The sequence below is a fragment of the Haliotis rufescens genome, unplaced genomic scaffold (genome assembly GCF_023055435.1).
Source record: "Haliotis rufescens isolate VD_foot unplaced genomic scaffold, xgHalRufe1.0.p SCAF_17, whole genome shotgun sequence".
NCBI classification, from domain to species: domain Eukaryota; kingdom Metazoa; phylum Mollusca; class Gastropoda; order Lepetellida; family Haliotidae; genus Haliotis; species Haliotis rufescens.
Window position 1 is genome coordinate 25134122 of NW_025963857.1, and position 288358 is coordinate 25422479.

Sequence of the window (288358 nt, forward strand, 5' to 3'; positions counted from 1 at the left end):
ATCAACTACATGAAAAAATCGAGTTTGGACCAGACAACCCAGTCATAGATATGCTGGTTGGTTGGTTGGTTTGTTGTTTAACGCCGCACTCAGCAATATTTCAGCTATATGACGGCGGGTTGTAATTAAACGAGTCTGGACCAGACCATCCAGTGATTGATATTATGAGCATCGATCCACGCAATTGGGATCGATGACATGTATCAACCAAGTCGGCGTGCCTGACCAACCGATCACGTTAGTCGCCTCTTACGACAAGCATAGTCGCCTTTTACGGCAAGCATGGGTTGCTGAAGACCTATTCTACCCCGGATGGTATTTGCTGAGTATTCATTAATATTGGCTAGCTTTGTGCACAACCACCAGTAGCTAAAGTGATGACGTAAATCATGCTGGGGTAACATGCAGGATGCAGAGGTACTCAAAGTCAGTCCCCATGATCCCCAGCGAGGTGGCCTGTAGCCCGTGTTTTAAACGGTATTAATGATATTGTTATACGTGTTTTATAAAATGTGTTTTTCAATATATATTTGCAATCATAACTCAATTGTGAATATATACTCTTCAAAAAGAGAAACGCAAAAGTGGAGTGGAGTTGCTCGTACTGCACGTGCAGCAGCACTATGAACGGTATTCAAGTGCAGGGTTTTTGATTGCCTGGCATCTGCGTCAATCGAACGCTGACAGTTGAACAACATGCCAAGATTAATAGGAGTGCAAAGAAACAACGTCATAGGGCAGGGGAATCCCGATCAGCTGTAGCCAGGGTTTTCAATGTAGCGCCAAGCGCCAAGCACCATCACAAGGCTATGGGATCGGTTTCATCGGCATGGGTCAACACGTGATCGGCCAAGGTCGGGAAGACCAAGAGTAACCATGACTGCCCATTATCGCTACATCTGACCGCGCCACCTACGTTTTTCAGGAACATCACAGCCACCTAAACCGCATCCCAAATACCCGGACTGCGCAGAATCTCCGACCAGACCGTACGAAACCGTTTAAGAGCAGCATGTCTTCGAGAAAGACGTACTGTTCGAGATATGGAAATTCTCCTACCACACTTTCTCCCTATTGCAGCCAACGGCAACGGTGTATTCCATTTATTCCAGAAGGACAACGTTCGGCCGCATACAGCACGGATTACAAGAGCCTGTCTACACAACAACAACGTTGATGTTCTCCCCCGGCCCTCCAGATCCCCGGATTTGAACCCGACAGAGTACCTGTGGGATGAATTGAATAGACGGCCACGCCGACGTCAAACACAACCCCAGACGTTGCAGCAGTTGGATTTTGCGTTGCAGGCCGAGTGGGCTACCATTCCCCAGGATGTGATTCGCATACTCGTCTCTTCCGATGGGCAGGATGTGTCAGGCCGCTATCGATTCCAACAGGCAACAAACGCGTCATTGACGGTAGCTGACCTTGGCCTTGGACTTTGCCTATGTACCGATAACTGAGATGACTACAATCACCAACTGTTCTCTCCACAACATTTTGGCTCAAAACCTTGTACGGTTCCTCGTATAAATGTTTTTTTAACCTCACAATATCTGGCCTTGCTTTTCTTTTTTTGCAGAGTATATTATCTGGGTCTCGTCGCTATATGGCTGAAATAATGCCGATGCAACGTTAAATTTTAACTCACTCACGCGTTAGTTTACGGAGGTCTGGTCACCTTCGGTTTACCTGTATGTTACTATACATGATGTAATATTTCATCAGAACAAACTCACATACACACAACAATATAATTTCGCACGAGCTCTCAAGCCCGCGCAAAACTGTTCATGTTGAAGGTGTCCCGAGGCTAAGGAAGATTATTTACAGGTGAGACGGCGACATATATATTGTACAAACCTTAAAGTAACTTGTCATTGTCTACCCTTTTCTGCAACTTTTTGCCTGGTTTCAAACTAGAAGCTATCGCCAAGTCAGGCTCATGCAAAGGTAACATGTTCTCATTCAATAATTGGTCGTTGTTTCGCTAAACTATAATGTATTTTCTAGATTCGTTTGCACATACTCATTGCCGATGGTGTAATCGGGAAGCCAGATCGTTGTCTGTGGCACGAGAATCATGTCGATACCTCCATACTGGCTGGCATTCCATGTAAGCAGCTTATCATGCCATTTCTGAATGTAAAAAAGGTGTTTCAATAACGTAATATTTGTTTGTTTGTTTGTTGTTTAACGCCGCACTCGGCAATATTCCAGCGATATGACGGCGGTCTGTAAATAATCGAGTCTTGACCAGACATCCGGTGACTGATATCATGAACATCGATCTACGCAATCCGTTAGTCGCCTCTACCCTGGATCTTCACGGGTCCCACGCATCAACCAAGTCAGCGAGCCTGAACACCCTATCTCGTTAGTCGCCTCTTACGACAGGCATAATCGCCAGACGGCGGTCTGTAAATAATCGAGTCTGGATCAGTGATTGACATCATGAGCATCGATCCACGCTATTGGGATCGATGATATGCATCAACCAAGTCAGCGAATCTGACCATCCGATCCTGTTAGTCGCCTCTTACGACAAGCATAGTCGATTTTTTTGGCGAGCATGGGTTGCTGAAGACCTATTCTACCCCGGATCTTCACGGGTCTCATATAATGTAATTGGACAAGAACCAGTAATAATACAATCAACGTCCCAAGCCATCCGTCAGGGGATTATACCATGCAATCATTCACTGTGTCTGACCACCCGTTAGTTAGGATCCATTACCACCTTGTAACATAACAGATATTTCATTGAATAATTTGTTTGTTGTTTAACGCCACACTCAGCAATATTTCAGGTATATGACGATTTAGTCTGTACCAGAGAATACAGTGATTGACTCCAAGAGCATCAGTCCATACAATAGCATAGGCTACAGTACAAACAATCAACCATGTCACCGTCACTGACCGCCCGATACATGAACTGACGTCTAACGGTTTGGTTTGGTTTGGTTTGTTGTTGTTTAACTCCGCACTCAGCAATATTCCAGCTATATGACGGCGGTCTGTAAATAATCGAGACTGGACCAGACAATCCAGTGATTGACATCATGAGCATCGATCCACGCATTTGGGATCGATGACCTGTATCAACCAAGTCAGGGAGCCTGACCACCCGATCCCGTTAGTCGCCTTTTACGACAAGCATAGTCGTCTTTTACGACAAGCATAGTCGCCTTTTACGACAAGCATAGACGCCTTTTACGACAAGCATAGTCGCCTTTTACGACAAGCATAGTCACCTTTTACGGCAAGCATGGGACGTCTCACGACAAGCATCGGTTGATTGCATACCGTAGTATCTCAATATTGCGTGGTTCGATGTTCAAGACACACACACACACACACACACAGAGGACACACCATTATGAGCCAACCGTGCCATTGGATTTTCTGACTCTTCAGATCCTGAAAGTGAAAAAAATATTAGACATTGGTTTTATTAATATGGAACAGCTAATTCAAAGTGAATTCGTTTCATTATTAATTTGATTACAGAATTATTAAATATTCTGTCAATAATTTTGTTTACCGCCAATGGCATTTTTGGAACGGTTACAACGATTAATGTAGTCTCATTTTACAAATATTTTGGTACTTGATGTTTAACGCCACAATCAGCAATATTCCAGCTATATGTGTCACGGCGGCCTGAAATAATTCAGTCTGGTCCAGGCTGTCCAATGATTGTCGACATGAGCATCAATCTTCGCATTTCGAATGCAGTAATTAAGTTAGTTTGTTAATTGTTGTTAAACGCCGCACTCAGTTATATGCCCCTATATGACGGCGGTCTGTAATTAATCTAGTCTGAACGAGACTATCCAGTGATTGACATCATGAGCATTGATCCACGCAATTGGGATACGATGACATGCATCAACCAAGTCATCGAGCCTGACCACCCGATCCCGTCAGTCGCCTCGTACGGCAAGCATAATCGCCCAGTACGGCAAGCATGGGTTGCTAAAGACCTAATTAACAAAGTCACCGAGTCCGTCTACCCGATCCATTTAGTCGTCTCTTAAGACAAACATTGGTTGCTGGGGGGCCAGGAATAACCACGCAGCTTGTCAAGAAAATACATCATGACACCTGATATTTAAAAATTGTCCATAAATATTGAAGAGACCGACCATTTGATATTCTCGTGGAGCCTGGAAATCTGTTAGAGTTACCGATATAGGATATTTTCGGTCACTGATTGAGGTCATACCACATAAATCTCTGAAAATGAAAACAAGTGGATCGATGCTCATGTTGACTATCACTGGATTGTCTGGTCCACACTCGCTTATTTACAGAGACTGCCGTCATATAGCTGGAATATTGCAGTGCGGCGGCAAACATCAAACAAACATAATGCCAATATTTTTATAGCTTTAGAGTATCACATTATGACACAGTAATATTACCAGGTTTTCGATGCTGACAAGGGTAAAAGTCAAATTGATATGTATTGCCTCGTCTTGGTCGTGTGTAGGACGAGTGTGTCGATCATAAGCACCAAAGAGGTCCTCCTTCAACTGTTTGAGGTGATGCAGAGTAGCCCCTACATAAAATAAACACAAGCGTATAGTCGACGAAGTCATCTATATCCCCCGCCATTTTAACACTTTATGGTCCAAAACGAGGTAACTGATCCAACATTTCTCTTAGGCCATGTCAAAATAGCTGCAATGGAAATTCTAAAATAAACAAAAAACTCCTTAATATCAAATGGCACCAGTTCAGTATGTGCTTTATATAAAGTCATGCAATTGCAATGTTTGACAAAGAAATATTTAACAGTTATAACAGTTGTTATACTCCATAAGTGAACCCACCCTATATTAAAACTTAAATCCAACTTGTTGCCATGGAAACGTAAAACATAAAAAATGATAAAACTCCTAAATAGCAAAAGGCACCAGTTCAGTATGTGTCTGGTAAACATGCAAAGTTTTGTAAGACATTATTTAACAGTTTTTGAGTTACGCTCCGGAAACGAACAGCACCCTTATAGAACCTAAGTCCAACTTGTTGCCATGGAAACGTACATTTTTTTAATATAAAATTCCTAAATAGCAAAAGGCACCAGTTCAGCAAGAGTGTGATAGATATGCAAAGTTTCGTAGAGAAATATTTAACGGTTTCAGAGTTATGCTCCGAAAACGATTACGGGACGCACACACGCACGGACGAAACCCATTTCTATATCCCCCGCAAACTTCGTTGGGGCGGGGGATAACAAACATTCAGCAATTTGTGTTCAATTATGCATGAACTACATACGAAAATGAAGCTATATGTGAACATGTTCAAATAGGAAGACAGTTTTGATCTGTGAAAGGCGTTGAACAACAAACAAACAAAACAAAATCTTATAGTTTTATAGTCTAACAGTTTATAATGAACACCCAACTCAGACACAGCACACTAACTAGCCGACTAGTCCTTTTTTTTTAGCCCCTTAATAACAAGTACCATCTTTTGACGTTTTTTGGTATGATTGGTTTGTTGTTTAACGCCGCACTCAGCAATATTCCAGCTATATGACGAGCCTGACCACCCGATCCCATGAGTCGCCTTTTACGACAAGGATAGTCACCTTTTACGGCAAGCATGGGTTGCTGGAGGCCTATTCTACCCCGCATCTTCACGGGTTTTTTGGTATGACGTGGTCGGGGAGCGAACCCCAGACCAGACTCTCTACCACTAGACCAGGGAGGCGTCTTCTAATGTAGAGGAAGGTCACTTATGTTTAAATACTTTTCAATATTTAGAAGGGATTCAAATTGAGTACAGCAAAACACATTCATGATTTGAATGTGAGAATGCTTGCTGTGGCGGAAAGTCATTGACATTGCCAGTCTCTGTGATTTCTGCAATTCAAAACCCCTCACAGCGAAACGGCACTGCGTTATGCATAAAAAAATTGACGTACGTCATCAGTGCTGTCGCCCCCCTCTACGGAAGCCTTTTAGGGCAATTTGTTTTGTTTTTTATTTCTTTCGATACTATCTTGAAATTTCAAGATAACGAAGTTGAAATTTCAAGATACTAAGTTAAAATTTCAAGATAATAAGTTAAGATCCTAAGATGTAAAACATTACGTGAATAAGTGAATAATCAAGATCCTAGTACGGAAGCCTTTTAGGGCCATTCGTTTTTTTTTTATGGTGAATGAGTTTCTTGTGGTGAATGTTAAACATGACGACAAAATAAATCGTTGAAGACTTACCCCTCGCGGAATAGTTTGGCGTCTCTCGACTCGGGTACATGGCCACACAGAGGATACATGGCCTCTCAATAAGATAATTTAAAACTATTAAATTTTATCTTTTTTTTTAAACATGAACATTTACATTTATTGAATATATTACTCAAGTTTCAAGGCTCTTACCGTTACATGTATATAGCCCTAGGAAGATGCAGACAAGAATATCTCGAACCATGGTGGTTAGTGTCAGAGGACGGTTCTTCTGGTTTTACAGGACTGAATTTAACAGGTTCTTCATCATTAATATACGTGTTGTGCTTAGAAATTATCATGCGTCTCATTAACCAGACCATCAATCATGTCTCTTTGTTTGAATACCACTCGTGTATGCTGTGAAATAGATGATGAATACCAAAATAAATAACAATGGCCAGAGTGTGTATTTACAAAACACTCTAATTCCGCCACCTTCAATTAAAACCCTAAGTAAATTTCCTTAGCGACATAATGTGATACGTCACCATGTATGGCTATGTCTAACACTATACAATAGATAACTTCTATCCACAGAAATGAGTCATGTAAGTGATCAGAATTAAACTTAACAATCTCCGTACTGTAATTCGATTTTATGTTTCTATAGACATGGAACCTGCGTAGGAAAGGCAGATATATAAACCGTCACCGATGTGCGTGATTTGCGTCAGTCACCGCGTCTCGCGAAAGTGAAACAATTTCTGCTGAATTTCCTAAACAATTGTCATGCATATTCGAGGCATTAAAACTGCCCCCATGGTGTTGCAAAACGAATATATTTCTTATTATAATATTCTTCACTCTAGAGACGAGTGACGACATGGCTGAAATACTGCCGATGTGACGTAAATCATTAACTCACTCACTCACACAGGAGACGAGTGACGACATGGCCGATATACTGCCGATGTGACGTAAAACATTAACTCACTCACTCACACAGGAGACGAGTGACGACATGGCCGAAATACTGCCGATATGACGTAAAGCATTAACTCACTCACTCACACAGGAGACGCGTGACGACATGGCTGAAATACTGCCGATGTGACGTAAAGCATGACCTCACTCACTCACACAGGAGACGCGTGACGACATGGCTGAAATACTGCCGATATGACGTAAAAGATTAATTCACTCACTCATACAGGAGACGAGTGACGACATGGCCGAAATACTGCCGATATAACGTTAAGTATTAACCCACTCACTCACACAGGAGACGAGTGACGACATAGCTGAAATACTGCCGATATGACGTAAAGCATTACCTCACTCACTCACGCAGGAGATGAGTGACGACATGGCTGAAATACTGCCGATATGACGTAAAGCATTAACCCACTCACTCACACAGGAGACGAGTGACGACATGGCTGAAATATTGCCGATATGACGTAAATCATTAACTCACTCACTGACACAGGAGACGAGTGACGACATGGCTGAAATACTGCCGATATGACGTAAAAGATTAATTCACTCACTCACACAGGAGACGTGTGACGACATGGCTGAAATACTGCCGATGTGACTTTATATAATAAGTCACTCACAGCGGACATAATTTAAAATCAACATATTGTTTTCCTTAGTTTCAAGAAAATCAGTTAAATGCTCTATCGTGTCACTGAACCTTCAGGTCCATCGATCACAAGATTGTCTGGTTTGTTTCCAGGCCGCCGTCGCTTGGCAGGAGTAATACTGTGAGGCGTCAGTCAATAACTACTTGGACATGCTTGCCTTTTTCGCGAACACCTGGTGTCATCAATGATTTTCAGTAGTCCATTTATATAATTTTCACAGAATTTGTTGTCCCTTTGCGCCCAAATGGAATCTGTTTCGGCCGATACTCTGGAATCGTTATTCTCTTGCATTGACGATTTTATATTTAATAACCTGAGCCAGCGTATGCGCCTACTAGACACACACAGTCTCGCAAAAGTGTATTAAATGCTCAACAGGCCCTCGAAGATGCGGGGTAGAATAGGTCTTCAACAACCCATGTTTGCGTAAAGAAGACTTTGCTTGTCGTAAGAGGCAACTAATGGGATCGGGGGGTCAGGCTCGCTGACTTGGTTGATGCATGTCATCGATCCCAATTGCGTGGATCGATGCTCATGATATCAATCACTGGATTGTCTGGTCCAGACTCGATCATTTACAGACCGCCGTCTTATAGCTGGAATATTGCTGAGTATGGCGTAAAACAACAAGCCAACCAACCAACATACTACCTGTGCGTTTCTTTTTTTGACGAGTGCACACACACACACACACACACACACACACACACACACACACACACACACACACATATATATATATATATATACACACACACACATATATACATATATATATTGTAGATACTGTTGCGGTAATGACGTGTCAGAAATTCTTTGTTTTCATATGTTCGAGCACTCATTATTATCTACTGTACAATGCATTTGTGTGATTGACAATTGGATGCGTACCAATCAGTTAACCTCCTAAAATAGATTCAATACATACATATAACAGCATATTAAATATGGAGTTCTGAAAGGTGACTAATGTCAACCGTACAATACATCATATAACCATTAGTTCCTTTCACGGCTGGAATTCTTGACAAAACAACCGTAATGCGTTCTCTGCTTCCTTGTATGCAATCCACTCACTGAAATGTCTATTATGATTTCTTCATTAGTGAATCCATTGACAGAAGCCGGCCTGAACGCTATTAAGACAGATGCGGGCGTTGACATTACTTTCCTGGCAGTTAATGGGCGATGTTTAACTTGTTTGCTCAAATTTAGCCACTGATGCAACTTGATAACTATACACTTCCTGACATAGGGTTGTAGGACTCTGAATGCCAAAGTCACTTTGTAGGAACTGAAAATAGTAGGGAAATCGTTTGTTCACAAAAAAACCTGAGTATTTAAGGAATTTGACAAAATGTTATTTTTTGGATCATTCTGGCAGTGTGGGTTCGAATCCCGGATGGGACGCAATCCAAAAAAGTACTAGAATTTATAATTTACTAAGAAAGTGGTATCCCAAGAATATCATTTATTACATTTGAGTACTTTCTAAATGGAATTGTGTGTCAATAGCTTTAGTCCATGGGTGCCGTGCCAATTTACACTTGTCAGAGGTGATGCAAAGTTCGCGATCTAGACGCCCAGTTGTCGGACTTTCATTTTTGTGGATGACTCGGTGGCTGTGTTGGTTAGATCGCTGACTTTGTGTGCTGGCGGTAATTGAATCTGTACTTTACTAAGACAGTGTTTTCCAAAAAATATCATTTGTATAATAATATCATTGTCTGTACTGTAGGTTGTATATCACAGTAGCAACATGTTTACTGTTATATCAGTCCTACCATGATTTAAATCTTACTAAAAAGACATTGTAATATTATATACACTTCATTAATACACAGTTATTAAAACGTCGACCTAGAACGATACCATCAATAAACCCCTACTGAAAAAAATATCAGACATGAACATAACAAGGCATTTATTAAGAATACAGAACAACGAAACCCGACCCACAATCATAACCACGCCGAGTCTATTGTACGATTCCGACCCTGTCATGAGCATGTGTCAAACGATTCTTGGTTATCTCCCATTAGTTACACGTCCCATCTGTCATCCGTCACACACTTCTATATGGTGAGGTAATGCTCAACAAGATCAGGCAACGATTGCTCTACTGCCCTTATTCACCAGCATGAGCAGTTCACAATACAGGGGCGCGTTGCAAGCCACGAATCGCTCAGAGAAAGCAAATTAATCGCTCATCCTGATGTCTGCAACAGTTCGAAGCGCTTGCCCACTCTTCCAAAATGGCGGCGCAACTAGCGCTTGGTTGCCTTGACGAAATGAAGAACGTAATAGAAGAGGCTCGATGACGAGCTGATGGAATTTATGACTACTTTGAAGATGTAGAGCAGGCTGAGGATGATGGGGTCTTCGCTGCCTTTGCTGATTTCCTCGTTGATCCACTCAAGAATTTCTTGTTCCGCTGTCAAAGTAAGCCGCCATTTTGGTTTGAGAACGAAGCGACCCCAGCCAGCGATTGTTTCGCTTGCAAGCGGCTGAAAGTTAGCGCACTGTTGTAAGGCGAATCGCTGTACATCGCTTGCAAGCGATTGGCGCTTTGCAACGCACCCCAGGCTTCGTCAGAACACCATTCCAGTGCTGCCACAGACCAGAGCTGAGGTGGCTCTGACTGCGGATTGGACAAAGACCATGAACGGCCAGGCCTACCTTCTGTTCAGCGACGGGGAAGACAATTAAATCTTGGCGCTCTCAACACAATGTCAACTGGAGGCACTTCAGTCAGCGAGACCATCTACATGGATGGAACATTCACTTCCTGTCCTGCACTCTGGGATAAATCTATATGCATGCCAGACGTGGTACTGTCAACTATCCTTTTGCATTTACCCTGTTACCAGATCTCCAGATGATGACATACCAGTGACTCTTCAGTCAGCTAAAGACACTCCTCCAGGAGAGACTCCAGCCAGATTCCAGACCGACTTTGAACTTTCTATTCGCGCTGTTCAGTTCCCATCTGCTGAAGTAAAGGACTGCTACTTCCACTTCAGCCAAGCAGTGTGGAGGAAGACACAGGATCTTGGCTTAGCTGTCACCTACAAAGAAGATTCCCATGTGAAGCAATGGACACGGAGAGCTGCGGCACTGCCACACCTCCCTCTTGGACAAGTACAAGACACCTGGTTGGACGCCATAGATGAGACTCCTGAAGTTCCCCGTGCTGAGGGCTCCAATGACTATATAGTAAAGAACTGGGTTGACTTTGAAGCCAGATTCCCCCTTCATCTTTGGAGCCATCTACAGGCAACAGGACCGCGCACCAACATCGATCTTGAGGGATTTCACAACCGACTCAATCGAGAACCACCCCATGACCATCCGAACATCTACCGCTTCTAAGATGTCCCAGATTGATTTTCTTATCTTATATAAGTACTTAAAGTTTATAAAGTACAAGTTTACTTTTCTACATTACCTTATATAAGTACTTAAAGTTTATAAAGTACAAGATTACTTTTCCATTTATTTTGGATCAGTCCATTCTAATACTTAGGTAACATAGGGTAGACCAGTCAGTGCCTTCAGCCAGACCTATGTTGTTTTACGGTGTATGACAAATGGGACGTGTAACTAATTGGAGCATACCGAAAAGATGTTTGATCAGGGTCATAGTGCTGGAATATTGCTGAGTGTGGCGTTAAACAACAAACCTACCAACCAACCATGTTAAAAAGAAATATCTGTCTATTGAAAGAATCCGACTATATCATGAGTATGTGTTGATGAATCACTATCAAGTAGTGATATCAGGTGTTCGCGAAAATATGACCTACCCCACCGGTGGCACCTGTCCCAAATACATGCAAAGGCAAGTCAACTCTTCATCTGCAATAACACGGGAACAAACAAGTCAAAAGAGGAGATTGCATCAGACATCATTCTTGCCATTGATGTTTCCAATTTGGAAATGTCTTCTAACGAAACGTATTTGCACTCCAAATCAGGGTTACAGTTTCCATTTAATTTACGTGTTGTAAGAAGTGGGTCAATAAATCGGATGATCAGAATTGGTTGATTGTTTATGTTTTCAGATTGTAACAAAGTCATTATTCAAAATGTTTTGTCAATTTCTCCATAGTTGTGATCGTATGTTTGGTTTTCTGTGAAGTATTGCTGACTTTTGAAACGTTGGAGACAGGAAGTCGGGCAGAGATAAGATAGAGAACTGGTCGATAATGGCTTCAGTAACTGATGGGGATTCAGTTATCCGATCACGCAAAATCATCATGCGACCATTCTCTGATATGAAAATTATAATGGAAGATTGGATCACGCGTTGCTCATGGCACCAATGGAACACATAATCGTTTGTTTGTTTGTTGTTTAATGCCGCACTCCGCAATATTCCAGCCATATGACGGCGGTCATTCTTGCTGACAGACACGCGAAGAGTGTTTTTTGCCTGTTTTGGTTTAGTTTGATTTGTTGTTTTACGCCGCACTCAGCAATATTCCAGCTACATGACGGCGGAGTCTGGACCAGACAATCCAGTGACTGACATCATGAGCATCGATCCACGCAAATGGGATCGATGACATGCATTAACCAAGTCAGCGAGCCTGACCACCCGATTCCGTTAGTCGCCTTTTACGACAAGCATAGTCGCCTTTTACGGCAAACATGGGTTGCTGAAGACCAATTCTACCCCGGAATCTTCACGGGTCGACGGCAGTCTGTAAATAATCGAGTCTGGACCAGAACACTTAATCGAGTGACTAAGTGAGTGAGTATGGTTTTACGCCGCTTTTTGCATGCCTTTAATATATGACTTATATCGAACACGTTTGTCGATGAATAAGAGTAAATGGCAGTAATGTATATCTGGGTTCATCGTATTTTGCACGAATCAACAGAAAATGATAATCAGCTTTAAATCCTCAAACCTGGTTGGTGAGATGGTTCGAGTTTGTTCGAAGCATCGTGGTCGGAAATAAAAAATGCCAGTAAAAATATAAATAATTATAAGTCAAACATCGTCCGCCATAAACGTCCTAGCAGAAACCACAGGAGTAATGAAGTTGAAATTTCACACGCTTTTTTCTACCAATAATGTCATCACAATGTGTTGCAGAGGTCCGAATAAGATTTTTCATTGATCAGCCATTTTATTCAAAATGTTATGAAAGTTGGTGTATGTGAAGTTAGTAGTTTAAAGATTGATTGCGACGTTTGTTATGACTACATATTCAGGTGAGCTACAGTACCGTGGTACTATTATTTATCATATTGTATTTTTAAGCAACAGGTAACTCAAATTCTCACTCTCATTTGCTATACATTTTATATTCTATTGGTCTTCAATATGGTGAATTTGAACCCCCAAAAAGTTAAAAGACGATTTCATTATTCATGAATTTAATTAAAACAAACAGTCAACATAATCGTATTATTTTCATAAGGATCCTATCATAATCGATGTAACTATCATCAACCAGTGTTTTTAAGCCAACTCATTGCTGAGTATTTTTAATATTGGCTAGTATTAGACCCGTGAAGATCCGGGGTAGAATAGGACTTCAGCAACCAATGCTTGCCGTAAAAGGCGACTATGCTTGTCTTAAAAGGCGACTAACGGGATCGGTTAGTGCCTATGGCCTTCATTAATCGGATCATCCATTCCATGTATCGACGTTGCACGGCAGTCATCAATGCACATGACGGACACATGAGATACTGACTTGTGATGCCATTTTCTCAGAGCCTAGTGTTGTGTTTCACGTGAAGACCATTTGACACTTTAATTTAAACCTTGATGATTCATTTAACCAAGTTTCATGTTTTTCATATATCTCAAAGTATGTTTACAGTGTTTGGACAAATGAGGTTTCTGATATATCTATCCATGGTGACGTTTCTTTTGCGGTTCAGTATATATATATATATATATATATATATATATATATATATATATATATATATATATATATATATATATTATAACACATGTAATTTATATACACAGTTCAATGCCAACAGTTATATTTGTGTACAATGTGTGAAGCCCATTTCTGGTGTCCCATCCGGGATATTGCTGGGATATTGCTAAAAGCGGCGTAAAACCATACTTCCTCACTGACTATATTTGTATGTAAATATTAATGAAGTGTAACTAACCTAAACTTTGATGCAAATCCATCTAAACATGTCTAAATGTAAATCCTGGTATAAGCATAATTCTTGTGGGAATGAATCCTGAAAGGAAAGATGTTAAAAAGAGTAAGGTCTGACCTTTGTTTTGATTTACTGTTTTGGGAACCAAATTCAGATCAATAAGCCGAATGAACATAAATATAAACATTATCAAATACATGGTATTATCTTCTCTCGCGATTCGTCATCATTTGTTGTGTTTTGAAATTTTAAACATAGATCTTAAACAGGTATTGACTATACTTTCTTAGTTAATAATTAATTATATTTTATTGGTTGCGTCAGTAAATGAGTTATTTCAACAGTTTATTTATATCCGGTCAGTGGAATAAAAAGCCCTACTGCTTTGGATTTATTTGGACATTTTAATTTTTGGAATTCGGCGGAATCGTGAAAAAAGGTCTGACCTAACTCCTCCGCGTCTTGTTGACACACCATGCACAATATGTATGCTCAAACATGCTGAAATGCCCTAAACGTATATGTCCTTACAAAACTCAATACCCCATAAGTGAAGTCTCAGGAGAACGGTTGACAAAACACATTTGTCTGCTCGGTATCGATATTAATGCACCAGTCCCGTTTGCAGATGGCTGTGATATAGAATGTAGACAAATGATAAAAACAGCTTATCATCACTTGGCAAACTTATAATCAATTTAATCATTTCTGCTTGCCTCTGACATTTATTGTGTAAATATTCAAGCACGTGTTTACGTTGCACAACATGGATTTTCATTTTGTTTCTATAGAATCACCATAGACCGAAGACACATCCGCTCTGTTAGGATGCTTAAATCATTAAATACAGCGAGTGACAAATTAGGAGTTATCAAAGCATCAGCTCTCTCGCAGGGATTCGGAATAATTCAAGAGTTGGTTGGTTGCTTTGTTGTATCCCAGCAATATCCCAGCTACATGACGGCGGTCTGTAAATAATCGAGTCTGTACCAGACAATCCAGTGAGTGATATGAGCATCGATCCACGCAATTGGGATCGATGACATGCTTCAACCAAGTCAGCTAGCCTGACCACCCGATGCCGTTAGTCGCCTCTTACGACAAGCATGGGTTGCTGAAGACCTATTCTACTCTGGATCTTCACGGGTCCAATAATTCAAGAGATTCTATCTATTTACACGAAGAATGATTCATAAACACATGCTCATGATATAGTCGGAATCGTACAATCGACTCTGCTTTATGCAGAGAATTCTATTGGATATGGAAAAGGGTTTTGTCGCTTTATTTATTTAAGTGGAAAACTGTTCAAGGGAGAATACTCTGTAAGCTCTAGCTTTGTGGATTTGGCAACTGTAGTGAAGGAATATTTCGTTGGGGTTAGTCTCTGTTCGTACTGACCACACATGGCAACACAAATATATTACAAATATTAGTGCTTAAGTAGTCATTTTATTATCACATTTCATGGCGAGGGACATGGGTTTGACCTTGGTCCTTCCACCCGTTGGATTTCAATGGACTTTTTTAAGAAACTGCTATGGATACACGGATGATTTTGTTTGTGTTGTTTAACACCTCACTCAGCAATATTCCAGCTATATGACGCCGGTCTGTAAATAATCGAGTCTGGGCCAGACAATCCAGTGATTGATATCATGAGCATCGATCCACGCAATTGGGATCGATGACATGCACCAACCAAGTCAGCAAGCCTGACCACCCGATCCCGTTAGTCGCCTTTCACGACAAGCATAGTCACCTTTTACGGCAGAGCTGTTTCTATTGAGTGGTCAAGATAATCCCAATATGATGTAGGGGTGTTGGGCGGGCGATAAGTAACACACAATAACAAACTCGTTTGAGGAAGACATATTTGAAACCACGTTATTTCATAATTGTGTAATTCTAAATCTATTCTATGTTTAGCACTGAGTGAATCACGAAAATAGACAACAAGGCCACCCCCAAAACAATCTCTAACTGGGGAACAGTAACTATCTAACAGTAGATCCGATGATTTTACAGATGCATCTGTGTTTCAGTGAAACATAGCACAATAAATTCAGAAATATCTTTAGTGATTTTGGTGAATTTATGTCTCAGACATCTAATGTTTAATTGAAATATTGTAAGTTCATTATTACCTGTACTAGAATAAACTGGACCGGGATTTAGTTCGATGTCTCAAGACACTATGAGTAGCAATACTAAGATACTAAGATGTTGGTTTACACGCTGCTATATACATAAATTCAGATACAATACTGAACAATTAATGGATATTAGCATCTTTTCATGGAGACTTTGGAGAATATTAATAAGGAAAACACATAGAAGATATGTATACGTTTTCCTGCTTTTAGTTGGTTGGTTGGTTGTTTAACGCCCCACCCAGCAATATTCCAGCTATATGACGGCGGTCTGTAAATAATCGAGTCTGGACCAGACAATCCAGTGATTAATATCAAGAACATCGATCCACACAATTGGGATACGATGACATGCATCAACCAAGTCAGCGAGCCTGACCACCCGATCCCGTTAGTCGCCTCTTACGACAAGCATAGTCGCCTTTTACAGCAAGCATTGGTTGCTGAAGACCTATTCTACCCCGTGTTCTCCCCGGGTCTCCTCCTTTTGGTGTAAGAAATCGAAGGACTGCATTTGCTACAAACAAACCTACCGAAGCTCTGTATAACGTTATATCGGTCATGATTTGACAAGACCAGTACTAAGAGCGACGATGGGTTTACTGAGTCGGTGGTGTCGCTACATTGCAGAAAACAGTGACATTTGGCGTAAGAAGCAGGTGCAGCAAGTGTTCCTTAATGACATCCGTGAGGTAAAGGGGCAATTGGTTGAATATAAAACCACGATGCATGAGTTAAAAAGGTGTGTCCAAGTAGTGAACAAGTAAGCAAACATATGTTTACACATTTTGAGACAAAATGCTGAGTGCAGTGGATACTTTGTAAAATGAGACACATGTTTAGGTTCTACTAAAACCAAATCAGTACGAGTTTGGACAGTGCGGTTTTCGTTCAGTGCAGATCGTGAGATATTTGCAGGCTGTGATTGGAGGATATATTCTGTAAGATTTTTATGTCTTTCAAATGTACATCCATCCAGTTAGTAAATCTGACCATGTTCTTCTATATTTAGTACTGTCTTTTTCAACATGATGACTTATGCTGAATGTGACCACAGCTATTTTCAAGTAGGTGACATTTGGTGCGAAACTGGGGGTGGTGTGTTTAGCTTCCGGTACTCGGAAAAGGAGCTGGCTAAGCTAGTCATTTTTATTTTTTTTATTGCTGCTCTAAGGCCAAACTGTGCACACACGTACAGGTAATAGCTGTTGAATGCTTAGTTATTTAAAAAAAAAATATGACGTTACTATAGAAGTCTATGGCAAAACATTTGGTTGTGTGTAACCTTTACAATGTGAGGATATGCACTCGAAGGAGTCTGTTGGATATGTGGAGGATACCCGTACATTGAGAGATCTCTGCATGGGCAACTAGTTGCCATAAGACAACGCTGACGAGATACATAAGCATACCAATAAACAGCGTATGTTTGTGGATAGATTGGTTTAGATTGGTTTGTTGTTTAACGCCGCACTCAGCAATATTCCAGCTGTATGACGGCGGTCTGTAAATAATCGAGGCTGGACCAGACAATCCAGCGATTGATATCATGAGCATCGATTCACCCAATTGGGATCGATGACATGCATCAACCAAGTCAGCGAGCCTGACCACCCGATCCCGTTAGTCGCCTTTTACGACAAGCATAGTCACCTTTTACGGCAAGCATGGGTTGCTGAAGACCTATTCTACCCCGGAATCTTCACGGGAAGTATGGAAGTAATAAAACCTGACATTTCTGCTACAAATATTGATCTCACAATCATATCTCCTCTCAGATAATCTCGTCTCCTCCGTGGCAACTAGTAAAGCCACAGGAAGATCTTTCATTAAAGGCACGAAAGAAATCAGACACCAAGCAAGAATATAATCAATTATGAAGCACATACAATACTTACAAGTCTAGATTTACCGATGGCTCTGAGGATGGTGACGCAGTTGCTTGCGCCACTGTCATTGGATCCAGAACCATATCATCCAGATTACCAAATGAAAGTTCCATTTTTACAGCAGAATCACTGGAAATATTAACAGCTCTCAAGTATGTAAATACTCAGTCCAAACCTAATAAATTCATCATATTTTCTGATTCCTTTTCTTGTGTTCAAGCCATTAAGAATATTTCATATGAACATCCACTTTTAAACGAAATTATAAAATTATTTAATCATCTTGCTACGGGCCAATGTGACATCGTCTTTGTGTGGTTACCAAGCCATGTTGGTATCATTGGTAACGCAATGGCCGATGCTGCTGCAAAAGCAGCATTTAACAAATCTGTGACACCACTTTTTATCCAATACACTGATTATAAACCTCTAATCAGATCTTACATCCGTGATATTATGCAAAAGAAGTGGGACACCCAGGTAGGTATAAATAAATTACATGAAATTAAACAACATATCGGTTACACCTACTTGGGCTGTCAGTCCAGATTTGAAGAGGTCATTATGCGACGATGTCGTATTGGCCATTCCAGATATATGCATGAGTATTTGTTAAAGGTGAGCATCCTCCGTTTTGTATCCCTTGTGATGAAAGAATCACGGTCAGGCATGTCCTGCCTGACTGTATTGATTTTTCCATTACAAGGGATAAATATGTCAGTGTTAAAACGGTCTAGGACCTTTTTAATTACGTTAATTATCATTTACTATTATGCTTTTTAAACGAAATAGAACTTTTTCATCAATTTTGATGTATTTCGGGTATTATATTATAAATTTGTAGCGATAATTTATAACTTAGATTGTTAGTGGCTGTACCCTCGAGGGGGGTTTAAGTAGCGTAAACTTATTGTCCCCCAAAGAGGGTATGTAAGTTCCATATCATTCGAATTATTTTTTATGCATGCCAGACTTTTAAACGTAGTATTTTCGTCATTTTAACTCTAGGCTTACCTGGTAAACTATCGCCAGTGACTGTAGGGTGATATAAATCCTACAGGGGTCCATGCAGGAAGCAAAGGTACTATAAGTCCCCATGGTCCCTAGTATGGTGATCTCCCTTCAGTGACTGACGATCTCTAGCCCATTTTTATATTGTGTTGTCAACTAATACTTTCTGCATTTATATATTCTCAACTCGTTTTAAATCTGCGTCTGTGATATTCTAGTAATTGTACTGTTCTTTGGAGACAGATGTTTTACAAGTAGGAATTTCTTTGTAATCAAATGTATGCCTTAATCTCGTCACGGTATGGCTGTAATATTGCCGATGTGACGTTAAATTTTAACTCACTCACTCACTGTATCTGGAAGTCATGGGAATGGCATCCCCGATCCTCTGTTTTATCTGTTGGACACTGTATGAGCAAGGAAGCTATTTACTTGCTGATCAGGTTTTCAATGTCATTTTCGTTTTCGATCTCAAACCGTCTACCATTGTGCACTTTTGTAGCAGACACTCCACCATCTAGAGTCCAGAATGAATGTTTGTTCTTTGCCTTGTCGGCTTCTAGTAGTTTACTCACGAGTCCGTGGCGATATTTTGTCAGGTCCTTAGTTATGAAAATTCTGTCCGGCTTCGATTTCGCAATGAACACTTTGGTCTTGGTATCGTGAGAGACAAACTTAACGAGTATTTGTGCTCTGCCATCTCTTATGTCGCCATACTTGCTGACAGACAGACATGCGAAGAGTGTTTTTGCCAATGTCGATGACTTTGTCATCAGTGGGCGCCTCCTTGTCGGGCAATTTAACGTTCATGATTGGTTGGTTTGTTGTTTAACGCCGCACTCAGCAATATTCCAGCTATATGACGGCGGTCTGTAAATAATCGAGTCTGGACCAGACCATCAAGTGATTAATGTCATGAGCATCAATCCACGCAATTGGGATCGTTAACATGCATCAACCAAGTCAGCCAGCCTGACCACCCGATCCTGTTAGTCGCCTCTTACGACAAGCATAGTAGCCTTTTACGGCAAGCAAGGGTTGCTGAAGATCTCTTCTACCCCGGATCTTCACGGGTCCCACGCAATTGGGATACGATGACATGCATCAACCTAGTCAGCGAGCCTGCGGCGTTAAACAACCAACCAACCCGATTGCGTGGGTCGATGCTCATGATGTCAATCCCTGGATTGTCCGGTCCAAACTCGATTATTTTACATGCCGCAGCACCTGGACTATTGCTGGATGTGGCGTTAAACAACAAACAAAAAACAAGCAAATAATAAAATCATCAAAATGCATGCATCTCTACATATATTCAATTTGTTTGATCAAAGAGCCTGGTTTAAGTGACATGTCAAAAAGTATGTTAACTGAAGCAGAAATCTGCCGAAGCCATGCATCTGTACTGTCAATGTACATGTCCATTCATCTTTTGTGCTGGATTACAGAGTTGAATAAAAGTCCTACAAAGACATATATATATATATATATTAACAATAACCTCAAGCAAATCAAGAAAAGACAAGTCAAATTCAGAGAATTTGTTTGAGACAAATGGAATAAATACCATGTGGATTCTAAAAACATCAAAGGATTTGCTTGAAATCTTACTATCTCTGAAAATATCCAAGTTCAAATCTGTCAAAACCATTCATTTTTCAATAGTGTATACCACTATCGCTCACGCCAACCTTGAGGCAAAACTTTATTCCTGGGTCCACGGGGGATGTGTCAGTGAACGTGGTGACGATGACACATCTGCCTTCAAAGGTTCAGGACAATTTGTCAAAAATGTCATCTGAAGTTTACTGAGAAAACAATATGTGAAATGATGGACTTCCAGAAATATGAACTTTATAGTTAATACTTTGGGATGAGATATTAAGGCAAGATGTAGGCATCCCCATAAAGGCACCAATTGTGCTTCCCTTCTTGCGGATCTGTTGTTGGATCAAGGTTACAACATTCAAGGCATCAGTAAAGCTTTCAACAATGACGCACCAGTGACAAAAATGATGCCCGACCTAATTCCCTATTTTGACGCGAACCATATGTTCCCGTTTTTCCAGAACATTTGACTTGTCTTTGCATGTGTTTGGGTCGGGTATAACGGGTGGGGCAGGATACGCTTACGTGCTCATGCTATACTCGGAATCGTACAATCGACGCTTTTATGTAATAGAGGCCGCTTTAGGTATTTACAATTGTAAGCCTGCAAGGATGGCGGGGGATGTGGATGTCTCTGTCTTCTTGTTAATACATCCGACCCGTGAAGATCCAGGGTAGAATAGGTCTTCAGCAACCCATGCTTGCCGTAAAAGGTGACTATGCTTGTGGTAAAAGGCGACTAACGGGATCGGGTGGTCAGGCTCGCTGACTTGGTTGAAGCATGCCATCGATCCCAATTGCGTGGACCGATGCTCATGATATCAATCACTGGATTGTCTGGTCCAGACTCGATTATTTACAGACCGCCGTCATATAGCTGGAATATTGCTGAGTGCGGCGTTAAACAACAAACAAACAAACTAATACATGCTGTCAACATGAGTCTTCATTCAATCACGACATGACTGGGTTTCACCCAGCGTACTCACTATGATCTAGGCGGACTGCTAGTAGAGTCCTACTGCCACTCCCTGTTGGGGTATGTTTGTTTGTTTATTTATTGTTTAACGCCGCACTCAGCAATAAATCAGCTATATGACGGCGGTCTGTAAACAAATCGGGTCTGGACCAGACAATCCAGTGATTGACTTCATGAGCATCGATACACGCAATTGGGATACGATAACATGCATGAACCAAGTCAGCGAGCCTAACCACCCGATCCCGTCAGTCGCCTCCTACGACAAGCGTAGTCGCCTTTAACGGCAAGCATGGGTTGCTGAAGATTTTTTTCTATCCTAGATCTTCACAGGTCCCCTGTGGGTGCAAATATGCGTCCCAAGACCCAAGTCTCTTGCCGTGTAATTCGATGCATTCATTTTCATGATGTGGAAATTCTTGTCTCGTTACCCCGGGGTACGATGTGTCCCCAGCATCCCACTGCCTGTCGTAAATGGGATCTAAATTTTGGCCAGTGAGGACTCCGGGGTAGAAAATAACCTAGAAAGCAATGAACGTCACAAGAGGCGACCTAACGGATGATCAGGCCCTTAAACGTGGGTGATGACGTTTGAACGTATCCCGAGGGCGTTGCTCGTTGCTCATGACATCGTGGATCAATGATGTCATGAATGGATTGTCTGGTCCAGACTCGATTATTTACAGGCCGTTACACAGCTGGAATATTGCAGATCGCGCGTTAAACAACACACACACGCATGTTTCACACACTCTTGTCACATAATGAGGGATTCTTATCTAGCATACCCCAACCGTAGTATAATTCGGGACTTATTTTCCATTGGATTAACACAAATGGCAACATTGATCTGATGATTTAAATTCTCACACTTGATGATCATTAGAGGTATTGCATGGCGCTTCAAGCACTATTTTGATTTCATTATTCTGCAACGTGGTGTTTTTGGTTGTTCTGTTTGTTGTTTAATGCCGCACTCAGCAATATTTCAGCTATATGACGCCGGTCTGTAAATAATTAATTCTGGGCCATACAATCCAGTGATCGATATTATGAGCATCGGTACTCGCAGTTCGGATATGATGACATGCATCCACCAAGTCAGCGAGCCTGACCACCCGATCCCGTTAGTCGCCTCTTACGACAAACATAGTCGCCTTTTACGGCAAGCGTGGGTTGCTGAAGACCTAATCTACCCAGGATCTTCACGGGTAGAATGTGTCATTGAGTTTACATAGATAGATGGACCCAATATGTGATGCCTCCTGCCATGGTAATGCTACATTGGTAATAAAAACACGTGTAGCAAGGCGTAGTGTCATCCCGCAGATGACACCCTTACGTTGTCAGCTTGCTGACGGGGCAAGGCTCTCCGTCATATGGACAAGGCTCTCGGCTCAGTAGTTCGGATCCCTTTACGGGAATATGAAACTTCACGGCCGTGACACACGTCAGTCAGGTGTGTGCACGTGACAAAGTGTATGAAGCGGCAACAAAATGTGCGACCTTCGGATTCTTTTTTCATCTTTGAAACTTTTATTCTCAAGATAGTAACCTCGGTTTTACATTTAACCCTACACATAATGCGACAAAGCAAACGTAAGGATAATTTAGATTTAAAACAAAAATAGACTTATTCTTAGAACAAGTTCATTGATATATTATCTGTTATTTTGGTACTTATAATTCTAAGTAATGTTATTATCAAACCAAGCCCTATACCTCTCGCTATGTGAGTCCATCGGATTCTTTAGAATCTTCCCTGGCCATGTGGTGCGCATGACATGCGGCTGTACTGTTCTTGAATTGTTTCTTTTCTGTTTGTTTGTTGTTTAACGCCGCACTCAGCAATATTCCAGCTATATGATGGTGGTCTGTAAATAATCGAGTCTGGACCAGACAATCCAAGGATTAATATCATGAGCATCGATCAGCGCAATTGGGATCGATGACATGCATCAACCAAGTCAACGAGCCTGACCACCCAATCCCGTTAGTTGCCTCTTACGACAAACATAGTCGCCTTTTTACGGCAATCATGGGTTGCTTCAGACCTATTCTACCCCGGATCTTCACGGGCCTTCCTTAATTGAACATTATCAAGAAGTGCACATGACCACTTCAGCATTAGGTTTTAGTAAATTCATTCAGTCAACAGTCCTTATCCCAATTTGTCTATATGTAAATTCATGTATTCTCTCTGTCTCGGGTGATACATGTCAAACCTGATCTGCTATTCATAAATCCTTATTATGAAATTCATAGAGCTTTTTTATATAACGAGAGGGCAGACGTTTCATGGCTTCTAAGGTGCTGTTTTCTCTGTACGGAGTTGCTTAACTTGGGTGTGCCAGGATGTGGGTTTGAATCCCACGTTCGAGTAGGTGTGCAGGTTATCAGCACCATGTTCGTGTTCGTGGGTTTCATCAGTGTGGTAAACGTCCAAGACCCGCATCACATTGAACATTCCTCCAACATCAAACTGACACTCCTGATATAACTCTTATACTTTCCAAAGTGGCGGTACGCCAAACTCAGTATATAACGATCTGTAGCTATTCCCAAACTTTGAAACCAGATTTGTCAATTCATAGCCGTTTCGCGATATCCTGCCGTTCGGTTTTTTCCATCAGTCAATTTATATCGGCTCTTTCTAACTTCAAGATCAGCCTTAACGGCAATAGAATTCAACTGGATTTGACATTTTTCTCAAAGTAAATTTTGTTTTTATCTCTCCTGGTGGTTGTCGGGGAAAATGGTATATTTTTTTCCGTTTTACAGACAATTATAGACAGGAAATTAACCCATCACGAAGGTAGTTCCAAGCTAAGCTTGATGATATATGCTCACAGAATACACTGCACAGACACCTACTATTTAAGTAAAAAATACCGATCCTTTTTTCTTCTTCACACTTTTACAAAGTCTGGGTCACCTCAATCCAATAGGTCATATCGACCAACATTGGGAGAAATCCATATTGGAATTAGAAACTTTAGTTTCACTCGTTCCCGTGAGTTAACACATTGCAGTGTGCAATATGTATCTGTTCCAAGTTATCAAATTGTATAGCTCAAATTCGACCAGTTCAAATTCACAATAGCACGCCTTAACCACGTCCCAGAATCTGAGGGGGCACGGGTGAGCCAGTCAACTAAGGCGCCGCGATTCGCTGTGCAGAGTTGCGTCCCTTGGGCATGCCAGAAACCTATGATTGTGGGTTCGAATCCCGGTTCGCCCCGATTATGTTTCCAGGTTTGTCAGCACTATACCCGTGCTCGTGGGTTTCACCGAAGTGGTAAACGTCTGAGACCTGCACCACTTCGGGCTTTCCTCCCAAATTAAGCTGACACGCCGCGATATAATTGGAATACTTTTAAAAGCGGCGTTAAACCAAACTCGCTCACACACCCAGAATCTGACTAACGGATCGACTCTGACAGTTAGCATAGGTTTCTTGATATTAATCATATTCCATGATAATCCCAACTGGCTTGTTCTATGTAAAAACAGAACATCAACGCATCGATTATCTCCCGAAACAGATTTCAGTGGTCGTAAAAGGCAAAATGCAAGTGAAACCCCGCGATGTCACCAGGTATAAGCTTTATTGAAGTGTAAACGTCTGAGACCTGCATCACTTCGGGCTTTCCTCCCACATTATGCTGACACGCCGTGATATAACTGGAATACTGGTAAAAGCGGTGTTAAACCCAACTCACTCACTCACTTTAATAAAGCTTGAAAGATAACTTGAAACAAGACTCTTTACACATGTAATACATTCATATATCAGTCATTTTATTAAGTCGATGATAAATTGAATGAAATCACAAACGATAATTCAATCGAATGATGCTGAGACACAGTTAGCCGTTAAACTGAGCTTTGCAAAATACGCAGTTTCACTAAAAATCATCGTAACCTGTAACTGGTTTTGTGTCAAATTGATACAAGTAGGAAACCCTACAAGTAGAAAACCGTTAAAATTGTGTTTAGCTAACAAATATAAAAATGCCATAGTGGTTTTCACCGTAGATTCGAATTCAATATTCTCCTTGAGTACAACACCCGTACTATCTAAGGGTTTCGCTCCCGGCTTTCGCATAATTTACCCAGCGAAACACTGTTTAGTGTTAAACGAAACACACACACACACACACACACACACACACACACGCACACACACACACACTTAATACATAATAACAGTGTTAAAAATCTTATCTCATTTCCCCCCAGTTTTCAAGATTTCGTGGAGATCCGGGGTAGAATAGGTCTTTAGAAACCCATAAAGAGGACTATGCTTGTTGGAAGAGGCGACTAACGTGATCGGGTGGTCAGGCCCGCTGACGTGGTTGATGCATGTTATCGTATCCCATTTGCGTGGATCGATGCTCATGATATTAATCACTGGATTGTCTGGTCCAGATCGCCGTCATATAGCTGTAATATTGCTGAGTGCGGCGTCAAAGAACCAACCAACCAAACCAATCAAGATTTCGCCATTAGCTTTTCACCCGACAGATTGATGTTTCAGTCTGGGACACCAGAAAATGGGTTTCACACATTGTACCCATGTGGGGAATCGAACCCGGGTCTTCGGCGTGACGAGCAAACGCTTAAGCCACCACCCCTGTTTGTCTGATCGAGGTCTGATCACAGTAGGCGTTAGTATAATGGTGAGATATGTGACTTCATAAATCAAGGATTCGAGATTACACATCACTCCATGTTTTCCTTTTAGTGTCATGAATTAAATGAGATCTCCTGTTCTTGCAGCAGAAGGGCTATGCATCATTGTCACCATGGCAAGTGTCTTCTTGTGTTTGATCTCGTTTAATGTCATCAAGGCTTTCGCACAAAATAAACTACATATAACTCAACTAATCTCCGGAACAATGACAATCATTATTTTTTCAAGAAATAATAATCGCTATTTATTCAAAGTGCTTTCCAACAAGAGCAGTTTTATTTGAGACGAGGTCATCTCATACCTGAATCGTTAAGAAGGATCTGGAATAAGATGGAATAAAAAGAGAAGAAACCAACACACATCAAAGAGAGAATTTCCAATTAAAACCGGATAAAAACAATGAATCGATGGAAAACACTGCATTGCAGTAATAGCGAAAACAGTTTTGTGTGGCTTAAATTAGTCACCGCCTATAATTTCACATTATGACTACGAAAGTGATGCTACAAAAACATAAGTTTGTTTGTTGTTAACCGCCGCACTCAGCAATATTCCAGCTATATGACGGCAGTCTGTAAATAGTCGAGTGATTGACATCATGAGTATCGATCCACGCAATTGATTTGTTTGTTTGTTTGTTTGTTTGTTTGTTGTTTAAAGCCGCACTCAGGAATATTCCATCTATATGACGGTGGTCTGTAAATGATAGACAATCAAGTGATTGACACCATGAGCATCGATCCACGTTGGGATACGATGCCATGCATCAACCAAGTCAGCGAGCCTGACCACATGATAAAGTTTGTCGCCTCTCAATACATGTACATGCTGAAGATTAATTCTAACCCGGATCTTCACGGGTCCATCTTTACCCGTGAAGATCCGGGAAAAAATTAGGTCTTCAGCAACCCATGCTTGTACAAGATGTACACAGTGGATGTTTCCTTTGAAGATCGTGATGAACATGTAGATTTTCCCAGTACATATATTTTTCTACCACACCAATGAGTTGTTTGTGTCGGTTCATAGTGTCTCGGCAGGGCTTCCTGTGTTGGAGTGAGTGAGTGAGTGAGTGAGTGAGAGTGAGAGTGAGTGAGTGAGTGAGTGAGTGAGTGAGTGAGTGAGTGTGTGAGTGAGTGAGTATGGTTTTACGCCGCTTTTAGCAATATTCCAGCAATATCACGGCAGGGGACACCAGAAATGGGCTTCACATATTGTACCCATGTCGGGAATCGAACCCGGGTCTTCGGCGTGACGAGCGAACGCTTTAACCACTAGGCTACCCGACCGCCCTCCTGTGTTGGAATGTCAATATTAATTATTAATGCTCGTGATGAAGGACTGCTTTATACTTGTGTTTCCAAGTACCTGTGGCAGTAGAATCTCGATTCGCGGTTGCAATGATCGGAGAGTGGGTAAGCTTTTCTGTATTGATTTAGTTATACACTCGGTAGATCTTGTAATATAGTGAAGGAATATCATTCTTCATAACTATGAAAGTCGTAAATGGACTACTGACCTGGGCCCCGTTCCACAAAGCGATCTTAGCGCTAAGTCGGTCGTAATCCCATTCTTTAACACTGACTTACGACAGTCGTAGCGCTAAGTTCGCTTTGTGGAACGGGTCCCAGAATGTATGAGTGGGTGAATGAGGGAGTATGGTTTTATCCCACTTTTAGCAATATGCCAGCAAATCAGGGCGATAAGACAAGAAAAGGATTCACACATTGTGAGAATGAAACAGAGGAGCGGGTAAGCTTGAAAACTTGCTGGTATTGATTTAGTTATAAACTTTTTGTACTCGATAGGCATGAGCGCTAAGAGCCTTATAAGGTTATATATCTGGAATATTGATGAGTGCGACGTTAAACAACAAACAAAACAAATATAAGGTTATATGTACAAAGTATGTCTCTCAAAAATGATCTTTAACAAAAATGTCTATATAGAATACAGTAGAATCCCATCATTTCTGAAGACCCGTGAAGATCCGGGGTAGAATAGGTTTTCAGCAACCCATGCTTGCCGTAAAAGATGACTATGCTTGTCGTAAAAGGTGACTAACGGGATCGGCTGGTCTGGCTCGCTGACTTGGTTGATGCATGTCATCGTATCCCAATTGCGTGGATCGATGCTCATGATGTCAATCACTGGATTGTCTGGTCGAGACTCGATTATTTACAGACAGCCGTCATATAGCTGGAATACTGCTGAGTGCGGCGTTAAACAACAAACAAAAGGTTGCGGGATGAGTGGTCAAAAAGGTGTTATACATTCAGCGAGTGAGAGGATTGTGAGTTTTACAGATAAGTGAGAAAGAAGAGGGAGACATGTTGGGGATTAAATAGACACTAAGAGGACAAAACAGCAGGATTGTCTGAGGATTGTAAACACTAGAAGTTCTCACTGTGGATCTCGTCGATGGTGAAGGCCAGCATTTCATATCTGAGTCTTATTTTTAATGGAATAGCGTCTTTCTTATGTGATGGATCCTTTGAAGGTCGTGATGTCCATGTACATGGTTCAAGCACAAATATTATCTTTCCACGCCACCATTCTTCTTCTATTTCGTGGTGATTTCCTGTGTGGTAATGTCAACGTGTGTATGTTATGTGGGACTGCTTTTACTAATTTAATTGCAAGTACCTGCGGCTGTAAATTCTCGATTGCAAAGACATGAGAGTGGGTTCAGTTTTCGGTATTGATTTAGTCATACATTCGATAGACCCTGCAGGCAATAAAGGCGAATCATTCTAAATTGTCGAAATGTTGAAGAGAAGACAGAGTGCATATGTGGATTCAAGGATTCACGCATTGTGAGAATGAGATAGGAGAGGGGTTAGCACGAAATGGTGTTTTCATTGGTTTTGTCAATATACTCTGCAAAAAAAGAAACGCAAAAGTGATCTTAGATTATGTTTCGTATATGACATAAATAATCAACAGATGGTAAACGATTGTTCAAATTTGGCACGCACCACTGTAATTGACACAGATCATCTCTTCTCGTGAAGATTCCGGGGTAGAAAAGGTCTTCAGCAACCCATGCTAGCCGTAAAAGGCGACTATGCTTGTCGTAAAAGGCGACTAACGAGATCGGGTGGTCAGGCTGGCTGACTTGGTTGATGCATGTCATCGATCCCAATTGCGTGGATCGATGCTCATGATATCAATCACTGGATTGTCTGGTCCAGACTTAATTATTTACAGACCGCCGTCATATAGCTGGAATATTGCTGAGTGCGGCGTTAAACAACCAACCAACCAACCAACCAACATTTCTTCTCAATATCTGGTATGGCCACCATTAGAGTCTGACTGGCACCGTTGTCCAATTAAAGCAATCAGATCCCGAATTGTGTCCTGGCGAATGTTCACCCACTCTGCAGTGCTTGCGCCAACTGTCAGAGGTTTTGTGGCTGTTGTTGACTTGCTCGCAGTCGTTGATCCAGTGCATTCCATAAATGTTCGATTGGGTTTAAATCTGGAGGCCTGGAGGACCATGGCAGGACCTAGATGTTGTGATTCCTGATGAAGGCTGTTGTCAATATTGCCGTTTGGAAGTCGGGTGTTGTCTTGTTGTTAATGACGTTCGCGTGTTGCATAATGGGAACGACGTGTGGCAAAAGGATCTCATCCGTGTAACGTTGTGCCATTAAATTCTCCAGAACTTGCACCAAGTCTTTTTCAGGAGATAGCTGCCCGAATCATCACACTACCACCACCAAATCTGTTCACTTCCTGTATGGAGTTTCTTGCAAAACGTTCTCCGCGACGCCTGTAAACACGACGTCTACCATCCGCACGTCGAAGCATAAAACGTGACTTGTCACTAAACCAAATTTGTTTCCATCGCAGTTGTGGCCATACTCTGTGACCTTGACGTCGCACCATTTAACGTCTGTTACAATTACACCTCGAACTGGTCGTCTGGTGCGAATACCTTCAGCGCGTAACCGGTTCCTCACTGTCTGGGATTATATCCATCACAATCCTGGTATTGCCGTAGTTGTAGAGGTGGTCGTGGTGGTTCTTTCACGTAAGTGACGTAGCCCTTTGAATCTGTCCGGTGCTCTGGTAGTGATACGTGGTCGACCGGATCTTGGAAGGTCACGTGTTGTCCCGTTTGTCTGATAACGGTTCCACAGTCTTGTAATGGTGCTTGGTGCTACATGGACAAACCTGGCTACAGCTGAAGATGATTCCCTAGTTTGCAGTCGACCGATAGCGTTGTTGCGTTGGGCTTCCTTCCGTCGTGCCATGTTTTCGCTGTTCAGTTCTGTAAGATTGTGATGACATGCAAATGGAAACCCAACTTTTTTTATAGCCCACCATGTGATGTTGCACGTGCATGCCATGTTGGTGTTTCGGCGTCAGGCTTTTGCATGTGCTTGTGACGGGTGTCACCTTTTCGCGAACACCTGGTGTCATCACTATTCAGTAGTGATTCATGAACATAGTATTACTCATGGTTGGTTGAATGGTTTGTTGTATAACGCCGCACTCAGCAATATTCCAGCTATATGACGGCGGTCTATAGATAATCGAGTCTGGACCAGACAATCCAGTGGTTGACATCATAAGCATCGATCCACGCAATTTGGTTGGTTGGTTGGTTTGTTGTTTAACGCCGCACTCAGCAATATTCCAGCTATATGACGGCGATCTGTAAAAAAAAATCGAGTCTGGACCAGACAATCCAGTGATTGACATCATGCGCGTCGATCCACGCAAATGGGACCAATGACATGCATCAACCAAGTCACCACGCAATTTGGATCGATGACAAAACACACTCATGATGTAGTCGGAATCGTACAATGGACTACTTTACGTAGTCTTTTACAACATGCTGAGTTTTGTTAGAAAAGAGATACCGAAAGGCGAGAAGGCTGAGGAAGTCATACTGACATAACAAGCAAAAAGGGTGGGCAAGTCCAACTACACTTATTGGTGATCAAATCCTACTGATATTCAGCAGGCGAGAACGTGAGCAAATCCTAAACTTACACGGTGATTGTTATTGGCGTTTTCACGACAACATATAAGGACTTGCACTCTTATCACACAAAACGCCCCAGAGAATCAGACGTGTGTCTACAGAAGAGGACGTATAACAAAGAACACTTTTGTGCGCCTAAACACCTTGGTTTACTTCCGATACTCTTCCTTCAAAGGCACCAACGCGTCCGGAATTGGATACTTATTCTGCCCTCGACTCGACATTTGACAGGAAAACATTCCAAGAGAGTCTCCATGCTTCCCCGACATACTTCCGCGCACCCTTAGGTTCAACGTTATTAGATTTTCAGTCAAGGTTTATTCGTAAATCCACTGGCTCCAGGCTGGACCGTGACTCTACCGAAGGCACTAATTGTTCCATGCTTTCCTGTGAAAAGTCGACCCTTCGTAAATTATTTGGTTGAAGAGAGCCAATTTTGAGCTTATGCCTGGCGTCTTACACAAGTCCTGCCCCCTGGCTTGTACGAATGGAGCAAGGTTCGAAAGCAACAGTAATTTGTAAAGGCGAAAGGGAATCTTATTAGCACAATCAAGGGCTTTTTTCTCTGGGTGCATGAGCTAAAGACAATAGAACTGTCTCAAGTAGTGATATTTCTTTTTCGCTGACAGCAGAATTCGCAAAAGGAAAATGTTATTGGTCTCCAGTATCAGGAAGAGACCGTGATCTTAAGGATTTATTTCAAATCTCCCTGTGGAATTCAACAAAGGAAAAATAAAAAACAAAACAATCTAATTTCTTTTGCTATCGGGAGACAATTTTTGAGATTATGTTTGTAAATTTGTTCATTTTGTAATATTATTTTTGGTAATATGAATTTCCTGTTTGTCACAAATGCGTACATAACGATACACGTGGCCTGCTTTTATTAGTAATATTCTTTCCCTAATCAAGGCTAAACAAGCCAACGTCCGACTTTATTAAAGACAAATATTCACCCACGATTTTGTGGCCTTTCCCTAGAATGTTTCCATTTATTTCACGAAACACCAAATGATTTTAATTATGAAAATGAAAATATAAAAGCTAATGTTTCTGTCTTCCAAGCCAAAAAATACCCATTCAGACGTGTCAGTTAGATAAAGCGATAAAACCCTTTCTACATGTATATCCAATAGCAATTCGTCATAAAGCTGAGTCGATTGTACGATTTCGACCACATCATGAGCATGTGTTTCTGAATCACTATCAAATAGTAAAAAATGATACCAGGCGTTCTCGAAAATTGAGCGTATCCTGCCCCACCGATGGCACCCGTCAAAAACACATGCCAAGGCACGTCAATTGTTCACCTGAGAAAACACGGGAACATATGGAACACAAGTCAAAATAGGTCATCATTTGCTGATGCGTCAAATTGGTTAAAGTCCTCCACATGTTTACTGAAAGCTTTACTGAGGCATTGAGTGTTGTGACCTTGATCAAACAACTTCTGAGCAAGAGTATGACGCTCTTTGAAATCTTGGTAGAAAGAGCATGCTCGATTGCATCTCAAATCTTGTCAAATGTAAACACCAAAGGCTAGAGCTGCTGGAATATTGCTCGACATGAAGGGAAAGTTGAATATTGGAAAGTTGAAGTCACCCCTCTTGTCATACAGTCTTGTGGAGAGTGTTTTGTCACTCTTAATCTTTATGCAGAGATCTAAATATGGGACAGATGAGGCGGTCTCACTGGTCTCCTGTATTTCTAGTTCATGTGGGTAAATCAGGGAAAGGGAATTGGCTATTTGATTGTTATTGAACGACATCAGATCATCGATATACTTCACTATCTTCTTCGGAAGATTAATGTGACTTTCGCCAGATTCACTTCATGCATCCTACACCACCTCCCATTAATAACTAACAGCGAATAGAGTGAATGTTTGTCATCACCGTCTACATCAATAGTCCATCTGTATTACATCAGCCTGTACGGACAGACTACTGGAAGGCTGGTTGGTTGTTTGGTTGGTTGGCTTGTTGTTTAACGCCGCACTCAGCAATATTCCAGCTATATGACGGCGGTCTGTCAATAATCGAGTCTGGACCAGACAATCCAGTGATTAATATCATGAGCATCGATCCACGCAATTGGGATCGATGACATGCATCAACCAAGTCAGCCAGCCTAACCACCCGATCCTGTAAGTCGCCTTTTACAACAAGCATAGTCACCTTTTACGGCAAGCATGGGTTGCTGAAGACCTATTCTACCCCGGATCTTCACGGGTCCCACGCAATTGGGATCGATGACATGCATCAACCAAGTCAGCCAGCCTGACCACCCGATCCTGTTAGTCGCCTTTTACGACAAGCATAGTCACCTTTTACGGCAAGCATGGGTTGCTGAAGACCTATTCTACCCCGGATCTTCACGGGTCCCACGCAATTGGGATCGATGACATGCATCAACCAAGTCAGCCAGCCTGACCACCCGATCCCGTTAGTCGCCTTTTACGACAAGCATAGTCACCTTTTACGGCAAGCATGGGTTGCTGAAGACCTATTCTACCCCGGATCTTCACGGGTCCCACGCAATTGGGATCGATGACATGCATCAACCAAGTCAGCCAGCCTGATCACCCGATCCTGTTAGTCGCCTTTTACGACAAGCATAGTCACCTTTTACGGCAAGCATGAGTTGCTGAAGACCTATTCTACCCCGGATCTTCACGGGTCCCACGCAATTGGGATCGATGACATGCATCAACCAAGTCAGCCAGCCTGACCACCCGGTCCTGTTAGTCGCCTTTCATTTAGGTGCACTTCTGGTGGCAATGTCATGTAATGTGTCAGAGCCTGTGAAAATGATACACGTGGTTTAAACATATCCCAACATGCACTGCGCCTGTAAAATTTGCTAATGAATCCGTTTCAGTTTGATGTTGCCCTACCGCGGTACTATTGCTGAAGGCGGCTTAAAACCCTATTCGCTCACTTCTTCAATGCACATTTGCCCACATCATTGTTCCACGATAATTCACGGTTTTTCACTTACTTTTAAAGCTTAAATTATTTCTCATTTCATTTTCGCAGCAAGTCCACACCGTGCAAATAGTTGATTTAATTTTCTTTTTCTCTTACGGATTTCAATTCTCCTTTATTGCCTCCGTTTGCGCTACCGAGATCTTCCTCCCTGAATGTATTTGATGCAACTATTTGAAAGGTTATTGTATTGTAGTTTACTGTCTATTTTCGTCAGCCTGTTATTCTAACGACATTGATGGATGGTGTTTCACGCAACTTTTCTTGTTTTTTTTCGTTTGCACTTTAAATTTCAAACTTTAAATTTCAAAACAAATCCATCATTTGCTGTGAAAAAAACTTCGGGATACGAAAAGTACGTTTTTTATGGATTACTTATGTCTATGAATGCAAGGTTGGTTGGTTGGTTGGTTAGTTGTTTAACGCCGCACTCAGCAATATTCCAGCTTTATGACGGCGGTCTGTAAATAATCAAGTCTGGACAAGACAATCCAGTGATTGATATCATGAGCATCGATCCACGCAATTGGGATTGATGACATGCATCAACCAAGTCAGCGAGCCTGACCACCCGATCCCGTTAGTCGCCTTTTACGACAAGCATAGTCACTTTCTACGGTAAGCATGGGTTGCTGAAGACCTATTCTACCCCGGAATCTTCACGGGTTTGAATGCAAGGAAGGGCATTATATGTACGCGTGCAACGTTGGATGTTCCGTAAAAAGGCGGACTGCACATACAGTGCATAAAAACACGCTTCACTCCCACCGCCATGTGCCTTTTCACAAACCCTTTACCATCTCATTCAATGAATAAGTTTATATTGTGTGGACATCCGTTTGACTAACGACCCGTGAAGATCCGGGGTGGAATAGGTCTTCAGCAACCCATGCTTGCCGTAAAAGGCGACTATGCTTGTCGTAAGAGGCGACTAACGGGATCGGGTGGTCAGGCTCGCTGTATTGTTTGATGCATGTCATCGATCCCAATTGCGCGGATCGATGCTCATGATATTAATCACCAGAAATGGGCTTCACACAGTGTACCCATGACGGGAATCGAACCCGGGTCTTCGGCGTGACGAGCGAACGTTTTAACCACAAGGCCGCCCCTTACAGAATCAAAATATAACTGCACACATATTTCTGAACCAAAGCGCCTGTATAATATATGTTTACAAGCTTTCAATGTAAAAAAATCTATTCTTTTTTTGTGCTTTGTTGAGTACCACTATTATACAGCATCCAGACCTCGAAACTATCAATTATTGAAACTAGTAATCTGATAATCCGGAGGATAGTACGTTTACCTTTTTTGACAACAACCGAAACTATACGCTTCGCCTTTAATCATGTGTAATTGACGTTCTGATCAATTCAACGGGCAAATAATGATAGTTACAACTCTTTGCGGATTCATTTTGTAAATGCTAAGAGCTTTCTACAGATGAGAGGTAATTCTATCTGCTTAGGTACATTGATGATGTTAATAAAAGGGTGGGAATCACTATGGATACCGTCATTACGTACGTTTCCATGACAACTATTCACTTCTAATATCGTGGTAATTGTAACCCAAGAAGACAAAAAACAGCTTAAGCTTAGGATTATATAAAACAATATTTTCCGACATGTCTTGTGGATGAAAACAGACATTCAACTAACTCTGTCTAATGATAAGCAACAAATACGTGGACAAAGTGATGTTTGGGCTTATCAGAATAAGTCTTGGGGAGTATTCATCAAGCATTATGTCGCCAGGCTGCAAAGCACTCATGAACATAACATTATTTCACAACACAAAGATGTAAATAGAGTGAGTGAGCGCTTTTAGTAATATTCCAGCAATATCACGGCGGGGGACACTAGACATGGGCTTCACACATTGTACCCATATGGGGAATCGAACCCAGGTATTCGGGTTGACGAGCGAACGCTTAATCCACAAGGCTACCCCACCGCCCCTGAATTGTGTAAATAGAAATGGACATAGTTATACCCTTTGTAAACAATCCTTTTGTTCGGAATCCTACCTAAAGGTTATAACTGTTTCAAAATTAAGAGTGGCCCTGGCTTGTTTTTGATGTAGTTCTCACCAAAGTAAAAAAAGAAACAGGAAGATACATTCGGCAACTATGGAATCTGCAGAGTAGGGTTTTCACGACTAAATTACTAAACAAGAGCGGATGCAGAATTCTTAAAAGGAATGCGTCTAAAATAATAAAATCCTCTCCCGGATAATTTTAAAGCCTGAATTTGGTTTTCAACAGGAAACAGGAATTGAAATGCAAAGAATCTTACCGACTCAAGGTACACTTCAGAGTTACCAGTATGCGTGCATATTTCATGAGAACATACTGAACTGTTTCAGAGCGAGTCTATTAAATTAATAATAAATGAATCTAATGTGTGCTTCGTCCCACAGGCATGCCACAATCTTGTGATCGTGGGCTCCTGGACCTTTTCCCTCATTTAACTGACACAACGTAACGTTTCTGAAACAATCAACTCATGTAACTGAAGCAAAAAGTACTCCACCATAGATTACTAGTTGGTGAAATAGTGTGGAGAATAACAGTGAGTGAACGATAGGAAATCCACTGACACAGAGCTAAGCCACAGAGCCTGATCAAAAGTTGATAACTGAATATTCTTTGATATATGGACATATCGTTTACAGTGAACAGTGATGAGATCATATCTTTGTCGCTGATAAATGTACGATTTACAGATCCCATTTGCGGTTCTCAAACTTGTGCGTTGTACAGTGATGAGTTGCTATTTGTGTCTCTGATACTTGTAAATTGTTCAGTGTCATGACCTTAAGTGTATAGATATCCCTTTATACGTTCTCAAGATCCCAGTTATGTCTGTAATACGTTGTTCAGTGTCGAGATCCCATCTGTGTTACTCATGCAACAATATGCACACACAATTTATGTGTCTCACACATTGCACATTGTCGAGCTACGATAAATAGAAAAACATAGTGCATCTCTCACATTGATCAGTTTCGAGACCCCATTTATGCATCTCTCACATTGATTTGGTTCGAGACCCCTTATGTGCATCTTCACATTGATGAGTTTCGACACCCCATTTGTGCGTCTCTCACATTGATCATTTTCGAGACCCCATTTGTGCATCTCTCACGTTGATCAGTTTCGAGACCCCATTTGTGCATCTCTCACATTGATTGGGTTCGAGACCTCATTTGTGCATCTCTCATGCATCACATTGATTGGGTTCGAGACCTCATTTGTGCATCTCTCACATTGATTGGTTTCGAGACCCCATTTATGCATCTCTGACATTGATGAGTTTCGAGACCCCATTTGTGCATCTCTCACACTGATCAGTTTCGAGACCCCATTTGTGCATCTCTCACATTGATTGGGTTCGAGACCCCATTTGTGCATCTCTCACATTGATTGGGTTCGAGACCTCATTTGTGCATCTCTCATGCATCACATTGATTGGGTTCGAGACCTCATTTGTGCATCTCTCACATTGATGAGTTTCGAGACCCCATTTGTGCATCTCTCACATTGATTTGGTTCGAGACCCAATTTATGCATCTCTCACATTGATTGGTTTCGAGACCCCATTTATGCATCTCTGACATTGATGAGTTTCGAGACCCCATTTGTGCATCTCTCACATTGATTGGGTTCGAGACCCCATTTGTGCATCTCTCACATTGATTGGGTTCGAGACCTCATTTGTGCATCTCTCATGCATCACATTGATTGGGTTCGAGACCTCATTTGTGCATCTCTCACATTGATGAGTTTCGAGACCCCATTTGTGCATCTCTCACATTGATTTGGTTCGAGACCCAATTTATGCATCTCTCACATTGATTGGTTTCGAGACCCCATTGATGCATCTCTGACATTGATGAGTTTCGAGACCCCATTTGTGCATGTCTCACATTGATTGGGTTCGAGACCTCATTTGTGCATCTCTCACATTGATGAGTTTCGAGACCCCATTTATGCATCTCTCACATTGATTGGGTTCGAGATCCCATTTGTGCATCTCTCACATTGATTGGGTTCGAGACCCCATTTATGCATCTCTCACATTGATTGGGTTCGAGACCCCATTTGTGCATCTCTCACATTGATTGGGTTCGAGACCCCATTTATGCATCTCTCACATTGATTGGGTTCGAGACCCCATTTATGCATCTCTCACATTGATTGGGTTCGATACCTCATTTGTGCATCTCTCACATTGACTGGGTTCGAGACCCCATTTGTGCATCTCTCACATTGATTGGGTTCGAGACCCCATTTATGCATCTCTCACATTGATTTGGTTCGAGACCCCATTTATTCATCTCTCACATTGATGAGTTTTAAGACCCCATTTTGCATGTCATATTTTCATCAGTTTTAAGAGTGCAGCATTTGGAGGATGAAGTTTTCGCTGAAGTATTTCATTTCTTTTCACATTGATATGACATTGAATATGGTGTCAAAATATATTTATCTCTAATCGACATCATGTGCTATTTTACATTTCAGTTGTATTGATTGGAATTGTGAAAACGTCCTCAATCTTTCATCTGTCAAATGCAAATAACCCAATCTGCATAATATATTGACGTACTTCATTCTTCGAACAATATACTCTATTTCCAAATAACCCATAAATGTTTTACAAAGTTGATACATGTGCTTCACACAGATTTCATGATATTTATGACAGTACGATATGGGATATAATGGCTGAATATTGCCTGTAAATAGTTGATAACCCCAATTTTGCAGGTACAATTTAATTGACTGAATTATTAATACCCGTATAAAGTGTGATATCTTTACAAAGTTTCAAAATACTTTTGAAAACATTTATAGTGTGGTGAGGTGAGGTGAAATTGGGTTTAACGTCGCGTCCAAGATTATTGCACTTATATAGCGACGTGCATGCACGTGTATGTGTGTGTGTGGCTGCTTGTACTAGTCCGGACTGATGCCGATTTATAGTGCTAGCTCACTGAGATACCATGCCGCAGTTTAACATGAATACCTCACTCAGACACAGTATACTGACTCCGAGCCGACCAGTCCTTGTTTAAGCCCCTTAATGCCGAGCGCCAGACAGGGTAACAACAAGTACAATCTTTTAACGTCTTTTTGTATGACGCGGCCCGGGATCGAACCCAGGACCTTCCGCTCTCCGGGCGGACGCTCTACCACAAGACCACGGAGGCGGTCTTTATAGTGTGGACATGATCGGAAGGTAGTTCATAATCAAGAAGTGTCTTCATTGGGAAAAAACGTCCCTATTGGAGGTTCCTTTAGGGTGCTGGAGTGATGGTCTGCCACACATGTAGTTGTCATCGAGGGGCGGTCGGATAGCCTAGTAGTGAAAGCGTTCGCTCGTCACGCCGAAGACCCGGGTTCGATTCTCGAAATGGGTTCAATATGTGAAGCCCATTTCTGGTGTCCCCCGCCGTGATATTGCTGGAATATTGCTAAAAGCGGCGTAAAACCATACTCACTTATCACTCAGTAATCATTGGGAGTAAATATTGCGGGCTTTGGTTGGTCACAGACAGGCAGACAGACAGTCAGACAATCAGATAGGCAGACAGAAATACTTTCACAATAAGTGTCACAAGTCAGTTACAGAAACGTGTAGGTCTGGTACTTTGAACATTGAAAAAACAGTAAGCCATACATTCAATTTGGCTCGCGAGCGCAACACTATCAAATTATATCCTTACATTCCATACGTCATATATACGTCTAAAAACCTACCTGACGGTTTAAGTATAAGCTGAAAGTTTAACAAAATTATGAGAAAAACTCACTCAGATTATAAATGTGTATGTTTTGTTATTTTTACAAATTGTTTCAAAGTTGAATATAAGTTGGTGAGTAAAATTTATTAAATTGAGAATTGTTAAAGAAAAATCCCACTCCATCATAAAATGGGCTATTGCAGTCAGTGACAACCTCGATCTTGAAGACAACATGTAATGTTATCCCTTCTCGCGTGAACAGCCTCTTTTTCTTGTCGCGAAGCGTCAGATTTTCTCAACACTACACAAATCACTGTGACACATCTACCACCGCTCAGCATCCATACATTTGAAATTATGTCCGTAGATGGCAGTAGATAGTGAAATTCCACAAGGCCTGGCAGTTCAAATAACCCAAGTGGCATACAAAGCAGTAGTCGACAGCGGCCATCGATCAGCCAGATACAGTCTCAACTTCCGCGGCTGAACTAGCAACAGCAACTACATGTTCCAGGCTATTCCCAAGGTGCCCTACACTTTTTAGGGACAATATGTGCAACGAAATACTGCTTTTTAAGGGAAGTCGTTTTAACTTCCAATTCCATCTCTATAATGTGAGAATATACCTCGCAGTCACTGCGAGAGAGAGAGAGAGAGAGAGAGAGAGAGAGAGAGAGAGAGAGAGAGAGAGAGAGAGAGAGAGAGAGTTTTAACATTGTTCTGATTTCAGGCTGTATCGAGGCTGTTATTTTGAAATTGCATCTGTGGTAAACTCACTTTCAGAGTGAGGTGAAATGGGGTTTAACATCGCGTCCAAGATTATTGCATTTATATAGCGACGTGCATGTGCATGTGCGTGTGTATATTTGTGTGACTGCTTGTACTAGTCCGGACTGATGCCGATTTATAGTGCTAGCTCACTGAGATACCATGCCGCAGTTTATCATGAATACCCCACTCAGACACAGTATACTGACTCCGAGCCGACCAGTCCTTGTTTTAGCCCATTAATGCCGAGCGCCAGACAGGGTAACAACAAGAACCATCTTTTAACGTCTTTTGGTATGACGCGTTCGGGGATCGAACCCAGGACCTTCCGCTTTCCGGACGGACGCTCTACCACTAGACCACGGAGGCGGTCATACTCACTCTCAGAAGTTGTCATTCGCATTGTTGATGATCGAGAGGAACTCTGTCCTATGTCCGCGACAAGGGAAATGGAAAATGTGGGTATGTAATAGGATTCCGTAAATGGGAGCTAGATGTGTTCAGTGTTTTTGATATAGAATTTAAAACAAAAAGTTAAAGATGAGAAAATTTCTTGCAAGTGTACAAAACAATATTGTTAAACACTATTATTTTCTCTGTCTGTGAAATATATATATATATAAATATATATGCGCCTTGAACACATGTGCTGGTGATGGTAACTCACCCGACAACATAATTTTTACAGTGTTCTGATTTCATTAAGTGTATCGAGGGCTAGCTCTAACGAAGCTGCTATTTTGAAATTACATCTGTGGTGAACTCACTTTCAGAAGAGTCATTCTCATTGGTTGTTGATGATCGAGAGGAATTCTGTCCTATGTCAGCGATTTGGGAAATGCATATGGGAATAACAAAAATAGCTTTGGTTCTAAACGGATTGAAGGTATATGTCATAATAGAGTGGAAATATACTGTAGTGGAAATCGAAGATGCGATGTTTATAATAAACTAAACAACACGTTTCTAACAAATTCAGAATTAACTTAAATATGATTTGACACAACACACATTATCATTTCCTGTTTTGTTAGCTGTCAAACCCATTATTCTGTCCAAGATTACATATTCGAGGTAATTATCACGTCATAAAAGGTCTTCTCGCGAGTACTGTGATCAGAAAAAGAGATGATTAATTCCTTTAAGTCACGATTTTGCGCTGATGAAATCACATTATAACATCACAGGATGCCATATATATGTGATGACATTTCGACGGGCCATTTAATTTGATGAATCGGAAATGAAAAAGGAATTAATGAAAATGAAGATCGTCGTTTGGAATAAAGATTTTTAAAACGACAATTATCTTCCATGATACTCAATATGCTTTCGTATAAAATATGTGTTTCAACTGGTAATAGTATCAAACGTCAATGTTAGTTTCTAAAACTACGCAATTACGAATTCTTTTGCTTGGACTGACATTATTAAATGAGATGGAACTAATTATCTTCTCAGGCGAATTAGGCGTTCTTATGGTAAGTCAAATGTGACACACGCCGGTACAAAGGGGGCACAACCACAGCATCATGGGACGGGGAAAAGCGGCTGTTTGTTCAATACCACAACCAGCGCATCGTGGAGCGGCAAAAGGGGCCCGCTTTTTCAATACCACAACCAGCGTATCATGGCACGGCAAAGGGAGGGCTGTTTGTTCAATAGCACAACCAGCGCATCGTGGGGCGGCAAAAGGGGGCCGCTTTTTCAATACCATAACCACAGCATCATGGGACGGCGAAAAGCGGCTGTTTGTTCAATACCACAACCAGCGCATCGTGGAGCGGCAAAAGGGGCCCGCTTTTTCAATACCACAACCAGCGTATCATGGCACGGCAAAGGGAGGGCTGTTTGTTCAATAGCACAACCAGCGCATCGTGGGGCGGCAAAAGGGGGCCGCTTTTTCAATACCATAATCACAGCATCATGGGACGGCGAAAAGCGGCTGTTTGTTCAATACCACAACCAGCGCATCGTGGAGCGGCAAAAGGGGGCCGCTTTTTCAATACCACAACCAGCGTATCATGGCACGGCAAAGGGAGGGCTGTTTGTTCAATAGCACAACCAGCGCATCGTGGGGCGGCAAAAGGGGGCCGCTTTTTAATACCATAATCACAGCATCATGGGACGGCGAAAAGCGGCTGTTTGTTCAATACCACAACCAGCGCATCGTGGAGCGGCAAAAGGGGGCCGCTTTTTCAATACCACAACCAGCGTATCATGGCACGGCAAAGGGAGGGCTGTTTGTTCAATAGCACAACCAGCGCATCGTGGGGCGGCAAAAGGGGGCCGCTTTTTCAATACCATAACCACAGCATCATGGGACGGCGAAAAGCGGCTGTTTGTTCAATACCACAACCAGCGCATCGTGGAGCGGCAAAAGGGGGCCGTATTTTAAAAACCACCACCAGCGTATTATGGCACTGCAAATGGAGGCCGTATTTTCAAAACCACAACCAGCGTATCATGGCACGGCAAATGGAGGCCGTATTTTCAAAACCACCACCAGCGTATCATGGCACTGCAAATGGAGGCCGTATTTTCAAAACCACCACCAGCGTATCATGGCACGGCAAATGGAGGCCGTATTTTCAAAAGCACCACCAGCGTATCATGGCACGGCAAATTGAGGCTGTTTCTGCAATACCACATTTTACTGATTTAAATAATAAAAAGAATAGCAGCAATGGGGGTTTGTTTGATCCTGGCACAGTCAGGGTGGTTAGGCTCATCATTAGCCGAGAACCCATGCCCCGTCTTATCGCTGCCAGTCTGCCAAGTCGAACCAACCCAGAACGTTTTGCGGAGAATGTGAAGAACCCTCAACATTACCCAGATTGTCAGAAGAGCTGTGTTCCCGACATCAAACCTTGGTACTGTCCCTATGTCAGTCAAAAGATTGGGATGTACCAAATCTAAGACAGTGAGAACAATGGGGTGTCGGACAACTTGATACTTGGGATGCAAGCGTAACATTTCGTAAGCGAGGTCCGCAAATTTGCCATATTTTTCCTGAATCTCCTCAATCACATAAGTGTCGAAAGGGATAGAGAATTCGATGCTACAAATGAGTTCATTGGACTTATAAAAAAAGACAAGGTCGCATTTCTTGGCTTGGAAAGCCTGAGGCTTTATATGGGCCTATTCCAAAGCATTTTATAATTATCATTTTTCATTACGCCCACTCTGGGTCGCACCGTGGATAGTTCTCCGTGTCAAAACCACAAGTATGGCGAAGACGGTAATAAAAGGATCGATCCATTCGATCATGTCGCCTGAGATACTGTGTTCTTCATCTTCATCTTCACCTGTGTAGTAGTAGTAGTAGTAGTAGTAGTAGAAGAAGTAGTAGTAGTACCTTTTTATTATTACTATTACAAACAAACGACAATCCACACCACTGTCATATTGTATCACCCCAGCTACCCTTGACGTTGTCTGTGACCTGTCTGCAATATCAGTCTTGTCACACGTGATGGGTTAACGATTGAAGAGTACTTTAAGACAACATTCCCAGCCCACATAACGAGCGCACAGTGCAGTGGACAGGAAGGCAGAATAACGAGTCATTAGCAGCACACACGGTGCTTCGATGTAGAAGCGATGGGGTCACTTTGTAGACCGGGGATAGATCCCAGACAATTGTACAATGTGGAAAACCGTATTCACTCAATAATTCTGAATTCAAAATATCTTGTTCACCACACGATCTTATCATCGTTGGATTGTATGTAAAAGTTCACGGCCGAGAATGAAGACATTATGGGATAGAAGGACCTGAAAGTGGACAGGTCAAAAAGTAAATCCAATGCCCGAGGTGTTACTTTTCGTTTTATATCCCCAAGGTCTAACTACTCCCACCAGGAACCCGTGAAGATCCGGGTTAGAATAGGTCTTCAGCAACCCATGCTTGTAAGAGGCGGCTAACGGGATCGGTAGGCTGGCTGATTTGGTTGATGCATGTTATAATATCCCAGATGCGTAGGTCGATGCTCATGATGTCAATCCCTGGATGGCCTGGTCCAGACTGGAATATTTATTTACAAACCGCCGCCATATAGCTGGAATATTGCTGAGAGTGGCGTTAAACAAACAAACAAACAAACAAACAAACAAACAAACCAACTTCCCACCAAGACTGAATTCAAGGTCGTTATTAATTAAACTACATCTCGATACCCGTACACCTGTTTAAACGCTGTCACAAATCATTTTCTTAGTGAACCATTACTTCATCCCGTGACCCGATGGCTTATGATCTGTGGGAAGACCCTCGGTGACAACACTAAACATGATGTATGTGGCTGCAGGTTCCATTCACGTCTCAAAGCAGGTCTTATTTATGATTAAATGTAAAGAAGTAAAACCTCAAAGCAGGTCTTATTTATGATTAAAAGTTAAGAAGTAAAACCTCAAATCAGGTCTTATTTATGATTAAAAGTAAAGAAGTAAAACCTCAATTCAGGTCTTATTTATGATTAAAAGTAAAGAAGTAAAACCTCAAAGCAGGTCTTATTTATGATTAAAAGTAAAGAAGTAAAACCTCAAAACAGGTCTTATTTATGATTAAAAGTAAAGAAGTAAAACCTCAAAGCAGGTCTTATTTATGATTAAAAGTAAAGAAGTAAAACCTCAAAGCAGGTCTTACTGGTGAACTAATACATCTCTTTCCATATTCAAAGTCGCTACCGGCTGTCAACCTGATTGACACCAAGGTAGATTTATGTTTAACGCCGCACTCAGCAATATTCCAGCTATATGACGGCGGTCTGTAAATAATCGAGTCTGGACCAGACAATCCAGTGATAGATATCATGAACATCGTTCAACGTAATTGGGATCGATGACATATATCAACCAAGTCAGCGAGCCTGATCACCGATCCCGTTAGTCGCCTCTTACGATAAGCATAGTCACCTTTTACGGCAAGCACGGGTTGCTGAAGACCTATTCTATCCCGGATCTTCACCGGTCGATTGACACCTGCTATGAGAAGAACACCATGTATAGAACAATGACATGACATCACTAGAGGGTTAAAAGATTTGTGTGATAGTCCCGTTGATGATAATTGTAATACTATTGTTTTTGTTTTGCTGGAAACAATTCGTGTTTATGTAACATGGGACCAATTCATGTCTTTAGCTCAAACACATATCTGTTGGGCGACAAATCTGACGTAGAAGTGAAATAAGTGAAATGTATTTCTCCAATGAAATATCCCATCAAGAAACATTAACCTCCTGACCATATATACTCCTCGGTTCTGGAACTAATACATCTATATGATATAGAGATTACTAAACGAGTGTCTGGCATGCCATGTAACTTACAACGAGTTGTAAGATAAATGGTATGTGACAGGCACGAGTACAGTAATATGTTTCTTACACAGCCTATAGTCACACAATTGCAGCATGAAATCGATGCATATTGTGTCTATTCGCATGATAGAAGTTGCGTATTAATACATAACATAACGGCCATCAGTGACGGCATCCGGCTTACTTGGTGTGACCCTGGCCATTATGATAAAAAGATGCAAACTAGAAAACATCCACAAACACTTCTTAACACACTAAAAATATAAAGTTTCGACACAGATTTAGGTGAATTCGACTAAAGCACGACTAACTTATCAACGAATTACAATCAGGAAAGTAGTCCGTCATAATCTGACCTCAGGTCATTACCATGGAGTAGCCAATCACGGACCTGGAATTAAATCTCACACATGTTTAATACCAGTTATCTCAAATGGGTTTCTCACAAGTGTGTAAAAAACATCTATATCATATAGATTCAGCTTCATGCCTCTATTTCAATTTGTAAAATAATGAAATGATCAAGTAAAACAATGAATCAACATGTGAACCAGATGACCTTTGACGTGAATCGATATTGCAACCAGAACGATCTATCACATTAATCTACAGATTCATGGCCCGGACGCAATATGAACCAAGTCATCGGATTTAAGCATATGCAAAACAGTCTCTGTACCGAAACGCGTTTCACCTAACCCTTATCATTTTCTACCTCAATATGACATATGAATACAGTTGATTAATCCTTTCCCTTCAAATAAGTTATTAAAAAGTTCAATCCTTCATGTCAAGCGCTTCGCATCTTCTTCCGAGACATAGAACCCAACTCGAAGTTTTCATTTTGCTTCAATCTTGCTGACGAGCCATGTGTGAAAACGGCCGCCTGGCTTTATTCAATAACCTAAAAAAGAAGTCTGCTGTGATTGGAATCTCACGCTCTGAAGGTTAGCTTCTAATTCTGTCCACCATCTCCAACACTGAAAGTACGTTTCTTTAATTACCTCGGTGTGCTGGTGTGCTAAGTGACCATCTTCGCGCAAATAGATGTTAAAGCTCTGAAGACATTTTCAAAAATATCTCCCAGTGGCGTGTCCTTCTACTGGCGTAATTCCATCAATATTAAGCCGAAACTTCACAGTACATTATTACCGCATAGTGGTACCTCTAGGCCATGTCGAGTGAGTAAGTTATTGTTTGCGCCGATCTGGAAAGTATTTCAGTTTCTTCAAGTTGTCGGATTAACGTGAGTGAGTGAGTGAGTGAGTATGGTTTAACGCCGCTTTTAGCAATATTCCAGCAATATCACGGCGGGGGACACCAGAAATGGGCTTCACACATTGTACCCATGTCGGGAATCGAACCCGGGTCTTCGGCGTGAAGAGCGAACGCTTTAACCACTAGGCTACCCGACCGCCCCCAAAATGATTAAGGTCGTAGATGTTTTCACTAATGACGAACGGTATCATCGCTGCAAAAATCAATGACCATAGGTTTGGCGAATCTGGGATTCGAACCTACGATTTGCAGATCTTGGATAGTGTGATTGTCCATACCCATACATCATAACAAAATATGAACAGAGAAATATGGAAACGCAGAAAATATGACGCAATACAAGTTGAAATCTGGGTCAGGCCAAGTGCCAAAGAACTTGCACATGTCTCAAGTTGTTAAGGCTGTGCAATAAATGTGGCTAACGTTTCTGCCACAACGCGAACCAGGACCCGGAGATTTAAGATTTGATTCATTTCTCTCAGTTAGATATGCGCTAAGGAATACTATTACATAGAATCATATGTTTTTTCCAGTTATTTTGATGAGTACATGATATTGATATCGATTTTGTGTACATTTTGTACATTTATTGCAGAAATATATCAGAGCCCTCAGGAAACATTTTGTGATAAAGTTCATTTCTCTCAGTTAGAAATGCGCACAGGAATACTATTACAGAGAATCATTATGTGTCTGAACATATATTAAATCATATGTATTTTCATTAATTGAGTATATTGATATCGCCAAAATATATGTGATCCCAGACGTACTTCATATTAAGTAAATATGTTATATAAACGCATATTTCAATGTGTAGATATGTTTTATCTTGAATGCAAACAACGAAAACAAAGAACGATATTGCTGTTATTGGTTTATGGAAATTCGCAAAACGACCATCATTAGCTGTGGTTCGTGCATTTGGAAATACGGACGGTCTCTACAATCTGACGTAGAGTCAATACTTTCAGAATGTTTTACATTATTACATTAATACTAATAATATGGATCATATGAGACTAGACTTACACACTGTCTCCTCGTGCATGACGTTCTAATATGGACCGAACGATGAGACATGGTGAATCACCCCACGTTCTGTCTGATAGCCAACATCGATCGCTTCTCACAGCCTCGATCTGAACTCACCAATCAATACGACCTTGTTATTAGGCCATGGTCACTGAAAGCAGACGACTTCCTGTCCTTACCAAACGATATCCGGTGAGTAGCCCACCTCAATGCACCCCTTTGTTCGAGGTAGCTTCTGGCTGTCAAAAGCTGAATTGTTTCTGCATCTTCCACACATATTTCAACTGGAAGCAATTGACGCACATGGACTCACGGTTCAAAACCAATCAATATCAGTGTTTTGACATCACACTCGTTTTTGCTACAACCACTACGGCAGAAACGTTATGTTTTATTCATGTTCTTCCACCATATCACCTGGTCATATTGTTCTTGGTTGGCTCAATTCGTCACCTGCATGTGTGAGGTAATATCCATAACACTCCCCTCCCATTACACTACGAAAATAGTACGAGTGTTCAGGACTGTTCCGTTGTCAGTTTCTGACAGTGTTCACGTGAATTAAGACCAGACCCTGTGGACAAAAGCCACAAGAATTAATCCAATTACATAGCCCCAAATAGTACTAAGAACTACGTTAGGAATCTCACGGGCAGTGTTGCCTTTTAGCGTTTGGTTCACCGAGTAGAACCATTCAATTGTCATCTATTCATCGTCTTGGATCAATAGTCGCTTGAGATGAGTGTATGCTGATAATATATTCAGCGTATTTAGAGCATCGTGGCGGGTTTCTCAGATCATAAGGAATGATCACGTGGCATGACGACCGCGTCCTCTGAACAGGGTAATCAATTGACAGGAATGGTGTAACTAAACGCTGCATAATATGAATGCAAATTTGTACATACAGGTATATCTTGCGTTTAGAACATATATTAACAGTACAGGGGACCGTAGGATGATATGGACTGTGAGTGTGTGATTATATTTGTTTCGTTCATGTGCACTTCAACAATGGCTGTTATGTTTCATGTGTCTAGATGTACGAGTATTTGTATTACCTGGTTCTACATAGAAGCAGCTTTATGTATACATTGTATAACAATATTCTCTAAAGAAGATCAACGTTTATTATTAATGTAACAAAACACTTCTGATAACGTTAATTCAAACTGTTCACAGAAGTTCAACTATATTACACTCCGCCCGCAGGCTTCGGCATAATAGGCATATTATGAGTAAACTTGACAATATATACCATAGAAGTTTAATAAATAATGTAAATATATATTCATCACTACAGGTAGTATTACCAAACTGTATAATGTTCGAAGCCTATTTCTGGTGTTCTCTATCGTGATATTGCTGGTATATTGCTAAAAGCATCGTAAAACTGAACTCACTGACCATAAACACATTCTCAGTGAATATTTAATTACGTGTAATATGTTCCCTTTGGCATGCTATCAGTTTCCATGGCAATCCTACATTTGTGCAGTAAAATCGGGATTTCAGGGTGACGTTTGTGTTATATTAAATGTACAAATGTACAAAATGCCGAATTTCTGTTTCACCCAAATATATAATTGTTTATATATATATATATATATGCTGCACAATTCTTCATAAACGTACTCTATTTTATACGTAAAAAAATGAACACACATAGCATAGCATAGCATAGCATAGCATAGCATAGCATAGCATAGCATAGCATAGCATAGCATAAACACACACACATACATACATACTTACCATAATGTGAGGTATCTTATCTCTGTCACTTGTACCTGATCCATGTGATTCTTTGGCAATAACATAAGTGTTGCTAATCCCCACCCGACCTAAATTGCCCTGTTAATCCAATGAGTTTATCTCAATAGTGAGCTAGATCACCCAATAACTGACTAACTAGAAAACCTGTGAAGTCGAGATTTTTCCAGGTCACTTCATATTCTATTTATCAGGGTTTCACTGTGTGCAGGTTTACAGTGTCAGGCCACTGAAGGATTAGTGGATACGATTAGATTGTGTGAGGGGCTGAAATGCCAGCCCATTTAATATATATTTTAACTTAATGCTTAGGTTTGTGTATATGTCGAAATTTACAATATACGAAGTAATGTAGTCTAAAATCTAGTCTCTGAAATGAACATATCGTACAGAAAAGAACAGTTGTTCAGTTATCTTAATAAAAATATAATAAAAAGGAGCCCAGTGACTCTCTTCATATTCAGACCTGATACTGCAGTAATCTAGACTTGCCAAACATTATAGACTTGCATGGGCTGTATTTGATATATATTTGTATCAGGGCCTGTAAGACAGACTAGAAATAATGGTATACTCACAGTTATTCTTGTTATTGTTATCGCCACAGTTATTTTCCTTGATTTTAGGGAGGAACAGGTAGCCCAGACATCTAAGGCGTAGGAGTTGCGCCCCTTAGGCGTGCCAAAATCCTATCACGGTTTCGGAGTTTTTAAATTATATTTCTTTCCGCACCATTCTCTTGAGTTTCATAAACGTGGTACACATCTAAGATCTGCAACAGGAGCTTTTCATCCACATCTAGCTGTGATAAAAGTTAACTGAAATACTGTTCCATGCGGCTTTAAACTATATTCACTCACTCGTTCACTCATATAGATATTTTCACATATGACTGTGTGAAAGGCATGATAAAGTGCAGTGTATATATTAGCTTACAGTAGTAAAAACAATCTGAAAGACGAAATTTATGGCTTCTAGAAAATATCAATTTACATGGACAGACAATTTAAGGTAATATATGCGGTGTAATATACAGGAAGGACTTCTAAACGATCATCATGATCAGGTTCAGTGTGTATACAACCTTCGAGACGTGAACTCGGAAGATATATATATTTCCTGACAAGTCCGCCCTCGCCTAATTGCTATTCAGCCCAAATTCCTATTCATTCAACTTTATTGAAGAAAATAATGGAAATTGCCGAAGACGATCACTTTTCCAGACGATGGCTTCTTAAGTAAAATCCATTTTTTTTCAAATAGGAAGCGGCTATCTACAAAATTGATTTTATAGCTTAAAGTTACAACCACAAGAAAACATCCCAAGGCAGTCCTTTAGAGGTTTCACAACCCTTTCAATCCTATTTGTGTCCAGAATCGATCGTATATTAACAACACCACCAGTCTGGACAACATCGTCCACTTTGATGTGTTACGCGTGTTTTTTCTCACCACCTTAACCCCCAAGTTGTACCGCCACGGGCCTTGCTTCATCCAGGCGATGCCCTGGAATAGCAACAGCGTCAATTTTGGTAAATTACTGCCAGGGGAGACCTGTAGCCTAACAGGGCCCGTTGTTTTTTGCAAGAGGAGGAATATTTCTCTTCCAAGACACTTTGATGTGCAGGCTAAAAGAATTGCGTCCAAAGCCATGTACTAATTATCGCCTCATTTTCAGGAACTATCAGAGCAGATAATAGCTTTTTTATTCTGTTTGACCATTAGGAAACTATTAAACATTTGAAACAGCATTGAGTGCTATCATAAGATGTAGAACTCACTATAAGTGATAATTTAATATCGTTTTTATCTTTGGCACGGAGTATAGATATAAAAAACATCTTTTAATGAGTATACAAAAAAGTCGTTATCTTATTTATTCCAAGATGGTAGCCTAAAGTTGTTACGATTCAATGTGTACTCGAATTTTTCTCAAAATATTAATATATTCAATATTCAATATATGGCAGTCATTATTGTTGTTGTAATATGCATATAAGAAAAAATAAACTTTTTTCATTTGTTTGTTTGTGTTAATATCAGCGACAAAACCATTTCCATAAGTCTCACTAGGGAATCCAGACAGCATTTGGGTAATTTTCCGTTAAAGTCATAATGCGGAAATGTCCTCCACATGCCTACCATAAAACTTGTTGAAAGCTCTACTTAGGTCTGCAATGTTGTAACTCGGATCAAACAACTTTTGCGCAAGTGTCGTATGACGTACTTTGAAATCTTCGTGGACAGAGCATGCTCGGTTGTACCTCAAAAGTTTGGAAATGTTTTCATCAAAGGCGAGAGCTTTTTGAATATTGCTCAATAAAAAGTGAGGGTTGAAGTCATCCCTCAGTCTTGTGGATAGTTTGTTGACGATGAGGCGATTTCACGAATCTCTTTCTAGTTCAGGGGGTTAAATCAGTGGAAAGGAATTGGATATTTGATCATTACTGTACGCGATCCACCCATCGATATACCTCAAACGTAAGTTAATTACACTTGGTGTCCATGGAGGATGCCTACTTTGTGCCCGGATGCGTCCCCTTGACCTTGACTTGTTTTATCAAGTGAACATTTGCCTTGCCTTTGCATGTGTTTGTGACTGGTGCCGCCGAGGGGGAAGGATGTGTTTGTGAATGGTGCAACCGGTAGGGCAGGATACACGAAACTCATCACGAACACCTGGTTCCATAACTATTAGTTAGCGATAAATTGACACATGTTCGTGATAGTAGGAATCATACCATGTTATGAATATACAAAGCAGTAGTCGACAGCGGCCATTGATCAGCCAGCTACAGTCTCAACTTCCGCGGCTGAACTAGCAACAGCAACTACATGTTCCAGGCTATTCCCAAGGTGCCCTACACTTTTTAGGGACAATATGTGCAACGAAATACTGCTTTTTAGGGAAGTCGTTTTAACTTCCAATTCCATCTCTATAATGTGAGAATATACCTCGCAGTCACTGAGAGAGAGAGAGAGAGAGAGAGAGAGAGAGAGAGAGAGAGAGAGAGAGAGAGAGAGAGAGAGAGTTTTAACATTGTTCTGATTTCAGTAGGTGTATCGAGGCTGTTTTTTTGGAATTACATCTGTGGTAAACTCACTTTCAGGAGAGTCATTCTCATTGGTTGTTGATGACCGAGAGGAAGGGAAATGGTAAATGTGGGTATCTAATAGGATTTCGTAAATGGAAGCTAGATATGTACAGTGTTTTTGATAAAGCATTTAACACAAAAAGTTAAAGATGAGAAAAATTCTTGCAAGTGTATAAAACAATATTGTTAAACAGTATTATTTTCACGGTCTGTGAAATAAATAAATAAATAAATAAATAAATAATCGTAAAACATACGATATATATATATAATATATATATATATATATATATATATATATATATATATATACACACGACTGCGTCTTCAACACTCGTACTGGTGATGGTAAATATTTCTTTGCTTAAGATCGTAAGGATTTCTGTCATGAGTTACAATCGATAACCGTCTTGTTACGTAATATACTTCTGATTTAGCAGCGAACTCTTGGCATTCCCCAAAAATGCCTTCATTAGCCAATGCACGAGTAGGATTTGGACGTTGATTGGAGGAGCCGAGATTTGCTGCGCTATCAAACGTGTTCTTAATCATTCAATCAAGACATGCTAGAATCCAAATTGTGTTTTTTTATTGTGCCATCAAACTCGCAACAAGCTGGTTAACAGCCAGGTTTCTAACAACACAGTCTCTGTACCGGGAATATTGAAGTCCAGGCTGGTCCAAGACAGTTAGTAAATTACTCTCGAGTGATAGATGTGTCCATTAAACTTCACATCACGCCTTTACTTGAGCGATCCCTGCTTACGAATGAACCCGTGTAATCAGTCGAACGTTTAGTGGCTCTACCCACTGACAATAAGTATAGTGTTTCCATTTGCGATAGAACGGAATAGCTGAACGTTCATATATGTTTGGCAGTGCGAATAGAAATGTCAAAGAGGCATAAGAAGTACATCGGGTCATATGTATTCACAGGTCTCGGAAAGCTAGCTGTGGGTATCATATTTTTGGTTATGCGTCAAATGTCAAAGATGGAATTCTGTGTGAGATACATGAATGTTTAACATCATATGACTTTTAAGATATTGTGACACGGCCTGCGTGGTTGACATACGTTGTACAAGACACACATGTAAGCTACATCACTCTAGGTTGATGATGCTGCTGTGTGTTACTGATGCCTAGCGGTACTGTCACTTTGTGTAAGGATATGCATGGTAACCTAAAGTCATCTGAAATGGTCCCCTAAGAACATATATTGTACACCTAACTATACTGAACAACAAAGTTAGGGATAATGAATATTTTGGGGGATTATTTTTTAATCTTTTTTAGCTCAGTTCACTACCAAAACATATCTATTCATGACCCCGGACTTTTTTTATTATAGAGTTGCGTGGTGTATGGAATTAAGCCTTAAATACTGCGTCAGGGTTATGTAACAGGTCTAATCTGCCTCAACTTAACGTGCAGGGTTGCGTCCCTTAGCGTTGTCGGGATCTGCTAATTTCAATTCCAATTTCGCTTTGTTTATGTTCCCTGGTCCTTCCCCACCATACTCCCACTCGTTGGTTTCACCTGTTTCGCAAACATCTGTAGCAGCAATATTGGGTTTGATCTAAGTAGCCGAAATACCGTTCGAAGTGGTGATGAATCACACTCACTCACTCACTCAATGCATAAAACGTCGCTTGCTGTATAAACTCCAAAAAGTTTTAATTTGCATTTTGTGCCAAACTAAAATAGATTTCTTTTTCCTACTAAATTCAAGGTAACGAAGAACGACTGTATCGACAATACAGTTGCACCATAACGTGATTCACACACCAAATCGTACTAAAACTGGAAATTGTTTGACATTTTGCCTACCGGGTTATATATAGACATTTTGTATTGTATCTTCAATTCCCGAGAGTCACTTGATGGCAGAGGCATCCGAAACGTTATCAGAGACGAATGATTCATCAACGTGACACCAAAAGAATTGTTTTCCATTCCGAGTTTGCTGGATTCTTGATAAGATCTAGAGTACCCCTAGTACAAGGACTGTCGATGATCAATCTCTCTGCTGGGTTGCTGCCTCTGCGTGTTCCTAATGGCTGGAAGCGTCCTGTATGTTCCCTATAATCATTGGAAGATAATTTCGAATATCATTCCAGCCCTTGGGGAAGACGCACCAGCCAGAACTTTCAGAAATCAGGACTCGTATTGATAAACCACTGTCTCTGCTTGTGGTATGGCTGGGGCTTCGCAATCAAAGTACTTGTTGCTGTGTATGATTAACGTTGATATTCAACGTATCTGGCATACTGATAAGCTTGCTTATTTTGATACTGATGTTGGGCTCATGGTATCAGGATGGAGATAATTATTTGCCTCTTCTGTACAACATAGTGATCATGATTAACTTTATTTATTTTTTATTTACAGCATACGTTGATGCTGTCCTCTATAGGGGGCACGGGTGGCCCAGGTGGCCCAGTCGTCTCAGGCGCCGCAATTCGCTGTGTAGAGTTGCGTCCCTTGGGCACGCCAGAAACCTATGATTGTGGGTTCGAATCTCGGTTCGCCCCGATTATGTTTCTAGGTTTGTCAGCACCATACCCGTGCTCGTGGGTTTCACCGAAGTGGTAAACGTCTGAGACCTGCATCTCTTCGGGCTTTCCTCCCACATTAAGCTGACACGCCGTGATATGACTGGAATACTGTTAAAAGCGGCGTTAAACCCAACTCACTCACTCACTGTCCTGTATAAGCCAGAAACGTAACGTTAGGTTCATTGACATTAAGTATTAACGCCGAATAATAACCACTCTCCATTGTCCGCCGTGGAAGGCAAGCTTGCGGTGAAAGTTGTAGCTGTGTAAATCGATCTCTGGTCATTCTTCAATTATATCGTCTTTTTATAGTTTATATAAAATGTAGATATTGTAGTTTATATACTTCATGATTTGCAGGGGCGATGGGGTAGCCTTATGGTTTAAGCGTTCGCTCGTCACGCCTAAGCCTCGGTTTCGACTCCCCACATGGATAGTATGTGTGACCCATTCCTAGTGTCCCTAGCCTTGATATTGCTGGATTATATTTTTAACGGAGTAAAACAAAAGTCACTCGTCATTTCCAGTATACACTAGACACGTAGTAATACGTCCGTTGATAACCAAATAGCAATACGATTGTTGCTTTACACTATCAATATAGAACTTAAACGCCACGGTTTATTCAGTATTGATTAGCTGCTGAAATAAATCTCATTGGATGTAAAAGACAAAATAGTGGTAGAAATCATATAAATGGATCACTGAAAATCAGCGATGACACCAGGTGTTCGCGAAAAGGGTAATCATGTCCAGTATTACCCACCGTAAGCATGTCCAATATTACCCACCGTAAGCATGTCCAGTATTACCCACCGTAAGCATTCCAGTATTACCCACCGTAAGCATGTCCAGTATTACCCACCGTAAGCATGGCCAGTATTACCCACCGTAAGCATGGCCAGTATTACCCACCGTAAGCATTCCAGTATTACCCACCGTAAGCATGTCTAGTATTACCCACCATAAGCATTCAATATTACATACCGTAAGCATGGTCAGTATTACCCACCGTAAGCATTCCAGTATTACCCACCGTAAGCATGTCCAGTATTACCCATCGTAAGCATGTCCAGTATTTCAAATTGTAAGCATGGCCAGTATTACCCACCGTAAGCATTCCAGTATTACCCACCGTAAGCATGTCCAGTATTACCCACCGTAAGTATGTCAAGTATGACTCACCGTAAGCATGTCCAGTATTACCCACCGTAAGCATTCCAGTATTACCCACCGTAAGCATGTCCCGTATTACCCACCGTAAGCATTCCAGTATTACCCACCGTAAGCATGTCCAGTATTACCCACCGTAAGCATTCCAGTATGACTCACCGTAAGCATGTCTAGTATTACCCACCGTAAGCATTCCAGTATTACCCACCGTAAGCATGTCCCGTATTACCCAGCGTAAGCATTCCAGTATTACCCACCGTAAGCATGTCCAGTATTACCCACCGTAAGTATGTCCAGTATGACTCACCGTAAGCATGTCCAGTATTACCCACCGTAAGCATTCCAGTATTACCCACCGTAAGCATGTCCCGTATTACCCACCGTAAGCATGTCCAGTATTACCCACCGTAAGTATGTCCAGTATGACTCACCGTAAGCATGTCCAGTATTACCCACCGTAAGCATTCCAGTATTACCCACCGTAAGCATGTCCCGTTTCACCCACCGTAAGCATTCCAGTATTACCCACCGTAAGCATGTCCAGTATTACCCACCGTAAGCATTCCAGTATGACTCACCGTAAGCATGTCAAGTATTACCCACCGTAAGCATTCCAGTATTACCCACCGTAAGCATGTCTAGTATTACCCACCGTAAGCATTCCAGTATTACCCACCGTAAGCATGTCCAGTATTACCCACCGTAAGCATGTCCAGTATTACCCACCGTAAGCATGTCCAGTATTACCCACCGTAAGCATGGCCAGTATTACCCACCGTAAGCATGGCCAGTATTAACCATCGTAAGCATGTCCAGTCTTACCCACCGTAAGCATGTCCAGTATTACCCACCGTAAGCATGTCCCGTAGTACCCACCGTAAGAATGTCCAGTATTACCCACCGTAAGCATGGCCAGTATTACCCACCGTAAGCATTCCGGTATTACCCACCGTAAGCATGTCCAGTATTACCCACCGTAAGCATGGCCAGTATTATCCACCGTAAGCATTCCGGTATTACCCACCGTAAGCATGTCCAGTATTACCCACCGTAAGCATGGCCAGTATTACCCACCGTAAGCATTCCGGTATTACCCAGCGTAAGCATGTACAGTATTACCCACCGTAAGTATGTCCAGTATTACCCACCGTAAGCATGTCCAGTATTACCCAGCGTAAGCATGTCTAGTATTACCCACCGTAAGCATGTACAGTATTACCCACCGTAAGCATGTACAGTATTACCCACCGTAAGCATGTCCAGTATTACCCACCGTAAGCATGTCCAGTATTACCCACCGTAAGCATGTCTAGTATTACCCACCGTAAGCATGGCCAGTAGTACCCACCGTATAGTAAGCATGTCCAGTATTATCCACCGTAAGCATGTCCAGTATTACCCACCGTAAGCATTCCGGTATTACCCACCGTAAGCATGTCTAGTATTACCCACCGTAAGCATGTCCCGTAGTACCCACCGTATAGTAAGCATGTCCAGTATTATCCACCGTAAGCATGTCCAGTATTACCCACCGTAAGCATGTCCAGTATTACCCACCGTAAGCATTCCGGTATTACCCACCGTAAGCATGGCCAGTATTATCCACCGTAAGCATTCCGGTATTACCCACCGTAAGCATGTCCAGTATTACCCACCGTAAGCATGGCCAGTATTACCCACCGTAAGCATTCCAGTATTACCACCGTAAGCATGGCCAGTATTACCCACCGTAAGCATTCCAGTATTACCACCGTAAGCATGGCCAATATTACCCACCGTAAGCATGTCCAATATTACCCACCGTAAGCATGACCAGTATTACCCACCGTAAGCATGTCCAGTATTACCCACCGTAAGCATTCCAGTATTACCACCGTAAGCATGTCCAGTATTACCCCCCGTAAGCATGTCCAGTATTACCCACCGTAAGCATGTCCAGTACTACCCACCGTAAGCATGACCAATATTACCCACCGTAAGCATGTCCAGTATTACCCACCGTAAGCATGTCCAGTATTACCCACCGTAAGCATGTCCAGTATTACCCACCGTAAGCATGTCCAGTATTTCCCACCACTCACACTGTTTTCATAATAAGTAAGTGTTTGTTGCCTAACGCTGCACAGCAGTGGCTCTGCCATACAACGGCGGTCTGTAAATAATCAAGTCTTTACCTGACAACCCAGTGACCCGATAGCGCATTTATTGAGTTTAATAACTCCTTAACACGATATGTTAATGTTGATTTACGTCTCCTGTGTACAATTACAGTTTTAATATTTCTCAGTTTCAATGTCTCATAATTTTGATGTTTCAACGTTTTAATGACTCATAGTGTTAATGTCTCATAGTGTCAATGTTATAGAAGTTGCCTGTTATTGATACTGTATATATACACTAGATATGTGGCAATACCTTTATCGTCATATATCATTCCTTATTGTTAATCTCCATATACACCAGACATATGGCATTATGTGATATACACACCATTCTATTTTGATATATTTCAAATATTTATTAAACCAGACAAATATAACAAGTTCCAAAAACACATTATTTATATCTTTCTGTGTGCACCAGAAACTTTGGTGAAAAACGTTATGTTTTTGTGAGATTGGCGGGTGTTATTCAGTATTTGATGCTCGGAAATTTTGTATCGACGACCTGTGCGTAGGTTTTATGTGTTAAACTTTACACGCGTTAAATAGGGGATAAAACCCGCAAATCTGATGGTATAACACAAAAGCTAGCAGAAATAATCTGTAGTGCTCTCTATTTACATGAAGTATCCCAGTTGTCAGACATGACGTCACTCTGAAATGCTATGGCGTTATGACACAGGGAATGACGTCATAGCCTTCCGTAATAGTTGACCTACCTGGTAGGCATGTGCTAGAAGTTTGTTGATACACAATTCACAGACCGCCTCCGTGGTCCAGTGGTAGAGCGTCTACACGGATTGCGGAAGGTCGATGGTTCGAATCCTGGCTCGCCCCGATTATGTTTCTAGGTTTGTCAGCACCATACCTGTGCTCGTGGGTTTCATCGAAGTGGTAAACGTCTGAGACCCGCATCACTTCGGGCTTTTCTGCCACATTAAGCTGACACAACGTGACATAACTGGAATACTGTTAAAAGCGGCGTTAAACCCAACTCACTCACTCACTCAGAAGACGTTGAAAGATGATACTTGTTGTCACCCTGCTATCACTCAGCATTAAGAGGATAAAACAAGGACTGGTCGCCTCGAAGTCATGATACTGTGTCTAAGTGAGGTATTAATGTTACAACCGCGGTATGGTACACACCAACACGCACGCATGCACGTGCATACGCACGCAAACGTACATATACGTCCGTATATAAAAAAATGAAGGAAAGCGGCGAGGTTAGGTAGCCAGGTGGCTCAAAAGTTCATTCATAACATCCACGCCTTGGTTTACGTCACCTGTCGTAAAATTGCATGGATAGAGATGCGGAGTTTAAGATGACATTATGAAAATCCTGTCGAAAATAGAATTAATTGACCAACATATAACAGGCGCTGAATGTAAAGTCATTCAAATGCCAGACATGATCATATGTTCCCGTGCTTTTTCAGGTGAACAATTGACTTGCCTGAGCACGTGTTTGTGACGGGTGCCACCGGTGGGGCAGGACGCGCTAACCTTTTCGCGAACACCTGATATCATTACTTTTTTTAAAGTGATTCACAAACACATGCTCATGATTTGGTCGGAATCAAACAATCGAGATTTCTATTGGATTTGGAAAAGCGTTTGTCGCTTAATTTATTTGAGTGGGTGTCATATATGTCATTAGGAATTCGTTTATCTTATAGCCAAAGGTTATTGCTATGGTTTAGATATTGATGTAATAAATACATCAGACATTTGATACTCCCTGAAAAAAGATGTATTAGATAACGGGTATCAGAATGTTTGTGGGAATAACAGTAACGTATAATTAAAATCTACATAGATATACCCTACCCGTAACAACAAGGGAGACGACTCTGCAGATGACCATGTTACGTAACTCTAACTTTCATAGGTTATAATGGTGTTCTACCAGAATATTAATCTTTTGAAAGTGCAGTAGGGGGTGGGGGGATTGGGGGTAAATCTGGACTATTGAAAAGGGATTCAGATATCCTGAAAGTCTTTTTACCGCTCAATACTAGTATATGAGAAAACGCAAGTGTCCATATAAGCGAGGTTCAATCCGAATAAGCGAGGTTCGATTTTACACCATTTATACCCGGATACTTTTGCACAATGCTAGATTCCCTTTGCTTTGTGAAAAACAGTACACATGTAGACGTATGCCTTACAACTTGCTTATGGCTTACGACAACAACCAATGTGAAAAGTGGTTCCAGATCTCATTAGCTATGACGTCATTGTACTACAATCTTGCTCAATCACAGAACAATGACATACCTTTATTCGAAGGGTCCTATTTTCATCCAAAGGAAATCCTAAAGGTGCAATTACAGCCAGATGTACTGACATATCAATGGGCATGAAATGAGAATTCCAAATGAACTTTGGGCCAAACTTTCATCGATTTTAACTGTATGTATCAACACAATGAATAATCCAGAACGGAGTCCTGGTCTGCAGCCAAGGGTTCTCGTTCCTCATTATAACTTACTGTAATTGGTTTCGGACACAGGGTTTCCCCAATCTCTCAGTCAAGTCTGGTCGGGCACTTAAAGACCGCTGATGTACATTTCATTACGTCTACGAGACTGTGTCGATGGTTAAGAGTTTCCAGCTGTGAATATCCGATTCTTAATGAGCGTCTTCTGGTGAAAAATCGATTTAAAGCCAAAGGGTGCAAATTGTGAAGAGAGTGGCGAAAATAGTCAATTGCATACCGTCCATTGGAATAAGCTGAAAGATACATAACGGTGACATGGAATTAATAACAACATCGCTTCAAGAACATGTTGTGTAAGATATTGTGTACATGTTTGTATTTTCATTTACTTGCCAGAGAACGTTTATACCTCTACAAATCAAGTATTTCAAGATCACTGCATCGTGTACAGTTCCAGGATAACGTATTTCCAAGTTTTCATCAAAGTTAATTAGCCCAATGTTGCATTGCAGTTAATAAGCCGAATGTTACGAATTGAAACAGAAAGAAAGTTATTTGTGATATTTTCTAAATAAGATAAGCATGATCAAGGATTTCCATGGGCGCAATGTACAAAAAACATTTTTCGTTCTCACAATTGCCGCTTTTAAACTGGAGAAATAGAAGACTAAACTGGTATTCTGTTGGTATAAGTATAAAACGCCAGAGCTTAACCAGTCTCCATTCCATTGAGGGTCAAAGACAGTATAGCGGGGGAATTATATGACTGGATCACTAAAAAACAGTGACACAATGTGAAAAGTGTTAGTTGTCATGTCCTACTGGAAGTACCCGCCACTCACACAGTTGGCAATGGAATGCGAAATATGTGTGTCCTCATCAGAAGCAAAACATAACTTACTATATTTCTCCAATGGGTACATGTATCTATTGAGGCATACACAACTTTCCATGTACCAATATATACTGCAGTGTAGTCAATGATATACCGTTGTGTCGAACTTTGATGTGTCGAACCTACGGTTGTCACGACGTAAAGCTTGCCCCTGTGCATGACGTCTTTATTCAGCATTTTCGGTTGTGTCGAAGCTCGGATAACTCGAAGTATTTTACATAGGTCCTTCAACTTCGACACAACGGTCTTTAACTGTATGTTAGTCACTGTTACCTGCTTCTGGGAACTTGCAGTGTGCATGTATTTTGTTGTCTGCAGATTTAAGGACTATATATGACTAAATATGGGCCACATTCCTTATTTCATACGCCCGCCTCTTTGTTCGAGTGGTAGAGCGTCCGCCCGGAGAGCTGAAGGTCCGGGGTTCTATCCCCGGCCGCGCAATACCAAAAGACTTTAAAGGTTGTGCTTTTTGTTAGCCTGCCTGGCGCTCGGCATTAAGGCGCTGAAACAAGAACTGGTCGGCTTCGAGTCAGTATACTGTGTCTGAGTGGGGTATTCTTGTTAAACAGCGGCATGGTATCTCAGTGGGCTGGCACTGAAAAAATAGGCCTAGTCCGAACTAGTACAAGTATGCACACAGATTATTAGTGCAATAATCTTGAACGCGACGTTAAACCCCATTTCACCTCACCTTAAATTATACAACTGTACATGCACATGTGTGTCTCACACAAAAAGTACATCAAACATTGCACATAATTATATTTTCCCATAACTTCAGATTTGTAAGCTCAAGAGGGATGGGGTACATTGGGATTCAACCCTCTCGATGCCGAGTATTTTTATGATGCATATGTTTTGAAGTTCTGAAAACGTCGTGCGAGGCACTGGTTCTCCCTTTAACCATAAAACTGCGCAGAGATGTAGAATACTAAAGCTTCCATGTGAAGGTATAACAGTAATTGCAAACATAAGATTGGATTGAAAAAAACCAGACACTGCAAAGCGATGTCCGAAATATATACATGCGCAAATAACCCATCACATTTCGCCACGATTTAATCGTTCACCGATAATAGTACTGTGCCCCGAATCTTTTTGTTTGACAGCTTTATGTAAACTGTAAGCGAACACAATATTGCCTGATATCTGAACGATATTATGATATGTTGATTTGCATGCTTAATATGTAACGTTCCATATTCGAAACAAAAAATTATTAAGTTCTTATAAATGACACAATATTGCCTAATATCTGAAGGATATCATGATATATTGATTTGCATGATTAATATGTAAAACGTTCCATATTCGATACCAAAAATAATTGAGTTATTATGAATGAGGGAAATCAACACAAACATTAATACAGCAAACTATACACGTTTTGTTATCACGACAAATGATAAGACATGATCAAGTCTCGCTACAAAGAGAAAGAGATGGCGCAATCTAAGACTTATATTAGTCCTCTTAGAACTCCGCATTCACCTGATGGTGTAGGTGTAATTTGACGTATGTTGCCCGGTTTATGATGGAATACGAGTCTCATAATAAAATATAATTAATTACAGAAATATTTATGCCATTATGTTCACGTCTTGATGATGGTAATAATAGTATATATCTATTTTGATATCTCACCTAAGTTTGGTTCACAGTAAAACAGATTGAATTCGACGCTGTTCGGACACAAGATAAAATGACCATTTTTACCATGTAAATAATGTCTTGACTGTAAAAGACATTGATCGATTGATCGTGTATGTTAATTGGACAAGATGCGTACCTGTTGGCATAAAGTTTACATAAATCAAATACTCAAAAGAATATATAAAAACAAACAAATATATATTGCATTATAGACATATATTTGTACACACATGGGGTTGTTTCTCTTCAGAATCATACATTCTGAGTTATATCTTTCTCAGAATTATGCAGTAAAAGAAACGAAAAAGCTCCTTTTTATATTTTTACAATTCTTATAGAAATAAAGTGAACAGTTTATCATCCTGTTATTCCAATATTTTAAAAGAGGGAGAAACAATTCATTATATTTAAAAAACGCGAGTGATTCCTTAATCGTTTGTGACTAAATGCTCATATTTTCAAATTCTCTCAACCAAACGACCAAATTTATTTGTTTTGAAGCTCTGTCCACAAATGCTTGCTTATGTTTTTAATATCACTATGATCCATTGTGTTAAAGTTATATATTCAGTGTTTTTTATAAGACAAAATGTAATATCTATGCCCCGGGCGCACTGGGCAAATCATGAGTGAGTGAGTGAGTGAAAATTTAACGTCGCATTGGCATTATTTCAGCCATATAGCGACGAGACCAAGTTAATATTATCACAATTGAGTTATTTATGCAAAGTTATATTAAAAAACAATTTATGAAACAAATTTGAGCAAACTATATTTAGAAACAATTTATGAGACATATTTGAGCATAACAATATTATACATACAGTTTTAAAACACGGGCTATAGGCCACCAGTGACCAAAGCTAGGCCACCTCGCTGGAGATCATGGGGACTTACGGTACCTCTGCTTCCTGCATGATACCCCAGCAGGATTTACGTCATCACTTCAGCTACTGGTGGTTGTGCACAATACTAGCCAATATTAAAAAATACTCAGCAATGAGTTGGCTTAAAAACACTGGTTGATGACAGTTACATCGATTAAGATAGGATTACGTGTCACACTTGGGGACAATAATTTTACGATACTTTAACCCCCTGGACAAAGCCTTCAATAGTGTCAGTTGCTAATAGGTAGATAAGACGCAAGTAGAGGCCCCGAAACGCCCTCGTCTCCCTCTTATACAGGCACAGCTGGCCTTCCAGTTACCTTACGAAACTTCTCGAACGGTCTAGTCTCTTCCAGTGTCAACACAACTAAGGGGGGTAACTCTAATTTGCAAAGGCGAATAGCTCTCAGGTAGCCAAATACGTCGAGATTTTACAAGCACCTCATTCATTTTGCTGCCACTAACACATCCAAATAGCCTACTATAATCTTCTGTCACAACAGTATGATATAAATGATATTGAACATTCATACCCAAAGTGTAATTCATTGTGTGATAGTTATTTAACAAATACGCCAAATCAACATCATGATTGAAACTGTGAGTAGAAGGAGGAAATGGTCGTGTGTACTTTTATTCACCCCAAAGAAATTACCAAATATGTACAATAATGTTTACCTATGGCATCACTACTGGTGACCTACTTTTCCAAAATGCCGTGCTCACTGACAGCAGGATAGGATTTTCAGATTGGTAGTTCGTTGATTCCGGGATATACAATAATGTGTCACGTAAAGAAAAACAATCTGACAATTGTTTTTGTGTTTTCTATTTTAACTAAGGGAATGAGTCAGAAATGCAGATAAATACCGTCGTCGTTGTACGTGACTTTGCGTCAGTCATGGTGTCACGAGGAATGGAAAGTTTGACAATTTCTGTTGACTTTACCAAAGCAGTGTCATGAATCTGTGTTTAGTTCCCGAATTCTTGTTATGGAACTTTTCCCTTGCCTATTTTAAAGTATGTGAGCTAATGTATGCAACAAATAGACGAATGAATCTGAATAGGAGAAAATGGTTCACGGTGTAGCATCTGAATTTGTTTGTAAACATTTTCAAACAGGTGTTTTCCGAGCATAGCATTCGTTTTCAAAACAGATTTATTTTCGCTTGATTTTATCTAGACCATTCGTATTGGTGATAAAGACAATTTGAGATCTGATGTTAAAATTTAAGGATTTGCCAAACGATTCTAGGGTTATTGGCGACGTTTTAGAATGATCATTGGTGATTTTATAAATCAGAGATACCCGTAATCACTGTGTTATGTTTGTTTTTTTAGATTTCAAAACATACACGGAATAACACGAGGATGATGATTTAGAATATATGAAGGACCTAATTTTAAGGGGTCATTATGAGTAATTTTGCTTTGCTTAAAATATCACAGAACACTGATTTTCTAGCAAAATTAAAAACTGAGAAGTGTATCTGTGTACTATGATATAAATCATTTCTAGGTTTAATAACTTCAAATAGTGGGTTGCAGGGACGCGACATACATGTCCACATCCATGGGTTTAGTCAAGCTTATTTCACATATATATGTATACCAACGTGCATGAACGTGTGAGTAGCTTTTTGAACTGGTCCGGAAGCATGCCAATGTTATAGTGCTTGCCGACTGATATACAATGCGCATTTTGACACGGATACCCCAGCAAGGCCGTAGTTAACATTTTTTTGACAGGGGGGACAAATATTTCTACAAGTATCACTTGTCCCCAACTTGTATTTTCATGATTCAAATAAAACTGTTTTCTATAAAAAATCCAGGGAGACTCTCTGAGTCGACCTGTCCTTGTTTTATCCTCCCAATGCAAAGTGCCAGGCAGGTTAACAACAACTACCATCTTTTAGCGGTTATGACGTGGTGAGGAGAGGGAACCACCTTCTTCCACTCTTCGGGCAAAAGCCCGAGTAATCTCAAGTAGTTCCGCATCAAACGTATGTCAAGTTTGTCATTGACAACAATGACAATCGAGTCTTAGACTGATACTGGATGATTCCCATTAAACACATTGACAGATATGGACCAAATTCAATATGTACCCAAGACATATTTTCATGTTAAGGAAGGAAACATCACATGATGGATTTGAAATGTATCAGTTATGCACATATTTAAACTGTTTTCCGTCTCTCGTTTTCCAAAGCTGACATCACAGGCAGTATAGGCAGGAATAATTCCTGTAATTGAAAACTTGGGAATGTTATGAAAACATTCTTTCAGAAAAAACATAACGAGAAAAGAAAACTTGTCACATTTGAAAAAAAGTATTGATTCAGCGAAATGTTTTTCTCCTCCGCGGGAATCTATCATCCTGTCATTTCAATTTTTTATCTGAAAACAAACTTTGAAAAAGAAAAAAATTCCATGATAGTTGAATCTAGAAATATACAGTACATGCTTAAACATCCCCAATGTATAGCTTCCACGTTAAAAGAAGATATTGGAAGCCAGAATTGATGTCTCCACATCTTCTTTAGCCTTGTTGTAACGGCTTGATTTACAGTCTTGCCTGTAACATTTGGCAATTTGGTAACACAAATCGGTAAAAGCGATTTCCACAATCATAAGAGTCCTTTATATGATTCCGACTATGTCATGAAGCAAAGTCTCTAAATCACTATGAAACAGTGATGATATCAGGTGTTTGCGAAAAGGTGAAAAGGCATCCTTTCCGAAATCGGAAGGAGCATGGAATGAATGTTCAATCCAAATGTTCAATGTTGCTGTGACCTTTAATATTCCCCTCCGTTTAAAAAATGTCGACGACTTTGGAATCGCACACAGGTTCAGTTGTTTTGATGAAACCTTGATAGTCTGCGCGATTTCTGTACTACTTCATCTTAAACTTTTGTAAAATGGTATCAGTATTTATTAATTACATACAGGTTGTGATGTGTCAGAAACTTAAGGAAAAGGTGTTCATAAGAAACTAACGCCAATAGATACTCGGGGCGGTCGGGTAGCCTAGTGGGTAAAGCGTTCGCTCGTCACGCCGAAGACCCGGGTTCGATTCCCGACATTGGTACAATGTGTGAAGCCCATTTCTGGTGTCCCCCGCCGTGATATTGCTGGACTATTGCCAAAAGCGGCGTAAAACCATACTCACTCACTCATTGAAAACGTAATTTTAAACATCCTTTAAATACAAGATACCAGAAATATTCATTCAAGTCACAATGCCAATACATTTAGAAATCAATGTTGACAGCTGGTGTTCCCGACATGGGGGAACACGATAAGCAATCTCCTCCCCTCCAGCGCTGCGGTATGACAAAATCTAACTCATTCAATCACCATTAATTTCGCACCAAAGAATTTCTGCAATATCTTTATTGTGCACCTATCATATTTCAATTCATATTATTTCGGTTTGTTTTGAAGTAGCTCTTGATCACAACGGTGTGTCTGTTTAACTGAATTGTGCTGACATCAACACACATAAAGAATACCCATATCTTTCAAAAACGTTATTGCACAAGTACGAACTATGTCTAAAACTGGATAATACAAGATAACGATAGTTTATATGAATAATAAATATGGTTTGTTACTAATGTGTTACCCAACACAAACACATGCAAAGCCAAGTCAATTGTTAAACTGAAAAAAGGAATATCCTCCCGCCACAATACAATACTACCATTGATGTCGTAAGAGGCGACAAACGAGATCGGTTGGATAGGCATGTCATCGATCCCAATTGCGTGGATCGATGCTCATTATATCAATCACTTGATTTAACAACAAACAAACCAATCAACCACTGACTAATCGTTCCTAATTACTATTCCAAACTGCGTCCCAAATCTTGCAAAATACTTTGGTCCTCGGTGCGCATCCCAAAGTCGCCCCGATAATGGTCAACTCATGAGGTTAACAAAAGTGTTAAATGTCTAAAACCTACGCCATTGTGTTTCTCGGTTTCTCTCCCACATTGAGAGAATATTATATATACTGAACCGCAAAAGAAACGTCACCATGGATGGATATATGAGAAACCTTATTTGTCCAAACACTATAAACATACTTTGAGACATATTAAAAAGTTGAAACTTGGCAAAAATGATCATCAAGGTTGAAATTAAAGTGTCAAATGTTCTTAAAATGAAACAAAACACTAGTCTCTGAGAAAATGACATCGCAGTCGGTATCTCGTTTGTCCGCCATGTGCATTAATGACTGCCATGCAACGTCGATACGTGGAATGCGTGAGGCGGTTGATGAAGGCCATAGGCACTTGAGCCCACAATCTGAGGAATGCCTGACGCAGTTCAGCTGCAGTTGTCGGCTTTGGTCGGACGTCATTCAGCCGTCTTTGAATCTCGCCCCACAGGTTCTCAATGGGATTTAAATCGGGACTGATGGCAGGCCAATGCATGATTCTGATGCCATTCTGCTGTAGGAAGTCTCTTGTTGCTCTCGCAGTGTGGGCACAGGCGTTATCATGCTGAAACTCGTGGTTGCGGCGACGTGTTAAATGAGGTATGGCGTGTGTTCTAAAGACTTGATCAATGTACCGAGCTGCTGTGACACCATTGCCTGTCCCAGGACCGATGTTCTGGAGGACCACCCTGTGCAAGACCATGATGCTCGGACCACCCCACGAATCTCTCTCAACAACACAAGCATCCGAATAACGTTACCCATGGCGTCGCCAGACTCTCTCTCTCTCTCTGTCATCTGCTGTTAAGATAAGTAACGGCTCTCGTCTGAGAAGAGAAGTCTTCTCCACTGCTGGTGGCGCCAATGCTGGTGCTGTGTTGCCTACTGAAGACGGCCCCGGCGATCACGTGGTGTCAGAATGGGTCCTTGGTGTGGCCTGTGACAGTGGAGGTGTCTGCTCGTCAATCGTCGACGCACGGTGTCCGCACTAATGTGTCGCTGGTATATCCCCATGGTCTGTCGAACAGTTTCCGCAGCAGTACCAAAGTGATCTTGAAGATGCTGTCGCACAATTTGACAACCCTGACGTCGGGTGGTGACCCTTGGCACGGAATCCACGTGCATCGGGTTACCATGGCCGTTGCCGTGATGCGTTTGGGCGATCGGTTTCATTGTCATCTGCTTTGTTTTTTAATCATCAAATTTCATTTTTCCGGACAAGGTAATGTTAAATTTTAGAAACTTTGACAAAAATTACCCAGATATTTAAATGACAACTTGTCATGCAATGTTACTATGGGTGACGTTTCTTTAACCGGTTCAGTATATTATTGAAATACTCTAACTCAGACTTCCTGCATGAGTACTTTTTCCTTAGGCGGTAGGGTAACCTAGTGGTAAAAGCGTCCGCTCATCGCACAAAAGGCCCGGTTTGATTTTCCACCTGGGATGCCGTCAATTTGTTGAGGCTGAAGTAACAAGTATGTGAATAGGTGGATTTCCTGATTGACACTGACTTGCTCAAAATAGAAGCTAGATTATTTAGACAGTTAGTAGGATTCCCCAGGGGTCATAACTATGCCCCTCGCCTGGCTCATTGTATCTCATTTGTGTATGAATTGTATTGTGGACTAGTTAAAATAATATTAAGAACGTTGCAAAATTGGCCACCGCCTAAATCAGACATAAAGGCGGCCTCATATTTTCATGAACCATGCCAAGCATATGAGTACAGTAAAAACAATATAAATTCGCCACGTATATCCACCAGAGTTAGAAATCAAAGAAACAACAGAGAAATCATGTTTAGTATTTTATCAAGATCTGACATATGGCAACTTCTGTAACAAGTTGTATCAGAAGGGTTATTTAATTTTTTAAACGAGGGATGAATTCATTTTTTGAAACGAGGAATGATTTCAATTTTCAAAGCGAGGTATGATTTCTGTTTTTAAAGCGTGGGATTATTTCAATGATTTAGAACGAGGGATGATATCAATTTCAAAACGAGAGATGATTTCAGTTTTTTTAAAGTGGAATTATTTCAATTTTTAGACTTAGGGATGATATTATTTTTTAAAGCGAGATATGATTTCAGTATTTAAAGCGTGGGGTGATTATATTTTTTAAAATGAGGGATGATTTCAATTTTTAAAACGTTAATTTCCCTTCAGGTTTTTGAAAGGAATTTAGAAGTGATACACATAAGGAATGAAGAAGTTGACATCCATATTTTCTCTTCGAAAATTCCTCTTCATATCAAGCAAGGTAGCATCAGCTCCAGCTTATTCAAATTTCATGGAAAGATGAATTTTACTTACAACTAAGCTTTTCTATCAAGGTTCCACTATCAAAGGCGTAGAACTCCAGAACTTGTTTGAGGAATTAACTAGATATGACACATCGCTTGTCGACATGCAATCCCCAGCTATGACCTGTACGCGTACTTTCCATACCTCACTACTCACTGACATGTTTTCAATAAAAAGTGGCTGGTGTTACCGTTAGGGCAGGACATGCTTAACCTTTTCGCGAATACCTGGTGTCATCGCTGATTTTCGGTGATCCATTCAAATATTTTTTTGTCACTACTTTTTGCCTTTTAGGGCATATAGAATCTGTTTCGGTATATAATGGAGATTGGTTATTCTCTGGTGTTGGCGTTTTGAATTTACAATGTGTGAAGCGCATTTCTGGTTTGCACGCATATCTGCTAAAATCGAAGAAAAAACAGACCCACTACTCTTTCCTAAAGACTCACATGTCTGTTATGTGGAGGATGCATGTCACTGTGATCGTTTTATTTCACGTTTGTCCAACTGGCACCACCGACTTAAATATTGAGGATATACATAGAATGTGTTTCTTCCTAGTGGAAGAAATCTTAAGAAACACTAAGTGAATTGTGTTCAAAGACAATCTTACATTATGGGCATTATGAATGTTATTAATGTCATTAAGAATAATCAATTGCAGGATTGTCCACATTATAGACACCTTGTATTGTGTTTGTGTACTTACGTTTCTTGAAAATAAAAGCAACAAAACCCTTACCATATTCCTAAAAAATCTCTGCCAAATGAGACAATTACTGCAAGCTGAGAAACAATAATTTCATAAATGATAAATGAACTAAAGAACAGGCGTTGGTCTGAAATACGCCTTTCTTCCTTTTAAATAACAAGGCCGATCTCATATCTCATTGTCCATTTATAATTAGACATTGGTATATTCCCATGTGATGAAAATCTTTTCAATAAATTGCCAGTTCCATATTGCCTGTTGCAAGCGTAAAGCCTTCTATACATTGGAACTGCTGACTAGCAGAAAATGCTGATCATCAATTCAAAAGAGGGGTTAGGGATATGGTTAATTAATCGACATGAAAATGACAACCTATCCAGACGGTTATTATTTCTACATTAACAAGGAGCAGTCGTAGGATGTCTTCATCCGCTGCATCACGAATGCTGATGCAATTCCGTGAGCTAAAATAGATGTATTCTAACAGGAAGCAACATTAAGGATGTCTGCGTATAAGTATTTGGAATATTTTCTCTTCCCAAAATAGCATTTCTACATATTTTATTATTTAATCTACAACTTTCAAAATGAAACCAAATATGGGTTAATGTGCTACGCGTCCTTGTTTATTAAAACCATGGCGCCAATTTATTAGTTTACGATAGATACATTATCATTTACAGTTTCGCATGGAAGTATAATTTTAGTACAATCAAGCACCGTTCTGTCGAAGTTGAAGGGACCTACGTAAATACTTCGAGTTATGTGAGGTTCGACACAACGGAAAAATGAACTTGGAATGTATTTACCGATTGGCATAAAGAACGAGTAACACAAAACATATGCGACAAACAAACAACGAGAAAATGAAATAAATGTCCAATATTACTATTATTATTGATCGTTAATTCATACGTGATGACCGATGAGACGAGGGGAGATCGACTTATCAGAGTGAGTGAGTTGGGTTTAACGCCGCTTTTAACAGTATTCCAGTTATATCACGGCATGTCAGCTTAATGTGGGAGAAAAGCCCCAAGTGATGCAGGTCTCAGACGTTTACCACTTCGGTGAAACCCACGAGCACGGGTATGGTGCTGACAAACCTAGAAACACAACTGGGGCGAACCGGGATTCGAACCCACAATCATAGGTTTCTCGCGTGCCTAAGGGACGCAACTCTCACAGCGAATCGCGGCGCCTAAGACGACTGGGCTACCAGTCCCCCCGACTCATCAGATTATATTTGTGCCGGAAGTACATGGTTGGAACTAGAAAATGACTTCGAGAGAACCGTAACTTCTCCAACTGGACACATTTGATATTAATTAAGGAAGGAGGGGCGGTCGGGTAGCCTAGTGGTTAAAGCGTTCGCTCGTCACGCCGAAGACCCGGGTTCGATTCCCGACTGGGTACAATGTGTGAAGCCCATTTCTGGTGTCCCCCGCCGTGATATTGCTGGAATATTGCTAAAAGCGGCGTTAAACCATACTCACTCACTCACTAATTAAAGAAGGAATACATAGGGCCCAAGCTTCCACACTGTACTTAGAGACAACAGTTGGCCTCAACGGTGTTTGACTGTATATAACATTTAAAATATTTATACCATGTATGTTGAAACGCTTACGTGAATGAAAACATCATTATATCAGGATGTCAGTGAGGTATGTTTAAACATAGCGAGGGGCGGTCGGATAGCCTAGTGGTTAAAGCGTTCGCTCGTCATGCCGAAGACCCGGGTTCGATTCCCGACATGGGTACAATGTTTGAAGCCCATATCTGGTGTCCCCCGCCGTGATGTTGCTGGAATATTGCTAAAAGCGGCGTAAAGCCATACTCACTCACTCACTTAAACATAGCGATAAAAACGAGTGTATTTACGCAATACCATTCATTCAATTTCTAACATTCCACTAATAGCGTCATTCAGTACAATGACGTAGCCATCAAATTACAATGCATTGACGTCATAGGTAAAAGGACGTTGCAACGCTACTCGCATAGCGACATGTCGTAAAAATGTTATTTCCCTTTTTTAACTCTGTGTCTTTGACGATTTGACTTTTGGTCCACATAATTCAAATTCTTCATATCGGCGATAGATTGACTTACATTGTATCGTAACAAAACTCAGGTCGAGTGTCGCAATGTTCACAAATTGATATCAGCAGACATGCTGTACTATAGACATGTTATCCATATACATTGTGGATCCACTTTGCTTACATTATAGCTCATTCAAAATATTACCTTTGCAGATAATGTTACATTAACACAGTCAGGGTGTTATGCAGAGACTGTGCTGTACATCCGTGTGAGGTGAGGTGAAATGGGTTTGACGTCGCGTTCAAAATTCTTGTACTGAGTCTTATAGAGTGAAGTGCACGTGCGTGCGTGTGTATGTGTTAGTGTGTGTGTGTGTGTGTGCTTGTACTAGTCCGGAATATGTGCCTTAAATGTGTATTTTTACCTGGCAAACAAGTGATTTGGTTTTCATCAGGTGTATACGTATTAAATATACAAAAAAGTCCAGATATTCGTGTTTCTCAAAACTCCTTTATCCACACAGGATCTTACGCCGTTCAACGGCAGGTATTATGAAGGTAAACTTCAGGTAAACGTCTGAGGCCTGCATCACTACGGGCTCCCCCCGTTTGGTGAAATTGAGTCAATCCAATAGAAATCCAAACGAGTCGATTGAGTGAGTGAGTGAGTGAGTATGGTTTTACGCCGCTTTTAGCAATATTCCAGCAATATCACGGCGGGGGACACCAGAAATGGGCTTCACACATTGTACCCATGTCGGGAATCGAACCCGGGTCTTCGGCGTGACGAGCGAACGCTTTAACCACTAGGCTACCCGACCGCCCCCGAGTCGATTGAACTATTCCGACTGTCATGAGTATATGAATCAGTATAAAAAATTGATGATACCAGGTGTTCGCGAAAAGTTGAACGTATCCTGCCCCATCGGTGGCATCCGTCACAAACACATGCAAAGGCAAGTCAATTGTTCACCTGAAAATAACCCGGAAACATATGGTACAAGTCAAAATAGGGAATAGCATCGGACATCATTTTTGTCACTGATATGTCAAATTTGGAAATGTCCTCAACATGTCTACCATAAAATATTTTGAAAATTCATCAAAGCGTCAAGACCAAGCACCTGCTTCACTTCGGGCGTTCCAACATCATGGTGCCATTTCGTAATATAACTAGTATCTAAAACAACCGTGTGAAACTCATCCACCAGTTTTTGGTGCAAGACGTTACGTGAGACCTATCCTGATACATGTACGTGGTCACAAAACTATCAAAAGAACTACGAAGTGCGACAAGTAAGGTCATTATATATCTCCCGTTTAGTCTTATGTCTCATTCGGACAGCAGTAACGCTTATTTAAAATGCCGAAAAGACATCTTCCACTTTGTTGACGGAAACTCAAATACCTGAAACATCATGCTGGCCAGAACGTTTACTAAATCCCTGAAATTCAGACTGACACATAGCAGGGCTTTTTAACTCTCAATTCATCACTGTATAGCGAAAAACTAGCCGTCACAAAAACGCCGGCGCCGAAAGAAAATTGTCAGTTTGATGATTGATGCAAGGCTAGAAAAAGAGGCTTTGAGCATTGAACAGACGCACTTCGATCGACAAAAAATTCAGAATGATACAAATTGCTTTTTAATTCGAGTCATGCTACCTTAATGAACCCCCCTGAGTCAAGGATCTACTTGCGGCCCCCTTCTTTCGCTTCGCTAATTTCACTTCACCAATAATGAGATTTTTCCGATGTACGGTTGCTGATTATTGCCAATGGAAAGATAATCTCTTTCTATAATGACGATCTCAACCTTGAAGAGTTCTGTTTCTAGGAATATTTAAATTTCTTTTTCCTTGTCAAAACTGTTTGACGTTCAGGTTGGGCCGAAAAAAAGCTACTGTTCAAATTTCTCTGCACGGCAGCTTGTCGTTTTATTGTAATTGTATCTATAATTAAGCGTCATCAACTCGTATGTTCACCTCTTACGTTTACGCATGAAGAGGCCAAGATATATTTAGGAACAGAATAAATCTAATTCCGATGCAGGTTAAGACTTTTGTAAAGGTCAACGCGCGCAAAATATCGTTAAGAATTCAGCTTTCATTGATCTGAAATTCGTCTTCTATATGTCTGTAATGATCAGGTTTAAATCGAGACGATACCACAGAAATGTACAGTTAATTACTCGTCAATTCAACAATGTCACGTATTTTATTTCGAGTTTGGAATGTACCAAATATCGATAACTTCTCAATACGTTTGGGTTTATGCAAACATATCTACATGCACATGTATAATATATAAGGTTACTATACAAACACTAACTTTACCGCTACACGCGCGATTACGGATCTCATTTGGTACAAACTCAATTATCTTCTGTATTTTACACCGCGTTTAGCAATATTCAAACAATGTCTCGTCGGGGGACACTAAGAAAAGGGCTTCACAAATTGACCCATACATACACACACACACACACACACACACACACACACACACACACACACACACACACACACACACACACACACACACACACACATATACATAATTATATATATATATATGGCCTGTAACCCTTTCAATGATGTTAAGAACTCTCTGCAAAAAGGAGAGCCCATAGTACGATTTTCGAATAAACCATAAGCATGTGCTGTTTTGAAATCACTGCTAAATAGTAGTCCTGTTCTATAGGGGGAACCGGTCACAAACGCATGCAGAGGCAGGTCAACACGGTTACGTATGGTTCAAGTCAAAATAGCTAATTGCATCGGACATCATTTTGGTCACGTCTCTGATACACACATAGGTCGAAGATATGGTTCAGATTTCCAAACGTAAAACTGATCATTTCTGAATACTTTTCAAACTTCGTGATGCCCAACCTCACTCACTCATTGTCTACCAGACCCGTGAAGATCCGGGTTAGAATAGGTCTTCAGCAACCCATGCTTGCCGTTAAAGGCGACTACGCTTGTCGTAAGAGACAACTAACGGGATCGGGTGGTCAGACTCGCTGACTTGGTCGATGCATGTCATCGTTTCCCAATTGCGTGGATCGATGCTCATGATGTCAATCACTGGATTGCCTGGTCCAGACAACAAACAAACAAAACAAAAGCTGCAACTCGATAACAGGAAATACTCCCTGGTAGAACAAAATCCGACTGGCCCAAACTGGCAGGGCCGACAATTTGACTCAAATCATAAAAATGTCATGTCTGCTCTCTCAAATTACAGCACAGTGTCTGTTTCACACTTGGTCCAAATTACAATAAGTCAACCGAGACTAGAAATGTGAATACTAAGAGCCAATAGAAAACATACAGTGCTGACTACGAACGCTGATCACAACATTGCATGTTACAATACTGTAAGTCAGGGAGGAAAAGAAATACGTGAGATAACAAAAACTCTGTTGAAAGTGAAATCGGGGCGGTTGGGTGTCAGTGATTGACACCATGAGCATCGATCTACGCAAATGGCATACCGTGACAAGCATCAACCAAGTCAGCGAGTCTGACCATCAATTCACGTTTGTGGCGTCTTACGACAAGCATGGGTTGCTGATGATCAATTCTGACCCGGATCTTCACGGGTCGTGATATTGTCTAGTTCATCATCAGGATTAATTCTGCTGATATTCTACGGCCTTTCAGTTGTGTTTACGTCCGAACCATTAGCTGAGACATAAGGTCAGACTATGGAGCCTCAGCTGTCTTCCACTACAATGTCAAATTGAAACTGACTAGCCATAAATCGTATCCCAATCGGTGGATCGTTGCTCATGATATTAATCACTGGATTGTCTGGTCAGACTCGATTACTTACAGATCGCCGTCATATAGCTCGAATTGCTACATGACAGCGATCTGTAAATAATCGAGTCTGGACCAGACAATCCAGGGATTGACATCATGAGCATCGATCTACGCAAATGGCATACCGTGACAAGCATCAACCAAGTCAGCGAGTCTGACCATCAATTCACGTTTGTGGCGTCTTACGACAAGCATGGGTTGCTGATGATCAATTCTAACCCGGATCTTCACGGGTCGTGATATTGTCTAGTTCATCATCAGGATTAATTCTGCTGATATTCTACGGCTTTCAGTTGTGTTTACGTCCGAACCATTAGCTGAGACATAAGGTCAGACTATGGAGCCTCAGCTGTCTTCCACTACAATGTCAAATTGAAACTGACTAGCCATAAATCGTATCCCAATCGGTGGATCGATGCTCATGATATTAATCACTGGATTGTCTGGTTCGATTACTTACAGATCGCCGTCATATAGCTCGAATTGCTACATGACAGCGATCTGTAAATAATCGAGTCTGGACCAGACAATCCAGGGATTGACATCATGAGCATCGATCTACGCAATTGGGATACGATGCCATGCATCAACCAAGTTAGCCATTCTGACCACCCAATCCCGTTAGTCGCCTCTTACGGCAAGCACAGCAACATTACAAGGTTAATACATCACGTAGATGTTTTTTTATAATATTTCGGAGATCTATAATGGTATAATAGCATATCATATCACATCATATGACGAATATAAAACGGTAAATATCTATATGATATAATAACACTGCCACGTACATGTAGTACACGACTTCTCAACATGCAGATGGATTATGCACCGAGTCTTAGATATTCGAATTTGTCTGGGCCTCTTGTAATTAAGGGGCATAAACTCTTATTTCCCACGTAAAACCAACGGCAGTGATGACATTTAATCTTGTCACTATCCGTGTAATGGGTTCTGTGTCGTAAAAGATGGCAATTCATCATGTTTTACAGGCAAATGTCTTCTCAGACATTCTTTACAGTACTGCTGTGCTTTGTCAGGCAAAACCAACAACCACTTGTTGCTAGGGAAGCACATCGTTTCCCTTTTCGCGAACACCTGGTGTCATGACTGATTTTCAGTGATCCATGGTTTTTTTTGATGTTATGTTTCATTAAACATATACAATACATAGACTGACATATCTCTTGACATGCATAAACGCATAGTTTGAAAGATGAAGATGAAAGATGAAGTGTTTTGATGTGATAATGTTTTGGATAAGCTCATAGTGACAGTTCTATAGAGGCGTCCAGTATCTGGAAACGGACCTCCCATCTGTCTCAACCGATTTGAGTGCCTACTTATGGGCGGAATATATCAAATGATTAATATATACTCGGACCCCGTGGTACCGCGGCATTCATCGTATCGCGGCATTTGTGATTTCCGGTAGTATACGCGGGACACGCCTCTTAGTCTATTAATGCAAATCAGTAACCAGAAAATGCTCACTTCGTAAACAATTTCAATTTCCTCGGAATGTTCCGTCTGCTGTAAGTAGGGAGTTATTAATGCGTTGATACTTACTTCTGGCATATTTTTTAATATTTCCTTACCCCCATCTATCAATGGCCAACGATATAACCCACAGTTCCCCAAGTAAACTTCCTCTATCGACCTGAACTAGATCATCTGCATATTCATGGTGACTAATAAGGTAACGGAAGTTACGTAGTCCGCACATTTTTTCCCGCTCTGTGCCCAGAATCTATTGGGAGATCATAAGGGCAATAATGCCAAACTTAGAAATACGTTCTTCACTAGTAGCCAAAAGATAAATTCATACTTTGGGCATACTGAGAGTGCTTTTTATATATTTATTGTTGACTTTTAACATTTTTCCATTTTGTGACAAATTATTGCCATCCATTTTTTTTAAAAACAATCTTAGAATATCATTTCTTATATTTTGTTGTTGATTTTAAAATTATTCTTCTCTTACTTTTCGGTAAATATGCATTGAATACCTATAACACATTTAGAATTTTACTTGTGCTGTCTTTGCACTTGTCTGGACAAATCACTGATGTCTGGCATTATCATACCAAGTGGTTGGTAGAATTATGTCCTCTTTTTGTCCAATTCGGACCTCCCTACACAACCTTTCTCTGTACCGCGATACGATGGAGTTCTCAAACTGACCGCGAGGCCCGGATTTTACTCGGAGCTACTAATGTAAATAATGAACTTTTGTCAATAAAATTTAATACACCTGATATAGAAAACACGAAGAATCATAAAGGTTTGTGAGTGCATTTTGTTCCGTTTAGCGTACATGACAAGTACCGCGATACCTCGAGGTTGCAGGCTATATCGTGATTAACTTAATTAGCTCTACTTGTGGCTTCGGAAGTACCATGAACCGAAGTGTGAAAATACCCATGTGAGTAAATGGGTATTATAGTTATAGTATTGCTTGTAAGAAGCGACTAACGGGATCGGGTGGTAGGACTTGCTGACTTAGTTGATGCATGTCATCGTATCCCAATTTGTTGGATCGTTGCTCATGATATCAATCCCTGGATTGTCTGGTCCAGACTTGGTTATTTAAAGACTGACGTCATATAGCTGGAAGTGCAAACAATATGCAGATCGCTGAATACAGATTCAGAGTGACAAAAACTATCCACAAAATGTATGACAAGAGGGATGACTTTCTCTTCATGTCACGTGGTATTCCAGTCGCTCTATGCCTTGGTGTCTACATTTCACAACTTTTGAGGAACACCCGAGCATGCTCCATCTAGAAATATATCAAAGAGCGACATACAGCTCTTGCTCAAAAGTTGTATAAAAACGTTTAATGGGAGACATGTGGAGGACATCTTCAAAAAGGCGCATCAGATACAAAAATAATGTCTGATGCAGTTCCTAATTACACCGTATTATAGTGTTTTTATCTGGTGAACAGTTGACTTTTCTTTGCATGTGTTTGTGATTGGTACTGCCGATGGGGCAGGATACGGTTAACCTTTCCCGAACACCTGGTATCATCACTATTTGATAGTGAATCATAAACAAACAAAAACATGCTTACGATATAGTCGGATAATGGACAATGGAGGTTTTGTAATTTTGTGAACTATGGAAAAAGTTCTGTCTCGTTTGTGGGATGACATTTTAGAAACATAATTAATGTATTGTGTAACCAATCACGTTTAGGTGAGATTGTGAAGTCTTCAATAGACGTATAGTGGACTATTTGTCTGCTTATGTCAGTTATGACACGTCTTTCAGTGTTTTCGGAAAAAACTATTTTAAAGAAACCTTTTTGTGTTACGGTAAAAGAATTCTGGGCGTGTTTTATTCATTGTTTCAATGATTTCTGAAACGTTCTTTTAATAGGTCACATCCGTAGGTCATCAGCATCCCTGCGGTAAAAGGCGAACGGTCCCAATTGCGTGGATCGATGTTTATGTTGTAAATCACTGGATTGTCTGGTCCAGACTCGATTATTTACAGACCGCCGTCATATAGCTGGAATATTGCTGAGTGCGGCGTTAAACAACAATCAAACAAACTTGTAAATTTGTGATTATAAATTCGTTACGTTTGACAATAGCGGGAGGGGCACGGCTGTCCCGGTCAACTAAGGTGTTGAGAATTGTGTCCCTCAGGCGTATCAGAAACCTAGGATCGCGGGTTCGAATCCCAGGTCTCGGTGATTGTGTCATCATGGTTTCGCGAAATCTAAGACCTGGCATGATATAACGTGATATAACTGAAATAATGTTGAACGTGTCGTAAAGTCAACTCTCTCACTATCATAGCGGAGTGTACATGATCTTTCTTTAATCGTGGTTAACAATGCGATATTGACGCTCTACGCTGAGTCTAGGTTGCAAAGTCCTGTGACCAAAACTGTGTATCGCGTGTCAAAACGTGTTAGATGTTTTGCCAGACATTGGATCGCAAAGGACTTATATAAGATAACAGTAATAGGCACATGCTCCTGGTTATGACCGTAGTTATCCCCAGGTCCCGACTCTGTCACGAAATGTAAAGACGCGAAGTACTGTGGCGTATGTACCTCACGTCATATAACATTAACGGAAGTTCCTACGGGCAACACGTTTTGATGACTGAATTCAATATATTTTATGCAACAACACATTGTATTCCTTGTTTTCAAAGTATGTTTCCATGACAATAAGCTTTTAATATATGCTGGTAAATGTATTATACCATCAACTAATTTTAAAAAAACACACACAAAATTAGTGTGCTTTTTTATTTTAGTTCTCTTCCTTCTGCGAATGGCGTTTTTTGGTTCAGTAAGGTTTTGGCTTGTAGTAATATTCTTTCATAAATGTAAAAAATGAGAACAATGTCCATGTATCTAGAGGAAAATATAAGCGACAAAACCCATTTCATAATGTGTAACCCCTGGTATGATTCCGACTATATCATGAGCATGCGGTTGTTAATCATTTATCAAATAGTGACGATACCAGTGTTCGCGAACAGGTGAGCGTGTCCTTCCACATCGGTGGCCCCCGTCCCATACTCAAAACCAACATTTTACAAAATAATTATCAAACTGATTTCTCGTCTCTGCTTCATACTTTAAAAACTACATTGTGTTATTTATGTAATTATCATCAACAATTCTACATTTTTGGACCTATTTTAAATAAGAAAAAGATTGATAATCCGGTGCTGATAAAACAAGACTGCGACAATTCACATAACAGAGGGAACCGGCGTGACCTTTGGGCCGGCGCCATCGTTCATCAGAGACAAAAGCTCTACAACATTAACGGTCCAACGAATGAGTACAGGGGGAAAAAACCCAGACATTAGTTATCAGACGAATATATCACCAGAGGGCGTTCGAAGTCAAGTTGACTGCCACAGAAGCAGTTTACTTCATGTGCAGTATACAAAACCATTCCTTCACACGACATACGGCCATTTATCTGTTACTCGATAGTTCCGATAGTTCCTCAGCATCATCAGATGCTGGTATGCTTTCTTTCAATCAAAAGGTCGATGAAAATACTCTTAGAGAGTAATTCAATCTCTGACGCACACGGTAGTCAGAGACGTTTGTTAATTGTTTTTTTTGTTTTTTTTTATTCGTTCGACGCGTATTTTCGAAAATGTGTGAGTGAGTATGGTATTGCGCCCCATATCCCAGCAATATTACGTCGGGGGACGCCAGAAATTGGCTTCATACCCTTGTATTTGTGAAATAGAACCCGGATCGTCGGTTCGACGAGCGACCACTTCGACCATTTGGCTACCTGAAGGAAAACCTAGGCACTTGCCGCATTTCTTGGTGGGCAGGGTACGCTCTTTTTTTCGCAAATACCTGGTAACATCACTCTTTGATATTTGTTTTAAGATAATCAGGATCAGATAATGGGAAATAGTGTTTTTCGCTTTTTTTCACTAGGTTTATTAACAAATCAGGGCCCTAATCACAAATGTTGTCTCCAATCCCCGTGCGGGTTGTAAAAGAGGTATTATTTACATTTTATTCTGACGTCTTCAACGATCTCTCCACAATGAATGTTTTTATTTCTATATTCTTCAACTTGAATAACATGTTCCTGTGATTTTGTTAGGTGAACAATTGACTTGCCTTTACATGTGTTTGTGACGGTTGTCACCGGTGCGACTGTATACACTCACCTTTTCGAGAACACCTGGTATCATCACTCTTTGATAGTGATTCATAGTGAGTGAGTGAGTATGGTTTTACGCCGCTTTTAGCATTATTCCAGCAATATCACGGCGGGGGACACCAGAAATGGGCTTCACACATTGTACCCATGTCGGGAATCGAACCCGGGTCTTCGGCATGACGAGCGAACGCTTTAATCACAAGGCTACCCGACCGCCCCGATAGTGATTCATAAACACATGTTTATGATACATTGGGAATCGGACAATGGAAACTCCTTGTAATACAGATTTCGTACAATTACGGAAAGGGGGTTTGCCACTTTTATTTACGTGCGGCTGTGACTTATTTATTATATTATTCCAGCCTTGCAGTTTGGCTCATTGTCCATAGCTCCAGTTTGACTTAAACTCGTCAAAAATGTCCAATCACTAATATCTGCCAAGATGGCTCTTTAGATACAGGTCCTCACACCATTATGGTAACGACAAAAAATCCCCATACAAGCCATTAGTCGTGTGGTTTAACCCTGTAGAACCTGCATTTGCATTTTATTCATTATCGTTGTTATTGACCTAGCTATGAGGATTTGGATAGGGCGGTCAGCTGGCGGAGAGGGACATGATACACAAAGACAGGAAGTCTCATTGAATTCGCACATATGATGTTGTATTGAAGCAATTTGATCAAGGGGACACCTTGTCGGATTGAACTAGACAAGGAGTCCGTTGGGAAACACAAAAGGAGTATCTGATTAATTTTCCTTACGTTCAAAACGCTATGATTGTATGAACAGGTCCACAGAGACGATATACATCAATATAATACGGTAAAGAAGATCATTCAATCGAACGTATTCAAGGAACCATAGTCAGCCGTCAGGACAATTTTCGTCTTCCGATATTTCTTTTAAGACCAATAGTTCTAAATCAACAAATATGAACTTTATAGGTTCCATACATAACATGATACGGATCGGGTGGTCAGGGACGCTGACTTGAATGGTGCATGTCATTGTATCCCAAGTATGTGGATCGATGCTCATGATGTCAATCACTGGATTGTCTGGTCCAGACTCGATTACTTACAGACCGCCGTCGTGTATCATAAACATGTGTTTTTGTTACTATCAAAATGTGATGATACCAGGTGTTCTCGAAAAGGTGAGTGTATACAGTCTCACCGGTGACAACCGTCACAAACACATGCAAAGGCAAGTCAATTGTTCACCTGAAAAAAATCACAGGAACATGTGATTCAAGTTGAAAAATATAGTGATAGAAACATCCTTTGTGGAGAGATCGTCAAAGAAGGCAGAATAAAATGTAATTAATACCTCTTGTATGGCTGGAATATTGCTGAGTGCGGCGTTAAATAACAAACAAACAAAACAACAAAATAAAAACATGTTTTGGACCCTGTAGCATGTATTTATGTGAACACTGCCCAAATAAAAACTGCATCTAACGACGCACGCCATCATGTACTGTTATAAAATTATTTTCGTCAATTCTTTTTCGATTGTGTAATAGCAAATTATTGATGGAATGAAAATGTCAGGTCTCGGTAATGCAACCATCCTTGAAATTAAAAAGAAATGTCTTCATCTTCGACCCATCATGAACGTTTTATCAATCTGGTGGTACGAGAGACGCCGCTGTTTGTCGTGTGGAGTTTTGTACCAAGTCGCGCCACAATCAAGAGATCTTTGGGACTCAAAACCATAACTTTGCTCTTGGGAAACATCAACGACCTGGTCGTTCCTTTTGCATTAAAAGGTATTCAGAGAACGATGACTAGAGGTTGGAGGCCGAAAAGAAACACATGACCTAAATACATAACAATGGAATTCCATTTCTGCACGTGATTCGACTGTTGTACCAACAGGACATTTGTGTAGAAAAATCTAATGACGCTAAAACGCAGACGACTATGTAAGCCTCGTGTTCGGGGTAGAACGACCGTTGATGAATATATGTAAAGCAAATCCTTCTATAATAATGAGAAATGTATGACTCATAATCAAATAGTGATGATATCAGGTGTTCGCGAACACTCAGTTGTTTGCGCACCCGTCACAAACACTCGCAAAAGCAAGTGAATCGATCACCTGAAAAAACACGGAAACATATTGTCCCGGTCAAAATAGGTGATATTATTAGATATTACTTAGAAATGTCCTCAACATGTCTACCATAAAACTTTACTACGGCCATGAATGTTATAACTAACTAAAATTAGATATAAGTCACATAGACATTTCCATAGTCCAACCAAATCTCTGCTAACGGCGGAGTCCATTGTACGATTTTGACTACGTGTTTATTCATCACCATGAAATAGTGATGACACGGTGAGCGCATTCTGAGCGCATTCTGCCCAAACAACTTCTGGACAATTAGTCGAATAACACACTTTGATCGATTGTATCTCAAATGTAAATATATATATATATATATATATATATATATATATATATATATATATGTATGTGTGTGTGTGTGTGTGTGTGTGTGTGTGTGTGTGTGTGTGTGTGTGTGTGTGTGTGTGTGTGTGTGTGTGTGTGTGTTACTCGACCGAAGGGCAACGTCAACATGGAACATGAATCATCCCTCTTGTCATACAGTCTTAAGCCTAAACTGACATCCTGTGAATAACGGTTCTTAGCAGCGTTAAACCACAATCGCCCACACATTCTATATTCTATACAAGTCAGGAAAAAACATGTGTTGAGTGTTTCACATATCTTTAAGTGTGTGTGTGTGTGTGTGTTTTAAAATCTTGTCTTCACATATATCAGATGAAGACGTCACCCTTTCCAAGATGCGCAACTTATTTAGATATCGACCATAATATATTTTTTTCTGCAATGGTTAGTGGGCGACTAAAACTATGAATACAAACCCTTCTGACGTCCATATAGAGATAGGGCGAAAAGGTCAGATCACACAGTCTTCAGTTTCTACTTGCATTTACTGACTTGTTTGATTTGCAAAATTGCCAATCCTCAACATATGGCATGTGTGTAAAGTGTGGTATTTTGGTAAGACTTAAGCAGACCTAAGTCTTACGAATGAAGTCTTCCACAATGGCTTTGGCATTGTTTAGTTTTTTGTTGTTGTTGTTGTTGTTTTGTTTTTGTTTTTTTGTTGTTTTTTTTGTTTTTTTTGGGGGGGGTGGGGGGTCCCGATATCTTAAATTATTTGGAATGTCATAAACGACAACTGTGCCAGGTTAATGCTTTCAGCACAAAGCGCAACATTTCACGAAACGGCTGGACTATAATGTAATGAGCTATTTATTAAGTGTCTGCATACATTTTGCAATTTTAGCTCCCTGTCTGCTTCTCTCTGTTGCGACCGCCTCCGTGGTCTTGTGGTAGAGCGTCCGCCCGGAGAGCGGAAGGTCCAGGGTTCGATCCCGGGCCGCGTCATACAAAAAGACGTTAAAAGATTGTACTTGTTGTTACCCTGTCTGGCGCTCGGCATTTAGGGGCTAAAACAAGGACTGGTCGGCTCGGAGTCAGTATACTGTGTCTGAGTGGGGTATTCATGTTAAACTGCGGCATGGTATCTCAGTGAGCTAGCACTATAAATCGGCATCAGTCCGGACTAGTACAAGCAGCCACACACACACATACACGGGCATGCACGTCGCTATATAAGTGCAATAATCTTGGACGCGACGTTAAACCCAATTTCACCTCACCTCACCTCACCTCTCTCTGTTGCAATGGTACCATGGGATGTCGAGTGTGAAATTCGATTATGCTGTAAGAGCTGTATATGTTATATGTTCTTCCGTGAGATTTATAGTTGCTTTAACGATGTTTTAAACAATGTCGGTGTATCCGTTATTTCACAACATGTCAGCATTATGTTGTATGAAAGCTCAAATTACGAATATCGCAGAAGTTTACCATTGTGATGAAATCTAACAGCGCGTGCCGAAATGCCAAATAACAAACTTGAGACAATCTGGTGAAAAATAGTTATACCAGGACCTGTCATGTATATTTGGCAGAAAAACCCAAGCGACGTAGGTCGCAGAAGGTTGGTGAATCCTTGGCGCGCGTGGAAGTGCTGATAAATCAAATATCACACTCCGGCTCAGTGATGAGTCAACATTGCACCGCCGCCACACGCTAATTTGCATATCGCGTTACCGGATGTCGCTTATATTTGTAAATAAAAGCGCTAAAACCCTTTCCATTATTCTAAGAAATCTGTGTTTATAAATCACTATCAAATAGTGATGATACCATCTCCGCCCGTGTTTTCAAGAACTTTAATACTTTTCAGTCAGTCCAAATCTTTTCAAATTTTGGCTATCGTGCTGAATGAGCATAATGTATCATATGAGTGAGTGAGTGAGTATGGTTTTACGCCGCTTTTAGCAATATTCCAGCAATATCACGGCGGGGGACACCAGAAATGGGCTTCACACATTGTACCCATGTCGGGAATCGAACCCGGGTCTTCGGCGTGACGAGCTAACGCTTTAACCACTAGGCTACCCGACCGCCCGTATCATATGAAACGAATGGGAAACAAAAGCGTGCAGACGACCTGTTTCTTAGTTTTCGTACTCTGTGTGACTGGATGCGTGTTTCTTGAAAGTCATTGACCTGTTTGTTAACCTTTTGTTTATCGTGCTCAATCTTATCAACACAACATAGGGAACTGGTCTAATTTCCTATCGGAAATGAGGTGGTTTATTTACTGGATAGAATAATGAGTATACCACTGTTTCTGACATTCAGAGAGAGGGTTGCACTGAGACTACCAAAAACAAGCAAGGAGACGTATCCAAGTCTTGGCTAGCTTCTGGATGAATCACTGCCACGGTAAGTTCCATTCTTCTTTCAGTAGTCAACAAAATCTATATTAAGTGCCCAGTGTGTCAGTAGGCGAGGTGGGGTAGGCTAGTGGTTAGAGTTCGCTTGACACACCAAAGGCCCGGGTTTGATTCCCCACATGGATACAATACCTGAAACTCATTTCTGATGTCGCCCTCCGTGATATTTCTGCAATGTTGCTTATATCTGTGTAAAACCATATTCACTCAATCACTCAATACGTCAATATACTTCTTGCTTTGTTTAACGAAGATTTGTCTTCAACAAGATGGATCTGTACATCGGGGTCTGGACATTGGTTTTACCATGTCGTCATCATCACCTATGTGTGTTCTGCAGCATAGGGTTACGGGCGGCCCAATCGTGTAAGGCGCCATGTTTCGTTGTGCATAGTTGCGTCGCTTTGGCGTGCCAGGAACCAGTTAAGACCCGTATCACTTAAGTGTTTTCCAGTTGCCTAGTTCGCTGTGCAGAGTTGTGGAAAGTGGTAAAGGACCGATAATTTGATATTCGATGGTGTGTGTGTGTGTGTGTTGGTGAGTGTGTGATTTCATCATATATATATGATCCACTTATTGAATTATTACTATATATATATATTGTGTATATAGTAATAATTCAATAAGTGGAGTAAGATTGAACACATTTTTAATAGGCTAGCGCTTTCAACTCGTACCACGTACATGTACGAGTCTCATCAGGCCATAACTGAATAACGGGCATGAAGTAGTAACATATAGTTACGTGACGTCATAACATTTAGGAAAACTATGACGTCACAATACCAAGGTGACAATGGACAAATAACTTACGCCTTTACATTTTACTTATTATTTATGAATGAAATGTTGCTCTTTTTGAAACAATGTAGGTTCATGATCATGTGTGTGTGTGTGTGTGTGTGTGTGTGTGTGTGTGTGTGTGTGTGTGTGTGTGTGTGTATATATATATATATATATATCGTCATCAAATATTTGCAATTTAAAAAACATGACACACGTATTTAGAAAAAGGGGCGGTGGGGTAGCCTAACTGATATAGACGTCACTTCTCACTTGTCCACATGGTACGAATCTAGAAGCTAATTTTCTGGCGCCCCTCAGCGACGTGATACTGTTTGAGCATTAAAGTCAGCTAAAAACTTAACTTACTCACTGTAATGTTACGACGCCATGTCCACCGTTATTCGTTATCCTAATGTTATCAAATATAACTGTATACATGAGTGAGTGAGTGAGTATGGTTTTACGCCGCTTTTAGCAATATTCCAGCAATATCACGGCGGGGGACACCAGAAATGGGCTTCATACATTGTACCCATGTCGGGAATCTAACCCGGGTCGTCGGCGTGACGAGCGAACGCTTTAACCACTAGGCTACCCGACTGCTCCCTGTATACATGAAGCTGACAACTCAAAACCTACCTGCCAACTATCGTTACCAGAAAGTTATTTCTCATCCTTAAGACCTATGTGTTTCAGATTCTCGCCGATGCTTCATCTTTTGTCCTTGAAATAGATCATCTATTTATACAAATAAGAAAACATTTCATCTCATGAAAAGGCTTCATAAAGATGTTTGTAATTTCAGAATGTCAGGGTAATGGTATACAACAAAGTTCTCAAATACATTTAACATTTAAACTTAAAACATTCTGACGCGAGATAGCATGTAAACATCGTGATAAGTATTTTGATTATTCGTATATTGTAACTTTTCATGTAAATGTCGCACTAAAACGTATACAGTTACAACCTATTGGTCTATTGTTCTACAACCTTGTACCGGCTTCTTCAGAATCAATAGTTGATACTGTCTCGCGTACTTATCAAGTAATGTGGCATTCAGTTTACAGAATGCCAAGACGCAAAATACACCTTCTTTTGGTATGGCTTTCCTAGGCACACTGCAATATAAACACAGCTATATTCCTAATCTGTGGGTTTAACGAACCCTAAGTTTTGTCTAAATAACCACTTAAGGCAGGCAATTCTCAGACCTTGAGCAATAACGCATCATGCGTCGTAACATTAGAGTTGTGTGCGTGTTAGCGGGTCATCCGAACGCCACATTAGCACATATACAGTGTTATCCCAATACGGGTTGCAAAAACAAATCCAATGATTGTTGAATTCGCACTAAGAGATTTTGTTTCTGTCCACAGGCATTTTGGAGAAAATCCAATCAAGCTAATTCCTGTTTGATACTACGAGTGAATATTCCCATTACTACTCGCTATCGACTGACGACTTGAGCCTCATTACTAGCGAGCTACTGCATTAGCTCTTCCACGACTCGAAACAGCTTGGAGGGATCCCTGACGGAGCGAAAACCAATCAGAATGACTGTCGTATGATCGGCTTCTCCGTATCTATGGTAACGTAAAGGAACTTCCCAGCAAGCTTCTCTCGTGATATTCTACTGGCTGTGACAAGATATATTTAAGTTCGAGTACACACCAACCGTTCAGATGGCAGTTTGGCCACATCAAGGTAAAGAACCCCCTCTGAAGCTTAACTTTAGCAAAGAGCTTGCTCTCCACAGAAAACTGAAAATGAATGCGTTGGTAGGAGACGGTTCATATAGTGGTATTGTACCATATGAAAATAAACGCAGGGGAACTTGGAAAAACTTTGTCATACTGTGCTTATCAACCTTTTTAAGTTTCGTGGCAGTGTTTCCTTCTCGGAATCTTCAAACAAGTATACACAGTTCGTACCGAATGGGAACAATATCTTTATGTGCTTTGTACGGATTCTATATCATCGGGTGTCTCACATCAAACATCTGCATCCAGCATTTCCGGGCCAAATGCCTTCTGTTGGTAGCGTTAATCTTTCACGTGTTATATTCAGTGTCCAATGTCATCCCTTCCATGTACACTCTTATCCCAGCATCATGTTTACTGGGTCTGTGTCAGCCGCTTTTCTGGAGCATCCAGGAGATCACTCTTCTTGGATACGCTTTAAACTACTCGGCCTTCTCCAACATAAACCTGGATAGCTCCCTCCGTCTTTTCCAGACCCTAATAGTGATAACTGTCCACTCGGCCCAAATCCTCGGGAACCTTCTAAGTTCTGGTCTACTTTCCCTATCCGATGTTGACTGTGCTGATATCTGGTCTAATGGATATACCAATGGAACGGAACTACAAGAAGTTGGAGCATTTGCTAAATCAGAACGATGGACATACACTTTACCCCTCATCCCTGTACTGACACGGAAACTCTCTGACCACCCGGGACCCATCAACTACTACCAGTTTCTGACAGTCCTCTACCTCTGTCTTGGGGTAGTGGCGATGGGAGGGGTCCTGATATTCTTTGAGAGCCCCGATATACTTCTCAAGAGGCGGTCTGGCACATGGAAAGAAAAGATTACAGAAGTAAAGGATACGGTGTGTGATGCCAAAGCATTTCTTGCAGGATTTGCTGCCATATTCACTGGATACATTCAAGGAGTCATCATCGCGGATATATTGAAGGTAGAATCTTGTTTTTATTGATGTTGTATATAATTGGATATGGCTCACATGATATGATGTGTTGGGTTGAATATTATATCGTATTCAACGATATCTTTTTGCAGTTTCTAAATCCAATGTACAAATACATAATTTAAAGAGCATTTAGAAATGCTTACGCAGAATACACGGATCAATACGAAGGTGTAAATGACATATCAGGTTTAATTTGACATTTTACATGTGTTTCCCGTAAATGTGAGTTCCAGGGTCCCGTTCCACAAAGCGATCTTAGCGCTACGACTGCTGTAAGTCTATGTTAAAGTATGGGAGTTACGATTCACTTGGCGCTAAGATCTCTTTGTGGAACGGGGCCCTGGTTACACTTTTTATACCCCCAAAACATTTTAATAAACAACAATCAACATATCACCAAACATATATATAACGTATCTTAGAATATGGCATTGTTCACTAACAGATTCATTTCAAATCACAGGAATAAATCATTGTTACAATTTTCATAGAAAGTTACTGGCTGGAAAAAGTTATTGGTACATGTTTAATTTAAAATGTACATTCTTTAATACGTGTGAAGACGAATACTGCTAAGTACTTCATGATGCTAGTAACAAAATCAATTATTTTAGTTTGGGGTGACACAAGTTGAGTAGGAGGTGTACAGCAATCGTGCTAGTAAACAACGAAACACCTGCTTCAAACATTCAACACCAAGCCTACTTTCATCACAAGGTATTATTTCAAATTGATAACGTTTTTCTCGCACTCCAGCTAGGTATACACGTCAGGTCTTACGGAACTTAGTGAGTATGTAGATTAGAGGAATCCCTGGAGGCTTAGAGAGAAATCACAATTGATCTCCGTTCTTTTCATCCCCATCTTGACTGGGGTGTTCAGTTCTCTGTTTGAAAAAAACCCGTCTGTAGCTCTTTTAAACAAGACTTGAGACTTTCTTGACCTTCAAAATACAAATAACGGATCGATTCAGCAAAACATGTGATTTAAAACAGTTTTTATCATTGGTAGGGCTTTTAGGAGCAATTCAAGGCACAAAATTAACTCCTAAAGAAATGATAGCACAACGTTGTATTGGACTGTCATGATGAAGTGGGGAAATTTTAAGATGGATACTTGTTCTTTTGGCTATGCCGTTTCGTTATTGAACCTTTCATTTATTCGGATACTCGGAGAGTGATGCCAATAGTGAAGAGGAAGACACATTTCTGAGATTGACGTACGCAAAAGAAAAATATTACATTACAAAGATTCCTTAGCCTTATAGTTTTAGTTTATTAATTGATAGTATTTCATAACAAATATTCCAACATACAAACTGTACAGACAGTGTGTTGTTTTCGATATTGGTATCATCATATTATAGTGATCACGTAAAACCTTCAAAAACTGTCATTAATATTTGGTCATCTATTCTGAGCTGGTCACACATAGTCTGCATTGTACCGATCCCTGAAGACATTGGTGTTGTATTACGAGCGATAATATTTCGTAATAACGTGTTTGCAAAAGCCCTAGGATGTTCTATATATTATTAATTGCAAGGCCTGCCCTTGTCTTATCTTTTAAAGTGAGTTTAACCTCGCTTGAGATGTACAAGGTGACTATCTTAGATGCATTTTCAGGACAGTTTAATCGGTTTTCGTTGTTCAGAATTTGGCATCTTACTAAAAGGTCCTAAATTTTGGCAATCTTACTAAAAGGTCTAAAAATATCCATCGTATCTGCATTTGCTACCACATCTATCAGAGCTAAAGTGAACTAAAGCCGTTTCTTCATTACTCAACAGACCAGGTGGAATGAACAAGCAATGTGCACGTGGCTCATCACATCAGAGGTTCCCAATACACTACAGTGTAATTTCCCCAGAACAGACAACATGCTCATCTGAATAAGCATACACTGCTATTTCAACGTTTTTCGCCTTCTTCAGAAATCTATAACTTCCTAACGTCTCTGGTGCTTTAAGCTCTTAATACCATGTGAATAGTCTTCATTTAACAAAATCAGTAAACGAGCTATCGTTTCACTGGATTGCCTGGACGAGACGAGATTGTTTACAGACCGACGTATCGAATGAGTATTGCTGTGCAACAAACAAACACTTACTTCTGAAAGCAAAGTGTGTGAGAGGCGGGTGCTCTCGGTAGAACAAAACATCCAGACTCTTCTCGCGAACACCTGGTGTCTTCGCTTAGTTTCAGTGGTCCATTCATATGATTTTCACCACTATTTTGCCTTTTACGAATTATGGATTTTGAATCGGGAGATGGACGATGCAGATTGTCCTCTGGCTTTGACGTTTTGTATTTAAAGTAGATCTTCTTCACCTGATTCTATAATACCCATACAAACGCTTTCTTCTTATTTACTACTGTATATGCAACTTTAATTCCTCGCATGTGTTCGTCATTCGACTTGTTAATTCACGTAGATGGTCTTCTGCTGAATCAGCTCTGCCTGTTCTACTTCTGACACTTTAATTTCATGTTCTTCATTCGAATCCTTAGTTCCCGTTGATGCTCTTCTACCAACACTATAGGCCACACATATGTGTCCTTCATCTAAATGTATAATTCCCGATATGCTCTTCTACCAACACTATAGGCCACACATATGTGTCCTTCATCGGAATGTATAATTCCCGTAGATGCTCTTCTGCTAACACTATAGGCCACACATATGTGTCCTTCATCTGAAAGTATACCTCCCGTAGATGCTCTTCTACCAACACTATAGGCCATACATATGTGTACTTCATCTGAAAGTAAAATTCCCGTAGATGCTCTCCTACTAACACTATAGGCCATACATATGTGTCCTTCACCTAAAAGAAAAATTCCCGTAGATGCTCTCCTACTAACACTATAGGCCACTCATATGTGTCCTTCATCTGAATGTTTAATTTCCGTAGAGCGTTTTCTTTTGACTAATTAATTCCCATTATAGTTCTTCATCTGACAATTTAATTATCATGTGTGGTCTTCATCTGACGGGCGGTCGGGTAGGCTAGTGGGTAAAGCGTTCGCTCGTCACGCTGATGACCCGGGTTCGATTCCCGACATGGGTACAATGTGTGAATCCCATTTCTGGTGTCCCCCGCCGTGATATTGCTAAAATATAGGTACAAACCATGTTCACTCACTCACTCTTCATCTGACTCATTACGTCCACACGTTCTTCATCTGACTTATAAGTTCTCATTTATGTTCTTCATCTGACTTATTTAATTCCCATATACAGTGTTGTCTTTAACTGACTTTAAAAAATCCCACATATATTCTTCATTTGACTCATGCATTCCAATATAGCCTTTTGTGACTCGATCGTGTAATGTTGGTAAAATAAGTTGTGTTACAGACAATGTCTTTACACTGGAATTTGCTCAAAGGTCGCTCCTTCGGTGGTGATATAGATAAGTAATTATTACTTTGGTTGTGAAATGTCGAACAATTAACGAACATCTTTAAGCATTACAATAATCCCTATCTGCAAATTGGAATGTAATCATCTCCTTTTATGTTCTCCATTATACAGCTTTCAAACATATACATGTAAGTATTTTCAAGAACCACCGAAACAAAGTTTAGTAGACAAACCATACTAACCAATCAAGATATTCATTACACTCCTCATTTCCAAAATCTATAGAAACCACAGATGTCATTTAAAGAATATATGTCAGCCTTGGCTCGTAAGAGACCGGTTCTCCGTTAGTAACACACGAGGCTCCTTGATACATCATTTAATTCCAAGGAGAGGTCAGGGATGGGATTAGTGTGCCACACTGTCGCAAGATGATTGCACCGTTGACTATGGTAAATATAAACAGACAATTGGGATCAGTCCCAAAAGTACTCGCGAGGTCTAATTTTGGCTTGGTTCTCTGTCTATATGTGCGTAGGCAACCTGCACACGAAGACTGTAATAAGACACGTAGACAAATGGTCAATTGCTAGATCCATGAATGCTGACCTCTGAGAAACAAATGACTTGGAGCCAATTGTAATTTTCCAATTACTAACTTCAACAGGAACTGAGAGTGGCACACCCTGCTGCTTCGTGTTGGATTATAAGAGAACTTCATGTTTTATAATTATCTTTTGTTATCAAGTTTATTTTTCGAATATGGTTTTAGGGACAATACTGAAGAATCAGATTATAAGAAATAGCTTTAAGGGTGTCTTAAGTTAACGTGAAGCATGGATTTGAATCCTCGTAACGATCCGATTCTGATCCTTGGTTTGTTTGCACGCTATCCGTGGTTGTGGGTTCCGTGGGTTCCTTTGGCTTGTCCTCCCTAAGGAAACTATGGAAACTACACGGTGATTAAACTGAAATAGTGTTCAAACCCCCTTTAAACCCAACTCACATTACATTGTGTTTTGATCATGACGCACTGAAACAATAAGAACCAGGACAAAGCTTGATACCCAACACTTGATCAGTACAGATAAGTACACGCCCACACACAGAGACACAGGCACACACGCACACACAATCTGATGCGCACACGTGCACGTAGCCACGCCATTTTTAAAGCACGCACAAGTTCTTGTCAATGGTAATGTGCCTCTCCTGGGGACTGGTTTGAATATCATGTTCCTTGTCAATCGCCATGCAGTGCCTTGTATTTCTGCTTGGAAAATCTCCACAAAAACCTTTCGTTGATATCCGATAGCTTTGAGAATAATTCCAGTCAGTCTATAATCCTATTTCCCAATTGACATATTGACATGTCATGTTTGGCTTAAACTCCATCGCGTGTTAAGATGATTTTCGTTTGTATGCCACGTCATTAATCACAATGACCTAAATAATTCTATTTTCGCTTTTAAGGTATGAAATCATTGCGAAAACGTTCTTCCACTTGTAGAACCTTGTTATATTTTTCTTTATACACATATAGCATTTGGTGTCATTATCGTTTTCCTATTATTTTATTTCTTTCATATTGGTCGGACCGCCTCTGTGGAGTGGCGCGGGGAGCGTCAGCCCGGAGACCGGAAGGTCATGGTCGTGGTCTTGGGTTCGATCCCCGGCCACATCATACCGAAAGACGATAAGAAATGGTATTTGTTGTTACCTTGCCTGGCGCTCGGCTTTAAGGGGATAGAACATTGACTAGTTGGCTAGGAGTCTGTGGTGGGGGGTTTGGAGGGGGGACTCAATGTTGAACTGCGGCATGGTATCTCAGTCGGGTAACACCATAAAACCGGCATTTCTAATGCAATTTGATATTGTTATTGATCACGGCGACTTTTTTCATTCTGAGATCATGCCTGGAACGGTATCTGCAAAATATTTCTTTATATAATGTTAAGCGTTTTCACATGTACACAATTTTCTTTCAAACATCTTGTGTGTCCGCTGGCGATTGTTGCAACATTTAAGATCGCTTTTGACATATCGCAATACGCGCTGCAACACATCAGTGTTTTTATCTATTAACTTGAATTGATATTACAATCATGTAATGAAATAAATCCATAACTTTTGCCACATGGATCCCACGTGTATATTTCATATTTGGTGGTAGGTTTCCGGATAAGCTGTGGTCCTGTTCACTCACGCTATATACTTTCAAATTTCTGCAGTTTTGTTGATACGCATTGTATATTAATTATTCTGTTTCAGTTGTTTCCAAATCGCTATTTTCCTTTTATTTATTTTTGGGTTTGTTATTGTTGTATTTTGTATATGTATTATTATTAAATTTTTTTTTTTTGGGGGGGGGGGGGGGGGGGGGGGGGAGAGGGTGGGTATGATGTTTAATAATACACACTACAAAAGGACGAATTTAATTGTATTCATGAACATTCAGGAATGATTCAAACTGTACCGCTGGTGTAAGAAAATGTTTCAGATCCAAGGGCAATCTCAAAGGGTGATAACTGACTTTTGAAATGATAAAAGCGACGGTTCAACAAGCACATGTTTTGAATAAGAATATTTGTTCAGTCTTCAACTGATAAACGAATTGGAATGGACACAAGCAAGATAACGGGGAAAAAGCGACGAAAAGGTGCCTAGCCACGGCATTTTACTACGCCAGAGAACGACGGGGCTTTCTATCAGTAAGGGGTAACATTACATCTATAAAATAATGCAAAGTTACTATTTTTATCAGCCTTTGTGTCATTTTCCACGACAAGTCCTTAAGAATTGAAGTATTCAAATCTAACAATTTGAAATCATTTCCATACTACTTCAATGTAATAAATTCGGAGATATGCCTTCATTTGCAGCACACGAATACCCCAAAAGACCATTACCATGGATCGATAAGTATTATACATACGTGCTTTTACTAACAATTGAAGAAGAAATAACGCGCAGAATGAAACAACTGATTGCCATGTTTCTTTAATGTCAACATGTCCTTATACAACTGATTTCATAGGGTTTTCTTAAAAAGAAATTCTGACAATAATTTCAGTAATATACCAAATCTACCATGCATTAACAAGTCAGTTACTCAAATGCAATATACATACCGATCATGTATTGTTATGAGTCATCACAGGTGTTAATAATCAATTAACATACCCATCATTTATTGTTATGAGTCATCACAGGTGTTAATAAACAATAAACATACCCATCATTTATTGTTATGAGTCATCACAGGTGTTAATAAACAATAAACATACCCATCATTTATTGTTATGAGTCATCACAGGTGTTAATAAACAATAAACATACCCATCATTTATTGTTATGAGTCATCACAGGTGTAAATAAACAATAAACATACCCATCATTTATTGTTATGAGTCATCACAGGTGTTAATAAACAATAAACATACCCATCATTTATTGTTATGAGTCATCAAGGGTGTTAATAAACAATAAACATACCCATCATTTATTGTTATGAGTCATCACAGGTGTTAATAAACAATATACATACCGATCATGTATTGTTATGAGTCATCACAGGTGTTAATAAACAATAAACATACCAATCATTTATTATTATGCGTCATCATGATAACAGGTGTTAATATACTGATCAATGCCTGAAGCCTAGTTAACATGCACTACTTTGCCCCAGGGGTAAATATGCCCCACAGGGGTACCAAATTTGCTCCACCCTTGGAGTTGGGGTAAATGTTAATAACATGTTTACATGACGAAATGTACCCCTTAGGGTACATTTTGTCCCCTGAGGTAAATCTGTGCATGTAAACTAGGCTTTAGAACATTTTGACATTCTTGCTCTTAAAATACAGACGTAAATTATGTATACAAAAAAAAGAAAGAGTAGGTAATGTGTTTAACTTGTTTTGTTTTGGTGACATCCGTTGGCCAGTCAGTTCCCTTACAGTTGTAGTACAGAAAAGTACGGTTATAACGAACTCAAGGGGACTACTAATTTTAGTTCGTTATAAGCGTGTTCGTTATTACCGTAGTTTACTGTATTATGTTTATTTGTGGGCATGATGAGGAAATCTGATGAAAAAATATTTTCATCCTGACATCAATACAGATGCAACCGACAAACGTTCCAATTGGATACGTCTCAATGCTCTATTTGTTATATTTGGTTAGTTTTAATATAACAGATTGTCTTGATAATCACTGCTCAAAAGTTGTCCATGTGTCATCATGGTGTTATCAACAATTATAAACAAGAACTGAAACAGATTTTATTTAATATTGTGACATTGTGCGAGAATTTGAAAAATCATAATTTTAGAATATGGAACCAAAGAAGGATATTGCAAAATGAAATTCAAAATGAGCTTTGTCATTTGTAATCATCTGATCATTGTCAAAACAAAGCGGATATGGTCACTGTGAGTCAGTAAAATGTATATTATTTGATGTTTGGAACACTGTTTATAAAATCAACATGAGAGAGATTGGCAATTAGTATAAATATTATTTTTAATTAATGAGAAAAACGTGTATTTGGTCAGTACCTCTGACTTTGTATTGAAAATAGAAATCTAAAGGCTGTGAATTTAGTATCAGAAAAAAAATGTTTTCCAATATTAATAATACAAATTTTCCACAATCATATCTATCTTTTCCTGATCATGCCCTTGACGTAATCATTGTTATTGGCAACAACCAACCAACTATCATCCATACAATATGTTTGTATCCATCTATCACAAATAACAAAAGCTTTCATTGTTGTTTTTTTTATGGCTATTATTTTTAACATTATATCATGATATTACATAACTTGTTGCTACCTGTTTCTTTTATAATTTCATGAACGTTATAAGTTACCTCTTTCCTACTAAATACTTGTGTTGCCGTCATAATTTAAAAAAAAAATCTTACAAACTTTGCATCATGCATAATACCTTCACATTTCGCGACCCGTGAAGATCCGGGGTAGAATAGGTCTTCAGCAATCCATGCTTGCCGTAAAAGACGACTATGCTTGTCGTAAAAGTCGACTAAAGGGATCGGGTGGTCAGGCTCGCTGACTTGGTTGATGCATGTCATCGATCCCAATTGCGTGGTTCGATGCTCATGATATTGATCACTGGATTGTCTGGTCCAGACTCGATTATTTACAGACCGCCGTCATATAGCTTGAATATTGCTGAGTGCGGTGTAAAACAACAAACCAACCCACCAACCAAATCACATTTCGCGTACCATCACCTATGGCCGTTGTACTGAAATGCACGGATACAGCCTCATGGGTTTCATGCAGATTGAAACGTACATGTGCACTACTAAAATATGTGTTAGGTTTAAAAGTTAGGAAGGGAAACATCAAGACCAACCCTTTACATACCGACTGCAATGCGCCAACAAAAGGACCTGGAAGGAACGATCAGTTGATCCCACTGCCTCGCTTCCGACGGCCATCAAGTGGTTTACTTTTACATTATAAGCAGCCGTGATCATCCCAGATGTATTACGAAACATATATTTCAGGAGATGATAATAAATATATCATTGTTTAGGCGTAAAGATGTAACAGCGTGAACGTCACCGATAAAGGTTAAGGCTGTTCTGTTTAAGCGTCCAAATGACTTACAGCTCATATGGCGCATAACACATTCGCTTTCAGTTTAAGGTGGAGAACAAGCGCCCATTGATTCCTAAGAAAGTTATGCATTTCGTTGTTGTTTTTTCACAACTAAGCATGTCCACGTAATCTAACATAACTTCATGAATTTCTTAAAATAATTCCCGTGCTCTTCAGTAAAATAGATGAACAATAGTTATGCGAAGTGGTCACTATCAAGCAACTCTCAAACCAGTCAGGCCTAAAAAACAAGCCCAATGTTACTACAAAATAGAAGTGATCTAGTCGGCGTTCAATGATACGAGTTTATATTTGCGCGCCATTTGTACTCTTTATGTTTGTCTTCAGCAGTAGATACCTCACTGGAACACGTACATGTAATAAGAGGAGTGAATATATTCTAGCTCTGTCTCGTCTTGGTCATTGCGGATAACAAAACAACACCGAAGTATATGTATACTCGAAGGTAAAAGCAACTCTTATAATGTTATTTTTTAATCATATAATCTCCTAATCCTAATCTTATGTCGAACATGTGACCATTAAGACGGGACCAACATGCAACATGCATTTTCATTTCACAAATTAAAAGTTATACAATTTCCAAATTTCAAATTCAAAATCTGCCGCGATCTTTACATAAATTACGGCAAAAAAAACAAGTATGTAAGATATTTCTTTAAAAAACTTCTGACTGATTTTTCTGCAACAAAAAGACTCAGCCAGATGTTTCTGAGGATATGACTCACCTAACTCTGTATGCGGACAAATGGTCATGAATACAAATTGGGCCATAAATAAGATCAATTCATCTCATCCAGAGCTTTCCAATGATATGAAGTTTGTTCATGTTGCTCGATACCTTCTGGAAGGTCAAGTTCGGACTGCTGGCGGTTACTTAGTTGTCCCGCCCTGCAGCTGTTACAGATATACAATCTGAAACTTTCGAAATGAAACGACACTACATGTAAACTACTCCGTTGTTAGTTGTGTAGTAGTAAGAATTTTAGTCAGCAGGTAACGACATTCATATACATGTAGTCATAGTCATAATATTAATTATATTAAAATAAATATAGAATCACAAGTTTTATTTTGGGTATACACGGTATTATAAATTATCACCTGTCTTCTTTGAACAGCGTTCGTGTGATCTTTTAAGGGACATTTCTTACGCGCCATGCCCACGCTCGATACGCTGAGGCAAAAGAAGTGGTAGTCTGAAGACACAAGACACATGATCGCTCTCCATAAAGTCAGACTCTTAACTTACTAGTGGGTCCAGCTAAAACTGTCTTGAATTATATCTAACCTTTTCGAAATGTGTTTTAGTTTTATTAAATCTTTACTGGAATCTACTTTCTTATTGACGTTGATTTCACCTCTCCAAATAGACTGTTGTTCTATTGTGGTATTTGTGATGTTTTTTAATAATATTTTTTTTTAAATTGTTTAGTCAATAATTCATTTTCCCAAAACAGTGCAATGATAAAAATAAAAATAAAATAAAATGTATTATATGATAGATAATGTGTGTCCAACAACAATGTTTGTTTGTTTGTTGTTTAACGCCGCAATATTCCATATTCGGATATTTAAAGAGTAACAAGTAACCTTCACCTATTAGAGGTGAGGTGAAATGGGATTTAATTAACGTCGCGTCCAAGATTATTGCACTGAGCTACATGTACGTGCGTGCACGTGTCTGTCCTATAAGATATCAGGTGTACGATCATTGGAACAACGACTTAGAAATTCTTAACATTGGTTCCTGATGAGCTGAATTATTCTTATGGACAAAATATATGCCTCGGCAAGGGCTCCGATATAACTGTGTTCATTGTGACAAAGTATTAAGTGTGTAACGTCTCATGATCCGAGATTTTGAATCTGTAAACTATAACATTTATGAACAAAGACAGTCAAAACCACTTGTGTCGTACAAGATACCATCTTAATAATATCTGATATCCCCCTGGCGGTCCGCCCTGTAGTGGATACAAGGGTGATCAATTGTTCCAAATTTCAAAATATTATCCCTTCCTATGGGTATTCTGAGCAAGAGACTTTCATTGTCTGCATCAACCAAGTCAACGAGCCTAACAACCTCATCCCTTCAGTCGCCTCTTACGACAAGCATGGGTTGCTATGGCCCTACAACTTTACCCGGAATGCCCACGAGTACGTGCACCTACGTACATATACACTCGTATATGTGTATGAACTAAGTTAAAAATGAAGTGATTAAACAGTAAGAATCTTAATGACGCAGATCAATCCATTAAATCCACTACGCACGCAGCTAAACTGAATTCAGCTTAGTAAACCTATATGCATTATCAGATAAATTCCATCAGCTACGTCCTCATATATTTATGTTCACGAAAGCGCACCGCGAAACACTGATATCCTAAAGATAAGGGAGAAACTATCCATAAAACCGCTGATACATTTAAATGTCATATTATACGACGAACTTCGAATCAAAAGCCACTAAATCATGTTTCTAACCCTTGTAGCTTAGCCCTTAATTCCTAATGGAACTTAATGAAAACAACAGCCTGTTGGTGATTGTCTTTAAGGTTTAGAGAGTTCAAAGCAACGCACTTCATGTTATAACAAATTGTGTGTCGTTGTAATAGGGTGGTCCATGAGAGCATATAATCGCAGTTCCAATCCTCTTGATCACAGCTTGCATGTATTGGTAATAGTGTTAGTGTGGGCCGCCATAGGAAGAGGAAGAAGCTATTCAGAACCGCTATTAGATTCTATAGGCCGAAGTTAATATAACTTGCAGGGCAACATTTGTGTCAGAGCATCAAACGAGAGGATTATTACATAATCGCGACATACTTTCGTCAGTTAAGAATTAATTTATTGTTCTTGAGACGATTATTTGTCCAAAGCGTTGTAAATTATACATTTCGTATAAAAGGACAGCGTGAATACTGCCCAATTTCCTTCCAGCTTATAATACAATCACATCTCACTAGAAGACATATTGATTTGCAATCTCTCCTGACACAGGTCTTTTTTAAGCATGATGTAACTTATAATTCATGGAATGCATTCACTTAAACGGTAGATTGTATTCATGCACAGAGCTTATTTTTTGTGTGAATGAAAAAGCTTTTAGCTTTCAGCCTTTGTTTCGTTAGATACTTTATTGACAATTAGTATCTGACGTAGGGTTACCGTGATCGTTTTTCTGTAGCCTCGCAAGCAAGTTCAAGTCTGTCAGAAAGTTTGATTTTTCAAACTTTTGCTGCAAACCGCAGTTACCATAGACACCGTTACATATCTATCTATTGAGGTTCAGGAAAATATGTCAAAAATTAAAACAAATGCCATTTGGATTTTTTTGAGAAAGCAATATGTCAAATGCCAGACTTCCTCATGGATACAATCTATGTAAAATTTAGAGGTAAGACATTTAGGCAAGTAGACATCCCAATGGGCACCAATTGATCTCCCCTTCTTGCTGAGATGTTTCTTTATGGATATCAATCGGAATTTCTGCTGGGATTGGCAAAGTCAAAAAAAGTTAATTTGTTCGATTCGGTCTACCGTCGTGAATGTAATGATGCTGCAAGCGAAGTAAATCCTTATTCAATCGTCCACTGTAATCGTAAGGATATAAATATATCATTTAAATACAAATCTCTTATAATATCCTGCAATATAGCTAATTGCATTGATATATAGTTACCTAAAACATCTCTACACTGATATTATATATTGACTTACAAAATATAATCCAACAAAAAAACGCATTATCCAACACAGGAATTTCTTTGCTGAAGACAATATCCTGCTCTAAGAGATACTTTATCATCTGAGACATGGAATAAAGTTGGTGAAGACTCCTTTTGGAAATTCCTGGCAATTTCAGCCTGGTGGTCATGACTGCTGAGTAAGATTAGTTCTTTGATGGATTAGCGCCAGAGAAGACAAGCTCTCAGTCGTGCTTTCAATAATGAATAGTGTTTGTGGTCTTCAGTTCGATAGCTTCACGTTTCTACAGATATTTGTAATAGAGAAAACCTACTTTTCATGCTAAAAATATGTATAAATGGGCCAACATGTAAGCTTACATTAAAACTGATATATCTCCATGTTATGTGAGATTAAATTTTATGCATTTTTCACAATCCGTTGGACGGGATAGTCTAGAGTAAGATCCGGGTTTAATTCCTCACATAGGATGTGTGAGTCCGCTAAAATATTACTGAAACATTGGTGAAAGCGTCGAAAACTCACTCATCCTACTAGTACAGATTGTGGATTTTTGAAATGATGTCTATTCTGAACATAGTACATGTCACTCTAAGTGTTAAACATAGCTCAAAGAGGTAAGTCTGTTACCAACGGGCAACTGATGTTTAAAACACCACAGGTACTTTTGTAGTCTAACAGACACACATACGTGTCTAGAATTTTATTACCATTGTGTTCCTCATAGACTCTGCGGAGTACTTGCTTCCTCGCAAGTGTATATAACGGCGTTAGTGGAAGTGATAGGACGAAGACAAGCGTGAACAAATGTCACCAGCACTGGTACACAATGACCATTATCGATCTTCATTGTGTGGACTGATACATGGATGTCGAACCCCGAGACTTTCAGCCAATCTACCCAGCACAATACTTGTTCCGCGACCATAATTGCTGATGTGACAACAGACAAATTGCATTTGTACATCACTTAATAGGCAATGCAAGATGAAGAAGTAGATTCAGTTTCCATCAGTCGTACGTGTACGTGAAAAGAGCACCAATCTAATCATGTGATCAGAGCATCCTCCCAAATGTTCGTTAGCTGGCTAGCATTGTATGAGTCTGATGCCATTGATTATACTGGGCGCAGACAAGTGTTCAAATGGGACTTATAGTGCTTCGTCCCTGTCGCCATCCATCCAATAAGGTCGCCATGAAAGCATATATTTGACTTGATAATAACTTCAGACTACCAACTGTATGCGTGTTTAACAAGCTCTTATTGGTTCTTGCGTAACAAGCATTGCGCTTGGTCATTTCAAACGAATCAACACGACCTGGCAATACAATGTTTAGTTAGTGTTGAATTTGGTGCAAGCGTGTTTGTATAATTGTGTGTTGCCATAATAGCTAATTAGTGCATAGCATGTGAATTGTTGTTTTAGGGCAGGCTTGTGGACTTGACATGTACTTAAAAGTTAAAAGTCGATGACTAATTACAGTGTTTCCTAGTTATGTGTAGAGAGCTGTTGAGAAAAATGTTTGAGATTTTATATCTTTCGGGTTTGTTGAGCTTTACTTTTGAATATTACAGGACCGAATAACCTCTTTTGTGTGGGTTTTGAGGAGGGTGGTAGGTGAATGAGTGAGTTACACAATGTTGAACAGTATTCCAGTTATATCAGGGTGTGTCAGCTTAATGTGGGAGGAAAATCCGAAGTGGCGCAGGTCTTAGACGTATAACACTTGAACACGTGAAACCCACGAACACGGGTATGGTGCTGACAAACCGGGATTCGAACCCACGGTCATAGGTTTCCTTCGTGTCCAAGGGACACAAGTCTACACAGCGAATCGCGGCACCTTAGACGACTGGGGTTTGGTGGGTTTTGTATGGCGACCTTTTACAGTAAACTACATTTATAACGAACACGCTTATAACGAACTGTCGGATATAACGAACTGCTTCTTGGGGCCGTCCATTTTCTGTATAGATATTGTACATATGTTTATAACGAACTTCGGTTATAACGAATTAAAATTAGTGGTCCCTTCGAGTTCGTTATAACCGTAGTTTACTGTATTTGTAAGCTACAGCTTAATTAAAACTATGAGTCTTAATGTTTTAAAAATAACACATTGCGACAGTACTTTTTGAGGCAGCCAATTTCTCGTTTTCAAAAGTCTGGATCATAATTATTTTTTCAAGGACGATATTTCGACAAAATCCCAGGTCCCAGGTCCCAGGTCCCTCTCAGAATATCAAAAGGTAGGTCCCTAAGAAAATAGCTAAGAAAAAAAATATCGCGGTTGGGGTAAATAAATGGGCATAACCTTGATTTAAACAGACTGAATATACTTCTTAAATGTGTATATGTTTACTGACTCAAATCATCCGATGATGTTTCCATTTTTTTACTCTGGTTCTAAGAGGCTCAAAACAAAATCATCGTATCAACCGTTTTCCAAAGCTGAATGTAACACGACCTTATACCCCAAAGCGTAGCGTTATAAAAATCATACGTCAATGGGCGGCTCGAATTCAATCTCAGGTTTACTGGAAGACTTCCCATTTTCGATAATGCAGTGTCTTGGTTACAAAAAAGTATCCTGAGTTGTCGATGTAATGGTATGTTTGACGAGACGGATTTTCATTTTTAATTTCTGGACTACACTCGTTCAAAATGTCTTCTTTGTGATGTATTCTAAGTCACTTTCTATGGTTTCCTAGGAGACCTTTAAAGCATGACCTCTATTTCCATATACAGGAAATTAGAAGTATGATAAGTTCCATTACGTTGTTATAAAATGTCATAAAGGATCACGGGGTGAGTAGTGACAGGAAAATGGGAAGAAAGACGGTATTAGGTGGGGTTTGCTGTCAAACGTGAGCTTCTTGATCTTGACAAATGATACCTTACACAGACAATGGCTATCTGCGAAACTGCGGTCGTTTTCGGTGGCGATAATCCTGACAATAACATGTCTGAGAGCCTAATTGGAATGTCCCATCATGTCCTGTCTGTTACATTTACAGTTACAGTTCCAAATTTGGCTCATCATCACCAAAAATGATGTTTGATGCAAATCTCTATATTAACTTTTACAGTTATGTTGCCGTGTTGTTTTCAACTGAAACACATGACTTGCATTTGCATGTGTTTGTTCGCATGAGCAGGATACACTCACTTTTTCACGAACATCTGTATCATCGCTATTTGAAAGTGATTCATAAACACATGCTTATGATTTAGTCTGTTTTTACAATTGAGATTGTGGCTGTTTATTTACTTTATTGAGACATTTATTATGATTATGGAAAGGGTTTTGTCGTTAATATGTAATTAGCAGTATAGTATGTTACTAGTGAAATGGAGTACTAGGGTCGACTGGGAAAACCAGAAACAGACTTCACTAAATCATAAAAAGACCTGAATTTGCACATAAGGGAATTGACGCTTAAGTAACACACAAATCAGTTTCCCTAAATGTCCCACAATATTCCAAACTTCAGGAACAACCAACAGTTTAATTTTCGTATACCATTATCATTTCCTCCAAGTTGTTCATTTATGGGGACGCGTTCCAGAACGTAGAATTGGCAGTCGATGATGTAAATTCGGACCCGTCAAGATCCGGGTTACAATGGGTCTTCAGCAACCGGTGTTTGCCATAAAAGGCTTGTCATAAGAGGCGACTAATGGGATCGGGTGGTCATCAGGCTCGCTGACTTGGTTGATGCATGTCATCGTATCACCTTTGCGTGGATCGATGCTCATGATGTCAATCACTGGGTTCTCTGGTCCAGATTTGATTATTTACAGACCGCCGTCTTATAGTGTGGCGTTGAACAAGAAACAATACAATACATGCTGCCAATGCGGATCATACTGCCGCCTGTCCCTATCATATAATCACAGGTGACTTATCAATGTTGACAATAACAACCTTTCTCGGTTAATATATGGACCAACATATCGTGAGCAGCCTTCTACCAGTTGGGATCCCAACTTTACGATCATTACGGATGCTGTCGAAGCATATGCCAAAAAATGGACCAAATCAGAAGATGAACCTGCTGAAAGTATTTCAAAGTTAAGTCAGTGCGTGTTGTCATTGGTAGAATGCACAAACGTTGAAAGAAGAAACAAAATTGGATTAAACCCGTTCTGTCACAGCAAGCTGTCGACCAAACTCTGGCCCCCTTCATAAAACGTTTGTAGTGGTTCCCCCTGACAAGGCCTCAAATAGCGATTCATAAACACATGCTCATGATACAATCGGCTCTGGTTTCAGAAGAAACTTCTTATGAATATGGAAATGAATTTGTATTGCTTTTATCTTCCCGTCTTAACAAAGAATTGTTTGGGTATCTAGTGTGTTTAGTTCTAACTATCAAACGCTTTGTCATGTTTTTGAACACATTCCTAAACATGTTTAGAGCTGATGGACTCTGCTCTCAGCAAAGACGTCTTATGAATATGAAAATGATTGTGCCGCTTTTATCTTCCCATTTCAAAAACATTTTTAAACATGGTTTTAACATTTTAATATGGAAAGGGTTTTGCCTCTATATTTAAATATCTAACCAGATTTGATACAGAGTAATTCAAGTTATTGGTTGTTTAGAAAAAAATCGATATCATGTCCAAAACCTTTTTTAAAAAGTCAACAGTAAATGTGGTCGTTTACGTTCTACCAGAGGCCACATGAAACTCACATTCATGGCACCATGATCCAAATCACTTCGGTAATTGTCAATAAGCATCATTATGGGAAACCTCGAAAACCACCTTTTGCATTATTCTGAAATCATAAACGTTATAGGAATACTATTCCTGACATAGTATCATATCTGATGAAACACTATCACCACAAAGAAAATATCTATTTACCACAGACATTGTTAAACTACATGAAATATTGTCAATTCCTGACTCAGATTCTGCTATCTGATCTCCTCATCCAGTGTTCTTCTGTTCTTGTGCACAACCTCTGTCCTATCCACCGTCTTATTCAGAATATTGTGGTTTGTTGTTTAACGCCGCACTCAGCAATATTCAAGCCATATGACGGCGGTCTGTAAATAATCGAGTCTGGACTAGGCAATCCAGTGCTTGACATCATGAGCATCGATCCACGCAATTTGGATCGATGACATGCATCAACCAAGTCAGCGAGCCTGACCACCCGATCCCGTTAGTCGGCTCTTACGACAAGCATAGTCGCCTTTTATATATATATAGATTGGTGGAGGTTTCATGTTGTGGAGGGAGTTTTTTGTGGCTTTACTGTCATTAGTATTAACAGATACTCTAAACAATGGTACTTAACAAACCTTCTGACGGTTTACATGTACTTTCCACGTAAAATATACCTTAAAACCGAAGTGGAGGATACCCGGAAGAAAACCTTTAAATTTCGAAGATGGTAAGAGATATTAGTTTCTAGTGGTATGATAATAATGAAAGAATTGGGTACACATTACTACCGGTAGTGACGTATGACAGTAGCCGTTAAGACCGCCAACGATTTAGATGGATGATATGGGTAAGATGGACAATTTCAAAGTAGACGTTTTATATCAGTGGTGCGTAGTACCGCCACGATTTGTCAAACATTCATTCACTCAACGAGGTATACTGCCTATGAGTCTCCCAATGGTGATTTTGATGGAGTCTGGCCCAATCTCTTGCACCGCCTGGCCAAGTTCAGCGACGACCCATGACGCCGATGCACACTTTTCCCAATCATGTCCCAGACGTGTTCAATGCGGGGAAGGTCTGGGCTCATTGCTGGCCATGTTATTCTATTGATGTTATGCTGCTGGGGGTGACGATTCGTGCACGGTGAGCACGGGCGTTGTCGTCCTGAAAGATAAAACATCGACCCACACGCCTTATAACGGGGCGACAAGGGGCATGAGTATGTTGCACCGATAGTGCTGTCCAGTGACCATTCCTTGCTCAATATGGTGTGGGATTCGCTCAGCCATAGTGATGCCACCACACACCATAACAGATCCACAGGCCTCAGACTGACATTGGCTTGACGTTCAGTTCGACGTCACCAGACACGACTATGCCTATCAAGGTGATAGTTAATCGGTACCCATCTGAAAAAATGATTCGTGACCAGCGCCGATAACCCCCAGTTTCGACGTTGTGTAGGATGGTATGCTATATTATCGCGGTAGTTAATTTATGATTGATCGTTATTTCGCCGCTTACAGGCCTATTAAATATGTCATACGAAAAATGTTTTTTCTTTGTTCAACTTTATGACATATCAATTAGGATTGATCGGTGCTGATTTTCTTAACCGAGTAAACAAAGTAGCTGTCATTGGCGACTCAAAGGCGGGCAGCTCTATATTATCGCGGTATGGCTATTTTGTCGCGTGATACGTGTGGCTTATGTGGTTTACATCACTTCCTGTTTTGGATTACGCATAATCAGTATGCATACGACCTAGGTCGGGTCAAGGGACTTCGTCTAAATAAATGAGTTCTTTTCTAACAATTTTGAATGGAGGTAGGGGTAATTCCATTTCAAAAACATTCCAGAAACTGTCAGATAACGTGTACACTAACGAGTAGCCGTGACATTCCGCAACGAGTCCTGTAATCGATCAAGCAATGCAATATTGTGCTTCGATTTGCATAAGTAAACAGTCGACAGGGGATTACGAAATCTACCGATACCGCGATGATATAGAGTCCGCGATAATATGGAGTCATACTATATACACCATTGACGTCTGTTAGCAATATGACGTGGCCTTCGCGCTTTGAGATGAACTGCATGTCGACGATTTCTAATTGTCTGACCAGTAACTCGTCCTCATCGTTCGAGCTGGATTTCGCAGAGCCTTGTTTCCGATCAATCGATCCTGGTCTCTTGACGGTGACCTGGGACGCCCTGAACGGGGTCGGACGTCGACATTTTTGTTGGTACATGTTCCATCGTCTGCTAATCACAGACTGTGAAACATTGAACGTAATGGCCTCTACACGCTGACTTCCACCAGTTTCCAGCATTCCAATAGCCCGTAGACGCTCCTCACGTTGCAAAGGCCGAATCGCTAGTTCATACTTATACAATGAATGAAATAAAGTAAATCCCAACTATATGATAAGCAGAATCAATACGATTAACAGCCATAATGGTCCACAAAGATTGTCAAAATCAGGAATGACACCCCACGTACGTGTATGGTGCTACTGCGTGTGCACGTTCAAACTAGTGGATGTGTTTTTGCGTTACGTTTTACAGACATGAGTGAGTGAGTGAGTATGGTTTTACGCCGCTTTTAGCAATATTCCAGCAATATCACGGCGGGGGACACCAGAAATGGGCTTCACACATTGTACCAATGTCGGGAATCGAACCCGGGTCTTCGGCGTGACGAGCGAACGTTTTAACCACTAGGCTACCCGACCGCCCTTTACAGTTAATGAACGTTCTCGCATAGGATGTTTGTTGTCAACTCTTATCTTTGTTCTAATACTTGGCATTAACATATATATTTCGTGATCTCCTACTTTTTAAGAGTATATAAACGTCAACGCCAAAGAAAAACAAGTCTAGAAAACAGATTCCCTTGGCCGCAAACGGCAAAGAAGCGCTGAAAATTACATGACAGGATCACTGAAAATCAGTGATAACACCAAGTTCCCGAAACACCCGCCACTTACACAATATGCGTCAAAAAGTAAATGTTGGTTTGTTGCCTGACCCCCACAGCAATATTCTTGCCATGCGATGGGGTCTGTAATTAAACCAGACAATCAAGAGAATATCAAGAAAATCCAGTTTTAATTTTTAAGTGCAACCGTCTACGTCTTATCGAAAATATCGTAATTATCTTCCTGTAAATCATGTACTATAAACGTTAAACCCATTTCACCTCACCTCACCTCACCTCACCTCACCTCACCTCACCTAAATTTCCCACTGTAACACAGAGACGTTCAGTAGCTGTATATCAACACCTGCTTTGTGTAAGGAGAGTCATACGCGTGCTTTTAATACTAGCTATGTTGGTCAGAAAACAGAGCTATACACTCTACCGCTGTCTAGATGCCGTCTAGTTCAATATGCAATTAGAGTGATTCAACCATTAGCTCTGGTAATGTCGACTTTTACGTACAATGTTGCATATGAAAATAGAACAGTATGTATCAGATATGAATCAAATACCCCCGTATCAACAGACAAGTCCATTAATTGTGTATGATTAGATTGGCAGCATTTCATGTCTCTGGTACGAGAATGGCGCATATGTCCATGAATAATAATGTGTATGTGGTTTGTGTCAAGCAATACTGGACGTTAGATCATCCAAGCTTGTGTAATCTGGCACGCCTTGTCGTGTAGCAATGATGCTTTGTGGGTAAACATATGCGTAAAAAAGTAAATGCTGGTTCGTTGCCTGACGCCCACAGCAATATTCCTGCTATGCGATGGGGTCTGTAATCAAACCCGATAATCAAGAGAATATCAAGAAAATACAGTTTTAATGATAAAATGCAACTGTCTACAATATCGAAATATCATAATTCTCTTCCTGTAAATCATATACTAATTTTCTAAAGAAAACAAGTTACCCCTTCACAAACTTGGGTATTGTTTCCTCCTCTTATAAATAAGGGGATGGGTGTCTCTGTCGTCAAAGCCTGTTATCCTTGTTTTGAATACGAGATCCGCCCTCGATTTTGTTTCTGGGTTTGTTAGCAACACACCTGTGCTCGTGAGCATCACCAAATATGCTAAGGTCTTCGACTGGCATCTGGCTTTCCTCCCATTTCCAGTCGACACGCGTAATGTAACCGAAATACTGTTCAAAGCACTCACTCACATGAAGTTTGTCAAATGTCAGGGAGAAAAATGATTTGTTTCCCAGTTCGTAAACATATCTTGCCTAATATAGAAAGAACATAGTTCCATACGTGAGACACTGTAAGAGAAACTGTCGGCCAATGACCTTCTACAATCTGTCATACAAGTGGAGTACTTAAGTCCTGAAAACTAAAACTGTCTAGCACATTTTGAACAAGTGGGTGGGTGTATTGTGTGCCGACCTCTATTTACAACATATGATCTGAATATGTGTGAGTGAATGAGTATGGTTTTACGCCGCTTTTAGCAATATTCCAGCAATATCACGGCGGGGGACACCAGAAATGGGCTTCACACATTGTGCCCATGTCGGGAATCGAACCCGGGTCTTCGGCGTGACGAGCGAACGCTTTAACCACTAGGCTACCCGACCGCCCCTGAATATGTGTAGCTTTTATACCAAACGGTGAGGATGTACATCAAGCGAGTTGGAACACATTAGCATTTTAATATTAAATATATCGGCCTGTTATATACACCAGTGTCTAGACTATGAATCACTGTATCACTGACAGTTGCCTTATCTGGCTTAGTTAGTTCTCCTGGTCGTGCATTTCTAAATTCTAAATAATTTACTTATTAAAAAAAGAGCATAATTTTTTTATGTTTTGCGGGAAAAAATTGCTTTTCGAATACTTGTAGACGTGTATCATGTTTGCATTGTATGGCGTAGGTTTATTTGTTTTTTCAGCAGTTCAGTACTTAGAAACATGCATTTGTTATTACCTACGTATACCTAACATACTCCGAGTAACCACAATGAAACATGAGTTTAAGTATTAAAACACATACCAGACAGTTTAGCTAGCTCTGCATATGTTTAAAATCGGGTTTTAATCTTAACCGGAATTTGAGTACTTTATCAACAACTGAAAGCGGCAAAACAGTTTCAATAATCATAAGAAATCATTTGTAGAGTCCGGCTATATCATAAGAATACGTTTTTGAATCACAATCAACTAGTGATGAATCCAGGTGTACGCGAAGGTTAGCGTCTCCTTCCCCACCAGTGACATCCGTTACATACACATGCAGAGGCAAGTCAGTTGTGAACCTGAAATAACACAGTAACACGGTACAAGTCAAAATAGGGAATTGCATTGGACATAATTTTGGTTGCTGATGCGTCAAATTTGGCAATGTCCTGCACGTGTCCTCCATACAACTTTTTGGAAGCTTTATTGGTGCCTTGAATGTTGTCACCCTGATCAAAGTTATGCAGCTCTTTGTGAGCATTGTGAAAAGAGCATACTTGACTGTACGTACAAAGTTGTTTAATGGAGACTCAAAAGGCTGAAACTGCTGAATATTACTTGATATAAAGGGAAAGTTGACTGTTGCGATTATTTTACTCTGAATTTTTATGCATTTATCTATGAAACAGACGGGGCGGTTTCACTGATCTCTTTTATTTCTATCTTAGGTGGGTACGTCAGGAGACGTGAATTGGCTATTTGACCATTTTTGAACAATATCAGAACAGCGACATACGTGAAGCACATGTCACACTTCTTGGCCAAAATACCCTTGTGTTGATTCGGCCGATCGAGCAGAAATTCCGATTCATATCTAAAATCTAAATCTAAACACAACTGAAATGTGCAGTGAGCTGACTGCATACCCTCAAAGTCTGAGCGTGTTCAAGATTGAATAGGACTATGAAATCATGCAGAAGAAGAAGGGAAAGAGATGGTGATGATTGATTCAGAACATGAAGCTAATCCTGTCTGTAAGTAATTTGTCACACAGAGAATCTCAACCAAGTGTCTTATGATAAAACTTTTCTTGAGAAATGTTGATATATTTGATATCAAAATACACAAGGGTTGATTCTATTTATCATGTAAAACCTTCCAGCTTTATCTGTAACAGACAAGTCGAAGTGTTCTAGTGGACCCGTGCTTGCAAATGGTAGACATGCGGAGAACATTTCCAAATCTGTCGCATCACTGACAGAAATGATATCCCATGCAGTGCCCTGTTTTGAGTTGTACCATATGTTCCCGTGTATTATTCCAGTGAACAAATGACTTGCAGGATACGCTGACCTTTTCGCGACAACCTGGTATCATCAGTATTTGATAGTGATTCATAAACGCATGCTCATGCTATAGTCGGAATCATACAATCGACTCTGCATTTGGCAGATATTTTTTATGAATACGTTAGGGGTTTTGTCGCTTTATATATTGCAAATATACAGTTACGTTTACCATACTGTTATTTTTATACTTGTAACATACATTTGATACAAAGTGTTAGAAACACCCTTGTCTCGAACTCCGGATAACTCGTATTTTTCCGATGGTACATTCACATAACGCTTTACTAGAAATAGGATCGTAACTAAGTGGGGGAGAGAGTGTATTTTCGAAAATACAATTGCTCGAGAGAATACTGGATATGGATGGATACGCTGCTACTCCTGCATTACATTTTGGTTCCTGCTTTCTGGGACACACATTGAGTCTAAAGGAGCAGTGACCTTGTAAGTAAGAGGGTAAAATCAACAGCACTTCGATCTCTAACAAACATTCACCCCCGCCCCTCCCCACTAATAATGGTCGATCTTACAACATATGTGATGCGGTTTGGATCAGCAGGGTACACAGGCGGTATCGAAAACATGCACATATATTTTCATTAATATCCCCCAAAACACACACACACACACACACACACACACACACACACACACACACACACACACACACACACACACACACACACACACACACACACACACACACACACACACACACACACCGGAATAAGTGAATTGGTCCGTTCCTAGTTTTTACTACCTTGACGTTAAAAGATGGTACTTGTTGTTATCCTGTCTGGCGCTCGGAATTAAGAGGCTAACACAAGGACTGGTCGGCTCGGAGTCGGTATACTGTGTCTGAATGGGGTATTCATGTTAAACTGCGGCATGGTTTCTCAGTCGGCTAGCACTAGAAAATCGTCATTAGTCCGGACAGGCACAAGCTACAATGTATAGACACTCACATGCATGCACTTTCCTATATGAGTGCAATAATCTTGAACCCATTTCACCTAACCTCACCTCAGCTAAGTTTCCCACTGTAATACAGAGACGTTACAGCAATATTTCTGCCATGTCTGTAATTAAACCAGACAATCCAGAGAATATCAAGAAAATCCAGTTTTATTTTTTAAGTGCAACCGTCTACGTCTTATCGAAAATATCATAATTATCTTCCTGTAAATCATGTACTATAAACGTTAAACCCATTTCACCTCACCTCACCTCACCTAAATTTCCCACTGTAACACAGAGACGTTCAGTAGCTGTATATCAACACCTGCTTTGTGTAAGGAGAGTCATACGCGTGCTATTTATACTAGCTATGTTGGTCAGAAAACAGAGCTATACACTCTACCGCCTTCTAGATGCTGTCTAGTTCAATATGCAATTAGAGTGATTCAACCATTAGCTCTGGTAATGTCGACTTTTACGTACAATGTTGCATATGAAAATAGAACAGTATGTATCAGATATGAATCAAATACCCCCGTATCAACAGACAAGTCCATTAATTGTGTATGATTAGATTGGCAGCATTTCATGTCTCTGGTACAAGAATGGCGCATATGTCCATGAATAATAATGTGTATGTGGTTTGTGTCAAGCAATACTGGACGTTAGATCATTCAAGCTTGTGTAATCTGGAACGCCTTGTCGTGTAGCAATTATGCTTTGTGGGTAAACAAACTTATCATCAAAAACTGGCTCCCACAGGAGATATCGCTGGATTCGATCAAGCGATATCTACACTGTAGGTATCGCTGCAATGAAATTACATCACAATTCTTTGCAGACCATTGTGACGTCACTGGTTACCATGACGTCACAATCAAATGACATCACTAATGGCTCTGCCACTGAAGCTGTTAGCAGTACTTTTTACACTGAAGACACTGCTAATAACTGTCTCCAAATTGAAAAACTTGGAAGAATGATGTTGGATGATAAATAAAATCTCACCCTCGTGTCTATTGATATCAAATATATCAACACTCGTTGATAAAAGTGGCAAAAATCCCCGGCAAGCCTCGGAATTTTTCCACTTTTATCAACTCGTGTTGATATATTTGATATTAAAAGACACTCGGGTGAGGTTCTCTATATGTACAAACGTTGTGACGGAGTCACATGGAGTAGTAACGGGTGCCACGGGTAGGGCAGGATACACTCACCTTTTCGCGAACGCCGGGAGTCGTCACTAAAACAAGAGTCCAATGTTCGATTCCGACTCTATCAAAAGCATGTGTTATGTTAATCTCTTTCAAATAATGAAGGCGCCAGGTGTTCGCAAATGGCTTCAAGCGGACAAAAAACGATGAGACGAAAAGTTTGGGTTGAGCTACATCAGCGAATGGGACTTCTCGCACGAAGTACTGTCAATTCGAATCCACCCAGACCTTTTCGGAGAATGTGAAGACCCCCCAACACTGTAGCCTACTGAATTACACTTATTGTCAGAAGGGCTGTATTACTGGCAGCAAACCCGGGTACTCTTCCTGTGTCAGTCATAAGATTAGGAGATACCAAAGCTAAGCACCGAGAACAATGGGGATTCGGACAACTTGGTACTTGGGATGCAAGCGTGACATTTCAAAAGGATTATCATTATTATTTTTGTTGTCATTATTAAATTATCTTCAGATTAAAATAAAAAATGCAGCAAAGAGGGTTTGGGTGATCATGACACAGTCAGGCTGGTTAGGCTCATCATCAGCTCAGGGCCCTTGCCCTCTCCACACGCAGCCCAGACAGCGAATGGGACTTCTCCCAGGAAACGATGCCTAGTCAAACACAGGTCGTTCAGATCCTTGAAAAAATGAGTCTGGGCCGATTTCATGTGGTACTTCGACTGGTTGAAACTCATTTCTGTACCGTCCAGCAGTACAGAACCATCAACAGAATTAACACTGACATTGCGATTATGTCCCACATACTTGGCTCGTTAAAGAAAACTGTGGAATGCCTTGTTTTCATCATGATTCTTGACATATCTTACAAGAGGATCATCAGACAAATAAATGTGTGTAAAAGTGCACACTACAATTCTATCACGAAGAGCCTCCACGTTAATCAAATCACGCCCTCCAATTATGATGATGGTGATGATGATGATGATGATGATTATTATTATTATTGAGATATGTTTATGTTTTTAACAAGGGTCGTGTATTGTTATGTTTATTTATTTTTATATTTTATTGTTTATTTCGTTCTCTGAGACATGGGTGTGACTCTGCTGACCGTATTCCAAGTCGCCGATGCCCAATATATGACGTAAAAGATGACTACAGTGGGGATCTGATGTTCACATGCTCTATAAGACAAATAAGGAAACTGTTCGAAACCTTTGAAGAAGGTATAGTTTCTTGTTTTTGAAAGGAGAGGCATATTAGTCCTGTTCAAATTTACAGAATCGACTCAACATTACGAGCTCATTAAAAGATAACATTTAAATTTGAGCATCTTTTTCATAACCAAACCCGAAACTAAAGAGCAAATATTTTACTTTAGAAATCCAATTTACCCCCAACATAATTTACCTGACTGTAGAAGCATGTTATAGTATTTCTTGGGATATTTAGCATCTGGTATGGATAAAAATTAATAAACAGAATTACAGATCGATTACAGTCAAAGAGACACAAGGGATATATGTTGACATTTTCGCTCAAAGTACACGTTTACATTACGGATACCAACATCTGCATTCAATGTGTATGTCATAGTTGCTACACTATCGAATCCCAAGATATCTAACCTATGAAGAAGAATAGTAAAACATAATTTTCAAATGGATTATTGGGAAGGGTTTAATGTGTGCAAGATACAGTGTTCCTTGACATGCGTGTCTAGCTCCAGATAATGTTCAATGTTACATCCAAATGTTCACGAAGCTGCACACATTCGAGGTCATCAACTATCCAATGCTACCTTCGTTTTCTCAAGATAACCTGAGAAATTAAAGCATACGCCGCGATTCGCTGTGCAGAGTTGCGTCCCTTGGGCACGCCAGAAACCTATGATTGTGGGTTCGAATCCCGGTTCGAGGTTTGTCAGCACCATACCCGTGCTCGTGGGTTTCACCGAAGTGGTAAACGTCTGAGACCTGCATCACTTCGGTCTTTCCTCCCACATTAAGCTGACACGCCGTGATATGACTGGAATAGTGTTAAAAGCGGCGTAAAACCCAACTCACTCACACTCATTAAAGCATAACCACAGCCTTAGACGACTCGGCCACCCGTGCCCCAAAATTGTTGATAAAGGAATTTGATATAAATGACATATAAAATAATGACAGTAAATTCCAGTATGCTGGCTGTTGGCGCTTTCGGTAGATCTCTTTCTTAGTACTCAGTACTTCCTTGTCAGCTGTCACCCAAAGTCTGGCTGCCCTACGTAACACTGTTTGCAGTTGTTCCATCTAACTAGGCCTGAAACACACAACCATCACTATGTAAGCGCCACTACATAAATTGTTTAATCAAAGAATTCGGTATAAGTGACATATCACATGATGCCACATACTAGTTTAAGGCCAGTTTGTTAACTGAGGAAGAATTTTGCCTCAGTACCACGCTTCTGTACTATCAACTTTTGAGTTTACTCTCAAACCTGAAGCCAAACTATCCCTCTTTTGTCCTGGATTCCAAAGTTCCAGAAAATCCTTACAAAGAAAGATATATTGCTGGCTCCAGCATATGTACCTCCAAATCCATGCAGCAAAGATTAACCATAACCCTGCTACAGTCAATGAAGGACTTTCTTTATATTCGAAGAATGAATTTGAAACAAAATGGAATAAATGTATGTGGATTCTCAGAGGTTCAAAGGATTTGCTTCATTTTGCAGTTTCTCAGAGGAGATCAAAGATCAATTATGTTAACACATTTGATTTTTCAACTTTGTTCACTACTATCTCACACGACAAACGTAAGAAAAGGTTCATTCCTTGACCCACGGGGCATTTGTCACTAAACGTTGAGACCATACAAATAGTTACATATATGTCTTCAAAGGTTCAGGACAATTCACCGAGAAAACAGTTCGTGAAATACTGGACATCATCATAAATAACATCAGTGTGATATTTGGGGATGGGAAATTTAAGCAATGTCGATGGTTCGATCCCATGGCCACATCATACCAACAGAAGTTAAAAGATGATATTTGTTATCCAGCCTGGTGCACGTCTTTAATACAACAGTATAACAGGTAAAGTCAATATAATGGGGGTCCATTTTAAACTGCGACGTGGTATCCCTGTGGGACAAGCAGGCACACACTATGTAAGTGAAATAATTTTGAACAAGACGTTAAATCCCATATGACCTCACCTCAACAGAAAAAGCATAATGGACTCCATAAACACATATACACGAAAAGATGTACAACATAAATATGTATATGTTAATCAGATCGAGACATGCATACGCCTAAAAGAATCCCGTACGTCAAACACACACACCTGTTTCCTTTATACAGAGCCACTACAATTGAGTTCGGCACCTGCATATATATCAGGTATATATGCCCACACGCGTATCCCAGTTCTGTCGCCACGGTGTCTACCAGTCAATACCAGGATGGAAGCATGTGTTATAATCAAATCACGGTGGTCTCATAAGTGAAAAAGAGTAACCTTACTTAAATATTGCGAACTTCATTTCCTGTCATAATATTTCATCTACACTCAACTCTGTGATTAACAAGTCCTTCAAGCATGGCCTGACTGTGTTGTTTGACCATTGCTTCGATCAATGTTCCCAGATTGTCCTCCTCCATCACGCCATCAAGAAATATCCTTGGGACTGTTGGGAAGGTTCTGGGGTGATGCGGTGTTGACGTGCTATGTACACATGATTGACTGAAATAACTATGCTATCAATACAATTTGCAAGACCAAATTGAGTTACTATGTCTGCCCCATGTGGGATTGGATTGAAATGTGATAATTGTTACAACATGATGACATTAACAAGACCCTGATGCGTCTATCATGTTGACATTGTCTGATTAGAGACACGACACATAGCTTCTAATTGCTGAAACTAGTTTGGGATTAGTGTGGCTTATTTTGTATGAGTGTAATGTAAACCAATATTCATACAAAATTGTTGTATGGTACATTTGCCATAGACAGATTGAGTGCCCAGATCATACCCTTAACGGTATCATTGCATAGCTGTGATATTCAAATAATTCTATTCACCTACATAAGCGTTTAGTATATGGATATATACATCAATATTATTTGTAAATATAAAGAAAGGGTAAGAGTTTTATTGCCATGGCACCACTGTCGTTCCTTTTGCAGAATGTCATCAATTATATTTTGCAATACCTAACTACTCATGCAACAATACCGTGAATGTACTCTGATAGCTCCTGTTGCGTATCACGATTCTTGTGCAATGCGTCAGTGCAACGAAAGGTTTGCGAAACTACAGCGATACTCTTGCGGAACTGTACCTTTGCGCTGAGGTGAAGATGTGAGAGCAATAGTGAAGCATAGTTTCAAATCCTATGAGTACTAAGTTTGTATTCATGTATTCTCGCTCCCAGTGCAGGACATCCTCACTTGCTTCGATAGCATCCGGTGTTATCATTGTAATATAACAAGTACTCTCGCTTCTGTACATATTTTATTTTATGTCAAGCTTCCAATTTGTTCCGTTTCTTCTTTTCGTGATGTACGTACATGTACTAGTGTGAATGCTCCAACGCAATAAGGTCTCAATACGCTTCTGGTAATAAGCTACGACTTTTCAGTATGAAATCAGATCATTCATGTCATCAATCTTGGGCTTAGAATAGATACATATAACAGTATTGCCAGGACGGCATTTGATCAAAGTCTCAGGCTTGAAAGATGTTACGTCCCACTTTCTTAATGGTATCTGGACTTGTGTGTGAAAGGTGATATGATGCTTTTCTTGTACAATTACAAATTACTGTTACCAGGACTCCGAACATGAGATTAATCGGAGACTTACAGCTGAGAGGATTCAGAACGTTAAGGTGATAACTAATCAGGGTTGTGCAGCCTCCTGGATCAATGTACTTCCAAACGTAGGCTCCTATCTCACATTGGCGGGAATTTTCCAATAACCAATTCATAAGTCTGTCATCCAGAGGATAATTAAATCTGGAAGTGACAGGTAAGTGCTGTGCTTCAAGAGTAGATGCCAAGAGACCAGACCTTAATTATGTCAACGAATGTCCTTTTCATATCTTAGTCAGATATTCGCAAAGGTTGTACCATCTGGTTAACATCATTCCGATTTTGAAGAAAAATCTGCTCTGGACATGTCTTGGTAAGAGTTGTTATGAAAGGTACGGAAAACTCTTAAATTTCACATTGGGTTGTTTTTGTTAATTATTTAACGCCGCCCTCAGCAATACCGTAGCTGTATGAAGGCGGTCTGTATACAATCAAGTCTGGAGCAGAGAATCCAAAGGCTGACATCATGATAACTGATCTAGGCATTTAGGATATGCAACCTAGTCACCGAATCTGACCACCCCAGTCATTTCGTAACCAAACATAGGTTGTTGACCAATTTTAACCTGGTAACCCAATGGGTTTTTACATAGTGAATATACCAGTAAAGGTTACAATACAAGTTATATATGAATAGTGTAGTTTCAAATAAAGGACATATGATAGAGAGATTGTCATACACAGAAAAAGCAATGATAGTGTTTAGAATGTTATATGTGGCATCTAGGGTATATTTTGTATGGTATGTTCTAAAACCGAAAATGGGAAAGGTATCATATATAGGAAGGATAATATGATATAGATTGACATATATTTTGATAGAATGTTACATGAATGATAGAATGAATCATACGTGAGATCTCGTATAAAATGTTACACTTTTGTCTTGAATATAGGAAATATCGTAAATGGAGAGTGGTCCGCTAATAAAGGCTACATATATATAATTTGATATACGGGTTATATGACAACATGTATGTTATATAACGTGCAGAATATACGAAATACCTTGCATAACATTTAAGATGTCTAACAATGGACAATGTTCTACAAAATACATTATCTGTATGTCACATCAAACACAACAAAGGAGGGATGTCGTCTTCACTCACAGCATTTGCTTGTATGATGTGTGAGATGGTTCATGTCTAGGCGGTTTTATTTTTATGTGTATACTTATATTGCTCTGGACGCCATACACAGGATGTACATGCTCAAAGCGCAAACATTTATTACCCAGGTCAATGGGTCAGTGTGCTCTCGTTTATCATTCTCAGCTCCCTAGGGAGTGTACAAGACAAGCTTCCCGTGAGGCGCTAGGAGGTTAACTGGCATATTACATCCTACCGGGTACCCATTTACTGCCGGATGAACAGAGGCACATTTCGAACAAAGTCACTTGCCAAAGGAGACACCACATGTGGTACATGTGCTTCCTTCATACAGCTACAGTGTTGCTGAGTGCAGCGTTAAACAACAAAACAAAAACAACCCCGTGTAAAATTCAAGAGTGTTCAGCACCTTTCATCTCAAATATTACCATGACATATCTCAAACACCCCATTGTTCACACAGAATTGCTGCCACCTCCATGCAGAAACACATAACTACGGAAGCGTAGTGGGGCCACGGTGAAATTATTTTTGTCTAAGTATCTCCAACGTAGGACTTAGTATCTTCTAAGTAGGGCTTAGTATCTTCTACGAAGGACTTAGTATCTCCTACGTAGGATTTAGTATCTTATACGTAGGAGATAGGAAGTCCTACGTAGAAGATAGTAAATCCTACGTAGGAGATAGTAGGACCTACGTAGGAGATACTAAGTCCTACGTAGGAAATAGTAAGTCCTACGTAGGAGATAGTAAGTTCTACGTAGGAGATACGTAGACAAAAACAATTTCTCCGTGGCCCTACTACGCTTCCGAACATAACGTTCCTAGAATGTCCTATAATGTCCCATCGGTTCTGGGGACATTATGTGTTTTTGTATGGAGATGGCAGCCACTTAAATCGTACCAAAACCCTACCCCGCCGTAGCCGTAAGCAAATATTTCTAAACTTTCACAAGATTTAACAAACTGAATAGGCTATGATAATACACTCCAGTGGGTCCTAGGATTCACCACAAAATGAGGGGTAATGCATTTGCACAAAGCCAAGCAGTTGCTTGTTATGCACATTTCCTGATATTTCCCTAAAAAATCAAAAACAACTCTGAGGCTTCATTTACGATTTCTATGATCACGATCTCACCTGAGGCTTGCAGTCAAAACTTCATATAAAACACCACGTGTGGACGTCGTCGATACCTGAAGCCAGGATCAATATTAGATTTGGAGTCCTTTTACTGAGATATTTCAAGCCACCCCAGAGCATGGAGGGTTAATAATAGTAATAATCTCTTGATAGCAATTCGCCACAACGAAAAGAAAGACCCATTTCCTCTGCACATTATATTGACGGTTATGTTTGCGGTTTATAGTGACGATATTGCCTATCAAAACAGTGGTGATCAGAATACATTTAATACATGAATGGGCGCGACAGGACATTTCCTTGTAGCTATTAATAAAGGCGGACTTTGTCAAAGCGATCATGAAGCAACTCGAAAATTTTATTTTAGGATATTGCCTTTAAGAACCAATTATAGGTCATATTTACAAAAGAAGCAATTTTAAGTATCATATCACGAGCGCAATGGACAAGGTTGCATAAGGATCCTTTTGGGGCCATGTGGGCATTATTTACGAAATTAGCAAATCTTTTAGAATAAGAACCGGACTTTGTTCATTTGAAAACATGACGTTTTGGGACTTATTACAAACATACAACGTCAATGCAACCCCCATAAAGATTCCATTTGGCGTAAAGGGGAAAATAGTAGATGTGAAAACTATGAATGGATCACTGAACATCTGTGATGACACCAGGTGTTCGTGGAAAGGGTAAGCATGTCCTGTCCTACCGGTAGTGTGCAATACATGCATATGTAAAGTTAAAATGTGTCGAAAAGGCTAAGTTTGGAGGTTTTCATTTTTGGATTATTTGAATATGTGCAAGTCCTTGACTTCAGCTGACTTTTGTTGGGAGATATAGGTAAAGACAATAAGAATAATCTTATGTCACGGACTTGCTCATACAGTAAGCTGCGGTTATATCGAACCCAAAGGGACCGCTAATTTTAGTTCGTTATAACCGTAGTGCGTTATAAACATACATGCAATGTATATACACGAATGGCCGGGACCATAAAGACCAGTTTGTGGTATCCGTCAGTTCATTATAAGCGTAGTTTACTGTAGTTAGTCTCTTGAAGTTGGAACCAATTGGTCTTTTGTCTCTCGTTTAAGACATACTTGTGTATTTAGACATACCAGGAGTAACAAACCTGTTTAAGAAAGAGAAAAAGGCTGGTTATCACAATCACATGTCTGATAATTTCATGACATTAGTACGATGGTGTCATAAGTTTATAATTTGACATGTCATATGTGGTCCCAAAAGGCCCTTATCCAACCTCGTTCTTCAGTTTAACACATATTATCAATATGTGTTTATTAAAAAAATGCCAATGGATGTAGTACTGTAAGACCCGTTAAGCATGAAATCCTGTCCTAAAAGAGGTGAGGTGAAATGGGGTTTAACGTCGCGTCCAAGATTATTGCGATTATATAGCGACGTGCAAGCACGTGTGTGTGTGTGGCTGCTTGTACTAGTCCGGACTGATGCCGATTTATAGTGCTAACACACAGTCCTTGTTTTAGCCCCTTAATGCCGAGCGCCAGACATGGTAACAACAAGCACCTTCTTTTAACGTATGGTATGACGCGGCCGGGGATCGAACTCCGGACCTTTCGCTCTCCGGGTGGACGCTCTACCACTAGCCCACGCAGACGGTCCTGTCCTTAAGATGGTGGTTGTAAACGTCAATATCTACAAAGGGGCATAACCAGGAGAGCGCGCGGGTGGCACGGTTAAGGCGCCACAATTAGCTGTGCTGAGAAGTGTCCCTCAGGCATGCGAGAACCCTATGATCGATTCCTGAATATATTTCCAGGCGTGTCATATCTATAATCGTGCTCGTAGATTCCGTGCATGTGAATAATCGGAATTTGTGCTCCGATTGGCTACATTTGGCCAAGATGTGTAACACGAGCTTCAGATATATAGATGTTCTGATATCGTTCTATACCCAGCAGATAGCCAAGTTCCTTCCACTTATTTTCCCACCTGAACTAGAAATGATAGAGACCAGTGAAACCGCCTCTTCAGTTTCATGTTTAGATCCTTGTATAAAGATACAGAGAGACAACAAAACACAACCAGACTGTATGAAAAGAGGGATGACTTCAACTTTCCAGTAGTCAGCTTCCCTTGATGTCGATCAATATTCCAGCAGCTTCAGCCTTTGGTGTTTACATTTCACAACTTGTGAGGTACAATCGCGCATGCTCTTTCTACCAAGGTTTCTAAGAGTGTCATGCGATTCTTGCTCATAAGTTGTTTGATCAGGGTTACAACAATCAAGGCCTCGGTAAAGCGATCAAAGTGTTTTATGGTAAACACATGGGGAGCATTTCCAAATTTGACGCGTAAGTGAGAGAAATTATACTAAAATGCAATTCCCTATTTTGACTTGTGCCACATGTTCCCGCGCTTTTTCCAAGGGAACAATTGCCTTGCCTTTGCATGTGTTTGTGACGAACACCTGGTATCATCACTATTTGACAGTGATTCATAAACCCATTTCTAATGATATAGTCGAAATCGTACAATCGACTGTTTTGGGCCCTCAACATATTCTGGGTCGTACCATGGATGGACCTCTGTGTCAAAACCACAGGCATGGCGAAGACGGTAAAAAAATGATCGAGCTACACCATCATGTCGCTAAAGATACTGTGTTTGTGCCAAAGCTGGGCATCTACTGACAATGTGTTGGACAGTCTCATTAAAATCATTGCATAATCTACATTTCATATTTACATTTTGATGCAAAATCACACATTGACGGTTTCGAGTTGAAAGTTACTGGTCCTGAGCAGCAAACATATCTTATTATTATCATCATCATCATCATCATCATTATTAGTAGTATTATTATTACCAAATATATATTTTACCAAAGTAGTAAACAGTTAAGACATCACTGCATCACTGCGGGCGTATCCCACATCAAGATGAGGTGGTGACGCCGTGACCAAACTCACTCACTCACTCGTAACCAGGATTCGCTAAGCCAGAATACGGTACCACCTGAATGAACTGGGAGAGGCTGTGAATCAAATATAACCAGTAAAATCGCAATGAATGTCATCCACTGTCACTTGTTTATCTGTTTAGACATCTGTGCAAGGTGCCCATTGTCATATGTTTGTGGAATGTGACATTAATGTTTACATCCAGAGCGAACATGACATTAATTCGGTTTATGTTTTCCATTTGGCAGCAATATGGTACCGACGTGTTTGGCTGCTTCATCGTGGGCTACATGATGATGTGTTTCGGCACCGGGAACCTGGCGTCCATCTTGGCATTCGACAAGCTCAAGCAGTACGGCTTGTCTGCCATCTCGCTCTCAGCAGGTAGGATTGCAGAATCTCTCTTTAGTAGACTACTAATCTATTGTGCCTCTCTATATATGGTTACGTGTAGAGAGATTCATGTTAGTTTCCAGTGTGGTAAGGAGGCAGTCGCCAAGGAAACAACCTTGGTTCGATGCCGTTATTGTTGCACAAACAGAGGTATCGGATCTTTGCTCCTTAAACTTGTAATGCTTTTTCAATAGGGATTGCAAAATGAACTGGTGTGTGCATATGTGAATTTCGGCAGGATATGGCGTCATTCGTGTATCGGTGACGTCATGTTACAACTGTGAAAGGTCATGTGGAGAGAGTGTTAAGGACAATTCCATGTACAGTATGTGTGTTTTGGAGCATTAACTGTCCATGACTGAGCAGTAGTGTTTGAAACTAAGCAGGGGCGTTTACTATGTCCGAATGTGGTTTAGCTTTAAAAACACTCTCTCAAATTAAACACGAGACACTAGCTTGACGAACACGTTACAAATTGTGTAACAGAGAGTGAATGACTTTTGTTAAAAGCAGCTTTGAACAGTATTCCAGTTATATCACGGCTGGTGTAACAGAACGTAATTGGAGCTTAAATCAGTTAAATCAGCTTTCCATGTGATTCTTCTAAAAAATATATTCCAAAAACATATTGCTATATTTACTACTTACGGACGCGTAAAAAAACACGAGATTGGGTCCTTGTGGTTTAAAAAATATTTAGTTTAAACTGTACAGAAGTATTAAAATTGTTAGGCCCATCTAACTAAAATGGCGAAATAAAAACCGCTTTAGCACTCATGGTGATTCAGGAGAACAGGATGGGGAAAAAAACAACATTTACCCTCGCTAGATTATTAATCACGTTCTGAAACGCAAAGAGGATGAAAATTGGAAACAGGGGCTTTGATGTCAGTAAAGGTCACGTGTTTCATGTTGACTTAAAGGCAGAAAGTTGATGCATTTGAACTAAGGCAAATACAGCAATCCTATCGTGTAATGAACACACAAATAAATGCCCCCGGCATGTTTGGACATTCTCTGACCTTGTGTATTCTACACATATGTTGTTAGTGGTCACTCCGGACGTAATCTAAGTCGAAGCAACGTCAACTTGCGTCCATCAATCAATCTGCTCATCCAATTTTTAGTGCGTCATTGCTAGAGAAAAGGGCTGAATTAAGGTTAATTCATGGCATTGACCAAGACCACGTGTGATTGCGGGGACATCTGTTGAAATAGGATTGTAGAAGAACTACTATCGGGTTGCAATTACGATCCCAACCAATGTTGAATGTCCATCTTACGGTGTTAATTCGTGGGCCGCAATGGTATTTTTGCGTCGACAATCGTTCCATTACTCTGGCAGACTTTGCAAAAGGACCCGCCAGAATCTTTTGAGGGCATATTGTGACAAGGTTTCACCAGTTTGGCAAATCAAGCAACTTTTGGGTTTTATTTAGGCAAACCCACCGTGACGGATGGAAGTGAAATTGTTCACGCTCTGTGGTCATCAGAAGAAAACCTGACTTTGTCGGGGTGTTCATACTGTGTTATCATTTACAGAGAGACATCTACTACGCTCTTAAGAATTACAGCCTATCCAAAAGTAATAGCACTGAAAAGGAGGTACAATTCCCTTGGTTAACCATCGCAATTCACATACATCATAAGCACAAATTTAACAACAGTACATTTTACACACACATCTATGTCGGTAGTATCCTCAGATATGAACATAGTCATAAATAGTAAATGTATTTACAGTAATCATACAATGATGTTTTGTCACTTTCATTGCATTCTCGCCACACTGCTTTCATTGTGTATATAACATGATAAGGTCTTTTCATCGAAAAAATTCTAGTGTAATTGAGCCTCGTGACGTCATTGTGAAAATGGCGTCATCTACGAAATGACATTGGATTTCTTAATCTAGATTGAGACAATCTGCCGGTTATATAACGTCATAGAAGGGCGTCCTACATGTAAACTAGTATAAGGGCATAGCTTGGTTGTATCTCCATAACTGTATTATTAATCAAGAAAGGCAATCTAGTTCCTCCCACATGTACACGTTTGCAACTGCACCAACTACAATATTGCATTACACTAATGCTCATAGCGTGTTCAATGACTGTTTTGTGGGAAATTAAATGACATTCCTTTTAAAAAATGCTTTCCAGAATATCTTTGTTGCTTGGAACTCGGGGGTTCATTGATGCAAATGTTAGTATATAAATAATATGCGAAAAAAGCCAAAACTCTTTTAAACATAATCTCACGTATTGGAAACATAACGACCTTTTCAATTCAACCGAAAGCTATTGGGTGCATGAAATAAGAACTTGATCTCGAGAATGTTCTCAACTAATATCATGTGTCATTTGTCAAGCATACGATGCTTAGCAGAGGCCATTACGAGTTTCCTATCTCGTTGTGAATCCTCCCGGTCCTTTTCTATTTCAGACAATGGTCGATTGTTCCTGACGTCAGTAGAATTCATGTTTATTTCATGGCATTGCCTGCAACACTCTGGATTACCATGAACGTTGTGTGGTCTTATGGCTGTTTCAACAACTGGACGGCTTTGTGCAATCAATATTGGGTTTACTGACATTGACATGCAAAATGAAGTCATGATTTTATACTTTTTCCCTGAATTAAAATTATGAATTATTAATTTCGGGAAAGATCTGAAATATCGTTGATGATGACAATAAATTTAATCATGATATAACCTGAGGCTCTGATCTCTTAACTGCAGTGTACACAAGGTTTATAGAAAGCAAGGTTAGGATAAATGCCAATCCATAAACCTTAATTCTAATGTTACCAAAGAGGATGACGAGATTGAAGCGACAATATTTGAAAGACAGATTAAGCCAAAGACGTTCCTAAGTGGGTGAGGGGGCACGGGTGGCCCAGTCGTCTAAAGCGCCACGATTCGCTGTGCAGAGTTGCGTCCCTTGGGAACGCCAGAAACCTATGATTGTGGGTTCGAAGCCCGGTTCGCCCCGATTATGTTTCTAGGTTTGTCAGCACCATACCCGTGCTCGTGGGTTTCACCGAAGTGGTAAACGTCTAAGACCTGCATCACTTCGGGCTTTCCTCCCACATTAAGCTGACACGCCGCGATATAACTGGAATACTGTTAAAAACGGCGTTAAACCCAACTCACTCACTCACTCACTTAGTGGTGAGACATGGTGAGACTATATATAGAAGCGGGACCGAACAAACAGTCATTCTGACGTTACTGTTTGATTGACATTAAGGAAATCGTAGTTCGTGAAATTACGGGATTAGTTTGGAAAGTAGATCAAAGAGTTAACCCTAGAGCAGCACTGCCATTCAATCAAGCCCAGATGTCGCACTGAATTAAAAACATATCCCTTTTCGCGACGTGTAGGGACACTACTTTTGCCAGAAGTGGTTTCAACATTGTATGAGAAACCTTTTAAATTACAGCTCCGATATCGGCGCGCAATCTACATTTTGATGACATTAAACATTGTATCAGGTTACACCCTCTGTACGCCTACATATTCCGTCACTGAAGTCAAGGAGCTAGCGGTAAATGTGTATGCTAACAATGTTACCATCACTACATTTGTGCCTGTAAAGGCCACAGCCCACACATTTCGACAATGATGGGTGTGTGGTTTATATATCCGAATACACAGCTTCTTAGATATTCACAGTCGACCATTTAGAGACTGATTGTGCAAGCAGATGTGATATAAGTGACCCGAGTCGGGTTTTACGCCGCTGTTGCTAATATTCTAGGTAAACGATGACATCACCCATTTCAACCATTTTAGGAATCGACGTGTTAGACGTGATAATAGAAGCCCCACAATGCACTAAATGCATGGCCCGTCACCATATTTTGGGGGTCCATTAGCGTCATGTTAATTCGTAAACTAATGTGAGATCATTTTCTTATTACACAACGTAGACAGGTTGATGTTACTTAAAGGTTTAACAGAAATGTGTGTATTGACGCGTTAAAACGTTTGCCATCTGACACTAAAATCTTCAGAAAAATATAGGTCTTTGATTCCTTGGCTAGCATTAATTCGTCGTGGTAATGTTTTGCGCTTACGGACGAAGATTGTTAACTCAGTATTAGCAAGGTCGCAACACTTCGTTAGACATAAGTCCTTGAATGCACTCCACAACAAGCTACGTTGCACACGACAGTAATCAGAAAGAACCGCTCCAGTCACCTGTGGGGGTTTGGTAATGCGTCTATTCCATTTCCATTTGCTCCCGCCTTCCCACGGGCAGCTTTCCGCTCTGATACCGATCGAATGTTATTTCAACAGAAGAAATATCTTTTTTGGAGAGATTTTACAAGCCCAAGGCAAGAGATCGGGCTAAAATGTAAATAGGAATACCATTTTTTGTCCTGATTAATTCCACCACCACAGGGGGTGATTAGAGAAATGATATCGTTACGGACAGCATGCATAAGACATGATTTTTCTTTTTAATTAGAAATGTGACAAAACCATAATAATGAGAAATATCTGCTAAAACCAGACTCCATCGTACCATTCAGACTACATCATAAGCATGTGACAGAGATGATACTGGCAGTTCGCGAAGAGGTGAGCGCATCCTGCCCCGGCGTGGCACCCGTCACAAACCCTCGGCACTCTTAAGTCAAGTCAATTGTTGATGTGAAAAGAAAAACAAACTGAGACCTGTGATCATGACAAACTGAGTAGTTATATTTTGTTTGCAAATATAAAAAGGCCAACAACCAACCCTGATCATCCAACGAAACTGATTCCATTGGCCTTAAGGCAAAAGAGCCTTGAACATAATATACATGGATCATTGAAAATCGGTGACGACACCGGGTGTTCGCGAAAAGGATAAAAGACGTTCAATGGTACGATTCTAAAAACGGACCATTGAATACTAGCTATTATGATCTGTAGCCTGGAGGCCAACATGGACACTCAGGCCGTAATGGCTGCTCAGATGGCTCCCATCCCGTGTTTGTATGGCGTGGCAATGGAAAGTAATCCTCCTGGTGCCAAGAGCATTATCGTAATTTTCTTGCTGTATCAACTCTGAAGCGTTCAAGGAAGAGGCGACAAAAAGTCCAATTCCTTCTGACTTTGAAGTGCATTTACTGGAGTGCACAAATAAGCTTCTTGCACATAATTCTTGTCTAAAACCTGGTTTCTGGTTTGTAATGAACCTATTTATAAAGCTAGTTCAAATCTAAAAATGAGTCGCTGACTTTGAAGGCCGGTTGTCGCACTGCAGGACAGGGTGTGCGCATGAGGTACGTTGTCTCTATTAAAACACATATAATAGGAATTGGTTGGGATATTTTTCTCAAGAACATGTGTTAAAGATAAAAACATATTTACTCAAAGAATGAACATACTGAGTTCACAGGTTTTTTAATTTTATTATTGATTTTTCTTTCTGTCGTTGATCTCCGTTCTATTGTCATCAGACTCCCTTCGTGGTCTAGTGGTAGAGCGTCCGGCCGGAGAGCAGAAGGTCGGAGGTTCGATCGGAGGTCGCCTTATACCAAAAGATGTTGAAAGATGGTACTAGTTGTTACATCATATATATCTATATATATGTTTAACAAAGATCGGGTTATATTGATATGTTTTATATACATATATAGGTGTGTATACGTTCTATGGGGTTTACCTGTAGATTAAACCCCGCAAAAATATATTTGAAATTATAACCGAATGCGCAGCTTTTAATGACGTCACAACGCTCATTGTGACGCAACAGAGGTGGCTTCGCAGTCGGATAATGAAAAGCTGTCGTCTCTTAACCTTGAAAGAATCTCTTCGTCGATTTCTATCGTGTGTTTGCCCAAAATGTGGAACCACACATAATTTGAACATTTAAGAAACCACACCTCTGCATTTCACAACGTAAAATGGTACATATCATTCGTTCACCTAATTACCGACCGATAAATGCTTTTGTAAATTACAATAAATAGTTCCTTCCTTGCGTCTCGATGAGAGGTGGTTATTGTGATTTATTTGAAAGATTTGATTGAACATACCCTGATTTTACTGTAAAACTGTAAAAAGTGACGTCAAATAAAGGTGACATAATCCAAATCATAAAAGATAAAAACAGCCCATTGTACGATTCGGACTATATCAAGCATGTGATTATGAATAAGTATTAATTAGTGATAATTACCAGGTGTTCGCGAAAAAGGTCAGCGTATCCTGCTCCGATCAAGTGGTCACCTGAAAAACACACAGAGGAACTAATGGTAATTCCAAAAATATTTTTTGTCACTGATGCGTCAAATTTGGAACCGTGATCAAACAACTTTTGAGCAAGAGTTTATGACGCTTTTTGAAATCTTCAGATGTCCCCTACCATGAAAGCCCTCCCGCGGCTTTGAATGCTGTAAACTTAACTCACTCAATCACACAAGAAATGAAAGCGACAAAACCCTTTTCATATTCTTGAGAAATCTCTGCCCCAAAACAGTCGATTGTACGATTCCGAATATATCATGAGCATGTGATTGTGAATCATTATCAAATAGTGATGATACCAGGTGTCATGAAAAAGGTGAACGTATCCTGCCCCACCGGTGGCTCCCGTTACAAATGCAAGTCAATTGTTCACCTGAAAACAACGCGGGAACATATGGGACACGTCAAAATAGGGAATTGCATCGGACATAATTTTTGTCACGGAAATTTGGAAATGGTCTTCACATGTCGACCATCAAACATTTTAAACCCTTTTCTGAGGCCTTGAATGTTGGAATCGTGATCAAACAACTTTTTAGCAAAAGTTGTATGACGTTCTTTGAAGATTTGGTCGAAAGTAGTCAGAGCATGCTCGACTGTACGTCAAAAGTTGTCCAAATTAGACACCAAGATCTGGAGCTGCAGGGATATTGCTAGACAAACCATTCTACAGGTCATCGCCATTTTACTTTCAGTATTACTTCTAATAGATAGTGGTAAGTCATGGAGACGCAGCGTCATGGTTGGTGTTAGAGGATAAGAGCTACTAATTGAATAGAATACTGAAGCTTCAGTTGAGAGCGAAAAGTGTCACAACTGTGACCATCAATGGTAGCTTGCAACGGGAGGTCTTTCGTGTCTGTTTTAGGGAATAACCACTTCCAAACTCTGATGTGAGAAGGAGACACGTTCTCATGCTTCTCGGAGGTACAAGGTAGGTTAAAGTGGGATCGTTCAAGGACACCACAATGTTTAAATTATAAGGCTTAAGACTGGTTTTAAAGTGTTATTTGCTGTTGTGTCAATATCGTGTTGAAAACTCGGCTGATAAGAATGCGGCTATTCGATTACTTGCATCCTTTATCTCCAATATCCGCTTTTTCTGATAACACACGACCACATTTTTATTTTAATTTGTAAATAATAATAATAATAATAATAATAATAATAATAATAATAATCTCAATGTCGGTGTTGATTTTGTTGATGGTTCTGTACTGCTGGACGGTACAGAAATGAGTGTCAACCAAGCAGCGGAGTGCCATGATATCAAATCGGCTTTCTGATAAAGAGAGGCTTTCTGAACGACCACTGCATCGAGTTTATTTGCAGTGTGTTGAGTAGATCTGCAATCCTGCAGAGTCCTTCGCTTGGATGAAGTCGTCTGGCCTGAAAAGTGAAACAGAAGGCTTTCTGTTTGCTTTTCAGGACCAGTCACTTCCAACTCGAAACCGTCAATGTGTGATTTTGCATCAAAATGTGAATATGAAATGTAGATTATGTAATGAATTTAATGAGACTGTCCAACACATTGTCAGTGGATGCCCAGCTTTGGCCAAAAGACAGTATTTTAAACGACATGATGGTATAGCTCGATCATTTTATTATCGTCTTCGCCATGCTTGTGGTTTTGACACAGATGTCCACCCATCGTACGCCCCGGAATATGTAGAGGGCGTCATGGAAAATGATACATACAAAATTCTTTGGAATAGGCCCATTTACAGCCTCAGACGTATCCAGGCCAACAAACCCGATCTTGTCCTTTTTGATAAATCCAATGAAATCATTTTTATCATTGAATTTTCGGTGTCTTTTGACACTAATGTGATTGACAAGATTGAGGAAAAACATGGCAAATATGCGGACCTCGCTTTCGAAATGTCACGCTTGTATCCCAAGTACCAAGTTGTCCGACTCCCCATTGTTCTCGGTACCTTAGGGTTGGTACCTCCCAATCTGATGACTGACATTGGGAGAGTACCCGGGTTTGCTGCCAGTGATACAGCCCTTCTGACAATAAGTGTAATTCAGAAGGATGCAGTGTTGGGGAAAGTCTTCACATTCTTCGAAACGTCCTGGGTGGGTTTGACGAGGCAGCGCTTCCTGGGCTGCGTGTAGAGGGGGCAAGGGCCCTGAGCTGATGATGAGCCTAACCAGCCTGGCTGTGCCAGGATCACCCAAACCCTTTCTACTGCATTTTTACTTTAATCTGTTAATAATAATAATAATAATAATAATAATAATAATAATAATAATAATAATAAAAACAAACAGCACTACCACTACTACTACTACTACTACTCTGAAAAAGGCTCTCTGAACGACTACTGCATCGAGTTTATGTGCCATGTGAGGCTGACAAGTCCATCGAGGGCTTCCTGTTCGCTTTTCAGGACCAGTCACTTCCCATTCGAAACTGTCAATGTGTGATTTTGCATCACAATGTAAATAGGAAATGTTGATTATGCAGTGAATTTAAAAAGACTGTCTAACACATTGTCAGTGGATGTCCAGCTTTGGTACAAACACTGTATCTACTAAACCTCAATCCCTGAACACACAAGCGTGAGAACTTGTTTTCATGTAATGTCTTTTTCTTTCTATCTTCGCAAAATATTGCAAGATACGCTTGAATGTGCACAAGATCACAAGATCACAAGATCAGTCGTTAGTCAGTCGGTATCTTTCAATTGTATATTATATTGATAACAAGTAGGATGATTGGTCAATTCTGATTCGATAGACAAGGAAAACGCCATATTTGTATGTAACACTGAAGGTAGTACCTGTCTGACCTTTTTCATTTATGCCATCAATGACCCCAATGGAGACAGTTTTCATCCTGCCGAGAAACCAACCTATTATATGATAAAATAGTCAGATCCACAATCCGGTATCACGTTACCATTTACTTTAATCCTGATAGTATATTATTTAAATGCATGCTCTCGAATATAGTTAACGATAATGTTCGTCATAAATTCATGATTATATCATATCGACTGTAGTCAAATTCCAACACGCTTTGGAAATGTGCACGAGTAAAACAGTTGATAATCCTACCGTGTGTTCGGGTAAGCCAACGACAAAATGAACCAGCTCACCGTTATGTACGGGTAATCCAGTTTGTGTATGGGCTTGCCAGTTTGTGAACGGGATAGTCAAATTGCATACGGACTATCCCATGCCTGTACGTGTTAGCCAATTTGTGTACAGGTTAGCCAGTTTTTGTACAGGTTAGCTAATTTGTGTAAGGGTCAGTAAATTTGTTTATGAACGGGTCAGCCACTATATATGTGAATGAGTCACCGTGGAAACGAGTTGGCTGGCACACTTCATTACTTCCCCGGAAAACGGGTCAATGGTCATTTCCTGTAAATGACCATTACAGTTATCAATCTCGACTACTGCCGCTATCACAATAAGCATCATCACAATCAGCATCACCTACTACCGACAGCCAACTAATATTTCTATTAACCTTCAGCTGGACCAAACACCACATCCTCACTGATGCCACCACATAATGCCAAAATTTCAGAATACACGAAGTTACTACACAAATTGACACTATCACATTATCACCCAGCACCTTCGGTTATTTCACTATCATAAAAAGGAGATTATTTCCACTGAAATTACCGTACAGCTATGAATTCTATCCACAACGTCATTAAAACCGGATAATCACTTCTGTCAATATCGTAACCTGATTGGTAATGAGTATTCTGTCATTAAGACGACAACACTACTCTTTCTCAGAAGAAGGTTCAATATTATAAAACTATCGCTAGTTTTTAGCTCGTCAGGATAGTTCTTCTCTTTATGGACACAGCCGCCAAGCTTTAATGTCTTCCATGTGATAATACGCTAATCTTCCACGTTGTACACAAACGAAATTGTTCGCGCAGATTGAAAAAGTAGAGCATTTACCAGGATTATGTCCCCTGGGGCCAATGTGCACCATGTCCTTCTCAATGTGTGGTGATCAGAAACGAAGAGTTCATTAAGGAAATTAGAACGCGACTCCACCACAATGCAATATGGTTTCAGAGAGACCCTTATGGTTTGATTTAAGGAGATGGCTGCCTTTGATTTTAATTGAATCACTGAAGTCGTCGTAAAATTAATCAAATCATGGTGGAATTGCTCAGATAAGAGCCTTATACTCTGTTCTTGTCTATTGAATACAGTGGATCAAGTGGCGATCGTAAAACCGCCACAACTTGAGTACATGGTGTAACATTGCTTGGATAGACGTTGTAAATCGCGTAAATGCTTCAGTAGAGCTATGAGCCGAACATCCATACTGACAGTAAGCGTTACCAGGATAATACGAAAATCTGTACCCATGTTATCAGGTATTGATGGACTCTTTGATGGCCTCATATAGAACGCACTGAATGGAATAAATATGTGTACGGAATATGTTAGCTGACGTAATTGGTTTTGGTGAAGTCGAATCCTTGGATGGCTTCATAAGATTTCCACCACTCAATCGATTTTAAAGGAAAGTGCATATGCGTGGTACATGTGCCACTATTGAAGGAAAAAAATACACAATGACCAATGCTGTTTAAAAAAACGACAAGACAATTAAGTTAAGGGACTTGTTAATCTATATATTTGATGGATTCAATTACAATCCTGCAAGACAGACGCCATGAAACACCAACGCTCCCACGAGTTGCATACTTTAAAAGCTGTATATCGATGTTGCAAATAGGCCATCTTTTTTAAACCACCGTGTGCAGATACCAATATAACCCACTCCTTGTTCTGGTAATGACCAGGCTGTATGTAGTATATTGGAGTTGCCGGTTACCTAAAGTTTAGACATCAGCTAAGACAAGTCACCGGGGGCGTTGCATAAGCGAAAAGTTTCATTACCTATGTCAATCTGTAGATGTCGGCGAGTGCCTCCGGTCAGTAAATTAGCTGCAGCAAACCATAGTTTATTTCTTTCTTTTTCAGCCTCCGGGTGACGTCTAAAGATATAGTGCCAACGTTCCATCCCCATATAACCTTTTCAGGCATTACTTTGTCGCGAAGAAACATGTTTTACGGATAAAATACAGAGTCCAAAGTATCTAATAAAACCGGCCCGGAGTCTATCCATTAAATGCAGTAATGTTTCCTTGTTAGGAAGGCTAATTGAAGTTGTTGCATGAAATAGCCAAAGGGACCGTGGAGCACCTCGTTTTTAGATCTTTATTTCAAAGAAGGAACCGTAAATCTAACTGAATGTCAAGATCTGGCTTAGCTTATACACGAAGACATCGGTGGTTGTCGATAAGACTAAGGATGATGGAAACTTAAGAGGAAGGTACCAAACTTGGCTATTTTGTTGAGAAAGGTATTCACTTAATACCACTATAAGGAGATTGTGTTATATTCCAGAGGCCTGAATTTGGATTTTGGTATATGCCACAGGGCAATTGTGAGACGAAAAGCCAATTCCAATTTGCTCCTTATAGGACAGATGATATGCAATATCACCTTGTTGTGTAACAGTATGTCTGAGTAATGTTGAGTCACATCAGCCATCGTGGCTCACACGGAGCTAGTTATGACGTCGACTCCTAGAACTAGGTCCTTGACCAAAATATGTTTAAAATGTTATGAGCTCAAAATTACATATTGTCACATGGCAAGAATAACTTGCACGTGCTAACATTGCTTGCAAATTTTTGTGTAGGTGTAAAGGAACATTATATTATTTTCAATACTGTCTGCTAAGAGTAGTTGAAGCTCAGAGTTCACGCCTATTACGTATGCAATCTATATATAAATCAACATCCATCGACCTTCCCCCGACCTTGATCTACAATGGAAATGTTTATGTTGGTATCGATGTACCATTAGCAGTTATCAATTACCATTACGCTGAGTGGTGGCACGTGGTCCTGTGCACAGCGCACAGATTACAAATCAGTTAAGTTAAGCAACGTCGGTCTCAGAGAGAACTTGGATGGGTGACCACGTTAAGCTTGACTCCTGAGAGTTTCTAGGGCTTCGGTCCTGCCCCACACTGAAGCACATGTACCACATGTGGTGTCTCCTTAGGCAAGTGACTTCGTTCGAAATGTGCCTCTGTTCACCCAGCAGTGAGTGGGTACCCGGTAGGATGAGATGGTAATGTGGCTGTGAACCTTCTAGCGCCTCACAGGCAGCTTGGGTTGTATACTCCCGAGGGAGATGAGAATGAAAATCGAGTGCTCACTGATCCATTGACCGGGGTAATAATAGTGTAGCGCTATGAGCATCCACTTGGTGAATGGAATCTGGCGCAATATAAATGCACTTATTATTATTATTAGTACGTGTGGTGTCTCCTTAGACAGGTAACTGTTCGAAATATGCCTCTGTTCACCCAGCAGGAAATGGGTACCCGATAGGGTGCGACTGTTAACCTTCTAGTGTCTAAGAGGCAGCTTGTGTTGTGTAGTCCCCAGAAATAATTTATCATGTAGCGCTGCCGAGCAAGTATCCACGTTGGAATGATGGCGATTATAATTGCATTATATTATACATGTTGAAATATAATTTAACTTAAATTAAATTAACAACTGCTCAAATGCGCCCAGACAATGATTGATCAAGTCAAAGGCTTTCTTGAAGAGACAGGTTTTGAGTGTCTTTTTCAAGTTTGTCAGCTTTTCTGTTTCTCGGATTTCTTGTGGCAGTTTGTTCCACAGCAGTGGGTCAACATGTTGAAATGACCTATCGCCATATGTTAATTTTGGCACCATTAGCAGATGCTTATCTTTTGATCACCTGCCATAAGACGAGGAATCAACTGTACATGCGCAATATAATAACTGAGCTAGCTGAGTGTGCCACACATACCACAGGCCTCGCTGTGATCTTCTTCGACAAAATCCTCAAATCAAGGATGTCAACATTTAAGAAAAGTGTTCGTTGCACGTCAGTTCACATTTATACCTGTCAAGTTAAGTGTATAAGCTTATTATAATTGACACTGCTCGCATCTCAGTTTTCAATCTTATCTGGTAAGAGGGCAGAAGAAAATTATATTTTCCAAATATCAGAATTGTCAAGAACCAATGTAATGACTGGAACGTATGACAACATGCTGGCAAAGGATTTCCTGTATTATTGCCACCGACGAAAACAGGTATTATACATAAAGTTCATACCTAATAACTGCACAAAACACTTGGCTATGTTTGGATGCTTCAAAAGACATGGGTTTTCCTATAGAGAAATATGATTAGGTTTCTGGGAGTTGAGTGATCGCGAGGGTTCCTGTAACAATCCAGGAGATTAGAGGGCCGGTCGGATTCGCTCGGTAACAAGATGTTTGTTAGGCTAGAAACTGAACAGAAGCCTAACCTAGTTGTATTTACACGCGTGATGACGGAGACTTACGCTCAGACAAGCTCTGAATCTATGCTTTGACAAGGGATTGGCGTTCGTGTCCTTGACGTTGCCTTTGACATTTTTCAGTCTTTGTCAGTTGCTTGAATAAGAAAAAAATAACAATTCTGATTTCAATTTTTATTTTGAAAATGTGATAAAAACAGGGTTTTTTCGAAGAATTGGAATTTGCATTTAGTGTCACGAAGTATACACGACTATTCAAATTAGCACGTGTCACTCATGTCAACCAACGGTGAAGAATGATGTCTCAGAATTTATCCTGCCATCCATGTGTCTGGCCAGTGAGCAATACACTCTTCAGACCCTGAAAGTAATGACTTATTGGATGTGCCGGGATGGGATGTGAGGTGAGGCGGAATGGGGTTGAAGGTCGCCGTCAGAATGATTGAACTTGAACAGGGACGTGCATGCACGTGTGTTTGTAGCTGCTTGTACTAGTCAGGAATAACGCCGGTCTCATATAGCTCACTGAGCGATTGAGTGAGTATTGTTTTGCGAAATTTCTAGCAATATTCCAGCTATATCCAGCAATATTCACAGAAATCGGCACCACACCTTGAACCCGTGTGAGGAATCGACATTCGGCATGGCGAGCGAAAGCTTTAACCACAAGGCTACCCCATCGCCCCGCTAGCCCACTGAAATAACATGCCGCTGTTTAACATGGAAACCCTACTCAGACACAGTATACTGAGCCGACCAGTCCTTTTATCCCCTTAATGCAGAACGCAAGGCAGGGTAACAACACGTACCCTCCTTTAACATATTTTGGTATGATCGAACCACCGTCTGCCCGCCTTATGCAATGGTAGCGGAAATATCTTCATCCACATAAATCATATTTTGATATGTGTCCATAAATACCCCCGGAAACGTCAACACGAGCAAAGTGAATATTTCAACAATGCAAAAAAGTGAGTGAGTTGGGTTTAACCGCTTTAATCAGTAATATACCGGCGTGTCAGCTTCATGTGTGGGGAAAGCTGTTTACTACTTTGGTGAAACCAACGAGCACGAGTATGGTGCTGACAAACCAAGAAACATTAAAGGGGCGAACGTGGATTCGAACCCACAATCATAGGTTTCTGTCATACCCAAGGGACGCAACTCTTCACAGCGAGTTGCGGCGCCTTAGACGACTGGGCAATCAGTGCCCCAAAGATGCAAAGAAGCAGAGGGGTTGAATATAAAGGTAGCCAAGTAACAACTAGAACGGTTTTATAAATTAGAGCGAAAAATACTATTCCATAATCATAAGACGCTAAAACTTAACCTATGCTTCAAAAATGTCATTAGATAATAATAATAGATATCGATTCAACAGGAGTGTGTCACTCTGTAATCCAAAACAAGTGTATTTAGTTACATATTGATGCAGGTCATTATTTTTTTAAAATGGCTATTTTAATTGAAGCTGTGGATGTTGCTTAATTCCTTTTAAGGAGTGTTCTTAACACAAACATTATCCATACCAAAATGCGTCCTAAAATTGAAATACAAACCCTTTTTCCATGGTCGTGGCCTGCATGTTCAAACTCCTTCAACATGGCGGCTGGTCTGTATGACGTCACAATAGCTCGTCTCATTTGATTGGTGGTATTTCCGCGTGTATAGTGCAACGTGCGAGCATGATGAAATGTACATGCCCCGGCCGGAATTTCCACGCATACCATCTCGTCATTCTATGAGAAGATTTAGTAAGAGTATAGAATACTTTAACTACTGAACTACATTGTCGGATTAACGAGCGTCGGATTAACGAGACTTGACTGTATACTCTGAATCAGGCGTACATGTCCTTCGTGTATCTGAGACAAATAACCTGAAACGTTTTAGCCTGGTGATTTAATTGAGTTCAAGGCCGATTTGAACAGTATTTCAGTTACATCACGGCGTGTCGGTTTATCGTAGATGGAAAGCCAAACCTGATTCAGTGTTTGCCACTTTGGTGAAACCCACCAGAATGGTGCCCGCAAACCAAAAACCATTATTAGGTCAAATTAGAGATGCGAAACCACGATAATAGGATCCTGGTACGTCAAAGGGAGGTAACTCCGCACAGCAAATTAGTAAGGCGCCCTAGATGAAAGGGTCACTGCGACCTGACCCGGTTATGCCCCTTTGTATATTTGTGTTCTTAAGCAACGTGCGAATGAGTGGGTTTCATGCCTGAGGGGTTTACAGCATTTAGTAATCCACTGCCATTTTTTAATAAGCACAGGTTGATGATATGGGGTAAACTGAAGGAGGAGGTAGGAAAGGGCCTTTTTGGTCGACATGAAATACCACATTCTAACGTTACGGACATCTTTGTAATAATGGTAGGAAAATTATCAGACATGGTATCAAATGGATGCCATTCTTCCTTTCTGATATTTGCAAGTTTTTAACTTTTGTTATGTCCAAGCTCACAATAATGACTAAACAGAGTGCAGAAAACCGATTTGTCCGTCTTTTAAAAAATCTTACAACGAGCAAGTCTGTGCAGATTAGATTTTTACCATGTCTTGAGTTTGTGTGTGTAGGGGCGGGATGAGGCGGGTGTGTGTGTGTGTGTGTGTGTGTGTGTGTGTGTGTGTGTGTGTGTAATATATTCCTCTTGTCAAAAGTCTATATAACAAATCAAGGTATAATTTCATATATAACTTGGGAGTCGAATGTGTTGACTGATGCCCTTTTTATATTTTTATTTAACAGGTTTCAACTGAACGGTATTATATCTATACCATCTCCTGCATTTTAAAAATCAACACAAAACACTTAAAGGGGTAGTAGCTTGGACTTTGGGTTCAGTTTAAATAGCGGGGCATGGTAATAATTTGTACAGTCAGCCAGAATCAGTATGTTCATTTATAGCATGGACTAACATTGTGGGAGACTTCTACTCAGGTTGGCGTAAGTTTTTACATTTATTTGTTTCATGTAGAACTGTATTTTAGAGGATAGAAATTTGAGTTATGCATTGTTTTCAAACGTAATTATATACACATATTGATTGTAATAACGTTAAGCCACTAGGGATTGTTTTGTTTTAAACATATTCATTGTCCAAAAAGACAAAGGGATTGGGCACAAGTGCTCTATTATTGCCGCTAGGGACGTATATATGAACTTATTTTCTCAACCATGTCAAAATACATTCAATATTCCATCCAATAAAGTACGTATTTACACTTAAAAGTGTGAAACTCCATCACATAAAATACATGCGCTGATGCAGAATTTAGTACCTCCTGTGTTTCGCAAGTAAGAACATGGCAGCCTTCTTTGATAGGCGTGTGTGCACGCAATATCCCCTTGTGAGATCCTTTCGCAAACCACATGCATCCGTTGTCTTTCACGGCATTGTCCAAAGCTGTCTGTCAAAGAAACAAAACCTCGATGAAGTCTTAAGATGACATCCCTTTTGGGACGTGATGGAGTGACGGCTGCATCAAGGGTCTGTGATTTTTTTATTAAGTCTGACAGAACAATTTTCCTTCCGTGCACTTACATGAGAAGGTTTAGTTCAAGTTGGAAATATAAATTGGATATGTCATACCCATTTTGTTCAGGAAGGCCGGTTCTGGTTTTTGCATTGCAAAGATCGTATTTCGTTTTCAAGCCCAATGAGACCCGTTTTTATTGTTTCAACTTTTGCCAGCATGTTGCATGACGTGACTGATTGGATAGTTCATCTTTTTTCATAACGCTGTCCGAGATGAGGTAATGGAATTCACGACAATCCCCGAAACATTTACATACTTTCTATTGATCAATAGGAGCATTCTTTACACCTGAGTGCGTATTGCTTTTATGCGTAATAGTTTTTATAGGTCTTCCTCTGACAACCCAGTATGTTGCATACCAAAATGTTGTCTGACACGACACATGAAGAATTACAGTAAACCGACGTTTGTGTCCCTTCCAGTACTTGAGACGATGGGTTTGCGAACAAAGAGTAAGGTAAATTAATAAATTTGGAAATGTGAACGAAGGGCTTGCGCGAGACCAGTACATATTAATCAGTTCATCTACCTAAATGACAATAGCTTTACGTGGGAGGGGTTCATGGCGACGCACTATTCTCGCAACGATTCTTACAATTTCATATCAGATAACAATTTCAAACATAATCATTTTGTCCAACAGGCATCGATTGATAGTGAAGATGTGAAATATAAATGTTATCGATCAGAGTATTACATGTTGTCAATTACGTCAAGTAACGTAATTAGCACTACGTTCTACTACCCAACACATAAGGGCTCTTTTGTCCGGTACAATAGGCCAATAGGATTCATCTTGGTGCCAAGGGGTCGTCGTGTCGGTGAAAGGCGCCTACAGCAGGAAAACACATGCATTATTCTAAATATTGAATTATGAACAATCCCCTTAGGTAATGCAGGTTAATTAGGACCTCTCGTCAGCACTGAAGTGTTTGAACGGATGCGGAAAAGTGGGTGCAGCACATAACAAGATGTGTGTGAAGTAGGTCAGGCCTTATGCCACCGCAGCCTGTCTATTTACCGAAGTCGCATAAGGGTTTATTGAAACTTTATAATTGAACTTTACTGCAAATTATATCACTGTCGTGGCGTTTCTTGCGAGCTCAGTCGAGACAAGCCGGGAAGAAATTTGTGTCAAGCATTTTCCATGTTCATTGTAAAATGCCGGGCAAAAGAATGTATACACTTGAAAATTGGATTTGATAAAACAAATTACAAACTTTATCAAAACGTTATTTGGCTGAAAACAGTCGCCGAAACACTGCAAACTTCAGGTCCAAAACACAACCCGTTGGTTTGGTTCGTGAACCAGCCAAAAAATCTCTTAACACCACTTTTCGGTCCTTCAAAATGAACGTGCAGAAGGGGTATAAAATGAAATGGAGAGGGAGAGAGAGAGATAGATAGAGAGAGAGAGAGAGAGAGAGAGAGAGAGAGAGAGAGAGAGAGAGAGATATCAGTCTTTACAATGCCACAGTGTGGCCCGTTCTGCGATGCGGTTATGCAAGCAACACGTTAGTCACAGTGACGGAAACGGCAGCGAAGGACGCCGCATTAGTCCTCGCACTGTGCTCCGACGTCTCTGTGTCGCAGGTATTCGAGCCTAACGCCCCAGCGTGGAATGGCCTTTGCCCGGGAACATCAACGCCAAAGATGGCACTGGGCAAGGACAGTACAACGCTAGCAGATTCGTGACTGGCAGAGAGTGTTTTTACAGACGAATGCAGATTCATGCACGGGTTTATCGTGGCAGGGGGGACGATTGGTGCCAGGCTTCTTTCATAGGTGGCGGTGGGGTGAGGAAATTATGCCAACCAACAGACGGGACTTGTACTTCGTGGCAACCACAACCACCAGTTCCACCGGCATGACGATGGTGTCATTTCTTGGCGAACAACAGAGAACACTCTTACAGCACAAAAACGCTAGGCGCACACTACAAAGGTCGTTCAGGACTTCTTGGCTGTGCACAACGTTGCCGCTCTTCCATGCCCAGCCGCCCCTCAGACTTAACCCCAACTTAAAACGTGTGGGATCACCTAGATCGGCATATCAGAAGGCGGGAGCACCTTTAGAATACAGTACTACAACTTCTCGTGAGGACGATCTCTGCCGTGGGTCACATGTCTCAAAGACAAACAACTAGTTTTTGTGAGAATCCTTCGTTCAAAACTCTCAACACCGCTTGGCGTATTCAAAGACATTGCGTGTAGAGATGATAAATCACTGGGAGGAGCTTATGCGCACTCGATGACCCCTGACGTCACAGGGCATTGTTTCGCCGGTGTGACTTGCAACAAAATACTACAAATTATGTCTTAGGGTATTGTCACGTGTTTGAAAAGTTTGTGGTACTGTATTCTAAAGGTAGGCCCAGAAGGCGCCCACCACAGAACCTTCAACAGCTGGAAGCCGCACTGAGGGACAAGTGACAACGGATTCCCAATGCGGTTCTCAGGCGGCTGATGACATCGATGAGACGGCGAGTCGAGGCGTGCATTGGTGCTCGTCATATTCGCGACAGAATGCATGGCACCTGCTTCGTTCAGCTCATTCATGCGTACTGTGAAACTGCGATCCTGTATTCCTTTTGACCTCCTGTGCACGTCGCCTTTTGTGAGATGCTTATTGATATGATGCATCTAACATCGCAGCATCAATCAAATTTTGTTCGTTTCATTTTAGCCACAATCTAACAGGGATGTATACTTTTTTCCCGATAGTTTATATGAATCGCTATGTTGTTGTCATCCTTGTCACATTATTCGAGGCAGTTGTTCTTTTTACGAAGGATTTTATATTGAATTGAGTGGCAATGCAACATGATGCTTATGGTGTTTACGAACCAATTATAATAGTTCTCGAATCCTTTGATGTATCATCATCGTGGTTTTTCTCTATGTGACAGTATTTCAGTTTAATTCTACTGTTTCAAAACATAATTTGTCCTCATGTTTTAGAAACAGAAATCGCTCACTGGATATGCTAGATTTCCTGAAATATAATATGTATTGGGTCTAAGAAAATTGCTTAGCAACCAACAACCTTTCAGAGAAGAAATGGTATGGTGTTTTTTTACGTTAACAAATGTCAGCCAATCGCAGCACTACAGTCCCCAAACTTCCCGAATTATGAAATGGTCAGTACGCTACCTTCGCTAGAATCATGTCGTGGTCGAACATGATATCGTCACCAAGTAGGCACTGGGCGATAGCCTCTACTCGTCTGTGTACTGGTCCCTGAAACAAATATCCTTAGTCCGGACGAAGCCACGACCGGTGCATTCGTCCACATTACCATGATAGATTTAGATTAACGAATTAATGGTACTGAGTGAGTGATTTCCATATGCAGTCGCAGTGGAATAGACGTTGCTGACATTAATTGTTCAGATGTGTCATGGAAGGTTTCCACCCGTGAAGATCCGGGTTAGATCAGCTCCTCAGCTACCCATGCTTGTCGTAAGAGGCAACTAACGGGATCGGGTGGTCAGGCTCGCTGATTTGGCTGATGTATGTCATCGTATTCCATTTGCGTAGATCGATGCTCATGATGTCAATCACTGGATTGTCTGGTCAAGAATCGATTATTTTTTTTAGACCGCCTTCATATAGCTGGAATACTGCTGAGTGCGGCGTTAAAAAAAACAAAAACAACAACAAACAAACCCAGAAGAGTCAGGTATAACGCTGAAGTGAGTTTGGTAAAACGCCGCTTTGAAGAGTATAGCAGTTATATAACGGCAAGTCAGCTTGGTATGGGGGGAGGGCTCGAAGTTATGCATGTCTTAAACGTTTACCACTGTGAAACCACAAGCAAGATTAAGGTGCCGATTAACTAAGAGACATAATCAGGGCGAATCAGGACTCGAACCCACGATCGTAGGTTTCTGGCACGTCGAAGGGACGCAACACTGGATTGCAATAATGTTTTTAGGTGTTTAAGGTGTTTTAGCCTATTTCGAGACATGTATTACGTAAATGTAAATGAATTCGAAACAAGCGGAGTCTCGATAATAGAATTCTACTCTTCTTGATTTACATCGTCTTAATTGATAATTATAGAGTTAACGAGGTTACGTGCACAATCACCTGTACTCACCTCATCTAAGTGCCTGACATACAGGCTTGGCCAAAGTATCTGACAAATGTTCTCTATATGTGGTTGCTTTTGTCCGGCTGAAAGAAATAAAAAAGACAGTGATCGATGGTTGCGGGGTGCACGGTTTTCTTTGTACAAACAAATTACACGAGGACGATGCAAAGGAATTTCGAAACCAGAGGAAGGAAGGAGAATATAAACTTTTGCAACAAACAACAGATTCAAATAAGGTTTGTTTGTTTGTTGTTTAACGCCGTACTTACTAATATTCCAGATATATGACTATGGTCCGTACGTAATCGAGTCTGGACCAGACAATCCAGTGAATGACATCATGAGCATCGATAATTGGGATATGATAACATGCATCAACCACGTCAGCAAGTCTGACCACCCGATCCCGTTAGTCGCCTCTTACGACAAGCATAGTCGTCTTTTACAGCAAGCATGGGTTGCTGAAGACCATTTCACATAAGGTACAGAGTGCCAGGTATGTGTAATCTGAACAATCTGAAATTGAAATCTGGCTGACATTTCATAAAGGTCAGTGTAAAAGGAATTTCCTCTTAAGTTCTTCATCTAAAAGAACAGAAACATTTGGGCGAAATTGGATATGTCAGTTAGAATGGAGCTGTGTTTTGTGAGGTGAGATGACCTAAGGTATCGTTCAAGATAATTGCATTTAAAGCGACGTACATGCATGTTTGTGATGCTCCTTTAACCAGTCCGGACTAATGCTGGTTTTATAGTGCTAACTCTCGGAGATATAATGCTGCACGTTAACATGGATACCGCGCTTAGACACATTATACTCACTCAGAGCCGATTGTCAGTTCTGATTGACAAACTCCTTTGTCTTCTGTTCACTTGAACAAAAAGAAAGTGCTCAAATACTTCCTTGTAGAACTCGCTGCGTGTACTGAATGGCATATTATAATATGATCCAATCTCCAATGCTGCCATTAAAGTGCTGTTTTCACAACTGTGAGTGGATGATTAAGTCATTACGTCCTTTGTACTGTATTTCAGTTATATCACGGCGTGTCAGCGTTTAGAATGTTTAACACTTGGTAAAACCCATAAGCAGAAGCACGCTCAAAAGGTTCATAATCAGGGCGAATCTAATTGGCGAATCCGCTATCAGCAGATCCTGTCACGACAAACGGACACTACACGTGTAAAACTACCAGACCACCCGATCCCAAATTTGTTATTAATGTATCACTATCGGTATCTATTACCCCGAGTGATCATACGATAATATGGCATATCTATCACAACTATATTCAACAGATGTATGTCTTTCATACGCCAATATGAGTGCGCGATAAATCGCATAGAACACTGAAGAACGAAGCGTTGTTTATTTCACGATAAAGCGTTGTTCTATCATGACGTCATTTCTGGAGATTCGAACATGCGCTCGCAACCTGATGAAATCGTATGTTGAACAGCGTTATATTTGAGAGGGGAGTGTCTAGTGAGTTGTTCCCAATAGATGTAGCTGGGCAACACAGATAAACGCCGAACGATCGCATCCAAAAGCGGGAGAGAAATGACAATCGTCACTGGGAGAAAAGTACAGGTAATCGACGTGAGGATTGTGAGAATATGCGGGAAATACCACCTGTGCATACAATGGACTTGTCCGACATTGCCGAGGTCGAATTCTATTGCGGGAGTCATCATTATTAAAATAGGGGTAAATATGTTTAAAGCTTGCACATTTCATCCTCACCCTCAAAGATGTTGTGCATAATATTGATATTACATATAAGAACTAAACAACTCGTGGTCGTTGTTTATCGTACAATAAAACACTGCAGGAAGAATATATTGCTCGGGGCTGCGCCCCTAATGGTTTATTTGTCCTGCAGTGTGTTTTTAAGTACGATAAACAACTCCCACTCTTCGTTTACTTCTTAAACACACCAACGAAATAAGACATACGAGGAGTAAACACTATAACCTTGTATCTCGGGGACACGGGTGGCCCAGGCGTCTAGGCACCTAAATTCGCGGTGCTGTGTTGCGTCCCTTGGGCACGCCAGAAACCTTAGATTGAGGGTTCGAATCCCGGCTCGACCCGATTATGTTTCTAGATCTGACAGCACCATACCAATGGTTTCGTGGGTTTCACCAATGTGGTGAACGTCTGAGACCTGCATCGCTTCGGACTTCCCATACACATTAAGCTGACAGCCGTAATATATAAGTGGAATACTGTTCAAAGCCATACTCAACCCAACTCACTCACTCACCCACATGAAAATTTAGATCTCACCATTGGGGTCACCGCCAGTGATAGATTATGACCTTGCAACACCAGAAGACACCACTGACCGTTCTAAGTAGTGACCCCGTCCGCGCCATACCAAAAGACGTTAAAAGATGGTACTTGTTGTTACCCTGTCTTGCGCTCGGCATTAAGGGGCTAAAACAAGGACTGGTCGGCTCGGAGTCAGTATACTGTGTCTGAGTGGGGTATTCATGTTAAACTGCGGCATGGTATCTCAGTGAGCTAGCACTATAAATCGGCATCAGTCCGGACTAGTACAAGCAGCCACACAGACACACACACACACGTGCATGCACGTCGCTATATAAGTGCAATAATTTTGGACGCGACGTTAAACCCGGTTTCACCTCACCTCACCTCTAAGTAGTGACCTATCCGGTCAGTGCTACACACTATGTAGTTCCACTGAAAGGATACGTTCAAACCCATAAATACAGCCTGTTTGTGATGTTTGTCGATGGACATGTTTAAGCGTCCTTGGGTCAACCGATTCGTCGGTAAGTGATTGTACCGCTTGAGGGAATGAGCGCAGAATATTTCCAGTTGGCCTTGGTCAGTCCGTTGTGTCGAGGAACAAAGCTTAAGTGGCTCTGTTGTATTCAATGTGTCTGAGCTAAGTGATTACCACGTGAAATGAACCCCTTGGGGATTTAGGTTTTCCATCTCAGGAACCCCATGCTAGTCGTAAGAAATTACGGAAACGATCGGTTGATGTAAATTGTAGGATCTGGTGTTTTGTAATTGTACAGTGCCGATGTGAATAGCTCAGGCTATGGATTACTAGTGAAAGGCCCAGAGTAAACAGCTGGGCAAAAAAAGCATAACCGAAAATTTAATTTGAACAAAAAGTGACGATGTACAAACATTACTGGGCTGAAAACATTCGCCGAAACACTGCAACATTAAGGTCCAAAACACAACTATGATACCCGTATCAAATACATAACCATCGAACAACCATTTCTTGTTTGTTTCATTTTAAGCCACCATCAGACATGGGTGTATACTTTTTTTGGCCGGCAGTGTACATGCGTGTTCATGCCAGTGTGAGTGAGTGAGTATGCTTTTACGCCGCTTTTAGCAATATTCCAGCAATATCACGGCTGGGGACACCAGAAATGGGCTTCACACATTGTACCCATGTCGGGAATCGAACCCGGGTCTTCGGCGTGACGAGCGAACGCTTTTACCACTAGGCTACCCGAACGCCCCTTCATGCCAGTGTCAGAAAGAATATAATTTGTCCCGAAGTTTTCCAAACACAATTTATTGTTCGGTTGACGTGCTGGATGTGATGACAAAAATACGTTGTGAAAAAAAATCAATTGTTTGGTTCCTTCATCCCCCAGTTCCCTATTGGTGAGTATTAACAGGTCAGACACAATAGTCATGTAGTTACGAACTCGTTGATGTATTTCGATAAGGATTCTACGTGGGAATAGAGTAATTATAATATGACTAAGAATGAGGTGTACAAGTTGCTCTTGGAATATGTTGCCTCTTATACCCAGTTGTAATCTGACATCAAGCATGGTATATAGTGGTTAACACGCGAGAGTGTTTGGGGATGATTAATCTCCTGTATTTGGAATAAATATTGTACTTAGCGAACCTTGCTCAGTATTTATTGTTAATACAGGATAATTACCATCGCAAATGACACACAAGCGTTTAAATGCTATCGTTTAAAACTGTAATTGTATTTCTTACATAATTACGATTCCTAAACATTGCAAGTTTGACTGGAATGTGCGCATAAAAATATTACGTCACAAGGTCCGTGATTAGTCAGTCGGATAATTACAATAGGCATTGTAGTTCTTACTGAAACTTTTAACAGTGGCGTAACTTCCATATAGACAAAAAGACAATGTCCTGAACATATTTTTTCAATGTTACTGATCTTGTTGCCGGAATATCCATCGGTTCGCCCCCGAGAGTAACTTCCATTTGACAAAAGAAGGCCACTCTTATCGATGTGCCGTCAAGTTTGTTTAGTCTACCTGGCCTGTCACAGCGTTACAAAATGTAGTCAGATGTGCGTAACAGCGACAAAGCGAAACAAGGTAAAATATGGCGACCAATTCCAACTGTTTTTAATTCGGAAAAAGACCCCAAGTCTAAGAGGTCCACATTTTACAAGCACAGATACGGAAACTGATCTCGCTGGCGTCCTCGCTTACATTGCTTCGCAACTTATGTCTCCAAAAATAGCCTACATTTGTGAAAGGCCTCAGATACGCCCTTGTGCAGTATCCTAGGCTATTTTTGATTATGAAAACAGTTTTCCCAGGAAGTTGTCCAGAACCCTGAATGTCAATTTTACACGATCGGCGATAGACAAGGACGGCGCCATATTTGTTTGTAGACATTGAAAGTAGTCCTTACCTCCCCTTTCATTGTACCGTATTTATCAGTAAATGACCCACAGGATACCGATATTATCCGTTGGTTCGAAACCCTCCCATTTCATGATAAATATGGATATGTGTTATGTTGAAATATTCCAGCAATATCACGACGGTGACAACAGAAATGGGCTTCACACATTGTACCCATGTCGGGAATCGAACCCGGGTCTTCGGCGTGACGAGCGAACGCTTTAACCACCAGGCTACCCGACCGCCCCTCTTTCATCCTAAGTGAAACGAACATAAACAGTTGACTTTATCATATGTTTGATTTTCAACACAAAGTATCTTAAGTTAGCGATTCTATATCGAATAAATGACCTGTAATGGCACTTAGTCAGCACTCGAAGAATACTTTTACATGTTTTTATCTTTTTAAGTATAATTTGATTTAGAACTTTTAAAGTTTAAAACATCGCCTAATACACTGTTGATGGCTTGCTTCTTAGACATTTTATCTTTGAAAATCAATAAATTTGCCTTTGTCGGCACAAATGTATAACATGAAAGGGGTTATGCGGTTGCAAATTCATTTCTTACCGCAGTCTTCATTGAGACAATTTAGTTTTACACACAGTTACCCAACCACAGAATACTTTTTAGAAACTGTTGCAGGAATGAGTGATGGCATAATCAAACTAAACACACAGTTAAATGTTTAATTACATAAAAAAAACTACTTTCTTTTCCCCCTCATTTTATAACTGTAATATAACAAAAATAGTGTTCAAAGAGCCTTTAAGGCTATCTCGAACACATTCATCCGTATAGTTATAAAACTTTCTATAACATTCATGTTCCTTATACATGTACAGTGGAACGCTTACCTAAATGTAAAGTGGCCAAATCTCGCGGTCTCGCATTCTCGCACTTTGGGCATATTTAAATTATTTCCAAAAGTCGAAAACGCAAGACAGTCCCTTTCTATTTTCCAAACTTTACTCTGTAACAATGAGACGGTAATCCGGACATTTAATCATCCGATTTCAGAAGGAACACTGCCGTCTTTATTAACCGGGTTTCACTCTATGTGACATTCATTCTGTAGAGGAAAGTAACTTACCAACGTTTCCAAGATCATGTCTGTGATTAGTTGTGTCGATTTCACCTTCAAGCATCTTAGTGCAGACACCTTGATATAACAGAAATATATAACCTTAACGTAAATAACCAGAGAATAACCAGTTTCGATTATCCGCCGAAACAGGTTCCATTGGGGTAGAAGGCAAATATGTGGTGGCAATTATATGAATCGGTCACCGAAAAGCGTGTTCGCAAAAAGGTTAAGCATGGCCTGCTCTACCAGTAGTACATGACACAATTTCCATAAAAATGAAAGTGTTTGTTGGCAGACGCCGCACAGCAATACTTCTGTCGAGTACTCGAGTGTTTGCTGGACAATCCAGTGATATGATAGCGCGATTTGTTAAACTTAAACCAATATGTAACTTTTGAATTACATTTGCTGCGCCAGTGCGGAGTCTGCTGCTTACAAGTACAGAGAAACACTAAAAAACTTATTTTGAAACCCGTTGGATGATGTTCATAATATCAATCACTGGTTTTGTGGTCTTCATTCGATTATGTTCTGGCCGTCGAGATGTAGCTTGAATATTGCTGAATGTGGCGTTTAACAAAAAACAAGCAAGCAAGCAAACATACAAACAAACAAACAAACATACAAACTTAACCTGGTCCCCGGCCGGCAGAGCGTTTGTGTTAGAACTACGGATAACGTAAATATGACGTTAAAATATTTGACCTGGAACGTTCCCCTAAGCAAATGGAATATATTTTGACGTCACCCACTACAACATATGCCCTAGACAGTTTGCAGACAACGATCTACAAAATGTTAATATGGTTAACACGCCATGGTAATTGGTTTATATTGTAGCCATGTACATGAACAAACAGATGTTCAGACAACTGTTTGTGCTTAGCATAATATCAATACAGTCTCATGATATGTAAATTCCTAGACATACGTCTCATCACACAAACCCTCCATATGCAAAACGCCATACATACACATGTACCCATTTCCTGAACTGATTCCAGCTTGTGACATTTTTGTGACATTTTTGTGACATTTTTGTGACAAGGATCATACGTTGTCTGTATATGTGAGATCTAATGTTTCATCTGTTGGTGTCACGTCTGAGACATGGCGGACTACAAGTGTGTGATCAGCTGAGCCCAGCAAAATAACTTTCTTGATGGTTCATTAAAGTGTCTTTGAAGGACGCTGCAGATTAGCGTCTGACAAAAATATTGCGGGTCTGGTTGTACATAATAGTAGTGAGGGTAATACCCTTGGTAAACTATCTGTAGAAACAGTTTGACTTCCAAACAGGCTCCATAAAGTACCATGAGTCGATGTTTGTGTTGAATCGATTATTTGCGGGTGAAGTCGTATCTTTGCGTATTGACCTGTCTTTTCAGTCTTTTACACCAGACCAATCAGTGTAAATGTCTACGATAGGTTCTCCCCAGAACAACAAAGACAGTGAATGAGTCCACTGAGAATGGTGTCAATATGTCATATAACTACCTCATCGTTAATATTTAACACATGGAAATGGTTTTGATTTGATGTCCGGAACTTAATGAGTTGTTCTGCGCAAACAGATTGCTGTATCTGTATCAGTGTCTATCAAACGGGTGTAGCTCGGGAATAAAGAGATAATGTCACATTAAGTCCTAGTTTCAGTTGACTAGGCTCCTGTCTACTTAAACGAGTAGACAGACTTTGACCGATGTTTCGAAGGCTGCGATTGGATGACACTATACATAGCATTCATTGGTCCTAGATATCAAATGAAAACAAATAGCGAACTACGTGTTTGAGAAGTAAAATTTCTCTCGTCAAAATTGATACCAATAGAGCAGTTTGATTTTCGTTCAAACCAACCTTTCGAGATTTAAACACGTCTCCATGTTTATTAAGATTCATATTAACTACGCTCCGAGTGCACATAAATATGTTAGGGTAATCTTTTTGGGTGCCGACTGTTCGCTAAAAGCGCTAAGTTTGCTGCGAGGACCAACAGTAGAACCGGTTTAAGTTTTCAGTGAAATATCCAATGCAAGGCAAGTTAATGTTTGAAATGCAACAACACCTTTCTTACGTTTTGTATAAATGTAAGAGATACACATAAACTGCATGTGGATGATAGCGGACTATTTCCCACAATCTGATGTGTCGTGAAGAGGTCGCCTGTTTACTGTTGCGTATGGATACATTTGTTTGGGGTTAAAGCCGTTTGAAATTTCGAAGGCGGTTAGGGATGAGATCTAGAGACGTTTGCAGTAAATTTGATTATGGGTAAGAAAGAGAATAAACAACGAGAATTTAACTCGGAATTATCTTTCGTTTATCTTTCCCTTGGGAATTAATGTCATATATCTAGGACAGTATTCCCTCGGGAAAGATAAAATGCATTTTATCGCGTTTGTTATTCTCATAGTATTACCTTGATAAATCTCAAGCTCTTCCTTCGTCAACAGATCTTCCACAACCTGAAAGAAAAGTGAACGATCGAATTTCATATATGATTTATCAATTAATAGAATATATTTCTCATTTGATTCGTTTTAGATGGACGATTGTTTACCTTATAGACATTTTTCAAAATGTTATTTATTATTCAGAGAAATATTTTTGCAGTAATAAGTTATATAATAATAATAATAAATAATCAGTAAGCAATTTATGACTATTGAAAGTTTTTATTCAAGACATTTAAAACTCATATTGTCACTACGTCCTTAAAAACAGCAAGTCAGGATACTTAATACTGCAGACAATGTAATTCTACAATTTGCATACGTTTACTGCAATTGTATGTTTTCAAAAAAGCAACATCAGCTGAAGTTCCCATAAATACGAAACATATCAATTATTCTGTGAGAATTACTACATTTACCAATGACACTTTCCACTAAATTCATTCTTCAAGGCTCCTTTTATGCAGTCGTATTGTACATATAATATACGGAAATCCTTTCCTCATGCGTGTGTATGAAGCTGCTGTCCTGTGCATTACACTGGAAGAAACGAGATTGTTTCCAAACTTGGATGAAAGGAGCGCTCTCCTCGAATTTTCTATGCCCGCGAGTGCTAAGTAAACATTTTACTGACCGCCACTCGAATAATATTTTCCAAATGTGTGCGGATGTGGATAGCGTTTAAGAATATTGGACTAATATAGACAGCGTCTTTTTAATTTACAATGTCTGTATTTTAATAATGCCGATACCCCGACCCCCAACATCCCCACCTCCACCAAAACTCCCAACATTCCCACTCTACCCTTACCCCACCCCAACATCCACCCAATTTCCCACCATTCCCACTCTACCCTCACCCCACCCCCAACATCCCCACTTCCACCCAAACTCCCACCATTCCCACTCCACCCTCACCCCACCCCCAACATCCACCCAAACTCCCACCATTCCCACTCCACCCTCACCCCATCCCTAGTAACATCCCAACTTCCACCATTCCCACTCCACCCTCACCCCACCCCAACATCCCCACTTCCACCCAAACTCCAACCCTTTCCCACTCCACCCTCACCCCACCCCCAACATCCCCACTTCCATCCAAACTCCAACCCTTTCCCACTCCACCCTCACCCCACCCCCAACATCCCCACTTCCACCCAAACTCCCACCATTCCCACTCCACCCTCACCCCACCCCCAACATCCCCACTTCCACCCAAACTCCCACCATACCCACTCCACCCTCACCCCACCCCCAACATCCCCACTTCCACCCAAACTCCCACCATTCCCACTCCACCCTCACCCCACCCCCACTTCCACCCAAACTCCCACCATTCCCACTCCACCCTCACCCCGTCCCCAACATCCCCACTTCCACCCAAACTCCCACCATTCCCACTCTACCCTCACCCCACCCCCAACATCCCCACTTCCACCCAAACTCCCACCATTCCCACTCCACCCTCACCCCACCCCCAACATCCCCACTTCCACCCAACATCCCCACTCCACCCTCACCCCACCCTCAACATTCACACCACCAACAAACCTCCCAACATCCACACCTCCACCCAAACTCCACCCACAACATCCCAACCTCCACCCTCCACCCAAACTCCCAACATCCCCACTCCACCCTCCACCCAAACTCCGAACATCCCCACCTCCACACTCACCCCAACCATCAAATACCTAGTGCCTAATAGTATGAACTCACACTACACACAAAAATCAATGGCTGACATTCTTCGCATTTCCATCCTTTTATAAGCTTATTTCAAGGATCTACATCAACGGTATTGCACCAATCCATCAACACTGCCCCAAACTAAACCCACTGCACTGGCTTCACATCTAATCTAATGACATCCAGTAGATCTTATCAGCTTTCCCATCGTCAAACAGGCAAGGCTGTACTTGACGTCAATGGTTTCACTGTTTTCCATAGCACCATCACGTGGGATTGTTGTTGACCTTAAGCAAAAGTCAAAATTTGTGGTGGTTGAAAGAAGAAGACCTTTAGCTGACCTGCGCCTTAAGGAAAGAAGAGGGAGATGGAAACTCCGGCTTTGCAGTTTACAATGCTTGTCTTTACAAGCCCAAATTGGGGGATCCTGCTCGGGGATATATCGCTTGTCTAATGTCAACAACGACTTCCACAGCTGTTGGAATCCCCAGCTACAAGCTTTCTGGATTCAACATCAACGGTCAAAGGAACATCATGGGGAGGCATCTTATACATTCATTTGAATTTACGTTAATCTTTGTGCCCTGGTCCTCGTTCCGCAAAGCAATTTTAGTGCTACGATCCATATTTCAACATCGGCTTACGACAGTCGAAGTCATAACATTGCTTAGTGGCAATGGGCCTGAGTTGGTTGCGTGTTTCATTGTTTGTTTGTTTGTTGTTTAACGCCGCATTCAGCAATATTCAAGCTTTATGACGGCGGTCTGTAAATTATCAAGTCTGGACCAGACAATCCAGTGGTTGATATCATGAGCATCGATCTACGCAATTGGGATCGATGACATTCAACAACCAAGTCAGCGAGCCTGACCACCCGATCCCGTTAGTCGCCTTTTACGACAAGCATAAGTTGCTGAAGACCTATTCTACCCCGGAATCTGTTTCATTGAACCCTGACTGCGTTAACTGTGCTTTCAAACAATGTCGTGAAGATTCGGGTTAGAATAGGTTTTCAGCAACCCATTCATGCCGTTAAAGGCGACTATGTTTGACGTAAAAGGCGACTAACGGGATCGGGTGGTCAGGCTCGCTGACTTGGTTGATATATTCATCGTATCCCAATTGCGTGGCTCGATGATCATGATGTCAATCACAGGTTTGTATGGTCCAGACTCGATTTCTTACAGACCGCCGTCATACAGCTGGAATATTGGTGAGTGCGGCGTAAAACAACAAACAAACAATGTCTGGGTTTAATAAAAGTCGCTGACTGCGTCGTAACTTCGCTCTTCCGCTATCATAAACTGCCATGCAGAGATTGTGTACACTTGACAATTTGAACAAGAAATACAAACTTTATTAAAACTTTATAAGGCTGAAAACAGTCCTTAAACACTTCAAATTTAAGGAACAAAACACAACATTTTTTCTACATATATTTTAAGGCACAAACTCAATATACTTAGTAAACATACATGACATCATTGTATTCCTCTTAGAGTGTAGGTCTACCACAGGCGGAATATTCCTAAGGTTGGAATGGGCGTCGATATGCACGTCGTTGTTTCTGCAGCTGACCTACCACGCGTTTATGAAAGGACCACGGTTAACCCAGTCGTATAAAGCGCCGCAATTTACTGTGCAGAGTAACGTCCCTTAGACATACCAGGAAGCTATAATCGAGAAATCGAATCCCAGATTCTCCCTGATTATGTTTCCAGGGTTAAACCTATATCCCTTTGGGCTTTCCTCCCACACCAAGCTGATGCGCCGTGATATAACTGAAATACTGTTCAGACCAACCTCTCTCAGTCACTCGTATCATTTCAGGCTGTTTAATTCAAGACGGCGTCAAACAAAAACCAGTCACTCACTCATTCGTGTATAATAATAATAATAATAATAATAATAATAATAATAATAAAAAAAAAATATATGGCGCTGTACTCTAATGCATAAGGTCAATTGATCAATGTGCACTCAACAATTATTCTCAACTCCGGATCCCTGGGAAGTATACAACCCAAGCTGCCTGTTAGGCGTTAGAAGGTTAACAGCTACATTGCCATCTCATCCTACCGGGTACCCACTCACTGCTGAGGGAACAGAGGCACATTCAGAACAAAGTCACTTTCCCAAGGAGACACCACATGTGGTACATGTGCTTCAGTGTGGGGCAGGACCGAAGCCGAAGAAACTTTCAAGAGCCAAGCTGCCGAAATCCATCCAAGAACTCGAGCGAGCGACGTTGCTTTACTTCATCTGATTTGTGACATGTGCGCTTTGCATAGGGCCACGTGACACCACAAGATCCAAGATCAGAATGCTGTAAATACTCTTCGGCTCTTACCAGATATCCGTCTTTCCGGAAGCTCTCTCTCCACACAGCTGACGGCTTTGTTTTGAGCCATTCTCTTGGTGAAGGTGCACTCGGCCAGCTCACAGAATGTGGTTCTAGGCAGCGCAGAAAATGACATTAACTTCGTACACAATAAAAACTCGTTTATCCAGACAGTAATGGTTTGAGAAGCGAAATTTTCTCGGATGATATTTGTTCTGATTAAATTATCATTGATACGGAGTATTTTTACACTAGTATGATGACATCATGCTATTGTTCTTGATTCTGAGCCAGGAATTCACTAGCCATTCTGAACCTGCATTTTAAACAAGTAAAATTGACGCAACTACAGGTCATTGTGCACAATTGTAGAGAAATAATATATCAACTAGAACATGGATTAGGTTAAACAGATTCTCATGATTTCTCCAGAACGTATTCATATATATGGTACACAAAATCATCATCGGAGCTGGGCTTTTGGATTAACCAGGTCCTTATTTACGATGTTCCGCAATACTTCACGGAATATGTTTGTTTGTTTGTTTGTTGTGTGAAGCCTTACTCATCGGTATTCCAGCTATATGACGGTATTCCTGTAAATAATCGAGTCCAGACCAGACAATCTAGTGATTGACATAATGAGCATCGATCCACGCAATTGGGATCGATGACATGCATCAACCAAGTCAGCGAGTCTGACCACCCGATCCCGTTAGTCGCCTTTTACGACAAGCATAGTCGCCTTTTACGGCAAGCATGGGTTGCTGAAGTCCTATTCTACCCCGGATCTTCACGGGTCCCACGCAATTTGGATACGATGACATGCATCACATGATAAACAAATCTTAACTTATGCACCGAAGAGGCCAGATGCATGTAGGACATATGTATTATTAGTTCAAATACATGGGATTTCATTTAAATGTGAATGGTCAAAGGTGTTGCTTTGGTAACTGTACAACGATGCGCATGCCTGATGTACATGTTCATGAGACCCGTGAAGATCCGGGGGTAGAATAAGTCTTCAGTAACCCATGCTTGCCGTAAAAGGCGACTATGCTTGTCGTAAGAGGCGATAAACGGGACCGGGTGGTCAGGCTCGCTGACTTGGTTGATGCATGTCATCGATCCCAATTGCGTGGATCGATGCTCATGATATCAATCACTGGATTGTCTGGTCTAGACTCGATTATTTACTGACCGCCGTCATAAAGCTGGAATATTGCTGAGTATGGCTTGGCTGGTTGGTTTGTTGTTTTACGCCGCACTCAGCAATATTTCGATCCCGTTAGTCGCCTCTTACGACAAGCATAGTCGCTTTTCACGGATTGCTGAGTATGGCATTAAACAACAAACAAACAAACAAATCATATTCATGACATTTTCGGAATCGTACAATCGACTCTGCTTTGCCAGAGAATTCTTTTGGGAACATGGGAAGGCTTTTGTTGCTTTATTTGAACGTTGGCTGACTTTGCAGCATAATCGAGTCTGTTCAATGGCCAATGATGTCCCCCGCTATTGTGACACATGTGTTGAATAGCTGTTTCAGAGATAGCATATGTCAGTGTACATGAACTGTTCAGCGTGTTCTCGAATGTATTATTCACACACACACTGACTTGTCTCTCAAGCTGTTGCAGTGAACTGGTATTTCGAGAACATTTCATTAACACGTGCGAGGGCAATTCATGCATAACGCAACCCTTAAATATTACGAGAACATGCACTATGTACTTACCATTACGGTCAGCAATTGCAAGAGTGAACGTTGAGCAAGGGTTCTGTTACGTGTAATCAGGGGTTCTTATCGGTTCTTTTATTAAGATATCGGTCAGTCATGATAAAAGAGATTGCAGCTATATTCGGTGTTTGATGAGAAAATGCATACGTCCACGTTGCCTGTGGCAGACGCTGGTTTATCTGCTCAGGTCTCATCATGTTTGGCATACGACTGTGAATATAGCTGAATCAAAACTGTCAGACCTTGGAGTGGCTACATCAAAAGACGAGTAGTCGACACAACATACCAGGTCTTAAACCCAACCCGCTGCCATTCGGCAAGTTCACCAATCTCTGACATGACATTGTAGATATCGCAGCAATGAAATTGGTTTCCATGATGTCACATTCAAATGACTTCACTTATGGCTCTGCAACTTAAACTGTCAGCAGTACTTTTTACTCTGAAGACACTGCTTATTACTGTCTACACACTGCAAAAGTTCGAAGACTGATGTTGGATGATAAATAAAATCTCACCCTCGTGTCTTTTGATATCAAATATATCAACACTCGTTGATAAAAGTGCAAAAAAACTTTTTTTCCACTTTTATCAACTCGTGTTGATATTTTTTATATCAAAAGACACTCGGGTGAGATCTTTATAATCAGTTAGGATGGATAATGTTATTTATTAAGTCGGAACGGATTTTTTTAATGTTTGTTTTGAATATGTTATTTAGAGCCTAAAGAATCTGAAATAATGAGAACCTTTTGAAGTAAAAACTGTTGGTTGATGGAGGACAGTAGATATTGGAAGTTCTGCTGTGTAAGTGAGTTGAGGTGAAATTGGGTTTAACGTCGCGTCCAAGATTATTGCACTTATATAGCGACGTGCATGCACGTGTGTGTGTGTGTGGCTGCTTGTACTAGTCCGGACTGATGCCGATTTATAGTGCTAGCTCACTGAGATACCATGCCGCAGTTTAACATGAATACCCCACTCAGACACAGTATACTGACTCCGAGCCGACCAGTCCTTGTTTTAGCCCCTTAATGTCGAGCGCCAGACAGGGTAACAACAAGTACCATCTTTTAACGTCTTTTGGTATGACGCGGCCGGGGAACGAACCTGCCGTGTTAGTGTGATGATAGTATTTGTATTATAGAAATTAGTGGAAATTGAATGTGGTTGAGTGACATGGATACCAGCCCTGTTGTTTTGTTGGTGTTTATAGGTGTATCTGTGTATATGTAAGTATGGTTTGGCTAGTTATCTTATACATGTATGTAGTTGAGTGTGATTGTTGAGTTTTCTGTTGTGGTTAGTTTTGGTAGTGTTGGAAGGTGGTGTAGAGGGTTGTGCCTGTTTCAGCTGCTAGTTTATTTTGATATATGTTTCTGGCAGTGGTGCTGGGTTCTGTTTTCTAATTTATGTTTGCGTATGAGGTTAGTGGGGTGGGTGAAGTATGGGGCTAGTGAAGGGTTATGGCTGAATTTTGTAAGTGTAGATATATTTATGTTTTGATATTTTGTTTGTATTGTTTGGTATATGGTATTGTTTTGGGCCCCAGCCCAGTAGCTTAGGCTGATTTGTTGCTGGTGGCGAGGGGTGGGGATTATACCTGAGAGAATAAATAGGGTGTTTCGGGAGGTACCTGGCCTGGTCCCCAGGATTATTTTTAGGGCTTTATAGTGAATGGCATTATTTGTATTTGATATTGTGTTCAGTACCGGAGCGGCAAAGTCCAGTTTAGATTTTATGAGTGTTTTATAGATATTTAAAAGTGAAAGTGTGTCGGCTTACCTGTCAGAACCGATGGTGGCTTTCATGTTGCTAAGTCCTTTTGACAAGAAGTGACCAAGTTAGAGAAATGGGGTGACCGTGTCAGGTGTTGGTCAAATGTGACTCCCAGAAATTTAGCTTCTTTTTGGAATAAAATTTCTTCATTTTGTAAGTGTAGTTGGGGTGTAATATTTTAGCATATATGTTTTGTTTAATCGTAGGCCAATGGTTTTTTAGTATTAGTTTGGAACGCCCATCTGGAAGCCAAACTTTGAATGTCAGTTACTACAGGTTGTTTTGTTTCTCGAGCCTGGTTGATTGATTTTGAATGTCAGTTACGACAGGTTGTTTTGTTTCTTGAGCCTGGTTGATTAATTTTGAAAGTCAGTTACGACAGGTTGTTTTGTTTCTTGAGCCTGGTTGATTGATTTTGAATGTCAGTTACTACAGGTTGTTTTGTTTCTTGAGCCTGGTTGTTTGATTTTGAATGTCAGTTAATACAGGTTGTATTGTTTCTTGAGCCTGGTTGATTGATCTTGAATGTCATTTAATACAGGTTGTATTGTTTCTTGAGCCTGGTTGATTGATTTTAATGTCAGTTAATAGAGGTGGAATTGTTTCTTGAGCCTGGTTGATTGATTTTGAATGTCATTTAATACAGGTTATATTGTTTCTTGAGCCTAGTTAGTTAATTCTGAAGAAATCCAAAAGGAAATATCATCGGCAAATTTTGCTGTGGAACCATTTCGAACGGCATTTTGGAGAAAAAATGTGGTCAATCATGAAGTTAAAAAATGTTAGAGACATGATTCTCCCCTGTGTGTTGCCGTTTTCCACGGGATATACATCAGAAAATGTGTTGCTGGGTTTTACCGTGATGTTTCTGTCGGTTAAAAATGGAGTGGATGGAATTTAGTAATCTACCATTTATGGCTTTGCTTCTGACCTTTTTATTCGATAATTATGCCAAATTATATCGAAAGCTTAACTGAAATCTCTAAATCTGGACAGTGTGGATTGTTTTCGTGCTTGGGCTACATTGACATCCTGTTCTAAATGTAAAATGTGGTCTAAAGTTTGGACTAAAGCCGCTCTGGTCAGGGCTAATAAGCTGATTTTAGATATTTGGAATAAGATCCCTTCAAGGAGATAAACCTACTGTGTTTAGAAATTTGATGCAGACCCACTGTAGAGTAGATACCTCTCATTTTAATTTTAATGTATTTATAAGAGATATCTTCGCCATGGTGGGACTACATCAAATTTCAAAACACTGCAGGTTTATCTCCTTTCTATCATGACGACAGGAGAGCTTCGAAAACGGCGCATTATGTCGGTAGAATTTGTGTGAAATCTGTTGTTGTCTGTGTTTTGAATATGTGTCATGTGTATGGTGTTGCAGAGTTTGTACACAGCTGCCAGTCAGCTTTTTTAAAGTTGAAATTTGTTTGCTGGGTTATGGAGACTGAAGGAGGGTCTGATGAGAGGAGGGGATTTTATGGAATTAAATGGAATTTTGATTGGCAATGGTCGCTCCCAAGGCGACTCAATGAATATCCCAGCTTAGTTTTCGAGATAGGTTTGCAGTTATTAGAGAAATGTCCACCGTAGTAGGATTTTGATGTTGATTATAGGGGATTCTTGTGGGTTGATTATCATTTAGGCAATCGAGATCCAGTTTCTTGGTATTTGCCAGATCTGTCAGCATAGTTTATGTGCCCCACAGTTGGTAGTGTGCATTTAGGTCTCCTATGAAAGGTGTGTTTTGGATTGTGTACTTGGACAATATTTCCAAGTTATGATGAAGGGTTTTGTTTTGTTTGTGATATTTGTTTCTTATTTTGTTTATGACAAAGAGATCATTGTGACGGAGGCGTACATTTGATTGGCCTTTTGGTTAAGGACGGATTGGAAGTTTTGAAAAGACTGTCTGCGAGGGTGCTGTTTAAAGTGTTTGAAATTGTTTTCTTGTATTTGCGATTTTGTATGCGGCGTAAAGAGGTGTTGGGTGACGATGATGGGTGACAGGTTTTTACAGTTATCATCTATTATACATATTTATGATCAGATAAAGCCCACCCGCCCCGTCAAATAGGTGTCCCTGGAGTGGACGTTAAATCCCTTAAATGATGATGATCTGTGTATAATGTTAGGAACTGGAAGGGAAAACATTAAGTTTTTTACCATAGTACTGACTATAATTTCCTGTTGTGATTGGATGTATCATTTCATATAATTATATTTCGCACATTTATGGTGTTTGCAAATTATAAAAATCATGTAAATATTGTGAACTCTGGGAATGGTAGTCTGAATAAAATTGCATATTTGAATGACAACTCAGACTATGTATAACTTGGTTCGCACATTATTGGTGCTTTGCGAATTATAAAAATCATGTAAATATTGTGAACTATGGGAATGGTAGTCTGAATAAAATTGCATGACTGAATGACAACTCAAACTATGTATAACTTGGGACAATTCCTAGATGTGTCAAGATGTTATATTATTGTGCCGCCTTTAGAACACATTCGATTCATATTATTTCAAACAGTTGGTTGGCGGCTGCATATGGGCATACGCTAACTTGAGTAGTTGGCGTTGAATTTGTATGCATTTTATACAGTATTGTGATTCTAAGCCTCTGATCGACACACCAGAATCGTGTAGTGCCCAAAATTGCTGCTTTTTCTTAGGAAATGCCTCCAAATGTGACAATCGTTTTGTTAAATTCGAAGTGCACACACACCAATGAACCCATCTGTTTAGAACTTCTAAATGACACTCACGTCAGGTTGCCATACACGTGCATACAATATACATGTATCGCTCGGTCATAGAATTAGTTAAGAACACGATTTATCGATTCTGTTAATGGTTCACGACCAGCATGTGCTTTTTCGGTCTTTGTGTGTGTAAGGTTCCACAAATCCTTTTATTCTAATTAGATGTTTTCGTCTTTAAGTTTATCAGTCTGATTACTATATGCCAGTGTGCAGGATGCCACGAAAATAAATTGAGTCCTTAATGGTTCCATATCAAATGAAGGAAACAGGGTAATTTTACAGTCAAATAGATGCCTAAATGACAGTGACAGTTGAACACAGCAAGATTTCAGATCGATTTTTTCCGAAACGGCAGTGGGGATTACATATTTGGAAAGGGAGCATAACTTATACGGACTGAAATGTGAACCTTGACGTACACAACACTTTGTAGCGTGACTGTTTATTTGACGTCAATCAAAACACGTGAGCCTCAAACTCTAAGGTTTGTGCTGGTAGCTATTAGGAGGGGGCACGGGTGGCCCAGAAGTCTGAGGAATGCCCCTTTGTTGTGCCAGGATCCGGTGGTTAAGGGTTCGAATCGCCCTTATAATGGGTATAATCTTTAGCTTCTCAGTACCATACATGAGCCCGTTCGTTGCGTTGACGTTTTGCGACTATTCGGGCATTGAAATCGTGTAAGTGTTCTTAATACACGTCAATTAAAGGGTGGGGTGAAGTAAAGGGGGGTTTGCGGTTGCGTTTATTATTATTGTAGTTATAGCAGACCGGCAGAGTGTGTGTGGCTGTTTGTACTTGTGCGGACTTATGCGGACTTATGCCGGTTCAAGGTGCCCCCCACTGAGGTACCATACCGCAGTTTAACGTGGATACCTCACTTAGGAACATATTAGAGACATATTATTAGGGACCGACCATTTGATACTCGGTGTGTATTCGGAAGAGGGGTGGGGGGTTGGGGGGCTGGAATTTTATATCGAGATTAGATATTTTATCAGCTACAGTTGCAAAACCAGATGTTTATTTTTATTTAGAACTATGATTCTGATTTTTTTCAAGAGAAAACCATCTTGAGACAATGTAATTATGGTGGCAGCTAATATTTTTACAAATGTTAATATTTCAAAATTACATTTCTTTGAAAACCGACTTTCCTTCAGACAAGATTAAATGTTTTAAACCATATCAAGTATACATCATTTGATGTTTGGGCAGGTATGGGATTATTACTTGACATTAGTTCAACGTGCATCTTATTTACCTGATGCAGGGTTTTTACCAACCTCTACACAATAATTTGCGCGATATACGAGAACTCCAATAACCTTTATATTCAGTATTCAGTAGTATCCCTGTTGTCATGACAACGGATAAAAAGTATCACCGTTGCCAGCAGACCGGCTGTATGATTGTAAGGATTGGCAGCGCAAATGGTAATGATACCCAAGTAAAGACTCTCCAAGTTCTCCAAGCAGTTAACCTCAGAAAGACGTCAAATGTAATTACGAACTGATAAACGCATACCACAAGAAACCTTAATTACACAAAACCACCCCACATAATAATAAAGAGTAACTAATGTTGTCTATAAAACAATTCCCTTTTGACAATAAAACATCTCCCATTGTCAGTTAAGAACAGAACCCCAAACCCTGTTGCCGTATTTTCAATTTTAAAATTGACTGATATTGGCTTAAATTTACAGGTTTCAATTGTGTAACAGTATTGACTTGTTCACTGTCAGTTTAAGGATCATTCTGTAACCTGGAACTGTTGGGGCTTGTTTACATGAAGCAGGAACGTGCTTCCTGCCAGGAGCATTACTAAGAGCCTCTGTAACGATAAAAATGTTTAAAATGCAAGTTGGGCAGAAACTCTGCAACAATTATGCTTGATTATCCGTGAATTATTGGTCATCTCAGAGACAGGAACATTTGGTTTTTATTCCATCAGCATTATAAATCACATTCTAACTCCGTGATATACGCTCCTTGCAATACATTGTTTCTTTATATGCCTTTGAACTCACACTTTTAATACTGACGCGTTTGATTGGGTTTTTAGATACTGCTTCAAAGGAAGAATAATGGTTCATAATCCTATCAACCAAATTTATATCACATATTCTTGGTTATTTACAGTATGAGTTTGGGGAATGTTATTAGCTTCGGGTTGGAGCTGATGCGGAGTTAGAATAAAACCCTTCACTGCAGTCTTAGTGATTCTAGAGAAATGGTCTTCAGGCATCTCAGTGTCGATGGAAGTATGAGGAAATATATCAAACGTTGCCATGGTTTCCCTGCTATCTGTCTAATAGGGTCCAAACTGGAGAATTCAAATGTCCGTGGCACCAAATTGTAGAAAATATATCCTCCTTTAAATTAATTCCTTTAATTGGAAGCGGGGGCATCAAAAGCCAGAGAAACAAAACAGCAACATCAGAGAAACTTGTTTCTTGTTCTATAACTATACTAATTATTACAGTTCCGCATGCCATTACAGTAAGACCTAATAGGGTAATATGTATGCGTTCTTGGTCTGCAAATGGTGTTCAAAAACGATTCTCGGCCCCGTTACACAAAGCGATCGTAGCGCAATTACGTTAAAGTATGGGAGTTACGATAACCTTTGCGCTACAAAAGCTTTGGGAAAGGGACCCTTGGTCGTAGGTGTGCGTAATGGTGACCAAAGTCTGTATAAGTGTGTGCATCCATGTTGATATAATGCTGACTATTGTCTGGAGTAAGCTTTAATCTTAGTATAATTCTGTCAAATTCGTGTCAGTGTATATATATATACGTAATCTAGTAATATATGCATGTCCTGGTAATATCTTATCTTTGAATTCGTGTCAGTTATTTGTGTGCGACACTATCTTGATAAATGTAAGGAACCCTGAAGATCCGGGTTAGAATAGGTCTTCATCAACCCAGGCTTGTCGTAAAAGGCGACTGTGCTTGTCGTATGAGGCCACTAACGGGATCGGGTGGTCAGGCTTCCTGACTTGGTTAATGCATGTCATCGTATCTCAATTGCGTGGATTGATGCTCCGGGTGACCATCAATGGACTGTTTGGTCCACACTCAATTATTGCTGCAATATTGCTGAGTGCGGCGTAAAACAAGAAAAACAACAACATGATAAATGTATACATGTGTGTAATGGTGTCCAATGTCTTGGTAAAGGTATGCATTAATATCGGTATAATATGGCCAATATATTGAAACATGTGTTTGTGTCGGAAAAATAGTCTAAATGTCTCGGTAATTTTGTTCATTCGTGTTGAAACGATGATGTCTAATATGTTGATAAACGCATCCATTCGTTAGGGTATAATAGTGTCCAATGTCTTGGTAAATGTCTGTTTTCATGTTGATAGCTTGCTAAATGTATGCATTCGTGTCAGTGTAATAATACATGTACTGACCACTGCCCGTTTATCAGCACATGTGTCCCCAAAAAGGTAAACAAATGCACACTGCAAAGCTGACAGGATGATAATCAATACAGAATGTCCTGCTAGTACAAGTGTCATGCTGAGTTCATCACTCCTGTGCTTCCTCCGCCAAAACACTGATGGGAATCTTTAAGGAATTTGGCCAAACTATTGAACATGACAGCTGAACGGGCTCCGATCAATTTTCGATCACCTTCTGTGTGAAGCCTGAGAATTATCTCCGCCCAATTTCAAATAGATGATATTGCCTTTTTACGAGCTACTTAGGGCTCCTTTGCCTTTAAGGGCCTCGTTTAAGCGATTGACCAAATACACTAAGAGATTTAACGCGAACTGGTTCAGAATGAAATTCGAAACCCAAAATATCCACGGCACGTGATGTATTTGAAACAGATATAGAAAAAAACGGTATTCGAATCATGGTATAAAAATGCACGTTTATTAAATCTCATTCTCGGAGTTATCGTGGAATTAAATGTTCCTACTCCGCGTTTTGTTCCACTGTGATAGAGGGGTAATTTGTTTTGGAGCCTTCCCGGAGGGGTACTGCAGCGCTAATAGTTTCGGGCCAGTACAATTGAAGCGTTTCCAGCATGTCCTTTTTGTCAGATGCCCCTTAGTGTTCCCCTCGTTGAAAGTCCTTTAAGTGGAACCAGTACCGCCCTTCTTCAGGGGACAAGATGACAGCAAACATACAGACTTGACCCATCTAATTATTTGCGTTATTGTTACGAAGTCCTATTGTGAAACAGTTTTACTGTGTAGTCGAACTGTGAAACTGTAGAGGCGAACTGTGAAACTCTGTATTCTAAATGTGAAACTCTGTACTAGAACTGTGAAACTGTACTAGAACTGTGAAACTGTGTTCTCAAACTGCGAAACTGTGTGCTCGAACTGTGAAACTGTGTGCTCGAACCGTGAAACTGTGTGCTCGAACTATGAAACTGTGTGCTCGAACTGTGAAATTGTGTGCTCGAACTGTGAAACTGTGTGCTCGAACTGTGAAACTGTGTGCTCGAACTGTGAAATTGTGTGCTCGAACTGTGAAACTGTATACCAGAACTCCAGTTGTTCGACATATTGTTTCAGACGGTGTAACTTCATGGTTAAGGAAAGAAACGTTATCGGTTCAATGGTCTAATGTTCGCAAAATCCGCTTTTCTCGAACTATATTTCGAGCTCTCCCTTAATTACACTAACAAGTGGTTGATATAATTTGCTACGGTCTGGTATGATAATACACATACGTCATGTTACCTTAAACGTGAGAGTAAGCCGCCCCACCGATGGCTACCGTTACAAACACACGCCAAGGCAAGTCAACTTGAAAACACGGCAACACAAGACAAAATAGGGAATTGACAATACATCATTTTGTCACTGATGCGTCAAATTTGGAAACGTCCTCCTCATGTTTCCCATAAAAGGTTTTGAACGCTTTACTGAGGCCTTGAATGTGGTAACTCGGATCAAACAGCTTTTGAGCAAGAGTCGACAGACAATCTTTGACATCTCTTCATAGAAAGAGCATGCTCGATTGTACCCCAAAAGCTGTGAAATTAAGAAGGTCGGCGCTGCTGAAATGTTGGAAAGTTGAAATTCCTTGTAGAAACTGAGATACAGGAATGGCATGGCATCGTAAATATGTGGTACTCTTAAATACATTTGTTTTTCTATCCATCGCTATTTATATAGACAACAATGTTAACAACCTCAGCTAACAGACTTTATTAATTCGTGTTTCTCTGTATTCGACTTGGTTATATGGGATCTTGACAAGAGGGAGAATGTTTGATGATGCAGGAGTATCCAAATCGTCTTCTCCATCCTCTCTGTCATCTATACAAACTGAGTATTACCCTTGATTCCCTGAAAGAGTTACAATGACGTAAGTGACAAAAACATTTCCAAAAGTGTAAAGAGTAAGTTACACACAAAAATAATTCTAGAAAGTACGGGTTCTATTTTCCAATATAGAGGTAACCTGCGATTGTTATATAAATAAATGTGATAAGGAAACTATTTCCATAATCATAAGAAATCTATTGTACGATTCCGACTATATTATGAACAATATTCTAATAAATCACTATCAAAAAGTGAAGGTGCCAGGTGTTCGCGAAAAGGTGAGCGTATCCTGCACCACCAGTGGCACCCGTCACAAACACATGCAAAAGCAGGTAAATGTTTCACCTGGAAAAACACGGGAACAAATACCATACTGGGAATTGCATCGACATCATTTTTGTCACTGATGCTTCAGATTTGGAAATTTGAGAAAAGTCCATTGTTTAGTTTGGTCATCCTCTTCCATACTTTGAAAATGCAAATGCAACAATCTAAAACAAAGATTAAAGAACTAACAATAATATATGTTTTGTGTTGGATGTATGCACATTCACCATTTATGAATGTTTTAATTGTTTTCTGCGGATGATTCTAGTCTATGTGTTGTTTAAATTAAACAGCCGGGCAGAAGAAAGTATATACCGATGTGTGATGGTGACTTAAAATGAAACAAACAAGAAATGGTCATTCCTTGGTGATGTATTTGATACGGGTATCATAGTTATGTGCTTTGGACCTTAAGTTTGCAGTGTTTCGGCGACTGTTTTCAGCCTAGAAGCGTTTGTAATCTTTTGATCAAATCGAATTTTCAAGTTAATACATTCTTTTGCACGGCAGTTTACCCGAATCTAAATGAGAAATATTACGTTTAAAACTATCTTTGAATATAGTAGAAATGTTTAAACCTATTAGACAAAGATGTGCACAATATGCACCATATTACAAGCCGATATATGTGGCATCGCATCTTTAATTCTGTTGTATGTCACAAGTATTTCGTGAAATCTAAGATAGTCTATTGATAATGCAAAATTAAGACCTTGGTTTGCACCTATTACAAAATGAGTAAACTGTTACTGCTTTTGCTTTTAGTCCACAAAGACTGTGGTGCGGTGGGTGAAGGAAATTGAGGGTGACACATACACTGATCAAAGTACAGCGTCACCAACAATATAAGCCGTGATCCATAACACAGTTTCAAGTTTAAATAAAAAGATCGAATCAGTAGGACCAGGGTCTTGTTTCACAAAGAATTCGAAGCGCTGCTGATGTCTTAACCAGCATCCATTTCAATAGATTTGACGTTACCATCGCTCAGTGAAACTAGCCAAAGTTCTCTCTCGTTCCACGAAGTGGTCTTAACGCTACGATTATCGTCTGTCGAAGAAAGTCCTGGAAGATCTAGTATGACTGTGCATCGTAGTGTACTCAACTTTGGGCATTATTAATGTTGAACCACGGGGTTACAGCGTAATGTGGAAGAAAAAACCCAAAAATTACATTTACCACTTTGGTGAGCATAGGTAGGGGGTTGTTTGTTTGTTGGTTTGTTGTTTAACGCCGCACTCAGCAATATTCAAGCTATATGACGGCGGTCTGTAAATAATCTAGTCTGGACGAGACAATCCAGTGATTGATATCATGAGCATCGATTCACGCAATTTGGATCGATGACATGTATCAACCAAGTCAGCGAGCCTGACCACCCGATCCCGTTAGTCGCCTTTTACGACAAGCATAGTCACCTTTTACGGCAAGCATGGGTTGACAATGCAAGAACCGTATGAACGAATCTTGGATTCGAACCTCGATACGGGTGTCATAGTTGTGTTTTGGACCTTAAGTGTGCAGTGTTTCGGCGACTGTTTTCAGCCTAGTAACGTGTGTAATCTTTTGATCAAGTCCAATTTTCAAGTGTACACATTCTTTTGCACGGCACTTTACCAGAATCGAGAAAAATCATGTATAAATAATCCTTGAATAAAGTGGGACATTATTATTATTTATAGTCTGTTTGAACGAGTCTTGGATTCAAAACTCGACGATCTAGGCTTGAACCCAGACAGTGAATCTTTATGATTGTAAATAGTTTGATAATAACCTTTTCCCCATGATCAAAACCACGTTGTCTGAAAGCATCCACCATCTTCCGTGGCCGGTAAGCTGTAACGTACGCCCGTCTTGGTTTATCGGTGGTGTTACCTCGTGTGTAGTGGAGCGTCCGGCCGTGGTGGATTGTAACTGATCCCGCCCTGATCTCACCAGCAACCTTCACCTCACCCTGAAGCAATTATTATAATTCCAACTCAAAAGTGAGAACCAAAGGTTTATCAACATATGACAAACCTTTGACGAGGGTAGTATTGAAGGTTAAAATCTCACAATTCATTTCATTATTCTAATAGGTAAAATATCACCGAAAAGGGATACGGTGTACAGAGTTGCGTCCCTTCGCCATGCCAGGATCCGCTTATCTTGGTTTTGGATACAACGGCGCTCGTTGATTGATAAGTAGAAAACGTTTCGACCAGTGGCACTTTGGGCTTGCTTCCCACATTGCGACATGCATTACTGTTCAAACAGAACTATACTCTAGATGCCTCACACAGGCTCACACAAATATGACAAATTCAATAACAAAATGTATAATTACATATTAATCAATTGGCACAGGTGTGTCAATGATTCAATAAGATTCGAATCATGTCTATAACAACCATTTAGTTTAGTTTATGAAGTTTCACTAACATCACCAGCAAGGCCATAGTTAACTTTTTGTGACGTGGAGAGAGGGAGAGGGAGCAAATATTTGTACAAGTATCACTTGTACCCAACGTGCTACCCCCCCCCCCCCCCCCCCCCCCCCCCCCACCCCCCTCCCCTACACCACCGGCTAGGGTACTGACTTGGAAGGGCTGGTGCACTACTAACATTATGTCACACAAACGTAAACGGAGAGATAGCCTAACACTCACCCAAAGCCTCGTCTATAAAGTGCCTGATTCTAACAATACCAAGACGCAGCTGCCGTCCTCGGTGTCATCCGTCGGTCCTGGTGTTAATTACGTGGCATCAAACAAACCCTTTGACGGGTCTGACAGTAATGTATCAGTGTCAATGTCACTTACGTCGTTTATGTCACACGTCCTGACGTGACATCCGTCTTTGACAAATCTGTGATCACAAAGTCCTCTCCTGTGGGACCCAGGAACAAACCACATGCAGCCATTGTCTTTAAAGGCGTCATCGACAGCCATCTGGAAAATGTAACGGCTAAAGGTCAATAAAGATTAAACCTGATGCACATGTGTGTCCATCCCTGTATGTTTCTCAGCAATGTTTCTGTACTGACCATCTCAAACGTTTTTTAAAGTTATTCAATGCGGTCATTATTGGTATTAGTAGGATCTTTTCTTTCGCATTTAATGGTTTAGATTGATTGGGTTTTTCTATACAAAAGGCATAATTAGTTCTGTGTCATTGAATTTCAGCTGGTAAATTGAAGAATTGTAATAATAAGTATTGCACTTAACCTAATACTTATTCAAACCCAAACATATTAAGGGGCGGTGGGTAGCCTCGTGGTTTATGCGTTCGTTCGTCACGCCGAAGACCCGGGTTTGATTGCCACAGTAGCACAAAGTGTGAAGCCTATTTCTGGAGTCCCCCACCGTGATATTGCTGGAATATTGCTAAATGCGACGTAAAAAAATACGCATTCAGTCACCCAAAAATATTTATGTCCAAGGATAGAATTTTTTTGTTCCCAGTAACCCGTGGATCAAATGGTTAGACTCGGCGAATTGGTTAACTGTGTTATTTTATTCCGATGGCGTCTTTGTTGTTAACATTGTCAACCACTGTTTTTTTTGGGACCCCGACTCGATTATTTACAGGTCGCTAGGTTGAAGCTAGACTGCGGCGTAAAACAACAAACTATCAACCAATATATTCACAACCCTAACCAACGTGATGTACCATAAAAATGCATAGAAAATTGTGTTTAGATATGTCTTTAATATGTATCAATGCATTGCAGATCTTACTGCACAAGTTATATATGTTTTGAAAACCAGGTTGTGACCTTTGTTCGTTTGTGTCATGTAGGCTTTTCATCGATTTGCTCAGCGAACAATCTTTTTACCATGTAACCATGTTATGACGTGCAGAAATAATATAGTTACACTTTTTACGTATCGAAAAACGAAAAGTGTGTGCAGATGAATAATTCAATGACAAGCTCATGAAACAAATACGTGAATTTTATGTAAATGCAAATAGGGCGTCACAAAAGTAAAACGAAGATTCTAAAAGCCAGGGGTCACTTGCACAGATCAGACAGAGCGCTATATTGTTGTAACCTGTGTTGAAATATGGGAGTTAATAGTCCCCGCGCCAGGATGTCTTTGCGCATTTGGGATGAGTGTGAGCTTCTGTCTTGCCCTTTATTGGGTTCGGTATATATCGAGACCACGTCTTGCTCAGTGCAGGCTTCTTCACATCTTGAAGTCGATATCGCCCATGTTGCTTTCTGTCCCGACAGAAAAGATAATAGCACTATGATTTTATGACAACATTGTGTCGAATGTTCTCGAATACGTCGGGTTTCACGGAACGCGATACATTGGCGTGCGAAATGTTTCTTGGTGTCATTTGGCTAACGTAGCTAAAATGTTGATCTGAGTTTCTGAAAGTGAATCTTGACAATTTTATGAATCGGGTAATGTGTCTATGGCAAAGTCAAAGTCATCAAGCAGGGTTTGAATAAATCTCTTGTATCTGCCTTCTTAATAGTCGAAGGAATAACATTGTAAATTTAAAACTCCAACGCCAACGCAAGAGAAAAAACATCCGCAGCCGCCACCGGGCGAAAAATGCAAAACAGTGTCGAAAATCGAACACAAAGCCACATCTCTTTCGAAAAGACGTAACAAAGGACATTGATTAATTTCCTTTTTTCAGAATGGATATCCCACAAACATTCTTAAATGCGAATACGGACAATCTCGTAGTTCTTTTCCCGTCATAAAACAGATGGCGACACATTAACCCACTGCCAGTTGCCATTAATATATTTTACAATTGCCGATAAAGTTTTACTCCTTTAGAAAATGAACACGCACTGATGATAAAGGACACGGGAATTCCAGGAACGGGGAAAGGAGCAATCAGCCGATGAACCTCTCAGCAAAAAATGATTTAGTTTTATGAATAATGGAGTTTGGTGTAAGCGATAGGAAAATACCTTGGTTCCTCCAAGCTCAAAACACTTAATACAGCATGAACTGAGGATAGGGTGGGAGTGAGTGACGAAGTATGGTTTCATGCCTCCGTCAGCAATATTCTAGCACTATCACGAGAATTGGCTTCACATGTTGTACCCATATAGGGAATCCAAACCGGATCTCCAGCCTGACCAATTACTTCCCTTACGCGACCAGGATCTTATGATCGTTGTTGCTAATCCAAGATTCACCTGAATCTGAACGTTGGTATGCCATCACCATACCGATGCTTTGGGGTTTTACCAAAGTGGTAAATATATAAATAAGCAGCACCAAAACCGTTTCCATAATCTTAAGAAATCTCTGCTTAAAGCAGAGTCAATGTACAATTCCGACTATATCACGAGCATGTGTTTATGAATCACTATCAAATAGTGATGATACCAGGTGTTCTAAAAAAGTTGAGCGCATCCTGCCCCACCGGTGACACCTAAAACCTTTGTCAATTCCACACCAAGGTGACAGGCCCCGAAATCAATAAAATAAACCATCCTGGAGAATGTGTGGTAGTAAACAGTTTGTTTGCAACAGGCGGCTTCTGTTAACTTTATCTGGTCTATCCAAACTGTGACATCCTTTCCTTACCTGTGGGTGACTCACGCAGCTTTAGAAAGAACTGGCAAAATCTACTGATCAGTTAGTTTTAAATGAGTGAATGTTGTTTGACGCTACAGTCAGTAATATTCACAGCAATCTGTTTATAAATATAAATTGTCAATGCAAGAGAATAATCAGCCTAGATTGTCTGCCGAAACAGATTCCATTTGACGTAGAGGGCAAAAAGCTGTGGAAATCTTATGAATGGACCACTGCAAATCAGTGATGACACCAGGTGTTCGCGAGAAGGGTGAACATGTCCTTCCCTCCCGGAAGCACCCGCCATGCATACATTTTCGCAAAAAAGTAAGTATTTTATGGCCTGACGCAGCACAGCAGTACTCCTGCCACGCGACGTCAGCCTGTGAACAAACCAGACAATCAAGTGATCGATGAACCAGAAAATCCAGTGACACGAGAGTACCATTACTGATTTAGTTGAAACTAATAAAAACAGTATGTTAATTTTGAATTACGTCTGCTGTGTACAAGTGCAGAGATTTTGCTGCTTAAAGCAAAGAAAAACGTTAAGAAATATATTCGTTTTACAACACCGTGGGACGCAGTTTCATAGTTTCGGCCAAAACATTTCTTTTGTAGTTTTTGTAGTTTATAACCTGTCTGGCGGCATGGACACACGTGCATCATCACTGACATGTTTGAAGATTTAGAACCATGGGCGCGTTCTCGAGACTCTTGCAGAATTAGTCAGCACAGACAGCTGCATACATAATGTCCACTACGTTCTAGAGATACATATAAACTATAAACTAGCTAGAATTAAAACAAAACCTCTTTCTTTAATGTATTTCAAATTAGATGTATTGATATTAATAGGGATCACTGTGTTAAGGTATCAGCCGCACGGTTAAAATATATATTTAATTATAATATTCTATCTATCTATCTATCTATCTATCTATCTATCTATCTATCTATCTATCTATCTATCTATCTATCTATCTATCTATCTATCTATCTATCTATCTATCTATCTATCTATCTATCTATCTATCTATAGCAAATTTGTGAACATGAAGGGAATTCATTTGCAGATTTTACCCTAGAGAGAAATAATGAAAAGTGTCATGTCAAGTGATTGTAAAGGTTGAGACCTTAACGTTGTGATAGTTGACTCAAATACTCCTTAATTAACCCCATGTGATTGTTCATGGGGTTTCAGCATACTATAAATGTAATATTGCTAGCTGGATTTATGTTGAGATAACTGGATATCCTTTATCACAGCACTAGTCTTCGAATTCTGATGAGCTTTAGCGTAGACATAATGCTAGCTTTTGACAGTGCTCGAGATTTATTGTACATTCTTTCTTCATGTATTTTATGACATCGTAGGCGAATTCCCGAGCCTGAGAATGTATGATTGGCCATACTAACATAGCTTTGACACATTTATTCGTTTGTAATTAACTTCAATAAAATGACTTTTAGAGATTTCTGGTATCGACTTGTCACACCGACCTCTTAATAGACTCATAAGCGACGCGTGTCCTCGGGAGCGTAGTCAGTTACATCGTCATGGCCTGCACGTGCACAACACGCATACACCTTCCCTACCTGTAACAAACCAGATATGTTTGCCCAAATTGTTTGCATCGCTTCTTGTTTCAAATGTAATTGGTTCACCTTATCCGGGATTACCAGGAGGCTTTGCATTGTCAATAGGGTCCAAGAAAAATCCAAATGACATGAATGGTTAAAGTGAATTCAGTCTATCACAGATCTTTGATCCTTTTCCTTTGTTGTTTAAAGCCGCACTCAACAATATTCCCGCTATATGACGGCGGTATGTACATAATCGGGTCTGGACCAGACAATACAGTGATTGACATCATGAGCAACGATCCATTACATTTTCATTTTTCATTTTTTCAGAAGTTAAATTTCATAAAATGTAAAAAGATATTAGATGTAAAAAGATATTGAACCAAATAGATGTAGGTATTACAGTTCGTATCATGTTATTAGGAGCGGGCTCGGTGCAGAATTTTATTGTGCGCATTCATAATGCTTACGAAGAGTTGTATAGAATGTATATCATAGTTCAAAGCATTAACGATACCTCCCAGGATATGTAGACACTTGGTATTTGTATGCAGTTGACACACGATTCTTGATTGGTCTTTGTACTCAAGGATCACCAGATATATCTAGTGACTATGCTGGAATTTGACGGGTAATTAAGTCCCACCCCACCCACATCTCCACCCCCATCCCCACCTCAAGTCGAGCATTTGTAAGTAGATAGTAAGAGAATAATTTTATGGTCATCGTGTGTTTCTCGTAGTGTTTTCGTAATATGAAACTTGACACAACATATAAACATTTTATAAGAAAGGATGACGTTAAGCGATACATAATATTTTCCTAGTAATATACTGTTGATCACCAGCTTGCCAAGTCATATTTCTGTGTAGCGGAAAGCAGAGGTAAGAAATGCCAAAGGCAAAATAATACTTTTCGTTTTTCAAAAATCTTTAATAAATTATAACTTTGAGATGACATAGCTCTTGATTTGATTTAACTAAAACACAAAAACGAATATATGTGTGAATCCTAATATGTTCTTGTGGAATCAAATGATATTCTGAATGCTATTGTCACATTTCCTATTCCTAAAGATACACAGAGTTGAAAGATAATCCCACGATGCTCTTAATTAAACTCTCTAAATAATACAGCGTGGTTGGCTAACGAGTGTGGCATTTGGATCAAAACGTCAAAGTATCATGTTTATTCGTACATGTATGTTTGTTACATGAAGAAAAAAGATGACACCGGATTGGTAAAGGGTAAATAGTTTGTTCCCGGTTTTACATTTAAAGAAGCATCTTGCTAATGAATTCATAAATTCATAATGAAATAATTCCGCGTCTCTAACGTACATGTATACCATTGTATTATCCATATGGTTAATTATACATGCTAGCTGGCCTAATCGAGTTGATGTATTTTTAATGACGTCATGGCATTTCATTGTTGACCTTATCTGTGGCTTTGCAGATGAAATGATTCTTGTAGCAAATAGTGTTCATGGCTTGCAGTATAAGTTAATTATTTTTCAGAATTATACCCACGAATGGAGACGAAAGGTTAATATGAAATAAAAATATTGTTATATTCCGAAGGTGTTGGCAATAGCATGCATGAACAATGAAGGTATTGTTAATGAAGGTTGCTAGAGAATAAAGATAACTTGTTGGATAATGTAGTAATACATTGAACCAGATTAAAACAGTGGTTGATCCATCAGTAAGAGCCAAAATTTCTTCCCCAACATTACCCTCAACGTATCAACAAATCCAACCTTATATTCCATATCGTGAAGATCCGAGGTAGAATACGTCTTCAGCAACCCATGCTTGCCGTACCACAGGCGTCTATGCTTGTCGTAAGAGGCGGCTAAAGGGATCGGTTAGTCAGGATGGCTGACTTGGTTGATGCATGTCATCGATCCAAATTGCGGGGATTCATGCTCTTGATGTCAATCACTTGATTGTCTGCTCCATTCTCGATTATTTACAGACCGCCGTCATAAAGCTGGAATATTGCTGAGTGCGGCGTTAAAAACAAACAAACAAATTTTATTCTATATTAGTGAAAATTAGGAAAAAAGAGGGACATGAGAACGAATACATCTTAGCTTGTAAAACTATCCCTAACTACTGGTTCCCAAACCCAAATAGAGAACCTCAACATTTGTCGTTTAATATTAAATATAGTTTACAACTCCAAGGTTTGATATGTATCCTCGTAAAAAAAACTAACAAATGTTTTATGAGTTCTGAATAAATACAAACATTACATTGTGGCTAAAACACCGTTACAGGATCACATTACACATGTCAGAGACATGATCACCCGTGAACTGACCGAATAAAATACAAGGGCCTGGTAAAGGCAATAGGTTAAACCAAAACGTAATTATCTGTTGTGCCACCACGCGCATGGATGACACCTTGGCGGGGGCGACCCATGGAGGCAATGACATCCTGAATAACGCTTTGAGGAATGTTCTGCGACTCTTGCCAAAGCCACATGCAGTGTTTGGAGCCTCTGCGGTGGTTGATTCCGCCGGCGCACATGGCTATCCAAAGCATCCCACAGATGCTCAATCGGGGACAAAACAGGTGATCGAGCAGGCCATGGTAATATCTTTGCGTTGGTTTGCTGTCGGAAGGCCTGGCAGACATTATGAGGTCGGTCTTTTTCTTCTTCGAAAGGTCAACTTTTGGCGTAATAAACGGGACGACATAACGTCACAAAATCTCGTGGCGATAGCGGACACCATTCAGTGTACCTGCCACATGCACGAGAGCCGTCCAGCCACCATGATGGATACCTGCCCACAACATGACTCTTCCATTACCAAATTGACCCACCTGCTGCTCACAAATTTTGGGCATATCGTTCGTTCAGACGTCTGTAGACACGTTGACGTCCATCAGCACGTCGGAGTAGAAAGAGGGACTCATCTGTGAAAAGAACGGCCCTCCTTCAACGTTGCTATCTCACTCTCTGCCTGCCGACTTTCAGCCAGAAGACGTGTCAAGATGGTCGAGCTCTTCGTTGGTCTGGTCAGAGATTCTGCGTAGCCCGTGGATTTGGGTAGTCGTGGATGCTGCTGTTCCTTCACGTAGACGTCACAACCGGATACAACGACTTTGGGTGGCGGTAGCTACTCTGGGTCGACCTGACCGTCGACCGCCATTAACACTGCCGGTGTCGTTGTACCATGTCCATAACTTGGCGATGGTCTGTCTTGCCACGGCGAAGTGCCTTGCCCATATTGCTGTGTTGCCCAAGCTTCTAATCGACCAACGTCACTATATAAGTGCAATAATCTTGGACGCGACGTTAAACCCCATTTCACTTCACCTCACCTTCAATCGACCAATGGCGTTATTGTGTTGAACGTCAATCTTGGCATTGTTCTGTCTCTGTGTGCTGTCTGTGAACCACCATTGTTGTGGCGTTGTAACCCAAACAACATAAGCATAGATACAGAACTTCATAATACACGTGCATTCCAGATAACTGCGTTGTTGCCCTTCATTATCAGCGCTGGTTTGAGTTGAGTTGCTGTTTATTGGTTCTCGTCTTCACGTTTTGCCGTTAGTAATCACTCAATGTTTAACTGGTATTCATAAACTAGCGTTAGATTCATTTTAACCTTTCTGGCAATTCTTATTGTCACATTTGTTGGGTTTTGTTAAGACTATACATTTGATATCAAAAGTGATAAGGGTGATATTCTATTAATCATCTAAAATAATTCTTCATTCAGTCTGTCAATAGTCATGGCCAATGTCTTAAGTATGATAAGCACAGCTCCAGTGGCAAAACAGATTAGTGATGACATTTGATTATGATGTCATGGTAACTGATGACATTACAATGACCTACAAAGCACTGGGATTCAATTTCATTTTAGAGATTTCTAACAGGAAGAAACGAAGCAAGACCATTGGACCAGATACAAAATTACTCAATTTATATTTGTACACTTATTTCATTTTCAGAGAAAGTAACGCAAAACCCGTTGATAAATAAATCAATAATTTGGTTATGTGTTCTGCTTCAAGAGAAGATCAACGTCAGATTATGTAAGTCGTCATACGAATCAGATGCCATTGGGCGATTACATTGAGAATTTGCTTTAGAGGTTAAATATTTAGGAATTTACTAGTATCCATCCATCCATCCATCCATTCGTGTATATATATATATATTTAGAATGATATGATAACAGCTAAATGTTTAACATGAACACTCTGTAACTATTTGTACGAACTTGGACCCTTGAATACAACATTAACATGACTTGATTTCTTGATATTAAGAGGGCTGAGGTATCTACCGTTATAGCGTATCTCGTCCATGGTAAACTGTAAGCTAAAATGTCTACTCAAAACTACCCACACAAAAACAAAACCAGAAAGTACGCTTTATCCCTATCATCAATTATGAAGGTAATCTGCGATTGTTATTTAAATATAAGCGACAAAAAACTCGGTAATCATAAGAAATCTCCATTGTACGATTCCGACTATATTATAAGCATGTGTTCCAATGAATCACTATCAAATAGTGAAGACACCAGGTGTTCGCGAAAAGGTGAGCATATCCTGCCCCACCGGTAACACCCGTCACAAACACAAATGTTAACGCCGGAGAATATCTCGATTATCCGTCGCAACAGATTCCATTGGGAGTAAAAGGCAAAATAGGGAAACAGTGTATCGATTGATCACTGAATGTAAGTGATGACACCGTGTATTCGCGAAAAGGTTAAGCACGGTGTAGCATCCACCACTCACACAAACTGCATGAAAAAGTAAGTGTTTTCGTGTTACTGGAAGTAAGTAAACATGTAATAACAATATTTCGAATGTTCTTTAAGTGTAATATTATATATAATTCATGTAAAAGGGCACCTGCGACTATTGTATAAAAGAGACGAACATATTCAACAAAATAACATATGACTTTCCATCCAATCTTAACCTGTGATTGATAATTGCTTTAATTGTTTTATCAAGTTTTTATTCAAGTACAATGTAATTGCTTTAGATTACTCATCAAATGTAGGTCAACTTTCTCTTTATTTCGATAGCTACATGTTACAACTTTTTAGACACAATCGAGCATGCACTTTCAACGAAGTTTCAAAGAGCGTCATACTATTTTGTGTATGGCGTGAACGTGTGTCAACGTGGCTGACCTGGCGGGTCCCGGGTGGATTATAGGTTGGTTTGTTGTTTTACGCCGCACTCAGCAATATTACAGCTTTATGACGGCGGTCTGTACAATAATCGAGTCTGGACCAGACAATCCAGTGATTGATATCATGAGCATCGATCCACGCAATTGGGATCGATGACCTGCATCAACCAAGTCAGCGAGCCAGACCACCCGATCCCGTTAGTCGCCTTTTACGACAAGCATAGTCGCCTTTTATGGCAAGCATGGGTTGCTGTGAAGACCTATTCTACCCCGGATCTTCACGGGTCGTGGATTATGAGAAGACCTGGTTCTATCACTGTATGTTACTAGATTCTCCATGTTTTGTTCAGAACGTATCCAAAGAGTGTTCACACATTACCAAATGCTTGGAGTTTGATGATTAAAGCAAACTCTCGGAGACTGCAGGAATGTTGGTGTGTACTTCAAAGGGGCGTTACTTTCGTTCTTAACTGAAGCTTCAATATTCCATTCAATTAGTAGCTCTTATCCCTTTACACTAACCATGACGCTGCGTCTCCATGACTTACCACTATCTATTAGAAGTAATGTTGAAAGTAAAATGGCGATGACCTGTAGAATGGTTTGTCTAGCAATATCCCTGCAGCTCCAGCTGTGCTCTTGCTGTCTACATATCACAATTTGCTCTTTCTATCAAGATTTCAAAGAGCGTCATACGACTCTTGCTCAAAAGTCGTCTGATCAAGGCTACACCATTGAAGGCCTCAGTAAGGCTTTCAAAACGTTTTCCGGTAGACACGTGGATGTCATTTCCAAATTTGACGCATAAATGACAAAATGATACCAGATGCAGATCCCTATTGTGACCTGTAAAATGTATTCATGTGTTTTTTCAGGTGAACAATTGCCTTGCCTTTTGCATGTGTTTGTAGGCAGGTTTTATAATGATTCACGCACATATGTTCATGATACAGTCGGCATCGTACAACTGACTCTGCTTTAAGCAGATAATCTTTGTGGTTATGGAAAGGGTTTTGTCGCTTTTATGTAAGATGGGACGTTTTAATAAGTACGTGCTCATTGTAATTGTTTTTTGTGGGGGTGAGTTAATGACGTGACGATTTTACGAATGAAAGGAAACAAGGTGTGTACATGTCAATTATTGATCGTAAGAGAACTACACGTTAAGCATATCAACTAAATCTCTCCGGTACATTCCGGTACATTCCGGCACATTGTTGAGCTGCACATCAACCTACCCAGAAACTGGCGGACCGAGTATCCTCCACATCTCCCCAGTAAGACTCATCCTGGTGCCATGGTGTCTCCGTGTTGGTGTGTGGAGCCTATTAAGAAGAATTAGTATATTGCTTAAAACTGTGCAGTTTCTGACATGTGCAGTATTATTCCTGAGTACAGCAAAACAAAAATGACAAAACCCTTTCATATTTAAGTCCATATGGAAAGATTGGGATCATGAGCAATTAGGTGGTTAAAAGGGTTATATCTCTTTGGTATTGCAAGAATGCTTACATTTCCACGTTATGTTCTTGTTGCTTTCGCCTATTTGAGATGATTGCAGTAAAATAACTTTCAATAGCAGCTGCATCAATCTACTGATTAAGTGAGAGGATGGTAGTTATACCTTTGACAAAAACATATCAAAGTCAAATACTGCATCTTCTCCGATGATTATGTTGGCGACTGCTTGTGTTCTCATGTGGAGAGGGCCCTGCAAACAACATTGTCAACCTGTATTAACAATTACTGCTTCAGATACCTCTTTAGGCATATGCTGTTTGTATGATCTTGATACCTAGAAAAAACAAATTCAAGCATTTGTTCATCCTGTGTTTATATCCGTCATCCTTCCATATTGTCGGTACAACACCACTCGTAATATGATGAAGGCATATTTTCAGGCACTATTGAAATCCTAGGCCATATAAATGAGTCGTTTCATTTCATGACCACAGTGTTCAAAGGAAGAATGTAGTTGGTAATATTGTGTAAAAGCAACTAGCCCCTATTGAAAAGAAAAACTTCAAACATATTCCCAACTTGGATTCATCGTTCAAAGCTCTTATCTTTTTGTGGAAAATGGGTGGCGCCTTGGTATTGATATGCAATGCTTTGAAGTTAGGATTGAACAAATGGGGCTTATGGCTGAAATATGGCTTGATGCCGAGACGACCATTGCCTGGCACTTTGCATGTATTTTATGAGCAATCGGCAACTAAGACTGTCTAAATTACACTTCATCATGGAACAACCCTTGAAAATGGAGGGAAGTAATTTTCACTGTGTTTGTCCGCTATTTAGAATGTCTAGACATTTGGGATAGAGTTTGAGGTGTCTCTTTGCAAGATTGATCTTTGGATTACTAACGTAATCGCAGAATCATTTGGTACTTTGACCCCTTCACTGCCCTTAAGTAGAACTAAACCGCTGTGCATTAGATAAGGTCTTTAATTCTACATAAGACGTGTCAAAGAAGTAGTGTGTACATATTGCCGATTCCTCTATTTCAAATACATGAAGATTGATAGGTGAGGAAGTGTAGGATCTCACACGTAATGTACATATTCTGGCTTGGCCACACGTTGACGTATTTTATTACCAAATATACATGTATGGTTTAAGCCAAGCCATGTTGGCTTAAAATGAAACAAACAAGAAATGGTTTTTCGATGGTAATTTCTTTGATACGGGCATCGCAGTTATGTTCTGGACCTGACATTTGCAATGTTTCGGTGACTGTTTTCAGCCTACATTTTGTATCAAATACTTTTCCCCACAGTTCATTTCACTGTTTATCAGAACAGAACATATAAACCATATTTAAGCTTAATCTACACTAACAATGATTTAGCACAACGACGTTAGGATGTAATCCTCAAATCGCCTGATCAAAGTTGTAAATGTTTGAGTTTAAGTTTAACTTGATTCCTCTGAAATAAATATCTAAAAGATTTGAAGACTAAGGTTTTCCCAAAATAATATTAAATTCTTAAAATATTATGATTCCCTTTCCCATAAATCTTTTGATTTTGTGAAAGAGATACTCAAAAATATAATAATAGACTTAAAGCGTTAACGTTCTATATTATTATTATTATTATTATTACTTAGTCTACTAATTAATTATTTCTATGTACAACTAATCTGTTTATCCCATCACGCAAAGGATGTTGACCATTGTCTGCAGCAGATGATTACAGCTTGTGATTCAGAAAGAAATACTTAAAAATACTTCTATACTTTTATCATATTTTATCTGATCTTAGTGTCTCACATGAAAACGTTTATCTCAGAATTTGACGTCGTACAGCTGTCATTTGTATGTCATCAACAATATAATTAAATAACATAAACAGTATTATTTTCTCATACAGACGACAGATAATTCCACACTGTAGACCACAGCACTGGCAAGATTCGATTGTTCCGCCTACTGTCGATTATGACCGCCATGATTTTTTACCTTCGGTAACATCTGAAAACGATAATATTCTCAGCCGTTCATTAGGGTCTGCAGGTTTTCCTCAAGATTGTGGATGTTATGACTGCGCCATAATATCGCATTGTTCTCTGAAGTCAAATTGACAATGAGAATAGACATTCTCAAGGATTGTTTCCACATTGTTCATCCGCCTCCTTGATGTGGTAGTAAACCGTCAGCACGGAGAGGGGAATTTTGGTGTTTCGATCCCGGCCGCGTCACACCTAGTCCTGCACCATGACCGTAGAATATATTTATTTTATGAATTGTATTTTCTTGAAACGCATACAAAAGCAAGTCTAGCCAGCTCAAGCCAGTTCTATTCCACATAGGGAATATTTTAATTTTTTTTAGAGTCAAGAAGGATATTGTGTAATATATGATTTCAGAGACTAAATGTTAGTCTACGTCATACCAAAAGATGAGGATTAAAAAAGAAAGTCGGCTCGGTGTTTGTATATAGTGTCTGAGTGGGTATCATATTAAACTGTAACTGTAATGAAATATTCTTGGACGTTAGGCACCAAGCCACCTCACCTCTGTGGGGTCATGTGATGCTGCCACACTGGTCACAAATCAGGCGCTTTATCCACTGGACCACGGAGTCAGTCGACACCACAATGAGATTTCGTTTGAAATACATTACCTAATAATCAGTTATCAGTGGAATCAGTATCAGAAACTGTGTGTACCTGATCGAGGTTGTCAACATACAAGCTTGGCCACATGATCTGACAGATGTTCTCAACATCTTCTTTCTTTCTCTCACCTGAAATGCAGAAAGTGAATATACTACCATAGAACCCTTTAGCGAAGAATGATGAAGTGTCATTACCTTTGATATTTTCACACGTGCATTTAAGCCATTCTCAAGCTGATTGGTCAGTTGCAGCAACATGACGTCTTTTGAGAACTTAACAGCATGATGTCATTGTTTCGACGTGAAAAGCGATACACATTGTATGTGATGTTCCGTGAATATATTGACAGGGTTGAGGCCTCTTCCAGCATTCAACAAGCCAATACGTTTTCACAGTTTCTTAGCAATATAAAACGCCAATGCCGGAGAATAACCAGTCTCGATTATCCGACGAACAGATGCTATTGGGTGTAAAAGGCGAAATAGAGGTGATAATTATATGAATGGATCACTGAAAATCAGTGTTGACACCAGGTGTTCGCGATAAATGTCCTGCCCTACCGGTAGCACCCCCTTCTCACACAATTTGCATAAAATAGTGAGTGTAAGAGAGTTGCCCCACGCCGTACAGCAGTATTCCTGCCAGGCGATAGCGGCCTGTTAACAAACCTAGCATTTAAGTGACAAGACTATGGCTTAATGTAATAAATACAACGTTCAAACCTTATCGAAACATATATGTTTGTTTGTTTGATTGATGGTTGGTTAACGCAGCACTCAGTAGTATTCCAGCTATATGACGACGGTCTGTAAATATTCGAGTCTGGAAATAGATTGATATCATGAGCATCGATCTACGCAGTTGGGATACGATGACATGCATCAACCAAGTCACCGATCCTGATCCCGTTAGTCACCTCTTACGATAAGCATAGTCGCATCTTACGGCAAGCATGGGTTGCTGAAGACATATTCCAACCCTATCAAAACAAACAAGGAATGATTCCCATGTAGGAAATAGAACCCCAGTCTTTGGCGTGCAGAGCCAACGTTTCAAACACAAGACAACTCAATTTTCACCTTACCGCTGAAAAGACTCACAACGTGCTGAAGTGATATATGTCCATAACACCATGCCAATATCAACCATGAAATGTGTATAACTTTGTATAAGGCTATTGTATCATTGGAGACACCTCTACCTACACTGGATCTGAACTTCAGGCCCCCCCTAAAAGTATACACTTGGATTTAATCCACAAATTACAAACACCATCAAAACATTACCAGGCTGAAAACAGCCGCCGAAACACTAAAAACACAACTATGACTTAATTTTTAGCCACCATCAAACATGGGCGAAAACTTTCTTTTGCCCGGCAGTTTATATGGTAATATTTCATTCATTCATTGTCAGGCGTATTTTTAGCTGAGTAAAAATACGAAGACCTATGCCAAAGGTTTTTTGCGTAATTTTAAGTGTCACGTTTTTTATGAAAGTTAATGCTTTCCTAAAATTTACAATCTGAAAAATACGTACCCAGTTTCCACGAGAGGAAATTATTAAACTACTCACTGGCATTTCCAAGATCGTGCCGATGTCGTGAAGTGTCTATTTCCCCGCTCAGCATCTTTGAAGTCAAATCTAAAGAAATTAAACATTGAAATAAATTTATTTGGATTCACCTCTCAATCAATGGTTCAATTTCCATACGAAAATATGGCCTGATGAAGTTGCTCTTTTTTTGAGACAGCAAATTAAATGACACCTATTTCTTTTAAAAGAGTGCAATTTCAGTTCCTTCCTGTTTCATTTCCAGCCTAGAAATTAGTGCTCTTGCGTTTCATTCCCGACCCATTGTTGAATAGATGGGCTCTTTGAAGCGCGTCGATTGAGAAGAAAAATGTCGGTTTATTTTCCAGCGAATGAAGAAGATTCAATCATTCTTGCCTTGATATATTTTTACTTCCTTCTCCGTTAGAAGATCTTCTACTATCTGCAAAGCAACAAGTCTGTGTCAAAAACATGGCAGTTTATGTAAAAATGAACTTACAAGCGTAAACTTTACATTCGTCATGTAATGGTTACATATTATCGGGAAAAACATACGATTGTCTTTAGTCGTTTGTATGTTTATGCTGTTCTTTCCAAGATATGGTTCCACTGTAACATTAATTAGCAAAGGTGTGTGCAATAACAGGGTTCCTGAGGTTTTGACTGGTAATAAAGCTCTTGTCAACTACGCGAGGACAGATAGTACTGCCAGGGTTCCCCACAGACGCCATCTGACGGAACTGATTTGGTAAATGCTCTATTTTGATATAGATTTCGTTGGAAGGTAGCAAAAACGACATCATATGTGTCCATTTCTGTAACTATGGTAGTCTCTGGTCTTATAAAATATGTTGGTGCCAGTTTCAATTAGAAGTAATATTGCACGTAATGTCATGTTCATGGTAAGTAAGTAAGGGCTTCCCACCATTCTATTACATTGATAATATACTAAACTTGAATTAATATACGTTATAAAACAGTTCTATTTAAAAATACGTGAGATATAGATACCTTTACATTTAAACTTGCTACAAAAAGTCTCTGGCATCTTAGTATTAATTTTGAGTATTGATTAAGCACTTACGTAGTTTGTCCGTACGGTTTAAACAAACTGGTAAACGTCTACGTTCAATTTGACCTCAATGAAACATGGAGTATAGAAATATGTGTTTACTGTTAAAATAACAATATTAGTCCACAGAGTGCACGGGCCGGGTGGCCCAGTCGTCTCAGACGCCTCCCATAGGCCCGCTAAAAACCTAGGATAGACCCCCTTTGCGATATCCATGTTCTGAGTCTCTTACATGTATGTTTGCTAGCACCATACCAGTGCCCGTGGGTTACACCAAAGTGTTAATCGTCTAAGACATCCCGCATCAATATGCTAAAAGGCGACTATGCTTGTCGTAAGAGGCGACTAACGGGATCGGGTGGTCAGGCTCGCTGACTTGGTTGATGCATGTCATCGATCCCAATTGCGTGGATCGTTGCTCATGATATTATTCACTCGATTGTCTTGTCCAGACTCGATTATTTAGAGAACGCCGTCATATAGCTGGAATATTGATGTGGCGGCGTTAAACAACAAACCAAACCGCCACATCAATATGACATGCTGTGATATAACTGAAACACTGTTCAAAGTGGCGTTTAACCAAAACTCACTCACTCATACTCATTAACCCTCATCAGTGTGTAGATACTCCAATGTGACTGATGAAAAAAGGATGAATCATATCATGCATATGAGTAGAAACATATCATGCAGGTTTCAGCAATTCGCTTTCCTTTGCCGTGCCATATTCCGCTGATCGATGGTGTGAATCCAGGACTCGCCCTGATAACGATCCTTGGTCTGCAATGTCATTCATTTACTCCTGGGTTTCACCGAACCATAAACATCGACGGCCTGCGTAAATTTGTGCTTTCCTCCCATATTTAGCTGACACGCCATGATATAATTGAAATTATTTCCAAGCAGAGTAAGACCTAATCACGCCAATGAGATGTACCACGTCTTTGAAGTTTTCTAAAAATATTTCCTTTAGAAAAAGAAATATTCATTCCAATTACCAAATATCCATCATTCTCAAAGCCATTCCTCCACGTTTCTATGGGTTTATCCTGAAGCCATTCTGTTATAGTTGGGGCTGCGGGCCATTCCACATTAGGTTTAACTGCAACATAAAGTTTGGATAACGGACATATTGACGAAACGTAAGTTTTTTTAACATACTCAGATGCCCTGTTTGTTTTACCGTATATCATTAATACAACCATCTTAGGGATCTTTATTTCATGGCGGACCAGCAAACTAACAATAAGTCATGTCAAAGATGGTGTCAAAGGTCAAGGCGTTTCACTGAATTCAGCAAGAACGTATTACTACATCCCAGATATATTTGAAAGTCAGCGAGGTGTAGTTTTCACCAATTCATAATATAACCATTCCTTGTATGAGATGATAAATATTATTCACCACAAGACTTTTTTTAATATGAACGTATCAACCTTATATCGTTGTATCTATTTGTCTTTCATAAGAAAATACTCATGTTAAATCATCTATGCATCGTGATTCAGCTTTCGTACATTACTGTTTGTTTGTTTGTTGAACGTCTCACTCAACAATATTCTAACTGTATGAAGGCTGCCTTTAAATAATAGACCCGTGAAGATCGGGTTAGAATAGGTCTTCAGCAACCCTTGCTTGCTGTAGAAGGCGACTACGCTTGTGGTAAAAGGTGACTAACGGGATCGGGTGGTCAGGCTCGCTGACTCGGTTGATGCATGTCATTGTATCCCAAGTGCGTGGATCGATGCTCATGATGTCAATCCCTGGATTGTCTGGTCCAGACTCGATTATTTACAGACATCCGTCATATAGCTGGAATAATGCTGAGTGCGGCGTTAAACAACAAACAAACAACAAAAGATAATTTAAATAATCGCTTCTGGACCTGATATTCTGAGCAAGACGTCGGGTTGTGGTAACACGCCAAATCAACCATTTCAACGAGCTTGAGCACCCGATACATAAAGGTTGCAAGGGATCTAATCCGACCCGAAATCCCTACATTGTTATTTTACAGTAAAGGTTAAAACTCCCCCCCCCCCCCCCCCCCCACACACAAACACACACACACAGTATGAAAGAGGCGAGTACGGACCTTCATGTGATGCCATGCTCTCTCCGTGTGGTGTTGGTCTGTATCTGTTTTATCGTAACACCCGGTACGATCATCTCGCATGTCAGTGTACACGTTGTTCATACTGACCTTGATACGTGTATCTGATATCACTGGAGTGTTTGACACAGTTTCTACTACTCGAAGGTCAACCTACATAAACAATCGCAGCGCTACAACTCAGGGAGCGGTTCAAAAGTTAGATGCCGAATAAAAATCTTACTTGTTAAATCTTGGTTTCGGATTTTTCCATATTCATTAAAATCAGATCCTAGTGCTCGTTACCGCTTCGCAGAGATCTGAGGACATCACCTAATAGGTCACGTCAGAAAGATTTTTCGCGAACTGTGGCCGACCAATGATATGACTAACAAGTAGTCGTCATTAGCCAATCAGAAAGCAGCGAGCTTTACGGCTCTTGTTTCAAAATGGCGACTTTTATTACAAGCTACGCTTTGAAAAATATTTTCACAAAGTTCTTGATTCAAAATTTGAAAACCAAAGCACATTCTGGAACGTCTATTCGATGGCATAGATTGTATGGCAGTACTTCCCTCGGGCTGTGGAAAGTCTCTTCCGTTTCAAATAAATTGGATGTCATGTCTTTCTTTAGCATTCGGACAAAGTCGTACAACACGTAACTGTCGTTCGGAATGTCCCGTGTGGACCTTTTCGAGTTTGTATGATAAAAAAACACTTTCACTTTCGCGATCTCGTAAGCGACGCTCTGATTGGTCGGATGAAAGGTCGTTCAGACGTGTCCTGTTATAGGGCTGTCCTCAGATCTTTGTAGAGTGGTAGCGAGCACTAAGATCTCATATTAATGAGATTGGGAGCATTCCAACCGTCAAAATCAACTTTTTAGCGGAGTTCAAGTCAATAACTAACATCTCTCATCGTCGTGGTTTTGCTCTGAAAGTAACGGAATCGTAATCGTATGAAACGAAAACTGACAAAAGCAGTCAAACCTAGCATACTCGAAAGCTCAACCAGCTTTATGAATCAATGCGATGCAGGATTCGCTTGATGAAAGTTTATCCTGCATTCAACTTTTGATCTGCTCCTAAAGTAAGCTTACTTTGACGCATGAGAGAGAGAGAGAGGGACAATAGTCGTAGCGCCGATATCGCTTTCCCCAGGGGAGGCCATTGGTTTAAGTTGCCATAGTTGAATCTATCTATTTTGGGCATCCGAGAACGTTCAAGACGCTATCGATAATATTACTTCTAAACCTAAACAACAAAACATCAAAGAAGTACAGACAATATGGGGATTGCGTAAAGTAGATGAAAATTGAACCTTCGCCACACGCAGCTGAAACAAAAATTACAAACGATGCATCAAGCATTTTGGAGCACCTGCGTTCATAATATTGACACAAGACGTTCACCAAAACATGTGCATCTAAATTGCCGAGCAAAAGAAATATACACCCATGTTTTATGGTTGCTGAGATGAAACAAACGAGAAATGGTTAATATGTATTTGATACAGGTAGCATCGTTATGTTTTGGAAATTGACTTTGCAGTGTTTCGGGGTCTGTTTTCAGCCTAGAAACGATTTGATAACGTTTGTATTGTTTTGGTCAAGTCCAGTTTTCAAGTGTATACTTTCTTTTGCCCAGCACAGCAAAGAAACGATTTGATAACGTTTGTATTGTTTTGGTCAAGTCCAGTTATCAAGTGTATACTTTCTTTTGCCCAGCATTTTAGGTTGAGAAAGCCTGAACCTGTAACGATTCACCGAAAAGTCGGTGTATCACGATACTTGGTTTAACGATAGGGTTATTGTATCGTGATTTCATGTATGATATAAAACGGTCAATTATTTATGTTAAATAGTGTCGAAAACAAAATTACAAAGCTCTCATTCTGCCGCTCTGTACCATTATTGCTGTATTTTTGTTAGTTTGGCCTTTCTTCATGGCTTAAGTCCGTTAGGTGTCGACGCCGTGAGTTTTCTGGAATACCGTTCAAAGAGGCGTGAAACCCATCTCACTCACTCACTTACTCAAGTGTAGATTTGTCAAGTATCGTATCGTGTGTCGTCTCGCGACAAAGTGTATCGTTACATCAGTTGGAATTACCTTCCTTGTCCGAGCTACAGGGCACACAAGATGCACTGAAAAACATAATGATGCTTAGATGGAGTTCAATTTGTATATTTGATAATTTATGTGATTGCGAATGAATCTTGGATATTTGTCGTAATGGAATGGGGATACATGCATGTAACACGGGTAATCGCGATGGGTATGCTGCTTACAAAACACTTAAAATGATTGGACCGAATCTGTGATTCAAACCCACCACTAGCATGTACTGGTAAAGGTAAGGGACGCAACTCTGCACAACGAGACCAACCGTTCTTCGTTTTTGCTGAAATATGTTTGGTCTATTTGGTGCAAATAGACCTTTATTGGTCCAAGACGTCCTGAAACCACCATTGCTATCACACCATGCTTTATACTATACTGTACCACGCCGTACCTTCTTCAAGTAATGAGAGAAGCCAAACAATATTACGACAGGATGAGTACATATTGAGATGTTGATGAATACTGTTTAAATATTGCAACCTAATACCGTTCATATATGTGTCTTATCTGAAGAGGAGTATTTTATAAAGATGCATCTCAAAACCTCAAAAATCTCAAAAAATTATCAATAGACAGGCAGTCTATCAGTGATTGAGTGAGTTAGTGAGTGAGTGAATATGGTTTTACGTCGCATTTAGCAATATTCCAGCAATATCACTGCGGGGGACACCAGAAATGGGCTTCACACATTGTACCCATGTCGGGAATCGAACCCGAGTCTTCGGCGTGACGAGCGAACGCTTTAACCACTAGGCTACCCGACCGCCCCGGCAGTCTATCAGCAGCTGAATGCAGTGTAATGTGTCAAAGAACACAGGTGCAATGTGTAATTACAGTTCAGTATATTCGATTTTGAACAATAAAAGATAACTTCGAATTTAAAGAAACAAAAACATGTAATTAGAAGAAAGAAATCACCAATACAGAACCAGGAAGCTGAAGACAGGAACATCCTACTTTACCTCTGATATTTCAGCACATCCTCCGGAATTCACAAGACATCGTGGCACTGATACCATGCACAACCTGGGGGGTTTTAACAATCATGTTCCCTGACAAAACAGACAAATTGGGTCCTGTCGTTGCTGACCTTTCAGTCACCACAATGTGGAACTTCAATGTTGCAATCTAATTGTCTGGGTGCGTTTGATGACACTCAAACTTCTCTCATTTAGATTAGATCTTAAAGATGCCAAATACGTCATGAAAAGACGTGGTTGTGAAGTTTCGCAGTAATATCGCGTCAGGATCATGTACAATTTATTTGCGAAACTTCCATCATTTCCTGCGGTTTAAACATTTCCATATATTGCCACACGTTGAATGCCAATCTTTTACACCATCGATGTCACTGAGAAACGTAAACGGCTATTGCATTTTACAAGAAAGGTCACCTTGATCTAAGAGTTTGGGACTTTATCGAAAAAGAAATTGTTCCAGAAAAGGAAATTGTTCTTCAAAAGATGTTCATGGTTCAGACTGTTAAACAAGATATTGCCTGTCAGAAAAAATACATTTTTGCAAAACGTTTTTAAAAAAAGAATATTTAATTTCACATTTATAATAAGACATATATATATATATATATATATATGTTTTGCAGCCCTGGTAGAAACAAATATCTAGTCTCCAAACAAAATCTCAGCATCCCCATGGTATATTGATACTTAGTATGTAACGTCTTAACAAAACGTCTTAGATCATCCCTTAAAGTAAAAAAAATGACAATGTTGTACAATTTTTACACAGATGGCAATCATGAAAGAAACAATGAAAGGTAAAAACAAACAACATTATTATTATATTATATACATTATACACGAATAATACAAGCAATGTTTCATTTATGTTTTGAATTACGTTCCAAGCACCGTGCAATCCCTGGAGTTCAACAAGGCATGTTGCCATGTACTATTACGGCTCTGACGTGCTTCATCATAACTACATGTAAGATACTTCATGATTAATGCTGCCCTTACTCTCCAGTGCCTGCATGTCAGAAAGCATTCTGAAAGACGTCTTTCATAACCTGCGTTCGCTGGGACTGAATCATGAAAAACATTATCGAAAAATGATTTATGGCTATTTTTGATGAAGAAATCGCTAATGCGCAGAAATGATCATAAAATGCTTTAAGTTATTACTTTCGTAATCTTTAGCATGGACCTTCCCACTGATTCAGAGTTTAAAGAGGTTTTTATGTTTCACGAGATTTAAATTGAAGTCCAAGAATATGCAGGTCGGATGGAGTGGAGATTGAGTGGTGGCTTTGGAAGCCATGTGGCATATGTTCCGGAAAGAGCTGTTCAGAGTTGCGTCCCTTAGTCATGCCAGCCTCTGCTTGTCGGTTCGAATCCCAGATTTTACCTTATTTTGATAATTGGTCAGTTAGCATGTTTAAACTCCTGGGTTTTGTCGTAGACGCATGTGTTTTCGAATGAACATTGACATGCCTTTGCGTGGTTTTGTGACGGATGCCACTGATGGAGCAGACTGTGCTCACCTTTTCACGAACACCCGGTGACGTCACTATTTAATAGTGATTGATGGACGCATTTTCATGATATGGTAGGAGTCTTGCAGACGACTATGATTTTGGCAAAGATTGCTTATCGCTGTGGAAAGTGTTTTGTCGTTTTTATTATATAAAAAGGGTCAACCTCTAAGACCTGCTTCTCGCCGTGATAAAAATAGTATACTTTCCACAGTGACCTTTTAACTTATCTTCTCTCAGATCTTCATCTTGACTGTGTTGAAGTTGCATTTTATCCTTTCCGCAATCAGTTAGAAAAGTAATATTTATTTTCACAGACGACAAAGAAAAGTCGAAATGAATCAATCTTCAAGTGGTACGTTTGCAGCACTGCGTGGGTGAAAACATAATGCTCGACCACTAAGAGCAACATAGGTGATTTATACATACATGTACAAGGATATGTGAAGATTACACGACAATATATCAAAATATATGATACGACAACTTATCATAAAGTGTCAATTATTTCTTCAATATTCTATTGTGAATTGTCACAGGCACATAATTCAAACTTCTTCTCCTTTTCTTGACGATTTTAAGTGTTCTGTTGTGTTTTGTTAAAACTGGAATGAAAGTAAGGCTTTCTAAAATAGTTATGGTTGAAAACTAAAATTGAAAGTATTTTAAATCCACATTCGAATTTTGTCAAACTTTTTTTGCGTTCTTGACACGAACTAATATGAAAATGTAACATGTTTGATTATGTTTGTCCCTCATTAGATGTCAACGTGAATGTAAAAAGAGTCTTTCATACGGACCTCAAATTCTGAACCAAACAGCGTGACGCTACCCTTGTCTCACAAGCTGATTTACAGCGTCCACAGTTTGCACTCGATTTTCATTCTCAGCTCCCTGGGGAGTATACAACCGAAGCGCTGGCTATGAGGCGCTAGAAGGTTAACAGCCACGGAGCAATCTCATTCTACCGGGTACCCATTCACTGATGGGTGAACAGAGGCTTATTTCGAACAGTCAGTTGCCCAAGGAGACACCACATGCGCTGCAGGTGCCCAGTAAGAAGGGAGATAAATCAGTAATTGAAGCCATACAGTCAATCCATCATGACAACTATTTTTCCCTTTATTGATAAAATCAAATGATCACACCATCGTGTACATGTCTTTGAGAATGTGTATGTGTTTAGTAACGGTATGCCTGTCTTGAACACATAAACCAAATTACCTCCCCTGGTGAGCATAACGTCACGTGACGCATTCACAGCATGAGGTCATGACACGGCTACCCACATGGAACAAAAAAAGCCTGAAAGACCTTTCAGATTGGTAATTTCGGAAACAAGATTACCAAACCACAATTCCCTGGAGCCACTGCACAACGACATTCAGCCTTTAAATTATTGGTTCATAATGACTGGATATTTTCCCCCTTGGCGTGGAGCCCCGGATGTCAGAATGTCGCTGTATGTCAATGATAGAAGGTGTGTGATCGTGCTCCTTGTCGGGATCTGTGTGTGGTCTGTCTCACTGCATGTTTGCTAGATGAGCCGATCTTCTGTCTCTAAGCAAATACTTCATTTGAAATATTGATCCAACAAGCTTCAAAAATCTAAAATAATCATCACTGAGCATTTTATTTGCTCAGAAAACTATCACGCGAAATTGAAATATTTTCACTCACGAAACGTGAGATTTTGTGCTTTTGGTTAATCATTTATTTAATGTTTTGAATCAAAGCAAACATTTTAACAACATGGAGTTAACAGTTCACAGAAATATTTGGTGGTTGTTTTTTTTGCTTCAAGTCAAATGTGAGTTATTATTCAGATCTCAAACGCTGACCGAGTTTTTTGATGGTACTAATGTTACCCATGCCTTTGTTATTTTAGAAAGTAGCTCCTTGCGTTGATAGATAAGTGACAAGTGTTGTAATAAGATCTTTTTCCTTTAGTTTCCTATAATCATCATTGACAATGTAATGTACAAGTAGCGATTCCTGGTGTGTATGGCTGTCAATCAATGAATGTTCTGCGTGTCTCTGCAATACGTTAACTTTTGAAATTATTCTGAGGGCTGGGCGTTGATATATAGGTCTTGTCTGTGGCTTCCACAGTAGCGAATTACCACCGTGATATTGGAGTATTTGTGTTTCATTTAATAATAAATAATAGTAATAATAATAATAATTAGAAGAGGAAGAAGGTAGAAGAGAGTGGATCGGTCTGGTTACTTGGGGGAGGAGTTTATTTACCATCTCATGAAAGGTCAGGCCTAAACGCACTTAGGGATGCAGCTTAGAGACAAACTCCAAAATGTCCATATCAAAGACAAACTTCGGGCAGAATACAAAGAAAAATCTGAACGCTCGCAATAAAGTTAAAGCCAAAAATACTTATGCTGTACCCATCCCTTCGTATTCTTTTTGCGTTGTTGATTCGACGAAACAAGAATCTCTGGGTATTGACACCCTCAAACGAAGGCATTAGGCATTAGATCCTACCATCCTGTAGGAGGGTTCTGGAGGTTTTGTACTGCTGGATGGTACAGATATGAGTGTCAACCAAGCGAAGTGCCATATCAAATCGGCACGCCTCAGTTTTTCAGGGAGAGGCTTTCTGAACTACCAATGCATCGAGTTGATGTGCAGTGTCGTTTGTTTGGATGAAGTCGACTGGCCTGTAAAGTGAAAGAGAAGGCTTCTGTTTGCTGCTCAGGACCAGTCACTTCCCCCTCGAAACCGTCAGTGTGTGATTTTGCTTCGAAATGTAAATATGTAATGTAGATTATGCAATGAATTTAATTCGACTGTCCAACACACTGTCAGTGTTTGCCCAGCTTTGATACACACACAGTATTTTAAGCGACATGATGGAATGGCTCGGTCCTTTTATTACCGTCATCGCCATGTTTGTGGTTTTTACACTGAGGTCCATCCATGGTACGACCCAGAATATGTTGAGTTCGTCATGGTAATAATAAATACAAAATTCTTTGGAATAGGCCAAACCTGATCTTGTCCTTCTTGATAAATCCAATGAAATCATTTTTACCATTGAATTTTCTGTCCCTGTTGACACTAATGTGATTGACAAGATTCAGGAAAAACATAACAAATATGCAGACCACGCTTTCGAAATGTCACGCTTGCATCCCAAGTACCAAGTTGTCCGACTCCCCATTGTCTTCAGTGCCTTAGGTTTGGTACCTCCAAATCTGCTGACTGGCATTGAGAGATTACCCTAGTTTGCTGCCAGGAATACAGCCCTTCTGACAATCTGGGTAATGCAGAAGGCTGCAGTGTTGGGGAGTCTTTAGATTCTCTGAAACATTCCGGGTGGGTTTGAATTGGCAGCGCTTCCTGGGAGAAATCCAATTGACTGTCTGGGCTGCGTGTAGATGGGGCGAGGGCCCTGAGCTGATGGTGAACCTAACCAGCCGGACTAGTACTGTGCCAGGATCTCCCAAACCCTCTTTGCCGCATCTTTTATTTTAATCTGTACATAATAATAATAGGAGGCTACTTATGTTCGATTCACTGCCCTATTTTGACTTGTAAATTTATTATGTTCCCGTGTTTTATCAGAACAATTGACTTGTCCTTGCATGTGTTTGTGACGGATGCCACCAGTGGGATAGGATACGCTCTCCTTTTCGCGAACTCCTAATATCGTCACAATATTTCACAATTATAAGTGACAAAACTAGTTCCACAGGCACAAGAAATCACTGCTAAAGGCACTGTCGATTGTACGATTCCGACTATATATGTGTATATGTATATGTGTTTCTGAATCGCTATCAAATAGTGATGATACCAGGTTAATGTAAAACAAGTTTTAGTCTTCCAAATCATGCAAAAGCAACGTTCAATTAATAAAAGATATTAACACATCATCACAGACTTCTTCTCGTAGGCAGTTTCATGGCACGTTGTATTCCGCTATAGCTTTAACTGAACTAATACCATCAACACACAAATTCTGCTGAATTTTAAATTCAGCCCCAAAGCCATGTTGTGACAAAGGAAGGTGTTAGCTCACCCCATCTGCCTATCGTCTTGATTCCTCTACGACAAAGTATCGATTCCGAAGATACGTAATAACGTTAAGAGATTTCTGCAGAATATCTAATGGAATTTCACTTTTTCTCCTTACAAAATTTGGCTATCTCCCATCTCAGCATGATAAGATTAGTCTCTTTTTATTGGGATTCCTGGAAGTCTTTTACACCACCGCATCACTGATTAAAATACGAAACGAATTTATCAAAACATTTAGGTAAGGTTTTCTGTTGTTGCTTAAAAGTGATTAGTTATTTTTGGGGAAGTCTAGAAGTCAATTAGAAAATGGACGTGAACCTCGTCATTTTGCAGGGAAAACTCTACAGCTACATTGAAGCGGCACTGCTGTGTGAATATTATTTCTATTTTTTAATTCTTATTTTTTATATGAATCTACCTTGTCGTTACTGTTGAGCTACAGAAATGAAAAAAAAGACAAGGGTTAATATTTGGTTACGATGAGGATGAGCATTTTTGTTTCCAGCTAATCATTCTTTGTAAGTACGCGCGCAAATATTCTAATACAAGAGGATGTTTTTTTAAGAGTATCTAGAATTCTATTTATTTTAAGGATCGCTATAATCCTCTGGATTTAACAGGTTTACGATCGCAACCTTGGCAGTAGTCATCATCCGATGTACATGGAGTGTGCTCAGTATTCATGATACAATCGCCTTAGCAAATAAATAGGGAGGTGAACGTCATTTGCTTGTTTCTTTTAGACGAACTGTAATTTAGCCACGTGTTGTTATGTTAATATTCTAGCCACTTTATACATAGGTGGACGGAACTTTCATCACACTGGCTTTCGCAATAATCAACTGGTAAACATATTCTGTCTTCATTGTCATTCCTGTGGTTAAACATGTCCAAAAAATGGTTGTGAAAGTGCCAGACAGTTATACGTCATTCCAGAAAGTTTATGGTGGACATTCAGAGAAATTTACTTATTACATATATGACACACTGCTTGGCACCATGATGCACACTGCTATCCCACACTATGGCCTTTGCAGGGAGTTTTCACACCTCCTGACTCACAGGCACTTTACTCTAATAGCTCGGGTGGTCAGATTTGTTGACAGCGTGGCGCCTTCCCTCCCCCAACGACGTCGGCTATTCTTGTGATACTGATATCACTGGCCTGTCTGGTCTCGACTGTTTGTAGGATGTCGTCATGTGACGGGAGTATCGATGGGTGCGACGTTAGGCACTTACTTTTAAAAAAAATGAAAATTGTGTGAGTGGTGGTGTTACTAGTAGAGCAGAACATGCTTACCCTTATCGCGAACATCTGTGATCCGTTATGCATTTTTCATCAGTGTTTTGCCTTTTACCCCCAATGGAATTTGTGTTTCGGCAGATAATCGAGACTGATTATGCTCAGGCGTTGACATTTTGAAGCTAGGCTGTCTCATCATGACAAATGACATGTGCAATAAATGGTTGGAAACCAATTAAATACACAGACACTGGCACGCACTCTTTTATAGTTCTTCACAGCATTATTCAGTGTCATTTATAGCTTTATTCAGTGTTAGGAATGCTACACACGTTGTTTTCTTAATATGACGCCGATATTATCTGCGTTAAAATGTAATCATCATAAAAAACCAGTTGTGGTCAAAAGTATCTTTCATTTAATTTTTATTTCTTAAACATTATTCCGTGCTCTCGTAAACAGTTTTAGGGACGTTTTAGAGATCTTGGCCTCAACTACATTGGAAACGCCAAATCTACTGCTGAACATTATATAATGATTAATCTTAGGCTCATTTGCTTTGTGATGCAAATGGATCAACTAATAATAACGGTTACACACTTTTCACTGTTATAATTATCAACACGATATTCCTCTATTTTGGGATCGCATGTTTCAGTAATCAATTCATGTAATATTTCCACCACTATTTTCCATTTTACGCTCATTGAAATCTGTTTCCAGATCGAGACTGAGTAACCGGCGTTGACGTTTTATATTATCTTTGTTGATAAAGTATTAAATGCACAACGCCGTATTCACAGCCATGAATGAACATACTACTCCCTACAAGACCCGTGAAGATCCGGGATAGAAAAGGTCTTCAGCATACCATGCCAGCTGTAAAAGGCGACAATGCTCGTCATAAGACAAGACTAACGGGATCGGGGGTCAGGCTTGCTGACTTGGTTGATGCATGTATTCGTGTTCCAATTACACGGATCGATGCTCATGATGTCAATCACTAGATTATTTACAGACCGCCGCCATATAGCTGGAATATTGGTAAGTGCGGCGTTAAACAACAAACAAACAAACTCCCGACAAAGATGAGACAGATCAATGTTTTCTTCACATCTGAAAACTTTCTTTCAAATAGTAATAACGCCACCTTTGACATTCAACACTACTTGTGATTCAGTGCATTTCATAGGTAAACCCATTATGTAAAAGTGTCGTGTTCATCTTATACCCGATGGCTATCAGACCACCATATCTCTCATAGATTCAATGTGATCAAATGAATTTGGCATCAAGCTTGTTCTCTGTCACGACATTCATCATTCAATACATCTCGATCAATATGTGCGTGTAGCTAGGCAATTATTACCATAAACTCTCTTCTTTCAAATCAGCAAAATTTACGCTATTCAAGTTACGTTAATGCGCACTTAGGATTTCGACGTTGAGCATTTTTCCAAACGACCAGATCATGTTCGGTGATGTCTAAATAGTCCCCTCGACACTTACCCGCAGGCTTGTTATGCTCATCCATGCTCGTTTACCCTATCAACTGCTAGTTTCCAATTATTCACCTGATAAAACACACAAATGAGAATGTATCATGGCTGACAAGATCATTCACATAATGTTGCTGTGTGAACAGGAAAGGAGACCCGTATGTAACGCCATGTTGACGAAGCCATGGTCGCGTACATGTACACTCCAACACTACATACTGATGACATATGTAATCACGTTGTGCAATGGCCGTGGGTCCGTGAGCGATATTACAGTAATCAAAGCCACAGCAAACGGCACAACTCGATCTGGAACGTACATTCTGCAGGGACTAATCACGGCGCACATGCAATCGGATCGCATCGTGAGGTTTAAATAAGCTTATCTCGGAGGCAACAGGTGGTCAAGTTCATGTGATTAAACGTAACATCTGATATTTAAACTCAGGTTTGGCTGAACTACGGTTATAACGAACACGCTTATAACGAACTGACGGATATAACGAACTAACTTTTTAGTCCCGACTATTTGCTGTTATGCTGTATATATGCTTATAACGAACTACGGTTATAACGAACTAAAAATAGTAGTCCCTTTGAGTTCGTTATAACCGTAGTTTACTGTAGTTGTGTTATGCACATTGGTTACGTTTTGAGACATACGGACAATTTCATAAAGTGTAGACTTTCATATATTCACATCTATTTACAAGAAGATTCACAACAATGTCCATAAAAGTTTACGAAACTTGACAAAGTCTCTGAATCGCAGTTGCCAAATGCTTGCCAAAATCAGTTTGAGGGATTTACAAGTTTTGAAAACGTTTGTAAAAGATAGTCAAGAATGATTTGTCAAAAAATTGTTGACACTACGATATTTCTTGTGACGGGTGCTACCGGTAGAGCGGGACAGGCGTACTATTTTTGCCTGGTGACACCTGGTATCATTACTGATTCTCAGTGATACATTAATATAATTTTCACCGCTACTTCTCTTTTTACATATGGACGCCCAATGGAATCTGTTTCGGCTGATAATCGACACTGATTATTCTCTGGCGTTGACGTTATATGTTTATTTGAGTGACGTTTTTTACATGAAAAAGACACCAATGGTTCTCAATTCCTAAGTTCCATGTATGTATCGGTATGAATCATAGGCAGAGAGAACTGGTTGAGACAGCAGTACATGGTAGCCATTTGGGTTAACAGTGGATACTATATGGAAGCCTTCCCCTTTCAAAAGGTTTGCCTGGTCTTATATTTGAGGGCGCACAAAGAAATACGGTATCTTTCTTTCCTTATTTTTTTTTCATTCACTGCCGATGCTGTAAATACTGTACGTGAAAGCCATGATCCCCAGTGAGGTGGCCTAGCTTTGGTTACTGGTGGCCTATAGCCCGTGTTTTAAACTGTATTCATGATATTGTTATATGCTCAAATATGTTCCATCAATTGTTTTTAAATAAAGTATGCTCCCATATGTTTCATTACTTGTTTTTAAAAATAATTTTGCATAAATGACTGAATTGTTAATATATTAACTTTGTCTCGTCGCTATATGGCTGAAATAATGCCAATGCGACGTAGAATTTTACCTCACTCACTCACTCACTGTACGGGAAAGGCACGTTCTTCGTTTCCTTGTCACAGCAACGAATTCCACCACCCACTATCCGATGCAGTATTAAATTGAAATGATTAAATTACCCAGTTTCAGTACTACGTCTGGCATGTAAGTTATTCTTGGTTCGGTTAATTGTTGCGGTAATTTACAGCCAGACATCGAACTCCAGATAGCCGTTCTATTTTTATCCTAATGTATATTATTAGTTTAGTTTATGACGTTCAAAGTTTATGGCGGCTAGACCCGTGAAGATCCGAGGCAGAATAGGTCTTCAGCAACCCATGCTTGCCGTAAAAGGTGACTATGCTTGTGGTAAGAGGCGACTAACGGGATCGGGTGGTCAGGCTCGCTGACGTGGTTGATGCATATCATAGATCCCAAGTGCGTGGATAGATGTTCATGATGTCAATCACTGGATTGTCTGGTCCAGACTCGCTTATTTACAGACCGCCGTCATATACCTCGGATAGTGCTGAGTGCGGCGTTGAACACCCAAACAAACAAATTATGACGGCTATACTAACGTCACAACAGTTAGAATTGTTCCTCAAGGAAATTAATCCCAGCCGTGTGGTTTTGATTATTATGATCTTGGTTTTACCTGGGGCTGCATATAAGAACAGGATTAGGTTTCTTGCACAGTTTACCATCAGAAGAAGAACAACCACCTACACGATGTGGCACAATGGGTGCCTAAGGGGATGTTTACCACTGAATTAAATGTCTTATCCCCAAATGTCACACAGAAGTTATCAATGATGAAGTCCAGCATATCACATCTTGTTTTCTCAGTAAACTTCAGATGTGTTGATTTGCTTCGTTTTGAAACTTTTCACGAACCTGAAGATAGCCGCAATTCGCTGTGAAGAGTTGCGTTTTTCAGGCGTGCTAGGACCTAGTCGAGTAATACTATGCTCGTGGGTGGAATCCGAGACAAGTGAAATCCAATTATACCTTTGGGTAAATGGCTTGATGAAGGAAGGATGGTCAATAAAAAGTTTTGTTCTCAGCTTTTGAAAGTTGTATTAAACTTGCATTATACTGAGTACCCTGTCTGTAACACTGTATGGAGCTTATAATGACTTAAAAGGTATTTGCTTGTCCACACGTTCCTTCTCTCTCGCATGAGTGACATGGATCAGAGCTCGAAGTAATGGCATGATATTCCCAGATGTCACTTTTCAATATCTTGAAATAAATCAGAAGATTCTGACGTTGTTTTTTGAAAAATAATGTGGGTTAAAGTATGATATTCGGCAGTGGAAAATGGATTTGCAGGATGAATTCTAAAACCAAATGGAAATAACTGTTTTTGTAGTCCCACTGCGGGATAGCTATCAGATATATATGGGTCCTATTTCATCAGGATTGCAATTATAGAATGACAGTCTGGTCGACTCATGGCGTTTAGTCACATTACACGCGTGAAATATGATCATTTAGCTTCAAACCCTCGGAAAGAAAACCTCTGAAATACGACATAAAAACCATGCTCGATTACCAAATCCTTTCAACAAACAAAAACTTTAAAAATTCAAGAATTGGTTTCCTGAAATTCGACATATGAAGAGAATAATTCATCGCGATAGGATGAACCCAAACCCTTTTTTTATTCTATTAATATGGTCTAGTTTTCCTAATATCATGAATTCTTCGTGAGTAAGCTCTTGAAACGTCACATGTAACCCTCTTACCGAACAATACCACTCTCCTGTGTAATATGTACCTTCCACATCCGATATCCGCCATCTTGCCAAATTGGATTGGAAAAGCCCTGACAGTTCTCATAATGTCCGACCTTAAAATCTGGACAGACAGGAAGAGCTCCGGACACAACTAATGGCACGTAAAAGTTGATGCTATTAACGGTATCTTCTATGACCTAGTGTCATACAGATACCCAAAGACACATAGCGAATGGACCTTGAATCGGGAACGAACTCTATCAATACAGATAAGGTACGGAAATTGGTTGACCGGTTCGGATTTTAATGTTCCCATCAAATGTCAGGCGACATATCTGTCGATATGATGACAAGGTTTCATGTTGTACACAACGCTAACGATGTCGGTCTGCAATGGTAATGAGGTGTCACTACGGCGTATTGGGGATGTTGCAACATAACGATATGCATGTATGTTCCATTAATGACACGTTACACAAGTACATGTCAATGCATAATCATCTGCTACCAACATATAATGCTAAATACATAAAGGGTCTTGCTCTATACAAAAATAGAAAGTTGCCTTAGGGTTGTTAAGGCGGAATGTGATATTGTATAATATTTGTTCCAAGAAACAACAAACAAACTTTATGTATCTGTTTTATCCTTTTCGCGAACACCTGGTGTCATCGATGATTTTCAGTGATCCATTTATATATTTTTCACCCTGATTTTGTTTTTTACGCCCAGTGAAATCTATTTCGGTAGATAATCGAGACTGTTTTTCTCTGGCGTTGAAGTATTTCCTCTTGGGATTCTGATGCAAAATTGAAATTTCACAATACTGTCCGTATCTGGATATTATTTGGATGATATTTGGAAACTCCCTTCCCCCTACCTCGCTCTTTCTATTATGTTGAGTATGATACTATATGTACGACAATGAACTTGACATGGGGATGTTTGTAAAAGGTATTCTTGTTGTCTAGCGACTGTTAAGCGAAGGTCTGTTTCTCATATCTGACACTCCCATTGTACCCGCTTTACAAACTAAGTTCACCTATTTAGATTGATAGATTATGTGATGAGGAAGAATAATTTTTTGGTGTGCTCAAATTTTTTCACTGCGGTCACCCTGAAATCCAAGATGGTCGCCAATATGGCCGCGACTTTTCTACCTAACCTATTAACTTCAATATATATGAAAAAGCTGACTTGTTATTGTTTTGACAGAGTAATGAGTGCATTGAGAAATTTTCCCACTTGGGCGGCCATCTTGGACGCCATTTTGGATTTCGGGGTGACCGCAGTAAATTTTTACGAGCACACCAAGAAATAATGTTAGGTAATGGTTTAAGCAGGCTAAAAAACATGGTGAACTTAGTTTGTAAGATGGGTACAATGGCACCCAAAAACTAGGCATGCTATGGGAATCAGACCTTCGATTATGTTCTAGAACCGCGTAATGGAACTGACACAATTGCAATGCGATTGTTTGAGCAAGATGGTCTTCATGATCCTCTGGCTGTCTACAGTCTCTCACAGGGACATCTTCACAACACCCAGGTTGTTGTGTCAGCTTCACGGTTCAATTTCTAAATATTTCAATATATACTGAATAGATAACTCCCAGCAACCAGCTTCTAAACATTTGGTAGTGTATATCTACAAGGATGGGACGCATCATTCACCCAGCCTTATTGAAACGGACGCATTATTAAGACTGCTCGCTCGTAATCCCTTTAGGAATTGCATCTGTGTGATGAAGTTCATGTCTATTGGAAGACTCATGAAGCTTTGGATGCCACAATGGTCTTAATACCTCGGAAACTGCTTGGCATTACCTGAGTATCCTTCAGCTTCAATTTGATCACCTAGATAAATAGGATCCATTTAACACGCAATCACATGATTTGAATACAATGCCTCATCATCAGTGTACCATTAGGCAGGCAACTAATCAGGATTACGTTTAGATTGGGAAAGGAACTTTAAAGGGTTGTTCTTGTAAATCGTGTTGGTGTCATGGACAACTTCCTGGCAAAAGAAAGCATACACACATGTTTGATGGTGGCTACAGTGTACGAAAGCCCATTTGGACCATATTAGTATTTTGTTTTTGTCTCTTTTAAAAGTCGTAATTACGACATTTCAAAACTCGTAATTATGAGAAACAAAGTCGTCATTACGAATTTTACAATGATGATGAAAATCACCGTGACATAATGACAAAGCAATAAATAGAATGTTATTATAAACTATTTCTTCTCGTTATTACGAGTTTTGAAAAGTCGTTATTACGACTTTTATCTCGTTACTACTACTTTATTCTGGTTATTACGAGTTTTGAAAAGTCGTAATTACGACTTTTTTCTCGTAATTACGACTTTTAAAAGAGAAAAAACAAAAACAAAAAACAAATATGGTCCTAACGGGCTTTCGTAAAATCGAATACTCGCTGGTGATGCTTTTGATATTTTTATCATAGTTGTGCTTTTGACCTTATCTTTGCAGTGTTTCGGCGACTGTTTTCAGCGTAGTAACGTTTTGTTAACGTTTGTAATTGCTTGGTCAAATCCCATATTTAAGTGAATATTTTCTTTTGCCCGCCACTTTACTTCCAACCACAGTATTTTTGGAAGGACTACAATAATTCTGTGGTATGCCTGGCCCTCGTCGTATGCACTCATCGACTCTTTCACTGAAATGTCCGTCTTTTTCCAGGTTTCATCTTGAACACAAGTATTCTCATCACAGCGTTTGTGTGGAGACCTACTTCATCTCAGTCTACAGCATTATTGATATATCTGGCGCTGTGGGGAGCCGGTGATGGGATTATACAGTCTCAACTGCAACGTGAGTTTGATTAGAACGTCTCGACAACGACCTCTATTGGTTAAACGGACGAACCGACTAATAGCATTAGTGGTGCCAACTGATTACAAGTTTTAACTTAAGTTAACGATTGGCATTGAAAACATATAAGAACAGACCAAACTATTTGTTTCCTTTTTATGATTTCAAATTGTTGTGTTATGGATCTATTCGATGTTCTGTATGTGCCAACCGCCTCTATGGTCCAGTGGATAAAACATCTGCTCGGAGAGCGGAACATCGGTGGTTCGATCCCCGGCCGCGTCATACCATACAATCAAAGATTATACTTGTTGTTACCCTGCCTAGCGTTCAGCGTTAAGGTGATAGAACAAGGACTGGTCGGCTCTTAAACAGTACACTGTGTCTGAGTGGGGTATCCATGTTAAACTGTGGCACGGTATCTCAGTGGCTTAGCGCTAGCGCATTCGTCCGGACTAGTACAAGCAGTCAAACACAAAGACAAAACACACACAACGCAGTACACACAGAGGCACACACACCACACACACACGAGCGCGATTGCGCACGCACGTCTCTATGCAATAGTCTTGAACGCAAAGCTAAACCACATTTCACCTCTGCTTTACAACATGTACAGGTACCTTCACATAGGGAATCCAACTGAGCTGCACATTTCTCGCAAATTCAGCGCCGTATAATGTTCAGGTGTAATAATTGTATACTCAAAGACAAAACTGATTGTGACATACAATATTAACAAAGCGAATAGGTGAAGACCACATGTATGCAATGAATAATGTTGCACACACAGTCCGTAGCAAGTGTGTCCACCTTGTACATCAATAATGCAGGCCTGACACCTTCGACTCACTGGGGACACAAAACGTTGAAGAAAGGGCTGGGGACGTGAACGTTAATGCTATTACGGTATCTTCTTTGACCTATAGTGTCATACAGATACTCCCAAAGACATATGGCGAATGGACCTCGAATCTGGAACGAACTATATCAATATAGATTAAGGTACAGATTTGAATCCTCCCATGAAATATTCCATATCTGAGGAGTTCCTTCAACGTTGTGGGAATATTTGAAGACGTCACAAACGTCGTTCCATTACATCTCAGACATGTTCGATTGGCTACAGATCCAGTCTTGCAGACCAGCGTGCCACATTAACATAATGGTTGTATGTGTATCGTTTTACGCAGCTTTTAGCAATAATCCAGCAATATCATGGCGTGGGACACCACAACGGGGCTGACGTTGAGAAGGGAATGTGACTCGGTGAAGAGGACCCTTCTCGACTGACAAGTGTTGTCCGCACAACTTGAGACGTTGATGCTCTGACGTCTATCGAAGGTGCTTGTTTCGAACCGTATGGGGTTACATGTGGACGTGCACAGCGCACGGGTCACAAATCAGGTGACGTTAAGGACCGTCGGTCGCGGAGAGTAGGTGGATGGGTGACTGTGTTCCGCAGCTTGCCTCCTGAGAGTTTCTAGGGCTTCGGTCCTGCCCAACACTGATGCACGTGTAGCACATGTGGTGTTTCCTTAAGCAAGAGACCTTGTTCGAAAAATGCCTTTATCCATCAAGCAGTAAATGGGTACCCGGTAGGAAGAGATAGTAATGTGACTGTTAACCGTCTACCGGCTGACAAGGCAGCTTGGTTTGTATACTCTTCAGGCAGCCAAGAATGAAAATGGAGCGCATACTCATCCATTGTCAGGGGTAATAATGTTACCGCTTTGGGAAAACACCTTGTGTATGGAAGCTAGCGCAATATAAGTACACACAGTATTATATGTCTTGGCGAAGGGTTGTCCCGGGTGGGCATCTTCTGCTGGAACGGTCTCTGATGTGGTTGTTCTGTCGACAACATCGCCATAAATGACATAAGGTGTCCCCTTGGACGTTGAATTGACCGGATTGAAACATTTGTACGTCTGGGCGTGGTGTGATCACGTCAAAACGATCAAAAGTGGTGTTTTTGCTGAACTCTGCTTATCTGTCTTATTATAGAGACCATTTGAAGCAATTTTGCCCGAATACTCGTTATTGCTTGCAAAAACACACCACCGACATTTCATTCTTTGTGTGTCTTCGAGCTTTTTACTAAACATGTCATGTAACGGTTTTAAGTGAAAAAAGCATTTGCTTTTGACGACTTCATTGAATAAAAATATATTCACGTCCGCATTAAGGTTCTAATTCATTGTTGAATTTCCATACTGTACGTTTGACTTAATACACACGGCATGGCTTTTCCTGATTTGAGGTATGTTTAATCTCCAGTGATCCATACTTTTCCTGATTTAAGGTATGTTTAGTCTCCAGTCATCCATACTTTTCCTGATTTAAGGTATGTTTAGTCTCCAGTCATCCATACTTTTCCTGATTTAAGGTATGTTTAGTCTCCAGTCATCCATACTTTTCCTGATTTAAGGTATGTTTAGTCTCCAGTCATCCATACTTTTCCTGATTTAAGGTATGTTTAGTCTCCAGTCATCCATACTTTTTCCTGAATTAAGGTATGTTTAGTCTCCAGTCATCCATCCTTTTTCCTGAATTAAGGTATGTTTAGTCTCCAGTCATCCATACTTTTTCCTCATTTGAGATATGTCTATTCTCGAGTCATCCATACCTTTCCTGATTTGAGGTATGTTTAGTCTCCAGTCATCCATACATTTCCTGATTTGAGGTATGTTTAGTCTCCCGTCTTCCATACTTTTCCTGATTCGAGGTATATCTAGTCCACAGTGATTCATGCTTTTCCGAATTCGAGGAAGAATCAGTCACACGTACCGAGAAACGTTCGTCATACGAGGTCGATATCATTCCTCATGCCACATGTATGCCTTGATTTGATTTAGTTTCAAAACCAGGACAAAACAAACCCAAAACTCGATTTATTTCCTTTAATGAAATTCGTTTTATTGCCTTGGTTTAAACTTAATCTAAAAGCCATCTGCGCCTCGTTTAGGTTGGAAAGTCGCAAGCCACAAAGATTTATATTGATTCCACTTTACGCTTGACATAAAACAGACACAAAAACATTGTATCAATGCACAGACCACACATCTTTAATTTACATTACAGATTCTCATTTTATCTTAATTCAACAGACGTAGCTCTCAACTCAGGCTCCCGTTACCGAGTCCCCAACAAAACCCAAAGAAACAAAGTAATCTCTTGATTTCATCATCTGTTTCCTTACGTTCCAGTGGCTATTCCGAAGTACATACCCAAGCTGAAAGAAACGGCATTAATTGCTCTACGGGTGTGTAACGGGATTGGTCTGGAACTGAGCTTCATCGTGTCCCTGACGCTAAACAACCTGATGACGTCGCTGTACATTGCAATGGCACTCCATCTCATTGGCTTCTTGGGTCTCGTGTTGGTGGCATGTGACTCTCACGGTCGAGACGAAGAGGCTTCCTCGGAACCAGAACACTTAGAAACAGCGGTGCCTATTACCCAGGACCCACCAGACATCACCCAGTCGACGGAATCGTTGGCCTAGATTGCGTTCACTATTGCTGGCTTGGCATGCTAACGTAATTGAGGGTTTCGCTTTATTACTTAGCGAGAAATGTGAACAATTTTAGTCCACACTTTTTATTTGCTTTCAGGACGCCGATGAGTCGTTTTTAAGAACTGGAACTATTATAACTGTAGACACCAATCATTTCTTCAACCTTTTTTATTGATAAAGAATGTACATCCATTAACATAAATTGACAAATGAACCTCTTTTTACTATTTTAATTCGTATACGCCGACTAGCCACTCTTTTCTTATTGATTCAATTCCATAGATAAGAATATATAAACTTGAAATGTATTTCTTTCACTCTTCGCAACAAAATGATGAATTTGTTTTTAAGTTTATGATTGAAAAGTTTTTGAAACGTTACTAATGGGATTTTCTAAATTAAACATGAATAACTCTCCTCAAAAATGTCATTTTGTGACATTCTAAGCTCATATATACTAGATGTAATTTCTCAAAGAACATAAGAAAATCAAACTTCCATAAAAAAACACACATAAATTACACCACTTTAGATTGTCAGATACAAGTATGACCTAGGAAGTAGATAATATGAGACAATTGGATGTCAGTCACTCTCCACAAACGTGGAAAGTTTGGAATAAGCGTTCATCCAATGTACTTAGCCAACTTTGAAAGAGTGTTCTTTCGTCCAGTGACAACCTCTCTCACGTGACGCGGAGAAGCGTCAAGACATTAAATGTTGTTAATATGAATTTGTGTAGCTCACCGATATCTTCATGGAATCAGTATGATATGATAACCAGAATATGTACGTGTGTTGTATTGCTTGTTACCACTAAAAACTAAATCTGTATGCCATGGTTTTAGATTTGGAAAGCTGATATGTGCAAATTTTAATCGACATTCCATATTCTGTAATATTTGTAAATAATATTTATTTGTTATTGCGTATGAAACCATAACGGGTTGTGACATATTTTTGGCAAGGTGGCACTGAAGGCATTGAATGTATTATCTGTTGCTTACAATTGGTGGATTAGCTTGAAATTAACTGGGAGTCATTAGTACATATTGCATCCAAGGCAAAGTTCGTTTGTGAAATTGTTTTTTTAAGCTTCAAAAGGAAGCATATTCGATGCAGTCATCAACTTAATTGACAATGTACATTTGTATATAGCTCTAGACAATGTTTGCAAAGAAATGACATTTCATGAATATTCACAATACCCTTTTGTGTCTACCATAATTTGATCTTTTGTGAACTCTGAAGTGTTTGGAGGCATGGGTGGCCCAGTCGTCTAGGGCGCCGACATTCGCTTTGCAGAAACATTATAGAAACCTATGATCGTGGGTTCGAATCCCTGTTCGCCCTGATTATGTTTTCTAAGTTTATCAGCACCATACCTGTGCTCGTGGGTTTCACCAAAGTGAAAACGTCTAAAGTGCATCACTTCCGGCTTCCCTCCCACATGAAGCGGACACGCCGTGTTATAACTGTAATACTGTTCAAAGAAGCTCACTCACTCACTCATTTTAATGTAATATGTTCAGTACTAATTTAAAGAGTATTGACAATACACCATACGTATGTAATAGTGGAAACATATGCTTCAGTGAACTTTTCAATTCACTGATATAACATCAGTAGGCTACCTAAGATCATACTGTCTTTCTTCAAACTGAAATAACCCCAGAACATTTACTGGTTATTTATGGTATCATTTGATCACGAAGAACAGTGGTTGATCTTAATTACCATAGATGCTTGTCGAGAAGACTAGGGATGGCCTGTTATTAACGGTTCATGTTCTCATCATCTGGGGATTAGATAGGCTTGAGGTCAGTGATAGTCTTCCCTTGAGGACATCCGCTGGCGTTATTTAGGGATTTTAACTTCTAGACCCTCCTAAATGCTATTTTTGACTGCGATTTTGTTTCTTTGTTCTGTCTGTTAACGACAACATACTTGGGTCATTGTGATGTAAGCAGTTACTTCGTCTACAGACGTCATTTGAAATTTAACACGATAATAAAAGACAGTATATAATGGAGGCGTATTAAGATGTTTTCATCTACAACTTTTTAAAAACATTTACAAAACACACAGGCAAAACAGTTACTTTTATTTGTCTGAGTACAAGTTTTTATATTTGCCGCAACGAGAATTTCACTTAATCATCAATGTACAGCGAGATTTTACGTCAAAAAGGACAGCTTTTGTTGGTTTTTCTTTTGTCATCAGTTTATTATAATTATTTAATAAAATCCTAGAAAATACATTTAACTAGCACGTACTTAGCATATCATGAAGCATTATGAGGCCTATTGCATTTCAAGGAAAACATGCCTGTTGCGGAGTTCTCTTCATACAAATATTGGCTGTAAAAATGAGTTCACGTGAATTGATGTTATCATATATGTTTTAGCACATTGCTTCTTCGTTATCGATGTCAATGATGTAATATATGCAGATTTGCCATGAAAAAATATGTACCTGTATGATTATCATTTATATACAATTTACATCAACACAGCTGATCTGAAATGAATCTATGTGTATCATGGTATTATGAACATAATCGTTTGTTGTGTAGATGGGACGTTAACACTCAAAACCGGTTCTCACCCCACCTTGTCGAATAATGAGAATAATAATAATTATTATTCGCATACAATGAAACCTCGTTAAGTCAAATGTCAACAATATATCGACTTATTCATAGATCCACACATGTAGTACCGATATAGGACCATAGGATGGCTAAAGATTCTGCGAGCTCATTGCGCTACTTCGATTTATGTTATCACTCGATATATCGAGATAATAGAGGTGGACTTAACGAGGTTTCATTGTACATATGTGTATATGTAAAATGATGCAGAGTATTCTGTTTTCTGTCTCTGTATCCCGATGAACTTTTCACATTCTGAATATGGTCTGTTGCAACTGTTGAATGTTATATGTGTTGTTTCATTTTAGAGTCAGCACATATTAGAAATAACTACTATTTGTTCTTGTATATAAACCTTGCTTTTGTTTGTTTGTTGTTTAACGCCGCACTGGGCAATATTTCAGATGCATGACGGCGGTCTGTAAATAATCGAGTCTAGCGATTGATATCATGAGCATCGAACCACGTAATTGGGATACGATGACATGCATCAACCAAGTCAGCGAGCCTGACCACCCGATCCCGTTAGCCGCCTCTTTCGACATGCATAGTTGCTTTTTTACGACAAGCATGGGTTGCTGAAGACTATCATTGCTTGTGCAAGTGGTAGTGTACATTTAAAACACGTGGACATAATTCCTTTCATATATATACGGATATACAAATGAAGATGGAATTTAACATTTATGTATATATACAGGAAGGTGTATTAATGCATTGATGTTTTCATTACTGTGGTGCTATCTGTATACATGTTCTTCATAGAAAGTCAATATGAGCATTATCATCAAAACATGATATACAATATCCCATAAAATATATACTTGTCTTACTTAACTGAAACACTGGGGACACGAAATACAAGGAAACATTCCCGACAAAAAGTCAAATGCTAGCTTCATCGGTGAACTAAGTCATTGTTTGGTGTCATGTTTAATGCCGTCACGTTTCTTTTACTGAAATATTGCGCACTTTGTATGAACCTTCGACCTATTGGCGCTGTTGATGGTCCCTCATGACATTGGTTTATGTCTTAGAAGAAACCTTATTGATTCGTGTAAAACCTCATTTGAGTTTCTTAGGTGTTTCAGAGGTCGTGTAAGCAGACATCGTGCTGCGTACATCGTAAACAGTCTACACATAAGGGACCAGCCATTTGATATTCTTGGAAGAGGGTCTTGTTTTGTTTTTTTAGATAAAATAAATGTTCAGTCACTTCTTGAAAGCGCATTCTCTGGAAGGAGGAACTGAAATAGAAATTCACATTTTCTGTTCAGGACATCAAGCATATACAGCTTTCAATTATTTTGAAAGAGTTGAAGATGTTTATTTGTTTCCAGGATTTTTTGGAATAGTTGTTCTTCAGAAAGACCCCAGACACCTCCACGCCTTAGAATAGCATTTGGTCCATCCCTTATAAAGCAACTTCCACTCCCCAAAATATGACATGGTCCATCCCTTGCAAAGCAGTCTCCACTGCCCAGAATATGACATGACCCATCCCTTACAAACCAGTGATTAGTGATAATATTCCAACGTGGTATGCTTCTGTGTGATGTGCATCCAGCCTCGCTTTCACGTAGCCACTTGCTGAGGATGCTGAGGCACTATGTCGTTGTTGTAATACGTTGGTACATGTTACCGGTACTGACGATGTCTCTCAAATACATTTTATACCGGCTGGCACAATCCATTGTTATTGTTTCTGTCGCCAAATTGTGTTGAACTGCTTAATCCTTTTTAAGTTTCGCATAAATAAAACAATCGTGTTGATATCCTTGTTGTTTTTGTTGTTCACCCATGTGGAAATACGTTCAACGGTTTTAATAAGTCCATGCCCCTAACCAGATACAAAAAAAACCCAAATGTTATCACGATACAAGCTCCAAGCGAACGTCCCACCATCTTCAGTCGACACATATCAGTTATCCATTTTGTTTGTTTGTTGTTTAACGCAGGACTCAGCAATATTCCAGCTATATGACGGCGGTCTGTAAAATAATCGAGTCTGCACCAGACAATCCAGTGATTGACAACATGAGCATCGATCAACGCAACTGGGATACGATGACATGCATCAACCAAGTCAGCGAGTCTGACCACCCGATCGCCTTTTACGACATACATGGTCGCTTTTTACGGCAAGCATGGGTTGCTGAAGACCTATTCTACCCCGGATCTTCCCGGGTAATCTTATCCATCCAGATACAGTCCATATCAATTCCGGGTAAGAAAGCAAGTCCCCGGCAATCTATGATTGTCATAAGGGGTGACTGAATAGCTCGCTGACTTGGTTGATTGCATGTCTTCGTATCCCAATTGCGCGGATCGATGCTCATGATGTCAATCACTGGATTGTCTGGTCCAGACTGTCACAACATCGAGTAACAACGAAGCCAGATATGAATTAACAATGAATTTATTAACAGAACGTTAACGATTTACACCAACGCAAATTCACTTAACAAATACACACACACACTCACACAAACTCACTTCATTTCAACATACTGTCACTTATATCATATCGTTTCAAATTACTCACAAGTTACAACACTCAATTCTCCCTTCCTAACACGCAGCGACGGTTCACCATCCCTTGTATTTACGACTAAATAATTAGTTTTGAATTGACAAACATCTTAAAAAATATAGACAAAATAAACAAAAAATATTCTGGGTTACGAAAATTCTGTATCATACATATAGATATGATTATATACAAAATAAACTTTAACAAAAAATATTTTTGAAAACTAGGAGACCGCTGTTCGATGCGAAAGAATGTACATTGATCAAGTTACAAAAACGGCGCTTTGCGAAAAGAACAATCTCGACTGACGAGGTAAATGAGAAATTTACAGTTTATAACGATACATTTTCAAGAGAATAGCAAACGGCATGAAGCTATAATAACTCCATAAATGACTATCTGTCCATATTTTTCCTTGTCAATGTGGAACTAACGTCAAAAGGAAATCAACAGTTTCGATAAAGGGACACTGCGGTAAAGGGAGAAAATTTGAGGGGAGGTCACTCTTGTATGACAATATACAGTTCCGTCAAAGTGTAATGTTCACAGCAATGAAATATCAAGTGTTATGCTAACTGCATCGGAAAGCTCAGTCTTTCACACTGAAACGACCACTACATGCTATTACTACTACAACTACTACAACTACTGTCTTAGATTATTTACAAACCGCCATCTCATAGATGGAACAAACAAACAATTAGGATAGTGCGTGAGAATGGATTTACGCCGTTTTTAGCAATAGTCCAGCAATATCACAGCAGAGGACACCAGAAATGGGCTTCACTTATTGTACTCATGTGGGGAATCGAACCTGGGTCTTCGGCGTGACGAGCGAACGCTTTAACCACTAGGCTACCCCCTCGCCTCCAATCAATCAACATAAATTTACAAACTCCACCAACTCTGCTTATTTCTCTCCCTACATAATATATCGGACAGCAGGTAGTGAAACTGCACAGTCAACACATATCATCCATTGTGCAATCCGGAAAACCAGATCAAATAACCAACAAAATATTCAAGTCTTGAGACCTGCCTAGATGTGCACGTTTCGTTTTATTATTCTGCAATCCATTTTTAGTATTACCCACCGGCCCGGCCCGGACCGACTTTTCTTGGCCCGATTTTTAGGCAATCCCCTGAATAAGGCAACGAAAATAATCGCAGTGGTTGAAAGTGTGAGCCTCGCGTCGATCCATAATAACACATTATCAGCCTGGTGGCTTTATGACGACCCGATCCTCTTTTTTACGGCTTTACTCTACAGGCATGATAATAAGTAAGGGATCATCTGTCCTGTCCCAGTCATGTAGAGATCGACATGTTCACAAGCACCCAGGACACCAAGTCCGACCCAGGCCCGCGACGTGTGACGGAGCGGTCGTTATGCTGATCGGAAATCATTGCTGCCAGTGTCTTCTCAGGATTAGATACAAGTGTCAGAGTAATCTCCCCATCTCCCGTCTCACCTTGTCTGACTATGCACACGGATAACCGTTGTCTTAGTGTCAACTGTCGGAATTAGTCGATTCCGCAAATAACGTGACACTAGAAGTTCCACTTTTGTAATCATGTCCGAAAATCATGTTAAACATTCCATCGGAAACGGTCATGTTTTTCGATTTCTCCTGTAAACACTGACGCAGATCCTGGGGTAACAAACACGAAGAGTCTGTTTGGTCGCTGTTACAATCAGAAAGATCGACATAGCCACTGGTTAAGAAATCATAATCGTCTAATCTTCCCCGTGTTGGGGTCGATCTCTCCCATCCCCAACATGGGTAGGTCCCGAGTGACTGTCTGTCTGTTTTAACACTGTTTTCGGCCTCTTCGACGGCACATCTGAACTCCCTACACGAAACAGTCCTTCTCAAGTGACAATCCCTTCTAGACTTTCGTCTGACCCCCTTCAAAACGGGGCTCACAGCCCGATGACACGGGGCGGGTGGACGTATTTCTTCTTCAGGGTCTTGCGTCATCCTTTTCTTACCCCGGGGGTCTAATTCTTTGTTCCTTGTGACGGTGCCGGGGAATCTCATCGTGTTAAGGATGGTTCAACTATGAATGGTCTGTTCAAGATGGGACGGCTTATATAGCAGATAGATTGTCGTAGTGTTTACGTTCTAAATATACTGCCTTGCGTATGCAAGCGTTGTTTCAGCGTCTGATGCAACACTATAAGTACACCGCATTCGTTTATCTAACAAAAGCTGTGCATTATTCCCATACGTTCGATAAACGTATCGCAGGCGGAAAAACCGTGACGTACATACTATTAATAGAACAGATATCATGCCGCTCGAGTAACGCTGGAATTTATTATTGACAAAGTCCTGGCATACAATTGAATATATATTAAGCCATTTAAACATGCAATGTACACACGTGTCTAGGGGGGATTTCAATCCTTTGAGTGTGGACTTGGGTCTATTGATTGAGAAAACGATCGAAACACGATCTAGGGGAGGTAACTCGTGTTATGGGGAATGCAACGTAAAATCATCTTTGTTTATTTCGTTCAAATAAATAAATAAAACAGATACCGATTCTTAAACCATCCAAAATTTCCTACGTGTTTCTCATCTCCAACCTCAACCAGCAAAAACGAAATTGAATTATTTTTTAAAAATAAAAAAACTGTTTTTCACTGATTGTGTAACTTCTTTAATGAACTTTTAAAGTTTAGAACACTTTGTAACAGTCCTTAAATTAATTTATGACGCTTATTTTAGAAGCGATTTTTAAATTAATATAGCTTAAGAAAGATCAAGTTGATCTAGGTTTTGTTAATGTGTAATTGTAAAATTATTTGTTTTTATCACATCGTGACATAAATTTCCTAAGCGGCGGGGAAAATTGATATAAGAAACTTCAGAAAGGGCGAGAGATGGGAAACACAGAAAAAATAGGGACAGCCTTATCACTTTCTTAGAACTTAAATCAACGGATTGTTGCATAATGTTCTGGTGTCAGTCCCGTTCGTCCAAAATAACTTCACTCCCCCGCTTCAATAGTTGGATGATTAAGTATAAGATCAAGCCTGGGCCATGAACTACCCCCAGCCTCTGAAACCTCCGTGGGGTAATAATAGCGCTTAGAGCATGCCCCTGAATTGTGTGAAATATGCGCAGTATTAATAGCCTGTTATTATTATATGATGTCAAAACAGTAAACAGTAACAGTAGTAATCTGCTCTAACAGACGCCCTCCCGTGAAGATCCGGGGTAGAATAGGTGTTCAGCAACCCATGCTTGCCGTTAAAGGTGACTATGCTTGTCGTAAAGGCGACTAACGGGATCGGGTGGTCAGGCTCGCTGACTTTTTTGATGCAGGTCATCGGATTGATGATGCTCATGATGTCAATCACTGGATTGTCTGGTCCAGACTCAGTTATTTACAGACCGCCGTCATATAGCTGGAATATTGCCCAATGCGGCGTTAAACAACAAACAAACGAATTCAACACACGCCAGGTTTAAGAAGCAACGTCAACGTTCACGGTGATCAGTAATTGAAAGCGACCGTAAAATGCTTGTGATTGCCCCTTTTTAAAAGTTACATTCTTTTACATGAAAATTGTATGACGTGAATCAAACCTGTAACATCACATATCGTGTTAAGTTTTGAAACCCACTATATCCCCCTGAGCCACCGGGGCAGGTGATGAAAGGGTGTTCAATCTCACATGTCATGATTTCAGTTGTGTGCATGTTGCACGTGGTCTTTCTGTCGCACGTTTTCACCGATTTCCGTTGATACCGCTACACTCTGTATTGTGCGCTATAAGGTATCGGAGCGGTTGGGGGAAGCCTAGCGGTTAAAGCGTTCGCTCGTCACGCCGAAGACCAAGGTTCGATTCCCGACATGGGTACAACGTGTGAAGCCCATTTATTTATTGCTAAAACCCAATCAATCGCCTACTATAAGATATCCCGGTGTTGTCTTATACTTTCTAGTGTTTCTTGCACTTACACAGTTCATAAGTCGGATAAAACACGACTCCGAGTGTCCTTCGGTTTTCCCTCGCCCGCGCTTTTACAATTCCAACGGGGCGGTGGGGTAGCCTAGCGGTTAAAGCGTTCGCTCGTCCCGCCGAAGACCAGGGTTCGATTCCCGACATGGGTACAATGTGTGAAGCCCATTTCTGGTGTCCTTCGCCGTGATATTGCTGGAATATTGCTATAAGCGGCGTAAAACCATACTCACTCACTACAATTCCAACTTCGGAGTCTTCTTTTATCCTCCAACTACAAACTTCCATTTGACGCCTTACGATGAAACCATGATCACATTTTCATTTCATACCATGTTCGCTGATGACGGTGTCCTAGGTGTCAGTGACACTTGTTAGTCTCGGGGTAGAGTAAGTGAATAATCATATTGCTTTACGTTGTATAAGCAATCTTCAAAATTATTCTAGCTCCACTATTAGATGCTCCGATGGCTCCAGTGACAAGTTGATTGGATGGTTGCCCAAGTAAATATTGCTCCGATGGTTGCCCAGTGACTAGTTGATTGGATGGTTGCCCAAGTAAATATTGCCTCGATTGTTGCCCAGTGACAAGTTGATTGGGTGGTTTTCCAAGTAAATATTGCTTCGATGGTTGCCCAGTGACAAGTTGATTGGATGGTTTTCCAAGTAAATGTTCCTCCGATGGTTGCCCAGTGACAAGTTGATTGGATGGTTTTCCAAGTAAATATTGCTCCGATGGTTGCCCAGTGACAAGTTGATCGGGTGGTTGCCCAAGTACACATTGCCCCGACAGTTGCCCATTCACAAATTGTTCCGATGGTTGCCTACTGACAAATTGCTCCGATGGTTGCACAGTGACAAACTGATCGGATGGTTGCACAGTGACAAGTTGATCCGATGGTTGCCCAGTGACAAACTGATCGGATGGTTGCACAGTGACAAACTGATCGGATGGTTGCCGATTGACAAACTGATCCGATGGTTGCCCAGTGACAAACTGATCGGATGGTTGCCCAGTGACAAGTTGATCCGATGGTTGCCCTGTGACAAACTGATCGGATGGCTGCCAAGTGACAAATTAATCGGATTTTTCCCCAGTGACAAGCTGATTTGATGGTTGCCCAGTGACAAACTGATTGGATGTTTGCCGAGTGACAAGTTGATTGGATGGTTGCCGAGTAACAAGCTGATCGGATGGCTGCCAAGTGACAAACTGATCGGATGGTTGCCAAGTGACAAATAATTCGGATGGTTGCCCAGGGACAAGCTAATCGGATGGTTGCCCAGTGAGAAATTGGTCGGATGGTTGCCCAGTGTCAAACTGATCGGATGGTTGCCCAGTGACAAACTGATCGGATGGTTGCCCAGTGACAAACTGATCGGATGGTTGCCCAGTGACAAATTAATCGGATGGTTGCCCAGTGACAAGCTGATTGGATGTTTGCACAGGGACAAAATCATCGGATGGTTGCCCAGTGACAAGCTTATCGGATGGCTGCCAAGTGACAAAACTGATCGGATTGTTGCCCAGTGACAAGCTGATCGGATGGTTGCCCAGTGACAAGCTGATCGGATGGCTGCCCAGTGACAAACTGATCGGATGGTTGCCAAGTGACAAATATTTCGGATGGTTGCCCAGGGACAAGCTGATCGGATGGTCACCCAGTGAGAAACTGGTCGGATGGTTGCCCAGTGACAAGTTGATCGGATGGTTGCCAAATAACAAATATTTCGGATGGCTGCCCAGGGACAAGCTGATCGGATGGTTACCCAGTGACAAATTAATCGGATGGTTGCCCAGTGACAAGCTGATTGGATGGTTGCCCAGTGACTAGCTGATCGGATGGCTGCCCTGTGACAAACTGATCGGATGGTTGCCCAGTGACAAAATGATCGGATGGTTGCCCAGTGACAAAATGATCGGATGGTTGCCCAGTGACAAATTAATCGGATGGTTGCCCAGTGAAAAACTGATCGGATGGTTGCCCAGTGACAAACTGATCGAATGGTTGCCCTGTGACAAAATGTTCGGATGGTTGCCCAGTGACAAAATGATCGGATGGTTGCCCAGTGACAAAATGATCGGATGGTTGCCCAGTGACAAATTAATCGGATGGTTGCCCAGTGACAAACTGATCGGATGGTTGCCCAGTGACAAACTGATCGAATGGTTGCCCTGTGACAAAATGTTCGGATGGTTGCCAAGTGACAAATTAATCGGATTTTTCCCCAGTGACAAGCTGATTAGGTGGTTACCCAGTGACAAACTGATCGGATGGTTGCCCAGTGACAAATTAATCGGATTTTCCCCAGTGACAAGCTGATCGGATGGTTGCCCAGTGACAAATTAATCGGATTTCCCCCAGTGACAAGCTGATCGGATGGTTGCCCAGTGACAAATTGATCGGATTTTTCCCCAGTGACAAGCTGATTAGATGGCTGCCCTGTGACTAGCTGATCGGATGGCTGCCATGTGACAAACTGATCGGATGACTGCCCAAGTAAACATTGCTCCGATCGTTGCACAGTGACAAGAACACAGCACAGAGTCTCCTTTGAAGGTACAAGTAAGGTTGTTAAGTTTTCTTACATACATAAAATCCATTAGCATGTTATTTTTCCAATTTGTTTCAACGTGTGCCCATGTCTCTCTACTACCACAGTCCATCAATATCCCAACGCTAGAATCAATCAAGTATGTCTCTAATCCCAAACCGTAGGAAACAACTTCAAACACATACCATCTTTGAAACAGAAGGCGTGCCCTGGGGACAGTCCAAATTAACTTTGTCATAGCAACATCAAACATATTCCAACCTCTGCAGCTAGGATGAGGATAGGTTTCAAATGACGACAGATGCTCTACCAAGAAATTTTATCCGCGGGTGATCTCTGTTTACTGGTGAACACGTGCATGTGAGGAAAAATAAAAACTTAAAAGGCTAACATAAGATAAATCAAAGGTAAAGTAGAGTACCTACAGACGTAAGACTTCAAACGACGTCGGTTGTCTTTGTACGTGTAATTATAAGCTTTTGTGAATGTTATTAAACGTTGAAAGGGGAATATTTCAAAGTTCTTCACTGGCATACATATATATCCGAGTCCAACTTGACCTTTACAAGTATTTATTGCTGCTTAGCCGTGTTGTCGCGAACCTAGTGCTTCCGTTCACTTAAGATAGACATTTCGCTGAGGACATTTTCTGGACCAAGGTCATAGCTACAGCGATATGAGTTTCGTTACCTCAGATATTTGACATAAGCTTACGGGGCACGGGGAACGGGGGAAAGTGTGTGTGTGTGTGGGGGGGGGGGGGGGGGGGGGGTGTTGGTGATGGTGTTGGGGGTGGGAGGTTCACTGGTGTAAGGCACTGCAATTTTCTGAACAGAGTTGCGTCCCTTTGACATGCCAGAAACCTATGATCGTGGGTTCGAATCCCAGTGTCAACGCCAAAGTTTGGCAGGACCATGATTCTAAATCATATCTGTGTTTCTTAACTGTGCTTAAAGGTATACCTAATTTTGTTTAAATGTTATCACGCCGTGTTTTAATTCATTTATATTATATGGATGAATCGCAAAAAAAAACAGGTAAACGCGATCAATTACTTAAACAGTGTCCTCGTCTGATAATGTCAGTTTTTATCACAATTACCCAGAATCAAATGTTCCGATTAAGCCAGACAATCAGGTGTCGAGCTACTTCCGCTGACCGCAAATGAGAGGCAGAGTATCTAAGATAAGATCTTATTCACACACTAACAGACGCCGTGAACAGGCCCTGATCGGGCATATATCAAAAAGTATATCAATCTTAAGTCAAACATTTCCTGAATAGAAACCATCCGCTGATGGGATGGCTTATAAAATACTCCGACCTCAAACATGAAAACATGTTGCTCATATCGACCCCCATGTATCTGCGAGATTTGTTTTCGTTGGAGCTTTAAGGTGAGTGTTTTTTTACGATTTTCATCATTACTATTCCATGGTACTGGCAGTGAAAGTTGGAAAACACCGAAAATCAATTTCCTCAATTGTGTTGTCCTATTTGTGCAAGTATTGATCGCGTGAGAAGAAGTGGTTTCAAAGATGACTTTCCTTCAGTCTCAGTTCAAGTGATTTAAGTGTAGTCTTTCTGCCACTTAAAAGTCAACAACCTTTAACGAAATTTCAGAGTGATTTGAAGTAGTTGAACGTTTTAAAATGTTCAACGCTTCCTTGCTAAGTACCTACATGAATATAATGAGTTTTAAAGTCCCATGGTCAAACATTGGGTACTTTAATGGTGATATTGTGTATGCATTCATATAGATATATGTATAGAATACTATAAGGAAGATTCTTGCAATTTGGAACTTTGGAAACAAGTTAAATATTCAAAAACGCATTCTCGTAGCTTTAGTAAATATGTATTAATAAGTACTAATTTTCAATAATAAACAAATGTCGCTTTCTCGACTTTGACAAAAAGTACTATGCATGATATTTAGCTTGTTTCCAAAAATCGAGATCGCGAGAATGTAACTTTACAGTATTACATAAACATTGCCCACTCTATAAAAACGAACGGCTTTCGTCCAAGGCGCCGCAATTTGCTGTGCAGAGTTGTGTCCCTTATCACTTCCGGTATCCTTTGGTCATGGGTTCAAACCACAGTTATTACCTGATTATGAGTCAGCACCATACCTTGTATATTGGTTTCACAAGGTGGTCAAGTCTAGGACCTGGAGGTCAGGATTTCCTACCACAGCGTATTATAACTGAAATAATGTTCGAAGCCACTCACTCACTCTGGACAAAATGAAGAAATACAGTGAATGAGTGAATGTTCCATAATGCCGCAGTCAACAATGTCAAATCTATCTCCACGCTAGGCCTGTTAACCGTCGAGCAATGTAGTGGTTGATAGCATGAGCAACTATCCACGCCAGCACATGGTATCCACCCACTTCTCATTATTCGACTCTTACGAAAATGTACTGGGAAAATAATGATAATAATAATAATAATAACAATAATAATAATAATCATCATCATCATCATTATCATCATCATCATTACAACAACAACAACGATGACGATGATGATGATGATGATGATGATGATGATGATGATGATGATAGGCTATTTATACTGCGCATATTTCCCGGTCACTGGATTAGTGAGCACTCAACAATCATTCTCAACTCTCTGGGGATCATCTGTGGGTTAACAGCCACATTGCCATCTCATCTATTTCTATTCTGTTCAGTGCGTGTCAATATTAAAATCTAAATCAACCCAGCATATTGAGTATTTGGTGACAGCCCATATTTCGTGGAGCTCAAATACGGCGTTACTTCGTTATCAGCGCTAGCCGCCTTTTCCCGTTATTGCACCCGATAACACACTGTGTGGTTGGCGATCTTTGTTTGTTTGTTTATTTAACGCCGCACTATTTTCTAGCTACATGACGGTGGTCTGTAAATAATCGTGTCAATCCAGACATTGACATCATGAGCATCGATCTACGCAACTGGGATCTGAGTCGGGGAGCCTGACCGCCCGATCCCGTTAGTCTAACGACAAGCATGGGTTGCTGAAGATCAATTCTAACCCGGATCTTCACGAGGATCCGATCTCTATGAAACGTCACATGACCACAGCCACGTAACTGTCACATGTTCATTTGCGGACATATTTCATTCACTGTAGAGGAAAAACATTAAAGCCATGTCAAACATGCTAGAAGATAAAGCTATATATTCAAATGCCATGTTTACTTAGTTTTACGACGCCCTGTTTTACTGTACTGACAACTGCCTGTCACGCCTTGTCATTTACGTCACGCAGTCACGTAAAAGTGTCACAATAAACATTCTTGTTACTATTTTTATTTAAATATATATCTATATATTTTATATTTATTCAACTATTTATTATGACGGTATGAGGTCACTATGGGGTCACACTGGGGTCAGGGGTTAATGTGTACGTGTCTCGAACATACAAGAGCACCAGACAGTGATGGCGTGTTAATGGTTTGTGTTTTATCCCTCTGTTTTATGTAAACACTTTGATCCCATACTTGTCTAATAAACGTTCATACGTTCAGGGTCATGGGTTCAAATCTCACCGATAACCATCGCAGGTGATACGACGTTAATATCAAAATCCGTGTACTCCCGATAAAAGCAGACACTGCGTAATATAACTGAACTATTGTTGCAGTGACCTTTAGCCCTGTATATTGAAATCCTGTCTAACGTGTCCTGTTTATAGAAATCCGGTCTAATGAGGTCTTGTATATAGAAATATGGACTAACGTGGTCCTGTATATAGAAATCAGGTCTAATGAGGTCCTGTATATAGAAATATGGACTAACGTGGTACTATATATAGAAATCAGGTCTAATGAGGTCCTGTATATAGAAATATGGACTAACGTGGTACTATATATAGAAATCAGGTCTAATGAGGTCCTGTATATAGAAATATGGACTAACGTGGTACTATATATAGAAATCCGGTCTAACGTGGTCCTGTATATAGTAATTTGGACTAACGTGTCTCGTATATAAAAATCTAATGAGGCTAATGAGGTCCGGTAATAAGAAGTCCGGGCTAACAAGATCCAGTTTAAGGAGACCCGTCGAACTGAGGCCCGAAAAGTGATCTAATGTGATTCGGTATAAAAACATCCGAACGTGTCAAACCCGTTATGAAGAGTTCCACTCAAACGCACTAATCTGGGCTTACGAGGTACCGTTTATAGAAATCAGGGCTAACAATGTCCGGTAAATAGAAATTCGGGCTAACGAGGTCCGGTATATTCTAATCCGGGATAACGAGATTGGGTATATAGAAATCCGGGCTACCGAGGTCCGGTATATACTAATCCGGGATACCGATGTCCGGTATATACTAATCCGGGTTAACGAGTTCCGGTACATACTAATCCGCACTAACGAGGTCAAGTATATACTAATCCGGGATAGCGAGGTCCTGGGCTGAAATCCGGTATAACCAGATTCTAACTAACGGTTCTGAGTAAAAGAAGCCCGGATAAACATTGTACACGTTTGTAATGCACACAGGCCGATCATTTCAAGTAGTGGGTGAGTTGGGGTTGACGCCGCTTTTAACAGTATTCCAGTTATATCACGGCGTGTCAGCTTAATGTGGGAGGAAAGCCCGAAGTGATGCAGGTCACAGACGTTTACCACTTCGGTGAAACCCACGAGCATGGGTATGGTGCTGACCAACCTAGAAACATAATCGGGGCGAACCGGGATTCGAATCCACAATCATAGGTTCCTGGCGTGCCAAGGGGACGCAACTCTGCACAGCGAATCGCTGCGCCTTAGACGACTGGGCCACCCGTGCCCCCTAATTTCAAGGAGTACAGTGTACATGTATTATACATTTCACGGTGTTTTTACGATTATCTGTAAAGGTAAATCTGAGACTACTCAATATTATATAAAAAATAGCATCTGATTGTGATCAATCGTCTCGGAGCTTAGTGTAACCAAATGTTTACTGTGTCATCATAGAAGTATTTTGTTGCCAATTTGATACATATCTCTCGGGCGTTGTCCAGAAATAACAATGTCTGTGCTCGCAAAAATATCCCCAGGCTCTGAAAATCCCGTTAACCTTAGCTACACCGTATACCGCAGACAGGAAATACCCGTATAACGGGTTGTTAGATTCGCGTTGAGAGTTTTCTGAAATCTTTCAAATAACCTGATACATGTGTGTGGTTGATTGTGTATTGTTTACAATGGCTGACATTTTCACTCAGGCAATTTACGAATTAACTGAATGATCGGTTCATATATTTTTAGTTCATTATATTTTAGATAACAAATTCCAGACATTTTGATGTTTAATTTCATCACACAGTTACTGAAAATGATAAGATTAGATATAATATTCTTTTAGTTTTTGGCTGCTGTATCCTATCATAATAAGTCTATTGTGATGCTTTTAAGCCCTTTTGAACTTATATATAATTTTTAGTCAATCAGTCAAATAAATAGACATTTGTAAAATGACGCATATATTTAGACATTTTATAAATTGCATGAATATATCCCATTTTACACATTGACTGTCGCATATACATTCAATAAAGACCACAAGTGTCATGACGCTATGTCAGTCAACACTGAAGTAGTCAGTAGTATTTAGATCTTTCAAAATGAACTGAATCAGTATTACTTCATCTCCATCTGTACAGCACTATAAGTGGGAATTTCAACAGATTCTATAAATATTGGTCATAATGCCGTACACTTTTTTGTAGCATGGAAGTCACTGTTTTTCTGTTTTGTAAAAACAAATGAATTATTTTTTTTATTTCGCTTCGCATGATTTTCATTTTAAAATAAAAAAAATAAATAAAAAAATAACTGAAGTAGTTCCATATATACACACCTCGGGTCCAAACACATGAACTATACTATTTTCTCACAGCCTTAACACAACATCCCCATAATCTAAACATGTTTAGAATTTAAACATGTTTAAACGCGTTTAGATAAAGTGCACATCATTAGGCAAAAATGGATAAGATGTAAAATATATATATCTAAGCTTGAAATCAGATGTGCAAATCCGATTCACATGCACTTGCATCACACAAATACCATCAATTATAACGGATTCTGTAAAATAAAACCAAGCAATGTTTTTAGTGCCGAGGTAAATTGACATCTGTGATGACAACGGTTTCTGTAGCACAGATGGTAGCGCGAAGAACAGTAAATCCAGAGCCTGCAGCTTCGTATCCCGCCGAGATTTAAACGTGTTGTGTTCACGTATATACGTGTTGTGTGAGTCATACAGGAAACGGAAGCTGACAGTGAAAGTATATCTGTCTACAACAACAGGCCCTTATTTTTTAAGGTTCACGCCAGCCCCCACCCCCCACTACACACTTCTGTATCCACATGCAACTCTAAAAAACATAGAAAACGCCCTTTTTATATTACCTACAATGAAGGTATACGTGTCGAGGTGTCAAAGAAGAGATACGAGTCTTTCCCACATTTAGACCCTAAACACGTTCAGATGTTAAACGCAATCCTAAACATGTTTAGGCCTAAACATGTCAAACTTATGGGACAAGGAACGTGTTTAACTTTTTGAATAGGGTCTTAACACAGTTTTTACAGTTTAACTAAATATGCATCTCCAACTCGAAAATGTATTTACACTGCGGGACTGTACTATTCCGATGCATTATTATGTAATTATTAGCAATATTAATTGTTAGCTTGAAGATCATTTGCCCACTGGTGAAAGATCAACATTGAGAAGGTAAGCAGTTGTAGATCCGAATTCAAGGGACATGTTTCAGTTCAATCAGTTATAAAACTCATCGTCACCTGATGCATACAACCCTGATTGAATGCCACTTGTGTTTCTGCAGACTGTGGGATGGTTGAGGTATATCACACCTCTATGCCTAGGGCACTTGATAATTTATTGACCATAACGCGATAAAACCAATGTTCGTCATCAAACCCGTTCTGGGGTGAAACAGTGACGTTATACGCTTGTTGTTCATACGTTCGTCATCTGCACATACCTCCCAGTTGTATATTATAAGAAGATTTAAACAGTTTGACGTTGTCCTTTCCAGCTGCGTTGCGGGAATAATCACATTTCGACAAACATCACTTTGATAGACTTAAGGTAAAGACACCTTTCCTGTATTTCTTAAACGTTTTCCTTTACTTGTTTTTTCTCTGCATTTATTCACAGCGATGATATTAAAAAATAACATCACATTTTTCAGTAATCAGTAAATGCGCTGTCATGTCACTGGATTTGTGGTCCATCAGAGAACAAAGAGACACTTGTTTATGCAAATTGTTTGAGTGACGGGTGCAACAGGTAGAGCAGGACATGCTTACCCTTTACACGAACACCCGGTGTCATGAGTGATATTATTTGATCCTTTCATAAGTTGGTCACCGCTATTTTGAATGTTACGTCAAATGGAATCTGTTCCGAGACGTTATTCTGTGGCGTTTTATATGTATTTTACATACACACACATACACTATATGTATTTCGATATTAATGTCTTTACATGACCTAGCACCCCATCCATGGTGGTTTTTTTCTGCAGGCTTCGAGATAGGGAGAGTTTAACGTGTCAGTGAATTATTAACCTGTACTTGTGTACGAGGGGGTTAGTGTTTGTTAGTTGGTTAGTGCTAGGTCAACGTGTTAACAATGTGTTGAGCTTCCTTTTTAGACACCATCACCATGACTTTGCATTTTTATGTTTACCTTTATTCACTCACTCATTCTTGAACTCACACACCCTCACTCAATACTTCAGCCTTACTGACATTCGTATATTTATTCGGGGCGGTCGGGTAGCCTAGTTGTTAAAGCATTCGCTCGTCACGCCGAAGACCCGGGTTCGATTCCCGACATGGGTACAATGTGGTAAGCCCATTTCTGGTGTCCCCCGCCGTGATATTGCTGGAATATTGCTAAAAGCGGCGTTAAACCATACTCACTCACTCACTCGTATATTTATTCACACAGCTTCATTGTCTCTAAATCAATTGCGTTTAAGTTTATTCATCCTCTCTATATACCTTACTCGATCATTCACTCATTCATTTAGTCCCTCGATCACTCTCACAAATCCACGCACTCATTCATTTACTCGCTCGTTCACTCACTCATATACTCACACACTCACATATATACTCGCTCGCTCCATCATTCACTCATATATTCACTCACTCATATACTCACTCATTCAGTTACTGTCTCGATCACTCACTCACTCATTTACTCGCTGGATCATTCTCACTCATACTCACTCACTCATATACTCACTCACTCATTTCCTCACTCACTCACTCATATACTCACTCATTCATACTCACTCATCATTTACTCGCTCGATCACTCATTCATTTACTCGCTCGTTCACTCACTCACTCGGGTACAAAGAGAGCAGGTGGTCGTGCTGTACCTCATGCCCCCCCCCCCCCCCCCCCCCCCCCACACACACACATCCTCCATGTCTCTACATCACGCTCATCCTCCCATTCACTCATCCAATCTAACTCACCCTCTCTTTCATTCTCTCACTCCCTCGTCCAACGCCATTATATGACTGAATTTTTTTTTTAACTCACTCACTCTCGCCCGTCACTCGCCTTCTTCTTCACCCACATAACGTAATCAAATCAAGGGAACTAACTGCGTTATTCAAACTTAAAGCTTCACCAGAAAAGACGCATAGGATCATTACAAACTTTAACATATAGCAGCATTTCAAAACACGCGTTATTTTTATGTTCTTTTTCTTTACACGTAGCATGTTACAATTAGACCCCTCCTGTACGTTTCTGCACCACACCTGTCATTAAATTAACATCAGCGTATTAAATATACTTAATTTAACACCTGATGTAAAACTGCATCGATTTGATTTGTAAAACCTTTTGTTTAGCTGTACCGGTGTCATTGATGCCACAGTCCTCCGAACAGAGTATCCGCCGGAGATTGTGTCCTGGGATAAATAGTCCGAGGCAATTAAAACTAGTTTCAATGTCCTAGGACATTAAGTGCTAGTTTACAAGGAATCAATGCCGTATACTGTCTCCTATCATTATTAGCTTGTTGGTTTTCCCCTTGGGGATTCCGAGTCAGAAGAGGTCCCCAGCGATCTATGCTGGTCGTGAGAAACGGTTTAATGGATCGGTTTGGTCAGACGCGCTGACTTGGCTGTCATTATACCGACGGCGTGGATTGTTCGTTGATTGCTCACTCATTTACTTGCTCACTCACTCACTCATATACTCACTCATTCACTCACTCACTCGCTCACCTATTTACTCGCTCGATCACTCACTCACTCACCCACTCATATGTTCATTCATTTACTCGCTCGATCACTCACTTATCATATACTCACTCACACATATACTCATTCACTCACTCACTCATAGTCATTTATCAATCACCGTATGCCAGAGGCAAGGGCGTTTACTGACTACAAAAGTCCACTTTTATATTCAGATAACGCCCTTGCCTCGGGAAGATGTCACTCACTCATATACTCACTCATTCATTTACTCGCTCGTTCACTCACTCATATACTCACGAACGCACTCACACACTCAATCTATACTGGTCGTAAAACGGCTTAATGGATCGGTTGGTCAGACTCGGTGACTTGGACGTCTACCGACGGCGAGGATTGTTCCCCATATCAATCACCGGATTGTCTGGTTCAGACACGATTATGTACATACAGCTGCCATACAGCTGGAGTGAGTGAGTTGGGTTTTAACGCCGCTTTTAACAATATTCCAGTTATATCACGGCGTGTCAGCTTAATGTGGGAGGAAAGCCCGAAGTGATGCAGGTCTGAGACGTTTACCACTTCGGTGAAACCCACGAGCACGGGTATGGTGCTGACAAACCTAGAAACATAATCGGGGCGAACCGAGATTCGAACCCACAATCATAGGTTTCTGGCGTGCCCGAGGGACGCAACTCTGCACAGCGAATCGCGGCGCCTTGGACGACTTGGCCACCCGTGCCCCCCGTCATACAGCTGGAACATTGACGACTGCGGTGTTAAACAACAAACACACACGTTTCTTGTACAAGTTCTGCACCATTCGCAATTTATCATGAGTAAATGTCGTGTAGGACATTGTAAGCTAGGGAATATTGTCCCACGTAAAAATGGTCCTACCGGACTATGAGTACTTTAACACCGTACAATGTTGAACATCTGTCTGCTTGCTATCCGATTTGTTCACGTGGAACATGTTTCTAATGGGTTTTTTTCTTTTGTGATTAAATAACATGATGATTTATCATTTTTATTGGCATAAACCTGATAGAAACGGCTCACGTCGACCTCTGAGCCGCTTGTACAGAGGCTCTGACTCACGTGTTGATTAAAATGGAATGTATGTGATATAGACGTCGAGTAGTCAGAAAACGCAGCACAGCAAATTAATGTGATGAAGCCGCGGCGTGTCTCCCTGTTGGTGTCACGGTCAATCTTTGTCACGAACAAGTAGCTTTTCAAATGGTTTGGTTTAGCTCACCTTACTGTAAGTCGAGATAGCTTTTGTATTGGCTTGGTTGTCCGTATCCGTCGTGCATTGTTGATCGAACATCTTCCGTCATTAATTGAGCAGATTTCGTCGTGCGTCGTTTTAGTCGAGCATCTTCTGTCGTGCGTCGTTAGTCGAGCATCTTTCGTTGTAGGTCGAGCATCCTCCGCCGTGCAACGTTAGTCGAGCATCTTGCGTCCTACGTCGTTCGTCGAGCATCTTCCATCGTGCGTCGTAAGTCGAGCATCTTCCGTCGTGCGTCGTTTTAGTCGAAGATCTACCGTCATGCGTCGTTAGTCGAGCATCATTCGTCGTGCGTCGTTAGTCGAGCATCTTCCGTCATGCGTGATTAGTCGAGCAGCTTCCGTCGTGCGTCGTTAGTCTAGCATCTTCCGTCGTGCGTCGTTAGTCAAGCATCTTCCCTCGTGCGTCGTAAGTCAAGCGTTTTCGTCGTGCGTCGTTAGTCAAGCATCTTCCCTCGTGCGTCGTAAGTCAAGCGTTTTCGTCGTGCGTCGTTTTAGTCAAGCATCTTCCCCCGTGCGTCGTTAGTCGAGCATCTTCTGTCATGCGTCGTTAGTCGAGCATCATCCGTCTTAAAACATCTCCGAAACCACCGTATATAATTGTGAAACTTCACATGCTTGATCCCACCAAATAGTGACACCCCAATTTGTAGCATCTTCCGTCGTGCGTCGTTTTAGTCAAGCATCTTCCTCCGTGCGTCGTTAGTCGAGCATCTTCCGTCTTAAAACATCTCCGAAACCACCGTACATAGTTGTGGAACTTCACATGCTTGATCCCACCAAATAGTGACACCCCAATTTGTACACGATCCAATTTTCAAATGTGGGTCAGCCTTTATTCTACATTAAACCTGTTTATGGTCGTTCCTCGGCCATTTTAAAATTCGATTACTTATAGGCCACTGTCATAAGTACATCTAGAATACTAGTAATCACTGTGTGCGGCGTTACATATCCAGGTGAGCTATAGTGCTGTGGCACTTCTACAAATCACTTGAGCTCCACAATTGGCATCAAGAGTCTTTATATTGCTGTAATATTGCTGATAGGAATGAAAACCTGTATCCTCTTTTTCATACATACATGAACATAGCTGGAAACTCCGGATGTGACGAAGTCTTCAAATTAACGTTATTATTCGACACATCCAGAGTTACCTTTAACGGCAAACATGGGTTGCTGAAGACCTATTTTATATATATATTCTACCCCGGATCTTCACGGGTCTGTAATCTACTTGTACTTTGTAAGATATATAATTCTCCCTCCCTACCCAGTAAGTTTTGAAAAAGTCACGAGAAACAAGATTTTTTTTTTAACTGAACTGGCCTTATCCTGTGCTGCGACATCGCTATCGACTGAATACACTATTTCAGTACGGGAAAAGTGTTTATGACTATGCATACAAACGAATATATATCTTCCCACACCAAACACTATCTCGAAACTGTCGAACGTGTCATAAATCTTTCAAAACAAATAATACTGGCATGGTTTACCCACAAAAGCCAGCTCTCACTCTCTTAGACGCAACCGGGATTATTTATTTAACATATTCGGTAGATATTGTACGCATGACCTCCTACAACGCAAAGCCCCTAGCTCACACAAGCTGTACGGTGTACAGCGCTGAACTACAAACGGGCAGCTTGTTACTAAAATAACTACAATACGCTATTTGTAACACAACAGTTTAAGGGCCAGCGAGAAGGGCTGACTACGGGCCTGATTTCGTCAATGAGTGTCGGTGTACTAGGGAGAGGAAATAGCTGTCGCAGTCATTGACAAGGATGTTACTTGACGCTATAACAACAGCTGTCAGTGCCGAGAGTGGCGTGTGTAGATATTGACAACGATTCTCACGCGAGGTGAAATATACAAGCAGTTAGTGCTGGAGCTCCACTGAAGGATTTATCACTGGTCTGTGAGTTGATATTTTCATTCCTTATGATGTATATGTGCATGTAGTTTTGAATGTGATTGACGATTACAAGTAAACATTGTAGAGTTGATACGGGTTCTTAAAGAGGGTGTGTGTGTGTGTGTGGGGGGGGGGGGGGGGGGGGGGGGGGGGGGGGTTACACCTACAAAAGACTAGAACTCACTCACACCTGGTACTGGAACTAGCACAGCGTGACACGTCGGGTGTCTGACAGGTGGGGGTACAGGTCTCACATACCCCACGCCCGGGTCAGCCGGCGTTTTAATCTTACATCCAAAACAAGACTCACGTGGTTGAGCTGCAGTCTTATCTTGGTACGTTAACTTGTAGTTTGGACATCCGAGTGACATATTTCCGTCAATGGTTTCCGTCTCTGTAACAATTTTCAGCAAATATCACCGCCTATTAATAACTGTAATTATTTACAATGTACTTAACTCATAACGACCTTGAAAAAACTGCCTGTCAATCAAGCTCGATGGTGAAAGCCTAGCCTTGCTCCAAGGCTGTACTGAAAGATAAGTCCATGGATGTGAAGTAATTCTATCCTCCTTAAAGGCAAGTCTAGATATGTGGACAGTACTCCATTCTACAGGGACAACTTGTTCTTACGATTTACATAATCTAGAAATTATGATTTAAACTAATAATTATTGCCTTAGAGACTTGTGCAAGTCTAGTGAAAGCCAAGTCGTGGTTGTTTGTGCTCTCTATTTTCCCAGTGCACGGCCCTATTCATTACTCAACTCGGTGTGCACGTATGTCATCGCTTTAATATAATAACATAGCGACATCACCACGTCTTTACAAACGCCATGAGTCATGTATGTGCCCGAGCTTAATACTAAGAAACATGCCTACATGGGATTTCAACTGTTACTATTTGGTTGAGTCAGGAAAGCACGTAAATTCCTATAGAGTTATACAGCGTCGTTATCAATGTGGTTTATGGCATGTGTTTCCTATATCGTCGCCTGTATTCCGATCTGCAACACTCGTCATGCACGCAGAGACACGGTCATGCTTGTCTGAACACATTATGTTATTTCGTTTGAGTGAATTGGAAATATGAAGATCCGAGCCCCTCGCCTACATTGAAAAAATCGATATGTGTTCAATTTTCAATTTATCGTTTTGTTTTTGATTGTTATGCCCATACTACATATCAACGTATGCTTTTTTATACATGTCAAAAACAAATACTAAAACATTGTCTTTTTAATTTTGAAATAGCGTTTAATATTCTCTAAACTATTTGTTGTTTTAACATCTTCAATGAAAACATGTCCCTTTGGCAAACCATTTAACGTATGATTGTGGGTTCGAATCCCGGTTCGTCCCCATTATGTTTCAAGGTTTGTCAGCACATACCCGTCCTCGTGGGTTTCACCAAAGTGGTAAATGTCTGAGACCTGCATCACTACGGGCTTTCCTCCCACATAAAGCTGAAGCGCTGTGATATAACTGGAATACCGTTAAAAGCAGCGTTAAGGCCATCTCACTTAATGAAAACATGTTTATCCAGCAAGTAAACAATCACAAAATCCAAAATAATATTTTAATTTTTAAATGTTGTTTGACTATCCCATTATTAATACAAAATGTGTAGCCACCTCCAATGAATAAGCATGTTTGTTAAATAGATTGAAAACTGGCAATGTACATGACATTTCATGTTATTGTAATAAACATAAGCCAATATATATAGATAAGGAAAAATGAACATCCGTTATAAAGCAATAAAAGCAAATGTCAAATATCTAAAAAATATAATAAATAAACCTGCGAGAGCGAACGTAGATTATTAAATAATGCACACTGTATATTATATACAGACAAGTAAACAGAACGGTCAAATGTCGAACCGACAACACGGTAACGGTATTACGTCATCATAATATATCAGCCTCGAGAGTGGCTCAGAGTGAAATGATAGCTTTGCCTGTACAGCCAACTGAAAAGGAAGTGTTGACGGATGAAATTGAAGATATCACAATGGGGGCATTCATGTACGTCACTAGCACACTATGGTCGACAGCGGGAAATGCCCCCCCCCCCCCTCTCGGAGATTCACATATACTACTGATCATATCCCCTTCCAAACACTGCAAGATCTCATATATTATTGAAAAACAAATGTAGGCTCTCAGAGTATTGTTAAAAGCGTTGTTGATGGGGACATTTTCTAGATTTGCTTTTGGCGTTTGTATACTTTAATAATTATATATTATAGCTTTTCATGAAATATCTACAAACGTTGTAATCGGCATGAGTAGTGTTTATTCAGTTATTTGTAAAACACTTTGTTTTTTGTTTGTTTGTCTGTGCATGATAATCAGGCAGCTTGTTTGCCATGGAAACTATGTCCGTGAACTGCGGATGTTATTGAGTGTAGGATGGTCAACGGCCGGAAGGTTGCACTTGTATCGGCGCATGGGTGGCCAAGTTTCTTCTAGCACTGGGGTCGAATCCCTGATTCGCCCTAATTAGGTTTCTACCTTTCTTGTAATTACCTTCTTTTTCACATTTGTGAATTTGACGTTGGCGTGTTTCATCAGCTTAATGTTGGGTGGCCTAGTGGTTTAAGCATTGTCTCGTCACGCCGTAGACTAGGTTCGATTCCACATATGGGTATGCTATGTGAAGCCCTCTTCTTATGCACCCCAAACGTGATTTAGCTGAAATATTCCGTGTTATTGCTGACATAGTGGGTGTTATTGCTGAAATATGCCTGAATATTGCTAAAAGCGATGTAACACCTTACTCGCTCTTTTATGCTTGCGCAGATGTTCTATTGTAGGCAGTGGAACACAATCTAAATTGTTCCACGTGACTGAACATGAACGAGTCAGGGATTAGATACCAACAATACAATGGTATATTGGCAAAGTTAGAATACTTCTTGTTGTATAGTTGTCAGTATGACTCAACTCAGACAGACGGAATCACCCCGGTGCAACGACCGTTTTGTCTGGCCCCGTCTCGATCATTAACATGCCGTTGTGACATAGTGAGTGAGTGAGTGAGTGAGTGAGTGAGTGAGTGAGTTGGGTTTAACGCCGCTTTTAACAGTATTATAGTTTTATAAAGATATTTTCATTTTTAAGGCAGGCATTTGCGAAGGGACCGTGATCATATAGGCTATTTTCCTAGCGACATATAGGGGCGGTCGGGTAGCCTAGCGGTTAAAGCGTTCGCTCGTCACGCCGGAGACCAGGGTTCGATTCCCGACATGGGTATAATGTGTGAAGCCCATTTCTGGTGTCCCCCGCCGTGATATTGCTGGAATATTGCTAAAAGCGGCGTAAAATCATACTCACTCACTCACTCACTCACTAGCGACATATACAATAGCCTTATTCCAGTTTCCGGAAAAAACTCGCAGCAGACACGTGCATCTTCATCTGCCTTTGTCACTATAATTGATTTGCCTCATTAACCCATCTTTCGCCAAATTACAAATGATAATTAATTAATATACAAAATTACTGTTAATTATTGATAATGACGAGTCTCCGGCCTCCACGTCGAACAAGACGTGAAACGTGATACTACTTTGTAGCCATGTGTTCAAAGAACACCCTTAATAGTATATAGAACAGTCTGTGGCACTCTGACATTTCGTCGAAAGCTTAGTACACAGAAGCTCCAGTTATTTCAATTGCAATCTGTCATCAACCATTTACGTCAATCAATTGCACTGGTTCTTCTGGTGCTCTGCGACTCCGCCAATTCATCGACTTCATGTTGGGATGTCGTTTTCAGTTTGACTTAGTACAAGTGTTCTGACAATATGTTTGCAAGGGTTGTTGGTCTGTGCGTCTGGTTTACCACATAAATACATTGATGTAAAGCTCCCAGACAGTTTTATGATACTCATGACTATAAAACAACCGTGGAGGACTTGACTGGTATGTACATCGTGAAGGTTAGGTGAGGTGAGGTGAGGTGAGGTGAAATAGGGTTTAACGTCGCGATCAGGACTGTTGCACTTACATGGCATAGTGTGTGATGTGTGTGTGCGTGCGTGTGTGCGTGCGTGTGTGATGTGTGAGCGAGTACTTCCCCGCACTAATGCCGGGTTTATAGTGCTAGGCCACTGAGATACCATGCCGCAATTACTCACTCACTCACTCACTCACTCAATCAATCAATCAATCAATCAATCAATCAATCAATCAATCAATCAATCAATCAATCAATCAATCAATCAATCAATCAATCACTCACTCACTCACTCACTCACTCACTCACTCACTCACTCACTCACTCACTCACTCACTCACTCACTCACTCACTCACTCAGGAGTCAACTGAGTATTCTCACTTCCGGGTTGTCTATTTCACCCATGTACATTTCATCACCATTGTTCATAACGAATCAAAGATTCACGAAAGGGTAGTCTGTCTGCGGCATTTACCTATATGGAGACTCACTCGCTCACTCACTCACTCAGTGGGCCCGTGAAGATCCGGGGAAGAATAGATCTTCAGCAACCCAAACTGGGATTATGCTTGTCGTAAGAGGCGACTAACGGTATCGGGCTGGTCCAGACTCGATTATTTACAGACCGCGTTAATACAGCTGGAATATATATACAGTAAACTACGGTTATAACGAACAGCTTATAACGAACTGACGGATATAACGAACTTACATTTTTGGTCCCGACTATTTGCTGTAGTTATGCTGTATATATGCTTATAACGAACTACGGTTATAACGAACTTAAATGAGTAGTCCCTTTGAGTTCGTTATAACCGTACTTTACTGTATATACAAACTTCCTGATAGGGGCAACTGTGGGATTACACTTCTCAGTTATTCCGAACGCTGCTATCACGTGAGTGTGCAGTCGTGTATGTTAGCATATAACCTTATTCAGTGTAACGTTTCCTTCCAGTAGAGGGCCCAGCCTGGTTTATTACCGACTGAAAGGTAAGCTCCGACACCGGGAGCAATTGAACGCATGGTGCTCAATAACTAAAGCGTCGTTCGGGAACAGTCTGATCTCCCTCAAGGCATGGCGTTTACTCTGTTTGTGACACATTCAAAACCATTCTCGTAATCCGGTTCAGGTAAACATTAACAACAATGAAGCATCGGGGCCATGAATGTTCAAAATTATGGCTGAAATATCGTCCCAACGACTGATTTATAGCCTCGTGATGAAATGAAGTGTAAAAGGTCAGAGGTTGTCATACCAATGTCCTGAAGGCTTACCCAAAAGGTGTTGTCTGTAGAGATCCGTGTCTTCGTACGCGTGGACACAAGCGAGAGGAGTGAGTTATATATACTGCCGGGCAAAAGAAAGTATACACTTGAAAATTGGATTTGACCAAAACATTACAAACGTTATCACAACGTCACTACGCTGAAACAGTCGCCGAAACACTACACACTTAGGTCCAAAACACAACTACATGTATGATACCCGTATCAATTTTTTTGGTTTCATTTTAGCCATCATCAAACCGCTTTTCCCCAGCAGTTTACATATACCTAAAATATTTTTTTTATAATTATAAGTTAAAACACACTCATTTCTGTTATTTGACTTACACAAATTAAGATATAGCGATCGATGTATTCTTACATGTTCTGTATCTTCTTCTCAGAAAGGGGGGCACAAGTGGCCCAGTCGTCTAAGGCGCCGCGTTTCGCTGTGCAGAGTTGCGTCCCTTGGACATGCCAGAAACCTATGATTGTGGGTTCGAATCCCGGTTTGCCCCGATTATGTTTCTAGGTTTGTCAGCACCATACCCGTGCTCGTGGGTTTCAGCGAAGTGGTAAACGTCTGAGACCTGCATCACTTCGGGCTTTCCTCCCACATTAAGCTGACACGCGGTGATATGACTGGAATACTGTTAAAAGCGGCGTTAAACCCAACTCACTCACTCACTCACTCTTCTCAGCAAGAGTAATGTGGCTATTATTTCTATTGCTTCCTCAAGATCTGCTTCCTTGTATAACACGAGAATGAGTACCTGCTACCATCTTGAGGAACAGACAGACACTTTTATTCAGTATAAAGACACCCATATACAGAATAACATTTACCTGCACAATATCCACGGATTAATATATACCATTAAACATATATAGGTATTATATAATTCACACACAAGTAAAATGCGAAATTCATTCTCAATGTAGTATTATCCTCAAAGGTGAATTTCTTCATAGGCTATGTGGACTGCCTAGTGGTAGAGCGTCCCCCCGAGGAGGGGAAGGTCGAACCCCGGCCGCGTCGTACCAAAAAGACGTTAAAAAGATGGTACTTGTTGTTGCCCTGCCTGGCGCTCGGCATTAAGGGGCTAAAACAAGGACTGGTCAGTATACTGTGTCTGAGTTGAGTATTCATGTTAAACTGCGGCATGGTATCTCAGTGCGATAGCACTTTAAATCGGCATTAGTCAGGACTAGTACAAGCAGCCAGACACACACGTTTTGGTGCAATAATCTTGGACGCGACGTCAAACCCAAGTGTCATATGTAGATATTTTCAAGTGATACATGGACGTTCGGGGGATATGCCGGTATGGTTAAGGAATGTAATTTATTGGAATAGTTGCTTGCTGTTACGTCATTACTGTTATAAATCTTCACAAGTTTTTAAAACTTCGAGGCGAAGAAAAAACACTCTTGTCAAAAGTTAAGCCATAAATCATTTCCGGAATTGTTCAGCTTCTCGTATTTGTCGGTGACAGCGCTCACAAATCATCCAAAACTCTCTGGGGAGGTTGGATAGCCTAGTGGGTAAAGCGTTCGCTCGTCACTCAGACCAGCCAGTTCGATTCCCAACATGGGTACAATTTGTGAAGCCAATTTCTGGATCAGTCGACGTGATAAATCTGGAATAATTGCTAAGGGCGGCGTAAAACCATACTCACTCGATGTAAATCACTCTGGTAGAGTGAGTTGGGAGGAACGTCCCTGTGAACATTGCTCTAGACACATCACGGCATTTCAGCTAAATGTGGGAAGAATGCCCGAAGTGACAAACGTTATACGCTAAGTACGGGTGACGCTCACAGCACCACTATGGTGCGAATCTCGGACGTAAATCCAGCGGATCCTTGCACGGCTAAGGGAGGCAACTCGTTACAAAGGATTGTGTCGCCTTAAACCAAAGGGCCACCCATGCATTCACGTTTTCTGAAATACACACACACACACACACACACACACACACACACACACACACACACACACACACACACACACACACACACACACACACACACACACAAAATCTCTTTAATCGCAGAATAGATTTAATCTGGTGTCAACACACGTGTAATCTACATTTCAATAGAACATGATTGATTAATGACGACTGGTGTTTACAAAGTATTACGTACTGTGACGCTATAAATGGATCTTTGTTTTGTCACCGAACGCCCCAAGTAAACAACTCTATAAGTGACTAATAGTATTGTTATTCTGGACCTTACGTACACGCAGTGAAGTACATTAGGTCAAGGTACCATTACTCTATCCATGTACATGTAATGTTATCGCATATTAGAAGTAGGGATTACCTATAGTCCATTACTATTACGATGTAACTTTACACCATTACGTGCATATCCTATTGAGCTGAGATTGCAATTGAGTGGTATTAGTAGTACTAAGAACAGTCGCTGTAGATGAAGTTGTAATACCACATAGCGATAATAGTAGTCGTATTAGACGTACATGTAGACGTAGAAGTTGAAGTAGCTGCAATAGTAGTAGCAGTGGCATGATAGCAGCAGCAGCAGTAGTAGTAGTAGTAGTAGTAGTAGTAGTAGTAGTAGTAGTAGTAGTAGTAGAAGTGGTATGATATTGGCAGTAGAAGTTGTAAGGAGATCTACTCGTCTTATGCAATATTTCTTATTTTAGAGATGGAATATTTTTTCTAAAACAATACATATTTGTGGATGTTGTATATTTTCCTATAATAGCAGTACGTAGAGTGTTGTATGATTCACACACGAGCAAAATATGAAATTGATTCTCAATGTTGTATTTTCCTCTTAGGAGACAGTCGAAACAAAGTCTTTCTTCATAGGCTACGCCATGGTGTCTTCCGATGTTAACAGCCAGTTTAAAAGTACTGCATCTAAAACGTGATAAAACTCTTCTCAGATGAACAGGAGTGGAAACATTTGAATAAGTTTCAATATTAAAAAAGGGGTTTGAATTTTTTTATAAGAATACGAATTTGGAGGAACACACAGTATTTTTGTTTAACGTCGCGTCCAAGATTATTGCACTCATGTAGCGTGTGTTGTGTGGCTGTTTGTACTAGATTTATAGTGCTAGCCCACTGAGAAACCAAGCAGAGGTTTAAAACGAATACCCCACTCAGACACAGTATACTGCCTCCGAGCCGACCAGTCCTTGTTTAGCCCCTTAATGCCGAGCGCAAGGCATGGTAATAACAAGTACCATCTTTTAACGTAGTAGCGGTAATAAAGTTAAATAATACAAATATATTAATAATTGTTAAAGTAGTAGTAGAAACATCAGTAGTAGCAACAGCAGTAGTCGTAGTAGTAGTAGTAGTACTAGTAGCAACAGTTGTAGTGGTAGTAGTAATAGTAGTAGTAGTAGTAGTAGTAGCAACAGTAGTAGTGGTAGTAGTAATAGTAGTAGTAGTAGCAGTGGTAGTAGTTGGGGGGAGGAGGGGGAGGTGACCAAAGCCCAGTCTCTAAAAAATATTTTATTTGGATAGAAACAAATAACTCCATTGCAGTTGAAAAGAAGCCCCCGTGAGATGGGTGATACGGAACCTGAAGCTGAATAAAATCTAGACTTGATTCATTTAGGGCTTTTGCATTACAGTATAGGACTGGGCGGAAGGGAAAATAATAATGTTCAGGGACCGTTGGACAGGCTAAAAGAGTAGAAGCAGCCAGCAGTAGCAACATTGGCGTCGGGAGCAACAACAGTTGTTGTATGAATAGAAGCATCCGCGGTGTGAGTGGCTGGAGATTGTAGGATCTGTGCTGTCATTATCGTAGTATGGAATCCTAGAATGGATGTTGTCGCGTTGTCGCCCTTACAAAAACAAGTAAAAAGTGTCATAATTAAACAAAGCGCGACAATGCGACACATGGCCAAATTGCCAGGTTGTCGCATTGGCGTGCTTTGGGTAATTTTGACACAGTTTGCTTGTTTTTGTCCCTTGTGGGGTTCCATATATCGCAGTGGTGGTATTTTATCTATCACAATCTTTACTTGATTTGGAGGCAAAGGCCAAATGAGGCGTTCGGTGACATGTGAGATAAATCAAGCCTTCTGTCAAGCATCACTGACTTAAAAGTATGTGATAAATGTATGAAAGCATAACCCTTTGCGAAAACATGTAGATGTAGCAATGTGATTTTAATTGATAGTAGGCCAATAACGTACAAAACGCCATGTATACATTAATTCTTTGGGCTGATGAACTTTAAAAAATGTGTTGATAATAAGGAGTAAGAAAAAAATGATGAACTTTCCAGTCACGATTATCAGTAATACACCTGTATAAAGTTTGAAGTCTTTGATAGGCATTTAGCAGTTGGAAGAACATGAATACGGGACACTTTTTAACAATTTCTTTTATTCTTTGTCAAGACGTTTCAGAACTACATCTTGCTCCTTTATCAGATGAATGTTGAGTTATTGCATGGAGTTATTCTCCTATTAATCTCAATGGCTTCTTCATTATAATTGTTATCTTTGTATATTAATACCAGCGTTGTCTTGTGTAAACATGTCATGCTTTATATAATTAAGGAGCAAGAAAAAGCTCTGAAACGTCGTGGCAAAGATTAAAAGAAGCTGCTCATGTATCAAGTCTGCCTGTAAAAGTCGAGTCTGTTCCAGACAAAACCTGTGGTTGACAGCATGAGCACCGGTCCAATTAACGGCGCATGATGATGCAATCAGTCAGGATATACATTATGACCAGCCGATCGTCATTGGCACTTCCAGCACTAAATGTACTAGGGCGTTTTCTGTCCTGGAGTCCCCGAGGGTCTCTAAAGAACGATCGTTCTTTCTGATCAAAGTGAAAATGTACATAATTAATATATATAGATTATTATACGAGCATGTATGTCATACTGACTTCACGAAACGAATGTCAGAATTCTTGTATTTCCCAAGCGAGAACGAGGGCAATACATGAATTCTTTCACGAGTTTTGTAAAATCTGTATGACACACATATGAGTGTAATAATGTCCTGATTACCCATTATTTCTTAATCCTTTTGAGACCCCCTTTAGAACAATGCATTCGTCACCTCCGCTGTTCTAGAAAACCACAATTTGTCGAATGATGTCTTCTTTAGCTTTGACGTCTTTTCTTTGCACTAGTGCACATAGGATTTTTATAAACTCGGTTATTTCTAACCCTATGGGTAATAAAATGTAATACAACGGTTGTAACGAACACTCTTATAACGAACTGACGGATATAACGAACTTACTTTTTCGGTCCCGACTATCTGCTGTAGTTATGCTGTATATATGCTTATAACGAACAACGGTTATAACTAAAATTAGTAGTCCCTTTGAGTTCGTTATAACCGTAGTTTACTGTAGTATATGCACATTCCACCGTCGTGGTTTCGGGATATAAGGGGCGGTCGGGTAGCCTAGTGGTTAAAGCGTTCGCTCGTCACGCTGAAGACCCGGGTTCGATTCCCGACATTGGTACAATATGTGAAGCCCATTTCTGGTGTCCCCCGCTGTGATGTTGCTGGAATATTGCAAAAAGCGGCGTAAAACCATACTCACTCACTCACTTCGAGATATAGATAGAAGAAACCAAACCCTTTCCATGATCAAAAGTAACCTCTACTGTAAACAGAGTGCATTTTACGATCCGACTACATGTAATTAATGAGCTTGTGTTTATGAATCACTATCAAATAGTGATGATACCAGCTGTTCTCTAAAAGTAACCAAAGAATAAAGCCGTTTATAGTTAAACATCAAAAATGCTCCAGGAGGCTTCAAATTCTCGATCAGTCGATGAAAACAGGTTTAAACAAACAGCAACAAACGCAGCACAACAGGTTTTCCACGAAGCTTCAGTCAGTCAGGTTTTCTGGTAGATGAGTGATCGTGTAATTCTGTACCAGACAAGAAAAATGTTTGCGATGAATGAAGAGTTAGTTTCCTAGGACCGTAGAGAACGCAAATATAATCACAACCAACATCTTTAAGTGAACCTCGCACAAAGGGATACACAGGCAGTAAAGACACAGATGGCGTCGATAACGCTGAGCCGTCGGTGATAAATAATAGTCGTGTCAGGTAACCCTCCAATGTACTCCTCCCTCAGGGTAGCGAGCCTTTACAGTAAACATAAACACACGTGGCAGGATGAGTGACCGGTCGGCCCTGTTTATTGTTAGTATAAACGTTTTACATGACTATAGTGGTTAATGTTCGAGTAGGTATGGGCATCGTTGACCTTGACATCCCTAAACAATATGGCGGCCTGTGTAGGTATTTCACTACAACGGTTACCGATGTGTTTGGTTTGTCGGGCCCCTACCTGGTACCTGTAAACTCGACTAGAGAATGCAGATGGCATAAGGTCGGCACCGTTGATTGGTACATTTTATTAACGCACAAGTTGTTCCGGCACATGATCGGCCAGACACCTAATCATTTAAAGTCAACGAGGGAGAATAATTAGACTAACATATAGTCTCTGAAATGAACATATCATACAGAAAAAAAACAGTTGTTCAGTTATCTTAATAAAAATCTAATAAAAAGGGAGCCCAGTGATTCTCTTCATTTTCAGACCTGATACGGCAGTAATCTAGACCAAACATTATAGACTTGCATGGGCTGTAGTTGATATAAATGTATCAGGGTCTGTAAGACAGACAAGAGAATAATATCAGTCTGCGGAAACGTATTCCATGGGCATAATATAGTTGAAAAGGTGTTCGCGAAAAGGACATGCACGTCCTGGTCTACACGTAGAACCGCCACTCATACAATTTTCAATATAACTGTTGATGGCAGTGAGAAAGGAGGTGTGAAAACTCCATTGGTGAGGTGAGGAGAAATGGGGATTAATCGCGTCCAAGATTATTGCACCTTTATAGCGACGTGCATGGTGAGTTTGTGTGTGCGTGTGTGTGGGTGTGTGTGTGGGGGTGGGGGTGGGGGGTGGGGGGGGGGGGGGGGGGGGGGTAGGTGTGCTTGTACAAGTCCTCACTAATGCCGATTTTATAGTGCTAGCCCACTGACATACCATGCCGCAGTTTAACATGTATACCCCACTCACACATAGTATACTGACTCCGAGCCGACCAGTCCTTGTTTTAGCCCCTTAATGCCGAATGCCAGACAGGGTAACAACAAGTACCATCTTTTAACGTCTTAAGGTATGACGCGGCCGGGGATCGAACGGGCAGGCGCTCTATCCCCAAGACTACGGAGGCGGCATGGCATCGTGTGTCACGTTGACAAGCGAGGTGTCATACAGGTATTTGTTAAAATTCCCAAAATTCTCTTAAATTCAAGTTATGACGTTGCAATTCGCTATTCAAAGTCTTACGTGTCCCTCAGTCGAATTCATACTGTACTCGTGGGTTTCACAAAAGTAGTAAAGTCATGCGGTAATATCGGCTCGGTTGGTCCAGTTGTTAAAGGCGCTGCTATTCGCTGTGCAGAGTTGCGTCCCTTGGGTAAGCAAGAAACCCATGATTGTGGTTTCGAATCCCGGTTCGCCCCGATTATGTTTCTAGGTTTGTCAGCACCATACCGTGCTCGTAGGATTCACCGAAGTCGTCAACGTCTGAGACCTGCATCACTTCGGGCTTTCCTCCCACATTAAGCTAACGCGCCGTGATATAACTGGAATACTGTACAAAGCGGCGTTAGACCCATCTCACTCACTCACTCACTATCTCACCGAAATAAACGTCTGAGACCTGCGTCACTTCGGGCTTTCCTCCCCCACTTAGCTGCGTGCCGTGATATAACTGGAATACTGTTCAAAGCGGCGTCAAACCAATTCATTGATGTAAGATGATCTTCAAAGCGGCGTCAAACTCATTTATTGATGTTAGATTATGTTCAAAGCGGCGTCAAACCTATCCATTGATGTAAGATGATGTTCAAAGCGGCGTTAAACCAATTCATTGATGTTAGATGATGTCCAAAGAGGCGTCAAACCAATTCATTGATGTAAGATGATGTTCAAAGCGGCGTCAAACCAATTCATTGATGTAAGATGATGTTCAAAGCGGCGTCAAACCAATTCATTGATGTAAGATGATGTTCAAAGCGGCGTCAAACCAATTCATTGATGTAAAATGATCATCGGTTCAAAGCGGCGTCAAACCAATTCATTGATGTAAGATGATGTTCAAAGCAGATTGCATCCCAACTCACTCATCTGGCGTGATGGTGATGATCATGCATGTCCACAACAAATGCAACTTAAATTTCTAAATTTATCCGAAGATGTGATACTAATTATTGAGGCTGAAGCCCAACAAATGACTGAGAGGCATTGCCCGAGAGCATTTACAGCCTTATACACATGTATGACTTCGTCCGTCGCGTCGATGAACACCACAGGCCAATAGAGATCCTTTGATTGATGCTTTATACTACAGTAGTGGTCTCTCTCTCGATACACGACCGCCTCCGTGGTCTAGTGGTAGAGCGTCCGCCCGGGGAAGAGAGGGTCCGGGGTTCGATCCCCGACCGCGTCATACCAAAAGACGTTAAAAGATGGTACTTGTTGTTACCCTGTCTGGCGCTCGGCATTAAGGGGCTGAAACAAGGACTGGTCGGCTCGGAGTCAGTATACTGTGTCTGAGTGGGGTATTCATGTTAAACTGCGGCATGGCACTATAAATCGGCATCAGTCCGGACTAGTACAAGCAGCCACACACACGCGCATGCACGTCGCTATATAAGTGCAATAATCCTGGACGCGACGTTAAACCCCATTTCACCTCACCTCACCTCTCTTTACACCTTGTTAATCATCCAGATCCATAGATGCTCAAACAGTAGCGTACGCTAACACAGACTAACATAGAAAAGGCAAAATAAAGTTCACCTAAAAAATTGATTTGACCAAAAATTTCAAACGTTATCAAAAGGTTACTGGGCTAATAAAAAGTCGCTGAAACACTGCATAAAACTAAGGTCCACATTACAACTATGATTCCGTACCAATAGCCGGGTAAAAGAAAGTATACACTTAAAAACTGCATTTTACAAAAAGAATTTCAAACGTTATGAAATCGCCACTAGGCTTCAAACACTACACAATTAAGGTCCAAAATACAGATTTGAAACTCGTATCAAATACATCATCATCGAATAATCGTTTGTTGTTTGTTTCATTTTAGCCACCATCAAACATGAGTGTACACTTTCTTTTGCACGGCAGTTGAGTGTGTGAAATATTTTATTACACAATATATTTGTCTTCCCTCGAGTATGGTTTTTGCTGATGCTGAATAGAGCTGCCTAGACTTTTTATAATCTGGTTTTGAGTTTTTATGAAATACACATATTCCACAGTCATGGATTTAGAGGGATTATGGGATGCAAGTAAGCGGATGTGTTCACTGACTACTAAAGAAATACAATATTTGAAGGCACCATCTGTCTAACATTATAACAATACACGGCCTAAGGAACATCATATATGTGACAGATGATGCCTGGTCTAGTTATAGTATAAATGTTGTCATAATTAAATTGAGATCGAGAGCAAAGCTCTTCATCTGACAGACAGCCGTTAGTGTTTACGTCGTCGCTGGAACCACTCCAATATTATTTAATTAAGTTATTTAAAATTCACCGTCGTATTTGACGTATTTGATAATTTGTCGTTTAGCCGTGACGCATCCAGTTACAAATGTAATAAACTCACTCACTCACTCACTCACTCACTCACTCACTCACTCACTCACTCACTCACTCACTCACTCACTCACTCACTCACTCACTCACTCACTCACTCACTCACTCACTCACTCAATCACTGACTCACTCAGGAGTCAACTGAGTATTCTCACTTCCGGGTTCACTCACTCACTCACTCACTCACTCACTCACTCACCCACCCACTCACTCACTCACTCACTCAATCACTGACTCACTCAGGAGTCAACTGAGTATTCTCACTTCCGGGTTGTCTATTTCACCCATGTACATTTCATCACCATTGTTCATTACGAATCAAAGATTCACGAAAGGGTAGTCTGTCTGCGGCATTTACCTATATTGAGACAGGACATCGCACTAATTACATAGACTAAGCTACTCTCAAGTGCTATGTCTGACTTACAGCCTTGTTTGCGATAAATAACATCAGCTGTGTCTTCGAGTCGATCAAGGCGGATCTCAAACGCCAAAACGGCCAGCACTAGCAATAATGACTGTCTGACCACACAGTTCATTGCTTAATGTTATGGGTCCGTGTTCATAGCAGCCTATCGCCGATACTTCTTCAGCGTGTTCTTCCTTTGAACTGACAAGGGCTTTGTAATGAGGAATTTGGCTCAGCCCTCTATCGTTTTTATATGTCGGACTATTGGACGAGCCGGTCTAGACGCTCGAAGAAAACCCTCTCAGGGAATACTATATGTCAAAGTACCAGGGGGGATTTTGGTCAGTGGTACTCATAGGTTGAATACTTTGAGAATTATATGGAAATGTTATCCCCTCTGAGGAGACCATTGACAATCAGCCTGCGAGATACTTGGCCGATCAACGTCAGTTGAATTCAGCGATTGTACCCATTCGTGACCAACTCGTGTTATTCCGGGACTTGCAGGTTACGGAAAGAGGCGAGTGGTGACGAATGCGATTGTACCTTGCTTTCAAGTCGTGGCTTATGATGGTTCAGTGAGAAAATGTAATTACTTATCTTTGACTAATCTGTTTCATTTGGCATTATTTAGTTCCATTATTAATCTTTAAAAGATCTGTGTCATTTGGCATTAATTAAGAAAAGAAGGAGCGAAAATTACTAAAATTATAGAAAGTTTCTTGTAGGACTAGTAGTATAAACTGTATCAGGTACACCAATTAAAGGCACTGCAATGATAGTCACTTGAGTATGCGAGTGTATGAGTGAGTGGTTTAGCGTGGACCACCAATTATATATTTCAATTAATTTATACATGCGAGGAATCGAACCTGGGCCTTCGGTGGGACGAGCCCACGCTTTAACCACTACAGACCATCCCATCACCAAAATGTGAGAATGTGCTTGTGCCGAACTCCACACAGTGCCAAAATAAGGCCAGTTAAGATAATAATCTTGTTTGTCGTGACTGTATACCGTAATTGAAATATTATATTATATAACTATAATGGTTACTATGTAAAGTGAGGGGCAAAGGATTTTTGTGTAATTGAAAATTAAAAGAACTGTTGTTAAATTTGATTATGTCTATTTAACCGTCACTCATTCCTGCAACAGTTTGTAAAACGTAATCTCTGGTAGAGTAAATTTGTGTTATTATAAATTGGTTCAATGACGAATAAGGTTAGAAATGAATTTGGAGTCACATGACCCCCACCATGTTTGAAATTTGAGCCGAAAAAAGCCAATTTATTGATTTTTAAATATAAGGAAACATTTGTGTTGAAATGGTCAAAAAGATTATATGTATCGGTGGCCTTTTTGAGTCGGGATAATTTTAGAGGCGGACAGGTCATGAGAAACGAGACATTATTGTCATACGCCTGATGCACATATCTTGCCATTCCCCGTGCTTTTAATGACCTGGGTAGTTATAACAGTCCTCTGTGGCTAATGAGACAACCACCAAAGACGTCGTTAGTTTTACCCTCTGGTCATCTAGTTCGGACAAGGGTCAGTTTGTTGCTAATTGAACCATCAGGTCAACACTCCGATATCGCCTCTGACCCCCAGACTGTACAAAAATAACCCATGTATTCACTCAGGTCTTCGTCCTCGGGTCCTTGTAATCCAAATAAAACATCGTTATACACGTCGTCCACCATTTGTGGAATAAGTATAGATATATCCTGATAATCTCGTTCCAAGATTAACGAATAATGTGAAGGAGGCTATGTCGTTTGGATCATATACAAAGGTACCCATCAGCAGAAAGTTTTGTCTTAACGAGGTTTTTCGTATACAAAGTATTCATGATCTGGACTTTTGCCCGAAGTTATACTTTACATATTTTTTTCAAATGAATTCCATGTACAGTTAAACCTCTTTAATCCAGACACTGCTAATCCGGAGCTCTTAATCCAGTCGGGGCGGTCGGGTAGCCTAGTGGTTAAAGCGTTCGCTCGTCACGCTGAAGACCCGGGTTCGATTCCCGACATGGGTACATTGTGTGAAGCCCATTTCTGGTGTCCCCCGCCGTGATATTGCTGGAATATTGCTAAAAGCGGCTTAAAACCATATTCACTATACATATATATAAAACCTACTATCTGGTATAATATTGTAACGTCTATTTATATAGAATTTAAAAGTGAAAAATCATTTCAATAATCATAAGAAATCTTTACTGAAGGTAGAGTCCATTTGACCATTCCGACTTTATCATAAGCATGTGTTTATGAATCTTTATGATCACAATCCATTTGGCTTCTAATGAGTACGATGAATAATAATTACAAAATAACTCAAAATCAGAAATAGTCTATTTAATGTCAATACAGTACACGGCAATGAATACCCTGCACCCAACAATATCTGCTTTTTGTTATTTTTATTCCCTTCACTGGAAAATGTTGTTTAAGAAACAATCATGTTGTTCTGTGTACAAGTTGACATCTTGAACGGAAGGGGCACAACGGTGGGAAGAACAGCGTGAATGTATACTTCGTTGTTGACTGACAAGATGCACTACTCGGCTCATTTAAAACAGTTGTTTTTTAAGGTATATGGTTTCTTTCAATGTGAAGTAGGAGGGAAAAAAAAGATAAGGGATTAATAAACACATCAACCGTTGTTATATCGAACCCTCTTTAACTCGAAACCCTTTAACTCGATGTATCGCCTAAGACGAAGTGTTTTAAGCTCCCGAAAGGCAGTTATTGGTTCAATATTCCTCATCAGCACATCGCGTGTCTCGAATTATGGATACAAAAGTAATTCGATTTATGTTTTTTTAACCCGAGCACTTCGATAGACATCGATTTATCCGTATATCAGAAATTGGAGCATCGTTATGAGATAATAACGACCCGATTCTAGCGGAACCATAAATATGCTGTTTTAAAAGATGCTTTATGGACATGTTCGTAATAACAAGGTTCCACTGTGTTAGATGTGGCCTCTGGTTTTTTTTATACAATTGACAAGACGGAAGGCACTTGCACTTTAAAATATGCGGAAGTGTTGTTGACCCCTGTTTGCTACAGAAATGAACTCAATGGTCCCTTTAGCGCTTCCTCGCAAATTATCTACATAATTTGATTATTGATGTGTAAATTGCTTGTTCTATGAAGAAATTTGGGTCAACTTGCGCAGATCCCTCGTGTTTGTTTTATATGAAGATAGACCGCCTCCGTGGTCTAGTGGTAGAGCGGCCGCCCGGAGAGCGGAAGGTCCGGGGTTCGATCTCTGTGAGCTTGCGCTATAAATCGGCAACAGTCCGGACTAGTACAAGCAGCCACTCAAACACACACACGTACATGCTCGTCACTCACTTAATTATAATATCCTCTCAATTTCACTCACTTATATTCGCCAGGGGCTGGGATTTTTTTTGGATTTTTTTTTTGGAGGGGGTTCTCACGGGTGACTTTACTCACTTATATTGATCGGGGGTGGGGGTGTCAAACGTTGCTCTCACTTACTTGTATCGGCCGGGACAAGTATAAGTACGAAGAACATTGATCCAATACGGTTTATTCGAAAATTGTATATGCAAAGAAACGAAAAGAGTTTTGACGTAGGACGGGGCCGTTTACGCCACATTTATGAGACATTACCACATGTGTCATAGCCATTAATGTCATTAGCCGAATGGTTTGAGCTGTCACTCTTCAGGTCGAAGACCGGGAGCGATTCCCAACATCAATAACCTGAAATGCATAACTTAGATATGTATTCTTCCAGCTTACGCCATCTTCCCGAGGCAAGGGAGTTAACTGACTATAAAATTCCAGTTTCCACCCTTGCCGAAGTAGGCTGGAATAATGGAGTTATGTTTTGGATGGACTATCGAGTCTATGCATAGTCCAATCAAAATCGCGTAGCAAAATCGACATCCGGTTCGTAAACTGTCGTGCAGATTTCGGTCAATTGAAGGATTTGCAAAGCATGTGTACCACCAATTTAGCGTGAACATATATATTTCAAATCCTTTCATGCTTTCAATCATGGTACTCACGTGATTTGATGCACTTCGCGAAGTAAGACCCGTTTTGTTGCAATAAAGATCTCGATTATCGATCAGATCGTCTTGACTGGGCGCCGCCATTTTGTTTGAAGCAAATGCAAGAGAGGTGGAATCTGATTGGTCAATAGAAAGAACATAGAAGGGATATAATAACTCGTGGCGCTACGATCGAGCCCAGAATTTCCAGCCTAGTTCGGCAAGGGGGAAACTGGACTTTTACAGTCAGTTAACTCCCTTGCTTCGAGAAGATGTCTTACGCCCGCACCCACACGCAGATATTCATAATACGTGTAAATAAAGCGACAAAATCCTTTCATATCTAACAGAAATCTCTGTATAAAGCAGAGTCGACTGTACAATTCCGGCTATATCATGAGCATGTGTTTCATCACTAATCAAATAGTAATGATACCAGGTGTTCGCGAAAAGGTGAGCGTATCCTGCTCCCCGTTGCCACCCGTCACAAACACATGCAAAGGCAAGTCAAGTGTTCACCTGAAAAAAAGTCAAAACAGGGAGTTGCATCGGACATAATTTTTGTCACTGATGCGTCAAATTTGGAAATGTCCTCCACATGTGTACCATAAAACTTCTTGAAAGCTTTACTGAGGCCTTGAATGTTGTTACTTTGATCTAAAAAAAGAAAAGAACTAAAGAAAAGTGCTACCAAAAGATCAAACAAAGGAAAAGATCTGAAGAAAAGTGCTTGTTCTCAATCACCCAGCAGCGTTGTAACAAGGAGTCATTTACCAGGTGACAAGTATGTGGAGACGGACGAACATATCTGAATGACTGCACTGACAAGAGAGCAGGGGAGTTGTAGGAAGAAGGACGACGTCAATTATTCCACCGACGGCGGTAGTTTCATGAACAAAACAAGAACAGACATTGTCCTCGCTGGTAAACCTTTTTAAACACCTGTCATCACTGATTTTCAATTGTCCATTCATATTATTTTCACCGCTATTTTGCCTTTTACCCCAAATCGAATCTGTTTCGGCGGATTATTCTCTGGCGTTGACGTTAATATCTATTTTAAATATTTAAATGAAATTCCCCCACTAAAATGTTTAATGATAGTGATGCCTATCAAAACATAAAGATAAAATTAATATGTTGCTCGATGCGAATGTCTTTAAAATGAGAGGCCACATAATTTGTACTTTTCGTATACAAGTATATTCATGAGTAACCATACTGGTTTCTTCAACTGTGAAACCCCGTTATTCCGGACGTTAGTGTCCGCACAGAAAACCTCCGGATTAACAAATTTCCGTCATCACAAATCATACATACGAATGTCACTTCGTAAACACGTTCCCAGCAGTGGCTGTTCGGATAGTTGAGTTTCCGGATAAGCGGGGTCCGTACTAACTGCCCTGTCACGACCCGACTTGCGTCATTAATTCACATACAGTAAACTACGGTTATAACGAACTCAAAGGGACCACTTATTTTAGTTCGTTATTACCGTAGTTCGTTATAAGCATATACACAGCATAACTACAGCAAAAAAGTAAGTTCGTTTTATCCGTCAGTTCGTTATAAGCGTGTTCGTTATAAACGTAATTTACTGTACGTCGTCTTGATGACGCAGCGGAGATTTCACTGATGATGGATTGCAGAGGTCCTGGATGGCAGACCGATGCGCTCCTCAGCGCTTCACGGCGTTATCAAGACTACGATCAACGTGAACACCTTGTTTGCACGTGCCTCAAGAACCCTTGGAGAAATGCGCCTATAGATTTCAGTCAGGAATCTGGAGAGGCTCTCTAAATTACCCTTTTCTTGAATTCTGTGCAACTATTTCCTTGTAGTATGCCACTTCGGTATTTCTCTTAAGCAGATTTACTTTTGAAAACATCTTCAGGTGTTTACGTGGGGGAACAGTTTTAAGTTTATGTTGTTTCTCTTGAAACAGATTTCTCTTGAAATTGCAGAAGCAGTTCCACTCTGTCAATCCAGTTGTAACGGTGGTGACGGGTCTGTACTTAACGTTCAGCACATGTGAGGTGCGTGCGTGCATGCGTGCGTGCCTGCGTGCGCATAAATGCCTGTTTTGGAGTGCTGGCCCACTGAGATATCATGCCGCAGTTTAACACGGATGACCCACTCAGACACAATATTACTGATTCAAGCCGACCAGTCCTTGTGTCCCCTTAATGCCAGGCAGGCAGGGAAACAACAAGTGCCATTGATTAACGTCTTTTGGTATGGCGGCCGGGGATCGAACCACAGACCTTCCACTTTCCGGGCAGACGCTCTTTCCACGAATGTGTTCAGTCAGCACAGACTGAGGGCTTTCTCTTCACGTACATATAACAAGTGAGTGAATATTGTTTTACGCCGCTTTTAGCAATATTCCAGCAATATCACGGCGGGGGACACCAGAAATTGTACCCATGTCGGGAATCGAACCCGGGTCTTCGGCGTGACGAGCGAACGCTTTAACCACTAGGCTACCCGACCGCCTCCATATAACAAGGTGTAGCTCAGTCGATAAAGCTTTCACACGAGGATTTTATTCACAAGGCTATTATTGGTGCCTTCCGACCTGATAATACTGAAATATTGCTAAGACCTTCGTAAGACCATGCTCACATTCACGTAAACATTCAGGTTACCTTCTGTTGAAGTTCTTCTGGCCTGTTATGATTTGAGGTGAAATGGGGTTTAACGTCATGTCCAAGTTTATTGCACTTACATAGCGACGTGCATGCACGTGTCTGTGGCTGCTTGCACTAGTCTAGACTAATGCCGATTTTATAGTGCTAGCCCACTTAGATACCATGCCGCAGTTAAAGATGAATACCCCACTCAGACACAGTATACTGACCCCGAGCCCCTTAATACCGAGTGCCAGGTAGGGTAACAACAAGAACCATCTTTTTGTATGACGCGGCCGGGGATCGAACCCCGGAACTTCCGCTCTCCGGGCGGACGCTCTACCACTAGACCACGGAGGCCACGGAGGCGGTCTGGTTTGTGAACACCAGGCGAACTTTGTGTTTCATCGCAGAACTTGTTAATGCTTCCTGGCCGTTCGTAGTGTATCATCCAGCGTAATTAAACACTAGGGGTCGTGTAAATACTCCTTGTACCATCACATTAACAAACAGCGGAGTAGCTATGAGCATATGTTTATATACTGCCATAAACTAACCCTCTCGAGCTCCTCCGTGGTCAAGTGGTAGAGCGTTCGCCTGGAGGGCGGAAGGTTCGGGGTTCGATCCCCGGGCGTTTCATATCAAAAGACGATAAAAGATGGTATTTGTTGTTACCCTGTCTGGCGCATTGAATTAAGGAACTAAAACAAGGACTGGTCGGCTCGGAGTCAGTATACTGTGTCTGAGTGGGATATTCATGTTAAACTGCGGTATGGTATCTCAGTGAGTTAGCCCTATAAATCGGCATCAGTCCGGACTAGTACAAGCAGCCACACACACACACACACACACACACACACACACACAAGTGCATGTGATTGATTGAGTATGGTTTTACGCCGCTTTTAGCAATATTCCAGCAATATCACGGCGGGGGACACCAGAAATGGGCTTCACACATTGTACCCATGTCGGGAATCGAACCCGGGTCTTCGGCGTGACGAGCGAACGCTTTAACCACTAGGCTACCCGACCGCCCCCACAAAGGCATGTACGTCGCTATAGAGTGCAATAATCTTGGACGCGACGTTAAACCTCACCTAACTGTTTCACTATACCTATTGTGATTGATCCTGTAACGGATGGCGTTATCGAAGCGATAAACCAAGGCGATAAACTTGGCATCACGATCCGATAAATTTGTAAATGAGGTTGCCAAGCAGAACTACTTTAAGCCCGATACATCGATGTAATGTCTGCTTGGTCAATAACGCTCACACTTAGTGTAGATAGTGACTGTAGACTGTAGAAACACGTGGCACTACTTTCCAATTGGGGCAGTTGACTCAAACAATTGTATTCATACGCGATTTCTGAAGTACACTGAGTGAAAATACGTGTTTAACATCGATTTTCTTAAAGAGATTTTTATCATCGTGTGTTTCTGCATTGTAAGTATCCTATATTTATCCAAAACTCCTGAAACAGAAAATACTACATTTTCATTGCTACCATGGAACAGAAAAAGAATATCATGTGTTAATGAGTTCCCCAGAATACAGTAACATAAGAATGAAATATTTATCCCAGTATTTTGTAATCAGGCCCTCTTATGAAAGGTTTCTTACTTATACAGACTGATGACGATAGTCTCTTATTAAAGCTATCTCTATTATTGTATCAGATATTTCGCAAGAGAACAACCCGTTTGTGAACAAATATCTCATGTTACTTGTACAGCATCTATTAAGTTGCGCTCATTGTCGCCTTAAGTTAACCATGATGTACTATTGATCTTTTGGACACATATACGAATATCTGTCTGGATGTGTGTAAATCTGGAATACAAAAATATGTAGGACGTCAAAAGCTCGAATAATATCATTTTTATTCCAAACACATGATATTTTAATTACTATACGGAAATACGAACGGCTAGAATCCCCTATGTATTGCTGAACACATCCTGAAAATCACACACACCAATTGGCCTCGTCTGTTTGAAAAACGGTTTCAATTTAGTTACAAGAAATACCTGAGAATGAACTGGGTTCGTAGGCTATATTTATACGCGCAAGACATCCACACATGTTTCAGAATGTGAAAAACTAAGTTGGGTGATGGACCGATTCATCACAGAGGTTCATGCAGGTGCGACTCCTGGAACAAACTACTCAAACCGGCGCTAACTGAGAAGTGATTGTTTAAAGATAGTCATCGAGTCATGATTTTAGGCTGGAAGATCTAAAGTAACACGTGGTCTAAATAAGCTAGAGGGGCGGTCGGGTAGCCTAGTGGTTAAAGCGTTCGCTCGTCACGCCGAAGACCCGGGTTCGGTTCCCGACATGGGCACAATGTGTGAAGCCCATTTCTGGTGTCCCCCGCCGTGATATTGCTGGAATATTGCTTAAAGCGGCGTAAAACCCAACTCACTCACTCACTTAATACACTAGCACTGTTTAATAATGGCATCTTTCTGCACACGTCAGCAAAAAACTCACCAAACGCATCTCGTAAAGGAAAGAATTAATTGAGTAAATACTGAATAGTAGTCTTATTGTTATTGAAACGAAAAACCATATTCACAAGAAATAGTTTATATTATAAGTTAGACTATGTCATGAGCATGCGTGTATAATTCACTATCAAATATTGATGATACCAGGTGTTCGCGAACCGAGCGTATCCTCCCCCACCGGTGGCACCCGCCACAAAGCCTACACCCAAACGGTTGGCTGCATTTAAAGGGACACTAGGTTCTGGCTTATTGGCAGTACCAGCGAATTTGAGTCATTTCCCTCAAATTCCAGTTTGTCTGCTGTGAATTAAGCTTAAAGTAGTACTGGGTAATCATGTCTTTTATTCAAAAAACGGTCACGGCTTTTTTTCCGGATTTGAACGGACAGTGTATGTACAGGCTAATTTCAAAAGCTAAAATTGCATGTGAGTATAACTTGTTCGATATTTCTAAAGGTAGTCATTGCGTGTTTTTTCTAAGAGCTGGGTAATGCCAAAAGGCGGCTTACATGGTTGTACTATTTTGAGCGTGGCGTGGGGATTTTCTGCGCGTAAGTCCTTGTTTTGCGAGATAGGCTTAACTAAGCTTCCGTGGTGGTAGTTATAAAAAGGTGAATTTCTTTGTGACGTAATCACATCACGTGTTACTTTTGATCATCCAGCCTTTTGGTATCGGGGGCGGTATGGGTAGCCCAGTGGTGAAATAGTCTTTTGTATAAGTTAGACTATGTCATGAGCATGCGTGTATAATTCACTATCAAATATTGATGATACCAGGTGTTCGCGAACCGAGCGTATCCTCCCCCACCGGTGGCACCCGCCATAAAGCCTCCACTCAAAACGTTGGCTGCATTTAAAGGGACACTAGGTTCTGGCTAATTGGCAGTATCAGCGAATTTGAGTCATTTCCCTCAAATACCAGTTTGTCTGCTAGGTCAAAGTTATTTTGTACGTGAATCTACCAGTTACTCGTCTAATGACATAGAGACATTGTGTCAGTTTCACACATTGAGCTAATTAATGTCAAGAACAAGACAGAAAATGGGTACATGATCGTGGCTCGTAGTCCCCCTTTAAGATCGAGATAAAACTAAAATGGCAGAATGCAATGTCCTCATCAGGAGACAGAGACGTAGCAATCTGTCTTTAGCCTTTAACAAATGGTTAATGCGAAGAAAAAACCCTGTGCGACCGCGTTCTTGGAGACCGGATGTCACCGACAATGACAACAGTATTGCCAGAAATCGAATAACAACCAAACAAGTCACGAAAATAATAACGTTAATTCTATTGTAAATGATTTCCTTTCAAATATAGAATTCCTTCCTGTGTTGTTGCCATGACGAACAGGTTATATTTTTCTGGTGCCTTCGTTACAAATACACGATAAGGGCTAAGCGTCATACATCCTTAACCCATACTGTGGATTCTTAACACCGTCTTTAACGACCGTTCTTGAACACATGGTAGGGGCTGATCTAAGGTATTTAAGAGCCCTGGAAAGGATTTAAACATCTTACAGACCTAGCAACACCTTCTACATGCAACCACGGCATGTGGGCCTATAAAGAGAATGCTATGTACAGTAGATAGTCTGAATAAATTCTCTTGTGAATAAAAACACATCTCAGCCTCTTAAATTAGCCTGTCTCCATATAGACTGATCGATAGCCAAACACAAGCAAATATTTTCTTTCAACACAAGTTCACTTGGAACACAGACATACGCACACACTTAGTTTAGCTGGGGTCTAAAGAGGTTTATTTAAAATTGTTTGTATTTCGTTAAAGCCAGTCTTGTTAGAGGTTCGTGTAGCCAGTAATCATCCTCTTCGTGGATGAACACTCCGTGGGAGCTGTTTATCTTGTGTTATACGAAATCGTTGACGAATTACCCTTGCAAAGAATTCTGATCGCATCTGATCATTTAACATAGCATTGGGCCAGTGGTTTATTCTTATATTTAGCAAAGGCTGTTTTTGTATGAGAGGTGAATAGGCAATTTAACACTTAGCATTTACTGCGGCAGCTATTCTTAAGAACATTTCAACACTTTGAGATTAAGTGAGTGAGTGAGTGAGTTGGGTTTAACGCCGCTTTTAACAGTATTCCAGTTATATCGCGGCGTGTCAGCTTAATGTGGGAGGAAAGCCCGAAGTGATGCAGGTCTCAGACGTTTACCACTTCGGTGAAACCCACGAGCACGGGTATGGTGCTGACAAACCTAGAAACATAATCGGGGCGAACCGGGATTCGAACCCACAATCATAGGTTTCTGGCGTGCCCGAGGGACGCAACTCTGCACAGCGAATCGTGGCGCCTTAGACGACTGGGCCACCCGTGCCCCCCTTTGAGATTAAGAAGAGGATGTCTATGAGAATAAACACCTTAGAAAGTATAGACCCTTCGCGCAGGTGATTCATAATGTCAGCCGTTTATTACGAAATATTATTTGAAAATATGAAAATAACTATAATTTGCAAATCCATAAAGACATGCTACAACATGTAATTGGCACAGATAACAGTAAATATAATACAATTTTAATATGCATTTATTCACCTAGTCTGTCTCCCAGACCCTAGAGACTCCTAAAGGAGTTAAACTCACCCTAGAATGATTTGGCAAGTCTAGATTTCCTTTCCTCTGAAATTAAGGATTGTTCTGGGTTCCATATGGATATTAGTATTTTTATTTTGTATATATATTTTTAAATACGATAACTTTATTTCTGGGACTAAATGTCAGTCTGGTAGTCACCAACTTGCGTCCCTATGGCGTGCCAGAAACCTTTGATTTGAGTGCCGAGGTTCCCCCTGATTAAATGAGTGAGTGAGTGAGTATGGTTTTACGCCGCGTTTAGCAATATTCCAGCAATATCACGGCGGGGAACACCAGAAATGTACTTCACACATTGTGCCCATGTCGGGAATCGAACCTGGGTCTTCGGCGTGACGAGCGAACGCTTTAACCGTTAGGCTACCCGACCGCCCCACCTGATTAAATGTTTTAATTTTTGTCAGCACCATACACGTGCTTATGGGTTTCACAAAAAGTTGTAATCGTCTAAGTCCTGCATCAACTCGGGCTTTCCTCCCACATGAAGCAGACACGTCGTGATGCAACTGAACTACTGGTTTAAGTGACGTTTAACCCAACTCACTCACACATCCTCAGCCATGCCGTAATCGTCGACTTAATTTAATTCATAGAAAAGTATACCACCTGTAGTTGGCCAAGATGCGGCTTGATAACTGCAAAGTCCTCACGATAATTGAATATATAGTTACCCCCAATGTCGATGTCCAGCTTAAAGAAGGCTTTCAGAGTCGGTATCAGATCATGACCTACAATTACCTTGTTACCTGGTCCATTGTTACTACTCTTATATGCCCCAGACGGGTATTTGGATCTCAAATAGGCATGCATCTTCCATCAGCTGTAATTAGGGGTGAAATGGATGACCCCATCACCGTGTCTGTATCCTGCTGACATGATGTGATGCTGATGCTGATGCTGATGCTGATGTGAAATCTGTGTCTCAATACCGTCATCATCAATTTCCAATTTCTTCGTTATTTTTCGTTCAGCTGGTTGTCATGGGATACAGTTGAATGTGGTGAATCATTCTTTAACTATGTCCACAACTTAAACACCAATTGCACATGTCTGAATCTCTCGCCAACACAGACATATCTTTCTTTGAGGATCGAATGTTGATCACAGTGCAGTTCCTCTATAAATACCAGTGAGTATGTTTTACGCCGCTTTTATCAATATTCAGGCTTCATTCCGGAGGGAGGGGGTGGGGGGAGAGGGGGGGGGAGGGGGGGGGGGGGGGGGGGGGGGCACATATCGGCTTCAGATTCGAACTCGGGCTTTCGGCGTGACGAGCGAACGCCTTTTCTACTCTGCTACCCCGCCTCCTGATTTGATATTTCTTATAAGAGCATCCGTTATTATGGCAGCGAGATAACACAATAATTTGTATTCGACTTAATCACACTTAATTAGATTCGAATCCCTGTACGGTTGCACTATGTAAAGCACCCCTAGAAAAGTGTCCTCTTCGTGAGAGTCGACAAATGAGGATCAGATGGTCACAATGTATGACCCGAATAAGGGTCATCGTACCCACAGGTCATTTTGACCGTTCGATTCCCATACCGGCCACAAGTGGAATATATCTTCACGATGACAATGGATACAATTGACTTAATCGGCCCCAGATTCCCTATGGTTAACTGGGGCCCGTTACACAAAGCGATACTAGTGTCATAAGTCTGTGTTAAAGGATGGAGGTACGATTACCTTTGAGCTGAGATCGCTTTTAGGGACGGGCCCTGAACAGTACGTGAAAGTTGTGCAAGTCAGTGTGTCGGTTTTATCAAAACTGTGAACACTTGAAACAATTGGACTGCTGACACGACCATATGGTGTTTTTCCTTTGCAACATTTCACGGATTCGGGTGTCACGTTTATCAATCTATCCCTAATTCATATCCTGGAGTTAGATAAGACGCCTTGGAAATATCTCAGCTATTGCCGTGCAGAAATTAATAAACACAGGGTATCTCTATAAATGAGGATATTTGTATGTCAGGCCTGTTTGTTGTTTAACGCCACACACGGCAATATTCCAGCTATTTGACTGCGGTTTTTGAATAATCGAGTCTTGAAAAAGACAATTCAGTGATTGACATGATGAGTATCGATCGGAGCGTCTAAGGACCTACATCACTTCGGGCTCACTCACTCACTCACTCACTCATTCGACCACCCACCTACCCACTCAATCACCACTCACTCGCTATCCAAACTATTAGCCCAAATATGACACACTGACCAATGCAGGGATAAGTACTTACTCTGAACTTTGTGGGGGGCACGGGTGGCCCAATCGTCTTAGGCGCCGCGATCCGCTGTGCAGAGTTGCGTCCCTTGGGAACGCCAGAAACTTATGATTGTGGTTTCGAATCCCGGTTCGCCCCGATTATGTTTCTAGGTTTGTCAGCACCATACCCGTGCTCGTGGGTTTCACCGAAGTGGTAACCGTCTGAGACCTGCATCACTTCGGGCTTTCCTCCCACATTAAGCTGACACGCCGCGATATAACTGGAATACTGTTAAAAGCGGCGTTAAACCCAACTCACTCAATCAACTCACTGAACTTTGCATGGTGTAGTTCAAAAATCAACCCTGTCTGTTACCCTCATTGTAGGGGACCTAGGTGCAGAAAAACAAGTTTAATGCATTTATTGAGTTATCTACAACGGAGCCTCCCAAGAATATACCAAAGCCCCCTGACGGCGCCACAGCAGGCCATACATTGCCATTACTGTCTTCTACAAGTCAATAAAGTTCACCATATTTCGCATCCCCATAGTGACGCGCCTTGAGTTACTGCTTTTCAAAAAGACTCGAGAGCTAAATCTGATGTTTTCTAAAAAACATTTCCATTGTGAAGCTCAAAAGGAAAAGTTAGCGTCTGATCCCATTTTTAAAATAACGGAAATGTCCTTCACGAAAGTTATTTTGATAACGGCAAGTTAATAATAAGGGGTGCCCCCAAGCATAGCATGGCATCTTAATGCTGTGAATTAAGCTTAAAGTAGTACTGGGTAATCATGTCTTTTATTCAAAAAACGGTCACGGCTTTTTTTCCGGATTTGAACGGACAGTGTATGTACAGGCGAATTTCAAAAGCTAAAATTGCATGTGAGTATAACTTGTTCGATATTTCTAAAGGTAGTCATTGCGTGGTTTTTCTAAGCGCTGGTTAATGCCAAAAGGCGGCTTACATGGTTGTACTATTTTGAGCGTGGCGTGGGGATTTTCTGCGCGTAAGTCCTTGTTTTGCGAGATAGGCTTAACTAAGCTTCCGTGGTGGTAGTTATAAAAAGGTGAATTTCTTTGTGACGTAATCAGATCACGTGTTACTTTTGATCTTCCAGCCTTTTGGTATCGGGGGCGGTATGGGTAGCCCAGTGGTGAAAGCGTTCGCTCGTCACGCTGAAGACCACGGTTTGAATCCCTACACGGGTACAATGTGTGAAGCCCATTTCTGGTATCATCTAGCCTGAGTGTGTGATTATCCGTGCTCAGGATATCAATCACTTTTTTTTCTGCGCCTCATCTGATAGCCTAGTGGTTAAAGCGATGGCTCGTCACGTCGAAAAGCCGCGTTCGATTCCTCACAAAGAGTACAATGTGCGAAGCCAATTTTTGGTGTCCCCCTGCCGTGATATGGCTGGAATATTGATGGAAAACACCACCCCAACTCACTCACTCACTCGTCCAACGATTGCCGAGTTTGATACCCCACATTGGTACAGATTGTGCCCTTTTGTAGAGTCCTCTGCCTGGATATTGCTGTAATACTGCGGCGTAAAACAATATTCAACCTCATTCTCTCAGTTAACAATATTTTTAACCATGCTTTGGTTGTTGGAAAAAAGCACGAATATTGATTGTGAAGAAGGGGCATTCGTCTCCTACACATTGGCCCTCTCTCAATACTCCCCAGGTCATGACTAGTGGGTGTCGTGTCTAATTAGTGGCAAGCTTTTTAAAACATTAATTCTCATATCTCCCTCGGGTTAGAATAAATGTAGTGGACTGTCGGTGCAATGAATGAAAAACTCATTTTTTTAAACCGAATATATTCATCCAATCTCCCGCAGGACCTCCGAGTTGACGTCATTGTTTCAAAGGGACATAACTCGCCTTTTTATCGTTTTCTTTTTCTTATTCGGATGATGTTCAGTTTGGAAACTTTTTTTGCTCTCGATCGGCAGTTGACACTAAGTCTGTGAGGCGATTAGGAATTCGAAGCTATCACGGCAAACTGATTCAGTTAGGACGTGATTGAGATTAAAACGTCCGAAGGGGATTCTGGACATAATGAAAACTTAGCTTTCAGCCAGTGAAGTCATCTGAATTCGATCGATCACCATAAACATGTACAGTGACTGTCTTTAAATCGATTTTCATCAACTCGATATAAGGTTTAAATTTCACTCAATATATGGTTTATATGGTTTATGATTTAACGATGATCCTGGCAGAGTCCATATCGCTATCATTGACTTATACCGTCAGATATGACAACGGATGTCACGATATACGCTCCAAATCGATGTATCGTTTAAGTCGATTTAAGTTCACTATCCATGAAGAATCCATATCACTATCACAAGGAAACACCGATAACTACAGATAAATCGATATATACTACTCAAAAGAAGTTAAAGAACTCCCTATATCTTCAGATGACTGTAGTATGAAAGCATCGGGTGTTCTTTGACGTCTTTTGAGTATACATGTTCCATTACCACCATGACTTCGAGTTAACTAGATTTCACTGTACTTCAATTACACAGATTTCGTTCCTCTTGCATTTCTGATGTCCCCCGTGAAAGTGCTGGAATATTGCTACAAGCGGCGTAAAATGATACTCACTCACTAACTCTTTCTTCTTGAGCTCTAACCCAGGAGGGGCTGAGCTTAGTGTGAACCTGTTGTCTGTCCCGGTGTCATAGATGCCATAGTCCTACGAGCAGAATATCCGCCGGACAATGTATCCTGGGATAAGTGGTGCCGGACAATTATACCTTGTGTTCAATGTCCGAGGACATTCAGTACTGGTTTATAAGGAGCCAGGGCGGTCGGGTAGCCTAGTGGTTAAAGCGTTCGCTCGTCACACCGAAGACCCGGGTTCGATTCCCGACACGGGTACAATGTGTGAAGTCCATTTCTCGTGTCCCCCGCCGCGATATTGCTGGAATATTGCTAAAAGCGGCGTAAACAAATACTCACTCACTCGCTTATAAGGAACCAATACCCTAGACTCATTGTCTCAGTCAATCAGTATTGGTTTCTGTACACCGGACACAATAGTTCCCAAATACGCCATGCTTGCTGTAAGAGCCGATAATAAGGATTGGGTGGTCAAAATGAGTGACCTGGCTGGCTTTAATAGATCGTGCTCCGACGGCGTTGATTGATGCAAGCAACGACGCGATTCATGAAGGCGTCGGTGAATACAATATTCAATTCGGTTTATTTACGTAAGTTAAGGCCATCGGCCCATAGTTACATTTGTATTACAATGAACGTGATGTACACAGCTGTTATTGTTGTGACAATAATGTACTCCGAAGTGACATCGCTTGATAGATATAGATAGCTAGACGTTTAATTAATTTACAATCAGTTGTAGACATGATGATATTACATTTTTGTTTGGTCGGATATTCACAATATTTTTTGTGGTAAGTGATCCACGTGTAGCTTGTTACAACCGGAGCAGACAAACAAAGAATTATACTCGTCCTCCACATACCCAGTAACAAACACAACATAGTCTTCTGTCACGTTTGATATTGGCGTAGTTTCAACACACAGCCGATGCGAAAAACATCTAAACCGAGCTCACGCCACTCTCAATTTACTGACGGTCACACAACTATGATACAACTCTGTACCAAACAATACCTTGAATATAGAATAAGAGATTTACTACCCTTTTCCAGAAGATTATGCCAATCCTGATCATAACCACATTTCAGACGCGACATAAATTCTGTCAAAATCGAATGAGGATGACTTATACACCGGTTTTCCCATACAGAGTCCAAACCCAAACTGAACAATAAAGATTTACATTTTGAGACCCAATTAGTTTTACCATTACGTTCTGCCTGAAGCCTCATATAATAACATTTCTTTGGAAAGCGACAATCGGACATACTCAATAACCTTATCCAATAACCAATAACTCTTGTGTATGCATAAATATATAATGGATACCGCCCACATTCACCTCGAACCATGTTGTAGGGTGTTGACGATTTGACACCTAGAAAGCGCTTGCTTGCCAATGTATGTATGGTTTCTATTTCATCATTCTGGCGTAGACCCAAGACTTCGGAACCATAGAGCAAAACTGGGACTATTTTCATATCAAATATTTTAAAATACAATGTATAAGTCATATCGAAGAGGATGTAATTTTATCAATGACTTTAAAATTCCAAACAGTGCTTTATCCCCTGTAAACCAGCATTAGAGAAATGACTTGACCAGGACAGGCTCCTCGTAAAAGTAACGCCCAAATATTTATAGGAAGATACACACTCCAACTTTAGACCTTTATAGTACCAAATCTCTTTTCTTGACAACACTCCATCTTTCTTAAAAACAACCACCTTGGTTTTATCTAAATTGACGTCTAAATCATAATCATTACAATACTTTTCTAGAACATCAATACGCTTCTGAAGTCCACCTATAGTATCTGCGATTAAAATAATGATAAGAGCCGATAATGAGGATTGGGTGGTCAAAATGAGTGACCTGGCTGACTTTGATAGATCGTGCTCCGACGGCGTTGACTGATCAAGCAACGACGCGATTCACGAAGGCGTCGGTGAAGACAATATTCATTCACACGCCAGATTAGTTCGTTTCGGTGCAAGATGGCATTAGCATGTTTTCTTTCATCATTTAGTGACGGGGCGTGTGAAAGTGGCATAATCACATTACTTGACAGCAGTATCAACATACAAATATAATTTGTATTGATATTTTTAGTTTTACGAAACAATCTTTCAGAATCAGCCAAACCCATCCGCCCGGTAGACGCATGAGATAGGACAGCTGCCATCATGTATCAAAGGCACAAATCATTTACTATAAACAATGCAGAATAGAGACTTTAAGTCACGAACGTGCCTCGAAATGTGTGAAATTTATTCCAAGCTAGATGTGGTTTAGATGAGATCGGTCGTTTCCTTTGCGCCGTACCGAGTTTGAATAAATATAGCCTTTCACCGTACAAAGATATGCTGTTTTCTCGCATGTCTGTGGCTACTGGTCCATCTCATAGTCCCTGAACCATATTAGTTCCCTTCCGCCCAGCCCTTACCGTAATGCTATAACGTCATGAAGCAAGTCTAGATTTTCAACATGTTCAGCGTCTGAATCCACCGTCTCACTGGGACTCATATTCAGTTTGCATGTAGTTGCTTGTTTCTATCAAAATTATATATTTTCAGCCTTTTTACCCTTTGACTGCATGCGTTGGCATGGACGCCATAGCCAGACTAAATCCAGTTGGTACCGCGATGGCTGAACTGTGTTTATTTCACTTAAAACAAATCAGATCCAAAAAGCAAACCGTTACATCAGCCCCGATTTCACACGTAGGAACAAAATCAATAATTAATCACGAAGAAGCAAAAAAACATAGCCGTTTCCTAATTACGAGGCAAGGGGGCTATGCTATTTTCACATACATTTCATTGTGACCGCGATCGTGTTGTACCATTACATGGTAACCCTGATTTTCATCTGAAATAAACATGACTATTTTCGTGTACATTGCATCGTCGTTGAGGTCAATTTCGTGTTTGCTGTATTGGGAACATGACGTCTATGTGAAATCAACATGACGTTTGTTGGTCATTACAGTAATGGTGCATGTAGATACAATGTTATCTAATAACCTCCCGTCACTTGAGTAGGTACTTACGAGTTCCCGAAACAAACCTGGCACCGCTGGAGTTAGCGGATCTCAAGGAGATTGGAATAGAACCAAACATTTAATGAACATGAAGAGATGCTAACTCTTTAATTTACATTATTACATCGTTTTTTTATTATGATTGATTTCCCGTAACACATGTGTGATGGATATTTTGAGAGTGTCCATGCGTTATTAACGACTTCAGTTGCGTTCTTGGCACCGTGGTTTCTAATTGATATAATTATTATGTCACAAAGATCTAGTTCACGGGCCAGTATGGTTCGAAAACATATTTGACTTGAGAAATAATTATGACATCGAATCAGATTCGGATGGGATGTATGTTTGTAATAGTTCTATTTCTGTTTCAAAATGCGTGAGTTTTGATTAACGCCGTTTTTCAGCAATATTTCTGTCATGTCATGGTGTGCCAGCTGGATATGTGAAGAACCCCCGAAGTGATGCCGGTCTTAGATGTTTACCTCTTTCGTGAAACCCACAAGCACGGGTTTGGTAGTGACAAACCTTGAGATGTAATCAGGGCGAATCGGGATTCGAACCCACGATCATATGTTTCTGGCACTTCTAATTGTGAATAACGGCGCCTTATATAAGACGACTTGACCAACTCTGTCCCCGTTGTCCTCATTAACCTGGACGGTACTGTTCCAAATGAAGTCGTCCGTATTAACAACTGTCCGGATTAACACGTGTCCGAATTAACGAATAATGCTTATGTAACATTGAATCTTTTGGTATATATAGAGTTACCAAGCGTTATCCCCCGACGGGTGGTTATCGGATAACGAGGGTCCGTATTAACGGGGTTTCAGGTTCAACCTGAAATGTATATAACACATCTACATGACATACCATCAACACGAGCTTTTTGTAAAATTATAATCTCTCTACATAGATAGACAGTGCTGTTTAGAAAGTGGTGAATGTAACAAACTCTACATTTAAGATTACTTTCTTCGTTAAGTACAACTTCTACTACTGTATAATTCTTTATTTATATTTTATTTTTTTCATTTATTTTTTATTTAATTAGCTTTAAGTGCAATAGGTAAATCATGTAACGTGGGAAGCATTTAAGATTAATGTCATGTATTATACGTTTGTGAAAAATAGAAAGCCCTTCACTTAAATATCTCCCTGTTGCGGTACACAGTAAAGTCTGCTAATTAATGCAACAATAAATAATTACATTACTATTGATGTAACGAGAAATGTTGCTATTTATCTAAAATATATGTTTGCTCTATGCTAATATATATTCTTTATTTAACACTGTAACAATTTAGGGCGGTCGGGTAGCCTAGTGGTTAAAGCGTTCGCTCGTCACGCCGAAGACCCGGGTTCGATTCCCGACATGGGTACAATGTGTGAAGCCCTTTTCTGGTGTCCCCCGCCGTGATATTGCCGGAATATTGCTAAAAGCGGCGTAAAACCAAACTCACTCACTCACTCACTGTAACAATTTAGAATGTTCCTCTGCAACATTTCTATGGATCACGTTGACCAAAATGTTAAATACATTCTGTTCTGTTCAATTCTGTCGGGTTGTGTTCTGTTCTGTTTTCTTCTGTTGTTCTCTGTCACATGAGCTGTACTGAAAGGCAAATATCTTCAACCCCGAGGACACAGACATTTTGTCAAGCCTGTTTACATGAAACATTTTTTAACATAAATCTTTTTCGAGCAAGAATTTCAACTACACTGGGGGCAGCGAAACGCGTGCCATTCCAGCTCTTGAAATAGCTGGACCATATGTGAGTGTTTCCACTCTCAGGATAGAATTAGAACGGTAATTGATGGCGCAACGAACACACAAGGTTCATTAAAACTCGGAGCGAACGGGCAGCAAGCAATAACTTGCTCACCCGGTAATAATGGGGTTTACGGAGGTTTCCTTCGTTTATAATGCTTTTTATTTGATGTAATAGCCTGTTTTGGTGAGGTAAAACAGTTTTCTGAATTATCATAATAGCATAATGCATGTTTTCATTTTAACCAAAGAGCTTGTAATGAAGAACGTATGTAAATTTGACTGCGCTGGGGGCTAAGGTGCTTCTGAAGCTGGCGGTGCATGATGAAGACTCTCATCACAAGAACAAGAACACGGGAGACTAACATGTATAAATATTAGTTTTTGATTTTACTCTTTAGTCTGTAAGATTTATGTTACTTGGTTCGGGGCATAGTGTGTCTCCAGCAGCCATGCTTGATGTCCACGCCGACAGCGTTGAATCAGCTGATCAATATGTGTGAACTTCGCCGACGGTAATGATCGATCGATGTTCATGCTGAAAAACACTTGTTTGCCTGGACGCGATAGTTAACATGTCACCATATAGTTGGACTGCGGCGTAAAATAACTTCACTCACTCATTATGATATTAACATTCCAAGTATTTCTAGGGGGGCGGGTGGCGGTACATTGGTGCCAAGTGGCATTGTGATTCGCTGTACAGAGTTGCGTGCCTCTGTTGTCGAGAAACCTGTATTCATGGGTTCCAATCCCTACTTAGTCCTGATTAAGTGTCTAGGTTTGTAAGCACCATACCTGTGCTAGTAAAGTCAGCCTGCATTGCCTTCCTTATGAGACACGCCGTGACATATGACAAAAATACTGTTCAAAGCGCACTCAAACCAACTTTGTTAAAGTAATCTGGAGTTTGGTTAATTAAATTATTAATACTCCTCGTTGATGTGATTTATCAGAAAGTATTCAAGTCCCTAATGCACGTTTAACACTCAGATGTTTACGATGCTTTCATTGGCAAAGAACGACATGAACGTTTGTGTGTGATACTTTAGGAGCACGCGATCCCACCATTGGCCTCGGTACCTCAATTTGCTCTGTGTCTCGAGTCACGTCCTCTCTCTTCAGTGTAATTATTTGTTGGCGTGATACACATTCGTTGTTAGGATTTACTGGGAGTTTGGAAGTAAAGTTAATGTGTTTGTGAAGTAACGTCACGTGGAGATGATCGATCGCTTCCCTGTCGAGCATCCAGTATGTACTCTATCAAATCAGCTATGAATGATGAGGGATGATTATGAAAACATTTCGCCATCGTGACAACATTATGGATGTCAGTGCACAGAGATGATGTATAGTGTTTGTTTCAGGATTGTGTAGAGCGGATTCTGTTCGCAATAAACGAATTTGAATCAACTGGAGTTGGGACTGGGCAAATATAGGGAATGTCATGTCACGAGGTGAATACAGACACGATTGAGTGAGTAAGGTTTTAAGCCGCTTTTAGCAATATTCCTGGACACCACAAATGTGCTTCACACGTTGTGCCCATGAGGGGAATCGAACCCGGGTCTTCGGCGTGACGAGCGAACACTTTAACCACTAGGCTACCCATGGCACCGCCTTAAATACAGAGAGAGATGGTGTCCTGGTGTTCTTCTGACACCAGTGTTGGCGAACTGTGTCAATGCTACAACCAGGTGTCCACAAACTCGAGATGGTGTCCCAGTGTTGTACTGACACCACCCCGTGAAGATCCGGAGTAGAATAGGTCTTCAGCAACCCATGCTTGCCGTAAAAGGCGACTATGCTTGTCGTAAGAGGCGACTAATGGGATCGGGTGGTCAGGCTCGCTGACTTGGTTGTTGCATGTCATCGTATCCCATTTGCATGGATCGACGTAGTCTGTCTTACAGACCCTGATACAAATATATATCAAATACAGCCCATGCAAGTCTATAATGTTTGGCAAGTCTAGATTACTGAAAATGAAGAGAATCACTGGGCTCCCTTTTTATTATATTTCATTAAGATAACTGAACAACTGTTTTTTCTGTACGATATGTTCAGTTCAGAGGCTAGATGTTAGTCTAGGATCGACGTTTATGGTGTCACTGGATTGTCAGACTCGATTATTTGCAGTCCGCCGTCATATAGCCGTAATATTGCTGAGTGCCGCGTAAAACAACAAACAAACAAAAAAAAACAAAAAAAAACGTATGTACGTACGACCTGAGTCTCCGCTACCACCAGGTGTCCACAAACACGAGATGGTGTCCCGGTGTTCCAGGGTGGGAGATACACGCCATGTTCGTTCGTCACGCTGATGAACCCTGTTCGACTTGACCCAAGCAATACTGGAAACAAATAACATGTCCGTGTCGGATTATTTTCGATCTGCTTCTCCTTTCATAGAAAAAAAGTTATAGAACGATATCGACACAGTTCTAATTAACGAGGTCCAACTGTTCTGAAAGATCCTCGTTTGCTATCGTCGTGCACCAATTATGGATCGATGACGAAAGCATACACTTTAGTGGTATAGACGTTAGCCAGGTTAATGGTGAGACAGGAATAGTTGGCAGACCTCCTCATTATCCATAGACTCTAATTACAAGGGAAGGTATTGATTCATCAAAGACTAAACGTAGTTTATAACATTGTTGGGCTCTGATGTGACCTTCCAAACCAAGGCCGTGGACTTTGTTGCTACCGACAACGTCGTGAGTGGTTCACGTCTTCGCTATCAAAACCATCCTCCAGGGTAGCATATCCCCATTGTGTTATGATATCCTGTGGATTCACGCGCTACCATAGAGAGCCCGAGTGGCCGAGTCGTCTCTTCTTCGCGAGGCAAGGGAGTTAACTGACCAGTCCAGTTGCCATCCTTGCCGAACTAGACTAGAATTATGGAGCATGATAACGGTTTAAAAATCTGCATGTACGTTTTCTTACTTTGAAGTTATATCTTGGCTGGACCAACGAGTCTATGTATAGACCAAACATAATCGCGTAGCGAAATCGACATCCGGTTTGTCAACTGACGTGCAAATTTCGGTCGGTTTCCGGATTTGTAAAGCTTGTGTACCGCCAGCTCGGCGTCAACAAATATTTTCCAAATCCTTTCATATTTCCTATCAAGGTGTTCACGTTATTTGATGCATTTCGCAATGTAAGACCGTTTTATATAGATCTTGATTATCGATCAGATCGTCTTCACTGGACGCCGCAATTTTGTTTGAACCAAATGCATGTGATATCAGAGCCGGAATCTGATTGGTCATAGGAGGGACATAAAAGGGACATAACCCGTAATAGCTACTTTTGGCGCTACGATCGGGCCCAGAAATTCAAGCCAAGTACGGCAAGGGTTGAAACTGGACTTTTACAGAGAGTTAACTCCCTTTCCTCGTGAAGTCGCAGTCGTCTTAGGCGCTGCAATTAGCTGTGCAGAGTTGCGTCCCTTTGGCACACCAGAAACCTATGATTGTGGGTTCCAATCCCGGTCCGCCCCGATTATGTTTCTGGGTTTGTCAGCACCATACCCGTGCTCGTTGGTTTCACCAAAGAAAACGTCTGAGACCTGCATCATTTCGGGCTTTCCTCCCACATCCAGCTTGAATACTGTTAGAAGCGGCGTTAAACCCAACTCACTCACTCACTCGCTTAGTTTCCTGCAACCCCAAGGGCGACACCTATGATACGGCGCATTTAATGGCAAAGAAAAGAATAGATGGTGACGAACGTTTGGTTGGTGGTATCCATTTTCATCTTTGACAAACTTTAAAATGGATTTGGCTTCTGTAAAATACGTATATCTACATATTGGCGACTTTTATCAATGTTCGGGTCGACTAATGGAAGTTTCTTGAAATAACTTACATATTTCAAGCTACATGATCCTTTCAACGAAGTTCCTCCTGCATATGTAACCCTTGAAGATCCGGGGTAGAATAGGTCTTCAACAACCCATTCTTGCCGTAAAAGGCGACTATGCTTGTCGTAAGAGGCGACTAACGGGATCGGGTGGTCAGGCTCGCTGACTTGGTTGATGCATGTCATTGCGTGTATCGATGCTCATGATATCAATCACTGGATTGTCTGGTCCAGCCTCGATTATTTACAGACCGCCGTCATATAGCTGGAATATTGCCTGGTGCGGCGTTAAACAACAAACAAGCAAACCAACCAACCTCCTGAATATATGTAGCATATGTTGACATGTAACCATGGCAACAGCATCCTTAAACCAGGAAACGTCCCCTGATACACACAAGCCACATCTTTTACACTTCCATTCTTGTTGATCTGATTGCGGGAAATCACAAAATTGATTATAAAGACGATCTTGATAAATTATTTAATCCTGTGGTGCATCTTGTTTCTGAGTCTGGCGAATTGTTTCCCACTGCGTAGATCGATGCGTATGTTAGACAGTTAGTCTCTCATCATTTTGAAAATGTACGCGTATAAATGTTCGTTTTATTAAAAAAATCACAATCTGAATTAGATATAACTTCTCCAACAAATCAAATGTTCCCAGTTACAGCTATTACGATTATATCCATAGGATGTTGACATTTCAAGTCTTATACAAAAAACATTCTCAATTCAATTCAATTCTTTATCGTATTAAAGGCCACGGGCCCATATACAACGGAGTTACATAACATATTTTATAAGATACAAAGTCAAGGTAACAATTCACTTCGTAACAAAACACATGATGTATGTACTAAGCCAGTTGATTTTGTGTTAGAAGATCCTTGCAGGACAGTAATGAAGACAATGTTGTAGCATTAAAATGACATAAAGACCACTGCGGTAAGTACTTGCTTTTTAGATTTTCGTATATAGGGTAAATAAACATAAAATGGTTTTCATCTTCGACAACACTGTCACAGAATGGGCATAACCTTAGGGATTTCTCAAAAGATGAAAATCTCTCTGTTTTAATTTTGAGATCATTCAGGCCAAGTCTAAAACGAATAATGATGTTCTCATTATTCAAAAAAAATTACCACGGAAGAAAAAACAATCAATATTTTTTTAGCCTGTTTTCAAACGTTAAATCTTCCAATATCCAATGCCATCGTGTCTGGTAATCTAGATGCTACTCTCATATATGCCCTCCATCGTGATATTGCTGAAATACAACTAAATGCGGCGTAAAACCATATTCACTTACTCACTGATGAAAAACATATGCAAACGAACGATTATATTAAGCTGATAGAATCCATATTACCGCACTTTATATAGCATGGGCTGCTAAAGGAAACAATTCATCAAGGCTAAATAAGACACGATTGTAGCTGTTATGGTAATTTTGACAAATGACACATGATCGTGTGAAGACAATTACTTGATTTAATGATCCAACTTTTTCTGTAACCATGGTTACCATTATTTGCTATGACAGGAAATTTGAATTATTTGTCGTTGCTAAAACATTATTGATGTATGTCTGCGTCATGATGTTATATCACGAAGGAATATGAGGATTTGTAGATGTACTTACCTGTTGTACATAGTGGTGGTAGTAGTAGTAATAAGGGTGGTAGTAGTAGTAGTAGTAGCATTGGTAGTAGTAGAAGTAGGTGGAGGAGAAGTGGTAGTAATAGTAGTGGTGGTAGTAGTATTAGTGGTAGTAGTAGTTGTTGTAGTAGTAATAGCAGCAGTAGTAGTTGTTTTTATAGTAGTAGCAACAACAGCAGCAGTATTAGAAGTAGTACTTGTAGTAGTAGTGATAGCAGTCGTAGTAGTATTAGTAGTAGTTGTAGTAATAGTAGGAGTGGTAGCAGTAGTAGTAGTTGTTGTAATTGCAGTAGCAGCAGTAGTAGTAGAAGTTGTTGTTATAGTAGTAGCAACAGTAGTAGTTGTTCTAGTAGTAGTAGCAGCAGCAGTAGTAGTTATTCTAGTAGTAGTAGTAGTAGTAGAAGTTGTTGTAATTGTAGTAGCAGTAGTAGTTGTTGTTGTTGTTGTAATAGTAGTAGTAGTAGTAGTAGTAGTAGTAGTTGTAGCAGCAGTAGTAGTAGAAGTTGTTGTAATAGTAGTAGTAGTAGTAGTAGTAGTTTTAGTAGTAGTAGTAGTAGTAGTAGTAGTAGTAGTACTAATATTACTTAGCAGAAGTAGGAGGACTGTGAAAGTTATTTTAGCGATGATGGTATTATTGTTGTAAATGTTACTAGCATGTATGTCCTCTTGTCATTTGCTGCATGAGAAACAAACCAACGCTTGGCCGTGCCAGTAAAAAGTGTCAGAAAAACGCCTCGTCTATAATAAACTCGATTCCCTGCTTGGTGCCGATTGCGCTTTTTCCATGTTGCCTTTGTGTTTACAGGATGAATGATTAATGAATAGCCGCGCTCTACCTGACAATCAAATAAGCTCAGTCAAGAATGCATTAGATCGGAGCAGTATCGATTCTTAATCTGTGTCACACAACCTCCATGCAACTGAAAAAGTTCGCCAACAGGTACCCAGAATAATGAATTGTAAAATCGTTTCAGTGGTAGCTTTGGCAGCTAGACGGAACCATTCGGATTCACTCGGCTTATTCCGTTCCCTTCATAATACCTCGTGCAGCAAAAGAGTAGTGGTATAGGTTGACTTAGCTCGGAACCACATTCCGACCCCCGTTTATAATTCGTACAAGGTGACGTCCGATTTTGGTGTCTCTTTACAGGTTACACACAACCAAATGTTTTCCCATAGACTTCTATAGTAACGTTATATTTTTTTTAAATAACTAAGCATTCAACAGCTATTACCTGTACGTGTGTGCACAGTTTGGCCTTAGAGCAGCAATAAAAAAAATAAAAAATTACCAGCTTAGCCAGCTCCTTTTCCGAGTACAGAAAGCTAAACACACCACCCCCAGTTTCGCACCAAATGTCACCTACTTGAAAATAGCTGTGGTCACACTCAGCATAAGTCATCATGTTGAAAAAGACAATACTAAATATAGAAAAACATGGTCAGTTTTAATAACTGGATGGATGTACATTTGAAAGACATACAAATCTTACAGAATATCCTCCAATCACAGCCTGCAGATATCTCTCGATCTGCACTGAAGGCTCCCTACGAAAACCGCACTGTCCAAACTGGTTCTGATTTGGTGTAGTAGAACCTTCATGGCTCATGGAAATTAAGTAAATGATTTGATATCGTCTATGCGAGGGTCATAACTGCCATCAGATTGTGTTGGATTTGTCATAGTCACGTTAAGCAGTGAAACTAGTTAATCCCATCACAAAATGAATGTCCAGCTTGGACTGAGCAATAATGACCATTGTATTCACTTCAAACCCAGTGATAAGTGCCGATATAAACGTCAACCCCAGAGAATAACCAGTCTCGATTATCCGCCGAAACAGATTTCATTGGGCGTAAAAGAGAAAATAGCGGTGGAAATCATCAATGGATTGCTGAAGATCAGGGATGACACCGGGTGTTTGCATGTAAGCATGTCCTGTTCCAACGGTAGTATCATCCACTAACACGTTTTGCACAAAAAAGTAGGTATTTATTTGTTGCCTGACGCCGCACACAGTCCCCCTGCCATACGACGGCTGCCTGTAAACAATCGAGTCTTGGACAGACAATCCAGTGATACAAGAGCGCGTTTACCGATCTTGCTGAAACTAAATTTATTGCTAAGACTTCAATGGTTTTCAATTGGATTCATTGATTTATTAATTGGCTTTCATATTGTGTTCGTCGGATGATGACCCTTCATGACAGTCGTACGATGAGATAAGCAAAGTTATTATATCACGGTCGGACGCTCATATCTATTGACGTTTCCTGTTTATGTCAATAATACAGATTTTAGGGTCTTAAATTGAAAGTATTAGCTGGGTGGGTTTTCGTATATCATATATTAGGAATAAATGTGTATACAAAACCCATGCTTGACGTAAAAGGCGATTGTGCTCGTCGTAAAAGGCGACTAACCGGATCGGGTGGTCAGGCTCGCTGACATTGTTGATGCATGTAATCGTATCCAAATTGCGTGGATCGATGCTCATGATGTTAATCACTGGATTATCAGACTCGATTATTTACAGACAGCCGTCATATAGCTGGAATATTGATGAGTGCGGCGTTAAACAACAAACAAACAATCAAATCTACTTTTGGTATCGCTCGATGGGTTCTTTTGAGAGTGGGCGCAATGGCCGTTAAGTGGGACTCGGAAGTGTGGCAGTCAGGAAAGACTAACTGTTCACTGGGCCCAGAGACTCTAATCCGACCTGTACATGGTATCTGCTGGCCTGATTGAGTGTAGATCGATGCTCATGATGCTCATGATGTCAGTCAATGGATTGTCTGTCCAAGACTCGATTTTAATTATTTACAGACTGCCGTCATATAGGTGGACTATTATACGGCGTTAAACAACAAACAAACAAACAAACCGCGTCGTGGCAGTCTACCGAATCTGACACCCATAAGACAAGACTAGATTACTGAGGACCGACATGTATTCCAACCTAGAATCCCCATGGGTCAGATTTCAAATCAGTGAGATTTGGGGCAGTATTTTGCGAGTCTTTGTCAGGCGCAGGAATACAATACTTGAGTAAACCACTTGTTTATTTATAACAGTGTCAAATGATCTGCAGTCATGTTTGTTAACATAATCACCCCACATGGGAATGCCGCTGACTAAACGTGTGTGGAACGTTATACATCGGTGTATGGAGCTCAGCTATAGAATTCAGCTGATGACATCATTCGTCGGATCGTGATTCCGATTTATCGGATTGGTTTATCGCAACGATAACACTTTTCATTACATGAAAAACGATTATTCTATATATTTTTATTTGTATTTGCCAGTGATCTAGCAGTGTTGGCGTTATTTCGAAACAAGATACTCAACGTCTAGAAACGTGGCGTTCATACGCTTTTAAGCGTCTGTTTCGCGCTGATGTGATTGGCGTCGTTTTTTATGAATTTCTCATTTAATACGCCAGTAACGGTAATTGTAACACTACGGTTATATACAAGAGGTTGGCATTACAGACACAATAGATGTTATACACAGGTTGCGGCATCAAGCATTGTCGGTTTACCGTTACTTAACCGTTATTTAACGCTTTGACCTGTGTGCTGATCGTCGAGTAGGTCCATGCTTGCACATAAAAACTTTTTTTTAACTTGGAACGACATTCAACACTTGTAGCAACAGGAATCCCGTGCGTTCGTGTTTGAATCATTATTGTTGTCGTTGCTTTTATTTATTTATGGGAAGGAGAAGGGGGCTATTAATTGGCCGATACGTCATCATTTGAATGAAAATATTCATCACAAAAAAGTGTCATAATAACACAATGATAGGGTCATATAAACAAATTATACATAAATGTAGCAGATCAGCTGATTTGGTTCCAAACAACGGCCGAGCTCCGTAACGATGTGAGCGAGAGAACGAAAAGAGCTGGAGTTGTGTCGAGCTAAAGTTAAAACCCTGTCTCTATCCCGCTGATTGCGTGTCTTAATTATTCATACAGCGCAGAGATCAGTCGGACAGCGCATAATGCAGTCTTTTTCAAGAGCTGAATGCGTGTTGGAGGTGTTGTATAAGATGAGGATTAAACGCGAAGACAACGGTCTCAGATCGATCGCTCTCTTGGTGGAGAATTTAAAACTTTGAAGTTTCTGGTTTCACCTCGAATAAAGAACTATGACGTAAACGAACACGTGAAAAAACATGTACCAATTGTTTTACAGTGATCCCGTTTCTCTGCAATACGTCAGTACCGGTTTTTTTAATGTATTACGTAAATTACGAATGGTAATGATATGACATGCATAAGAGCTTCTTTGTTGGAAATATTATACGTCAACGCCAGAGACTACGAAGTCTCGATTATCCGCTGAAGCAGATCCATTAGCCGAAAAAATTAAAATAGCTATGAAAAGTATATGAGTGAGTGAGTGAGTGAGTTGGGTTTAACGCCGCTTTTAACAGTATCCAGTTATATCACGGCGTGTCAGCTTAATGTGGGAGGAAAGCCCGAAGTGATGCAGGTCTCAGACGTTTACCACTTCGGTGAAACCCACGAGCACGGGTATGGTGCTGACAAACCTAGAAACATAATCGGGGCGAACCGGGATGGGATTCGAACCCACAATCATAGGTTACCAGATGTTCACGAAAAGGGTAACATCCGCCACTCACCACTTTGCCAAAATGTAACGACGTTTCAGGTATTCTTCTTCCTCTTCATCACAGTGAGTGAGTATTGTTTTACGCCGCTTTTAGCAATATTCCAGCAATATCACGGCGGGGGACACCAGCAATGGGCTTCACACATTGTACCCATGTGGGGAATCGAACCCGGGTCTTCGGCGTGACGAGCGAACGCTTTAACCGCTAGGCTACCCCACCTCCCCCTCTTCATCGGATGAATACTGAATAGAATATGTTGAGATAAAAATAGTGGCTGATGTGTACTTATAAATAGATAGAAGGTGGAAGGGTAGCCTAGCGGTTCGCTCGTCACGCCGGAGACCCATTTCGGGTGTCCCAGCCGTGACATTGCTGGAATATTGCTAAAAGCGGCGTAAAACCATACTCACTCACTTACAGACAGACAGGGTTTAATGTACAAAGATATGTAGCAATATAACGTGGAACAAGTGGATGAACGTCGGAAAAGCCAATGAGACCAAATGAAATCATAACGATGTGGCTAGGCTGGGTGTGAAAGCGTGAATGTTATCGCGTTGTCCTTGAACGTTAAACCCACCTATGCTGCCTGTTTGTTTGTTGGTTAACGTAGCACTCAGCAATATTCCAGCTATATGTCGGCGGTCTGTAAATAATCGAGTCTGGGTCAGAAAAACTAGTGATTGACATCATGAGCATCCATCTACGCAACTGGGATACGATGACATGCATCAACCAAGTCAGCGAGCCTGACCACCCGATCCCGTTAGTCGCCTCTTACGACAAGCGCGGGTTGCTGAAGATCAATTCTTACCCGGATCTTCAAGGATTCATCCTTTGTATAATATCAATAACAATTGCGACAATAATTGTTCAGCGCATTGAGACTTGTGTTTTTTTTCTATGTTAGAAGCAGCCTCGCGAGATACATTGTGAGGCAAACAGATGAGAAATGTTTTCCAATGACGTCTACCTCATGGTCACAGACACGTGTTATGGAGTTTTTGCTTTTTACAAGAATTGATTAGCGTTTTTTGGAAGTGTTTACACACCGAGAAGCGCTCGGCAATAGAAGGGGACAGCTAACAGCCCCGTGATGAAGTAGTGTCTACTCAGGGCTACTCAGGTGGTAGGTACATTTACGTGCTATTGATCGCATGATCCGATTAAGATTCAAGTATCATTGGCTTTCGCAACACGCATTACTGAGATTACTGGTGGGATGGGTCTGGGATTGAAGGAGACCA

The 288358-nt window shown here is 40.5% G+C and overlaps 4 protein-coding genes across 9 annotated transcripts in view; 2 read left to right on the top strand and 2 right to left on the bottom strand.

The window, feature by feature from the left end:
- Positions 1-48592: 48592 nt before the first annotated feature.
- LOC124113144 (protein unc-93 homolog A-like) lies at positions 48593-219035 on the top strand. The gene is made up of 6 exons (XM_046473391.2): positions 48593-48659; positions 88405-88488; positions 90665-91984; positions 128120-128255; positions 212251-212382; positions 215592-219035. Exons 3-6 carry the CDS (start codon positions 90971-90973, stop codon positions 215888-215890), a joined length of 1581 nt encoding a protein of 526 aa, XP_046329347.1. The 5' UTR covers positions 48593-48659; positions 88405-88488; positions 90665-90970; the 3' UTR covers positions 215891-219035.
- Positions 133667-163566, bottom strand: LOC125381196 (phytanoyl-CoA dioxygenase, peroxisomal-like). Of its 3 annotated transcripts, XM_048397792.1 has the most exons (11): positions 163506-163566; positions 161771-161874; positions 157695-157740; positions 155282-155350; positions 149509-149585; positions 148560-148646; positions 146153-146239; positions 145150-145278; positions 143422-143601; positions 134445-134494; positions 133667-133793 (listed from the first exon to the last, which is right to left on the bottom strand). In XM_048397792.1, exons 4-10 carry the CDS (start codon positions 155334-155336, stop codon positions 134483-134485), a joined length of 627 nt encoding a protein of 208 aa, XP_048253749.1. In that variant the 5' UTR covers positions 155337-155350; positions 157695-157740; positions 161771-161874; positions 163506-163566; the 3' UTR covers positions 133667-133793; positions 134445-134482. The 3 variants fall into 3 exon arrangements, with proteins under 3 accessions (XP_048253749.1, XP_048253748.1, XP_048253747.1); XM_048397791.1 differs by lacking the exons at positions 133667-133793; positions 134445-134494 and adding an exon at positions 142030-142223; XM_048397790.1 differs by lacking the exons at positions 133667-133793; positions 134445-134494 and having other exon boundaries at positions 142948-143601.
- Positions 173231-194960, bottom strand: LOC124113145 (probable alpha-ketoglutarate-dependent hypophosphite dioxygenase). The gene is made up of 10 exons (XM_046473393.2): positions 194842-194960; positions 193745-193848; positions 192068-192113; positions 191693-191761; positions 190169-190245; positions 187620-187706; positions 187234-187320; positions 176495-176623; positions 175468-175647; positions 173231-173387 (listed from the first exon to the last, which is right to left on the bottom strand). Exons 1-10 carry the CDS (start codon positions 194855-194857, stop codon positions 173358-173360), a joined length of 825 nt encoding a protein of 274 aa, XP_046329349.2. The 5' UTR covers positions 194858-194960; the 3' UTR covers positions 173231-173357.
- Positions 219036-239769: 20734 nt separating the features above from the next.
- The window catches only part of LOC124113141, a 139309-nt gene continuing 90720 nt past the window's right edge, over positions 239770-288358 (top strand). For 2 of the 4 annotated variants that reach the window (XM_048397796.1, XM_048397794.1), the window contains exon 1: positions 239773-240113. The gene's annotated coding sequence lies outside the window, so the exon portion shown is untranslated. Of the gene's footprint in view, positions 240114-288358 lie in introns of all 4 variants that reach the window. The other 2 variants (XM_048397795.1, XM_048397798.1) reach the window with 2 other exon arrangements.

Excerpts from the sequence above, each read along its gene's own strand:
- LOC125381196 (XM_048397790.1), bottom strand. The coding sequence starts at position 155,336 with ATGCTTGAAGGTGAAATCGACACAACTAATCACAGACATGATCTTGGA. Across the intron at positions 148,647-149,508 it reads ATGTCAGGCACTTAGATGAG|GGACCAGTACACAGACGAGT; the intron begins GTGAGTACAGGT and ends TATTTGTTTCAG. Across the intron at positions 146,240-148,559 it reads ACGACATGATTCTAGCGAAG|GCGCCTTTCACCGACACGAC; the intron begins GTAGCGTACTGA and ends TTCCTGCTGTAG.
- LOC124113144 (XM_046473391.2), top strand. The coding sequence starts at position 90,971 with ATGGCAGTTTGGCCACATCAAGGTAAAGAACCCCCTCTGAAGCTTAAC. Across the intron at positions 91,985-128,119 it reads TCATCGCGGATATATTGAAG|CAATATGGTACCGACGTGTT; the intron begins GTAGAATCTTGT and ends TCCATTTGGCAG. Across the intron at positions 212,383-215,591 it reads TATACAGTCTCAACTGCAAC|TGGCTATTCCGAAGTACATA; the intron begins GTGAGTTTGATT and ends CTTACGTTCCAG.
- LOC124113145 (XM_046473393.2), bottom strand. Across the intron at positions 192,114-193,744 it reads TTGAGAATGATGGATATTTG|ATAGTAGAAGATCTTCTAAC; the intron begins GTAATTGGAATG and ends GTTGCTTTGCAG. Across the intron at positions 173,388-175,467 it reads GTTTTGATCATGGGGAAAAG|GGAATCAAGGGTAATACTCA; the intron begins GTTATTATCAAA and ends TAACTCTTTCAG.